This window comes from Oncorhynchus masou, chromosome 33 (genome assembly GCF_036934945.1).
Source record: "Oncorhynchus masou masou isolate Uvic2021 chromosome 33, UVic_Omas_1.1, whole genome shotgun sequence".
Lineage (NCBI taxonomy): Eukaryota > Metazoa > Chordata > Actinopteri > Salmoniformes > Salmonidae > Oncorhynchus > Oncorhynchus masou.
In genome coordinates, this window is record NC_088244.1 from 41,150,848 (window position 1) to 41,439,205 (window position 288,358).

Genomic DNA, 288,358 nt, shown 5'->3' on the forward strand with positions numbered 1-288,358 from the left:
CATTTTTTAGGGTGCCGCCATCAGATGTACATAGAATCAATTTGAATGAACTCTGATTGCTTAAAAAAGGGAAAATAATGTCATGCGAGGTACCGGATCCTGGCGAACAGGTTCTGGAATGAAACAGTCCAAAACTGAGAGGTGCCGGATCCTGTTCTGGTGGGATCCGGCTCAAATTAAACACTGTTAACCTGTTGATGCTCTGGGGGCGCTATTTCATTTTTGGATGAAAAACGTTCCCGTTTTAAACCAGATATTTTGTCACAAAAAGATGCTCGACTATGCATATAATTGATAGCATTCGAAAGAAAACACTCTGACGTGTCCAGAACTACCAATATATTTTCTGTGCGTGCCCTAGAACGTGAGCTTCAGGCAAAACCAAGATGAAACGGCATCCAGGAAATGAGCAGGATTTTTGAGGCTCTGTTTTCCATTGTCTCCTTATATGGCTGTGAATGCGAGAGGAATGAGCCTGCCCTTTCTGTCGTTTCCCCAAGGTGTCTGCAGCATTGTGACGTATTTGTAGGCAGATCATTGGAAGATTGACCATAAGAGACCACATTTACCAGGTGTCCGCCCGGTGTCCTGCGCCGAAATTGGTGCGCAAAAGTCACCTGCCAGTATTTTTCCATGGGATACAGAGAGGAAAGCAAGCTTCCACGAACTGCATATCAATGAAGAGATATGTGAAAAAACACCTTGAGGATTGATTCCAAACAACGTTTGCCATGTTTCGGTCGATATTATGTAGTTAATCCGGAAAAAGTTTTACGTTGTAGGTGACTGAATTTTCGGTTCGTTTCGGTAGCCAGACGCAATGTAGAAAACGGAACGATTTCTCCTACACACAGACGCTTTCAGGAAAAACTGCGCATTTGGTATGTAACTGAGAGTCTCCTCATTGAAAACATCTGAAGCTCTTCAAAGGTAAATGATTTTATTTATTTGGTTATCTGGTTTTTGTGAAAATGTTGCGTGCTAAATGCTACTCAAAATGCTATGCTAGCTTTGCATACTCTTACACAAATTAGTCAATTTCTATGGTTCAAAAGCATATTTTGAAAATCTGAGATGACAGTGTTGTTAAGAAAAGGCTAAGCTTGAGAGCAGACGCATTATTTTCATTTTATTTGCGATTTTCAGAAATCGTTAACGTTGCATTATGCTAATGAGCCTGAGGCTTTAGTCACAAACCCGGATCCGGGATGGGGAGTTTCAAGAAGTTAAGCAGTGTTTCTGTAGCGCACAGGAGAGTTTGCAAAACAAATGGCAACTGGATTAACGCAAATAATTATCCTAGTCATATTAGCAACCCATCACAGTTGTTGCAACTTTAGATCTCCCCCTTTCCCCAAATGTCTAATGAAAATTTAAATCTCTGTCCATGAAACCGCTTGCATAAGCCAGTGCACATTTTAGAACAGTGTTTTCACACAGATTGCATTTTGGAACATTTGCACTTTGGCCCCTGCCGTGTACGCATTGCTGCGCTTAAAATGTGAAGAAACAATAGTTTATCAATATTTTAAGCTAAAGATTCTGATCTGTTCCCCCGGGCTAATTTATTGATACAGGGTATACCTCCACTACACTACTTTAATAAACATTGTGGGAATTAAAAAGTGAGTGTACATGCATTTAACCTCCTCTACACCACTAGTTCTGCTGCAGGTGGCAATTCACCGGCTGTACTTCGATAAAAATATTGTATTTGATTTTTGATTATTTTTTTTATTTAATCTTTATTTAACTAGGCATTGGCGACAGCTAACAAAAAAACAAATTACAGACAAAAGACTTAGCCTGGCACTACAATTGACATACATTTTAAAACATTAACATGTAGTGTGTGTGCATCAATCAGTTATACATACATGTCACTACATACACACAACAAGTAGGTCATATGGGGGAGAGGCATTGTGCCGTGAGTTGTTGCTTTATTCATTTTTTTAAGGGAGTTCCTGTAAATACCCCTGGTGGCATGTCTGGTGGGGTAAGTGTGTGTCAGGGCTGTGTGTAAGTTGACTATACAAACAATTTGGAATTTCCAACACATTAATGTTTCTTATACAAACAAGAAGTGATGTATTCAGTCTTTCTTCATCTCTTAGCCAAGACAGACTAGCATGCATAGTATTGTTATTAGCCCTGTGATTACAATGAAGGGCAAGACGTGCCGCTCTGTTCTGGGCCAACTGCAGCTTAACTAGGTCCTTCTTTACAGCACTTGACCATATGACCGGACAATAATCAAGATAAGATAGAACTAGAGTCTGCAGGACTTGCTCTGCTTTTTTGACACCACACCCCACAAAGCATCTCTTTATAGTGGACAGACCACTCCCCATCTTTACAACCATTGAATCTATATGTTTTGACCATGACAGTTTACAGTCTAAGGTAACACCAAGTAATTTGTCCCTAAACTTGTCTCACATCCTACGTTATGCCTCAGCCGGCTCGTCAGGCTCACCTGGACTCCATTACATACATGGAGGGACCAATTTGACATTTCCCATATGATTGATGAAGATCTCCATATGGCAAATGTATGGTCCCTTACTAGACATCCGCAAGTGTTGTTAAAATAGGCCTATGGCCTCAGGCCGTTTGCCTGGGCCAGCTCTTCCGGGAAGTAATCAAATTAAGTCTCTCAGACATTTGGTTTCCGTTTTATATGTATATATATTTTTTGTCATTTTTCCGCTTGTACCGGAAAATTCCACTAGATGGCAACTGGCTGCTTATTGCAAATGGACAAAACATCACCAAGTGACATGGCCATTTCTACTAAATGGAAAGACTTTGAAGACGAAACTCGGTGAGCACGGGTTTGGCCAAATGGGCTTTTAGCCCAGAAACAAGATTGTGTCGAGGCCTCAATGCTTTTTGAGGTAAGGCCCATTTTCTTGGATTCAAGGTCAAAAACGGTAATAGAGCGCTATTTTGACCACTTCACATCAAAGTACATGAACTTACGGTGTAAGGAAAAAAAGAACTAGCCAGTAATTTATGAGAAATCGCACAATGTACAATTGGTGATGGTTAAATACATTTTTAGAGAAAAAAATTATAGATCCACTTGCGGCGTGTTCAGACAAATCTGTTAAGGTGGGTTTCGGAGCTCTACGTGATTTCTGTGATTTTCTGAACTCACACATACACAGTCAATGGTGAGTGACACAGTCTGAGGCTTACAAACACACAGAGCCTGCAATAGTTATCTGCGTTCGAACTATCAAAGAACCGTCAGACCTAGAGCTCTGAAACGTTATATACATATTCCGGAGCTTAAGTCTATAGTGCATGGTGAGTTATGTGGCTCTAGAAGGTTCTCAGGCTGAGAAACAGCCTCGTACATTTGCAATGACTTCAATTAATTTTGACCATCGTGAAAATGACGACATTTAGATAAGTCTAGGTGCATTGAAACCGCCGTGGCCCATAGAGATGGACCCTAAAGTTTTTGTCCGATAGCTCATTCAGGAACCCCGTAGCAACACACAGATTTTCAGCAACGGATTTTCAGCACTAATTAAGGTTGCTGCTCATGGTCCGAATGACCTATCGAGCTGAAACTTGGGATGCGGAGCCGCCGCAGCTAGGCCTACACATAATGTCAGACTTGGACCCGCAGCTAGAGCGTTGTGTTTTAAGTTTTTATTATGGTTTAAACAGAAGGCACTGTGAATTTTGGGCCTGCTCTGAAATATGTGATAGTTGGCTTCTAAATGAGTTGTACAAAGTGGGTTTGGTGTCAGTATGTATCAGTTTGGTGTCAGAATGATATCTTATTGACTGATGGACGCTGACTTGATGGCTGACTTTTGTCAGTTTGCAATAAGTTTAAACAGTGATGAACCATCACCAAAATGACAGACTGAAATCACCACTTAAAGTGTTGGCAAATGGCATTACCGTAGTCTCTAGGCCATGCCGAGTTCAAGGAGATGCCCCACTTGATCGTAGCTCACTCTGTCTGACGGCAGCAACCGTGCAAATAGCAGGCCCAGAATGAAGTCTGACTAGTAGTGATTTTTTATTTAATTTTTTATATTTTTAATTTCACCTTTATTTAACCAGGTTAGCTAGTTTTTTTACAACTGCAACCTGGCAAAGATAAAGCAAAGCAGTGCGACACAAACAACAACACAGAGTTGCACATGGAATAAACAAGTGTACAGTCAATAGCATAATAGAAAAAAATAAAGTCTATATACAGTGTGTGCAAATGGCATGAGGAGGTAAGGCAATAAATAGCCAATAGTAGCGAAGTAATTACAATTTAGCAGATTAACACTGGAATGATAGATGAGCAGATGATGATGTGCAAGTAGAGATACTGGTGTGCAAAAGAGCAGAAAAGTAAATAAAAACAATATGGGGATGAGGTAGGTAGATTGGGTGGGCTATTTACAGATGGACTATGTACAACTGCAGCGATCGGTTAGCTGCTCAGATAGCTGATGTTTAAAGTTTATGAGGGAAATATAAGTCTCCAGCTTCAGCGATTTTTGCAATTCGTTCCAGTCACTGGCAGCAGAGAACTGGAAGGAAAGGCAGCCAAAGGAGGTGTTGGCTTTGGGGATGACCAGTGCTGGAATGCGTGTTGTTATTGTGACCAGTGAGCTGAGATAAGGCGGAGCTTTACCTAGCATAGCCTTATAGATGACCTGGAACCAGTGGGTCTGGCGACATATATGTAGCGTGGGCCAGCCGACTAGAGCATACAGGTCGCAGTGGTGGGTGGTATACGGGTCTTTGGTAACAAAACGGATGGCATTGTGATAGACTGCATCCAGTTTGCTGAGTATGGTGTTCGAAGCTATTTTGTAGATGACATCGCCAAAGTCGAGGATCGGTAGTATAGTCAGTTTTACTAGGGTAAGTTTTGCGGCGTGAGTGAAGGAGGCTTTGTTGCGAGATAGAAAGCCGATTCTAGATTTGATTTTAGATAGGAGATGTTTAATATGAGTATGGAAGGAGAGTTTACAGTCTAATCAGACACCTAGGTATTTGTAGTTGTCCACATATTCTAGGTCAGAACCATCCAGAGTAGTGATGCTAGTCGGGCAGCCGGGTGCGGGCAGCGAATGATTGAAAAGCATGCATTTGGTTTTACTAGCGTTTAAGAGCACTTGGAGGCCACGGAAGGAGTGTTGTATGGCATTGAAGCTCGTTTGGAGCTTTGTTAACACACTGTCCAAAGAAGGGCCAGATGTATACAGAATGGTGTTGTCTGCGTAGAGGTGGCTCAGGGAATCACCCGCAGAGAGAGCAACATCGTTGATATATACAGAAAAAAGTCGGCCCGACATTTGAACCCTTTGGTACCCCCATAGAGACTGCCAGAGGTCCGGACAACAGGCCCTCCGATTTGACACACTGAACTCTGTCTGCAAAGTAGTTTGTTAACCAGGCGAGAAAGTCAATTGAGAAACCAAGGCTATTAAGTCTGCCGATAAGAATACGGTGATTGACAGGGTCGAAAGCCTTGGTCAGGTCGATGAAGATGGCTGCACAGTACTGTCTTTTATTGATGGCGGTTATAATATCGTTTAGTACCTTGATTTAATGATGCTTTGGACATAATGCGGCCTCTGGGTCACACAGAGATACGCCGTTTTTGAGTTATTCTAGCTGCGTGCACCAGTTCATGTAGTCTGACATACAAGTTTTTCCCTAAGGATAACATGGGTTTACAGGCCATTTTCTAAATTCCTTTTGACACATGTTTAGGGTCACCTGTACCTCTACAGATATCAACATGAAAAGATTGAATGGTCCCCTTCATATCCTAAAGGTGAAATGTGAACTTTACCATCAATTAGGGCTGAAATCCCCAAATTAAATCATCACAGAAAGGGAAACAAATGGCATCACCATAGTCTCTAGGCCGTGCCTAGTTCAACGAGATGCCTCACGAGATGCACAGTCTAACTGCAGCGACCACGCAAAAAAAGTAGGCCCAAAATGAAGCCTGCCCTAATTTTGAGCGTGACAGTGGCAGAACCGTTAAGGTTAGAAGCACAATTCAACCACAGGAACGTTCCTAAGGTCCTCCCGATCTGTGCAAGCCTAGCGTTGACTGTGTGGAATTAACACTTAACAGTGAAAACAGGGCGTTTTCTTCTAACAGTTTACAATGACATCTCTCCCCACAGGAATACATTGCATGCTCTCCTAACCTCAACCTGAAGCCTATGTGGGTTATGAATGCCATATCAAACGGTATTCGATGACAATTCATCAGGCCACTATAAGGACTACATGTGCTGATTCTAAGCTTCCTGAAGCAACCGGAAGTGGTTAAATTCACCCTAAAAGTGGTTTTGATATACTCAACCTGCAGTTTGTGAAAACACTGCATTCAACCTTCTGTAAATCAGTCAATATTTAATGTAAAGACTTGAAACTCAGGATTCTGTAAAAGCCTATCCCAAGGAAGATATGATTTTACTTTCAACCGGAAGCGCCTGACATTGGGGTCATAGGGGCTGTTTTGAAGGGTTAAAAAGGTCACATCTTTCCAAAATGTCATATGTGTGATTATGCAAACCTCATGAACTGTAATCAGTAATTTCTCCCATCAGATTTCCAAGAAAAACTCACACACACACACATAGCAAGGATGGAGTAACACAGTGTGGGGCTTACATACACTTAGGTTGAAGTCATTAAAAGTCATTTTTCAACCACTCCACACATTTCTTGTTAACAAACTATAGTTTTGGCAACTCGGTTAGGACACAAGTCATTTTTCCAAAAATTGTTTTCAGGCACATTATTTCACTTATGATTCACTGTATCACAATTCCAGTGGGTCAGAAGTTTACATACACTAAGTTGACTGTGCCTTTAAACAGCTTGGAAAATTCCAGAAACTGATGTCATGGCTTTAGAAGTTTCTGATATGCTAATTGACATAATTTGAGTCAATTGGTGGTGTACCTGTGGATGTATTTCAAGGCCTACCTTCAAACTCAGTGCCTCTTTGCTTGACATCACGGGAAAATCAAAGTCTGGTTCATCCTTGGGATCAATGTCAAAATGCCTGAAGGTACCATATCCATCTGTACACAAGTATGAACACCATGGGACCAGGCAGATGTTATACGGCTCAGGAAGGAGACGTGTTCTGTCTCCTAGAGATGAATGTACATTGGTGCGAAAAGTGCAAATCAATCCCAGAACAACAGCAAAGGACCTTGTGAAGATGCTGGAGGAAACAGGTACACACGTATCTATGTCCACAGTAAAACGAGTCCTATGTTGACATAACCTGAAAGGTCGCTCAGCAAGGAAGAAGCCACTGAAGAAGCCACTGCTCCAAAACCGCCATTAAAAAGCCAGACTACGGTTTGCAACTGCACATGGGGACAAAGATTGTACTTTTTTTTAAATGTCCTCTGGTCTGATGAAACAATAATAAAACTGTTTGGCCATAGTGACCATCGTTATGCTTCGAGGAAAAAGGGGGAGGCTTGCAAGCCGAAGAACACCATGAAGCACAGGGGTGGCAGCATCATGTTGTGGGGGTGCTTTGCTGCAGGAGGGACTGGTGCACTTCACAAAATAGACTGCATCATGAGGAAGAAAAAGTATGTGGATATATTGAAGCAACATCTCAAGACATCAGTCAGGAAGTTAAAGCTTGGTCACAAATGGGTCTTCCAGATGAACAATGACCACAAGCATACTTCCAAAGTTGTGGCAAAATCGCTTGAGGACAACAAATTCAAGGTAATGGAGTGGCCATCACAAAGCCCTGACCTCAATTTGTGGGCAGAACTGAAAAAGCGTCCGTGAGCAAGGAGGCCTATAAACCTGACTCAGTTATACCAGCTCTGTCAAGAGGAATGGGCCAAAATTCACCCAACTTATTGTGGGAGGCAAACTGAAACGTTTGATACTTCCGACTTCAACTGTATATATAGAGTTTCTCAAATTACGTGTGGTGATCTAAAAACTTGGACGTGATCTAAAAACTTGGACCTCTTAGAGCTACCCCCTACTTTTTTCAATTTCTGCCTGAAGACATACCCAAATCTAACTGCCTGTAGGTCAGGCATAGAACAAAGGATATGCATATTCTTGATACCATTTGAAAGAAAACACTCTGAAGTTTGTGTAAATGTGAATTGAATGTAGGAGAATATAACCAATAGATCTGGTTTAGATAATACAATGAAAAGAACATACCATTATTTTTATTGTGGCATCATCATCGTTAAAATGAACAAGACAAAACAAACATTCGGATAGGATGATGGGGACAATTTCAGTGAAAAACATGAGGGCAACAGTACTTCTGCAAAGTTTCAGAATGATAACTTCCAAAATGAGTATGCTCCATTCAATTTTTCATGAAGTCACCCAAGTGTCCCACACAAGTAGTCCAAATGTACCCAAGTGGCCAAATTGGTGAAGTTATACATTTTGAATGGAATAACTATATACAAAATACCAAAATGGTATTCTAACACACCCCCCAAAAAATGGAGAAGAAACATGAAAAAAAATACATTTACAAAATAACATTTTCAATATTTCGAAGACCCTCAGTCCTCTACACAATATTGTGCTGCTTGATGCCAGGTGCCACAACAGTCTCTTTCTGCTGTAAAGCAGAGGGTCACCAAGCATGTGGTGCAGGTGATGGGGGACTTCATTTAGCACAGAACACAGCGACGCCTCCATGCTGTAACCTTTTGGCCCTTTTGGCCCATGCCTGCAGAAAGAAATTTGGGCAGATGAACACCACTTGTGGCAGTAGCTGGATGAACCAGCTTCAGTGGGGGATGGACACCTTGGCACTGGGGGCTCCCATTCGGAGTCAGTGTCACTGTGAATGAAATTGTTCAGTTAGAATAGTTTCACATATGAGCCCTGTATCAACAGGTATAATAAACAGATATATATAGAGTACAGGGAACATAAGGTTGAATATATTATTATAGACCTGCGAGATCTACTGTCTCATTTATATTATGACATTTCAGCTAGATCTGTCTCTATTATATTATGACAGAGCAGCTAGATCTACTGTCTTTATTATATTACAACAGACCAGCTGTATCTACTGTCTCCGTTTCACTTTGGCCATTGTTGTGGGCCTGCCCTCCCCTCAACAGCCTCAAATAATATTTTATATTATCAATTTCAAACAACGGCATTAGCATGAGAAGAACTTACCAGTTCAAAACGATGTCCTCTCCATTCAAAAAATATTCCCTCCATTTGGGAATCTCTAAATGAATCATCCTCGATCAATTTCATCTATGTACATCTGTATATCGAGACTTAGATTTAGCTTTCCCTGACTTAGTCGCCATACTGATTTGATATATAAACAGCTGAATATGCGCTTTAACAAAACAATGCTGTGCTCAACATGTGTGGCCCCTTCCGGTATGAATCATCAATGGCGAATGAACCTCTTTACGCAGGAGTTTACTACATGGGTTGGTCTTCCAACACATAAACATTACATATTGCCGTTTACCTCAGCTCATTGGCTATCTACCCAGCTAGATTTCAAGACGATCAGTGGTCATTGGGTTAAAATACAGTCAATCAACGAAACAGAGGTCATATCATTGGTGCACAATGTCATTACTTGTTGTCTTCAAATCGGGTTTTATCAGTCAATACGTCCGGTGAAATGACCCATCAGGTTTGGTTGAGTTACAAACAAACCAGTTGATTGCAATGAAACCAAACATGACTGGAAAAGTCACGTTTTGTGTGTGTATTTACCTTGAATCTGTCGTCGAAAATGGAATGAGACGGAATTCACGACACAAGCAGTTCACAATATGATTCGTGTTAGGCTATAAAAATTGATTTTATCAAACAAAAGACCATTCATTGTGTAACAATGAGCATTGGGATTGCAAACAGAGGGAGATCGTCAAAGGTAAACTATTTTTTTTTTGCAGTTTGTGATTTTGTTATGCCTATGCTGGTTGAAATAGTTGTTTTCATGGGGCTCTATCCTCAGATAATCGCATCGTATTCTTTCGCAGACTTTCCCCTTACTTTTGTTGTTCAGTGAAATCATCCCATTTGAAGAGTGAACTCATTTAATTAAAGTTAAATTCGTAACTAAATTGTTTTTTAAATTATTTCTATTGGAAGGATTTAAACATTTGCAATTATGTCTACTTATGATAACGTAAAAGGCTTATGTTTCTGTCTCCATATGATATGGTAAATATATCCAATGCAAAAAAACAACTACATTTAAATGGTATTAATATTAATTTGCATATATTTCCATTAATTCCATTATTTTCCCGTTAATTCCCACAGAAAGTTTCCACATCTGAATTTTCCCCAAAATGTGCAATCCAAGTTATACCCAGACAGCACACGTCTCGCCGACATATACATGATACATCGGGCCAATGTGGTATTGACAGTGTTTGCACATTGGCAAGATGTCGCAGAGACATCGGCATTATATCACATTTGCTCTTCGAATGATGCATGTCAAAGCTGCTAAATTATACTGGCAATAATTTAAAAAACTATATTCTTTCCATTTTAGTAGATGCGTCTTACAGTAGTAAGTGCATATATTTTCATTCATACTTATCCCCATGGGTATTGAACCCACAAATCTTGTATTTCAATTGGCATGCTCTACCAACTGAGCTACATGGGACTATACTATGTAAATAGTGATTTTGTTTGTTGGTAAAATGAAAAGAGAAGATTCAAGTTAATGTCAAGTTTATTAGGTTATTGCTATCAGTGGTGGTCAGTGCCGTTTAAGATGAAGGAGGACCTTTTTTCATGAGAAATGCCTTATTTCTATTACAGCATATCGGATGAATGTCATTCATATTCCATTCACCCAGTTCAATGTAACATCAAATAAAATCAAAATCTAATTTTATTTGTCACATACACATGGTTAGCAGATGTTAATGCGAGTGTAGCGAAATGCTTGTGCTTCTAGTTCCGACAATGCAGTAATAACCAACAAGTAATCTAGCTAACAATTCCAAAACTACTATCTTATAGACACAAGTGTAAGGGGATAAAGAATATGTACATAAAGATATATGAATGAGTGACGGTACAGAGCGGCATAGGCAAGATACAGTAGATGGTATTGAGTACAGTATATACATATGAGATGAGTATGTAAACAAAGTGGCATAGTTAAAGTGGCTAGTGATACATGTATTACATAAAGATGCAGTAGATGATATAGAGTACAGTATATACGTATACATATGAGATGACTAATGTAGGGTATGTAAACATTATATTAGGTAGCATTGTTTAAAGTGGCTAGTGATATATTTTACATCTTTTCCCATCAATTCCCATTATTAAAGTGGCTGGATTTGAGTCAGTGTGTTGGCAGCAGCCACTCAATGTTAGTGGTGGCTGTTTAACCTCTTGAAACTCTGGGGGCGCAATTTCATTTTTGGATGAAAAACGTTCCCGTTTTAAACAAGATATTTTGTCACAAAAAGATGCTCGACTGTGCATATAATTGATAGCTTTGGAAAGAAAACACTCTCTGAATTTTCCAGAACTGCAAAGATATTGTCTGTGGGTGCCCTAGAACAGGAGCTACAGGCAAAACCAAGATGAAACGGCAACCAGGAAATGAGCAGGATTTTTGAAGCTCTGTTTTCCATTTCTCCTTATATGGCTGTGAATGCGAGAGGAATGAGCCTGCCCTATCTATCGCTTCCCCAAGGTGTCTGCAGCATTGTGACGTATTTGTAGGCATATCATTGGAAGATTGACCATAAGAGACTACATTTTCCAGGTGTCCGCCCGGTGTCCTCCGTCGAAATTGGTGCGTCATTTTCAGCTGCTGGTATTTTTCCATGGGATTCTGAGGGGAAAGCAGGCTTCCACGAACGGCATATCAATGAAGGGATATGTGAAAAAACACCTTGAGGATTGATTCTAAACAACGTTTGCCATGTTTCGGTCGATATTATGGAGTTAATTCGGAAAAAGTTTGACGTTTTGGTGACTGAATTTTCGATTCGTTACGGTAGCCAAATGTGATGTACAAAACGGAGCGATTTCTCCTACACAAAGAATCTTTCAGGAAAAACTGAACATTTGCTATGTAACTGAGAGTCTCCTCATTGAAAACATCCGAAGCTCTTCAAAGGTAAATGATTTTATTTATTTGGTTATCTGGTTTTTGTGAAAATGTTGTGTGCTAAATGCTACGCAAAATGCTAAGCTAGCTTGCAATACTCTTACACAAATGCTTGATTTGCTATGGTTCAAAAGCATATTTTGAAAATCTGAGATGACAGTGTTGTTAAGAAAAGGCTAAGCTTGAGAGCAGGCATATTATTTTCATTTCATTTGCGATTTTCATAAATCGTTAACGTTGCGTAGCTTTCTTGGGAACAGGAACAATGGTGGCCCTCTTGAAACATGTGGGAACAACAGACTGGGATAGGGATTGATTGAATATGTCCGTAAACACACCAGCCAGCTGGTCTGCGCATGCTCTGAGGGCGCGGCTGGGGATGCCCTCTGGGCCTGCAGCCTTGCGAGGGTTGACACGTTTAAATGTTTTCCTAACGTCGGCTGCAGTGAAGGAGAGTCCGCATGTTTTGGTTGCGGGCCGTGTCAGTGGCACTGTATTATCCTCAAAGCGGGCAAAAAAGTTATTTAGTCTGCCTGGGAGCAAGACATCCTGGTCCGTGACGGGGCTGGTTTTCTTTTTGTAATCCGTCATTGACTGTAGACCCTGCCACATACCTCTTGTGTCTGAGCCGTTGAATTGAGATTCTACTTTGTCTCTATACTGACGCTTAGCTTGTTTGATTGCCTTACGGAGGGAATAGCTACACTGTTTGTATTCGGTCAATAGGTTTATGCTACTAAATTAAAGTCACAGTTTCTCTATACCCATCATTAGGTTGCTACAACCTAGTTTATGAATGAAAGATTACAACGCAGGTGCACATAGGTTGAGAGAAAATGTTGAGGTGACAGACAGTGACACATGGACAGACAGCAACACATTCAATACCGCCTTGCGCACTCTTGCCTGCATCTCGCGGATCTAGGGTGATATCATTAGTCCAATGTTTGCAAACGAGAGTTTTTATTGTACAAATTCAGGTATGTTTATCCCCGTTTGTTTAAGAAATGTTTTTAAACAGAATCATTCGGAATGAATACACCCCTGGTCCCGTGTAAACACAGCTCACATTCAAAGCAGCCATGTTGTATTCCTTCTCGCATCTACACACTCTCCTCCTCTCACCTATTCCCTTCGTTTGTGGACTTCAATGCACAACACATCAGCTGTATGTGACCAGGCGTTTAAACCTTTCCAAGCCAAAACATATCATAACTGCTACACACAGCCTACATCGTTGTTACCAAATTAGCTAAAGTAACGTCATAGTCAACAAAGCTAATAGAACAACTAGTAACTCATTGTTAAACCTGCTACAATCATGCAGTAACTTTACAACATACACTAAGAAATTAGTAAAACCAAAAGCTTACCTTGACTTGGAAGAGTTCCAGTGTTGTGTTGGATAGTCATAACTAGTTAGCTAACATGGCATCCCTCTGTTTGAGTAGGGTGTTTTAGCAGGCTAATCTAGCTAGCTGCATTTGCTAGCAATGTAAGTGAAACTGAAAGTGAAAAAACCCGACAAAATCTCTCCCTTTCTCATTCTCCTTCATTTTGGAAGAAATTAATTAGTTTAAAACTGTTCAACTATTGTCTTTCTCTCTCTTTAAGTTAACTACTCACCACATGTTATGCACTACAGTGCTATCTAGCTGTAGCATATGCTTTTAGTACTAGATTCATTCTCTGATCCTTCGATTGGGTGGAAACCATGTCAGTTCATGCTGCAAGAGCTCTGGTAGGTTGGAGGAGGTCCTCCTGAAGTTGTCATAATTACTGTTTAAGTCTATTGAAGGGGGTGAGAACCATGAGCCTCCTAGAAGCTAGCTGTCCTCCGCCTACACTGTGGTGCTACCCTACAGAATGTTGTTGAGGCTACTGTAGGCATTCATTGCAAAACATTGTGTTTTAATACATTTTCTGACGTGAATGTATTTAGTATAGTTTTATCTAAACAGCATAACTTTTAATATATGTTTTACAATAAAAAAAAATCACTGAGGAGGATGGTCCTCCCCTTCCTCCTCTGATGAGCCTCCACTGATTACTGTACTATCAAGTTCTTAAAATAACTCCAGCACAGAGAAGAGAGAAACAAGAAACAGAGACATCACATTTGACAAAAATATAGTTTATGCAGAGGGCGTGCAGTTAGTTTGATATGTTACAGGCTACGAGTAGTGAATATGTGATGAATATATTTACAAACAAAATGTACAATTTGAGCCACGTGGGGAAAAGAATGCATGGGACAAGAAAATGGGTTCATCAGAAATTGGGTTTATACATATTTTGTGATAAAAGTATTGCCAACCATGACGTATCAAAATGCTTACGGAATATGTAGTTTGGAGAGCGTTTGCACATTGGCAAGAGGACGCCGAGACATCGGAAACTGATACCTGGCAGACATATAATCGATGTAGAACTGTAGAATTTAGAATGTATCTGCATGACCTACTGCCAATGTGCTTAACGCTCTCCATACTACATCTTCCCTACGTTGGGCATATGTGTGCTATCTGGGTCACAATTTCGATGTCTACACTATCTACAGCCGACTCTGTGATGCTGAACGTCAATGTGATGTGCAGTGCACATGCATGTTGATCTCCCACGCTCACAGCTGGAGACCTAAATGGAACGCAATCTACTAAAGATATACAGGCTAGATGTATGTGTGCTGTCTGGGTATATGTAACCCAAGTATGCCTCGTAAGCTAGGTCTATTATGCTTGTACATTTTTTAAAATTTTATATAGGAGGAACACATTTGAAATATGTTTTATCAATCTATAAAACGGGTTATATCCACGATGAGTCCTCTATCGGTGTATATGACAATCACAATTTCAATATAAAGTACATATTTTTCAAAGTTGCTGAAATGCAACGTGGGTCCACTTCATCAGTGCATTCGTAACGACCCAACCATTTCTAAATGCATATTGGATCAAATACGCCTAATGTAGGAAATTAGCAAGTACATTTTTTGCTGACCATATTCCACACTAATTGCCCTCATTCCTCACTTTGCGGGTTATTTTCGTGAACAGATTATGGGCTGAGTAAAACCTTTCGCTTCGCCTCTTCGTACTGTATTTTCATCAATAACGGTTCGCTCGTGACAGTGGAAAGGTGTCAAATCAAAATGCTTCAACCTCAGCCAACCGACCAGGAAGCGAAGCAGTAGCCTATATCATAAGCAGCATGGGGAGGAGAGCATATCAAAGACCACGGACATCATAACCAGGACAGCCATTCATTCAGAAATTCAGAAATTGCATCCAAATAGATTTTCAAGATGCTGTCATGCACAGAAATTTTCACCATGTGTCTCCAGTCTGCTAAGAATGACAACCACAGGAAACAGCAGCAGCACCTGCAGACGAACCAAAACCAAAGAATCTCTATTTTCCTAGATGTAAATTGCCCAGTCTGCACCCATCGTCAATAATATTTATGAATGGAAGCATTTCAATGAGCATGTCGCCTTGTAGTCATCATTTGCCATAATTTGTAATCATGTAGTAAATGGAATAAAGCACTTTGAAATGATATGCCAGGAAGCTGTCAAAGCGTTTAAAAAAGATGCGGCAGTTCGACATATAAAAGTAGTCTATTTGAATGTTCCTTTAAATCTGTTGAGACAACCAAAAAAAACATTAAGAAATTCTATCGAGTATACAGCCAACTATTTCTCCTATACATAACATTAGTCATAGCGGTCTTGACATTGGTTGTAGAATACGTTAATGAATGGACGGATGGACTAATTAATACATTAAATAAAAAAAGAATGAAAGATTAGCCAATACACAAATTTAAGATCATTGTTGATATAATGCTTTTTTCTTTGCTTTGTTTTTTATCATATCTGTTATATTCTTTAATGTACAGTGTATTTGGAATGTATTCAGGCCCCTTAACTATTTCCACATTTTGTTAAGTTACAGCCTTATTTTAAAATGGATAAAATTGTTTTCCCCCTCATCAATCTACACACAATACCCCCTAATGACAAAATATAAACAGGTTTTTAGAAATTTTGGCAAATTATTATGGATGGGAGTTTCTCCCATCCTTCTCTGTAGATCGTCTTAAGCTCTGTCAGGTTGGATGGGGAGCATTGCTGCACAGCTATTTTCTCCAGAGAAGTTAGATTGGGTTCAAGTCTGGGCTCTGGTTGGGCCACTCAAGGACATTTAGAGACTTGTCCCAAAACCACTCCTGCGTTGTCTTGGTTGTGTGCTTAGTGTTGTTGTCCTGTTGGAAGGTGAACATTCGCCCCACTCTAAGGTCCGAAGCTCTCTGGAACAGGATTTCATCAAGGATATCACTGTACTTTGCTCCATTCATCTTTCCTTCGATCCCGACTAGTCTCCCAGTCACTGCCACTGAAAAACATCCCCACAGCATGATGTTGCCACCACTATGCTTCATTGTAGGGATGGTGTCAGGTTTCATCCAGATGTGATGCTTGGCATTCAGGCCAAAGAGTTAAATCTTGGTTTCATCAGACCAGAGAATCTTGTTTCTCATGATCTGAGACTCCAAGCGGGCTGTCATGTACCTTTTACTGAGGAGTGGCTTCTGTCTGGCCACTCTACCATAAAGGCCTGATTGGAGGTGCCGCAGAGACTGTTGGCTTTCTGGAAGGTATTCCCATCTCCACAGAGGAACTCCAGAGCTACTTAAACAAACAGTTGGAAAACGAAACTGTCTTACGTTGCACCAACTATCCCATAGTGGTTTAGTGTAATTACACCCTGAACATTGTGTGCTGAAGGTTGTACTTGTTCTCATAAGTTTTCTAATCACAAACAATTTGTTATTCTTCAATTTGCTGGAGCAATGAGTAAGGCGTCTAAGAAAACGGCCGAGATGATGATGGCTAATGTCAAGGTTGTCCTCCTCTTCATCTGAAGAGGAGAGGCGAGAAGGATCGGAGGACCAAAATGCGGCGTGGTATGTGTTCATCATGAATTTTAATAAAGAAAACACTGAAACACTATACAAAAACAATAAACAAAATAACAACCGTGACGCTAATGAGCGCTGTGCTGAAACAAGCAATCAACATAGACAATCACCCACAAACAAACGGTGCAACCCAGGCTACCTAAGTATGATTCTCAATCAGAGACAACTAATGACACCTGCCTCTGATTGAGAACCATACTAGGCCGAAACATAGAATTCCCCAAATCATAGAAAATCAAACATAGACTGCCCACCCCAACTCACGCCCTGACCATACTAAATAATGAATACAAAACAAAGGAAATAAAGGTCAGAACGTGACAGCTAAGCTGGGTTCGGGGTCGAGATCATGCCACCAGTCATGCGATTATATCATTTCTCTGAAAGAGAATTGCGATCTATGTGTAATTTCTCTGAACTTGGAGCACACTCAGGCGGCCCTTCGCTCAAACTAGTCTGTGTGCTCATTGCCACGTACTGTGTACAAACTCCCTGAAAAGTCATGTAAACATTCTTGAGGAAGCTTGGAATTACAGATGGCGACTTTCCTTTCCCAGATGCCAGTACATTGGCTGGGACCGAGGTGCAGGAAGTGGAGATGGATTGGGTGGTCGGAGCAAATGTCTTGTCTGCCTGGGTGTGGGGTATGCAGTGGCTGCCTGCACACACCCCGGCTCCTGTGCCTTCTGTCGCCAGTTACAGGACGCTACTCAAAGACAGAGGGAGGCCAGGTTCGGTGGTTACCCCCCGCCACCTGTGTCTGCTTCGGTCAGGCTCCGATTGCTTCTTTTCCGAGACTTATTGATGAAGGGTCCAGTCCCACGTCAGTGATCCGGCCCAAGGTGGATCTTTGAAACCGGGCCAGCTAAATGAGTACTACAAAATGTGCTAGCCAGGTTGGTGCTATTACTAGGTATTCCTGCCTCCCCATGGTGGGTTAGCTCTCTTGTTTAGCTGCTACTCTGTTCTTTATGTTACTCTTATTATTATTATTATTATTATTATTATCTAACATGATGTCTAGTCACTTTTACCCTGCCTTCATGTACATATCTGCCTCAAATACCTTGTACCTCTGCACATTGATCTGATATTTCCTGTATGTGGCTCCATTCTCATGTATGTATGTATGTATGTATGTATGTATGTATGTATGTATGTATGTATGTATGTATGTATGTATGTATGTATGTATGTATGTATGTATGTGTGTATATATATATATATATATACAGTACCAGTCAAAGGTTTGGACACACCTACTCATTCCAGAGTTTTTCTTTATTTTTACAATGTAGAATATTAGTGAAGACATCAAAACTATGAAATAACACATATGGAATCATGGAATAACCCAAAAAGTTTTAAACAAATCTGTCACGTGTGCTCCTTTTCCGGCCTCTAGGTCACCAGGCTGCTCGCTACGGCACACACCTGTCACCAGCGGTACGCGCATAATGACACTCACCTGGACTCCACCACCACCTTGATTAACCGCCCTTTATATGTCACTCCCTTGGGTTTCTTCTCCAGTCGCCAATGTTCCTGTTTCATGTCGGTGTGCTGTTTGCGTTTCTTGTTTTTGTTAGTTTATTTATTGAATGTATTCACTCCCTGAACTTACTCCCCGACTCTCAGCGTACATCCTTACAAAACAAAAAAATATTTTATTTTTGAGATTCTTCAAAGTAGCCATACTTTGCCTTGATGACAGCTATGCACACTATTGGCATTCTCTCAACCAGCTTCATGAGGTAGTCACCTGGAATGCCTTTCAATTAACAGGTGTGCCTTGTTAAAAGTACATTTGTGGAATTTCTTTCGTTCTTAATGCATTTAAGCCAATCATTTGTGTTGTGACGAGGTAGGGGTGGTATACATTAGATAGCCCTGTTTGGTAAAGACCAAGTCCATATTATGGCAAGAACAGCTCAAATAAGCAAAGAGAAACGACAGTCCATCATTACTATAAGACATAGTCAGTGAAACCGGGAAATGTGAAGAACTTTGACATTTTCTTCAATTGCAGTGGAAAGAAACATCAAGCGCTATGATGAAACTGGCTCTCATGAGGACTGCCACATGACAGGAAGACCCAGAGTTACCTCTGCTGCAAAGGATCATTAGAGTTACATGCCTCAGAAATTGCAGCCCAGATAAATGATTCACAGAATTCAAGTAACAGACACATCTCAACATCAACTGTTCAGAGGAGACTGAGTGAATCACACCTTCATGCTCAAATTGCTGCAAAGACACCACTACTAAAGGACAACAATAATAAGAAGAGACTTGCTCGGGCCAAGAAACACGAGCAATGGACATAAGGTGTCCAAATTTGAGATTTTTGGTTTCAACTGCTGTGCCTTTCTGAGACGCAGAGTAGGTGAGCAGAGTTGAGTAGGTCTCCGCATGTGTGGTTCCCACTGTGAAGCATGGAGGAGGAGTTGTGATGGTGCTTTGCTGATGACACTGTCTGTGATTTATTTAGAATCCAAGGCACACTTAACCAGCATGACTTCCACAGCATTCTGCAGGACAATGACCCGACACACCTCCAAGCTGTGTAAGGGCTGTTTTGAAAGTGATGGAGTGCTGCATCAGGTGACCACAATCACCCGATCTCAAAACCAATTGAGATGGTTTTGGATGACTTGGACCGCAGAGTGAAGGAAAAGCAGCCAACAAGTGCTCAGCATATGTGGGGACTCCTTCAAGACTGTTGGAAAAGCATTCCAGGCAAAGCTGGTTGAGAGAATGCCAAGAGTGTGCAAAGCTGTCATCAATGCTAAGGGTGGCTACTTCGAAGAATCTAAAATCTATAATATATTTAGATTTGTTTTACACTTTTTGCGTTACTACATGATACAAAATGTGTTATTTAATAGTTTTAATGTCTTCACTATTATTCTACAATGTAGAAATTAGTAAAAATAAAGAAAAACCCTTGAATGAGTAGGTGTGTCCAAACTTTTGACTGGTGTATGTACTACTGATCAAAGTTTGCGGTCACTTAGAAATGTCCTTGTTTTTTAAATATTTATTTATTTTTGTCCATTAAAATAACATCATATTTATCAGAAATACAGTGTAGACATTGTTAATGTTGTAAATGACTATTGTAGCTGGAAACGGCAGTTTCTTTTGCAATATCTACATAGGCGTACAGAGGCCCATTATCAAATCAAATTTGATTTGTCACATACACATGGTTAGCAGATGTTAATGCGAGTGTAGCGAAATGCTTGTGCTTCTAGTTCCGACAATGCAGTAATATCCAATTGTCACGTTCTGACCTTTATTTCCTTTGTTTTGTATTTATTTAGTATGGTCAGGGCGTGAGTTGGGTGGGCAGTCTATGTTTGATTTTCTATGATTTGGGATTTCTATGTTTCGGCCTAGTATGGTTCTCAATCAGAGGCAGGTGTCATTAGTTGTCTCTGATTGAGAATCATACTTAGGTAGCCTGGGTTGCACTATTTGTTTGTGGGTGATTGTCTATGTTGATGGCTTGTTTCAGCGCAGCTCGCATTAGCTTCACGGTTGTTATTTTGTTTACTGTTTTTTTGTATAGTGTTTCGGTGTTCAGTTCTGCCTTTAATTAAAACATTCAACATGAACACATATCACGCCGCATATTGGTCTTCCGATCCTTCTCGCCTCTCCTCTTCAGATGAAGAGGAGGATGACCGTGACACCAATGAGTAATCTAACCTAACAATTTCACAACAATTACCTTATACACACAAGTGTAAAGGAATGAATAAGAATATGTACATAAAAAATATATGAATGAGTGATGGTATAGAACTGTATAGGCAAGATGCAGTGGATGATAGAGTACAGTATATGCATACTGTATATTTTCCAGTGGCTGGAGTTGAGTCAGTATGTTGGCAGCAGCCACTAGTGATGGCTGTTTAACAGTCTGATGGCCTTGAGATAGAAGCTGTTTTTAAAGTCTCTCAGTCCCTGCTTTGATGCACCTGTACTGACCTCACCTTCTGGTTGATAGCAGGGTGTACAGGCAGTGGCTTGGGTGGTTGTTGTCCTTGATGATCTTTATGGCCTTCCTGTGACATCGGTGGTGTAGGTGTAGGTGTAGTTTGCCCCCCGGTGATGCGTTGTGCAGACCTCACTACCCTCTGGAGAGCATTACGGTTATAGGTGGAGCAGTTACCGTACCAGGTGGTGATACAGCCCGACAGGATGCTCTCGATTGTGCTCTCGATCAGCAACCATCACTCCTGTGTTCCAATGGCACGTTGTGTTAGCTAATCCAAGTTTGTCATTTTAAAAGGCTAATTGATCATTAGAAAACATTTTTGCAATTCTGTTAGCACAGCTGAAAACTAGTGATGCACCGATATTACATTTTTGGCCGATACCGATATCCAATATTTTCCTTGCCAAAAAAAACCCGATACCGATATTGAAAATGTTTGCGGCCTTTTAAGCATTCTCGTACAGTTAAATAGTTAACACGCATACATGGACGCAGCGGTCTAAGGCAATGCATCTCAGTGAAAGAGGCGTCACTATGCTCCCTGATTCGAGTCCAGGCTGTATCACATCCGTCTGTGATTGGGAGTCCCATAGAGTGGCGCACAATTGGCCTAGCATTGTCCGGGTTTGGCCGGGGTAGGCCGTCATTATAAATAAGATTTTGTTCTTAATTAACTGACTTGCGTAGTCAAATTAAGGTTAAATAAATAACTAAATAGAGTAAAGTTTAAACCATGAGGTAAACACTAATGCTCAGGGATTATTTCAAATAAATGATTAAAATAAAACCTTCTTGCCTTTCAAAGAATTGGGTGTGTATGTGTATGTCTATATGTGTATGTCTATATGTGTATGTGACCAATACAATATGATTTGATTCGCTCCTCCCAAATATTAAATAACCCTTTCTTCCAAAAAACGGTTCTTAGGATGAAAAGGGTTCTAGGTATAACCCTTTGCCTTACAAAGAACCCTCGTCTTCCAATAATAGGTTTTCAAATTAAAAGGGTTCTTGTTAGAACCCTATCCCTCCGCAAAGAACCCTTTTGGAATCCATTTTTCTAAGAATGTAGGTCTTTGAAAGGATTTTGTACTGATTGGACGCAAGATCCTTCTTGCATCCAATGGATACAGTGATGAATTTATTGGACAAGGTGTCACTCACATACCACTTGAAGACTGTGAAAGTGCCTGATGGTACTTGTGTGTTAAGACATTCCCCCATCATTTGTGCAAATATTTGTGCCTAGGCAACCTTTCCGGAACAGCACGATTACAGTTTTGCCTGGCAAGTAACCAATGCTTCTCAAATAACCAAGAATAATTTGCCTGGCAAATGACCAACTTTCCTCCTGAGCTGCATCCCGGTAATCATATATGTCACCGTTTATAATTTCCAAAGGTGACATCTCTCTCAGATATAAAAAATGCTTGCAGATGTTATAGTTAATCTTTACTGTTATATTGTGCACCAATGCAGTATGCCCAAACATCGATTATGGTATTATACATGGTCTCTGATTCATAAATACATAGTCTTCCTAACATTCACCCTTTTATTTTGTTTCCAATTTTCCACACCATGCAGTTTTCCTGAATATCTGTGCCTCTTTTTGTTTCACAATGTTGTTATTTGAAGCTTTGAAGCTAGAATCCTTCATTGAAACAATAACAAAGGAGTCACCTCTGTTTCGGTAAAAGGATGAGGGATGGGCCTGGATAAATGTAACCACTCTCAACTTCAAAGACAGATCTATGGATGTAAGGACTGACCATCCATGATTTCAACATTACAGTTTTAACCATGTTTTGAAGCTGTACAGTTTCAAAATCACATTGTATTTGTCATTTGTTTATTTTGTTTATTTTGTCAATGATGAACTCCGATGATTTCTTTCAGAATCAAATCAAATCAAAATGTATTGCTAACATACACATGGTTAGCAGATGTTATTGTGAGTGTAGCAAAATGCTTGTGATTCTAGTTCCAACAGTGCAGCAATATCTATCAAGTAATCTAACAATTCCACGACAACTACCTAATACACACAAATCTAAGTAAAAGCATGGAATAAGACTATAGACATATAAATATATGGATGAGCAATGACCGAGCAGCACAGGCAAGATGCAATAGATGGTATAAAATGCAGTATATACATATGAGATGAGTAATGCAAGATATGTAAACATTATTGAAGTGCCATTAAAGTGACTATAGTTATCCATTTGGCCAATGATTTCAAGTACAGTGTATAGGGAGAGACTTGCTAGATTCAAATCTAAGGCCAAGCGTAATGTTCTTTGGGTGATGTTCATTCCTGTTCATCGGATACAAAAGCAGCTGAGCCTTATTATCTATGTGTTTTGCTGGGACTTTTCTCAGACTTGGGAGCAAAAACCTTGTAGCTATTGCAAAGGGGCGATCTGTCTTATTATCTGGAACATGACGATTGACAGGGCATGCATTGTAGATATGGAGGGATTGAGGAGATCCTCTTGACCTAGCATATTCACCATGCAATGCTCAAGTCAGTCATGCGTTCGTTCTGGTGTGCAAATTGCCAGTGGAAAACAACCACAACTCTGCTTGTGTGTTTTTTGGGCCTCATCTGAAAACGGGCTACTCCTCCAGACCCCAGACAGATAATTTGCTATTGCTTTGTCATATATTGTGAAAACATGGAAGAAAGCAACATGGTGGAAGAACACTAGACCTGAAGCAGACATTGAGTGAAATTAAATGCAGCACAAAACAATAGTAAACTAGATAGCATCCATGATCCATCCCCTCTAAGCAAAATTGTTTCTTTTTTTAGATTGGTTTATCATTAAATTTATTATTAATCATTAATTTATTTGTGTTTCAAACACAATGTCTTTAAGTGAGTGCCGTCATGAAACTCCTAGGCGAAAAAACATTGAAGCGTTTGGCTTGGGAAATTACAGTGACAAATATGACTTTGTTTCGTCCTCATGTTTTATTGATGAAATCAAATCAAATCAAATGTTACTTGTCACACACGCCAAATACAACAGGTGTAGACCATACCATGAAAGCCCATAACCAACAATGCAGTTCAAGAAATAGAGTTAAGAAAATATTTACTAAATAAAAAAATAATGAAAAAAATAGAATAAAAAAAGTATTACATCACAATACCGAGTCATTGTGCGGGGGTACAGATTAGTCAAGGTTATTTGTAAAGTGTCAATGCATAGATAATAAACAGCAAGTAGCAGAAGTGTAAAAACACAGGAGTGGGGGGGTCTATGTAAATAGTCCTGGTGGCCATTTGATTAATTGTTCAGCAGTCTTACGGCTTGGCGGTAGAAGCTGTTAAGGAGCCTTTTGGTCCTCTACTTGGCGCTCCTGTACTGCTTGTCGTGTGGTAGCAGAGAAAACAGTCTATGACTTGGGTGACTGGAGTCTTTGACAATTTTTTGGGCCTTCCTCTGCCTAGAACTGCCTAGAATATAGGTCCTGGCTGTCAGGAAGGTTGGCCCCAGTGATGTACTGGGCCGTACGCACTACCCTCTGTAGCGCCTTACGGTCAGATGCCGAGCAGTTGCCATACCAGGTGGTGATGCAACCGGTCTTGATGCTCTTGATGGTTCAGCTGTAGAACATTTTGAGGATTTGGATACCCATGCCAAATATTTTCAGTCTCCCGAGGGGGAAAGGGGTTGTCATGCCCTCTTCACAACCTTCTTGGTGTGTTTGGACCATGATAGTTCATTGGTGATTTGGAAACCAAGGAACTTGAAACTCTCGACCCTCTCCACTTCAGCCCCGTTGATGTTAATGGGGGCCTGTTCGGCCCTACTTTTCCTATATTCCACAATCAAGTCCTTTGTCTTGCTCACATAAAGGGAGAGGTTGTTTGTCCTGGTACCACACAGCCTGTAGGGTGAGATCAGAGACCTGGCAATCTCATCGTTGTCGGTGATCAGGCCTACTACTGTTGTGTCGTCAGCAAAATTAATGATGGTGTTGGAGTCGTGCTTGGCCACGCAGTCATAGGTGAACAGGGAGTACAGGAGGGGGCTAAGCACACACCCCTGAGGGGCCCCATGTTGAGGATCAGCATGGCAGATGTGTGTTGCCTACCCTTACCAACTGGGGGCGACCCGTCAGGAAGTAAAGGATCCAGTTGCAGAGGGAGGTTGTTTATTCCCAGGGTCCTTAGCATAGTGATGAGTTTTGGGGGCACTATAGTGTTGAACACTGAGCTGTAGTCAATGAATATCATTCTCACATAGGTGTTCCTTTTGTCCAGGTGGGAAATGGCAGTGTGGAGTGCGATTGAGATTGCGTCATCTGGGGATCTGTTGGGATGTTATGTGAATTGGAGTGGGTCTTGTGTTTCCGACATGATGGTGTTGATGGGAGCCATGACCAGCCTTTCAAAGCACTTAATTGCTACCAATGTGAGTGCTACGGGGCGGTAGTCGTTTAGGCAGGTTACCTTTGCTTTCTTGGGCACAGGGACTATGGTGGTCTGTTTGAAACATGTAGGTATTTTTAGACTCGGTCAGGGAGAGGTTGTACATGTCAGTGAAGACACTTGCCGGTTGGTCCGCACATACTTTGAGTTCAAGTCCTGGTAATCCGTCTGGCCCTGCGGATTTGCGAATGTTGACCTGTTTAAAACCTCTCTGGGATATGTGGGACGCTAGCATCCCACCTCGCCAACAGCCAGTGAAATAGCAGGGTGCCAAATTCAAAACAGAAATACCATAATTAAAATTCCTCAAACATACGTGTATTTTGCACCATTTTAAAGATCAACTTCTTGTAAATCCAGCCACAGTGTCCGATTTCAAATAGGCTATACGGTGAAAGCACACCAAACGATTATGTTAGGTCAGCACCAAGTCACAGAAAACCATACAGCCTTTTTCCAGCCAAGGAGAGGGCTCAAAAGTCAGAAATAGCTATTAAATGATAATCTTCATCAGATGGCACTCACAGGACTTCATGTTACACAATAAATGTGTGTTTTGTTCGATAACGTTAACCTGTTAAATCTATGGGGGCGCTATTTCATTTTTGGATAAAAAGACGTGCCCGTTTTAAGCGCAATATTTTGTCACAAAAAGATGCTCGACTATGCATATAATTGATAGCTTTGGAAAGAAAACACTGACGTTGTAACAGTGTTCTTCGTTTGTCGAAAGAGAGTCGGACCGAAATGCAGCGTGTTGGTTACTCATGTCTTTAATGAAACAAATGACGATACATGAAATAACTTATAAATACAAAAACAACAAACGGAACGTGAAAAACCTATACAGCCTGTCTGGTGAACACTAACACAGAGACAGGAACAATCACCGACGAAATACAAAGTGAAACCCAGGCTACCTAAATACGGTTCCCAATCAGAGACAACGAGAATCACCTGACTCTGATTGAGAACCGCCTCAGGCAGCCAAACCTATGCAACACACACCCCTAATCAGCCACAATCCCAATAACTAAAAAACCCCACTAAGAAATACAACAAACATAAACCCATGTCACACCCTGGCCTGAACCAAATATATAACGAAAACACAAAATACAATGACCAAGGCGTGACAGACGTTTCCAGAACTGCAAAGATATTGTCTGTGAGTGCCCCAGAACAGAAGCTACAGGCAAAACCAAGATGAAACTGCAACCAGGATTTTTGAGGCTCTGTTTTTCATTGTCTCCTTATATGGCTGTGAATGCGACAGGAATGAGCCTGCCCGATCTATCGTTTCCCCAAGGTGTCTGCAGCATTGTGACGTATTTGTAGGCATGTCATTGGAAGATTGACCATAAGAGACTACATTTGCCAGGTGTCCGCCCGGTGTCCTCCGTCGAAATTGGTGCGTCATCTTCAACTGCACGTCTTTTTCCAAGCGATTCACCGGAGAAAGGAGACTACCACGAACAATATATCAATGAAGAGATATGTGAAAAACACATTGAGGATTGATTCAAAACAGCGTTTGCCGTGTTTCAGTCGATATTATGGAGTTAATTTGGAAAACAGTTTGCCGTTTTGATGACTGAATTTTCGGGGTTTTTTGGTACCCAAACGTGATGTACAAAACGGAGCGATTTCTCCTACACAAAGAATCTTTCAGGAAAAACTGAACATTTGCTATGTAACTGAGAGTCTCCTAATTGAAAACATCCGAAGTTCTTCAAAGGTAAATGATTTTATTTGAATCCTTTTCTGGTTTTTGTTCAAATGTTGCCCCTAAATGCTACGCTAAATGCTACGCTAGCTATCACAAATGCTTGTTTTGCTATGGTTCAAAAGCATATTTTGAAAATCTGAGATGACAGTGTTGTTAAGAAAAGGCTAAGCTTGAGAGCTAGCACATTCATTTCATTTCATTTGCGATTTTCATAAATAGTTAATGTTACGTTATGCTAATGATCTTGAGGCTATAACTGGATACAGGTTTTAGCCTGTATCCAGCCAAACGTGAACAAAACGGAGAGATTTGTTCTACACAAATAATATTTTTTTTGAAAAACTGAACATTTGCTATCTAACTGAGTCTCCTCATTGAAAACATCTGAAGTTCTTCAAAGGTAAATTATTTTTATTTGAATGATTTTCTTGTTTTTGTGAAAATGTTGCTGGCTGAATTCTAGGCTTATAGCTATGCTAGCTATCAACACTCTTACACAAATGCTTGTTTAGCTATGGTTGAAAAGCATATTTTGAAAATCTGAGATGACAGTGTTGTTAACAAAAGTCTAAGCTTGAGAGCAAATATATTTATTTCATTTCATTTGCGATTTTCATGAATAGTTAACGTTGCGTTATGCTAATGAGCTTGAGGCTATAAATAGAATCCCGGATCCGGGATTGCTCGACGCAAGAAGTTAATCTTTATGTCCAAAAACCTCATTTGAAATTGGTGTGTTATGTTCAGAAATGCATTGTCTCAAACAAACGTCCGGTGAAAGTGCAGAGAGCCACATCAAATTACAGAAATACTCATAATAAACATTGATAAAATATACAAGTGGTATGCATGGAATTATACATGAACTTCTCCTTAATGCAACTGCTGTGTCAGATTTCAAAAAGGCTTTACGGCGAAAGCACACCTTGTGATTATTTTAGGTCAGCACCTAGACACAGAAAAACATACAGCCATTTTCCAAAGAAGTAGAGGTGTCACAAAAGTCAGAAATAGCATTATAAATATTCACTTACCTTTGATGACCTTCATCAGAATGCACTCCCAGGAATCCCAGTTCCACAATAAATGTTTGTTTTGTTCGATAAAGTCCATAATTTATGTCCAAATACCTCTTTTTTGTTTGTGCGTTTAGTTCACAAAATCCAAACTCATGAGGCGTGGCAAGTCCAGGCGAAAGTTCAGACGAAAAGTCCAAAAAGTAATATTACAGTTCGTAGAAGCATGTCAAACGATGTATAGAATCAATCTTTAGGATGTTTTTATCATAAATCTTCAATAATGTTTCAACCGGACTTTTGTCTTTAGAAATGAAAAGGAACTCCGCTACCTCAAACTGCCATGCGCATGATTTAGCTCATGGCATTCTGCCAGACACCCAACTCAAACAGCTCTCTTTCTCTCCCCCTTCACAGGTAAGCCTGAAACAAGGTTCTAAAGACTGTTGACATCTAGTGGAAGCCTTAGGAAGTGCAATATGACCCCATAGATACTGTATATTCGATAGGCAATAACTTGAAAAACTAAAAACCTCAGATTTCCCACTTCCTGGTTGGATTTGTTCTCAGGTTTTTGCCTGCCATATGAGTTCTGTTATACTCACAGACATCATTCAAACAGTTAGAAACTTTTCTTTCCAAATCTACTAATCATATGCATATTATAGCTTTTGGGCCTGAGTAGCAGGCAGTTTACTCTGGGCACCTTATTATCCAAGCTACTCAATACTGCCCCCTAGTCCCAAAGAAGTTAAAGGTCAAATCAAATCAAATTAATTTATATAGCCCTTTGTACATCAGCTGATATCTCAAAGTGCTGTACAGAAACCCAGCCTCAAACCCCAAACAGCAAGCAATGCAGGTGTAGAAGCACGGTGGCAAGGAAAAACTCCCTAGAAAGGCTGATCGAAGGCTAAGTGCCTTACACTGGGTGCACACCGAGCAGGAGGAAACATAAACCCTCACGTCCTTAGCCGAAGTGGGCCACCAGTACTTCCCACTCAGACAGCGCACCGTCCGACAGATACCTGGATGACCAGAGGAGGGTGATGTGTGGGCCCAATAGATCAGCCGATCACAGACAGCAGCCAATGCCTCCACGCCTTCAAAGCCTTGACAATAGCCAACAGCTCCCAGTACCCCACGTCATAGTTTCGCTCCTCCAGGCTGAGCTTCCTCGAGAAGAAGGCACAGGGGCGGAGCTTCGGTGGCTTACCCGAGCGCTGACAGAGCACAGCTCCTATCCCAGCCTCGGACGCGTCCACCTCCACTATGAATGCCAAAGACGGATCCGGATGGGCCAGCACGGGAGCTTAGGTAAACAGAGCCCTCAGGTGACCAAAAGCCCTGTCCGCTTCAGCCGACCACTGCAACCGTACCAGTCCCCCCCTTCAGCAATGAGGTAATCCGCTACCTGACCAATATCCCGGATAAACCTCTGGTAGTAATTGGCAAATCCTAGAAACTGCTGCACTTCCGTGGTATTGCCGTGGTGGGAGTCGGCCAATTACGCACGGCTGAAATGTGGTTACTCTCTACCCCTGAGCTGGAAATGCGGTACCCTAGGAAGGAGACAGACTGTTGAAAGAACAGGCATTTCTCAGCCTTGACGTACAGGTCATGCTCTAACAGTCGACCAAGCACCCTGCGTACCAGGGACACATGCTCGGCGCTTGAAGCGGAGTATATCAGAATGTCATCGATATACACCACTACACCCTGTCCGTGCAGGTCCCTGAAAATCTCGTCTGCAAAGGATTGGAAGACTGATGGAGCATTCATCAACCCGTACGGCATGACAAGGTACTCATAATGCCCAGAGGTGGTACAAAACGCCATCTTCCACGCGTCTCCCTCCCGGATACGCACCAGGTTGTACTCGCTCCTGAGATCCAGTTTAGTGAAGAAGCGCGCCCCGTGCATTGACTCAATCGCCGTTGCGATAAGAGGTCGCGGGTAACTGTACCTCACTGTGATTTGATTGAGACCCCTATAGTGAATGCACGGGCGCAGACCTCCATCCTTCTTCTTCACAAAAAAGAAACTCGAGGAGGCGGGTGAAGTGGATGACCGAATGTACCCCTGACGCAGGGATTCGGAGACATATGTCTCCATAGCTGCTGTCTCCGCAGGGGATACACGTGACTCCAGGGAAGTGCAGCGTCTACCAGGAGATTTATCGCACAATCCCCCCGTCGATGGGGTGGTAATTGAGTCTCCTTCTTTTTACAGAAGGCGAGGGTCAAGTCAGCATATTCTGGGGTGAAGCGCACGGTGGAGACCTGGTCTGGACTTTGGTCCAGTGGTAGCACCAACGGAAACCCTGACACACCTCCCTGAACACTCTCGCGACCACCCCTTGAGAGCCCTCTGCCATGAAATGGTGGGGTCATGACGAGCCAACCAGGGAATGTCTAGTACCACGGGAAACGCAGGAGTGTCAATGAGGAAGAGACTGATTCTTTCCTCGTGATCCCCCTGCGTCACAATGGCCAGGGAGATAGTGGACTCCCTGATTTGCCCGGACCCTAATGTTCGACTATCCAGAGCATGTCCCGGGAAAGGTCTAACCACAGGAATAATGAGGATTCCTAAACTAAGGGCTAACGCTCTGTCAATAAAATTCCCAGGTATGATATTCTGTCAGGCGTGTGTGTACTTGTGGTGAAGTCAGGTGCAGGAGAGTAGAGAATTATGAACAGTTGCACTCTTTATTTCGGCAGGAAAGAGATTACAGACGGATGCAGCTGCGTCAAAAACCTCCAGCCAACAAGGCAAAGTGTAAAGCGCACAAAAACAGTCACAAAAAAGAAATGTTTAACAATTCAAACAAGCTTTGTGAAATAACACGGAAAGAACGAACGCCAACCGGGTGCGTTACAAAACACGTAACACACAAACAATATCACACAAAGACATGAGGGGGAACAGAGGAATAAATACATGCAGTGTGATTGGGAAATGTTTACCAGGTGTGCAAAACAAGAAAATACAAATGGATAAATGAAAAATGGAGCGGCGATGGCTAGAAAGCGAGTGAGGTCGACCGCCAAACGCCGCCTTGAACAAGGAGAGGAGCCTTTCTCATTTCCAACAAAGGTTCAAGCTGAACTACACACCTGTCTGTGTTCTTAGAGAAGAATACATGCATCATTTTAAACGGTTGTGAGGATTTAATGCAACTGCTATACGCTGAGTCTATGAAAAGGGAGTGGCCAAAAGACTCCTCATGTAAATATGACCAATCTGTATCATGGATTCTTATTGAAGACATTAGTTACTAACCAATGAGATAGGTTGGTGTTTTTTTTCAAGAGTTTCACTGATCAATTGGTCCAGTTGACAGACTGAGTAAACTGGAACATGATGCTCTAAGTTTTCTGGCTACAATACTCACAGATGATGGGCCTTATGAATTATTGATTGTGCTGCTTCGGTCCAGACTCTGAGAGTCAGTTTTTGGCTGCCTTACTTCAAGAGACCCTCAAAGAAATGTGTTCCTGGTCAGATTGGATAGAGACAGTATTGTAGTGGGGGTTTCTTTGATTTAGACTATGTCTAAAGAAAAAACGTTGTATGTTTTATCCAGTCCAAAGTGACAGAATTGGAGCAAGTAAGTTATTTTGGGATGTAAAGGCCAATCATCTTATCTAAATCTTTTTTTTTCACTATTCCTTTATTCAACTAAATACCAACTATTATGAATAGCTTTTTATATGAACCTATTACTGTTACAATCATCGGTTTAATATAGACTTGTCAGCCACAAAATGATGGAAGTAAAATAAATGAATATATTCCTTAATAATCACAATTCACCTTCTTACAGATACAGTTGAGGTCGGAAGTTGACATACACTCAGATTGGAGTCATTACAACATGTTTTTCAACCACTCCACAAATTTCTTGTTAACAAACTATAGTTTTGGCAAGTCAGTTAGGTCATCTACTTGTGCATGACACAAATAAGTTTTCCAAAAATTGTTTACAGACAGATTATTTTACTTATAATTCACTGTATCACAATTCCAGTGGGTCAGAAGGTAACATACACTCAGTTAACTGTGCTTTTAAACAGGTTGGAAAATTCCAGAAAATTATGTCATGCCTTTAGAAGCTTCTGACCCACATAATTTTAGTCAATTGGTACCTGTGAATGTATTTCAAGGTCTACCTTCAAACTCAGTGCCTCTTTGCTTGACATCATGGGAAAATCAAAAGAAAATCAAAAGAAATCAGCCAAGACCTCAGAAAAAACATTGTAGACCTCCCCAAGTCTGGTTCAGCCTTGGGAGCAATTTCCAAACACCTGAAGGTACCACGTTCTTCTGTACAAACAATAGTACGCAAGTATAAACACCATGAGACCACACAGCAGTCATACCGCTCAGGAAGGATCCAAGAGATGAACGTACTTTGGTGCGAAAGGTGCAAATCAATCCCAGAACAACAGCAAAGGACCTTGTGGAGATGCTGGAGGAAACAGGTACGAAAGTATCGATATCCACAGTAAAACAAGTCCTATATCAACATAACTTGAAAAGCTGCTCAGCAAGGAGGAAGCCACTGTTCCAAAACCGCCATTAAAAAGCCAGACTACGGTCTGCAACGCACATGGGGACAAAGATTGTATTTTTTAGAGAAATGTCCTCTGGTCTGATGAAACAAAAATAGAACTGTTTGGCCATAATGACAATCGTTATGTTTGGAGGAAAAAGGTGAGGCTTGCAAGCCGAAGATCACCATCCCAACCGTGAAGCACGGGGGTGGCAGCATCATGTTGTGGGGGTGCTTTGCTGTTGGAGGGACTGGTGCACTTCACAAAATAGATGGCATCATGGGGTAGGAAAATTACGTGGATATATTGAAGCAACTTCTCAAGACATCAGTCAGGAAGTTAAAGCTTGGTCGCAAATGGGTCTTCCAAATGGCAATGACCCCAAGCATACTTTCAAAGTTGTGGCAAATGGCTTAAGGACAACAATTTCAAGCTATCGGAGTGGCCATCACAAAGCCCTGACCCCAATCCTATAGGAAATCTGTGGGCAGAACTGAAAAAGCGTGTGCGAGCAATGAGGCCTACAACCCTGGGTCTCGACCCCGCCCTGTGCAAGTGGGTCCTGGACTTCCTGACAGGCCGCCCCCAGGTGGTGAGTGTAGGTAACAACATCTCTAATCATCAAGTTTACAGAAGACACTACAGTGGTAGGCTTGATTACCAACAACGACGAGATGGCCTACAGGGAGGAGGTGAGGGCCTTCAGAGTGTGGTGTCAGGAAATAACCTCACACTCAATGTCAACAAAACAAAGGAGACTTCAGAAAGCAGCAGAAGGAGCAGCCCCCTATCCATATCGACGGAACAGTAGTAGAGAAGGTGGAAAGTTTTAAGTTCCTCTGCGTACACATCACGGGCAAACTGAAATGGTCCACCCACACAGACAGCATGGTGAAGAAGACACAACAGTGTCTCTTCAACCTCAGGAGGCTGAAGGAATTCGGCTTGTCACCAAAAACACTCACAAACCTTTACAGATGCACAATCGAGAGTATCCTGTTGGGCTGTATCACCACCTGGTACGGCAACCGCTCCGCTCACAACCGTACGGCTCTCCAGAGGGTAGTGAGGTCTGCACAATGCATCACCGGGGTCAAACTACCTCCCCTCCAGGACAATTACACCACCCGATGTCACAGGAAGGCCAAAAAGATCATCAAGGACAACAACCACCCGAGCCACTGCCCCTTCACCCCACTATCATCCAGAAGGCGAGGTCAGTACAGGTGCATCAAAGCAGGGACCGAGAAACTGAAATATACACTGACTCTAAAAATAAGTAATTAAATCAACTAATCTACATAATTGATGTTTAAAGCTAGAATCCTTAGTTTTAACATCTATTTTTGGACTTATAAATGTATGATAAATACCCATTTATTCTTGAAGAATATAACTTATAAATGGTTCATGAGCTTAGATATTACTGCATGGTCGGAACTAGAAGCACAAGCATTTCGCTACACTCGCATTAACATCTGCTAACCATGTGTATGTGACAAATGATTTGACTCAGTTACACCAGCTCTCTGAGGAGGAATAGGCCAACATTCACCCAACTTATTGTGGGAAGGTTGTGGAAGGCTACCCGAATCGTTTGACTGAAGTTAAACAATTTAAAGGCAATGCTACCAAATGCTATTTTAGTGTATGTAAAATTCTGACCCACTGGGAATGTGATGAAATAAATAAAATATTAAATAAATCATTCTCTCTATTATTATTCCGACATTTCACGTTCTTAAAATAATGTGGTGATCCTAACTGACCTAAGACAGAATTTTTACTAGGATTAAATGTCAGGAATTGTGAAAAACTGAGTTTAAAAGTATTTGGCTAAGGTGTATGTAAACTTCCGTCTTCAACTGTAACTGTGAGTTTTTTTTCAGACATCTTGTTTCATCTGTAGCAGAGATTTGAAATTTCAGGAGATGCCTGAATTAGGCCGGTGTACACCGGTACAGAGTACTGGCACTTCTAATGTTCTTCTGCTTTTTTAACAGTAGTAACGCCTCATTTAGAATATTTGCTCAAAATATGAACACTGGTAGTGTATATTTAAAATGAGTACTTGCACCTACAATTAGTACAGACACCTTTTACATCCACAGAGGTAGACAGAGGTAAAAGACATGCAGTGTAGTTTGGCCAACTTGCTCTGGTGGAGAAATAGCAGTAGTCATTGCTTAATCATAATAGCAATATAGCCCATCTCGATTGGGAACATGTTTTTACATGTGCTATCTGGACTATGTTGTCTTCTTACTTACATTCAGGTAAGTAAATGGGAGTGAAACTAGAACAAGGAGATTGAAGCATATGGTAGCGCAACCTGGAAACCTGTGCATGGGAATGAGCTGAAAGATCAACATTCAGAATTTGCCCTAAGCACTTACTGTACTTCTATGATTAAAGTAGAGCAGGCTTTGCATATGGAATAATTTGGAGAAAATGGTTCTGGTCCTTTATGTCAACACTTTCATTTGGGTTCAATTTGACCTGAACTACATTCTGATATGACTTAGGTCAAACTGTTTCCCTCATCCAGTGTAACGACATTCAGAGGAAGAAGGTGAGGACCAAGATGCAGCGTGGTGTGTGTTCATATTTATTAAATAGAACTGAACACTAAATACAAAGTAACAAAAGGAGTAACCAAAACAGTTCTGAAAGGTGATCCAAACACTAAACAGAAAACAACTACCCACAAAACCCATGTGGGCAAGAGCTACCTAAGTATGGTTCTCAGCTGTCCCTGATTGAGAACCATACCCGGCCAAAAAGAACGAAATACAAAAACATAGAAAAAAGAACTTAGAATGCCCACCCTAGTCACACCCTGGCCTAACCAAAATAAAGAATAAAAAGCCTCTCTATGGAACAGGGCGTGACAGTACGCCCCCAAAGGTGCGAACTCCGGCCACAAAACCTGACTATAAAGGGGAGGGTCCGGGTGGGCCTTCTTTACGGCGGCGGCTCGCAGCGGGCCCCGGACTGAAGACCCTCGTAGAGGGCTCCACTGGACTGAAGGGCACCTCTGGACTGAGGGGCGCCTCTGGACTGAAGGGCCGCGATTCTGGCGCAGCCTCTGGACTGACGGCGGCTCTGGCGCCTCTGGACTGACGGGCGGCTCTGGCAGCTCCGGACTGATGGGCGGCTCTGGCAGCTCCGGACTGGAGGGCGTCTCTGGCAGCTCCGGACTGGAGGGTGTCTCTGGTAGCTCCGGACTGACGGGCGACTCTGGTAGCTCCGGACTGACGGGCGACTCTGGTAGCTCCGGACAGACGGGCGACTCTGGTAGCTCCGGACAGACGGGCGACTCTGGTAGCTCCGGACAGACGGCGGCTCTGGTAGCTCCGGAAAGACGGGCAGCTCTGGTAGCTCCGGACAGACGGGCGGCTCTGGTAGCTCCGGACAGACGGGCGGCTCTGGTAGCTCCGGACAGACGGGCGGCTCTGGCAGCTCCGGAAAGGAGGGAGACTTGGTTCTGGGAGCAGGCACAGGACTCACCAGGCCTCTTCCTTGGCCGAGGCACCGGATACACAGGGCAGTGGAGGCGCACTGGCTGACTTGACCGCATAGCTGGCCCCCCCGTTCTGGCTGGATACCAGCTTCCACCCGGCAAATGCGGAACGCTAGCACCAAGCACACCGGCCTGTGAATACTCGGCCGAGACACAGTGAGCATCACCCCATAGCACGGGGCCTGACCTGTCACCAGCTCGCCCCGGTAAGCAAGGGGAGTGGGGTCAGGTCTCCAACCTGACTCCGCCACACTCCGCCACACTCCCCACACTCGTGTGTGGGGGCTGCCTCTCGGGCTTCCTTTGCCAGACATGTTCCCTCGTACCACTGGTTCCCTTCTTCTGCTGCCGCCGCTCTCCTGGCTGCCTCCACCTGTTCCCATGGGAGGCGATCCCTTCCAGCCAGGATCTCCTCCCATATGTAAGATCCCTTCCCATCCAGAATGTCCTCCCATGTCCATTCCTCCTTTTTACCATGCTGCTTGGTCCGTTGGTGGTGGGTAGTTCTGTAATGGCATTCAGAGGAAGCAGGTGAGGACCAAGATGCAGAGTGGTACTTGTTCATATTTATTAAATAGAACTGAACACTAAATACAAAGTAACAAAAGGAATAACCGAAACATTTCTGAAAGGTGATACAAACACTAAACAGAAAACAACTACCCACAAAACCCATGTGGGCAAGAGCTACCTAAGTATGGTTCTCAATCAGAGACAACGACAGACAGCTGTCCCTGATTGAGAACCATACCCGGCCAAAAAGAAAGAAATACAAAAACACAGAAAAAAGAACATAGAATGCCCACCCTAGTCACACCCTGGCCTAACCAAAATAGAGAATAAAAAGCCTCTCTATGGCCAGGGTGTGACATCCAGGGCAGCAACAGAATCTCTCTCCTCATAAGCTCTAAAAGCATAATTTCCAAATGTAGTTATTTATAATAAATTGAGATCAACAATATTAATTCATTAATGAAGCAGACTTTCCTGACATTAAAGATACTTACAGTGATCTGCCCACAAATTAAATTCATGACATGATGCCAGAATGATTGCACATGTCCTAACAGATGATTGGATGTACTGTATGCCTAGCTGTCTGACATCTGTTGACTGGCAGATCTCTATCTCTTGCAGAGCTGTCTCTAAGCTCTGCTCAGCCTTGTGGAGCGGAGCTGTGATAGATATCATTAATCCACAGAAAGCCTGTCAGTGAGCCCAGACTGCTAACCACCCCACAGTCCGCCTTCCCGCCCCCCAGGGTCTCCACAGGCTCTCTGCAGAGACTTACCATATGAATACATTGTACTTAACTTTGTCTTACAGACAACTGTTTGTGACAGGGTCACATAGCTGCATAGTCATTATCTTAAAGGGATAGTTTATTTGATTTGACAGGCAATAAAAGTGAACGACACCTTTAAGACAAAGAGAAGTTTGAAATATTAGAAGAGAGAGAGAATCAAATCGGATTGTCAAAGGTCAATCATAATTCAAATGTTCATCAAAGTTATTGTTTCCATATCATTGGAGAGGATGAGAGAAACTGTGATGTACTGTTAAGTAGGAAAGAATAAGAAAAAGGAACAATCTGCTTTTTGCATACTTCAGTTTCAAGAGGAAAAACTCTGAAGTAAATATTGCCTTGAGAAAGGGTTGCCATTGACAACAGTGGTTTTGTGTTCTTTATAAATAACTGAGTACATAGTTATGTGAAATAATAGGAATTTGAGATAAAGCCAGGCATGAAGAAAGATATTCCCAATCCATTATTAATTTATAGCGTGCACTCGACATGCTGAGTCTGAATGAGCTATTTTAGTTCTATTAATGTGAGTCTTAAACAAATGCAGTCGTGAATATTCTCTCTATTTCAGCAGGTAGTTAATATGTCCCTCTTTTCCCTCTCTCAGACGACGGCAAGCTGTCCCTGGAGAAGTTCCAGTCGTACTTTGCCGACAGTATCCTCACCATGGAGCAGATGCAGGAGCTGTTCTATTCCATCGACATGCAGCAGACTGAGTGAGTGCATCTCATCTGCCTCTGGGAATCCACCTTAGTCACCATCTGCAGGGTGGGACATCTACTCTTCAAATAGCATGTGTCAATATTTCATCAAGGGGGCATAGAATCTAGAGCATGAGCCCTAGTTTTAGTAGTCTAACGAGGGCTCCAGGAGAGGTGAAGCTTGAGGCTGATAGTGTCCTAAAATGTACACCATACAGCAGCACGTTTAGGGAAAGGGAGATAACTAGTCAGTTACTCAATTGAATGCATTCAACCGAAATGTATCTTCTGCATTTAACCCAACCCCTTTGAATCAGAGAGGTGCAGGGGGCTGACTTAATCAATGCCATCGGCACCCGGGGAGCAGTTGTTTTTGGGATTTAACTCCCTTCCCCAAGTGCAGAACTGCAGATTTTTCCACTTTGCCGGCTCGGGGATTTGAACCCAACACTTTTAACGCCCTTAACCACTTTACACACACTAGGGGTGAAGAATGGAATTTTGAAAGACTAAAGAAAGAAAGACGATGTGGTCAATCTACTTTATGTGCTCGTAATTACTACCTTAGGTCAGGAAAATTAGAGGTGTAAGCCAGGCTTTCTTTGACAACAACACATGCATTATACAATAAACATACGCCTACTAGATAATGGTCTTCTACACAATCCTTTGTTTTCTTTATTTTTGCTTCTCTACACACACATCCCCATATGGCCCAAGGCCCTTACAGTTTCTCCACAGTGTCCTGATACCAAATCAACACCTCCTTGTATCTCCAGGGAATGTATCACAGGATAAAATGGTGGCTTTGCTCATAGGAATGACTTGACCTTTAAAGGATTTTGATTTCCCTCCCTCTCAGTAACCTAGACATGGAAAAACTCTCAGGTAATTTTCCCTGACCTTTGGCCTTTATTATTGACTGTGTGCTGTCAAAATGCTCTCTCCAGAACTTGACTTTTGAATCCCCTGTCTTTTACAGTATTTTAAATGTTACAAAGCCCTACGTGTTTTATGCCACTTAGTATACAAGTGTTCAACATTGTACCTGACACCTCTGTATCTCTACTCCCTACAATACTTCTCTCCACACCTGGGGGAATATCTGAACGTCCTGACTGCTGTGGAAAACCTGAACGTTGCCATCTTAAATGCCAAGGACAAAACTAATGAGGTTTGTGGCCAATACAGTACAGCATGTTTAAAGGGATAGTTCAGTGATATTACATATTGCGATATTTGTTTCCTTACCTCGAAAGCAGTCTATGGACGAGGTGTGACTACTATCCATACTTTGCTTTTGTTAAAATGAACACGGCCAACAAATGCTAATATTGCTGAACTATCTCTGTAAGCTTTTACATTAGAATCAACTTCTAGTGGTATGGGATTCTTAACTGCAGCTCTCATAACTCATTTGGTAAGAGGAACTCACTTGGCCATCTCTTTCCATTACATTTTGCTGTTATAGCTTTTGCCGTCGCACACATTTCATGTGACAGCTTTTGTTGATATCTACTGAGAATTTGAAGTAAACACTATAGCCAGTTCTACCTTTATCCGCTTATGACATTCAAACCACTTTTCCCCAGTAGGATTTTGGGTAGCCTTTTGTCAGTGCCGTAAGCCTAAGAGATCTGACTGCTGTGATGGTGATATGACAGTATGGAAAGTGGATCTGCACCACTTAGTCCTCTTGCTCTTTCTGTTTGAACAAACTGATGCTGAATTTTAAAATGGCAGGCTGAAATACCCCTGCAGAGACCTCTCACTTACATTTCAACTATGACTCCAAGTCAGGTATTTTCATTGTAAACTTTGGAATGAAATGTGGTGTCTGTCTGAGGACCAACCTATCTCTAGTTGGACAGGTGCTGTAAGTACGGTAGTCCTTTAAGCAAAGTTACCTCCAAACCCAGTGAACAATTTCAGGATTTCTGCAGTTTCAACTGTACCGGGCAGATGGCAGACAGCGTATATGGCGTTGTCTGGGGGAGTGGTTTGCCAATGTCAACGTTGTGAACAGAGTGCCCCAATGGTGAAAGTGTGATTTTGGTAGGGGCTGGCATAAGCTACGGACAACGAACACAATAGCATTTTATCAATGGCAATTTGAGGCCTAGCGCATACCTTGAAAAACAGCCCCAGACCACACATTGACCAAGATGGCGTAGCAGTAAGACGTGTCGTGTCCCTTGTATATATCGTCTTTTTTCGTTTTTACATATTTTTCTTCGCATATCTTTTAAAACATTTTGCTAAACCTCAGCTTCCAAATACTCTCCTGCAACCCGCCTCACCCAATGTAGCTATTTTTCCTAAAGTATTTATATTTACTTCGGAACCGGAACCCCTCAACTGTAGCTAGCCAGCTAACTACCAGCTATGCTAGCGGTCTTCAGCTAACCTTTAGCTCGGAAAGCTCTTGCCAGTTCGAACAACGCGACACTAATCAGAGCATAACGGACCTATTTATTTTTTATCCCCGGATTCCCACCGCAAACGGAACATCTTTCAGCTGGATCTTCACAACTAGCTATACTGCAACCCCGGATGATTACTCCTGGCTAGCGTTTCCACCCACTTAGCTTGAAGCTAGCCCGGCCAGAGCCCCTGTGCTACCACCATAGCATACTCCTAGGCTACAATACCTACCACCGTAGCATACTCCTGGGCTACAATACCCGGACCCACGACCGGTCTATCGATGTCACCGCATGAAGAGGAATAAACAGACTCACCCCATCGCGACGTCCCCCAAATTATTTTCCTTGCTATCTCCTTGCTTGCTATTTCGGCCTGCTAACTGCCAGCTTGTTTAGCCCCGGTCCGCTAACTGCTAACTTGTTTAGCCCTGGCCTACTAACTGTTAGCTTGTTACCACAGGCCTGCTAACCGTCTGAATCGCCGCGTCCCAAACACTCACTGGACCCATATTTACTCTCTATCTCTTTTTGATTTTTAATTTGTTTATACCTTCCGGTAACCTGCCTCACCCAATGTGATACGGAATCGCTATTATTCTTAATTTTTAGAACACACTCAAGAACCTCCAGAAGCTAACCAGCTACAAGCTATTTAGTCATTGTTAGTTTTTTTACACTTACCAATCCAGCTTCCATGCCCCCTGGACACTGATCACTTGGCTACATAGCTGATGCACGCTGGACTGTCCATTAATCACGGTACTCCATTCTGCTTGTTTATGTTTTAACTGTTGGCCCCGTTGCCTAGTCAACGCCATTTTACCTGCTGTTGTTGTGCTAGCTGATTAGCTGTTGTTGTCTCACCTAATGTTTTAGCTAGCTTTTATTTATTTATTTATTTTACCTTTATTTAACCAGGCAAGTCAGTTAAGAACACATTCTTATTTTCAATGACGGCCTGGGAACAGTGGGTTAACTGCCTGTTCAGGGGCAGAACGACAGATTTGTACCTTGTCAGCTCGGGGGTTTGAACTCACAACCTTCCAGTTACTAGTCTAAAGCTCTAACCACTAGGCTACGCTGCCGCCCAATTCAATACCTGTGATTACTGTATGCCTCGCTGTATGTCTCTCTCAAATGTCAATATGCCTTGTATACTGTTGTTCAGGTTAGTTATCATTGTTTTAGTTCACAATGGAGCCCCTAGTTCCACTCTTCATACCCCTGATACCTCCTTTGTCCCACCTCCCACACATGCGGTGACCTCACCCATTACAACCAGCATGTCCAGAGATACAACCTCTCTCATCATCACCCAGTGCCTGGGCTTACCTCCGCTGTACCCGCACCCCACCATACCCCTGTCTGCGCATTATGCCCTGAATATATTCTACCATGCCCAGAAACTTGCTCCTCTTATTCTCTGTCCCCAATGCTCTAGGCGACCAGTTTTGATAGCCTTTAGTCGCATCCTCATACTACTCCTTCTCTGTTCCGCGGGTGATGTGGAGGTAAACCCAGGCCCTGCATGTCCCCAGGCACCCTCATTTGTTGACTTCTGTGATCGAAAAAGCCTTGGTTTCATGCATGTCAACATCAGAAGCCTCCTCCCTAAGTTTGTTTTACTCACTGCTTTAGCACACTCTGCTAACCCTGATGTCCTGTCTGAATCTGAGTCCTGGCTCAGGAAGGCCACCAAAAATTCTGAGATTTCCATACCCAACTATAACATCTTCCGTCAAGATAGAACTGCCAAAGGGGGAGGAGTTGCAGTCTACTGCAGAGATAGCCTGCAAAGTAATGTCATACTTTCCAGGTCCATACCCAAACAGTTTAAACTACTAATTTTGAAAATTACTCTCTCCAGAAATAAGTCTCTCACTGTTGCCGCCTGCTACCGACCCCCCTCAGCTCCCAGCTGTGCCCTGGACACCATTTGTGAATTGATCGCCCCCCATCTAGCTTCAGAGTTTGTTCTTTTAGGTGACCTAAACTGGGATATGCTTAACACCCCGGCAGTCCTACAATCTAAGCTAGATGCCCTCAATCTCACACAAATCATCAAGGAACCCACCAGGTACAACCCTAACTCTGTAAACAAGGGCACCCTCATAGACGTCATCCTGACCAACTGGCCCTCCAAATACACCTCCGCTGTCTTCAACCAGGATCTCAGCGATCACTGCCACATTGCCTGTATCCGCTACGGAGCCGCAGTCAAACGACCACCCCTCATCACTGTCAAACGCTCCCTAAAACACTTCTGTGAGCAGGCCTTTCTAATCGACCTGGCCCGGGTATCCTGGAAGGACATTGACCTCATCCCGTCAGTTCAGGATGCCTGGTCATTCTTTAAAAGTAACTTCCTCACCATTTTAGATAAGCATGCTCCGTTCAAAAAATGCAGAACTAAGAACAGATACAGCCCTTGGTTCACTCCAGACCTGACTGCCCTCGACCAGCACAAAAACATCCTGTGGTGGACTGCAATAGCATCGAATAGTCCTCGCGATATGCAACTGTTCAGGGAAGTCAGGAACCAATACACGCAGTCAGTCAGGAAAGCTAAGGCCAGCTTCTTCAGGCAGAAGTTTGCATCCTGTAGCTCCAACTCCAAAAAGTTCTGGGACACTGTGAAGTCCATGGAGAACAAGAGCACCTCCTCCCAGCTGCCCACTGCACTGAGGCTAGGTAACACGGTCACCACCGATAAATCCATGATTATCGAAAACTTCAACAAGCATTTCTCAATGGCTGGCCATGCCTTCCGCCTGGCAACTCCAACCTCGGCCAACAGCTCCGCCCCCCCCGCAGCTCCTCGCCCAAGCCCCTCCAGGTTCTCCTTTACCCAAATCCAGATAGCAGATGTTCTGAAAGAGCTGCAAAACCTGGACCCGTACAAATCAGCTGGGCTTGACAATCTGGACCCTCTATTTCTGAAACTATTCGCCGCCATTGTCGCAACCCCTATTACCAGCCTGTTCAACCTCTCTGTCATATCCTCTGAAATCCCCAAGGATTGGAAAGCTGCCGCAGTCATCCCCCTCTTCAAAGGGGGAGACACCCTGGACCCAAACTGTTACAGACCTATATCCATCCTGCCCTGCCTATCTAAGGTCTTCGAAAGCCAAGTCAACAAACAGGTCACTGACCATCTCGAATCCCACCGTACCTTCTCCGCTGTGCAATCTGGTTTCCGAGCCGGTCACGGGTGCACCTCAGCCACACTCAAGGTACTAAACGATATCATAACCGCCATCGATAAAAGACAGTACTGTGCAGCCGTCTTCATCGACCTTGCCAAGGCTTTCGACTCTGTCAATCACCATATTCTTATCGGCAGACTCAGCAGCCTTGGTTTTTCGGATGACTGCCTTGCCTGGTCTACCAATTACTTTGCAGACAGAGTTCAGTGTGTCAAATCGGAGGGCATGCTGTCCGGTCCTCTGGCAGTCTCTATGGGGGTGCCACAGGGTTCAATTCTCGGGCCGACTCTTTTCTCTGTATATATCAATGATGTTGCTCTTGCTGCGGGCGATTCCCTGATCCACCTCTACGCAGACGACACCATTCTATATACTTCCGGCCCGTCCTTGGACACTGTGCGATCTAACCTCCAAACGGGCTTCAATGCCATACAACACTCCTTCCGTGGCCTCCAACTGCTCTTAAACGCTAGTAAAACCAAATGCTTTTCAACCGATCGCTGCCAGCACCCGCATGCCCGACGAGCATCACCACCCTGGATGGTTCCGACCTTGAATATGTGGACATCTATAAGTACCTAGGTGTCTGGCTAGACTGTAAACTCTCCTTCCAGACTCATATCAAACATCTCCAATCGAAAATCAAATCAAGAGTCGGCTTTCTATTCCGCAACAAAGCCTCCTTCACTCACGCCGCCAAACTTACCCTAGTAAAACTGACTATCCTACCGATCCTCGACTTCGGCGATGTCATCTACAAAATTGCTTCCAACACTCTACTCAGCAAACTGGATGCAGTTTACCACAGTGCCATCCGTTTTGTCACTAAAGCACCTTATACCACCCACCACTGCGACTTGTATGCTCTAGTCGGCTGGCCCTGGCGACATATTCGTCGCCAGACCCACTGGCTCCAGGTCATCTACAAGTCCATGCTAGGTAAAGCTCCGCCTTATCTCAGTTCACTGGTCACGATGGCAACACCCATCCGTAGTACGCGCTCCAGCAGGTGTATCTCACTGATCATCCCTAAAGCGAACACCTCATTTGGCCACCTTTCTTTCCATTACTCTGCTGCCTTTGACTGGAACGAATTGCAAAAATCCCTGAAGTTGGAGACTTTTATCTCCCTCACCAACTTCAAACGTCTGCTATCTGAGCAGCTAACCGATCGCTGCAGCTGTACATAGTCTATTGGTAAATAGCCCACCCATTTTCACCTACCTCATCCCCATACTGTTTTTATTTATTTACTTTTCTACTCTTTTGCACACCAATATCTCTACCTGTACATGACCATCTGATCTGACCATCTGACCATCTGAGTGTTGCAACCGTGGACAGACGATTTTTAAGCGCTACATTCTGTGAGTTTGTGTGGCAGTTGACCGGTGCAGCTGTTGGAAAGGTGGCATCCTTTGACGGTGCCACATTGTAAGTCAGTGAGCTCTTCACAAGGCCTTTCTACTGCCAATGTTTGACTATGGAGATTTCATGGCTGTGTGTTCGATTGTATACACCTGTCAGCAACTGGTGTGGCTGAAAAATCTGAATTCACATGTTTCCATGCTTCATACTTTTGTATATATAGTGTATCTGGCGCTAATAGTGGAATGATAGTGATTCATAGTAATTCTCACATAAACTTAAATTGTGCGAACAGTGTAGAATTTTAGACATTTTTCTATTTGTAATTTGTATGCTCTATTAGATGGTTGAAAGAATAGTGAAAACACATTGTGAATTCAACAAACTTCTGGCTGTCTTTTAGAGTGGGTGAATAAAGGTTGACATCTCATTGATCAATGTCTCAACCAAATAGTACCTATATTTACACATTGAAATTACATGGTGTGCCCTGTGCAATCTCTTGCCTTCGATGTTCACAGCTCCTCCTCCATAGGTAGGCTGGATTGTCCACTACTGAAATGTAGTGGACAATCACTTCAGCTATTGTAAAAGCGGCAATAAGATCACCACACCTCAGCAGTAGTCCGGAAAAGCCTACAAGCTTCTGCATCCATTCACACTGCAGTCCACTTCCTTCTAGGAACCGGGGCAGGTGGCCAAACTGCTGATACTGTTGATCTGGTGTTGTTGCAGCATTCCAATCATATTCATCTGAACAAAAATATAAATGTAACATGTAAAGTGTTGGTCCCATGTTTCATGAGCTAAATTAAAAGATCCCAGAAATGTTCCACTTTAGCAGGGCATGGTGTCGCCGTTCACTAATGTCAATGTTGTGAACAGAGTGCCCCATGGTGGTAGTGGGATTATGTTATGGTCATGCATAACAATTGCATTTTATTGATGGCAATTTGAATGCACAGAGATACCGTGAAGAGATACTGAGGCCCATTGTAGGGCCATTCATCCTCCGCCACCAACTCATGTTTCAGCATGAATGCACAACCCCATGTCACAAGGATCTGTAGACAATTCCTGGAAGCTGAAAATTCTTCCATGGCCTGCATACTCACCAGGCATGTCACCCATTGAGCATGTTTGGGATGCTCTGGATTGATGCATACGACAGCGTTACATAATTTCAAGTATCGTGTAGTGAATCAGTGTACCATCTAAACCGTTGTGAAATATATTTTCCATAAACAAAAATATTGTATTTTCAGGTGTTTGAAGCTGGTATACAAAACTGAAAGTCAAAGATGCAAAAACAAAACTTTAGAACAGGAAACATAGAAATAGCAAACATAGAACATATTGTTGGGTCTGATTTTAATAGCTAGCATTTCGATGGTCGTAATAAATAGATATGCCAATAGTGGACAACCAGTTTAAAACTGTCTGAGAAGTAGACATTTACTATTTTACACTACTTTACATCTGGGGTTACTATACATAACTTTAACCCATCATATAAGAGATTCTCCAAACTAAAAAAATTCTAGACATTTATATATAAATTCTAGTTTTACTTTCTCAAAAGCCTTTTTAAAGTCAGCTATGAACACCAGGCCTGGTTTCCCAGATGTTTCATAGTGTTCTATTGTTTCCAGTACTTTTCTTATATTATTTCCAATCTATCATCCATGTAAAAAGCCTGTTTGATTAAGATGAATAATATCTGACAATTTCGCTATTATTTTTGCATCATATCACGGAAGTTTAAGGGGCCTGATAATGTACCACTTTTAAAGGAGTGGTTAAAACATACTGTGTAAAACTGTCTTCTGAGTACATCAAAAAAGGTTTGGTATACCTCAACTGGTATGCCATCCAGCCCTGGAATTTTCCCGGACTTAACTTCTTGACGCTACCCATCCCTTAAGAGGGATAATTGTCATCAGCAACCGCTGAATAGCATAGCGCCACAGTCAAACAATATGACAAAAAATATTCATATTCATGAAATCACAAGTGCAATATTGCGAAACACAGTTTAGCCTTTTTTTAATCCACCTGTCGTCTCAGATTTTGAAATTATGCACTTAAACAGCTGCAGACTGATTGTGGAGTCTTTAGTATGCAGAGATGTTCTTCTTCTCTGTTGAAGGTAGAGTTCTTAATCATTTTTAATGTATTCAGCTGGCACTGCACTTAACTGGTCTAATTTAAATTGCCAACCATTTCAACATGTAGCTACTGCTCCATGCTCTCTGTTCTAATTTACATTTTGTTGCAGGGTTAGTAGGAAAACCTTTTGTCATCATTTTGATGTCGCCAGATTGACTTTAGTTTCAGTATAGAGTAAGCTAGCTAAGATTGAGGGGAGACCACAGGATTTTAGCTAGCTAATGTTATCATTGCCAGCAGCATACCACCACTGCTGGCTTGCTTCTGAAGCTAAGCAGGGTTGGTCCTGGTCAGTCCTTGGATGGGAGACCAGATGCAGCTGGAAGTGGTGTTGGAGGGCCAGTCGGATGCACTCTTTCTTCTGGTCTAAAAAAATCTAAGTCTAAAAAATATCTCAATGCCCCGGGGCAGTGATTGGGGACACTGCCCTGTGTAGGGTGCCATCTCTTGGATGGGACGTTATCCTGACTCTCTGAGGTCATTAAAGATCCCATGGCATTTATCATAAGAGTAAGGGTGTTAACCCTGGTGTCCTGGCTAAATTCCCAATCTGGCCCTCAAACCATCACAGTCACCTAATAATCCCCAGTTTACAATTGGCTCATTCATCCCCAGCTTGTTGCTGCAAATGAAAGTGTGTTCTCAGTCAACTTACCTGGTAAAATAACAGATAAAAAAAAATTGCTAGCTTTTTGACAAACTTTGCTAACTAATGATGACATTGCCATCTATCTAAAGTAAATTTGATGACATGATGATGGATGAATGGCAAATGAATTGCCTCAGTTCATACGACTGGGGTTATCACAACTTTTGGGCACCATTATGGCAGAGAGCAGATTGAGAATGTTCATAACAATGGTATGACGCGATCGAGTGATGTACATTAGGTGCCATCTATGAATAACTTACAAGGGTATATTCTAGAGCTATGCATGTCTATGCCATCACAAATAAGGGTTCTTTCTCAAGCTCTGTTAATCTATGACATCACACATTCTAGCACTGTGTGAGTACATGACAGCACAAATAATGGTGAGTTATATTGTCTTGTAGGTACATTATCATTATCATTGATCACACTGTCTCTCAGGAGACCTCAATAAAGATATAAACCATATAATTACTACTGTATAGTATTAGTATGCTTATCCTAGTATTCTGATCATTTATTTTAACACTACCAGGTTCTGTAACCTACCCCCCATCATTTGAGGTAATTTAAAAGGACTCCTTTGAAATGTACAATTGTTACCAAAGCAATTTGGCACAATGTCACCATGAAAAAACAGCATTCCACATTGTATTGGGGTTGGCTGGCGTTTGTGGCACAGTCAATAGGTGTTGCTGCCGTAAATGTACCACATTAAAATTGATTCAGTTTGTTTTAAAATTTGATTTACTAATATTTCACAAATAATGTTGAAGAAAATTCAAATGAAAACATCTGTTGGCTTACATGGCTACTGCTAATCAACAAGTAAAATCAATCAACAATCACCCATGGAAATAAGAAATCTATCTACAAATCGATAGATACATAGCCAATGTGTCTATATGGGTCCACCCTTTTCATGTGTTAGATTAACACACAGTTTAGTGTAAAGCCTTTGAAGAAAAGGACTAGGGTGGACTAAGTTTGGTTCAGGACTGTTGCTACCGCTATGGTACATCGACAGTGTGATGTCGGAGCAACAACATCTACCTCATCGTCAACAAGACCAAGGAGCTGATCTTGGACTACAGGAAACGGGGGAGCAGGTAGAGAGCTTCAAATTTGGTGTCCAGATCAATAAAGTCTTAAAATGGTCCAAACACACACACACATAGTCGTTAAGAAGGCGTGACAGTGCCGCTTCCCCCTCAGGAGGTTGAAAAAGTTTTACATGGGCCCTCAAATCCTTTAAAGGTTCTACAGCTGTACCATTGAGAGTATATTGACTGGCTGCTTCACTGCTTGGTATGGCAACAGCACCGCCCTCAATCGCATGGCGCTAGAGACGGTTGTGCGGACAGCCCAATACATTACCGGGCCAAGCTCCCTGCCATCCAGGACCTCTATATCAGGCAAAGATCACAACCACCCAAGCCATAGACTATTTTCTCTGCTGCCGCATGGCAAGAGGATAAGAGGTACCGGTGCATCAAGTCTGACAACAACAGGCTCTTGAACAGCTTCTATCCCCAAGCAATACGACTGATAAATAGCTAATAAAATAGCTGCACGGACCGAGTTTACCTTTCATCTTTATTGACCTTTTATTTCAGTATTTGCGGTCTCTATGCACACTCACAGGGCCCTAAACACACACTCACTGTCACTCCAACACACACACAAGCACTCACACCATCATTTGCTCACTTACACATAATATGCACATACATTTAAACCGACTCTACACAACCGCACACCCCACTCACAATCAAGCTGCTGCTACTCTGTTAATCTTATATCACGTTGCCTAGACACCTTACCACTATACATATCTACCTACATCACTCCAGTATCCCTCCACATGTAAATATGTTATTGGAACTAACTTTTTAAAATATTTCCTGTATATAGTATACTTACTTTATTGTGTATCTCTTATTGTTTTTTCTCATGTTTTTATTTGTAGTAATACATTATTATTGCATTGTTGGGTTTCATTGTACTTGTGCATGTGACATTAAATGTTGAAACTTGAAGGACTAAAACCATTTGTCATTACATATAGCTAATAATTCAGTTCAGACAGGTTTAATAAGTCAGGATCACAATTTCCCCCAGTCTGGTCCCAATTGAGAATAGCAACTTTTATATCAAGTAAATGTACCCACGGGTGTACAAAACATTAGGAACACCTTCCTAATATTGAGTTGCACCCCTTTTTGCCCTCAGAACAGCCTCAAATCGTCAGCGCGTTACACAGGGATTCTGGCTCATGTTGACTCCAATGCTTTCAACAGTTGTATCAAGTTGGCTGAATGTCCTTTGGGTGGTGGACCAATCTTGATGTTGACTGTGAAAAACCCAGCAGGGTTGCAGTTCTTGATACACTCAAACCGGTGCGCCTGGCACTTACTACCATACCCCATTTCAAAGGCACTTAAATCTTTTGTATTGCTCATTCACCCTCTGAATGGCACACATACACAATTAATGTCTTAAAAATCCTTATTTTACCTGTCTCCTTGTCATGCCCTGATCTGTTTCACCTGTCCTTGTGATTGTCTCCACCTCCTCCAGGTGTCACTTATTTTCCCCGGTGTATTCATCCCTGTGTTTCCTGTCTCTCTGTGCCAGTTCGTCTTGCATGTTTTCAAGTCAACCAGCGTTTTTCATGTTCTCCTGCTTTTTGCATTTTCCGTTTTCTAGTCCTCCCAGTTTTGACTCTTGCCTGTTTTTGGACGTGGTCCCCGCCTGCCTGACCATTCTGCCTGCCTTGACCACGAGCCTGTCTGAAACTCTGTACCTCCTGGACTCTCATCTGGTTTTGACCTTTTTGACTGTCCACGACTATTCTCTTGCCTACCCCTTTGGATAGGGGCTCAGTTCCTTGACGGAACGTCACGACCATAGGTTCAAGGCTATTATGGAGCAAATCAGTCTGCCATTTCTGAAAAACCCCAATCACCCGGTAATTGTTTCCCTGTCTGTGGTGAGTTTGTACAGCTTATCCCAACTCCCCGTGAACCCCGCTTACCTCCTCCAGAGCGATATTTGGGAATCCTGGTACCTGCCGGGGTTTTCTTTCTCAATGCTCACTAGTTTTTGAGCTACAGCCATCTTCGTTTTCTTCAGCCCGATCGAAGATATCATATATAATTACGCTATTGTCGGGAAAGGCGCTCTCCTAGGTTACGGCATTTTGGGAACAACAATCTGCCATTTGTGGTCAATTGGAGGAATTCATGGCAAAGGTGAGAAAAGGTTTTGAGTCTCCGGTATCTGGGAGAAAGGCGGCCAGCAAACTCCTTGACTTATTCAAAACTCCCGTAGTGTGGCAGACTACACGGTGAACTTTCGCGCGTTGACCATCGAGAGTGCCTAGAATCCAGAGTCTATTTTCTATACTTTTCTGCATAGATTATCTGAGGTAAAGGATGAGCTAGCTTCTCTCCCACTGCCGGTGGACCTCGGCTCTCTTATTGCCTTAACCATTCAAATTGATGGCCTCGGGCACACTCGGGCATCCGATATGGAACATTCTTATGGAATCCGGATGTTTCTGAAGGCACCCGAGCTCTCTCGTGAATCTACGACTGGTGAGTTGGATACTCCTGAGCCTATGCAGTTGGGAAGAACTAGGCTATCAGTTTGGGAGCGTTCACAGAGGATGAATAATAACTGTTGTCTGTACTGTGGAGGGGCAGGACATTTTATAGCTACCTGCCCTATTAGAAAGCCCTTGTCTCTAGTGGTACCAGTACTATGGAGAGCCAGACTGGGAGTTCCCTTATTCCCATCACATGCACACCCCTTTTTGCTCTTGTGCTGTGGCGAGACCAATCTAAGTCTCTCCGAGTGCTCATTGAGTCTGGGGCTGATTAATGTCTTATGGATGCCACGATAGCTTCGGAGCTTTGTATTCCCACTCAGCCTCTCTCTGTGCCCATGGATGCTAGGGCACTGGATGGCCGCTCTATAGGGGAAGTCACTCATACTACTGTGCCCGTTCAATTACGGGTTTCTGGTAACAACAGTGAGACCATACAGTTCCTTCTCATTGCATCTCCCAATGTTCCAGTTGTTTTGGGATTTTCCTGGCTACAAAAACACAATCCTGTGATTGACTGGACTACAAGCTCCATCCTGGGTTGGAGTCCTTTTTGCCATTCCCACTCCCTTCAAGCATCACAGCCTTCCCCAAGTCGTCCTCCTTAGGATGTTAGCAAGACGGTGGATGTCTCTGCTATTCCTACTTAATACCATGACCTTCTGGAATTGTTCAGTAAGGCAAGTGCTACTTCCCTTCCCCTTCACCGTCCTTATGATTGTGCCATTGACCTTCTCCCAAGCACTACACCACATCGGGGTCAGTGGTATTCTCTGTCCGGACCAGAAACCAAAGCTATGGAGGAGTAAATAGAGCAGTCTCTGGCCACTGGGGCCATCCTTCATTCTGGATGCGCCTGTGCATTGACTACCGGGGACTACGGGACAAAATCACTATCAAAATCGTTACTCCCTACCTCTCCTCTGCATTTGAACCTCTCCAGGGGGCTACCATGTTTTCCAAGTTGGACCTTAGGAATGCCTACCACCTGGTTCTGATACGTGAGGGGAATGAGTGGAAGACAGCCTTTGACACAGCTAGGGGACATTATGAGTACCAGGTCATGCCATTTGGACTCACCAACGCCCCCACTGTCTTCCAGGCTTTGGTCAAAGATGTGCTTTGTGACATGCTAAACCGGTTTGTGTTTGTCTACCTGGACGACATCCTGTTTTTTTCCCGATCTGCCCAAGACTATGTACTCCATGTCTTAACAGGTCCTTCAGCTCCTCCTGGAGAACCAATTGTTTGTGAAAGCCAAGAAGTGTGAGTTCCACCGCTCTTCTATCACCTTTCTGGGATATTTCATTGCTGAGGGCAATGTTCAGATGGATCCTGGAAAGTTGAAAGCAGTGGTGGATTGGCCTCAACCAACGTCCACGGTGCAGTTGCAACTGTTTCTTGGGTTTGCAAACTTCTACCACCGTTTCATTCGGGATTACAGCACTCTGGCGGCCTCCATTTCGGCACTCACCTCTCCCAAGGTACCGCTCAAATGGTCTCCAGCTGTCGACAAAGCCTTTGTGTGCCTGAAGCATTGTTTCACAACAGCACCCATGCTCATCCACCCGGACTCGTTCGCATCAATTTGTGGTGGAAGTGGATGCTTCGGATGTTGGAGCGGGCCATCCTTTCCCAGCGATCTGCCCAGGACCAGAAGCTTCATCCCTGTGCCATCCTGCTGTAAGGAACTACAATGTGGGCAACCAAGAAATCCTGGCAGTGAAGATGGCATTGGAGGAGTGGAGGCACTGGCTGGAAGGAGCAGAACAGCCATTCCTGGTCTGGACCGACCATACTTACTTGGAATATCTCTGTTTAGCCAGGCGCCTCAACTCAAGGCAGGCCCGGTGGGCCCTTCTGTTTACCAGATTCAACTTTACCATTGTCTACCATCCTGGGTCTAAAAATGTGAAGCGTGATGCGCTCTCCCGCCTATACAGTTCCTCTGCCACACCATCGACTTCCGAAACCCTGCCTCATGCCTTGCTGCCACTGTGGATTGGGGTATTTAGAATCTGGTTTGCGAGGCGCAACACTCCCAGCCTGGATCTGAAGGGGCCCTGGCTAACTGGCTGTTTGTCCTTAACCCATTCCGGTCACTAGCCTTCCTTCGACAACATTTCAGGTGGCCCACAATGGTCTCTGATGTCTCTGCCTTTGTCACCGCATGCACTATGTGTGCTCAAAACAAGACTCCACAGCAAGCTCCTTCTGGCCTCCTGCAGCCACTACCGATTCCTCATCATTCCTGGTCTCATATCTCTGGACTTTGTCACTGGGCTCCATCCGTCTGATGGCAACACTGTCATTCTAACGGAAGTCAACCGGTTCTCCAAGACCGCCCATTTCATCCCTCTCCCCAAACTACCTTCTGCCAAGGAGACGGCCCAGCTTATGGTGCAGCATGTCTTCCGGATCCATGGACTCCTGGTAGACATGGTCTCCGATCGGCGTTCTCGTCTCAGTTCTGTAAGGAATTTTGCATCCTTATTGGGTCATCGGCCAGTCTGTCATCTGGATTCCATCCCCAAACTAACATCAGTCGGAGCGAGCAAACCAAGATCTGGAGACCACCCTAAACGGTCTCAACCAACCCCACTATCTGGAGCCGTCAACTGGTCTGGGTAGAGTACGCCCGGAACACTCTTCCCATTTCTGCCATGGGACTTTTCCCTTTCGAGCGCTCCATGGGGTATCAGCCTCAACTCTTTCCTGAACAAGAGCAGGAGGTCAGCATATCCTCGTCCCAGTTGTTTGTCCGCCGCTGTTGATGTACCTGGAGAAGAGCCAGGGTGGCTATTCTCAAGACCAACTTCAGGTATCGTCGACGAGCGGACCATTGCCGGACCCTTGCTCCCTGCTACCACATTGGGCAGACACAGGCTTAATCCTAGACACATGGAAGATACGGAGGGTGAATACGGAGGGTACGGGGTAACACAAGACAGACAACAGTGGAATTCAAGATTCTGGAGATGGGAAAAGGACCAATGAAACCGGGGAGACTCTACCCAAAATGGCAGATCCCGAGTTGAAAGGCATACGAGGAAAGGTGCTGGGTTCCTGCTAAAGACATCTTGGATCTGGCCCTCATCGCCGATAAGATGTCATGTACAGTAATTTCCTCATTTTCCTTATTTGAGATATATTGGTTTAATAGATTCATCCTAATCACCTTTACCTTTTATGTTATACAACCTGTCCATGCATTATCATCTGTAGATGAGATGTTCCATCATGAATTGGAGCTTGGTACTCACAGGTCACCTTTGGCAGTGTGATAGGTATTGCAAGTAAAACTAGTGCATTAAAAGAACATGGCTCATTCTCAGAATGCACTTTTATGAAAATGCAAACAGGAATGGGCAGCAAGAAATCACAAGCCATAACCACTTTATCTCTCCCTTATGCACATGTAAGAGTGACATCTAGTGGAAATACGTCAGATACATAAATTGATGACTTAGAATGACTGCCATGCAGGGTTTCAACTTCATATTCAATCACACATATCCAGATATGAGGGCTAAAAAGTTGTAGTTACTTCCATAGAATTGTTATTGGATAGTATGACTTGCAGTCATTAATTAGGCCTAGTTGTGGTCAAAGGGTATCCTCCTGGAAGGATTGTATCCCAAGGGAAATGCAGTACTCTCTGTATATATTTGGAGAATGACATCCAAGATGGATTTTTGGGGCTGAGGCTTTTTTTTTTTAGATCCGATACATTCTATATGACCCATTCTATTCCCTCAGGCACCTTTCAGCATGGGAGAGAGAACAAAGACAATGGACTTCTCTGTCATGGCCACTAGGTGGAGTGCCGGAGCTTTTTGCATTCTTTGTCCGTGTGGCACGCTCGCATCAAAGCACACAGCCACACACACATTGTTGCCTCACACACGGCACAAAAAGATTTGTCACGTGGCTGTAGTCCCTCCAAAAGCTGACAATGACCTAGTTCCCCCTCTCTGAGCTCTCTATCTCTCCCATCATTCATCAGAAGTGGGCGTAGGCTAGGTGGCAGCATCACCATCACCACATCAGGCACCACACTAGGTCTGCTGCTACCTCTGCTGCACTCACTATCACACTGGAGAGAGGGAGACAAGCGGGACGAGAGATAGTGTGCAGGAGAAAAAGAGGGAGGAGGAGAGAAACAGAGGGAGGGTGTGTGTGAGAAAGAGAGACTGTAGGGAAGACTAGCTTGGAGGAAGAGAGCAAAAAAGGAAGGGTAAAAGAGATAAGGGGGCTAAACGAACAACAGGATGGCAGAGCCGGAGCTGAAACCATGGAACAGCCAGGAGAGCTTGAAGACGGCAACCGAGGACCAGGAGAAGATGGAGGGTAGGTACACCACTCCCGCACAACACACACACATAAACACACACACACATACTTTAGCCTAGCCTAGATACCACATGGCGCAGAGTTGCATCAGATGCTCAGGCTACTGCATAATCTGGTGCAGCATTGCATGCATTTATATATGGATGTTCATGTACTGTATATGTATTTGGTCATGCACATCTTTCAGGCATCTCGAGGTGGTATGGGGTTAGCTAGGGTTTTCTAATGATGTGATTTGCTACAGGGCTAGTGAGAGGTTAAGAGTGGGGATATGTTTTGACTTGTGAAATTGATCTGTCTGAAAGGCCTATGACAGCGCTTACACACACACATATATATATATATATACATTTATACATATATATATATATATATACATATATACATATACATATATATACATATACATATACATATATATACATATACATATGCATATATACATACATATATATATATATATATAGTGTATATATATATATAGTGTATATATATATATAGTGGGGAGAACAAATATTTGATACACTGACAATTTTGAAGGTTTTCCTACTTACAAAGCATGTAGAGGTCTATATTTTTTTTATCATAGGTCCACTTCAACTGCGAGAGACAGAATCAAAAATCCAAAAAATCATAGTGTATGATTTTTAAGTATTAATTTGCATTTTATTGCACGACATAAGTATTTGATCACCTACCAACCAGAAAGAATTCCGGCTCTCACAGACCTGTTAGTTTTTCTTTAAGAAGCCCTCCTGTTCTCCACTTATTACCTGTATTAACTGCACCTGTTTGAACTCGTTACCTGTATAAACGAAACCTGTCCACACACTCAATAAAACAGACTCCAAACTCTCCACAATGGCTAAGACCAGAGAGCTGTGTAAGGACATCAGGGTTAAATTGTAGCCCTGCACAAGGCTGGGATGGGCTACAGGACAATAGGTAGGCAGCTTGGTAAGAAGGCAACAACTACTGGCACAATTATTAGAAAGTGGAATAAGTTCAAGATGACGGTCAATCACCCTCGGTCTGGGGCTCCATGCAAGATTTCACCTCGTGGGGCATCAATGATCATGAGGAAGGTGAGGGATCAGCCCAGAACTACACGGCGGGACCTGGTCAATGACCTGAAGAGAGCTGGGACCACAGTCTCAAAGAAAACCATTAATAACACACTAAGCCGTCATGGATTAAAATCCTGCAGCGCACGCAAGGTCCTCCTGCTCAAGCCAGCGCATGTCCAGGCCCGTCTGAAGTTTGCCAATGACCATCTGGATGACCCAGAGGAGGAATGGGAGAAGATCATGTGGTCTGATGAGACAAAAATATAGCTTTTTTTTCATTGAGGATGCTTTTCTGCAAAGGGGACAGGATGACTGCACCGTATTGAGGGGAGGATGGATGGGGCCATGTATCACGAGATCTTGGCCAACAACCTCCTTCCCTCAGTGTACCTATGATAAAAATTACAGACCTCTACATGCTTTGTAAGTAGGAAAACCTGCAAAATCAGCAGTGTATCAAATACTTGTTCTGCCCATATATATATATATATACTGCTCAAAAAATAAAGGGAACACTAAAATAACACATCCTAGATCTGAATGAATGAAATATTCTTATTAAAAACTATTTTCTTTTACGTAGTTGAAAGTGCCGACAACAAAATCACATAAAAATTATCAATGGAAATCAAATGTATCAACCCATGTGTAAGGGATTTCTTCCAATGACGGAGAGGCGGACCAAAGCGCAGCGTTGTTATTTTGATTCATGTTTAATTCAAAGATAAACACGAACAAAACAAAACAAGAAACGTGAAAACCCAAAACAGCCCTATCTGGTGCAAACACAGAGACAGGTACAAACACACAGTGAAACCCAGGCTACCTAAGTATGATTCTCAATCAGAGACAACTAATGACACCTGCCTCTGAGAACCATACTAGGCCGAAACATAGAAATACCCAAATCATAGAAAAACAAACATAGACTCCCCATCCCAACTCACGCCCTGACCATACTAAATAATGACAAAACAAAGGAAATAAAGGTTAGAACGTGACACCATGGAGGTCTGGATTTGGAGTCACACTCAAAATTAAAGTGGAAAACCACACCACAGGCTGATCCAACTTTGATGTAATGTCCTTAAAACAAAATGAGGCTCAGTAGTGTGTGTGGCCTCCATGTGTGTGTGGCCTCCACGTGCCTGTATGACCTACAATGCCTGGGCATGCTCCTGATGAGGTGGCGGATGGTCTCCTGAGGGATCTCCTTCCAGACCTGGACTAAGGCATCCTCTAACTCCTGGACATTCTGTGGTGCAACGTGGCGTTGGTGGATGGAGCGAGACATGATGTCCCAGATGTGCTCAATTGGATTCAGGTCTGGAGAACGGGTGGGACAGTCCATAGCATCAAATGCCTTCCTCTTGCAAGAACTGCTGACACACTCCAGCCACATGAAGTCTAGCATTGTCTTGCACTAGGAGGAACCCAAGTCCAACCGCACCAGCATATGGTCTCACAAGGGGTCTGAGGATCTCATCTCGGTGCCTCATGGCAGTCAGGCGACCTCTGGCGAGCACATGGAGGGCTGTGCGGCCCCCCAAGAAATGCCACCCCACACCATGACTGACCCACCGCCAAACCGGTCATGCTGGAGGATGTTGCAGGCGTTCTCCACGGCCTCTCCAGACTCTGTCACGTCTGTCATGTGCTCAGTGTGAACCTGCTTTCATCTGTGAAGAGCACAGGGCGCCAGTGGTGAATTTGCCAATCTTGGTGTTCTCTGGCAAATGCCAAACGTCCTGCACGGTGTTGGGCTGTAAGCACAACCCCCACCTGTGGACGTCGGGCCCTCATACCACTCTCATGGAGTCTGTTTCTGACCATTTGAGCAGACACTTGCACATTTGTGGCCTGCTGGAGGTCATTTTGCAGGGTTCTGGCAGTGCTCCTCCTGCTCCTCCTTGCACAAAGGCGGAGGTAGCAGTCCTTCTGCTGGGTTGTGGCCCTCCTACGGCCTCCTCCACGTCTCCTGATGTACTGGCCTGTCTCCTGGTAGCGCCTCCATGCTCTGGACACTACGCTGACAAACACAGCAAACCTTCTTGCCACAGCTCGCATTGATGTGCCATCCTGGATGAGCTGCACTACTTGAGCCACTTGTGTGGGTTGTAGACTCCGTCTCATGCTACCACTAGAGTGAAAGCACCGCCAGCATTCAAAAGTGACCAAAACATCAGCCAGGAAGCATAGGAACTGAGAAGTGGTCTTTGGTCACCACCTGCAGAACCACTCCTTTATTGGGGTTGTCTAGCTAATTGCCTATAATTTCCACCTGTTGTCTATTCCATTTGAACAACAGCATGTGAAATGTATTGTCAATCAGTTTTGCTTCCAAAGTGGACAGTTTGATTTCACAGAAGTGTGATTGACTTGGAGTTACATTGTGTTGTTTAAGTGTTCCCTTTATTTTTTTGAGCAGTGTATATATATATATATATATATATATATATATACATACATACATACATACATACATACATACATACATACAGTGGGGCAAAAAAGTATTTAGTCAGCCACCATTGTGCAAGTTCTCCAACTTAAAAAGATGAGAGAGGCCTGTAATTTTCATCATAGGTACACTTCAACTATGACAGACAAAATTAGAAAAAAAATCCAGAAAATCACATTGTAGGATTTTTTATGAATTTATTTGCAAATTATGGTGGAAAAAAGTATTTGGTCAATAACAAAAGTTTATCTCAATACCTTTTTATATACCCTTTGTTGGTAATGACAGAGGTCAAATATTTTCTGTAAGTCTTCACAAGGTTTTCACACACTGTTGCTGGTATTTTGGCCCATTCCTCCATGCAGATCTCCTCTAGAGCAGTGATGTTTTGGGGCTGTTGCTGGTCAACACAGACTTTCAACTTTCAACACAGACTTTCTATGGGGTTGAGATCTGGAGACTGGCTAGGCCACTCCAGGACCTTGAAATGCTTCTTACGAAGCCACTCCTTCATTGCCCGGGCTGTGTGTTTGGGATCATTGTCATGCTGAAAGACCCAGCCACGTTTCATCTTCAATGCCCTTGCTGATGGAAGGAGGTTTTCACTCAATCTCACAATACATTGCCCCATTCATTCTTTCCTTTACAAGGATTCAGTCGTCCTGGTCCCTTTGCAGAAAAACAGCCCCAAAGCATGATGTTTCCACCCCCATGCTTCACAGTAGGTATGGTGTTCTTTGGATGCAACTCAGCATTCTTTGTCCTCCAAACACAACGAGTTGAGTTTTTACCAAAAAGTTATATTTTGGTTTCATCTGACCATATGACATTCTCCCAATCTTCTTCTGGATCATCCAAATGCTCTCTAGCAAACTTTAGACGGGCCTGGACATGTACTGGCTTAAACAGGGGGACACGTCTGGCACTGCAGGATTTGAGTCCCTGGCGGCGTAAGGTGTTACTGATGGTAGGCTTTGTTACTTTGGTCCCAGCTCTCTGCAGGTCATTCACTAAGTCCCCCCGTGTGGTTCTGGGATTTTTGCTCACCGTTCTTGTGATCATTTGGACCCCACGGGGTGAGATCTTGCGTGGAGCCCCAGATCGAGGGAGATTATCAGTGGTCTTGTATGTCTTCCATTTCCTAATAATTGCTCCCACCGTTGATTTCCTCAAACCAAGCTGCTTACCTATTGCAGAATCAGTTTTCCCAGCCTGGTGCAGGTCTACAATTTTGTTTCTGGTGTCCTTTGACAGCTCTTTGGTCTAGGCCATGGTGTAGTTTGGAGTGTGACTGTTTGAGGTTGTGGACAGGTGTCTTTTATACTGATAACAAGTTCAAACAGGTGCCATTAATACAGGTAACGAGTGGAGGACAGAGGAGCATCTTAAAGAAGAAGTTACAGGTCTGTGAGAGCCAGGAATCTTGCTTGTTTGAAGGTGACCAAATTCTTATTTTCCACCATAATTTGCAAATAAGTTCACTAAAAATCCTAAAATGTGATTTTCTGAACTTTTTCCCCTCATTTTGTCTGTCATAGTTGAAATGTACCTATGATGAAAATTACAGGCCTCTCATCTTTTTAAGTGGGAGAACTTGCACAATTGGTGGCTGACTAAATACTTTTTTGCCCCACTGTACATACACACACAGACAAACACTCAACATTTCTGCATTAATGCGTTAATGAGATCTGGTCTGTCTTGGTTTCTTATGGCTGAGATCCTGTTACCGGGAGCGATATAACAACAACCAGTGATAGTACAGGGCGCCATATTCAAAATAACAGAAATCTCATAAGATAAATGTTTGAGGAATTTTAATTATGTCGTTTTCAAGGCAGTCAATTGTTGTTAATCCCACCACAGTGTCCGATTTCAAATAAGATTTACGGGGAATGCACCACAAACGATTATGTTAGGTCACCAACAACTCACTAAAATATACAGCCAATTTTACCAGCCAAAGAGAGAGAGAGAATAAGCACATATAGAGATAAAATGAATCACTAACCTTTGATAATCTTCATCAGATGACACTCATAGGACTTCATGTTACACAATACATGCATGTTTGGTTTGATAAAGTTCATATTGATATCAGAAAATCTGAGTTTACATTGGCGTATTAGATTCACTAGTTCCAAAAACATCCAGTGATTTTGCATAGCCACATCATTCAACAGAAATACTCATCATAAATGTAGATGATAATACAATTTATACACATGAAATTATAGATATCCCTCTCCTTAATGCAACCGCTGTGTCAGATTTCAAAAACAATTTACGGAAAAAGAAATGCATGCAATAATCTGAGACGGCACGCAAAAGTAAAAACACCACAGCCGCAAAGATGGCGTCAACATAAACAAGAAATGACATGATAGATATTCCCTTACCTTTGATGATCTACATCAGAAAGCACTCCAGGAATCCCAGGTCCACAATAAATGTTTGTTTTGTTCGAAAATGTCCGTTATTTATGTCCAAATACCTTCTTCCGTTCTGTATACATATCCAAACACTAATTCTGGTCAACATTATATCAGACAAAAACTTCAAAAAGTGATATTACCGGTCGAAGAAACATTTCAAACTTAGTAACATATAGCTTCAATAAAGTTCCAACCGGAGTACTCCTTCTTGTCTTCATGAGCAATGGAATGCAAGTGACTACCACGAGGAATAAACATGATCAGAAAATGGCTGACTGCCAGACACCTGACTGATTCTGCTATCATTCACTCCCACAGCATCATAGAAGTCTCATTATAATTTCTATTGATGGTTGACATCTAGTTGAACCCCTAGGCAGTGCAACATTACTCATATCTCAAGGGGATTTCATTGGGGACTCTGGTGAATACATACAAAGCTCAGATTTCTGACTTCCTGTTTTGATTTCAACTCAGGATTTTGCCTGCCAATATGAGTGCTGTTATACTCACAGACATCATTCAAACAGTTTTAGAAACTTTAGAGTGTTTTCTATCCAATACCAATAATAAAATGCATATATTAGAAACTGAGACTGAGGAGCAGGCCGTTTACTTTAGGCACCTTATTCATCCAAGATACTCAATACTGCCCCCCAGCCATAAAAAGTTAACAGGTTCGAAGATGCACTGGAGTGGTATTAGTCAACTTGGCATTCATCTGATGTCATCTGTGTTATAACCCACAGATTTTCATAAGCATCCAATAGAAGTCAATACAGGGCAATGTAAAGTCAATGTGCTGCTCAACTCCTGAACTATCATCGAGAGGAGAGTGCCAGCAATCCCTTTTAATGAACTCTACCTTGTCCCCCTCTTTTCCACCTTGTCACCCCCTCCTCCCTCAACCTTTTCCTCTCATCCTGCAGCTGAGGCATCTCCGGACAACACTGACCAGCCTCCGGCGCAGGACAAGCTTCCATTCAAACCTGCCTCCCCATCCACCCCTACCCCTACGGCTGCTGATGCCATGGAAGCCACCACCCCTACCGCAGAGGCCTCATCCCCAGCCAAGGCGGCAGGCGGCAAGATTGAACTGAAGCGCAGCATCACGCTCTTTAACGGTGTGGGCATGATCATTGGCACCATCATTGGCTCAGGCATCTTCATCACACCCACCGGGGTGGTTAAGGAGGCGGGCTCGGCCGGTCTTTCGCTAGTGGTGTGGGCCGTGTGTGGTGTGGTGTCCACCATGGGCGCCCTATGCTATGCCGAGCTGGGTACCACCATTACCAAGTCAGGCGGAGACTACACCTATATCCTGGAGGTGTGTGTGGGGGGGTGGGGTGGTTATGTTGGGGGTTGTGTTTGTGTATGTCTGTGTGCTATCTGCGGGGCTTGAGAAACAAGCAGAAGCCAAAACTCTGTTGTTTGCAGCTGGACAAATGAAGTTGTATTGTAGGTGTACGGTGAGCTGGCCGCCTTCCTCAAGCTGTGGGTGGAGATGCTGATCATCAGGCCGTCCTCCCAGTACGTGGTGTCGTTGGTGTTCGCCACCTACCTGCTCAAACCCCTCTACCCAAACTGCAGTGTGCCCGATAGTGCTGCAAAGCTCATCGCTTGTCTCTGCCTCAGTGAGTATAACCATCACTTACCTCCGGAATCGGGGTGTCTGTACATTGCAGAAATAATACTTTAAAAATATTATTAGTGAATTATACAAATATTGACAAGTACTGCAACACAACCAAACAGCTGTTTCTTAGCCAGCTGCATTATTTAATATTTGTTTACCACCACTACTTCTGTATTCACTCAATTACTATTTTGCTGGCCTCCCTTATATCTTTTTTTAAGGGACTGTTTTCCCCCACTGATGTTCTCTCACGTCTGCTGTATATTCATTTTTAAATAACAAAAATACATTAATAAAATAATAAAAACATAAACATATGCAATTTACATTCGAGGGTCAATCATGTTCTACCCTGTGTTTCGCTCGGTCAGCATCGTTGACCTTCGTGAACTGCATCAGCGTGCGGGCAGCCACCAAGGTCCAGGACTTGTTCACTGTGTCCAAGCTCCTGGCCCTGATCATCATCATCATCTTCGGCTTCATTCAGATCGGAACCGGTAAGTTCAGACACATGTACCGGTGTCTGTGGGTAAGTCAGACACACGTCTGACACATCCTCTCATCCTGTCTATAGGTTTGTGCTTTTTATACATATTTCACCACGTCTTAGCTAGCCATGTGTATTATCCAGTGTTTTTGCAACCATCTCTTTATAAAATACTCAAGTGAACTTGAAAATTATTTTGAAATTTCATAGCCTACTGTCTGCGATATAGCTAAACCATCTGCACCCTCTTGAATTCCTAGCAAAATAGCTTTGTATTTAAAGACAACCCACCCATCCAACATACATTGTGCAGCCACCTTTTCTCCCTACTACATCTGGTCCCGCTGCCACAAGACCACTCCGGCTACCTTGGTGCTGCACATTGGGTTGCCATGGAAACTAAAACAAATCAATCAAATCAAATCTTATCTGTCACATGCTTTGTAAACAGCAGGTGTAGACTAACAGTGAAATGCTGTTACAAAATCCATTCCCAACAATGCAGAGAGAAAAAAAAAATCTGTTTAAAAAAATAACTAGCCAATGAGCTTGTTCCTTGTGCTGTGCTCTTAAGATTCTTACGACTGGAGCGGAGGACGGGGAAACATGAACACTCTGCCATCTGAAAAGAAGGGGTGTCTGCTTCAGTTTTCTCTCTCTAGCATCTTCTACCTCTCATGTAGATTCTAGAGTAGGAGAGACAGGACAAGGTGAAGGAAAGACTCATAGCCTTATACAACACATTTTCCAAAAAGTAGTAGCATTAGTCACGTAAACACAGAAATAAACAAATGGCACATTGGATTCCTAATTTTAAAAATAAGTGGTGCTTTTCTTACCGAGGAGACAAAGTTAAATAAATTACTACCATAAACGTTACATACAAATCTGAGTAGTATATATTGTGCACAGATATATTGTGCACACAAGAGAGCAGTGATAGAGAGATCAGCAATCAGCACTGCATATGGATGGGGTCCAGCTCCCCTCTTCACTTCTAATATGTCAATGTGTCATTGTACCCAAATTTATCATTTTAGGAGTCAAGGACATGTGGTTTCTGTTACAAAGCAAGTATAGTATAGTATATTTTACCCTACTTTTCTCCCAATATATGCTTGAAAATAAGCAAAGTAAATATTTGCCAAAGATAAATGATCTTACCGCATGGGCGGATAATTTGGCATGTAGATTATCTTGTTGAGTTCAAAATCAACACAACTATTTAAAAAAAATCTTGATGAGATTGCCATTTTTCAGAGTTGTAAACCCTATTTTCATTTTATCACCACTGCACCTTTGATGTAGGCCTGGATGACAACAAATAGCCACAACTCACAGGAGTATCATTGTTTGTCTCTAGAGATTACGTTCATTTATTCCAACATGGTCAATAAGGCCTACACTCTTCCAAGGTATGCACCGTTCTGCTTGTTCAGGGACGAGAGCTAGAAAGACAGAGGGGCAGAGAGAAAGAGAGAGGTATATTATACTAAGCAGTGCTTCTATGGCATCCTAACAATTGAAGCGTTGTCATTTACAACTAGAATGGAAGCGCTGTCATTTACAACTAAAATGAACAGGTAGACAAGACAGTGGATTAGAAAACAAACATTTTCCATTTTCCAATCATTTAAGGGGGGGGGGGGGTGAGAAGGATTACTTTATCCTATCCTAGGTATTCCTTAAAGAGGTGGGGTTTCAGGTGTCTCCGGAAGGTGGTGATTGACTCCGCTGTCCTGGCGTCGTGAGGGAGTTTGTTCCACCATTGGGGGGCCAGAGCAGCGAACAGTTTTGACTGGGCTGAGCGGGAACTGTACTTCCTCAGTGGTAGGGAGGCGAGCAGGCCAGAGGTGGATGAATGCAGTGCCCGTGTTTGGGTGTAGGGCCTGATCAGAGCCTGGAGGTACTGCGGTGCCGTTCCCCTCACAGCTCCGTAGGCAAGCACCATGGTCTTGTAGCGGATGCGAGCTTCAACTGGAAGCCAGTGGAGAGAGCGGAGGAGCGGGGTGACGTGAGAGAACTTGGGAAGGTTGAACACCAGACGGGCTGCGGCGTTCTGGATGAGTTGTAGGGGTTTAATGGCACAGGCAGGGAGCCCAGCCAACAGCGAGTTGCAGTAATCCAGACGGGAGATGACAAGTGCCTGGATTAGGACCTGCGCCGCTTCCTGTGTGAGGCAGGGTCGTACTCTGCGGATGTTGTAGAGCATGAACCTACAGGAACGGGCCACCGCCTTGATGTTAGTTGAGAACGACAGGGTGTTGTCCAGGATCACGCCAAGGTTCTTAGCGCTCTGGGAGGAGGACACAATGGAGTTGTCAACCGTGATGGCGAGATCATGGAACGGGCAGTCCTTCAACGGGAGGAAGAGCAGCTCCGTCTTGCCGAGGTTCAGCTTGAGGTGGTGATCCGTCATCCACACTGATATGTCTGCCAGACATGCAGAGATGCGATTCGCCACCTGGTCATCAGAAGGGGGAAAGGAGAAGATTAATTGTGTGTCGTCTGCTTAGCAATGATAGGAGAGACCATGTGAGGTTATGACAGAGCCAAGTGACTTGGTGTATAGCGAGAATAGGAGAGGGCCTAGAACAGAGCCCTGGGGGACACCAGTGGTGAGAGCGCGTGGTGAGGAGACAGATTCTCGCCACGCCACCTGGTAGGAGCGACCTGTCAGGTAGGACGCAATCCAAGCGTGGGCCGCGCCGGAGATGCCCAACTCGGAGAGGGTGGAGAGGAGGATCTGATGGTTCACAGTATCGAAGGCAGCCGATAGGTCTAGAAGGATGAGAGCAGAGGAGAGAGAGTTAGCTTTAGCAGTGCGGAGCGCCTCCGTGATACAGAAAAGAGCAGTCTCAGTTGAATGACTAGTCTTGAAACCTGACTGATTTGGATCAAGAAGGTCATTCTGAGAGAGATAGCGGGAGAGCTGGCCAAGGACGGCACGTTCAAGAGTTTTGGAGAGAAAAGAAAGAAGGGATACTGGTCTGTAGTTGTTGACATCGGAGGGATCGAGTGTAGGTTTTTTCAGAAGGGGTGCAACTCTCGCTCTCTTGAAGACGGAAGGGACGTAGCCAGCGGTCAGGGATGAGTTGATGAGCGAGGTGAGGTAAGGGAGAAGGTTTCCGGAAATGGTCTGGAGAAGAGAGGAGGGGATAGGGTCAAGCGGGCAGGTTTTGTGGGGCGGCCGGCCATCACAAGAAGCGAGATTTCATCTGGAGAGAGAGGGGAGAAAGAGGTCAGAGCACAGGGTAGGGCAGTGTGAGCAGAACCAGCGGTGTCGTTTGACTTAGCAAACGAGGATCGGATGTCGTCGACCTTCTTTTCAAAATGGTTGACGAAGTCATCTGCAGAGAGGGAGGAGGGGGAGGGAGGGGGAGGAGGATTCAGGAGGGAGGAGAAGGTGGCAAAGAGCTTCCTAGGGTTAGAGGCAGATGCTTGGAATTTAGAGTGGTAGAAAGTGGCTTTAGCAGCAGAGACAGAGGAGGAAAATGTAGAGAGGAGGGAGTGAAAGGATGCCAGGTCCGCAGGGAGGCGAGTTTTCCGCTCGGCTGCCCGGAGCCCTGTTCTGTGAGCTCGCAATGAGTCGTCGAGCCACGGAGCGGGAGGGGAGGACCGAGCCGGCCTGGAGGATAGGGGACATAGAGAGTCAAGGGATGCAGAAAGGGAAGAGAGGAGGGTTGAGGAGGCAGAATCAGGAGATAGGTTGGAGAAGGTTTGAGCAGAGGGAAGAGATGATAGGATGGAAGAGGAGAGAGTAGCGGGGGAGAGAGAGCGAAGGTTGGGACGGCGCGATACCATCCGAGTAGGGGCAGTGTGGGAAGTGTTGGATGAGAGCGAGAGGGAAAAGGATACAAGGTAGTGGTCGGAGACTTGGAGGGGAGTTGCAATGAGGTTAGTGGAAGAACAGCATCTAGTAAAGATGAGGTCGATCGTATTGCCTGCCTTGTGAGTAGGGGGAAGGTGAGAGGGTGAGGTCAAAAGAGGAGAGGAGTGGAAAGAAGGAGGCAGAGAGGAATGAGTCAAAGGTAGACGTGGGGAGGTTAAAGTCGCCCAGGACTGTGAGAGGTGAGCCGTCCTCAGGAAAGGAGCTTATCAAGGCATCAAGCTCATTGATGAACTCTCCGAGGGAACCTGGAGGGCGATAAATGATAAGGATGTTAAGCTTGAAAGGGCTGGTAACTGTGACAGCATGGAATTCAAAGGAGGCGATAGACAGATGGGTAAGGGGAGAAAGAGAGAATGACCACCTGGGAGAGATGAGGATCCCGGTGCCACCACCCCGCTGACCAGAAGCTCTCGGGGTGTGCGAGAACACGTGGGCGGACGAAGAGAGAGCAGTAGGAGTAGCAGTGTTATCTGTGGTGATCCATGTTTCCGTCAGTGCCAAGAAGTCGAGGGACTGGAGGGAGGCATAGGCTGAGATGAACTCTGCCTTGTTGGCCGCAGATCGGCAGTTCCAGAGGCTACCGGAGACCTGGAACTCCACGTGGGTCGTGCGCGCAGGGACCACCAGATTAGGGTGGCCGCGGCCACGCGGTGTGGAGCGTTTGTATGGTCTGTGCAGAGAGGAGAGAACAGGGATAGATAGACACATAGTTGACAGGCTACAGAAGAGGCTACGCTAATGCAAAGGAGATTGGAATGACAAGTGGACTACACGTCTCGAATGTTCAGAAAGTTAAGCTTACGTAGCAAGAATCTTATTGACTAAAATGATTGAAATGATACAGTACTGCTGGAGTAGGCTAGCTGGCAGTGGCTGCGTTGTTGACTTTGTAGGCTAGCTGGCAGTGGCTGCGTTGTTGACACTACACTAATCAAGTCGTTCCGTTGAGTGTAATAGTTTCTACAGTGCTGCTATTCGGATGCTAGCTGGCTAGCTAGCAGTGTTGATTACGTTGCGTTACGTTAAAAGAACGACAATAGCTGGCTAGCTAACCTAGAAAATCGCTCTAGACTACACAATTGTCTTAGATACAAAGACGGCTATGTAGCTAGCTAGCTACGATCAAACAAATCAAACCGTTGTACTGTAATGAAGTGAAATGAAAATGTGATACTACCTGTGGAGCGAAGCGGAATGTTGACCGGGTTGTTGAAGTTCTATTCGGTAGACGTTGGCTAGCTGTTGGCTAGCTAGCTAGCAGTATCTCCTACATTAAGGACGACAAATAGCTGGCTAGCTAACCTCGGTAAATTAAGATAATCACTCTAAGTCTACACACTCTAAACTACACAATTATCTTGGATACGAAGACAGCAAAGACAACTATGTAGCTAGCTAACACTACACTAATCAAGTCGTTCAGTTGAGTGAATAGTTTCTACAGTGCTGGTAGACGGTGGACGTTAGCTAGCTGCTGGGCAGATAGCAGTGTAGACTACGTTAGGACGACGAAATACGATAATTATGCAATTATCTTTGATACAAAGACGGCTATGTAGCTAGCTAAGAAGAAATTGCTAAGATTAGACAAATCAAACCGTTGTACTATAATGAAATGTAATGAAAAGTTATACTACCTGCGGACCGAAGTGTAGATGCGACCGCTCGCTCCAACCCGGAAACGGAAGTTGTAGGCTTTTCACTGGCCTGGCTTTTATGTGAATAATTGAGTGGATAGACATTTGTTATCATCAAAAAGGTCTCCCTCCTCATTTTAAAATGTCAACTCCCAAACTTGATTATATTCTCAGCGCATCAATGGCAGATGGACTAACCCAGGGTTAGGTGTTTGGAGGGAGCAGCCTATGTCAAAAAAAGCAATTTTCTCTTTTTCAAAATGTCATTTCTATCAGTCTAATGTAGTCATACATAGCAAGTGTGCAAAGGCAAAACATATTGGGCCAAATTATCGCAACAATTGTGACTTTATATGGCTTCATATCAAAACGCTCACGTGTGCGTGTGTACACGTGTGTGTCTACCATATTCCATGCAGCAAACATCCATGCATTCAATATACTGTTTATATTCTCAGTTCATTGTTCGTTGGAGTCAGTTCCTTTTGCCAAGTAGTGACATCTAATGCTGCTTTCTTGTCTGTGTCTAAACAGGTGATGTGCCATACCTGACACCAGAATTAGCATTTGAAGGCAGCAAATGGGGAGTCGACAACATTGTGTTGGCTCTATACAGTGGACTCTTTGCTTTTGGCGGATGGTAAGGGCCTTGCAACACCACACAGGGCACGTTTACACCCAAGTCCTATTAGGTTCCAACATAACAAAATGTTTCAAAGCTATATGCAATGGAAAGTGTTAACAAGCACTTCTTATTGGACAATTTCAAATAGTTTGTTTCCGTTTGCTTCTATTTTGTGCGTAGTATATACGACCCTGATATTATCATATGACTTTTGTTAATCAAGATGATCTGATCACAATTGATCCAGGGTTCAATGCGTCTACACATGGTATTAAAAACATGTCTATTACATTGCGACAACAGTGACAGCATGTGTTTTTGACCGTCTACCTGCACAATCAGAATGTGGACACAAACTGTTCACAGGATGCTTGTTATGTACTATGGATATAATTCCAGTGTGTAGCCTATAGAAGGTTGATGCTACACAACTAATCTAAACGGATCTAATATTAGATGCTGTAATGTACAGTTGACGTCGGAAGTTTACATACACTTAGATTGGAGTCATTAAAACCAGTTTTTCAACCACACAAATTTCTTGTTAACGAACTATAGCTTTGGCAAGTCGGTTAGGACATCTACTTTGTGCATGACACAAGACATTTTTCCAACAATTGCTTACAGACTGATTATTTCACTTATATTTCACTGTATCACAAGTCAGGTTGGTCAGAAGTTTACATACAATAAGTTGACTGTGCCTTGTAACAGCTTGGAGAATTCCAGAAGCTTCTGATAGGCTTATTGACATAATTTGAGTCAATTGGAGGTGTACCTGTGGATGTATTTCAAAGCTTACCTTCAAACTTGACACCATGAGAAAATCTAAAGAAATCAGCCAAGACCTCAGAAAAACAATTGTAGACCACAAGTCTGTTTCATCCTTGGGAGCAATTTCCAAATGCCTAAAGGTACCATTTTCCTCTGTACAACAATAGTACGCAAGTATAAACACCATGGGACCACTAAGCCGTCATACCACTCAGGAAGGAGATGCGTCCTGCCCCATAGAGATGGACGTCCTTTGGTGCGAAAAGTGCAAATCAATCCCAGAACAACAGCAAAGGACGTTGTGAAGATGCTGGGGAAAACAGGTACAAAAGTATCTATATCCACAGTAAAACAAGTCCTATATCGACATAACCTGAAAGTGTCAAGGGTGTGTACGGGAGGCGAAGTCAGGTGCAGGAGAGCAGAGTGTAGTGAACAGGTGCACTTTAATTCCGTTCCACAAAATACAGCACATTAAAACAATAACGTGCTAAAATCACGGAACATGGCAAAAGTAAAGCGCATGACAATAATCCACATAACAAACAAACAATTACACACAAAGACATGGAGGGGAAACAGATGAATAAATACATGCAGTAATTATGGAATGAAAACCAGGTGTGTAAATGTCCATTGGTTTTTGTCTTGTTCCAACAAGACAAAACCAATGGAATATGAGAAATGGAGAGGCGATGGCTACAAAGCCGGTGACGTCGATCGCCGAACGCCGCCCGAACAAGGAGAGGAGCCGACTTCAGTGGAAGTTGTGACAGAAAAGCCGCTCAGCAAGGAAGAAGCCACTGCTCCAAAACCGCCATAAAATAGCCAGACTACGGTTTGCAACTGTACGTGGACAAAGATAGTACTTTTTGGAGAAATGTCCTCTGATCTGATGCAATAAAAATATAATTGTTTGACCATCATTATGTTTCGACGAAAAAGGGGGAGGCTTGCAAGCTGAAGAACACCATCCCAAACAGTGAAGCATGGGGGTGGCAGCATCATGTTGTGGGGCTGCTTTGCTGCAGGAGGGACTGGTGCACTTCACATAATAGATGGCATCATAAGGTAGGACAATTGTGGATGTATTGAAGCAACATCTCAAGACATCAGTCAGGAAGTTAAAGCTTTTTCGCAAATGGGTCTTCCAAATGGACAATGACCCCAACCATACTTCCAAAGTTGTGGCATAATGGCTTAAGGTCAACAAAGTCAAGGTATTGGAGTGGCCATCACAAAGCCCTGACCTCAATCCTATAGAGAATTTGTGGGCAGAACTAAAAAAGCGTGTGCGAGCAAGGAGGCCTCCAAACCTGACTCGGTTACACCAGCTCTTTCGGGAGGAATGGGACAAAATTCACCCAACTTATTGTGGAAAGCTTCTGGAAGGCTACACAAAACGTTTGACCCAAGTTAAACAATTTAAAGGCAATTCTACCAAATACTAACTGAGTGTTTGTAAACCTCCGACCCATTGGCAATATGATGAAAGAAATAAAAGCTGAAATAAATCATTCTTTCTACTATTATTCTGACATATCATATATTTAAAATATAGTGGTGATCCTAACTGACATCCTAAGGGCATTTTTACTAGGATTAAATGTCAGGAATTGTGAAAAACTGAGTTTAAATTTATTTGGCTGAGGTGTATGTAAACTTCCAACTTCAACTGTTTTTGTTGGAATATAATGCATCATGTTCTGTTTCCTCTCCTTTAGGAATTACCTGAATTACGTGACAGAGGAAATGATCAATCCAGAGAGGTGATTTATGTGTGATTAAGGTTTTGTTGAGGATTGTACAGTGTTAATCAAATGTCACACTCATATAATGTAATCACATTGAATGCAGTCATAAAATTGCATGAATTTAAACACAAATATTAGATCAAATCACACTGTTGACTCTGAACCTCAAATGTGATTGGCTGACACATTATGAGTGCCCCCAATGACATGATCTTTAATTGATGAAACCTGCCCCTGTCCCTGTTCCAGAAACCTGCCCCTGTCCATCATTATCTCCATGCCCATTGTGACCGTGGTGTACGTACTGACCAACCTGGCCTATTTCACCACTATCCCCCCGAGTGTGATGGTTGAGTCCGAGGCAGTAGCTGTGGTAAGGATGGCTTTATTAAAGATCACGTTTTGGAGCAGGATAACAGTGAGCTCATATTACCTAAGTTCCTGCCATTTATTTTGCTAACAAAAAAGTAACAGACAGCATAATAATGGCAAAGATAGTACATTGAGATGTTGAATTGGAATGAGAGTATTCAATGGTAGTGCTTTCCCATTGCAGATATTTGGGGAATACCATCTTGGTGTGATGTCCTGGCTCATCCCTGTCTTCGTGGGCCTGTCCTGCTTCGGCGCTGTCAACGGAAGCCTGTTCACCTCGGCACGGTCTGTATCTATATCCACAGATAACTTGACAAAGAGTGTGTGTATCTGTGTGTTTTTAATTCAATCCTTTGATACTTAAAGCCTAGAGATTTTATCAAAATGCTGCACAACTGCAGAACACTCAATCATCAGGGTTCGTCTGCCTCTTCTTATAGGCTGTTTTATGCTGGCGCTCGAGAGGGTCAGCTCCCTGCTGCACTGGGATTGGTCCACACTGACCTCTTCACCCCAGTGCCCTCCCTAATTTTCACAGTGAGTACTGCCATTGGTCCCTGAATTAATCTCAAATGTAATGCCATCCTTGGTTAGACAGAATTTTACATTTCAGAACCCAGAATTGGTCAATCTGGTACAGATGATTATTTGTAGATACGGTACATCTCAACATCGTACATAGTAACTGAATAGTAGTTATTCCCATTACAATAAAACATTGTATCAATAAAGTGGTACATTTACTGCATTTGAATGGTAACCTTTCGCTGAAAAAAAGTTGGGAGTGGAGTAAACGTGTGTGCAGCTGGACAACACAATTAGCTATCACAAAATGAAATGAGGAATTCGGGTTAATATGTGAGCCCAATGTCTATATATGATTCCTCTCCCTGCAGTGTTTCCTGTCCATGCTTTACGCCCTGTCCAGGGACATCTTCTCGGTTATCAACCTGTTCAGCTTCTTTACCTGGTTGTGTGTGGGCATGGCGATCGCCGGCTTGCTGTGGCTCCGCTGGACCAAGCCAGAGCTCAGGAGGCCCATCAAGGTACTGTTTCTGTACACAGCTCTATGACCACAAGAAGTTGAAAATACATTGGAAAAACATAATTCAAACAATTTTGCTCATTGGGAGGCTCAGGTTATGGTTACTCTTCAAATGCATCCTTCCTTCATCCCTACCTTGAAGTAATCACTGATCTGACATGGCTGGATTGGTATATACCAGATTTTCTATACATTTCTTTAGGCAGGCCCCGTCATTAGGCAGGATTAGGCGGATCAACAGTTAAACTGAAGAAGACACACCTCCAACAACAACACATAAAACCTCACATAATTCGGCCCAAAAACCAATGACAATTTCTCTCAACCAATGGCATATGGGCTTTTTGGGTAAACGGTCATTTTATTTATTTTATTTTATTTCACCTTTATTTTACCAGGTAGGCTAGTTGACAACAAGTTCTCATTTACAACTGCGACCTGGCCAAGATAAAGCATAGCAGTGTGAACAGACAACAACACAGAGTTACACATGGAGTAAACAATAAACAAGTCAATAACACAGTAGAAAAAAAGAGTCTATATACATTGTGTGCAAAAGGCATGAGGAGTTAGGCGAATAATTACAATTTAGCAGATTAACACTGGAGTGATGAATGATCAGATGGTCATGTGCAGGTAGAAATACTGGTGTGCAAAAGAGCAAAAAAGTAAATAAATAAAAACAGTATGGGGATGAGGTAGGTAAATTGGGTGGGCTATTTACCGATGGACTATGTACAGCTGCAGCGATCGGTTAGCTGCTCAGATAGCAGATGTTTAAAGTTGGTGAGGGAGATAAAAGTCTCCAACTTCAGCGATGCCACCTTTTGATAAGCAGTACCCACTTTGTCAAAGGAAGGGGCACAACATATTTTGCTTGTCCATTCCCAGCGTACCTCTCCAGCGTGCGGTTGGAGAGACACGTCTCTGCAGCGCTCCACCAACGTTCCATAAAAAAAATGATCTAACATAAATCATGTAGCAGATATAGGATATGGTACAAAGAGTATGTGGCCTTTTCTGCAGCTGGAGATAAAATGTATGACAATGTAATGGAGATGGACACTTTTTACATCGTAGAGGTTTCTCCCATCAAATAGCCTAACCTAAATTGCTCTCAATCAAATAAAAAATGTGCTGTCATGTTATCAAACAAAATATCATAAAAACAGGATAGGTCAAAGAGACATAGACAATATATAATGGACAATCACAGCTGTTGTCCAGGAGTTTCAACCCATTGTCAGTGGGTTCAAGTTTGAATCTGTCCATTTTTAACAAGCTGATCATAGTGAAAAAGAAAATACTTCTGCATTTCACGCTGTGTAACCACATTGAAAATAGGCTCGCGATAACGCCTGATAAAGTTGGGTAGCTGATATTTAGAGCTTAAATAGCCAAATTGATTAGTCACAGGCATCAGGAATGCCAATACCTTTTGGACTTCTTTTTTTGGTGCAGTTCTGGACTGGCCTTGATTTCCACATCCACAGACATTGGTTTTTGGTCTGGTCCGGACCAAGTCTGAACGTCTTGATGAGCCCAAACATAGACGTCTACAAATTCATGTTTTTCAACTTTCATTCAGAACCAAAAATTAGCTTGATGTCAACATCCGGGAAATACATATTTTCAAATGTCTGTAAAATAATTGTTTTTATCATCTGGAAAAAAAAGTATTTTCAACGTTCATTCAGAACTGAAAATGAACCTAATTTCTACATCCGGAAAATACATATTTTATCGCAGCGCTAGCTGTGCCACCAGAGACTCTGGGTTCGCCGCGACTGGGAGGTCCGTGGGGCGACGCATAATTGGCCTAGCGTCGTCCGGGTTAGGGAGGGTTTGGCCGGTATGGATATCCTTGTCTCATCGCGCACCAGCGACTCCTGTGGCAGGCTGGGCGCAGGGCTCGCTAACCAAGGTTGCCAGGTGTACGGTGTTTCCTCTGACACATTGTAGCGGCTGGCTTCCGGGTTGGATGCGGGCTGTGTTAAGAAGCAGTGCGGCTTGGTTGGGTTGTGTTTGGGAGGACCCATGACTTTCGACCTTCGTCTCTCCCGAGCCCGTACGGGAGTTGTAGCAATGAGACAACTACTAATAATTGGATACTATGAAATTGGGGAGAAAAAGGGGGTTAAAATTCCAAAAATAAATAAATAAACTTTTCACCTTTCATTCAGAAATGAAATTGAATGTCTGGAAAATACGTCTAATACATTTATTTTCAACTTAATTTTGCTTACTGGGACTATTCTAGTTTTTTGGGGGTGGCATTTTTTGGCCTCACCTATAGCAGCAGAATGGCAAGGACCGGCCCTGGCCCTACTCAATTAAAATATTATGTTCCTGCAGGAAGTTGAAAATATATTTGTCCATCCACAGCGCGATAGAATGTTTGAAGTGATATGAAGCTGAGCTCATTTTTGTTTCATCCAGTAACCATTGGGTTTCTGTACATTAGTCTTATCTTATTTTCCCTGGCAGATTTGGTTGGTGGTCCCTGTGGTGTTTGTGCTGGGCTGTGTCTTCATGATCGTGGTGTCCTTCTGGGCAGCTCCCTTCGAGTGCCTGATAGGCAGTGGGATCATCCTCACTGGTATCCCCGCCTATCTTCTGGGGTACAAGTGGAAGAAGCCCCACATTGTAAAGAAGATCTTAGGTGAGCTGGATATACATTTAACTCTTACATTCTGTCTGTATGTACAGTACTGCAAAGTCAAGGCCAATGATTTTGTTCCTGTTTTGTTTTTTTTTTTTTTTTTTGAAAATTGCCGTTTTTGTTTTTGCACGTATAGTAACAAGCTCTTTTGTGTCTAGATTTGTAAGAAGTTTTTACTCAAATGCAAAGTTTGCATGTTTATTCCCAAATTAAATTGAACATACAAAGTAAATAAGGGTTTGAAAGAAAAACAATCATACAGGTTAAGGTAATTTAAAATAGTCACATTTAGACATTTCTACATGCAATCTTTCCATTCCTGCAAATGAAATGTGGCCTTCAGTTTTAGACTACCATAAAATAACTCATGTGAAATGTGTGTTTTTCTTTTTTCAGAGATCTTTACTCTGTTCTGCCAGAAGATTTTTATGTCCGTTCCAGAAGAACGTGAAGAGAAGGAGTCAGCTGAAGTAGCTGAAGAAGTCGAAACAACAAAGGATGACTGAGTCAATGTTTTAGTTGGAACATTACATGTTTACAGTCATTGTTGCTTTTGTTACAGAGTTCCATGACTCTTGGTAATGTAGGGGTTTATGCGAATTGCTTCGGTGTACATATTTTGTATTTTACATGCATTTTCTTACTGTATTGTCTCTTTGTATTCTCTCCAGCAATTCAATTCCACTTTTCAGTGATATAGTTTACTTTCAAACTTTTTCACATTTTTCCTAAACTAACCTTTTTTACATTTCATATGTTGTAACCTATTTTGCACAGTATTCAATAGGCCTGAATTAAGCTAAAAAGGAAAATCTATTTATATTAACAAAAGTCATATATGTGTTGGTATGTTCTCTAGACAATCATCCAATCATCTTTGATAATGCGTACAATACCCTGCTTTGTCTTAAAACGGTCTTCATCGAACTGAAGATAATTTCATATTTGACTTATGAATTATATAACTATTAATCCCCACTTCAACTGACGGTATGTCTTTAACTCAGTGTAGTTGAAGGAACTAGCTACTGGTTACCTAAGTTGATTGAACAATGGCCATCAATCTGTGATAAACCCATTATTTTATTCAGGTAACTCATACCACACATTCTGTAAACTACCTTAATTTCCCTTTGACATGATTGCACTCATGATAACAATTAAGATTTTAACATCTAGTTGTGCACTGTATTGCTACAATCAATTTTAAATCCATTGTTTGGAACACAGTTATATCCCATTCTCAAATTCACTTTGAAACATTTTCAAATAATTAACTTATTTATTCGACAGATTACTATTTGAAGCACATTTGTGCAAAGTGGATTTCTGATATGATATCTGATGTGTTGCCTTAAGATTGATGTCACACAAAAACAAAACACCTAATGGCACTATTACAATCCATAATCCTGAAGCATTACAGATTTAGCATTAGAAATGTGAAGGTAATTTCTGATTGAGCCGACATATCCAGATTTTACCATGAATGCCATCCCTGCCAATACGGGAACATTGCATTTACATTTTTGTTGGGCTTTAGCACTACATTTACGTGATATGTGTGGAATATAGCCTTAATGAAATTCTGGAGGCACAAAATATTAGCACAAACATGTACATGTTACTGAATTATGGACACAATGCAGTACAGAATGTTAACTGCTTCAATTATTCTACTTTTTAAAAATCCTCATTGAATTCTTGAATCGCTGGGAAAGTAGGGACAATAGCACAATAGGTCACTGCACTTACAGAAAGCACAAACGGTGAAGTAACTTGACAGGCACAGAGTTTACAGATAGAGTAAACAAGGACGTTTAGGGAATAGGGACGTTTAAATGGATTACTGATTGCTTTGTCTTGTAAGAGTATATTCATGACTGCCAGCATGAAGGAGAAACTGTCGGGGTACCTTCATATTTTTGTGGCCCAAAATGCACCGCACAACATAGTTCAGGTGTGTACATAGTCTTGCGTATTATGTACGATAAAGCCTTTGAATGTACTGAATGTTATGGTATAATACATTTTATTATTTGAATAGGAAGAAACAATTGTACCTCTGTCAGTTATTGTGACTTAAATGTCAGTGACCATGGCGGGTATGTACAATAACCATTAAACTATTTTTGTTCAAAAGGTCTGTGTCTTTGTTGCGAAATTAATAAACTCATTTATCTTTCACATATTTCACATATTTTTTTGTATTATCATTCTAATTTTAAAACCCATCTAGGGAGTGATGCTGGAAATAATTGCAAGCTAAAGCATGATGGTGCAATGCTTTGAATGTGTCAACATCTTTATTGCATCTGTCTATTTAAAATAACTAAGGATTTGTATTATTATGTACTTTCATGGGAAACAACGTCAGCTATTGCAAAGCTCAGCGACACTGGCTGCATACAGACAACAACCCATTCCCACAACAAGATGACACATCTCCAAAGAACAAAATTGGCTATATGGAGGGTCTCGGAATACAACCACTGTACCCAGTACTCCATGATCATCATCTGATATGAAGTGTTTGGATAATATTAGTCTTGACTCTATGCAATATGCTCTCTTTTGCGATTGTTTCTGTGTTGATTTCCAAAGCTAGTATCTAAGGCATGGATTAATGAACTCTGTGTTCATTGATTCCCAAACGGTAATAGGATTGAGGCATGCTCTGGGAAAGGAGTTCATATCCGCGAGGAAAGGAAATGAGGATGCTGCCTCTGTGATTTGAAGCCAGTCGCGGATCCACTAAGGATCATATTAAAGATGGTAGATTGTCTTGGTTCATAGATTTAGATAGTGGGCCCACTTGTTATGAAGCCTGTTTTAGCATGGCCTGAGCCATTGAGGACTTTTACAATTTTGAATTAGTCAAATGGGTGGGACTTCCTATTGGCTAAGGAAGGATACCATAATTCCAACACTCCTGAGCAAACATGTGATAACTGCAGGTGGCAGTAAATCACCATAGCTTGGCTTCAAGCCTGTTCAGACAACACACTCCAGGTGGTGGTATGCACCCTTGATTACTGACTGTCGATAAACTTGTAGAAGCAGAAGAAGAAGAAATATACTACTTTAAAATGGAGATTGCCCTGAGTGGCACTGCTCATGATGTCACGGATGCCATTATGGCAAAGATGCAAAGGTGTGGCCTCTATCCAACTCTATGGCCTAGAAATACAGCTATGCATGGCGTGATGCCTTTTGACCAAAAGTCTTCGTCAGGCACCATTGAGATTGAAGGTTAATGTTTCACTAAAATCGAGGTGGAGCTCAGGTGGAATGTCAACATTAGATGATAGCAATAACAATATCTACACAATGTGTAATAAAGAGCAAAGAAAATAAAGACAAGGTTGTCGAAATTGAGAGTGAATTTGTTTACTGTCATTACAGAGGGACTGTTTATAACTTTCACTCTTAACATGATACACAACTGGAATTTGTCTCCTGACAAATATCAATAGACCAAACAATTGCCAAGACATACTGTACCATCCAAACAGTAGACTCCAAGTGCAGCTGTTACAAGTGAAAGTTCAACGTTTACTGCCTGTAGTCTAGTTTCTGAGTGGTCTACGATGGCGACACCTGCTCATGTCCCTGAGCTTGTTGCTGGCCACTCTGGAAGGCTTGGTCTCAGATTACCTGAAGAGATTTCAGTGGCACCTGACTATGAACGTATTAGATGGCTTGTCTCCCATTCCTAAGGGCTCTCTGGAGAATGCTGACAGGCAAGATACTGGAGAGAAGATGATGAAGGAGCTGTAAAGATCTCACTGAAAATTCTGAGGAAGATCGACCAGAATGATCTCGCTATAAAGTTAGAGAGAGACACTCTAGGAAAGGTTCTGGAAATAAAAAAGACTGCATTTGATTAAAAGGAAGGACTGAAATCCAACAGGGAGTCTTTGAAATAATCAAGAAAATGACTAAAACATGGAGGTCCACATTAAGAAGCAATGTGCAGACATAGCGAGGCGGATAGAGAGAGTAGTTTGAGAAGTTTCACCATTTCCTTAGAGAGGAAGAGGAGGCCAGACTGGCTGGGCTGAGGCAGGAAGAACTGCAGAGGAGAAGAATATTGTCAGCGAGATGGAGAGAATTCAGGAGCAGATCTCTCTGAAACAAGACCTGTAGAAAGACGACCTTACATTCCTCATGAGCTACAAACACACCCAGAACAACACACACCCCGGTCCACAGTTGGTTTCAGGAGCGCTTCTCAACGTGACCAAACCCCTGGGAAACCTGCAGTTCAGAGTCTGGGAGAAGAAGAAAGAGTTGGTCCAATACACTCCTGTGATTCTGAACCCTAACACTGAAAACCCCTGTCTCTCTGTGTCTGATGATCTGACCAGTGTGAGATCCAGTGGGGAGGTGTCATTTTACGACCCCAAAGATATGACACACATCTAAGCTCACAAAGACACCTTTACTGAGAGACTGTACCCATACTTCCTTGTTGGTTGGGCTGATGATGACAAAAACCTCGATATACACATCTGTCAAACAGAGGTGTCTCTGACTGTCATCTCACCATTGAAATTGTAGTTTAAAAAACGGGCTTCAATTTCTTTTCTATTTAAGACATTATTTCAAATCATCATCCCAAACGGTCATTTCTTTTGTATAAGATTTTAGACCTTGAATTAATTTTTTATAAATAGGAAATGTATAAACGTAAAATTATGTTTAGCTAATCCCTCTGTATGAGATGTGATGTTAACAGTTCTGATGTGAACATGGCCCTAAAGTTGGCACTTAAGTAAAAACAAAAATGGAAGGTGCAGTAAAATCAAATGGAAGGTCAAATCAGTGAACTTTGGGAAATAGTACAGTAAGCACCATTGTGCCTTTTGGTTGTCTTCTATCACATTTACATTAGCCAAAGAGTAAGAAATTCACAGATTAATTAGAATAATTTTTTGCCAATGTCTTACTTGATTATTTATTGGCATTATGGCATAATGTTATTGATTATAATGTGCTTGTGCACAACAAACAATGGTATTTTGATTTTCTGATCATTATTGTCTTCTTCTTCTTCTTGTTACTTCTTGTTCTTGTTCTTGTTCATCTTGTTCTTCAAATGTCAATCAAATGTATTCATAAAGCCCTTTTTACATCAGCAGTTGTCACAAAGTGCTTATACAGAAACCAAAAAGAGCAAGCAATGCAAATCTAGAAGCACGGTGGCTAGGAAAAACTCCCTAGAAAGGCAGGAACCTAGGAAGAAACCTAGAGATGAAGCAGGCTCTGAGGGGTGAACCAGGAATACCTAGGATAGGATAAAGTAATCCTTCTCACCCCCCCCCCCCCCTTAAATGATTTAGATGCACTATTGTAAAGTGGCTGTTCCACTGGATGTCAGAAGGTGAATTCACCAATTTGTAAGTCGCTCTGGATAAGAGCGTCTGCTAAATGACTTAAATGTAATGTAAATGTAACAGTCCTGTTCTGGCTGTGCCACATGGAGATTAGGTACATGTCTATTAAGGTCAGATCAAAGATGACCAGCAGGATCAAATAAAAATCACAGTGGTTATAGAGGGTGCAACAGGTCAGAACCTCAGGAGTAAATAGCCGAGCATTCAGAGGTCGAGATGGCAGGTGCGGTAGAGAGACAGAAGATAACACAGGACACCACATAAGACAGGATAATTATACCAGATATACTGTAACAGACTGACCCTAGCCCCTGGTACATAGACTATTGAAGCATATACACTGGGGACTGAGACAGTGGGAGTTAGGAGACACTTCTTCTTCTTCTTCTTTACCACCATGATCATCATCATTATGAACATCACGTGAAGAAACACATAAGTTCATCAGAGGTGGTTCCCTGTTGATCATAGCACGTGTAACGTTTTCAAATGTGTTTTTCTTCCTGTAATGTAATAAATTAACTAATCATCCGAACGAGTTCCTCGACTCACTGCTTCTGACAGACCCAACAACAATCTTGTAATGACTCGGTTTATCAGCCAGGTAAGTAAGTACAAAAAGAAGAAATGTGTGTGTGCTCGCTTGTGCTTGCGATGGGTGTGTGCACGTGCATGCGTTTGTTCATGCGTGTGTTACAGGAATATAGCTACCCAATAAACAAATCAGCATTAGTTAACTATTGTCAGAAGATTATTGTTGCTTCCTTGTGGCCAGGTGTATTAATAAAGCTATCCTCTTTCTCCAGCTTAACAGAACATATAGCTGATTACCTGAAGATAAATTAGAAACTACCTGTGATTCACTCTGAAATATATGCTATTCAACTACAGCTACTCGTCTGAACTACTCACTGAATTTGTCTTTGCCCCCTGTCTCTGTCCAACTTGCTTTCACTCTCTCTTCCTCTCTCACTCTCTCTCTCTCACTCTCTCTCTCTCTCTCTCTCTCTCTCTCTCTCTCTCTCTCTCCCTCTCCCCCCCCCCTCTCTCTCTCTCTCTCTCGCTCTCTCTCTCCCTCTCTCTCTCTCAGGTGACTATCATCATGGCGATGTTGTTGATCATCCTTCTGCTTCACTTTACATGATTGATTCATTGTGTGTGTGTCAACATTTGAATTTGGGAAATGCTATCATTATTCTGATAAGACTTTTTGCTATTTCAGATCCCTTACTGGAGGCCAATGATGGGGAACAACTCCTCCCTTTTGATAAGTGGTATATCACCCCCTGCTGTAACAGGTCTGAATTGACCTCTTCACTGAATTCGCTAACACTTCATAATCGTCATAATTGATCACATATGATATATCCCTGTTACAGAGCCCTTTACTGCAGACAAACCTTAAACAGATTCCTCCTATGGGTGTTTCATCTAACAGTAAGGCTGGGATTCAATCCCAGGCGTGTCATAGAGGTTCGCACTGGACAACCGTCAACACGCCTTTTCAAGGTAATTTACGCTTGAACTGACATTCGCAGCATTTACAATGAATGCGATCTCTGTAAACGTCGGCAGTCAGTGCGCTTCTCTGTAGTGGGTCTTGAATTGAATCCGAGCCTAAGAAGAAGTCTGTCTCAGCCAGGCTATGTAACCTATGATGAGGTGTGGTGTTTATATTGAGTGATGTCGCACTGCCTGTGTCTTTCCTCCCTACAGAGACTGAGGAGGTGAAGACACAGAGCAGGTTATGTCCTTCCAGCTGGACCAGATATGGGTCCCGCTGCTTTATGTTTGTCAGGACGCAGAGGACATGGCTTGAGGCAGAGGTACACCGATATTTTAAAACTCGTCTTCCACTCGGGAAGATTCCATTGTCTACTCTGTATTGAGTCTAAAAAAATATACAGTTTTGTAACAAACTCGCTTATCAGTACTGACTCTCTCTCTCAGCCTTCCTATAGCGACACTGCGTGCACTCTGGGGCAAACCTTGCGTCCGTACACAGTTCAGCAGAGCATCACTTTGTGCAAGAGTTGGACGACATACGAATGATTTAACCTATGCTTGTATCGTAGGATTTGACCATGTTCATGTACAGTGCCCATGAATTACGCCACACCTAGCTATACAGTAGGTTTGGGAATACTTAGCACAGAGCCACACACGCAGGTTGTTGTGTGTACAACCCAAATGATGTACAACCCATTTGACACATTGGTTGTGATACATCTGACATTTTTGTGATACAACATAGAGTTTGTATGTACAGAAATTATTACACAACCATTATCTGGTGTCTTCACAAAGCTTGTGTAGTTTCCAAAAAACTCTTAATTGTATCACAATTGTATGCCAAATGCATTGTACATCAGCTGTACAACTTGAGTGTGTACGGAGCCTAATTTTGTGGCTTTAAAGAGATTCCCATCCGCTCTGGGTGAATAAATTAAATGTTTCCTTCAGAACCGGGTGTGGCTTTGGAGTGAAGGGTGAAGTTTGGATTACACTAGCTGGCACCCAGGAGAACCCAACAATTACAATGGCAAGCGGGAGCCTTGCATGATGATGAACTCTGGAGGTACATTAAACCTACTGTCATTTGATCTTAATCACTCACCTCACCTTAAAAATCAATCAATTTCAATTGGAGATGTGATTTTTTATCCTTGTTTCCCCTATAGGTGAGAAACGCTGGAATGATGAAATATGTAGAAACAAATATTATTTTGTGTGTGTTAAAATAATCTGTCAATAAATCCTGAGAAACTTCAACGGGAACAAAAAATGAAACTTTATGTAGTCCATATACCTGATACTGTATAGTAAACATGTTTTCATTCAGTGTTATTCAGAATCTTTTAACAGCATCACTGCTGTCGTCTGAACTACGTGATGATTCATGACTGAAATGAAATGTAATTATATTTTTTCATCATTAGTATTTCCTTAATTCTGCCTTTAATGCTAAATGTTTTTTGATGTAACTACTAAGAAATGCATGATATTCGCTGCTTTCTTTTTTATACAGACATGTTGTCAGACACGATTAAAAGGATAGTTCAGAGATTTTCCATATTTAGATATTTGTTTACTTACCTTGAAAGCGGTCTATGGACAAGGAGTGACTGCAATCCACACTTTAGTCTCTGACAACAATTAACAACATTAGCATTTTGGGATCAATTTCTAGTGAAATCGAATTGTCCCTGTTAAGGATTCGAAAACATATGTTTTACAGCAGTTATTGTTTAAGAACATGTTTCACGCTAACACTAGAGGGCACTGTATTATCATGTTTTGTAGTTACAAGCCATGTGTGAGTGAGTGAGTGAGTGAGTGAGTGAGTGAGTGAGTGAGTGAGTGAGTGAGTGAGTGAGTGAGTGAGTGAGTGAGTGAGTGAGTGAGTGAGTGAGTGAGTGAGTGAGTGAGTGAGTGAGAGAGAGAGAGAGAGAGAGAGAGAGAGAGCGAGCGAGCGAGAGAAAGAGAGGGAGAGAAAGAGAGGGAGAGAGAAGAGAAGAGGGAGAAAATTCTACCTCTAATCCATCTGTGAAATTCAGAAGTGTTTTTTTGTTCATTTTCAGGTAGGCCTAGCAGTACAGCGCACACTGCATTAACTCTCATAGTCTTTTCATCTTCATAGTCTAACCTGATGAAAATGAAAACATGTTGTGTGAACAAATATATCTACATTGCTTCAGCCAACTAGTAGCTAAATATCCGATATACAGTATGCACATAAAACTGTACATGATTGGTATACTTTAAGAATTGGTTGTAAGAAGTTTCCACCATTGTGAAATTCTTGAGAGAAAGTGTGTAAATGCAGTTTTCAAGCAGGGTGAAGAATTTGGACTCAGCCTATTACGTGAGGCAGCCAAGCCTTGAGAGGAAGTAGCCGTCCACTCGCTAGCCTCACCATATAAAAGTGATAAACCCCCTAAGAACAAGTCAAAATAAACAGAGACAGAGAGTTTATTTTCCACTTACATTTTATTACTGACAAAAGAAAACAAAAAAAGAATCACCACACGAAATGAACCAAATGCTGGCAAAAAGCCAATGCACCAGCAAGAAGTGATGTACAAATAATAATTATTCAAATTACCATGGAATTTAATAATAATAATAATAATAATAATGCACCCTGATGAAAACAAGCCAAAACGTTACTTCATATCATTCATAAATATGTGAAACCAGTCAATCGAATTAAATAGAATGACCATATTGCGTCCATAAACATGTTATTCAACAAAACTAAATGGGTTCTTTCATTGCTGGCTTTACAATTAAAAGTACATTTTGCAGGTTTGTACACAAATGAAATATCTACCAGTGACCATTCCTTATAAACTTAAATTGCGCTATAGTGAAAAACAAAATTTTAAAGAATGACATTTTTTCACAAAAAAGTGTAAAGATGAATTCAACACAATTTCTAAAACACCTAATAAAACTAGTCAAAAACTTTAAAACCCACTGTTATGATTTTATCTTTAGTAACATTTCACATTTAGCAACATTTTTTTTATTTCACCTATACAAGTGGTGCTGGGGAGTGGGGGGGGTGTCGTCCGCTGGACCAGGAGAGGTTTAAACTAAGGAAGAGGTTTCACCATTGACCTCTTCGGTCCAGTCACATCCTGAGGACAGGCTAGAAAGTAGCAAGACCAGTGAACAGAGCTTTAACACAAGATTTAGTGTGTGTGTTCCCTCACTGAATCCAGCACGCACAAAAATCACATAACCAAACAAAATAATGTAAAAAAAAAAGCAAGGGATTGTGGTTAGATACACACGTCTAGGCTTTGGGGGGCAGGTTCCATCTTGGTAGATATTTACAATCACTTTGAAAAAAAGGGGGAAGCTCTTATTTGGAGCTGGGATGACGTAAGGATGTTGTCTTTTTCTAATTTCACTTTGTGTTTTTGCTTTATTTTATGGGGTGTGTCTTTGCTGAAATAGTTGTATCCTCTCTTAGTGAGGTGACTAGGTTCTAGGGTCCTGAATCTCAACCTAGACCCCTACAATGAATATGCTTACAGTATTGTTGGGCAGTACATGGCAAAACTGAGTAAGATGAAAGGAAAAGCAAAATAGGAGAAAAATTAAACACTTTGAAAATGTCAAAACAAAGGCAGAAGATGTTTTTAGTCTTCGTGTACAGTATGTTGACGTGAGCTTGAAGCTTAACCCCCCACAAAATGGAACATTCATGGAAAAAAGAAGCAAGGCTCCTGTCCAGTCTAAGTGCTTGGCAAATATGTGAAGTAGTAGCAGTCTTTGGGATTTTGAAAATCCTTCAGAAAAAAACAAGGAGGAGAAAGATACATTGACGTTGTTGTTAATGAACATTTGTAAACTCCCTGGAGTCTTGACTTTTGGAGGTCCGTCAGCTTCAAGTGAGGTAGAGAGGCTTGTCCCGAGCTCCCATGCCACTGCTGATGAAGAGAAGATGGCGTCAAAATCCAATGAATTGAATGCCACTCAAAAAACATATATTTATTCTATTCAGTACTATTTATTTGGCTGAGAAGGAGAGCTGTGCATAGCAGTGGAAGCATAGAGGTGGAAGTGAATGAACACAGTGATGTTGCATGATCTTGTCCAAAGGTGGGAGGTAAATTGTGAAGAGGAGTGGATTCAATATTGACTCCTGAAGGACACCTTGTGTGACATCCACACACCCTCACCAGTGGTTTTTCAGTAGGACAAACTGTTGCCGGTCAGTGCTGTAATTATTAAGTAAAATACGGAGCTACTTTTTTTTCAAAAGTACAGTGCCTTGCGAAAGTATTCGGCTCCCTTGAACTTTGCAACCTTTTGCCACATTTCAGGCTTCAAACATAAAGATATAAAACTGTATTTTTTTGTGAAGAATCAACAACAAGTGGGACACAATCATGAAGTGGAACGACATTTATTGGATATTTCAAACTTTTTTAACAAATGAAAAACTGAAAAATTGGGCGTGCAAAATTATTCAGCCCCTATACTTTCAGTGCAGCAACCTCTCTCCAGAAGTTCAGTGATGTCACGCCCTGGTCTATATTTATTATGTTATCTTCATTTATTGAGTCAGGCCAGGGTGTGACATGGGTTTATTTGTAGTGTGTTTCGTCTTGGGGTTGTGTGGGGTGTACACATTGGTCTATGGCTGCCTGAGGCGGTTCTCAATCAGAGTCAGGTGATTATCGTTGTCTCTGATTGGGAACGATATTTAGGTAGCCTGGGTTTCACTGTGTGTTTGTGGGTGATTGTTCCTGTCTCTGTGTTTGTTGCACCAGTCAGGGCTGTTTCGGTTTTCGACGTTTGTTGTTTTGTATTGTTCGTGTTCTTCATCATTAAAGATGTATCGAACTAACCACGTTGCATTTTGGTCCGATCCTTGTTCCACCTCTTCGTCAGAGGAGGAGTTGGAAGAAACCCGTTACAGAATCACCCACCACAAAAGGACCAAGCAACGTGTCAACAGGCAGGAGCCACAGGAGAAGCAACAAAGGCAGCAACAGCGATCACAGGACTTCTGGACTTGGGAGGAGAAATTGTTCGGAGAAGGACCCTGGGATCAGCCTGGAGAATATCGCCGCCCCAAAGAAGAACTGGAGGCGGCGAGAGCTGAGAGGCGCTGGTATGAGGAGGCAGCGCGGCGACGTGGATGGAAGCCCGAGAGTCAGCCCCAAAAATTTCTTGGGGGTGGCTCAGGGAGAGTGTGGCAGAGTCAGGAGTCAGACCTGAGCCCACTCTCCCTGTTTATTGTAAGGAGCCAAGGAGGAGACCAGAACCGGTGTTGGAGGTGAGCGAAGCAGAGACTGTGAAGGAGTTAATGGGGAAATTGGAGGAGAGAGAAATGAGGGAGTTGCTGTGTTGGTGCTTTTTGCATGGAATTCGCCCGACGGAACGTGTCAGGGATTTGATGGCACCTGGGTCAGCGCTCCATACTCGTGTGTGTTAGTCGGCTGGTGAAGTTGGTGCCAGCCTCACGCACCAGGCATCCTGTGCACATCCCTAGCCTTGCACGTCCTGTGCCAACACTGCTCTCAAGATCTCCAGTACGCCTTCACGGTCTAGCCCCTCCTGTGCCACCTCCACACACCAGTCCTCCGGTGGCAGCTCCCCGCACCAGGCTTCCTGTGCGTGTCCTCGGCCCAGTACCATCAGTGCCAGCACCACGCATCAGGCCTACAGTGAGCCTCGCCTATCCTGCGCTGCCGGAGCCTCCCGCCTGTTCAGCGCTGTCGAAGCCTTCCTCCTCTACAGCGCTGTTGGAGTCTCCCGCCTGTTTAGCGCTGCCGGAGCCTTCCTCCTCTCCTGCGCTGCCGGAGTCTCCCGCCTGTTTAGCGCTGCCAGAGCCTTCCGCCTCTACAGCGTTGCCAGAGTCTCCTGCCCGTTTAGAGCAGCCAGAGCTGTCAGTCTGCATGGAGCAGCCAGAGCTGCCAGTCTGCATGGAGCTGTCAGTCTGCATGGAGCAGCCAGAGCTGTCAGTCTGCTTGGAGCAGCCAGAGCTGCCAGTCTGCATGGAGCTGCCAGTCTGCATGGAGCTGCCAGTCTGCAAGGAGCTACTAGTCTGCAAGGAGCTGCCAGTCTGCAAGGAGCTGCCAGAGCTGCTAGTCTGCATGGAGCAGCCAGAGCTGTCAGTCTGCAAGAAGCCGCCAGAGCTGCCATTCAGCATGAATCAGCCAGACTCTTCCAGATCTGCCAGTCAGCCAGACTCTTCCAGATCTGCCAGTCAGCCAGACTCTTCCAGATCTGCCAGTCAGCCAGACTCTTCCAGATCTGCCAGTCAACCAGACTCTTCCAGATCTGCTAGTCAACCAGACTCTTCCAGATCTGCTAGTCAACCAGACTCTTCCAGATCCGCTAGTCAACCAGACTCTTCCAGATCCGCCAGTCAGCCAGGATCTGCCAGAACTGCCAGCCAGCCAGGATCTACAGTATTCAACTACCTGGCTGGGCTTCCTCTCAGTGCTGGGCTTCCTCTCAGTGCTGGGCTTCCTCTGTCCCGAGCTGCCCCTCTGACCCGAGCTGCCCCTCTGTCACGAGCTGCCCCTCTGTCCCGAGCTGCCCCTCTGTCCCGAGCTGCCCCTCTGTCCCGAGCTGCCCCTCTGTCCCGAGCTTCCCCTCTGTCCCGAGCTGCCCCTCAGTCCAGTGGGGTTCTGGGTGAGGACTACTAGGCCATGGTCGGCGGCGAGGGTGGACAATCCTAGGACACGAGGAGGGGGGACTAAGACATTCATAGTGTGGGTTCCACGTCCCGAGCCGGAGCCGCCACCATGGACAGACGCCGACCCGGACCCTCCCTATTGTTTTGATGTGCGTCCGGGAGTCCGCACCTTAGGGTGGGGGGGGGGGGGTTCTGTCACACCCTGGTCTATATTTATTATGTTATCTTCATTTATTGAGTCAGGCCAGGGTGTGACATGGGTTTATTTGTAGTGTGTTTCGTCTTGGGGTTGTGTGGGGTGTACAGATTGGTCTATGGCTGCCTGAGGCGGTTCTCAATCAGAGTCAGGTGATTATCGTTGTCTCTGATTGGGAACCATATTTAAGTAGCCTGGGTTTCACTGTGTGTTTGTGGGTGATTGTTCCTGTCTCTGTGTTTGTTGCAACTGTCAGGGCTGTTTCGGTTTTCGACGTTTGTTGTTTTGTATTGTTCGTGTTCTTCATCATTAAAGATGTATCAAACGAACCACGTTGCATTTTGGTCCGATCCTTGTTCCACCTCTTCGTCAGAGGAGGAGTTGGAAGAAACCCGTTACAAGTGAGGATCTCTGAATGATCCAATGTTGACCTAAATGACAAATACAATCCACCTGTGTGTAATCAAGTCTCCGTATAAATGCACCTGCACTGTGATAGTCTCAGAGGTCTGTTAAAAGCGCAGAGAGCATCATGAAGAACAAGGAACACACCAGGCAGGTCTGAGATACTGTTGTGAAGAAGTTTAAAGCCGGATTTGGATACAAAAAGATTTCCCAAACTTTAAACATCCCAAGGAGCACTGTGCAAGCGATAATATTGAAATGGAAGGAGTATCAGACCACTGCAAATCTACCAAGACCTGGCCGTCCCTCTAAACTTTCAGCTCATACAAGGAGAAGACTGATCAAAATGCAGCCAAGAGGCCCATCTGGATGAACTGCAGAGATCTACAGCTGAGGTGGGAGACCAAATCTGGCCTTTATGGACGAGTGGCAAGAAGAAAGCCATTTCTTAAAGATATCCATAAAAGGTTTTGTTTAAAGTTTGCCACAAGCCACCTGGGAGACACACCAAACATGTGGAAGAAGGTGCTCTGGTCAGACGAAACCAAAATTGAACTTTTTGCCATCAATGCAAAACGTTATGTTTGGCGTAAAAGCAACACAGCTCATCACCCTGAACACACCATCCCCACTGTCAAACATGGTGGTGGCAGCATCATGTTTTGGGCCTGCTTTTTTTCAGCAGGGACAGGGAAGATTGTTAAAATTGATGGGAAGATGGATGGAGCCAAATACAGGACCATTCTGGAAGAAAACCTGATGGAGTCTGCAAAAGACCTGAGACTGGGACGGAGATTTGTCTTCCAATAAGACAATGATCCAAAACATAAAGCAAAATCTACAATGGAATGGTTCAATAATAAACATATCCAGATGTTAGAATGGCCAAGTCAAAGTCCAGACCTGAATCCAATCGAGAATCTGTGGAAAGAACTGAAAACTGCTGTTCACAAATGCTCTCCATCCAACCTCACTGAGCTCGAGCTGTTTTGCAAGGAGGAATGGGAAAAAAATTCAGTCTCTCGATGTGCAAATCTGATAGAGACATACCCCAAGTGACTTACAGCTGTAATCGCAGCAAAAGGTGGCGCTACAAAGTATTAACTTAAGGGGGCTGAATAATTTTGCACTCCCAATTTTTCAGTTTTTGATTTGTTAAAAAAGTTTGAAATATCCAATAAATGTCCACTTCATGATTGTGTCCCACTTGTTGTTGATTCTTCACAAAAAAATACAGTTTTATATCTTCATGTTTGAAGCCTGAAATGTGGCAAAAGGTCGCAAAGTTCAAGGGGGCCGAATACTTTCGCAAGGCACTGTATGTTGTGAATTTTCAAAGTAGTACACAACTCCAAACTGGTAACACTTGTAAACGCAGTCAGTCTTACATTTAAAACCTTTCATTGGAAATTAATTTGTATGTAGACATCTTTCACGACACAACCATTGATCCAAAATATGTTTATTCTGAAATATAATGAATACATTGGTTTAATCACCAAAACACAACATAATGATACCTTCTCAATTGAGTTATTTTAACAACCAGTTAATCCAACAGCAAAAAATGTAATATTTTGTTCAAAAGTTTGGGTCACTTTGAAATATCCTTGTTTTTTAAAGAAAAGTACATTTTATTGTCCATTAAAATAACATCAAATTGATCAGAAATACAGTGTAGACATTGTTAATGTTGTAAATGACAATAGTAGCTGGAATATCTACAGAGGCCCATCATCAGAAACCATCACTCCTGTGTTCCAATGACACGTTGTGTTAGCTAATCCAAGTTTATCATTTTAAAAAGCTAGTTAGTTATTAGAAACCCCTTCTGCAATTATGTTAGCACAGCTGAAAACTGTTGTTCTGATTAAAGAAGCAATAAACCTGGCCTTCTTTAGACTAGTTGAGTATCTGGAGCATCAGCATTTGTGAGTTCGATTACAGGCTCAAAATGGCCAGAAACAAATACCCTTTTTTCTGAAACTCATCAGTTAATTCTTGTTCTGAGAAATGAAATTTCCATGCAAGAAATTGCCAAGAAACTGAAGATCTCGTACAACAGCGCAAACTGGCTCTAACAGAACAGCGCAAACTGGCACTAATCAGAATAGAAAGAGGAGTGGGAGGCCCCGGTTCACAACTGAGTAAGAGGACAAGTACATTAGTGTCTAGTTTGAAAAACAGACGCCTCACAAGTCCTCAAATGGCAGCTTCATTAAATAGTACTCGCAAAACACCAGTCTCAACATCGACAGTGAAGAGGCGATTCCGGGATGCTGGCCTTCTAAAGCAGTGTGAACCCCCTCAACCCATCAAGCACCTTCACTTTGGATACATGTTTACTGTTTTGGACTTTATGGATTATTTGTGTATTGTATTGATATTGTATTACTGCACTGTAGGAGCTAAAAACTTATTGCATGCCTCATCCATGGCCTGAAGGAGGGTGTTACGCTCATGGGGATGGCAATCATACATCTTCCATCATGTACTGTATTTTAAAGTATTGTAATGTACATAATTATTATAGTGATCCTGTACATGGCTCAGTTCATAGGCACATGGCACTAGCAACACCAGAGTTTTTAGTTCGATTTCCACTGGGGTCACATAACCCACTGCGTGAACTGTTGTCACATTGGACAACAGTATCTGCTACGCAAATGGTATACAGTACATTATGGTATTACAGTACTGTAATGGCCAATACAATTTTAGTAAAGCAGTGTGAACCCCCCATCCCATCAAGCAACTTAATTTTGGATTCATGTTAACTGTTTTGGATTTTATGGATTATTTGCGTATTGTATTGTATTGATATTGTATTAATGCACTGTAGGAGATAAAAACACAAGCATTTAGCTGCACCTGCTAACATCTGCTAATATGTATACACAACCAATAAACTTTGAATTGATTTGTTACATACAATACATCTCTGATTTTGTCAATATCAGATTTTAAAAAATGTACTGTGAAGTAAAATCATAATTATCATCATCATAGTAGTGCAATCGAGTATATACAACTTTCTACGTTTCTACTTTACAGACATAAATGTTCATTATGTAGTTCTCAAAAATCTGTAGTAGACAAACCAGTTTACATGTAAAATCTCTAGGTTACCAAATGTTTAAGTGATCATCAATTAAGTCGGATTTAGTATTGGTAAAATTACTTTTAACAAAAGATGAGAGAATCATAACAAAAGTATTGTGAGTATTGCATTGTGAAAGGCAATTACTTTATATAAAAAAATGTATTGCAACATGAAACATGTATGTGAAACACTGAGTACGTTTGGTGAAAAAGTGGGTTTATTATGTTTTGGTGCTTAGAGTTTTGAAACAAATGCCTTTTTGATGATCTGTTTTGAGTTTTGCACTAAGAGTTACCATAAACTTGTGAATATTGCACCAAAGCGGTAAAACATATTGTTGATTTCATCAGAATAGCAACTGTGAGTCACACTTTCTCACAGTGTAGGGAAAAGTGTTATTTCACTACTGTGGCTTTTGAATAAACAGCACAGTGTCCATTTTAAGACACCCTCAGCCTCACTCTGGCAAAGGAATGTTGATAAGACTGTTACTCGTCCCAGTAGGGTATCAGGGCATGCTCACCTGCAATGGTTGGGCCCACAGTCCCGGTTGCAGTACTCGCCATCCCAGTCTGGGTTCTGTCCATGCCCTGGGTTGGGCGCCCCCGGGGACTGGGACCCCCCCACACTGTTCTGGTAATCCTGAATGTGAGAGAAACCCTAGAGCAGAAGAGAAAACAGAGGAGTGCTCTGTTAAAAAATGCTACCACTTCAAATGCTCCAATTTGGTTGGTGGGCTTCCCAGTATCATGACGTTCGCGTCTACTGCAGGCAATAGGGTCAATGCTCAACTTGTTTCCCCACAACTCTGAATGGCCAAGCAGGGCTGAATGCTGGAGAACAGAGATTAGACTAACCTGTTGGCTGAGAGGAGGTGAGTGCAGAGACCCCTGGAGCCCCATTGAGTGCGACTGAACCTGCTGCATGCGCAGGGAACTCTGGTGCAGGGCGAGCTGGGAGGGGTGGAGGGGTGGGCTGATCTGGAAGGGGGAGGGGGGTGAGGCACTCATGCTGGGAGGCAGCATCTGGGATTGGCTGAGGGTCCGGGCCAGGGCGTGGTGGGGCGGACCGGCGAAGCTCTGCAGGTCCGACAAGGGGAAGGAGCCGGGGCCCAGACCGTAGGGGGAGGAGGCCTGCGGGGGCACACTGTACAGGGGCTGCTTGGGGGGCAGCATGTGTGAGGGCTGGCTGCTTTGGGAGCTTTTTGGTTCGACAGGGTCATTGTAGGGCTGGAGGGGAGAAATACAAAACAAAGAGGATGTAGGAAGTAGGAAGGTTAGGATATTTTGTAAAAGGTGTAAAAACTCTCAATTTTTTGTTGCGATTTCATATACTCGCTGCTGTATATAGCCTGTCTTTTTACTGTTGTTTTATTTCTTTACCTACCTATTGTTCACCCAATACCTTTTTTGCACTATTGGTTAGAGCCTGTAAGTAAGCATTTCACTGTCTACACCTGTTGTATTCGGCGCACGTGACAAATACACTTTGATTTGATTTGATTTATTCATAAGGACACACCGCAGCAAATGTTTCAAAAGGTTGAACGAAAACAAGTTTTTCTTTTTGGACAAGTTCAGATAGTCTCTCCCTATTACGAACCATTTCCGTGTTGTGCCAAATGAATGCGACCAACTAGTGCTGGGTCATGTGTGATGCACAGGGTTGCAAAGCTAAAGGTTTACCATAGTTACAGGTATCTTCAGTAATTTTGGTAATTAACAGAAAATCTATGGCAATCTATCGGAACTTTCGTAATTTATGCTTGAATAACTTCATAAAAAGTAATTATATATATATAGGATTCATTTGTTATATCTGTGTCCATATTGTCCATTAATTTCTAGTAGATAGAGAAACTAGCCTAATTAATGAAAAGGGCATCTAATCAACAATGGCATTATTTTCAATTAACTCTGCAACTCTTCCAACTATCAGTTTGAAGCCAAAAGTTTTACAACAAATACAAGTCTACTAAATGGAAAGACTTTGAAGACAAAACTCGGTGAGCACGGGTTTGGCCAAATGGGCTTTTAGCCCAGAAACAAGAGGCCTCAATGTCGAGGCCTCAATGCTTTTTGAGGTAAGGCCCATTTTCTTGGATTCAAGATCAAAAACGATAATAGAGAGCTATTTTGACCACTTCACGTCAAAGTACATGAACTTAAGGTGTAAGGAAAAAAAGAACTAGCCAGTAATTTATGGGAAAATCGCACAATGTACAATTGGTGATGGTTAAAGTGTAACGGCGTTCTTCGTTTGTCGAAAGAAAGTCGGACCGAAATGCAGCGTGTTGGTTACTCATGTTCTTTAATGGAACAAATGACGATACACAAAATAACTTATAAATACAAAAACAACAAAACGGAACGTGAAACCTATTACAGCCTATCTGGTGAACACTACACAGAGACAGGAACAATCACCCACAAAATACAAAGTGAAACCCAGGCTACCTAAATACGGTTCCCAATCAGAGACAACGATAATCACCTGACTCTGATTGAGAACCGCCTCAGGCAGCCAAACCTATGCAACACACACCCCTAATCAGCCACAATCCCAATAACTAAAAAACCCCACTAAGAAATACAACAAACATAAACCCATGTCACACCCTGGCCTGACCAACTAATTAACTAAAACACAAAATACTAAGACCAAGGCGTGACATAAAGACATTTTTAGAGAAAAAATTATAGATCCACTTGCGGCGTGTTCAGACGAATCTGTTAAGGTGGGTTTCGGAGCTCTACGTGATTTCTGTGATTTTCTGAACTCACACATACACAGTCAATGGTGAGTGACACAGTCTGAGGCTTACATACACACAGAGCCTGCAATAGTTATCTGCGTTTGAACTATCAAAGAACCGTCAGACCTAGAGCTCTGAAACGTTATATACATATTCCGGAGCTTAAGTCTATAGTGCATGGTGAGTTATGTGGCTCTAGAAGGTTCTCAGGCTGAGAAACAGCCTCGTACATTTGCAATGACTTCAATTAATTCTGACCATTGTGAAAATGACGACATTTAGATAAGTCTAGGTGCATTGAAACCGCCTTGGCCCATAGAGATGGACCCTAAAGCTTTCGTCCGATAGCTCATTCAGGAACCCCGTAGCAACACCCAGATTTTCAGCAACGGATTTTCAGCACTAATTAAGGTTGCTGCTCATGGTCCGAATGACCTATCGAGCTGAAACTTGGGATGCTAGGCCTACACATAATGTCAGACTTGGACCCGCAGCTAGAGCGTTGTGTTTTAAGTTTTTATTATGGTTTAAACAGAAGGCACTGTGAATTTTGGGCCTGCTCTGAAATATGTGATAGTTGGCTTCTAAATGAGTTGTACAAAGTGGGTTTGGTGTCAGTATGTATCAGTTTGGTGTCAGAATGATATCTTATTGACTGTTGGACGCTGACTTGATGGCTGACTTTTGTCCGTTTGCAATAAGTTTAAACAGTGATGAACCATCACCAAAATGACAGACTGAAATCACCACTTAAAGTGTTGGCAAATGGCATCACCGTAGTCTCTAGGCCATGCTGAGTTCAAGGAGATGCCCCACTTGATCTTTGCTCACTCTGTCTGACGGCAGCAACCGTGCAAATAGCAGGCCCGGAATGAAGCCTGACTAGTAGTGATTTTTTATTTCATTTTTTATATTTTTAATTTCACCTTTATTTAACCAGGTTAGCTAGTTTTTTTTACAACATAGTAAAATAAATGTGTAATTTTTATTTTATTTTTTAATTTCATGCTTACCTCCTCGGTAACACTCCTCGGTACATTACGGTCATATCCATGTCATAATATGTCATCACAGCTGGTATAACTTGTCATAACCTGTGATAATATGGTCATAACACTGTCATGACAGAAATGTTCAGACCTGTTGTGACATATATTGCATTATTTTATGGCTGGTTATGACACAGTACATACAGTAAGAGTGTCAAAACCCACAAAACCTACTGCACAAGGCAAAATATTAAATGAAACCATAGCCTACATGTCAATAGTATGTGTATGTTATATAACATTTTCCGAAACGGATCATATTGACCATATTAAATTATCATTGTAATTGCACAGAAATTGAAGTCAGACATGCACCTCCCCCAATGCTCTATTGCTGATGACCGGGATGAACGCAGGACAGGACAAGACAACCCATTGACTGATGACTGACATAAGGCTATGTAAGTAATTGGCCTATCTGGTTTATATGATTATGGTGGTCATAATGCTTCTTGACAGTGTCATAAAGTGTATTTTCTGCAAGTTATTTAAAATATTTAAAAAACATAACTATAAACATCATTTATTTGAGCTGTTCTTGCTATAATACAGAATATTTTTTATTTTTTTACCAAATAGGGCTATCTTCTGTATACCACCCCTACCTTGTCACAACACAACACAGCACAACACAGCTCAAACGCATTAAGAATGAATGAAATTCCACAAAATAACTTAACAAGGCACACCTCTTAATTGAAATGCATTCCAGTGACTATCTCATGAACCTGGACGAGAGAATGCTAAGAATGTGTAAAGCTGTCATCAAGGCAAAGGGCGACTACTTTGAAGAATCTCAAATCTAAAATATATTTTGATTTGTTTAACAATTTTTTTGGTACTACATGTTATTTCATAGTTTTGATGTCTTCACTATTATTCTACAATGTAGAAAATAGTCAAAATAAAGAAAAACCCTGGAATGAATAGGTGTGTCCAAACTTTTGACTGGTACTGTGTGTGTATATATATATATATATATATAATTACAGTTGAAGTCGGGAGTTGGAGTCATTAAAACTTGTTTTTCAACCACTCCACAAATTTATTTTTAACAAACTATAGTTTTGGCAAGTCGGTAAGGACATCTACTTTGTGCATGACACAAGTAATTTGACCAACAATTGTTTACAGATCTGATGTTATGTCTAGTGGAAAAAGGAGGAGGCTTGCAAGCCAAAGAACACCATCCCAACCGTGAAGCATAGGGGTGGCAGCATCATGTTGTGGGGGTGCTTTGCAGCAAGAGGGACTGGTGCACTTCACACAAAATAGATGGCATCATGAGGTAGGGAAATGATGTGGAGATATTGAAGTAACATCTCAAGACATCAGTCAGGAAGTTAAAGCTTGGGCACAAATGGGTCTTCCAAATGGACAATGACCCTAACCATACTTCCAAAGTTATGGCAAAATGGCTTAAGGACAACAAAGTGGAGTGGCCATCACAAAGCCCTAACTTCAATCCTATAGAACATTTTAGGGCAGAACTGTAAAAGTGTGTGCGAGCAAGGAGGCCTACAAACCTGACTCAGTTACACAAGCTCTGTCAGGAGGAATGGGACAAAATTCACCAAACTTATTGTGGGAAGCTTGTGGAAGGCTACCCAAAACGTTTGACACAAGTTAAACCATTTAAAAGGCAATTGCTACCAAATACTAATTGAGTGTATGTAAACTTCTGACCCACTGGGAATGTGATGAAAGAAATAAAAGCTGAAAGAAATAATTCTCGCTACTATTATTCTGACATTTCACATTCTTAAAATAAAGTAGTGATCCTAACTGACCTAAGACAGGGAATTATTACTAGGATTAAATGTCAGGAATTGTGAAAAACTGAGTTTAAATGTATTCGGTGTATGTAAACTTCCGACATAAGTATCAAAAGCAAATGTAACTGATGAAAAATATACGTAAGTATCAAAAGTAAAAGTATAAATCATTTCAAATTCGTTATATTAAGCAAACCAGACAGCACCATTTTCTTGTTTTTTATTTATTTGCGGATAGCCAGGGGCACACACCCTCATTTAAAAACGAAGCGTGTGTGTTTAGTGAGTCCGCCAGTTCAGAGGCAGTAGGGATGACCAGGGATGTCGTCTTGATAAGTGTGTGCATTTGACAATTTCCTTTCCTGCTTAGCATTCAAAATGTAATGAGTACTTTGGGTGTCAGGGAAATGTATGGAGTAAAAATTACATTGTTTTCATTTGGAATTTAGTGAAGTAAAAGTTGGCAAAAATATGAATGAATATGAATAGTTGAGTAAAGTACAGATACGCAAATAAAACTACTTAAGTTGTACTTTAAAGTACTTTTTCTTAAGTACTTTACACCACTGAATATATGTCACAAAGTGTAATATATTGGTCATGACAGTATTACGACCATATTGTGACAGGTTATGTATGACAAGTTATGTCAGCTGTTATGACATATTATGACATGGCCATGCCATAACATGTTATGACGCTGGGTGTCAAGTAAAAGAGTTACAAAACCCTCATATTAAACACCAAAAGGTATTCACTTAGTCGATGGTTTATTTTTAGGTTTTGTCAACAACAACAAAAATGTAATCATCTTATTTAATAATTTCATATATTTTGATAATGAGGCCACACAGAGGACCAGAGATAATTACAAACACTCAGAAGGGCCAAGTACTCAGAAGGGCCAATAGATGTCTTGTGACAGATTACATAAAATCTTTGAAAGACATCAAAAGACTTATTGACTCTTTATGTATATCATGGGTGCATCATTCAGAGCAGGTGCAGCCCTCGCCTTGCTCCCCCTCCCCCACCCAACCCCTATGATGAGCTGTCAGATTGCTTATCTGAACCTATCAGTGTTGATTACAGGGGCAACGGTGCCCATTTGTATGAATTGTTGCCGGGCCACCGGATAATGATCAATGGACACCTTGACAGATGGATGGGAATGGAGAGGGCACACACATACATATACACACATATACACACACACGCACACGCACACGCACACAGGAAAATGAGACTGTTTGCCAGAAGAACAAATGGAATGACAAAAGGAATCTCCCCGACGCTACATTGTGGGCTGTTAACGCGACCCGGCACTAAACAACACAATTCCACCATTCCTTCCTTCCTCTCCATGTTGCTGCGTAAGAAATAGTGTGCCATCACTCATAGGAAAAAAGGAGAATGTCATATATATAAATTAGCAGCAAGGTGTCACACTGAAAAAAATGCTACAAAAACCCCATTATGTGTAGCGTTGAATTGGATGTGCACTCCCAAGCAATGCAACAGAAGACACAATGGGTGCATCAATAACAACAACAAACCAAGAGTTCCATGCATGTGTCTTGTATAAATAGCCATAGACAAGATATATCCTATGAAGACAGATACAGATAATGGCCCAATGAAATATATATAAATAAAATAAAATAAAGTACTTTTGTGACATGCGCCGAATACAACAGGTGTTGACTTCACCGAGAAATGCTTAATATATTGTATACAAATAGAGGGCATACATACAGGCCCTACAACCAATAACATCAACATATGCCCTTTCTAACCAAGCTTCTTTACTGAATAGCTCTTTTGGCATACAAGAGGGAAAAGTATGACATTCCCTCTATCGGAACAACTGTCCCAACACCGACCCCAACCCCAACCCCAACCCCAACTCCAACTCCAACCCCCAACCTATGGAAATAAGGTATTGTCCCTCGTATGCTATAGTCTTGTTGCATCACTCTACCTCCACTCTCCGTTAGCCCCTCCCCCACCATTAGCTGCTATTTTTCGTCCAATCCATCTTCACTTTAAGCAAGCCTGGCGTGTCATAAGCGTTACCTTGGAAACGAGACTGGCTCTGTACGTGGCGAGGGCTTTCAGGTACTCTTTCTTGGCTGCTTCGGTTTTCCTCTTGTACGCCTGGAAATCAGAGGAAAAAGAGAGTGAGATGAGGTCTACCCACGTACAAACATAGAAATGTGCACATAAACACACTCTCACAAATGGTTCACTTTCCATTGGAGCCAATGGAACAGAACCCTTCCATTTCCACATCATACTACATCCGTATGTCCTTATTTCCTCCATTGTAGAAAGACATCATTTCTATACTAGAGAAATTAACTGGCACTCTCCATCATTTTAACACTGCAACACCCATTGCATCATACACTCATAAACTGACAAAGTAAAAATATGTTGTTCTGCCCCTGAACAAGGCAGTTAACCCACTGTTCCTAGGCCGTCATTGAAAATAAGAATTTGTTCTTAACTGACTTGCCTAGTTAAATAAAGGTAAAATAAAAAAAACTCAAAATGTTGGTGCAATTCTATAAAATAAATAAATGCTTTGTGAGTGTGCATGCTTGTGTTGTGTGTGTGCACCCACATGTGTGTACGTGTGCCTGTGTATGCATGTGTGTGTGAGAGTGTGTGTGTGTGTGTGTGTGTGTGTGTGTGTGTGTGTGTGTGTGTGTGTGTGTGTGTGTGTGTGTGTGTGTGTGTGTGTGTGTGTACGCGCATGTTGGCATGTGTGTATGACGAGGGGGGTTGTAAATAACAAGCACAAGCCCCAAGAGACCAGGCTTGTGGGGTAAATAACACTTAAGCCCTGATGCACCATTGGTTGCTTCCAGTGAATACATCATAATGGATTAAAATTCCATAAGGACAGCATTGCAGCATTTTAATTGACAGTTGATTATAAAATTGATATAAATACAAACAGTATTCAGACCCCTTGACTTTTTATACATTTTTTTACGCTACAGCTAGGAATGCATGATATATGATATATGCATGATATATCAGTGACTAATATTTCAGTTGTTGTTTTTTTAATACATTTGCTAACATTTATAAGAACCTGTTTTTTTTGTCATTATATGGGTTGTAGATTGATGAGGGGAAAAAACAGTTTCAATCCATTTTTAGAAAAAGGCTGTAACGTAACAAAATGTGGAAAAAGTCACAGGGTCTGAATACTTTCCAGATGCAAAATACATAGGATGGGGCATGTACACTGGTTGTATAAAACATTAAGAACACAGGTTAAAGAAGGATTTTTAAGCCTTCTTGAGACAATTGAGACATGGATTGTGTATGTGTGCCATTCAGAGGGTGAATGGGCAAGACAACAAACTTTAAGAAGGTGTTCCTAATGTTTTGTACACTCAGTGTGTATAGATACACATCACAGCCAAAAGTATATGGACATCCCTTCAAATTAGTACCTGTTGTATAACATGGACAAACATTGGTAGTAAAATGGCCCGTTCTGAAGAGCTCAGTGACATTCAAAGTGGCACCATCATAGGTTGCCACCTATCCAACAAGTCAGTTTGCATAAAAATTGTCTGTCCTCAGGTGGAACACTCACTAACGAGTTCAAAATTGACTCTGGAAGCAACGTCAGCAGAAGAACTGTTCATCAGAAGGTTCATAAAATGGGTTTCCATGGCCGAGCAGCTGCACACAAGCCTAAGATAACCATGCACAATGCCAAGCGTTAGTTGGAGCATTGTAAAGCTTGCTGCCATTGGATTCACGAGCAGTGTTGTGATGAATCACGCTTCACTATCTGGCAGTCCAACGGATGAATCTGGGTTTGGCGGATGCCAGGAGAACGATACCTGCCCCAATGCATAGTGCCAACTAGAAAGTTTGGTGAAGGAGAAATAATGGTCTGGGGCTGATTTCATGGTTTGGGCTAGGCCCCTTAGTTCCAATGAAGGGAAATCTTAACGCTACAGCATACAATGACATTCTAGACAATTCTGTGCTTCCAACTTTGTGGCAACAGTCTGTGGAAGGCCCTTTCCTGTTTCCGCATGACAATTCCCCGTGCACAAAGCGAGGTCCATACAGAAATGGTTTGTCGATGTGGAAGAACTTGACTGGCCTGCAAAGAGCCCTGACCTCAACCCCATAGAACACCTGGGGGATGAAATGGAACACCGACTGCGAGCCAGGCCTAATCGCCCAACATCAGTGCCCAACCACACTAATACTCTTGTGGCTGAATGGAAGCAAGTTCCCGCAGCAATGTTCAAACATCTAGTAGAAAGCCTTCCCAGAAGAGTGGAGTCTGTTACAGCAGCATAGGGGAGATCAACTCCATATTAATGCCTATAAAGCAAAGATTGCACCGGAAGAAATGGCAGCCGTTTTAAGGGCGCCGAACCAATTGTGCTGTTATGTGTTTTTTTTTTAGGTTATTTGTAACTTATGTTGTACATAATGTTGTACATAATGTACGTACATACCCCAACCAGAAGCCATGGATTACAGGCAACATTCGCACTGAGCTAAATGTTAGCGCTGCCGCCTTCAAGGTGCGGGACCCAGAAGCTTACAAGAATTCCTGCAATGCCCTCTGACGAACAGGCAGTGCCAATACAGGACCAAGAATGAATCGTACTACACCGACTTCAACGCTCGTCAGATGTGGCAGTGCCTGCAAAACTATTACAGACTACAAAGAGAAGCACAGCCGCAAGCTGCCCAGTGACACAAGCCTGCCAGATGGGATAAATCCCTTCTATGCTCGCTTCGAGGCAAGCAACACTGAGTCATGTACGAGATCATCAGCTGTTCGGACGACTGTGCGATCATGTTCTCCGTAGCCGAAGTGAAATAAGACCTTTAAACAGGTCAACATTCACAAGGCCGCTGGGCCAGACGGATTACCAGGACGTGTTCTCCGGGCATGTGGTGACCAACTGGCTGGTGTCTTCACTGACATTTTCAGCATGTCCCCGATTGAGTCCCTGTGCCCAAGAACACTAAGGTAACCTGTCTAAATGACTACAGACCCGTAGCACACACGTCCGTAGCCATAAAGTGCTTTGAAAGGCTGATCATGGCTCACATTAACACCATTATCCCAGAAACCCTAGACCCACTTCAATTTGCATACCACTCAAACAGATCCACAGATGATGCAATCTCTATTGCACTCCACACTGCCCTTTCCCACCTGGACAAAAGGAACACCTACGTGAGAATGCTATTCATTGACTACAGCTCAGTGTTCAACACCATAGTGCCCTCAAAGCTCATAAGTGAATAAGTGAAGGATCCTGGGACTAAACACCTCCCTCTGCAACTAGATCATGGACTTCCTGACGGGCTGCTCCCAGGTGTTGAGGGTAGGTTTGCTACACATCTGCCACGCTGATCCTCAGGGGTTCATGCTCAGTCCCCTCCTGTACTCCCTGGCCAGGCACGATTCCAACACCATCATTAAGTTTGCAGAGGACACAGTGGTAGAACCGATCACCGACAACAAGGAGACAGCCTATAGGGAGGAGGTCTGAGACCTTTTATTTATTTTTTTATTTTACCTTTATTTAACCTTTATTTAACTAGGCAAGTCAGTTAAGAACAAATTCTTATTTTCAATGACAGCCTAGGAACAGTGGGTTAACTGCCTGTTTAAGGGCAGAATGACAGATTTGTACCTTGTCAGCTCGGGGGTTTGAACTTGCAACCTTGCTCCAATGCTCTAACCACTAGGCTACCCTGCCGCCCCGACTTGGCCGGGTGGTGCCAGAATAACAACCTCTCCATCAACGTAATCAAGACAAATGAGATGATTGTGGACTACAGGAAAAGGAGGACTGAGCACACCCCCATTCTCATCGACGGGGCTGTAGTGGAGCAGGTTGAAAGCTTCAAGTTCCTTGGTGTTCACATCACCAACAAACTAGAATGGTCCAAACACAAACAGTACAGCGCCCTGGATGAAGAGCATGTTAAAGGCTTTGCTCAAGAGCTCAACGGTAAGGCAATGTCTTCAGGATGTGAACGTAGTAGCCCTCCAGTTGCCACATCAATTCACACCTTTTTTCCAGAGTCCGTCCTGGGCTTTCAAACCAGCCCCCTTTCGGTTACAGGTCCAACTCCTTAGCCGCTGGGCGACATACGGCCCGTAACCCTTCACTTGATGTGAGTGTACGTAAATCATTCATAACACCATTCATGACACCATTCATGACATGAGAGTTGCGGTATCATCCATAACAATATTCAAAACAACTTTAATTCATAACAACTGGTGTTCTGAAGATCTAGGATGGATACTTATGGACGGGATTACAATGGGCAATGGATAGCATAACTGGACATTTATGGAAATTATTTTTGAAGGAAATTGGTCAAAAATGTAGTCTTCAGTTCTATGTAGAATATTTGGCTATTGGTTAATTCGTCATACCTCCCTGATAGAATTATTATTATTATTATTTTTTTTTTACAAAATAACGATAATATTAAAGACAGACGAGACCAAATGCATGGTGAAAGGTAAAATCTTAATTTTGCAATTTGCTATTGAGACTGTTGGGTGGAGATGAAGATGAACAATACAGCTTATTGCCCTAAATAGACAGAGACAGAGAGATGCCCTTGAGGCAAATCCAAGGACATTTTTTTTTATCATTCTGTATTCTGGGCAGTTTCAAAATGCCAGGCAACAGAAATAAATAAAAATTGCCGGAAATGAGAATGTCACATTCTCGGCTGTCCAAAGTGTAATTCATCACAGAAGAAGAGCTGAGAACATAGCGGCTCCAGTACAGTACAACAGACTGCCTGTATTCATATACCTCATAGACAAGACCAACATAATGTCTTATTCCTTAAACTGTACTGTACACTGTAAACAAGAACACTGTGCTGTCCTATACTTTACACAGTACTGTACACTGACTGAACACAAACCACTGTACGGCTGTCCTATATCTTAAACCGCAGGATTGGTGACAGGAGGAAGGGAATGCTTCCTTTCTTCCTTGGAGTAATCATTGATCTAACGTGACTGGATTGGGGAAACAAAGGTTCCACTATTTACCTTCCATCATCCAGACAGATCCCTGATCCATGTCAGATCAGTGATTACTTTAAGAAAGGGAGGGAAGAAGGAAGGATGCATTAAAGCAGTGGCCAAGACTTCACTTTCCCCTGCCTTTATCCAACCCCTCCCCCCATCCCTCCTTCTCTGATCTTTGTATCCTTCTAAATCAAATTGAGCTTCAACTGCTTTTAATTGAAAATCCAGGTGACAACAACAGCTGTGGATGCCACTTCAGGTGACTTAATTAGCGCCCTGCCCTAAAATACAGTACAATATAGGGGAAACATAATATTCCATTATAGATTATAACAAGATTGGCTCTGCTCTGTATCAGCTGTTATCAGAACTGTTTGAAGGGGGTACTCCATTGCTAAATAAACAGTGGGTTTTTATTGACATTGGACAGGTTTTTCTGTCAAATGACTTTTCTACAGTTGCTGCTACACACGGAGGCTCTTCTCTTTGGCTCTAATTAAATGTAGAAGATAAAATAATTTTAATGAGAGCCAAGGGACCGGGGATAAATGGATAGATTACCTTTAGAAAGAGCAGAACTAGCTCATTAAGGTGAGTTCTATCTCTGTGCACTGTGCTCTGTTAATTACTATATATAATGGCTTGGAATGTCTGCTAGTGCACTTGCTCCATCTATTGGTAACTCAGCAATGTGTGTCTGAGAGTGTGTGTGTGTGTGTGTGTGTGTGTGTGTGTGTGTGTGTGTGTGTGTGTGTGTGTGTGTGTGTGTGTGTGTGTGTGTGTGTGTGTGTGTGTGTGTGTGTGTGTGTGTGTGTGTGTGTCTGAGTGTGCGTGTCTGAGTGTTTGTGTGTGTGTGTGTGTGTATGTGTGTGATCGTGCGCACCTGTGTATGTGTGTGTGTGTTTGTGCACCTGTTTTGCCTCCTCCCCCAGGCTGTCCCACATGGAGGCCACTAGCTTGGACACATCCCCGAACGTGGCGTTGGGGTTTGAGCCCTTGATGGCCGCCTGGGTGTCCCTGAAGAAGAGGGCATAGGCCGACACGGGCTTCGACGGCTCGTTGGGGTCCTTTTTCTTCTTCTTCTTCTGCGGTTTGGGCTTGGGCTTCATCATCTCCGAGGATGGCCGCTTCTCCCCTATCTGGAAGGGAGGAGTGATGGAGGAAAGAAGGAGAGGAGGAAGGAAAGAGGGAGAAAGGGAGAGGGAGGATTGTAAGCAACAATGGACATAACATTTTTCCAACAAATAAGGATCTCAATGAAATTGGTTGTTGGTTCCACCTATTGTAATTCTATGGTTAGTCTGTGGAAGCTCAATTTATGTTGTTGTTGTCTATGTAGAAAGGGGGGTGCTGTAAATGTGAAAGGTCAACACTACTGAAAGAAACTGAACTATAGAACCGATGTCCTCACAATGGTATCACCATCCAGACAGTGGAGAGACAGGTAAGATCACCTCTTGTAGGGAAAATCCTCGACAAGGAAAGAGAGCAACACTGTTTTATTATTGACAAATACGACATGGATGGAACAGGACTACTCGATTTCCTCCACAAACAAAAACACATAATGAGCGGACGAGAAAAGGAGGGTTCTGAGAAAAGCAACAGCCCCTTCTTCTGAGAAGAAAAAGAAAACAAATCAATTTGGCTGAGGATAAGGGAGAATGGAGGCAGAAAGCTGCCGCTGGTACGGAGCTCATTTTAGGACACATTCACCCTCAGCCCAGTATCTCCACCTCCCAAACGTATGGTGAACATTTTAGGACACCCTCTGAGGGAGAGAAACTTGGCAGAGTACCATGGTCTGGAGGAGGACACTAGGCAGTACCTTATCACAATGAAATGTTGTTTTATACTACTCATTCACTCATCATGCTGTTTTATACTCAACTTTGTGTGTGTGTTTGTTGTTTTTAATGTATTTCATTTTGGGAGAGGAGAGAGGAAGAGCAAGGCAATTATAAGTTCCGGATGATTAGGTGGCTATGATAGTATGTGGGCCAGATTGAGAATTTAATTAATAAAATTATATTCCTGGGATGAGATTATCTAAAGGATTTGAGTAGACAAATTTCAAACTGCAGCTCTAAATAGTAATTTGTTGGATAAATAAAAGCACATCACAAGTTATTTCAAGGACTATCTGCTGGGTTATTTAAGAATGATGATAAATGGCCATCATACTATATTTTCCACAGTAAAGTACAGCTTTTGTACATATATTTGACATTGACGTGAATCAAATGCATATGAACACATCTGTCATTTAGCACATAAAGCTTCGAAGAAGTCAAATCCAGGTCAACATAGCCTCAGTGTGATTGTTTATGGAAATTGCATTCCTCCTGAAGTGAGTAGAGCCCATCAACCATTTGAGGAGAGGGAAGCAATTCAAACATTTAGTGGAAAGAGGCTGTAGCTAATGGAGGATGGAAGGGAGAAGTGACTGCGACTTGATGTGCCATTAAGATCACCGCAACCTGAGTCCTGGGGAACATAAAGAAAAATAATCACATTTGATAGCCTACATAATGACTGAATATATAATGATCAACGACAGTAGATGATTGAAAGACGGAATGAGGCCTCCCGAGTGGTGCAGCGGTCTAAGCCACTGCATCGCAGTGCTAGAGGTGTCACTACAGACCTGGGTTGTGTCATAACCGGAAGTGATCGAGATATTCCCATGGGGCAGGGCACAATTGGCCCTGTGTTGTCCGGGTTTGGCCGGGGGAGGCTTTACTTGGCTCATCACATTCTAGCGACTCCTTGTGGTGGGCAGGGAGCTTGCAGGCTGACTTCCGGTCGTCAGGTGAACGGTGTTTCCTCCGACACATTGGTGTGGCTGCCTTCCAGGTTAAGCTGGCGGGTGTTAAGAAATGCGGTTTGGTGGGTCATATTTCGGAGGACGCATGACTCGACCTTTGCCTACTGAGGCCGTTGGGGAATTGCAGCGATGAGAAAAGATTGAAAAGGGGGATCAAAAACAAAGATGGGAATGAATGATGCATGCATTCAGAATGTCCCATGTCTCAAGTGGGAGCATTTTCAGGGCTTTTTTCAGGTGGCATGGTCACCGTCACATGATTAGTCTATACAATCCATTTATCTCCAAATGCCATGTTAATGTTAGATTTGACTAAATAAAAGTACTTTGAAAATGCTCTGTAAAAAAAAACATTAATCCATACTGCTCTCTTTTTAACAGGCAATCAGGGACACAAACCATGTGAAAGAATACTGAATGATCACTTGACTAGCAACTATCAAACGGCAACTCTAGGATGTTTAAAAGCATTCCCATTTCATACAATCATCATGCATACTTATCATGGGATTAAGAGCTGGGGTTGTCTTGCTTTTAACTTTGCTTTCTAAACAGAAATGATTGCCTTTGAAATGTCATTGTTTTAGAAACCATTTGAAGCCGAAACAACATCTTCCAAACAGTAAATTAGCTCATCAGAATTGGAGGCTCCCGAATGTTTGGGTATAAGAAAAGAGGTCACTTGAATATAACTTTGGATGTGATGTGGAATTGAAACGAAAGAAGATTCCCCTATTCAAATTGAAAATGCACCCATGCCTCTTTCCCCCCCCCCCCCCCTCTCTCTCTCTCTATTCCACTGGTTTGGATAGTTTTAATTTTTTTTATCCATGAGTGTGTGGTTTCATAAAAAAACAATAATCTCTCACGTTTATGCAATGAGGCAAAAAAAAGCGTTTGAAATGACATCTGTTCCCCTCTGCCTTTGATGTGAAGGGTGAATAAATTGGAGGAGAGCTAATGGAATGACAAACTGAAAAGCAAAATAATCTCCAGGAAAAATCATTTATATTTATAAATTGAAAGCGCGGCAAAACAAGCAAACTGCTAGAGAGAAAAAAGGAAATTCTCTCATTTTCCCTCTGTATTCAGAATGATAGTTGGCTACACTAGATAGACAAGAAATTACACTTCAATGGAACATTGACTGAGATGGAATAGAACACTGATGAATTGGAATGGATGAGTAGCATTTGTTAAACTGGGTAGTCTATACATTCAAGTGTCAGTACAGTAAAATATGCATACTGAAGGTATAAAGCGAGATGGTCTTTCAAATGAACTGAACCTGAAGATATATCCAGTCTTGTTTCCAGATCTAAATAGTAATGGCCACTCTCTAACCACTACACTACACGGTCACCAATTGCTTATTGCACTTCACTATAAACATATAACAAAATGGTACATAGGCGGTAAATACATTTTCAGTTTGCAAGTCAAGGACTGTATTTGAAAGTGTCAGGCCCAGGCACATACAATCAGCATGGCTGTTGTCAGACATTTGAAGAGGGAGAGAGGAGAAGAGGGAGAGGGGGGAGTGGTTGCTGTAATTCTGAATGGACAGCACTGCACAGAGAAGATGAGATTAGATTTGACAGCCTGATACCTGCATCACTATCAAAACACGAGAGAGAGTGGTAAGAGAGAGGGGGAGAGAGAGAGACAGATAGATAGAGCAATTGAGAGAGAGAGAGAGATGGGGAGGAAGGGAGGGGTTGTTTAATCAGAGGCTCCAGCACATACCTATATTTACACATAAAATGAAAAGCAAAATGAAACCCAAAAAGGGTAAGGTTATCCCTGAAACATTTCCCAAGTGCTGCGTATCGATTTCAAATGGGTGGGAATGTATACACGCCACGGGCAGCGTACAGAGCTGACGAATAAGATCTATTGCTTTTTGGAGTGAGTGGAGTCAGTGAGGTACTTGATGCAAGTGGGAGCTATACGCTGTAGCCAGCAAGACTGGTTGAGCGGTGCAAGCACAGCTCAGCTTATTAAATACAAATCCTCGAACATCAACTAAAGATTGGGGAGGGAAAAAAATCAAATCTGTGACCTGTTCTAGCAAGAAAAGTAAGAGCAGTAACCAAAGCCTTCAAGTCTGTGGAAAATAGACCCTTCCAACAGCACACTCTATAAGAGGAGTGCTTAATGCAGCTGTTGACCAAGCCTTTGTTGGTCCATAAATAGCCAAATGGGCATTGCTTTACTGTGATGACGGATCGCAATGTGTTTAAATTTACAGAGGATCCGGATGCTCCCAAGGTGCGTTCTGCAACTCTACATTATCTAATTATTGCTGGTTATAGATAAGGTCCAAAGTTTTTCTTAGTCAAGTCACATGGTCACAAGAAAACCTCCCAGCCCTACCTATACCAGCAAGAGACTGAGGTTTATGCTTAAACTATAAACCGCACACATCTGGAAACCGTTTCAACTCTTGTCATACTGTCCATCTGTAAGTAATAAGTCTGACTGAACGTCATAACCCTGAGTATATCCAGGCATATGTCCAGAGAACCACACAAATCAAATGGAAATACTGTTCAGCCCACACAATTATGAAGAGGAAGTGTAAATGCACATGTTATGGTATTGGCTCAGGAAATTGCAACCAAGGCAGACATTGAAAACCTCAGAACTCTTGATGATTTATTTTCCTCAAACATAAAAGCCAAATTCTTTAATCCCATTTTGTTCAGAGATGTGTCAAATTCAAAAACGTCAACTGATTCTCATTGTCAGACAACCTTCTCATCTCCCTGTCTGATCACATCACCAGAGACTGATTGCACAGAGTCTGATGCTCCTAATGTAAGCCTATATTCAGTAGTCAATAGTCATCAACGTTGTTCCCGGTTGGGTAACGGGTACAGACTTACAGACTTAACTTGCACACCGGACATAACATCGACCAATAACCTCCCATGAAGATGATAATTGAACAGGTAAAAATGAACCAAATCTCAAATTATGAGTGATTGGTCCTGTGTTGCTCAGTTGGTAAGAGCATAGCACTAGCAATGTGAACGTTGTGGGTTGAATTCCCAATGGGGCCACCAATATGAAAATATATGCTGTATAAGTCGTTACGGATAAAAGCATCTTCTAAATGGCATGCATAGTATTATATTATGAACAATGAACAACTGTCAATATTAAGGAGGTATGTAACTGGTTTCATGAAGCTAGGCGTATGTCTCACGTCAATACTTCGCAGGAGAGGCATTTAAACGTCTTTTAAAAATCTAAATGCATTTTTGGGCAGAAATGCCTTCTGGAACACGTGAACTTTCATGTTCCTTAATAACAAAAGTGTATTCCATCTGCAAATACGAATAAAATGTGTAAATTACGAGCCTAGTTGGATTAGCCACGGAAAAAGACAGGAACCTTCCTGCTAGCCATGATTGTCTGAGATAATGGATAGGCTGGACATAAATTTGGATTGGTGTTCCATGTAGCATGCTTCTGTCTATAACTTGAGCTGCTTAGTATTGTCACGTTCTGACCTTTATTTCCTTTGTTTTGTCTTTATTTAGTATGGTCAGGGCGTGAGTTGGGGTGGGCAGTCTATGTTTGTTTTTCTATGATTTGGGTATTTCTATGTTTCGGCCTAGTATGGTTCTCAATCAGAGGCAGGTGTCATTAGTTGTCTCTGATTGAGAATCATACTTAGGTAGCCTGGGTTTCACTGTGTGTTTGTTCCTGTTCCTGTCTTGTGTTAGTTTGCACCAGTTTAGGCTGTTTCGGTTTTCACGTTACGTTTATTGTTTTTGTATTGATTTGTGTTTCCTTTGTTTCATTAAACATGAATCTAAATAGCCACGCCGCATTTTGGTCCGACTCTCCTTCACATAAAGAAAGCCGTTACAAGTATGTGTTCATAGTCCTTTCTACCGATATGTTTTTGAAAGATATAATGTTAGACATCGAGAACTACAAAAGTTTGCTACTTTTCTGAACAACATTGATACCCTGAATTTAGCAGGTGCTATTGACACATTTGTTGGAATGAGTTGTGATGGGCTACTTTCTGCACACGCCACGGTCAGTGTGAACAGGAGTGACCTGACACAATGCTGGCCAAACATGTAGCTACAAACAAAACTGTGTTAAATTGTTCCAGTCTGCCGTGAAGCAGGAATCAATTTGCCAGGATAATTTCTAATTATAGACTAATGTTAGCTAGATAACATTGAACCTAGTTGGTTAGCTTTAGCAACCGGCAGATTCATGCTGCAGCTATGACAATGTTTGTATTGGTAGTAGTATGAGTTGGGATTATCCTGGTTCATTGTTTAGCTAGCTAGCTACACACTTCGCCAGATGATTACATGATCTATAAAAGTTACCCAGTTGTGTCTGGGGGTGGTTATAGCATTTATTTCACATGACCCATCAATTTAGACACGTGTGTCTTGGTAAGCGTCATCTAGGAATTATAAATATTTATACAAATATTTTTATCTGGAGACTTTCTGGTTTTGATATTGCTACTATGCAATTAACCATTTCACTGTACTGTTTACACATTCTGTATCCTGTGGATGTGACAAATAAACTTTTATTTTATTTTATATAGTGTGTGTTTACCAGTGACAGTAATGTGAATAACAACATTACCTGCACCAAAGATTAGGATATAGGCCAAGGACAAGATGAAGTGTCTTTTTACCTGGAGTTTTTCCATATTGTAGGCTACTACTTTTGACACTCTTAGTCTTAAAATCTTTGGTTGTTTACTACACTACTCATTCTGTTTAGCACATGGTCTCACATATGATTCCTTAAAGAGGTGGGTGGGGAAAAGACTTAAGAGGGTGTGAAAAATGTTGAATGGGTGCAGACAAAGAAGAGCTCTCCAGTAGGTGGGCCATTTTCTCAAAAGTGGGGTTACACGTTTATCAACTTTCAAACCACAATTACTTTCCCATTGTTCCTCAACTGCAGTGTATGACATACAGTTTTCTAGCTCTGAGTCTCCACTTGTATCCAATGTAAAAAACACAATTTCTAATTTTGCTACATAGGACTGAATCCAGCTTGTGGGTCTCATATTTCTGAGATGCCTCGCCCAGCGGTGGACCTAACTAATCAGCACAAATTGCTAAAGTTGAGGACTCGTATTTGGTAATGTGGCAAAAACAGTCCTAAGCGAAAACTAATTACATTAACACTTCGCTAACGAGATGTTGGAGAGGCCCCTGCAGGTCGACTTTTTATAAAGAGTGGCAAAGCATCTGCCACACCTGGCTTCGCTAGCGTTCTAATTGGCCCCAGTGGGTTGCTGTAGACGCAACCGTGCAATTTAAAGGGGGTGGGGGAAATAGTTATTGTTTTCAACTCAAAATGGTATTCAGTCCCCCCAAAAAAAGAAAAACCCTGAGTATTGGATTATATTTATATTTCTTTGTTTTATCTGACATGGTCCTCTGAACGGAGTTTTGCAGACTGAGTGGCAATACAAGAAGAGAAAAACAATTAGTCAAACATGAATGGTCTACCACGGCTGGGCTATTTCCATAGCAACAGCCTGAGGGAACAATTCAAACCCTTTATTGGCCTTTTGCTATGTTTCTCTGTAAACATCAGACCAGCAGGAGAGATGGCCGGCAACAGAAAGTCAGGCAACAGAGTCATCACAGAGCCACAACCTGTTCATATATCAATCAACCCTTACAAAAAAAGATTTCCATAAAAGTACAGTGACTGCAGTCGACTGTGGTATTTTGGATGCAGTAATTGCAGAATAACTGCAGTTATACTGCACTGTAACTGCAGTTAAACTGCACTCTAACTGCAGTTATACTCGTAGGGGAACGTTTATGTTCTATTGGAGAGAAGAAGGAAAGTACTCCGCAGAGCATTCTACTGCATTTTGAGATGACATATCCGGAGAGTGCCTTAACACTTTTTAAGGTACAATATGTCATTTCAACAGGCTAATCTTGCCACTTTGCTGAATAGGGATTGCTAACTACACTTACAGTACATACAGTGCATTCGGAAAGTATTCAGATCCGTTGACTTTTCCCACATTTTGTTACGTTACAGCCTTATTTTAAAACTGATTAAAAACAGAAATACTGTATTTACATAATTTTTCAGATCCTTTGCTATGAGACTTCGAAATTGAGCTGAGGTGCATACTGTTTCCATTGATCATCCTTGAGATGTTTCTACAACTTGGTTGGAGTCCACCTGTGGTAAATGAAATTGATTGGATATGATTTGGAAAGAAACACACTTGTCTATAAAAGTCCAACAGTTGACAGTGCATGTCAGAACAAAAACCAAGCCATGAGGTTGAAGAATTGTCTGTTAGAGCTCCGAGACAGGATTGGGTCGAGGCACAGAATCTTCCGAGAGCTGGCTGCCCGGCCAATCAGAGCAATCGGGGGAGAAGAGCCTTCGTCAGGGAGGTGACCAAGAACCCAATGGTAACTCTGACAGAGTTACAGAGTTCCTCTGTGGAGATGGGAGAACCTTCCAGAAGGACAACCATCTCTGCAGCATGCCAGCAATCAGACCTTTATTGTAGAGTGGCCAGATGGAAGCCACTCCTCAGTAAAACACACATGACAGCCTGCTTGGAGTTTGCCGAAAGGCACCTAAAGGACTCTCAGACCATGAGAAACAACATTTTTTGGTCTGATGAAACCAAGATTGAACTATTTGGCCTGAATGCCAAGTGTAATGTCTGGAGTAAACCTGGCACCATCCCTACGGTGAAGCATGGTGGTGGCAGCATCATGCTGTGGGGATGTTTTTCAGCGACAGGGACTGGGAGACTAGTCACGATCGAGGGGAAGATGAACGGAGCAAAGTACAGAAAGATCCTTGATGAAAACCTGCTCCAGAGCACTCAGGACCTCAGGCTGGGGCAAAGGTTCACCTTCCAACGACCCTTAACACACAGCCAAGACAAGGCAGGAGTGGCTTCGGGACAAGTCTCCGAATGCCCTTGAGTGGCCCAGCAAGACCCTGGTCAAACATCTCTGGAGGGACCTGAAAATAGCTATGCAGCGACACTCCCCATCCAACCTGACAGAGCTTGAGAGGATCTGCAGAGAACAATGGGGGAAACTCCCCAAATACAGATGTGCCAAGCTTGTAGCGTCATACCCAAGAAGAGTCAAGGCATAAATCGCTACCAAAGATGCTTCAACAAAGTATTGTGTAAATGGTCTGAATACGTAAGTAAATGTGATATTTCAGTTTTTTTATATTTAATACATTGGAAAAATGTCTAAAAAACTGTTTTTGCTTCATCATTATGGGGTATTGTGTGTAGATTGATGAGATGTTTTAAATCACTTTAAGACTGTAAAAATAATAGACTGAAAAAGTGAAGGGGTCTGAATACTTTCCGAATGCACTGTACTGTAACTAGCCTTCAGTTAAAATGTAACTACTTTTAAATTGATAGAAAATATAAGTAAAGGCTGAAGCTATGCATTGTGGTTTAGAAAGACTCAGGAGGTAATCAGGAGGTCCTTAGAAATCAGCAATGGCTTCCCTACTAAACAAGGCTTGACATATGCCCATGTACAGTAGGAGCTAACTGCTTATGCAGAAAGCCAAGCTGATTTGAGCTTCTGCCGTAAACCCATTAATTCAAGTCAAGGGTTATGTTCAACAAAAAAAGCAGTATTTTCCTGAGAAGAGCATTAGTGAGCTTAGTCACAACCATAATCTCCTCCATGTGCACACCTTATGCAACATGCTCTGCCAGTAAGTCTCATACCTAGCCTCTTTCTCTCTGCGTTTCCTGCTGATGGTACAGCGATGGTGCCCAAACATAACGAGACAGGCTATTATGATGGCAGCTGGTTGCCATAGGTACTATATGCTAATTGTGAGGAGGAGGTGGGGTATTGTCAGAGCAACAGGCTTTGTTTGGCCTCTGACGTGCATTGTCTCATACGAAAAGACTAGATGATAAAAGGGTGTCAAAGTCACTTCACTAGTGTAGCACCACACCAAACATTTGGATCTCTTTCAAGCACGATTTCACAAAAGAAAGAGAAACACACAACGAGTTATAAATCAAATTATAATAAAAAAATATATTGTAAGACAGTGTATCTAAGAATAACATTTCCGTCTGTCTCCAATGTTCTTTGGTTAAAACAGGAAAATTAGCAACTGGTTCTGTGGCTCAGAGTTCAAGCCTGTTATTCTCTCTCATTATTCTAGCTCTATAATCTTCACTTCTTTGCCCCAAAGGATGTGCAGGACAAGTGACGTTACTGAGACATAAGGTAAATATTAACTTACGGTTGTTGGGATAAAGAAATGCTCATGTACTGCTAATGAAAATGTTATGTATGGGTTATGAATGTGTTATGAAGTCCCTTCAAATAAAGTGTCACTGGTTGTATTGCAGGCCTATGTGTGCTACACCCTCTCTTGCTTGCAGGTCTAAAGCAGCTGTGTTAAGTGAAAGCGCTGGTGAAAGTAGGTAGTAGGGCCTAATCCTGAGAACTGACTCTTAACCCGAACCACAGTCGCTCTCTGGGTGAGAGTAATGGCTTCCTCATGGGGCCGCGGATGCTATTGTAGAATCACAAAGCATTTAATTGAAACAAATGACTCTGATAATGGGACATTATCCCCCACAGGTTCGCTGTGTGCTAGGCTTAATTAGCGTCGCCCTAGCGATCGAGGACGAGCTCGCCATGCTGATCCTTCAAAGTAAAATAGCGAGCCCCTTTTAAGTGGGCAAATGGCCCATTTGTCCCACTGTCAATGTGTACTGTAAGCAGGTTCCCCTCTTCAGACTAGTGTAGAAAAGCAACATGTTTTGTCTGTTTGGAGTGTGTCCCAATCTGTTAAGTTGATGCCTTCCCTCTGCCCTAGATTTCTGGATATTGGTATTAGAAATGTATGAGGTTTATGTTAGTTATACTAAATAGTAATTACTATTTTCCTTGTTTCGGGTCTTCTCTCCATGATAGAATATTAGTACTTTACTGTTCTGGAACTATTATGCACTGCAACATGAAACAGCAGAACTTTTTTCCATCATGATTAAAAGCGGTTCTCCAGATTCAATTGTTCACTCTTGTACATATTAGAAAACTCTACGACCATGCTGTTTTAAATATTCATTAGTCTTAACAGTTGCCTAAGGTTATTTGAATTAGCAGCATGGATATTCATGAGCTGCAATAATTGCTCATTTGTTTTTTATGTTCAATCCTTCAATACACTTCTTCATTACTTCATTCTCATCCATGAATAATAAGCCTCTCAAAGCAAATATGGACTTTTATTAAACACTTTCTTTAATAAGATATTTGTTTTTATTCAAAGCGAATCATAGTGTCCTGACATGTATTATTTTCAGAAAGACATATTGCTCACAACCTGTTGACTAGAGAATACCATTGATGGACATCCATCTTTTTGTCAAATGAAACAACCACAACAACACAACATTCCACCTGTAGCTAAGAAAGTGATTTATATAAAAAGCCAAACAAGATGTCACATCTATTCCAGTTGAAGGCAACAGTGGAGGCAGGTCATATGAGATGTGTCTCAGGCCTGCCCAGACTGTATGGTAGAGACTTCATTGCTTACTTAACTTCAAACAGCAGAATTCGTCAATTTTAGCTACAAATGTAATCAGTGTATTCTTGAGGTTAAGCTCTTTGAATATGACCATTAATGTTTTTATAATCACATACTGATTTGAATAATATGTTGATTGGCTAATTCTGACCATAGACATTTGATTCACCTTCCATATACTCACTATGAATCTGTAAATAATGGCAGCCAACAATAGGCTTTTTATGTTGCTGCTTTTAAAATGGTGGTGCTGTTTTATCCTGTCTGTCTAAAATGCCAAGTGACGCAAAATACATGTCTTTTAACATATTAAATGAAATAAAATTAAGTCAAGCTCACATAACATTATAACAGTCAGTGAGTCAGACAAAAATGTATCATGAAAACACAAACAATCACAGACACTTTCAAAACTAACACTTTGTGTAGATCTAAAACTGGCTTTAAAGAAAGCAATGAACTCTCTACCATACAGTCTGTGCAGGCCTGAGACACATCTCATATGACCTGCCTGCACTGTTGCTGTAACGGCTTTCTTCTGTTGAAGGAGGAGCGGACCAAAATGCAGCGTGGTACTTTTGAGACATATTTATTGAAGAACGAAAAAACACGAACAAATACAAAAACAACAAAACGGAAACGTGAAAACCTAAACAGTCCTATCTGGTGAAGACAGGAACAAACACCCACGCAAACACTCAAAGAATATGGCTACCTAAATATGGTTCCCAATCAGAGACAACGATAATCACCTGACTCTGATTGAGAACCGCCTCAGGCAGCCATAGACTATGCTATACACCCCACACAACCCCAAGATGAAACACACCACAAATAAACCCATGTCACACCCTGGCCTGACCCAATAAATGAAGATTAATATAATAAATATAGACCAGGGCGTGACAGAACCCCCCCCCTAAGGTGCGGACTCCCGGACGCACATCAAAACAATAGGGAGGGTCCGGGTGGGCGTCTGTCCATGGTGGCGGCTCCGGCTCCGGCACGGGACGTGGAACCCACTCTATAAATGTCTTAGTCCCCCCTCCTCGCGTCCTAAGATAGTCCACCTTCGACCATGGCCTAGTAGTCCTCACCCAGAACCCCACTGGACTGAGGGGCAGCTCGGAACTGAGGGGCAGCTCGGGACTGAGGGGCAGCTCGGGACTGAGGGGCAGCTCGGGACTGAGGGGCAGCTCGGGACTGAGGGGAAGCTCAGCACTGAGATGAAGCTCAGCCAGGTATTTGGATCCGGCAGATCCTGGCTGGTTGACGGTTCTGGCAGATCCTGGCTGACTGGCAGATCTGGAAGAGTCTGGTTGACTGGCAGATCTGGAAGAATCTGGTTGACTGGCAGATCTGGAAGAGTCTGGCTGACTGGCAGATCTGGAAGAGTCTGGCTGACTGGCAGATCTGGAAGAGTCTGGCTGACTGGCAGATCTGGAAGAGTCTGGCTGACTGGCAGATCCGGAAGAGTCTGGCTGACTGGCGGAACTGGAAGAGTCTGGCTGACTGGCGGATCTGGAAGAGTCTGGCTGACTGGCGGATCTGGAAGTGTCTGGCTGACTGGCAGATCTGGAAGAGTCTGGCTGACTGACGGATCTGGATGCTCCATGCTGACTGGCGGCTCTGGCTGCTCCATGTAGACTGACAGCTCTGGCAGCTTCTTGCAGACTGACAGCTCTGGCTGCTCCATGCAGACTGGCAGCTCCATGCAGACTGGCAGCTCCTTGCAGACTGACAGCTCCTTGCAGACTGACAGCTCCTTGCAGACTGGCAGCTCCATGCAGACTGGCAGCTCCATGCAGACTGGCAGCTCCATGCAGACTGGCAGCTCCATGCAGACTGACAGCTCCTTGCAGACTGACAGCTCCGGTTGCTCCATGTAGACTGACAGCTCTGGTTGCTCCATGCAGACTGACAGCTCTGGCTGCTCCATGCAGACTGACAGCTCGGGCTGCGCTAAACAGGCGGGAGACTCCAGCAGCGCGGGAGAGGAGGAAGGCTCCGGTAGCGCTGGAGAGGCGAGGCGCACTGTAGGACTGATGCGTGGTGCTGGCACTGATGGTACTGGGCCGAGGACACGCACAGGAAGCCTGGTGCGGGGAGCTGCCACCGGAGGACTGGTGTGTGGAGGTGGCACAGGATGGGCTAGACCGTGAAGGCGTACTGGAGATCTTGAAAGCAGTGTTGGCACAGGACGTGCAAGGCTAGGGATGTGCACAGGAGGCCTGGTGCGTGAGGCTGGCACCAAATTCACCAGCTGGCTAACACGCACCACAGGACGAGTATGGAGCGCTGACCCAGGTGCCATCAAATCCCTGACACGTTCCGTCGGGCGAATTCCATGCAAAAAGCACCAACACAGCAACTCCCTCATTTCTCTCTCCTCCAATTTCTCCATTAACTCCTTCACAGTCTCTGCTTCGCTCACCTCCAACACCGGTTCTGGTTCTGGTCTCCTCCTTGGCTCCTCACGATAAACAGGGAGAGTGGGCTCAGGTCTGACTCCTGACTCTGCCACACTCTCCCTGAGCCACCACCCAAGAAATTTTTGGGGCTGACTCTCGGGCTTCCATCCACGCCTCTCAGCTCTCGTCGCCTCCAGTTCTTCTTTGGGGCGGCGATATTCTCCAGGCTGATCCCAGGGTCCTTCTCCAAACAATTCGTCCTCCCATGTCCATTCCTCCTTTCGCTGCACCTGCTTGTTACCACGCAGCTTGGTCCTGTTGTGGTGGGTGATTCTGTAACGGCTTTCTTCTGTTGAAGGAGGAGCGGACCAAAATGCAGCGTGGTACTTTTGAGACATATTTATTGAAGAACGAAAAAGCACGAACAATACAAAAACAACAAAACGGAAACGTGAAAACCTAAACAGTCCTATCTGGTGAAGACACAGAGACAGGAACAATCACCCACGCAAACACTCAAAGAATATGGCTACCTAAATATGGTTCCCAATCAGAGACAACGATAATCACCTGACTCTGATTGAGAACCGCCTCAGGCAGCCATAGACTATGCTATACACCCCACACAACCCCAAGACGAAACACACCACAAATAAACCCATGTCACACCCTGGCCTGACCCAATAAATGAAGATAAACATAATAAATATAGACCAGTTGCCTTCAACTGGAATAGATGTGACATCTTGTTTCGCTTTCTACAGTGGGGAGAACAACTATTTGATACACTGCTGATTTTGCAGGTTTTCCTACTTACAAAGCAGTGCCTGTAGAGGTCTGTAATTTGTATATACAGTGCCTTGCGAAAGTATTCGGCCCCCTTGAACATTGCGACCTTTTGCCACATTTCAGGCTTCAAACATAAAGATATAAAACTGTATTTTTTTTATGAAGAATCAACAACAAGTGGGACACAATCATGAAGTGGAACGACATTTATTGGATATTTCAAACCTTTTTAACAAATCAAAAACTGAAAAATTGGGCGTGCAAAATTATTCAGCCCCTTTAAGTTAATACTTTGTAGCGTCACCTTTTGCTGCGATTACAGCTGTAAGTCGCTTGGGGTATGTCTCTATCAGTTTTGTACATCGTGAGACTGAAATTTTTCCCATTCCTCCTTGCAAAACAGCTCGAGCTCAGTGAGGTTGGATGGAGAGCATTTGTGAACAGCAGTTTTCAGTTCTTTCCACAGATTCTCGATTGGATTCAGGTCTGGACTTTGACTTGGCCATTCTAACACCTGGATATGTTTATTTTTGAACCATTCCATTGTAGATTTTGCTTTATGTTTTGGATCATTCTCTTGTTGGAAGAAAAATCTCCATCCCAGTCTCAGGTCTTTTGCAGACTCCATCAGGTTTTCTTCCAGAATGGTCCTGTATTTGGCTCCATCCATCTTCCCATCAATTTTAACCATCTTCCCTGTCCCTGCTGAAGAAAAGCAGGCCCAAACCATGATGCTGCCACCAACATGTTTGACAGTGGGGATGTTGTGTTCAGGGTGATGTGCTGTGTTGCTTTTACGCCAAACATAACGTTTTGCATTGTTGCAAAAAAGTTCAATTTTGGTTTCATCTGACCAGAGCACCTTTTCCACATGTTTGGTGTGTCTCCCAGGTGGCTTGTGGCAAACTTTAAATTACACTTTTTATGGATATCTTTAAGAAATGGCTTTCTTCTTGCCACTCTTCCATAAAGGCCAGATTTGTGCAATATACGACTGATTGTTGTCCTATGGACAGAGTCTCCCACCTCAGCTGTAGATCTCTGCAGTTCATCCAGAGTGGTCATGGGCCTCTTGGCTGCATCTCTGATCAGTCTTCTCCTTGTATGAGCTGAAAGTTTAGAGGGACGGCCAGGTCTTGGTAGATTTGCAGTGTTGTCTGATACTCCTTCCATTTCAATATTATCGCTTGCACAGTGCTCCTTGGGATGTTTAAAGCTTGGGAAATATTTTTGTATCCAAATCCGGCTTTAAACTTCTTCACAACAGTATCTCGGACCTGCCTGGTGTGTTCCTTGTTCTTCATGATGCTCTCTGTGCTTTTAACGGACCTCTGTCACTGAAAGTAAAGGGGCTGAATAATTTTGCATGCCCAATTTTTCAGTTTTTGATTTGTTAAAAAAGTTTGAAATATCCAATAAATGTCGTTCCACTTCATGATTGTGTCCCACTTGTTGTTGATTCTTCACAAAAAAAATACAGTTTTATATCTTTATGTTTGAAGCCTGAAATGTGGCAAAAGGTCGCAAAGTTTAAGGGGGCCGAATACTTTCGCAAGGCACTGTAAATCACTTTCTTAGCTACAGGTGGAATGTTTTTGTTGTGGTTGTTTCATTTGACAAAAAGATGGATGTCCATCAATGGTATTCTCTATTGTATAACATCCAGAGTAAAAAAGTGATATTTCATCCAAATGTAAGACTTGCTTACCTGTTTTCTTACCCTGAAAGCAGTCTATAGAGAAGGAGAGACAGTTATCCATGCTTGGGCATGTGATTTGAAACATTCTGAACATTGACTTCCATTGATATTTGCTGAGAAAAAGCTTATGTTAACTATTGGTTACAGTGGCTAGGTAAACACATTAAAAAGCGTGGATTGCTATTTCTCCTTGTCTCCTAGACTGCTTTCAGGGTTATGAGTAATTTTGTAATAAGAGTGAACTATCCCTTTAATATGTTATTATTGCATAGGAGCATAGTCAACAGTTTTTTATATTGATTAAGCAAGTATGGCCTTCAACAGTCTGAACATAAAATTAGCTTTGCATTACAACAGTAATGCCAACTGGACACTTCATATTCTTTATTCATTTTATTTATTTTGTATTTATTTATTTTCCCCATTTCACTCCTCAATTTCATGATATTCAATTGGTCGTTAAGATCTTGTCTAATCGCTGCAACTCCCCAACGGGCTCAGGAGAGGTGACGGTTGGGACAATACTGCCTGGCCCGCCACAAGGAGACGCTAGAGTGTGATGAGCCAAGGAAAGCCCCTGGCCTATGGGGCACCCAGTCACAGGCCGGCTGAAGTGACATCTCAGCAGTATGATGCAGTGCCTTAGACCGCTGCGGCACTCGGAAGCAACCTGGAAACTATTCATATTCTAACAATAACCCACATTGACAGTATCTAGACAACAGGGAGAGTCCTGAATATGGCCAGCCTGTGGTCTAGTAACAGATGCACCCTGCCAAAAATAACTATGTAACGCCACACGTTTAACAAGATTGAACAAATATTGCTACATGAACTTGCAGATTTGGCTGAGCTTTTTTGGCGGTGGGCTTTTCCCCAAACCAACCTAATTTACGCTTATAATGAGATATCGGCAGGCGTTCAGTTTCCAAATTTAAATGTGCCGCCGTTCTCCTCGGTGACGTGCTCGGGCCCCTCCTCAACCCTCATTAACACCTGCCAGGGAATTCCCTCCTCTTTTTCAAAGAGACATTTCTCACTCCCATCTCCCTTCTCGCAAAAATGAGCCAGACCAGCCAGGCTCGGGGATCTGGGGGCCTGTCAAACATGAAGCCCCCCCACAGTAGCAGACTCGGAGAGCAGGCAACATTGACAGTGAGGTCCAGCTGTGATAGGGTTTTTAAATGCAGGCATAATGAGCACTCCATCCAACTTGGAGAAATTATGCATTGTTCAATGTCCCATCCAAACTATGTGTCTGTCTGGCCTTAGACAACAGAGGGCAGGGTGGGTTGGGATATCACACTTGGCTAAACACCTAACCATCTTATAAAACATTATCCAGCCAGCAAGCACCTATTGGACCAATGATGGCTATGAGCACACCACTATAAGCTGATATTGGACCCATGTCGATAGCCTATACTCTATTGGCTACTGCCGTCTGAACCTCTACAAAACCCATCAGCCAAATGAGTGGTGGGCTGCTGACTTTAGCAATGGCAAGCCACTGTATGTTTCTAATCAAGGATAACATATTAAAACCATTCCCTCATGTTATGGGAACTTATCTTGCTAGCAGTTTAACCACATTTATGATATGTCATTATTGTAATTAGCAGTTTGGTGTTAGCTACTAAATGCAAATGCATTGTAGAAAGGCAGGCTTAGATTAAAAGTCTCTATATAAATTAAATATTCTGAATAAACATACAGAATCTTAATGTAACATGAATTCCTTTGAACCATCATAAAACATACCACTACTTGTATATCTAAGTCCAAGCTATATATCATGTAAACAATGACATCAACATAGCTTTTAAATACCTAAATATAACTATTTCTCATCATTGCTTCAAGCCCATTTTTCCATCTACTGCACATGTCATCCTGTGATTTAGCAGCTAATACTTCTGCCTTCAGAGCAGTCAGAATGAACTGAGAGGGAGGAGGCTGTCAAAAATGAGATGAATTCAGAGGAAGACAGAAGATGATTCTGATGGAGAGAGCAAGGGTATTACTATTATCATGTGCTCCACCAGTGATCAGAGATCTAAGATATTTGTGACATATTTTACTCTCAGTAAAAGCAAGATGTGCTATTTTAGACAACTATAACAAAAACTGAACAAGTGGGCTAATATCGCAAAGTGCATTTCTGAAAATGGTCATGGTCATGGTCAGATCTACTACTCACAATACTGTAATGCCTTAAAGGGATAGTTCAGCAAAATGACATATGTAGATATGTACAGTATATATACAGTATAGTCGCTGGTTAAACAAAAGAAAGGGGATTGCAGATCACCCCTTGTCCAAAATAATGCTTTCAAGGTAAGACAACAAACATTAAGAGAATGTAATTTTTCTGAACAATCCCTTTAACTGTTTGCTGTGTGATTGGACACCATGAGATGCATGATAGAAAAGAGGATCCCTAAGCAGAAAGAAGTTTACTGAGCTTTAGCCTTAGGCTAAATGTTGTACTAAAACAAGTAACATCATCCCCAGAGATGAGCAATATCTATTGCTCCAGCTGAGCTTGTATTTGTAAAAGGGAGTTTACATACAGCATAAGATAGTTAGCATTTCTGATATGAAATGTATCCTTGAGGCATTGTTGTTGAATAAAAAAAACTACAGCTACTATGGAAGAAAACAATTGACACAAAATTAGGTTCAGGATCATATTATGATCAGTGTATCCCTTACATCGAATACTAGGGGTACTTTTATTTTTTCACATTTCCCCACTTTGCAAAAACCTACCATTCTGCCTTATTTATACAGTACGTTCCTAAAAGACAAATACTGTGTAGTGCCTATGACAGAAATATGAATTCAATCTGTCTATTATGCTTTTATTGGCATGAAATTAAGGTTCATTGACATCATAGGAAAAACGTCAAATGCAACATCCTGTCTTAATGGAATGAAATTGAAAATAACCTCATCTTCAATTCCTTTAAGATATTTCAGCTTACTTTTCTATGCCTCAGCCTGAGAAATAAGCTCCTCTTGTCCCCAAAGATAATAAATGAATTGAATTTTTTTTCCTTATCGGTCATCTATTTTTCCAGCGTAAGCTATTACTTGCTCAGGTTGCTAGGCAACAGGAAATATTAATAGTCACTATTATTAGCCAGGCTCCAGTAGAGTAGTACTAAAATGAGGAAGTGGAAAACATGAATGTGTTACATAAATCTTTGGACCTTTCACGGTGTGTGCAAGTCTCTGTTTGCAGTGATTTATGGCAATGACGGTTCATTTATGAGAAAAGGGGGTGTGAAATAAGAAAATGGAACATTACCCTGAAGGACTATTTGAAAATAAATAATTGCAAAGGTGAATCGAAGACTGTTTAAAAACCAGGACTGTCTTTCTTACGGAAATGTTATTGGCCTATTACACCAAGAAGATAAGGGAGCTGCTTTCTCCCATACATGTTTGTGCGCGTAAGGCATGAACATGAACACGCCCAAATGCACGCACACACACACCTCCATCACCAGCCTCACAGCAATTGTATCAATTAAAGCTGTATTTTGCTATGAAAAATAGTAGCCAGATAATATTCTGAACACAGCCAAATGTATAACGAAATAAATAAACACATAAATACTCTTGCACATTATGTACTACATTACTGTACATCTCCATGGCACCAGCTATATTCATCTCACTAGGATGTTCAAAACAGTGACTTAATAACCTTTTCACACATTCCAAAAAATGGGAGTGATCATTCTACAGTGGTCCCTGCAGCGTACGCTCAAACTCCTGTGATTAGAACGCATATTTAGAACGTCCAGCTTCGATTGATGCAACAGTCAGCATTTGAGCAAGCCACACTGTTTTTTTCACAGAAACATTTTGCACAAACAGTCCTTACAAAGTTATGTCCTGAATGTGACCAGTTTATTTTTGGATGTGTGAGGAACAACGCTGGAGACGAGAAGCAAGTACAGGGAGTGAACATTTAATGAAACACAGACAGGAACAGAATACAGACAGAGTCTGGACAGGGGGAAACAAAACAACAATAATGCTGACACGGGGAACAAACTGAGGAGCAGACAGATATAGAGGGTCGATCATCAAAGTAAAGGAGTCCAGGTGAGTCCAATGAGCACTGATGTGCATAATGAATGGTGTCAAGTGTGCGTAATGAAGGGCAGCCTGGCGCCCTTGAGCTCCAGATAAGGGAGGCAGGAGCAGGCATGACAGGATGCAATGTTCAGACATTCACAGAAGTAGCGACAACATACACTATCATCCAAACCGGAAAATGTAGGCTACAATAGTCCTAGGGTCATATTTAGGTAACTCCCTGCTGTCAGAAACCACAACATGAATTGGCTAATAGCAATTACTATTTATAATTCATCACATCACGGGTGAGCTCAGCATTGATCGAAATAATTGAGTAAAACACTTCCTAGAAATCGAAAGTAATCCGAGAATGCTAGTTTGTGCGTGCTGCATATGTTTTTTCGCGTCAACCAAAGAGGAGACGAGGAGTTTTTTCTGTTTACAGTATGCATGTTGAAGGGGGCGTGTCGTCTACGATCATTCACTTCCCTTCATTCACCTCTGGACGTTTAACCTTCACCTCATTATAACATCTTTTGTCTGACAGACAATTACGTGACAACCAGAATGTATTGTGTAATGTCAACAAACATGGTACCACACATTGCTGGCAAATAGCTTAGCATAAGCTCATTATAATCAGTAGAACATTCAAAAAATATATTTTACACACATCATAAGTGTCCATTATAACCTATGCAATAATCAGATTGCATTTTTTGTCACCAGTACTTGAAAACGTGAATAAAACTGTCAATACACTATGCTCCATACATAGAGTATCAGTCAAAAGTTTGGACACACCTACTCATTCAAGGGTGAAAATAACACATATGGAATCATGTAGTAACCAAAAAAAGTGTTAAACAAATCAAAATATATTTTAGATTTTAGATTCTTTAAAGTAGCTACCCTTTGCCTTGATGACAGCTTTGATATTCTCTCAACCAGCTTCACTTGGAATGCTTTTTCAACAGTCTTGAAGGAGTTCCCACATATGCTGAGCACTTGTTGGCTGCTTTTCCTTCACTCTGCGATCCAACTCATCCCAAATCATCTCAATTGGGTTGAGGTTGGGTGATTGTGGAGGCCAGGTGATCTGATGAGGCGCTTCATCACTCTCCTTCTAGGTTAAATAGCCTTTACACATCCTGGAGGTGTGTTGGGTCACATTGTCCTGTTGAAAAACAAATGACAGTCCCACTAAGCACATTCCAGGTGACAACCTCATGAAGCAGGTTGAGAGAATGCCAAGAGTGTGCAAAGCTGTCATCAAGGCAAAGGGTGGCTACTTTGAAGAATCTCAAATATAAAATACATTTTGATTTGTTTCACACTTTTTTGGTTACTACATGATTCCATATGTGTTATTTTATAGTTTTGATGTCTTCACTATTATTCTACAATGTAGAAAATATTTTTTTTTTAATAAAGAAAAACCCTGGAATGAGTAGGTGTGTCCAAACATTTGACTGGTACTGTACATACATACATACATACTGTATGTTACAGTGGAAATGACAACACGATATACAGAAAATAAGGCACTTACTTTGATATGAATGCACACACGTCCAAAGTTATTATTTGTAAGGAAAACAACAAGGAAGGTAATGCGAGCGGCAGCCAGAAAATATGCCAATTTGTGCAAGACTGTGCTAATGTCTGCATACTTGATCTGAGTAAACATTGGTGGAAGTGCTTGAGCTCTCCTCGAAGAGAGAAGTTTGTCCGTCTCAGTAAAGCCTCAAACATAAATTGTCTGCAACACTGAAATTGGATACTTCTATGTGAATTAATGAGGAGGCGGAACACACCTCAATTCAAAATGTTAAATAAATAAAACTTGTTTGAAAATAATTTGAAACATAGCCTATAGATAATTAGCAGGCAGCGCGTGTTAAGTGTCCTATTGCATAACAATCACATTTTGGAACAGTGAGTTCCTTCTGACATCTCGTGCATAAAACAAGTCAAGCTGGGGTGACCGTCAGAGATATTTGGAACTCACATGTGAAAAGGTTAAGCCCAAGTCTGACTTTAAATGGCACACTCTCTGCCACACACATAAAATGTACTTTGATTCCCGAAATCATACAAGACCTGATTAACCAAGGATAAATGCCACGGATACTCACATTAAAGCATGAATATTTATGACCCAGAAGTTATATTTGTGTCAGATGAAAGTATATAACGCTGAATTATTCACACGCGGGCCATTTATAATTCATCTCGTTCGATTCTATGATTAAAGGACTTGAATGTGTACGCCAGGGGTGTTTGCTCAGTGTGAACCATGTTTAACACATGAAATAGTCGCTTACTGGGGTTGGAATGGACGTCCTCTGCATCATTTTGAAAGATAAAAGTAGCTGACAAGGGAGAACCCTTCTCTTTTCTCCTCCAAGACCCCTTTTTTGTTTTACCAATCAGAGAGCAGATGAGATGTATACTGTACAGCTCCTTGCTCTCTTTCTGTGCTCACTTTGAGGGAGTCAAATATTTTTGAGTGTGGTGATTGAATAGATATGACGGAGTCTGTCACAAAAAGAAGAATGTGTAAAAGCATAAATGGTGCATGTGTCTGCTGGGATCTCCTTAGCTTTTGTTCCACACTCCTGCTAATTAAAACACGTGTGTATCCCTGTTCTAAGAAAATAAAATGTCCCTTATAAAGCCACGCTGAAAATAACAAAAATATGGAATTGAATTCTAGGAGAAGTACTGTAACTGGTGAATCTTACCGAGTGCATATTATGCCCTGAGAGAAGATGGCTATCCTGGCCCAGCATATTGGACATCATGAGGGCAGCAGGCAGCTCTGGGTAGGAATAGGGGTTGAGCAGGCCATTGTGGGGCAGTGAGTGGAAGGTGTAGCCCGACTCGGGGTCCATGAGGTGAAGCAGAGAGGGGTCAGCGTGGTTGGGGGGTGTGATGGGGGGGATCTCGTAGTCTTCATCCCCTCCTCCTCCGCTGTTGTTTCCTCGGCCTTGACTGGAGTAGTTCTGAGAATGGGGACAAGATGACAGGACAGGTTTCAAGTTCAAGATTCACATTTTTTTGTTTATTTACCATTTGTGACAAACACATTGGAAATCTTGCTCACTGAAGATAAAAAGGAGTGAGATGGCAAGTGTGTAGACCATAGGAGTTGAGATATTGAAATCAAACACATCAGCAAATGCCATCAGACATGAAGCCACAAATTATGGTAATCGATTAGAAGGAGATTAAACTATAATTAATTAACCTGAAAAGCAAACTGCATATGCTTAACTATGTAGCAAAACAGTAATATAGTCATCCTGGTTTAATCACCAACACTGATGTGCTCAATCAGCTTTTAAAATCAATCCTATAGCGTGTTGTAATGCAGCGTGTTGTAATGCAGCGTGCTGTAATGCAGCGTGTTGTGATGCAGCGTGTTGTGTTGCAGCGTGTTGTGATGCAGCGTGTTGTAATGCAGCGTGTTGTAATGCAGCGTGTTGTAATGCAGCGTGTTGTAATGCAGCGTGTTGTAATGCAGCGTGTTGTAATGCAGCGTGTTGTAATGCAGCGCGTTGTAATGCAGCGTTGTAATGCAGCGTTGTAATGCAGCGCGTTGTAATGCAGCGCGTTGTAATGCAGCGTGTTGTAATGCAGCGTGTTGTAATGCAGCTCTCGCTGCCTTGGGTTCCTCCGTGTCAGTCCAGAAAGCAAGATAATGTGCAAAGAAAGAAATGTGTTTGTGATGAAGAAACTCATTTCTGTTAAAGGTTAATGGCTTATTAATGAAGAACCCAAACAAAGCTTTACTCATAGAACACTAGCAACACCGGTTGGGGTCTATTCCTTTTAACTTATTGAATTTTAAATAGAAAATCCTCACAACATTCCTCAATGTTATGATTCACATTGGGATTTCAATCAAATTCCTGAACTGAATTGGGTTGAGATGGAATTGACCAAATCCCCCTGTCTCTATGTTATGAGCTGTATGTCAATAAATTACCTCTTCTCTCCAGATATCACAAGGTGAAATACTTTCTTATGATTCTGCAAATGCAAATCAGGTGGTACAGGAAGAAGCCTCACTGTGGTATCTCCAAGGGCTATCTTGACATAATATTGTGCTGAGAAATATGGTTTTGCACTCTCAAAAGCACACCGAGGGTATTCACCAGGGAATGAAAAGCAATTTTGTCAGAGGCAATCTGATGCTGACTCCCTTTATAATGACTGGGGAAAATTAATCATCACAAGTAATATTCCAGTGTCAGCCATTCAAGAGCTTTTTAATAGAATTTGTATGATTCATGTCTCACGGTACACATCAAGCAGTCCGTTCTGCAACATTTCAGAAATCAATTCAATATCATCTTCGTGTAGGCTGTCATCTCGCCTGTCAGAGCAGCCATTTATCTTGCAAACAAATACTTTTAGCAAACAAATGGCAAGAAATACTGAGGAAAATCAGGCATGCTCCATCCGGCTATGTTGGTGCATGGAACCAAGATAAAACTCCTTTATAATAGAACATTGTAAGCAAGGAAAAAGAGACATGAACCTACATTAGGCTGAAATGTTTTCATTTTCCTTTCAATGGGAAATTGAGTTCAAAATACTGTTTTTCTTTATGTTTTCATAATAACATACACTTTACATGAAGTTTATCTTGGTGCGGATGTTCTTAGTGCGGATGTTCTTAGTGCGGAAGTTCGCTACTATTGCTATATCCAACGTCAGGGAGAGCTTGTTTTTGCACATAACAGGTTACTATTGACCTACATTTATTTTCTACTTAGTCCATTGGAATTGCACTTCTCATAAAACTTTCAAGGCCAGCTGTAGTTATGTCTTATTGTCACACCCTGACCATAGTTTGCTTTGTATGTTTCCATGTTTTGTTTGGTCAGCGTGTGATATGAGTGGGCATTCTATGTTGTGTGTCTAGTTTGTCTGTTTCTGTGTTTAGCCTGATATGGTTCTCAATTAGAGGCAGGTGTTAGTCATTGTCTCTAATTGGGAACCATATTTAGGTAGCCTGTTTGGTGTTGGGGTTTGTGGGTAATGGTTCCTGTGTTAGTTTGCACCAGTTTAGGCTCTTTCGGTTTTCACGTTACGTTTATTGGTTTTGTATTGATCGTGTTTCATCTTCATTAAAGATGTATCTCAATAACCACGCCGCATTTTGGTCCGACTCTCCTTCACACCAAGACAACCGTTACACTAATAAGTGAGATAAATATTGTACGTTCTTGTACTATATATCTTAGGATTTCTTGACAAGAGACAAATATGTAACTTGGCAAGCATTTTCAAGGATGTCATTTGGGCAGACCATACCCTCAAATAACTGTCTACAGAACTGTCTACAGAGCACCCTATATATTTTTGGGGTCTCTTTTCAGTTCTATTGGCCTCCGATTGTGTCTTCCAGTAGGCCTGGTTGGTATTGGAGGAATAATGTATGATTTGTCAAAGCTTACAGTATATTTATTAAGACATTTTATGACCATTTTCTACTTTCCTCATAGCCTACAGCCTCAATGAGATATTTGTGTCACGGATATTGGCTATTGTGTTGGTAAAACATTATGAAAAATTAAGAAACACTTATTCTTACATTCCTCAGATCCGAACAACTTCATGTATTTCAGACAATTCCTTCTCCAAGATAAAATGTAACTTATGTAGGATGCATGTTCGAAGATTTGAATGCTGCACGAGGCGATTTTACAATCAGGCCTTCCATTGTTTTAACAAGTCCTTTCATGTCCTTGGGGATAAAATCTGGAACAAGGACATAGCAAGTTTAATACTTTCAAACGCAGATAAATAATTCATACATCTGCTGTCTTTCAGGTCATGTGGATAAAAAAAAGGGTCAAAACTAAATGTCAAATGTTGATTCAGCCTTACTCCACCACCTTAGCCCTCCCATTAAAGGTGAAATTTAAGCAAATCTTTCCCATTCATGGAAAGAAAATGCTTGTAAAGCTCCGAGGGCACTACATTATCTCCCTCCTCTCTACAGTTCCATTGTACATGTCAGCTGTCCATATGAGATAATCTAACGCTAGTGGTTATATGGATTAATGTCTATGTTGAAAACTATCGGATAAACACACTAACAGCATACATTTACAGTAAACACTCTGATTTGATATATTTGAATACTGTATTCCATTTGCTTAATCAAACATCCTCTATCTTTACTAAAAATAGCATCTATTGAAAGCAGGTCCAGTAGCCATATGCCATGTTGAGAAAACAACAGATCGGCCTTGTTCTGGCGATGTGCAGCAGCTTGTGATGCACAAACAGAGATGTCAGCCATCTCTAGATAAGAGATAGATATAGGAAGAAGACACTTGGGTTAGGATAGGTTACTCAAACACAACACGACATTCTAGTAGTGCCAAATGCCAAGAAGAGCCTCTTGAGCATAGGGAGGACAAATAAGACACCCATCAACTAATGGCGAGGACAAATGGCTGAAGGGTATTTCAGAATGATCGTCAAATAGATGAAGGACAGTGTGTTGAAGCACTTGACCTAGCCACCATGCTCTGAAATGACAAGAAACTCCATTGGGGTGATGCATCAGCAGAACTAGCCAGTGTAATACAATAGATGGCGATGAATAGCCCTCAATTGAAAAAGAGCAGAAGATAGATTTCAGAGCTGGCTGACTGACAGCCAGGTAGAACTGGGATAAGTGGATTGAAAAAGGGCGGTTTTCTCCGTCCAATCCCGTCAGGACAGGTGGGCTTGGGGGGTATGGGGACTGAGCTATCCTCCATCCTGCTCCCCCCACTGGCAATTCCCTCAAATATCACATCAAAATAGATCTAATTTAGTTGGGTAAAAGACCCACACACACTCCATTACAGCTGTGTGTGGCCTATTTGAGTTGAGCTTGAAATCAGACCAAAAACACCCCAAAAATGAAATGTGAGGAAGCTGAAGAAGAAGCACACCATTAACTCTTTGTTAGTTCAGTTACAAATCTGGACATATTTGTGGGGTTAGTATTGTGGTGCACCACACTTCCCTATTTCATCCAATCATTATTGCTGAAATCACATAAATAAATAAAAGATGTCAGCCTGTAGTCACTCATCCCCCCAAGGGAATGTGGAAGCCCCGGTAATCACATATGGCACAATAGCCTAGCCATAATCCCCCTTTATTTTTATTTTTGTGATGTCATTCTCTTTAAGCCATGGCAAACGGAGGGAGGGGGAGGAGGGGGGAGGGAGGAGAGAAAAACAAATGGTGTGGATCCCTCATTGTTCTCTCTCTATGCCCTCATTCCAGTCAGGGTAATAAGAGAACATTGTGATTTACTGTCACTGAACCGCGAGGAGTGCATCAGAGAGAATCCACTGCGGCAGGGCCATTAAAATAGATTTAACTTCCCACAGTATTAGACCAGATGTCTACACTTCTATTATATTTCAATCAGGCATGACCTTGGTCTCCATATGATGAGAAAGATCACTGGGGAGGAGAGCGAGAGAGAGAGAGAGAGAGAGAGAGAGAGAGAGAGAGAGAGAGAGAGAGAGAGAGAGAGAGAGAGAGAGAAATAAATCCATGGAAAACCAATAGAAATATCAAACTACTTAGTCCTCTCTAAATCCCTCTGCAGCAGCAGCAGTAGTGCATATAAAGCGGAGCCCAAAATAGATCCATGGTTTCAAGTTCTCTTAAAAGAGCGTATGAATCATTCAGTGTACTCTCACTGCTGATAAGTTCTGTTTTGGGGTGGTTTTAAGGTTTCAGCATTATGTACATTAAGTTGAGGAGGACCAAGTGGCTCACAGCCAAAAGAGGACCTTCTCTGAATAATCTTCATGCACTGTTCTCCAGACCTGGGTTCAAAATGTACTAATTTAAATAGTTTGCTTTAGCCTGCCTGAATTGCCTGATATTTTGCAACTAAGCTATTGGTTCCTTTGTGCTCGGTAAGCTCAATCAAGCCCAGCAAAAATGTTTTAAAAAGTATTTCTTAACCAAGTTCTACTGTACTCATGGCTATTTTGTGGTAGGCTGTTATTGTAAATACGAATGTATTCTTAATTTACTTGTCTAAATAAATAAAGGTAAAAACAAACAATTGTGTATATATTGGGATAGTCTCGTATTGGTCATGTTGTTTAGTCTAGTAGAACCTGAAATATAAAGAGACATCGTGGATAAAACTGGAATTTACTCATAGACGTAATGGAGACCCTAGGCTTTTTTATTCTTGTATTTCTTCTCTTTCAGAAGCTGATGATAATTGGATTTATTGGCTGACAGACTCACCAAGATAGGATGTCCATAACAAATCCTCTCAGCATGGGTGTGGGCATCCTATTCCCTCAATGTTGTTTCAATGTTGTTTCAATGTCGAAGAATAATGTTTCACTGAGAAACACCGTTAGAATGTAAACAGTTAATTTTCAACCAATATAACTAGATGAAATGGTTTTAATCTCAAAACTGAAGAAGGCACTACGTGCCAAAACGTTGGTTAGATTTACCCATTCAAATGTTGGGAGCATGCAGTGCATTCGGAAAGGATTGAGACCCCTTGACTATTTACATATTTTGTTACGTTACAGCCTTATTCTAAAATGGATGAAATTGTTTCCCCCCCCAATCAATCTACACACAATACCCCATAATGACAAAGTACAATACATGTTTTTAGAAATGTTTTACATAAGTATTCAGACCTTTTACTCAGTAAAAGTACTGAGTAAAAGGTCTGAATACTGAATACCTTTCACAGCAATTAATAGCCTCGAGTCTTCTTGGGTATGACGCTACAAGCTTGGGACATATGTATTTGGGGAGTTTTTCCCATTCTTCTCTGCAAATCCTCTCAAGCTCTGTCAGGTTGGATGGGGAGTGTTGCTGCACAGCTATTTTCAGGTATCTCCAGAGATGTTCGATGGAGTTCAAGTCCAGGCTCTGGCTGGCCCACTCAAGCACATTCAGAGACTTGTCCTGAAGCCCCTCCTGCATTGTCTTGGTTGTGTGCTTAGGGTCGTTGTCCTGTTAGAATGTGAACCTTTGCCCCCGTCTGAGCTCCTGAAATTTTCATCAAGGATCTCTCTGTTCTTTGCTCCGTTCATCTTTCCCTTGATACTGACTAGTCTCCCAGTCCCTGCAACTGAAAAACATCCCAAAGCATGATGCTGCCACCACGCTTTACCGTAGGGATGGCGCCAGGTTTACATTAGATGTGATGCTTGGCATTCAGGCCAATAGTTCAATCTTGGTTTCATCAGCAGAGAATCTTGTTTCTCATGGTCTGTGAGTCCTTTAGGTGCCTTTTGGCAAACTCCAAGTGGGCTGTCATGTACCTTTTAGTGAGGAGTGGCTTCTGTCTGGCCACTCTACCATAAAGGCCTGATTGGTAGAGTGATGCAGAGATGGCTGTCCTTCTGGAAAGTTCTCTCATCTCCACAGAGGAACTCTGGAGCTCTGTCAGAGTGACCATTGGGTTCTTGGTCACCTCCCTGACCAAGGCCATTCTTCCCCAATTGATCAGTTTGGCCAGGCAGCCAGCTCTAGGAAGAGTCTTGGTGGTTCCAAACTTCATCAGTCTTAAATAGAAGGAGGCCACTATGTACTTAGGGACCTTCAATGCTGCAGAAATGTTTTGGTACCCTTCCCCAGATCTGTGCCCCGACACAATCCTGTCTCAGAGCTCTACGGACAATTCTTCGACCTCATGGCTTGGTTTTTGCTCTGACATGCACTGTCAACTGTGGGACCTTATTTAGACAGAGATGTGCCTTTCCAATCAATTTAATTTACCACAGGTGGACTCCAATCAAGTTGTAGAAACATCTCAAGGATGATCAATGGAAACAGGATGCACCACAGCTCAATTTTGAAACTGACTACTTATGTAAATAAGGTATTTCTGTTTTTTACTTGTAATAAATTAGCAAAAATTTCGAAAAACCTGTTTTCGCTTTGTCAATATGGGGTATTTGTGTGTAGATTAATAAGGAAAACATCCCTTTAATCAGTTTTAGAAAAAGGCTGTAATGTAACAAAATGTGGAAAAAGGGAAGGGGTCTGAATCAATGCACTGTACATAGAGTGTTCAATTTTCTTTCTCAACTATATCACATTTTTCTAGTTGGTCTTGAGAAAGAGATGTGCATCATGCTTTACATGTACATGATTAGTGCTCATGATCTACTCTGGCAACTTTTCGCATGACCAAAAAGGAAGAATGATGAGAAGAGAACTACCCACTGAAACTGGAAGGGGTGTGTGTGTGTGTGTGTCTGCACGCGTGCATGTCTGTGTGTACGTATCCCTGCGCACATGTGTTTCTATCTGTTGTACTCAGAGTATAATGGTACACCATTAAGTCATTTTGCCATCGCCCACATGTGTTGAGCGTGTTATGAGGTGTCTTTGCTCTCTGATATATATTTTTTTAAATATTATTTTAGTGAAATGGCAGAGAGCAGGCCTCGAACCCTCAACCTTCTAGCCCGAAGTCCAGTGCGCTATCAACTGTGCCCCAAAAGCATGCTCGAGCGGCAGAGTCGATATCCGCGCTTACAAACTCAGGGTCGTTACATAATATATGATTTTTTATTTTTTAAGTTATTCAAGTATAAATTACCAGTTACCATAGATTGCCATAGCTGACCTGTTAATTACCAAAATGACTGAAGATTCTAGTAACTTTGGTAAATTACTGGTAGCTTTGCAGAGAGAGAGAGAGAGAGAGAGAGACTTTAACCAACTATTCTAATCTAGACCATCAGCAACTGCTCCCCTGTGGTTGTGACTAAATCAATAGAGGCCCACGTTGTCTCCTCACATTCTCAACAACAGAAGTACCAAAGGCAGAAACACAAAGAAGCTAAAACTATCTAGTTCTTGAAGACCCTGAGTTTATTTCTACAGCAAGGCAGCGTCGGAACAAAAGTTTTGTTAAACAAGAGGTAACAGAGAGAAAAGTATTTCTCTCTTGTTCTTTCTCTCCTTCTGCCTCTGGCTCTGCACACCAGACCTGGGTACCAATACTATTTTAAATCATTTCAAATACTCATCTCTAAGTACTCTAAAGTGTAGGCTAAAGCAAATGCTCAAAGTATTTGAATGATTTCAAATATTATTTGAACCCAGGTCTGCTCTCTGTACAGTGACTGATAACAACATAGGGAGGAAGTTGTAAATCCCATCAGTTACAACTCTATTGTAAATTAAACCCCAGTGGGATAAGGACTGTAAAAACAGAGAGGAGGGCGATGGCCACATAAACATACACCGGCTCCAGTCTGTAATGAACCAAACATATCACCCTCACTGCTGATTGACAGACCAATCCCAATCAAAGCATTTCCTGTCCGTCAAATTGGCCTGATCCCCAATCAGCCTGGTTATTTGGGGCACTGCTAGACACTCAATGCGCTGAGCTTGAAAGAGGAGACTACACTACCCACAATTCCACAATATAATTTCCTTCAAGTCACACTTGCCTGATGCCCAAACAGCCTGATTATTCGGGGCACCACCGGACTCATAACGCGCTGAATGGACGCAGGCTAGATAAAGACTTGAATGGGACACTACACTACTACACTACTCATGATTCCACACATAATATGGTGGCCATGTTTGTTGATGTTAACAGACAATGTATACTAAATATACTTTACATGTATGTATAGCAATGAACATTCTTGCACTTGTGCTTGTGAACAATGTACATTCAATGACAGATTGAAAACATCAAATGATAGATTTTATGCTTTGTGGTAAGGAATATATAAATAAGCATAATTGAACGAGCTTATAAAACTCTTATAAAGCCTATATTTCAGATAAATCCCAGATTCAAATGAAACGCGGGACACAAATCAAAGTCCATAGGGTGAATTATTGATATTATGAGTTATATTGGTATGCAGTTGGTATGCAGTCAACGCAGATCAAGAATTTCAGCTGGTAAACAAACAAAAAATGTCCCTTCCGTGTACTGTTACAACAAACAAATGAATACCTTTTGGAAGAAGCCACTGAGTGACTAGACCTGTTTCCTAGCTTAGAATCAATGAAAGCTGTTTCTATTTAGTGTTTTTCTCTTGAAAGGGCCTGAGATTACATGTGTAATGTAATCTCCTGACTATGTGCTGAAGTGTGCTAGCTAGACACAAGAAGCTCTGGACACTCACAAAGGTAACTCTATAATATACTTTTTTTTTAATTCAACAGACATACAATATTGATGGGCCGGTGGGACATCAAAAGTATATTGGCATATGTGCAATTGAAGTTATACATTTTGCAACCCACAAATGTCATGTTACGACAAAAAAAAAAACGACAAAAAAAACATGACATCATCCCCAAGACATCACCTAGTGATTGCACCTAGAGATCTAATCAACAACAAAGGGCGTGGTGGGGGAGTCAACCTGGGTCTTCCTGCATGGGGGGGTGGAGGGTGTCTTCCTGGGGCATGCATACAGTGCCTTCAGAAAGTATTCACACTACCTTACTTTTTCCAAATTTTGTTGTACTACAAGGTGGGATTTAAATGGATTTAATTGTAATTGTTTTCCCCAACGATCTACACAAAATACAATGTAATGTCAAAGTGGAAGAACAATTATAGCATTTGTAAAAAAAAATATATGTTTTCTGGGTAAATCTCTAAGAGCTTTGCACACCTGGATTGTACAATATTTGCACATAATTTTGTTTAATTCTTCAAGCTCTATCAAGTTGATTGTTGATCATTGCTAGACAGCCATTTTCAAGTCTTGCGATTTAAGTCCAAACGTTAACGAGGCCACTCAGGAATATTCAATGTCGTCTTGGTAAGTGACTCAAGTGTATATTTGGCCTTGTGTTTCAGGTTATTGTTCTGCTGAAAGGTGAATTTGTCCCCCAGTGTCTGCTGGAAAGCAGACTGCACCAGATTTTCTTTTAGGATTTTGCCTGTGCTTTGCTCTATTCAGTTTCTTTTTATCCTAAAAAAAACTCCTGAGTCCTTACCGATGACTAGCATACCCAGAACATGATGCAGCCACCACCATGCTTGAAAATATGAAGAGTGCTGCTCAGTTATGTGTTGTGTTGGATTTGCCCCAAACAAAACACTTTGTATTCAGGACATGAAGTTAATTTCTTTGCCACATTTTTTGCAGTTTTACTTTAGTGCCCTATTGCAAACAGGATGCATGTTCTGGAATATTTGTATTCTGTACAGGCGTCGTTATTTAGGTAAGTATTACGGAGTAAAAAATGTTGTTGATCCTCAGTTTTCTCCTATCGCAGCCATTAAACTCTGTAAATGTGTTAAAGACACCATTGGCCTCATGGTGAAATCCCTGAGCGGTTTCCTTCCTTTCCGGCAACTGAGTTAAGAAGGACGCCTGTATCTTTGTAGTGACTAGGTGTATTTATACACCATCCAAAGTGTAATTAATAACTTCACAATGCTCAAATGGATATTCAATGTCTGCTTTTTTTTACCAATCTACCTATACTTCTTTGCGAGGCACTGGAAAAACTCTCTGGTCTCTGTGGATGAATCTGTTTTCGTAATTCACTGCTCTACTGAGGGACCTTACAGATAATTGTATGTTTGGGGTACAAAGATGAGGTAGTCATTAATAAATCATGTGAAACACAATTATTGCATACAGAGTAAGCCCATGCAACATATTATGTGACTTGTTAAGCACATTATAGCTCTTAACTTATTTAGACTTACCATAAACTAAGTGGTTGAATGCTTGTTGACTCAAGACTTTTCAGCTTTTAATTTTTTATTAATTTGTAAAAATGTCTAAAAACATTCCACATTATGGGACATTGTTTGTATGCCAGTGACACAAAATCTTATCCATTTTAAATGCAGGCGGTAACACAACAAAATATGAAAAATTCAAGAGGTGTGAATACATTCTGAAGGCACTGTACATCTATACATCTACATTATATTAAAACAAAACACAGAAAAACAATTGGGTGGTATACCGCTGCTAAATTCATATAAGAGAAACACTGAGATCAATGGCTATTCACCATCACAGAAATGAACGCAGCGAAGAAGCCCCAGTTTGTTTCATTCATCTTCAAAGGCCATGATTATATGCAGCAAGTAAATGCACATCTAATGTACATAATTAGATGTCAATTATGCAATAACTGCCTCATTTTCCAAACACATGCATTGAGTATCTGTAATGATTTCTATGTGGAACGAAGGGAAAACACAGATGTCATAAGCGTGTGAAATCTTTGAATTATTTTCAGATGATAGGTAGGCTAGGCCTCGAGGCAGTATGCTCTGAAGAGTATTGGGAATGGGCAACTTTCATAAACTCAGCTAGAGTTTAGATTCCATGTTTTGGAAAGCCACAAAGTCTTAACTTCTTATGGTTGGGGGCAGTATTGAGTAGCTTGGATGACTAAGGTGCCCAGAGGTGCCCAGAGCAAACTGCCTGCTACTCAGTCCAAGTTGCTAATATATGCAAATTATTAGTATATTTATATATACACTGCTCAAAAAAATAAGGGTAACACTTAAACAACACAATGTAACTCCAAGTCAATCACACTTCTGTGAACTCAAACTGTCCACTTAGGAAGCAACACTGATTGACAATAAATTTCACGTGCTGTTGTGCAAATGGAATAGACAACAGGTGGAAATTATAGGCAATGAGCAAGACACCCCCAATAAAGGAGTGGTTCTGCAGGTGGTGACCAAAGACCACTTCTCAGTTCCTATGCTTCCTGGCTGATGTTTTGGTCACTTTGGAATGCTGGCGGTGCTTTCACTCTCGTGGTAGCATGAGATGGAGTTACAACCCACACAAGTGGCTGAGGTAGTGCAGCTCATCCAGGATGGCACATCAATGCGAGCTGTGGCAAGAAGGTTTGCTGTGTCTGTCAGCGTAGTGTCCAGAGCATGGAGGCGCTACCAGGAGACAGGCCAGTACATCAGGAGACGTGGAGGAGGCCGTAGGAGGGCAACAACCCAGCAGCAGGACCGCTACCTACGCCTTTGTGCAAGGAGGAGCAGGAGGAGCACTGCCAAATCCCTGCAAAATGACCTCCAGCAGGCCACAAATGTGCATGTGTCTGCTCAAACGGTCAGAAACATACTCCATGAGGGTGGTATGAGGGCCCGACTTCCACAGGTGGGGGTTGTGCTTACAGCCCAACACCGTGCAGGATGTTTTTCATTTGCCAGAGAACACCAAGATTGGCAAATTCGCCACTGGCGCCCTGTGCTCTTCACAGATGAAAGCAGATTCACACTGAGCAAATGTGACAGACGTGACAGTCTGGAGACACCGTGGAGAACGTTCTGCTGCCTGCAACATCCTCCAACATGACCGGTTTGGTGGTGGGTCAATCATGGTGTGGGGTGGCATTTCTTTGGGGGGCCACACAGCACTCCATGTGGTCGCCAGAGGTAGCCTGACTGCCATTAGGTACCGAGATGAGATCCTCAGACCCCTTGTGAGACCATATGCTGGTGCTGTTGGCCCTGGGTTCCTCCTAATGCAAGACAATGCTAGACCTCATGTGGCTGGAGTGTGTCAGCAGTTCCTGCAAGAGGAAGGCATTGATGCTATGGACTGGCCCGCCCGTTCCCCAGACCTGAATCCAATTGAGCACATCTGGGACATCATGTCTCGCTCCATCCACCAACGCCACATTGCACCACAGACGGTCCAGGAGTTGGAGGATGCTTTAGTCCAGGTCTTTCGAGGAGATCCCTCAGGAGACCATCCGCCACCTCATCAGGAGCATGCCCAGGTATTGTAGGGAGGTCATACAGGCACGTGGAGGCCACACACACTACTGAGCCTCATTTTGACTTGTTTTAAGGACATTACATCAAAGTTGGATCAGCTTGTAGTGTGGTTTTCCACTTAAATTTTGAGTGTGACTCCAAATCCAGACCTTCATGGGTTGATAAATTTGATTTCCATTGATAATTTTTGTGTGATTTTGTTCTCAGCAAAGAAAAACGTATTTCATAAGAATATTTCATTCATTCAGATCTAGGATGTGTTATTTCAGTGTTCCCTTTATTTTTTTGAGCAGTGTATTATATATATATATATATATATATATATATATATATATATATATATATATACAGACCATACACACATATATATATATATATATATATAGAAAGAGAGAGAGAGAGAGAGAGGGAGTGGGACAAAAAAAGTATTTTGTCAGCCACCAATTGTGCAAGTTCTCCCACTTAAAAAGATGAGAGAGGCCTGTAATTTTCATCATAGGTACACTTCAACTATGACAGACAAAATGAGGAAAAAAAATCCAAATCCAAATCACATTGTAGGATTTTTAATGAATTTATTTTCAAAATATGGTGGAAAATAAGTGTTTGGTCAATAACGAAAGTGTATCTCAATACTTTGTTATATACCCTTTGTTGGCGATGACAGAGGTCAAAAGTTTTCTGTAAGTCTTCTCAAGGTTTTCACACACTGTTGCTGGTATTTGGCCCATTCCTCCATGCAGATCTCCTCGAGAGCAGTGATGTTTTGGGGCTGTTGCTGGGCAACACAGACTTTCAACTCCCTCCAAAAAATGTTCTATGGGGTTGAGATCTGGAGCTGGTTAGGCCACTCCAGGACCTTGAAATGCTTCTTACGAAGCCACTCCTTCGTTGCCCGGGCAGTGTGTTTGGGATCATTGTCATGCTGAAAGACCCAGCCACGTTTCATCTTCAATGCCCTTGCTGATGGAAGGAGGTTTTCACTCAAAATCTCACGATACATGGCCCCATTCATTCTTTCCTTTACACGGATCAGTCGTCCAGAAAAATAAAGGGACCAGGGAAATTTACATGATGTTTCCACCCCCATGCTTCACAGTAGGTATGGTGTTCTTTGGATTGAACTCAGCATTCTTTGTCCTCCAAACACGACGAGTTGAGTTTTTACCAAAAAGTTATATTTTGGTTTAATCTGACCATCTGACATACTCCCAATCATCAATATGCTCTCTAGCAAACTTCAGGCAGGCCTGGACATGTACTGGCTTAAGCAGGGGGACACGTCTGGCACTGCAGGATTTGAGTCCCTGGCGGCGTAGGGTGTTACTGATGGTATGCTTTGTTTCTTTGGTCCCAGCTCTCTGCAGGTCATTCACTAGGTCCCCCCGTGTGTTTCTGGGATTTTTGCTCACTGTTCTTGTGATCATTTTGACCCCACGGGGTGAGATCTTGCGTGGAGCCCCAGATCGAGGGAGATTATCAGTGGTCTTGTATGTCTTCCATTTCCTAATAATTGCTCCCACAGTTTAATTTCTTCAAACCAAGATGCTTACCTATTGCAGATTCAGTCTTCCCAGCCTGTTGCAGGTCTACAATTTTGTTTCTGGTGTCCTTTGACAGTTCTTTGGTCTTGGCCATAGTGGAGATTGGAGTGTGACTGTTTGAGTTTTTTTTTACCTTTATTTAACTAGGAAAATCAGTAAAGAACAAATTCTTATTTTCAATGATGGCCAAGGAACAGTGGGTTAACTCACCTGTTCAGGGGCAGAACGACAGATTTGTATCAGCTCGGGGGTTTGAACTTGCAACCTTCCAGGTTACTAGTCTAACGCTCTAACCACTAGGCTACCCTGCCGCCCCGGGTGTCTTTTATACTGATAACAAGTTCAAACAGGTGCCATTAATACAGGTAACGAGTGGAGGACAGAGGAGTTACAGGTCTGTGAGAGCCAGAAATATTGCTTGTTTGTAGGTAACCAAATACTTATTTTCCACCATAATTTGCAAATAAATTCCTAAAAAATCCTACAATGTGATTTTCTGGATTTTTTTTCTCATTTTGTCTGTCATAGTTGAAGTTTACCTATGATGGAAATTACAGGCCTCTCTAATCTTTTTAAGAGGGAGAACTTGCACAATTGGTGGCTGACTAAACACTTTTTTGCCCCACTGTATATATTAGTATATTTGGATAGAAAACACTCTGAACTGTCTAAAACTGTTTGAATGATGTCTGTGAGTATAACAGAACTCATATGGCAGGCAAAAACCTGTGAAATAATCCAACCAGGAAGTGGGAAATCTGAGGTTGGTCGTTTTCCAACGCATTCTCATTTATTTTACCTTTATTTAACTCAGCAAGTCAGTTAAGAACAAATTCTTATTTTCAACGATGGCCTAGGAACAGTGGGTTAACTGCCTGTTCAGGGGCAGAACGACAGATTTGTACCTTGTCAGCTCGGGGATTTGAACTTGCAACCTTCCGGTTACTAGTCCACCGCTCTAACCACTAGGCTACCCCCTATTGAAGATACAGGGGGATATTGGTCATGTTGCACTTCCTAAGGCTTCCACTAGATGTCAACAGTCTATAGACCTTGTTTGATGTTTCTACTGTAAAGGAGGGGCTCATAAGGGCTCTTTGAGTTAGTGGTCTGGCAGAGTACCACAAGCTCGTGACGCTCGTTCACGTGAGAGTTAGCTCGCGTTCAATTGCATTTCTACAGACAAAGGAATTCTCTGGTTGGAACATTATTGAAGATTTATGTTAAAAACATCCTAAAGATTGATTCTATACATCGTTTGATATGTTTCTACGGACTGTAATGAAACTTTGACATTTCGTCTGCCCCTAGTGAACACGCTTCGTGAGTTGGGACATAAATGATGGGCATTATCGAATAAAACAAACATTTATTGTGGAACTGGGATTCCTGGGAGTGCATTCTGATGAAGATCATCACAGGTAAGTGAATATTTATAATGTTATTTCTGACTTCTGTTGACTGCACAATATGGCGGATATCTTTTTGGCTTGTTTGGTTTCTGACTTCCGTACTCAGACTATTGCATGGTTTCCTTTTTCCGTAAATCTTTTATGAAATCTGACACAGCGGTTGCAATAAGGAGAAGTCTATCTAAAGTTCAATGCATAACACTTGTATTTTCATCAACATTTATTATGAGTATTTCTGTAAATTGATGTGGCTCTCTGCAAAACCACCGCATGGTTGTGGAACTACTGAACATAATGCGCCAATGTATACTGAGATTTTTTGATAGAAATAGGAATTTTATCGAACAAAACATACATGTATTGTGTAACATGAAGTCCTATGAGTGTCATCTGATGAAGATCATCAAAGGTTAGTGATTCATTTTATCTCTATTTCTGATTTTTGTGGAAAAATGGCTGTGTTTTTCTGTGACTTGGCTCTGACCTAACATAATCGTTTGTAGTGCTTTCGCCATAAAGTCTATTTGAAATCTGACACTGTGGTGGGTTTAACAAGAAGTGTATCTTTAAAATGGTCTGAAATACTTCTATGTTTGAGGAATTTTAATTATGGGATTTCTGTTGTTTTGAATTTTGCCCTGCACTTTCACTGGCTGTTGTCATATTGACCCCGTTAGCGGGATCTCAGCCCTAAGAAGTTTTTAAGTTCAAAGAGATGTCAGTTGAGACCTTTGATCACTTAAAGTAGGTGTTGATTGACATATCACCAGTCTGATGGACAACAGTGCTGGACAGTTTGCCCAATTAAAGCAACCAATGTGTGTCCAGTGATGTCGTCAGAGAAGCCAACACGGTAGACCTTGTGATTCTGCAATGAGCCATGAGCAGCCAATAAACTGCGAAATCTATCGCTCGACCCCTCATTATATGGAGTCAATCCAGACATCAAAGAAAATACAATCTTATTAGGAAAGGTTTAGGGGGTCTCTACTCAGCCTTTTGACTTCTGAACACTCATGCTCCCTCTTCCTCTCCTTGCCTCCCTCCCTCCCCCTTTTCTCTCTCCCTCCCCCTTCTCTCTCTCCCTCCCTCTCTGTTGGCAAGTGCTAATTGATGAGGAGTTGTAACCTTGTCATGTTTTGTTAAAGCATCAAGGTTTGCCGCTGTATCAACAAATCTTCCCATGTGTTCCAGCTCTAGCTGTGAGTACTCTGCTCCCCTCCCCCCAGTCTACTGGAGTGAGTGTCGGGTCAGCTCCTATCTTAGCTACACTCCTAAGCTCCCAACAGGCTAGTTAGACAGAAATCTAACAACACCTTATAACACCTTTTAATACTGTAAAACCTCAATACACCAAGTCTGGAGGAAGTTTGTGCATGGCCTATGCTCTCAATGGAACGAAAGGGTTTGAGACAAGTAAGTCAGTGAAAACTGTTTTGGTAAAAACAAATCCACACCTTACCTTGCCTGGACTAGGTAACACAGCTATTAGTTTTGGGAACTCCATAATAACTAGTCAATAATTAAGCATGGGAAGTTACTCTCCATGTTAGGAATAGAGAAAACTACAACATGTGGATGACAATGAGGGTGGTAGCTCTGAAGCAACATTGTTCAATTGTTTTTGCTTTTCATACTTTGCTATTCGACATTTAAACGCTTCAGTTTAGCTGATGCAGCCGCCACAGATAGAATGGTATTTGACCATAAGGTAGAACCTGTTTGTTCAAACTTCATTATTAGTTGGTGAACTGGCCTACTCACCTGGCTTGGTGACCGAAACTCCTGGTTATTGTCATTCATGTACATGTTGTCACCATCAAACTGTAAAAAGAAATAGAAAGAAAACAAATATTACGTGAATAAGAGTTCTAAACACAGAGAGAGAGAAAGAGAGAGAAAGAGAGAGAAAGAGCGAGAGAAGTAGTGATGGCTTTACGGGTGGCCTGAAGCGTGAGTCTAATTACTTTGTCACATTCTCTAAACCTCGTTGTGGCAGTGTCGGTAATTACAGTTCATCAGTGGGCGGTAATTAGGCTAGTTGAGCCAAGTGACGAGCGATGGGCTTTCCCTTGTGGGGTCGAGAATACCCTATGTGTATACTGTGTGTGTGCTCATGTGTGTGTGTGTGTGTGCGCGCATGTGTGTGTGCGCATGTGTGTGTATGAGTACTTGGCTGTTGAAGGGAAGGGATGCCATGTCTCTCACATGGGGTATAAGCAATGAGGAGTATGCTAAGAGAAGAGAACACTTGATGCTGACCCTAATTCTAAACACTAATAAATGAGGGGGAATGCCTTTACTGGGGTTTTAGCATGGCTGTGCTCCAATCAGATTGCGTGGCTGAACTGTTTTATGACATGGCCCTGACACTAGACAAACTACAGTGCTATGCTGTTTTAGCTACATTGCTATGGTACAGATGGGCCACAATTTAGGAAAGATTCCTATTCAGACATAGGCCCCTTTGAGGACTCAGGGGCCATATCAAGTGTCCTAGTACTGATTTAAGACCAGTTTGTCTTTTAGATCACAATTAAAGGTTACATGGACTGGTGGGACCTGATCCTGGATCAGCAATCCTATTCTGAAATGCTTTATGAATCAGGCCCAGATTTGAAGCAACACAGAAATTCATGAGGAGTACCACTTTTCAATTGGAATCTTCTTGCCAGATAGTCATCTAACATCTTAAAATGAATTTCTTAAGAATGAGGACAGTTCACAAAGCCTAAACTGAAGATACTACAAGAGAATTTCATGAAGCCATTGTGATGGAGAATTTTTTTTATGGCCCAACAGAAAGCAATATATTGCCGTACAACCTTGGACTCTCCATAGCACTCAGATCTGTCATGAAGCCGTTTATACGGCAAATGGGATTAACCTTGACAGTGCCCTCACCGTGCATCGGGTAATACAGGACATTCATAGACATATATCAATACCAGCTCTCAACCCGCTATGGAATTATTTAAAGGCATGAAGGAGAGACAAGGTTTTCTTGTTTGTTGACAAAAGTAATTATTTGCATAGCGTGGGCCACATCACCTAGCTCGGTGGGTTTAGGAAGGGGAACAGACAGACGGCAATGAAAACATGATCAAACAGCATTCTATTTCAAATTCCACAGATGGGGAGATACAGTGGGATTAAATGGGTGGTCTTTTCCGATCCAGAAGAAATGGATTGAAGGTTTGCTAGCTAGAAGAACACAGGTAGAATATCAGTGAACACAGACGGCCCACTGTGATTGGCTAAGAAATGATGACCTGAGAGGTCTGATGGATACGATCCCTGAGGGTGAAAGAAAATATCCACAGTGGAAGACATTAAAAAGAGGGAGATAGAGATAAAGAGAGATAAAGAGAGATACAGAGAGGCAGAGAAAGAGAGAGATTCACAAATTACACCAGATTATTAGTAATAGCGAGTAATGACTGGGGAATGAGCAGTGGCCCGAGGCAATGGTTGGTTAATGATGCATTCAAAGGAAACCTTGTGAGGAACTACTTGCTTATTCTAAAGAATACATTTCTATTCCTAACTATAGATTCACCACCCAGACACATAAATAAGCCGTCTCAATGACACCTCAGTTTCAGAGGGGTTGGGTTAAATGCAGAAGACACATTTCAGTTGGAGGCATTCAGTTGTACAACTGACTAGGTAACCCCTTTCCCTTTCCCTTTCTTGTCTCCAAGAATATATTCAACACGTTTTAGCACTGCACAAAACACACATAAATATCTTTTGGGGCGGCAACTATGCTACTTAAAGAGAACTACACTGAACAAAAATATAAATGCAACAGACAACAATTTCAAAGATTTTAATGAGTTACAGTTCATATAAGGGAATCAGTCAATTGACATAAATTCATTAGGACCTAATTTATGGATTTCACATGAATGGGAATACAGATATGCATCTTTTGGTCACAGATAAAAATGTGCTTCACGATCTTGTCAATGTACTTCTGTGCATTCAAATTGCCGTTGATAAAATGCAATTGCGTTCATTGTCCATAGCTTATGCCTGCCCATAACATAACCCCACTACCATCATGGGGCACTCGGTTCACAATGTTAACAGTAGCGAACCACTTTCCCACACAATGCCATACACATGGTCTACGGTTGTAAAGCCGGTTGGATGCATTGCTCAATTCTCTAAAATGACATTGGAGGCGGCTAATGGTAGAGAAATTTACATGAAATTCTCTGGCAAAAGCTCTGGTGGACATTCCTAGAGTTACCATGCCAATTGCATGCTCCCTCAAAACTTGAGACATCTGTGGCATTTTGTTGTGTGACAAAACTACATATTTTAGAGCGGCCTTTTATTGTCCCCAGCACAAGGTGCACCTGGGTAATTATCAAGCTGTTTAATCAGCTTCTTAATATGCTTCACCTGTCAGGTGGATGGCTTATCTTGGAAAATGAGACATGCTCACAAACAGGGATGTAAACAAATTTGTGCACAAAATCTGAGAGAAATAAGATTTTTGAAACATGGGACCAACACTTTACATGTTGCGTTTATGTTTTTGTTCAGTTTATACAAGCATAGTTTAAATACTGAGCAACATTCTGTTAGCTTTGAATAAGTAATATATTGTCAGACATTTAGCTTTGTGAGATCACAGGCTTATCTCCTTTCAAAACCACACCATATTTGTGAACAACAACTTGATCAATGAGTGGTACAGGGTGATATAATTGTTTCATATGAAAGCCTCTACAGCACGTCCACATTCTGTATTTAGACTACTGTATTTAATTTAATGTATCAAAAACCACTGTCATGTCGGCGATTAGATAAAGTGAGATAAAGAGGTAAGGTCGGAACAGACCCTCTTCTGGGTCTTATAGTACAGTCAACAAATACACACAAAAATATATATTTTATCCTCTTGTTTTTAAGCTATGCCATTAAACAAAACGGATAAAGAATTAAAGTGTTTATTTCATGTCACAGTCTTTTTTTTTTAAACACGGAGGTGGGATGAAAATCTGACGTTCAAATTGAAACCATCCAACTACCAATCAACCCCCAAGACAACAGATAAAGGTCAGACATTTTGTAATTCAACATGGCTGCTCATATATTCCAATGTAAGCCTTGCTCTGCTATAGCTCTCCTCGCACTGGCTCTCCCATTTAAAATGCCAATTTATCCTCAGCTGAATGCTATCAGTGCAGCCATTATTCCACATTCACTGCAGAAACCATCCTCTTTGCCCCCCCCCCCTCCCTCTCTCTCTCTCTCTCTCTCTCTCTCTCTCTCTCTCTCTCTCTCTCTCTCTCTCTCTCTCTCTCTCTCTCTCTCCAGTGGGCACTGGCAGTGCTTCCCCATTGCCGGTCTAATTGTGCATTCTGACTAGACAAGGGAGTCATTAAGCAGTAATTACACACATGTTGTTTTCGGCAAACATCTCTATTTGGATTGCTTTGCATGGTAATTGTTCAGCAGGGACCACCTCTCGCAATGTTTCACAGTGTGAAACGTGGTGGAGAGAAAGAGAGACAGGGAGATAGAGGGAGAGTGTGAGAGACAGAGAGAGTGTGAGGGGGGGGGGGTGATGGCCCAGAACTAGGTCAGGCCTTGCCATCATCGACGAGCATGGCTCTTCAAAAATAATGAACCCACAAGGTGGAAGTAATGCTAACTAGCGTATCTAGGGAATACATGTAATATTTACAGTGCTAATAGTAGAATACAATGTTGCTGTCTTTTCATCTTGGCTTGCGGGATTGTTCAATGCTGGATTTGAAAATTATAGGCTGCATTGAAGAAACCCTTTGATGGATGGGGTAATATGACTGCCATAATGCTACCATGCTACTTTGGAACATCTGGGGAGCTGTATGTCCTCATTTCCTCTTGCACATCAATACAACTATCCCATAGACATGGGTTCAAATACTATTTAAAATTATTACTTTATAAGGGTTTGATTGAGCTGGCCTGGCGCAATGGAACCAAAAGAGTAGCTGCAAAAGTGTTAACAAAGATTGTGGATAAATTAAGATATCCCACTATGTTTAAAAAGCTTTTAACCATTGAAAAGAATTGTCAGTTCCGGGCTGCTTATTGGGGTGGTTCTCCCATAGACAACAATGCATTAGCAGTTGGGTCTGGTCTGCTTAGTTCATTGACTGTAACGTAACCAGAAATAAATTAGGGAGTGGGATGTCTCGCTTCCTCTTCCATCTCTGGTTAACCCTGGTAGGTTACAGCAAACACTCAAAGTATTTGAAGATTTCAAATTTGTACCCATGTCTGCTATCCCACCATTCCACTAAAGAATCCATTCCCCTTGGTGGGCTAGCCAAAGTTAAAACACTTCAAACACCTTACATAGACCTGACTTCACATTTTAGCTTGCAGCATAGGCCTACAGCTGAACGGCAGTAAGAAAACAAACAGGCTGATCAATTAGACCACTCCATTGGGTTCTATTCACTAGGCACCAAATGGGACTGAAGAACTGAAGGAAAAAAATGTTAAGGTCCAATGCAGCTGCTTTTCTCTCAATATCAAATCATTTCTGGGTAATAATTAAGTTCCTTACTGTGATTGTTTTTCAATTCAAATGGTCAAAAAGAAACAAAAATAGCTTTTTAGCAGAGAGCATTTTCTCAAGCAAGAATTCTTCGAACAGTTTTTTAATGAAATGTTTTATGTTGACGCAGAAAGTAAGCAACCTTCTGGCTCAATAGTGTGACTGTGTGAGAGCGAAGTCTTTCATCTCGCTCATTTCAATATCCTAGCCTATTCATTGATGATACTGTAGGCCCTGCTTTACTGAAGTCGCAAGACATTGCTAGCCAAGAAATGGTGAAATACAGCATTCCATCGCGTGATACAGCTTTTGATTGCCGATGGATCGGCCTAGTGCACGGTTCTGACTGTCTGCCAGGTGGCCGACCTGCCTATACTGAAAGATGCAAGTGTTTGTGTTCTAGGAAGTACAGCAACTAATCAGTCTCCTCCGTTCCAAAAGCACTGAATCTTTGGAGTTTTGACACTCACAAATGGGAGTTGACACCGGGAGTCGACGTGCAAGGAGTCGAGGAATCGAGGGATAGGTAAGAAAAAATTGTGGACATGTAATGGCTGACTGAACGAAGTTATGTGGAGCACCTCAAGATAAAACGTAATATTCAACATTGACAAGTTAGACTAAAATATTAGCACTGCACAATCTGGTGGGTGATAACCTTCAATCTGGATAATAACATAAAACAAATCTTAAGACATTTAACGGCAAATATTACGAAAACAAGCAACACCCAAACATGACGGAGAGTAAGAAAGGGGAACCGATTCCAAAACGAAAACGTGACTCTTCTACAGACACAGACGATTTAATATTTTCACCACCGGGAATGGTAAAGGTCAAAACCATTCTGTTAAAATCAATAAATGACAAACTGGGTATACTTGAATTAGTTAGTAAGGATATAAAAGTGTTGAAGGCAAGCCCCGAGATGAGTGATGAAAAAGCTGCAACATTGGAGAAGGAAACAAACAAGTTAAAAGTAACAGTCAATAAGATTGAAACCGAAGTGAATGAAATTCAAAAGGAGAACACCGTTCTGAGAGAAGCCTTACTGGACATACAAACTAGATCCATGAGAGCGAAACTGGTACTTACAGGTATCCAGGAGAAAGAAGGGGAAGTTCCTGAATCTGTAGTTAGAGAGTTCCTACTTTCAGCGCTTAAGATTCCACGCGAAGCTATCGACAAAATCCAACCTGAACATGTACACCGCTTCGGACATAGAGGCCAAAGGTATGAACGCCCAATCGTTGCCAAATTTGCTTCCTTGCTTCCTATAAAGTAAAATAATGGTTAAAAGCCTGGGTAAAAGACTTGCTGGGACCAAAATTGGCATGAATGATCAGTTTCCGAAGGAAATTGCAGAACTCCGTAAAGTTCTGTATCCAATTTTCAAAGAAAATATATTAAAAGGGAAACAAGTAACTCACTTCGTTGATAAACTATATATTCATAACCAGTTGTTCAGAGACACAAAGACTACTCCATGGTTATTTTAAAAATTACAAAGTTCTCACAGATGAGGAAAATAATGAAACACAATTCTAGCCCGGTTATGGATTGTAACAATACAATTTAAAAAATAAATTACTTTTGTATATATCTTCACATATAACTAATTGGAACACACAAGCACTAATTCAACATGGTGAAGATAACAACTATGTAAACAGAAGGCACAGTATGTGTGGATGGTGTGGTGTATGTTTATTTTTGTATTTATTTGTTATGTTTGGGAAAGTTGAGTAAGTGAGAAATGATATGGTTGCATATCCCAGAACCAATGTGTTGCTGTGAGCCGGTGTATGAAAGGGCTTTCAATGTTGTTCAGATGATGGATATACTTTTAGAATGAATTATACGTCTTATTTATTTATTGTCCTATCATGGGGAACTACATTTTTAAAATAAATTATGTCTAATTATTTATTTATGATCCTAATTTAATGGTACAGTCCACAACCCTATACCCTAGACACCCACCTGAATAACCCACATACTAAGGAGAAGTCCCTAACTGTTTTATGGGCCTGCTGTAAGCGGTCTGTATGCAGTCAAAATGCGGTCAGAGACCAAGAGCAGCACTACCCCCTCAAGATTCTGAGCATGCTTGGCAGGGTTGGTCCTGCAAAGCCAAAGCCCCCTAAAGGGAGAGCATACTATACAAGGAAATTCTGAAAGCTGCTAATGAGAATCTTGACGACCTTGTACCTAGCCGGTGGGGATTCCGGCTATGTGCCCCCACCCAGGCAGTAGCACTGCTGGCAACACTAGCTGCACTAACCCATGGGGAGGTGTCACACTCGGACATTCAGAGAGGGGGTATATTATTGTGACCCTGGTGGCACAAAATCAAAAGTCTGACTGCATGGAGATGCTTGGGAATATGGTCAATACGGGTGACCGTATTGTGGGTGTTTCAGGGAAAAGGTGTACATTTGACCTCCATCATCTAGGATGTGACAATGGTTAATAATCTCTCAATTTCTGCCCATTTTTTGCATGGTCTTTCTCATGCAGCTGCAACAGTAAGTGCATTTGTAAATCAGGACCTTTCTTGAGTTGGGCTCCAGGATGGTGCAACTGTTGAAAATGTGAGTTTATGGTTGTGTGGGGGGAAAGGGTTGAGTGTGTGTGGGTGTATGTGTGTATCCCACAACTGTTGCGAAGGAGTAAGATATGTTGATGATCCACAGCTATATATAATACAAATCGAGGTGAGGGCGATGGAAATGCATTTGGCAGTTGATCTACTTCAATTCGGTAAATGGCACTGTGTGCTCTTTTCAAAGGATAGATCCCAGTCTGTTCAGGGCTGTGGGATGCGGGGGGTCGGAGGTGGTCTGCCGGGCATTGGGATGACGGCCCAGCTCGGGATGAGGAGGGCTTTTAGCGTGTGGAATGGTGGGGACCAATTGAAGGTTTACTTAGTAAATATCATGGTACAGCTACATAGACACTCATTCATCATGTTACTTTTTAATTGTATGTTTACAAATATATATTTTGATAAATAGAATTGAAAGTTGTGTCTCATTATGGTAAGAGGTGAAATAAGTATAGCCAGTTACAATTGTAATGGCCTAGCAATAAGAAAAGAAGATCAGTATTTACCTGGCTAAAAGAGAAGGACTATATAAATATATATATATATATATATTGTTTACAGGAAACCCGTTCAACAATTTTAGATGAAGTTTTGTGGAAAAAGAACTGGGGGTTGCGAAATATATTTCTCCGATGGGCAAAGAAATTCAAAAGGGGTGATGGTTTTAATTAACAGTAATTTTGATCAAAATTTGCAAATTGTCCAAACAGATTATTAAGGTGATGAGACGAAAAAGTTCAGTTGCCCCTTTAAGGGACATATCGTTACCGTGGTAACTTGGGAACTCGCTTGTCTGTGATGAAAAAAATCACCTAGCATGTGAAGAAAATTATATAACTGGCCAAGAAACACGAGAACAAAGTCACATTTTAGTAGCTTTCCTTGTCATTTCGACCAACTTCTCCATGTGGCCTTTGGATAAAAAAAACTGTTGTCAAATGCTCTGTGTAACCCCCCGCCAACGTGGCTGGTGAAATAGACATTCTTACCAATGACAAAATCTACCTGTATTTGGCAGGTGGTGGGTGTTAATTTCCAACCCTGCTCGTAGTGTAGAAACATATATAAAACACATGGAAATCATGTTTTTGACTGCACTGGGCCTTTAAGTAAAGTGATATCTCAATCCCAAGGGAAGTGGTCTCGGACCCATACACATTGGTGGCTGCATTTCACCGTGTACCATGGTAGAAAGAAAAACTTTTGACAACGATTTATTTTTTGTCAATTTATAAGAGAATCTATTAAGAGAAAGTGTATGATGCTTGTGACTTTAAAAGCTTTTGCCAGTACAGTACACTAACTCTCACTAAAAATTATTATCTCACCAAGCGGAATTAACAAGCACTGCTCAGCCATTCTGTGAAGAAAGGGGTGCAGTAGAGGGACTCATGCAATATGCATGTCTGTTTGAGCACCCTACTTCTCCATCTCCCCCTTCTCCCTTTTTATTTCTGTGCAATTAACTGAACAAGGTCCTCGCCAACCTCAACCTCAACATTTCCTGAAACAATGTGTGACTGAATTTTGTGAGGGCCCAACCTGTCACAAAGAAAGAAAGAAAGAAAGAAAGAATGAAGAGAATGAGAACAAGAAAAATGTTTCTCAGAGTTATAATGGCGACAAGGAGAGAAAAGTGTCTACCACAGTGACAATCCTGATGTTTTAACACACCCGGAGCAAACAATGGACATGGAACACACACACACACACACACACACACACACACACACACACACACACACACACACACACACACACACACACACGCACACACGCACACACACACAAAGAGAGCAGCCTGTGGCCATGGCAACATGTGCTCTGTTGTCGTTAGATAAGGGGAAACAGGGCCTCTTCCTGGTTCTGACTGCTTGATCCCAACTACACAGACAGAGCTGCTGCAGCAGTGCTAGTTAACTGCCACCACTAGTGCCTCACATCCACCTTTTGTATTCTCCCTCTCTACCACATAATTCATCTGCAGTTGCAAATATTTCTTTATCTATAAATAGTACCCAGATCTTTATTACTGATATGATCATCTCTACAGCTAGCAGTACACACGAGCTAGACGGGCGAGTGTAAAACTCTGTGGCATTACACCTGAATGAATCCAACTACAAATGATTATGGAATACCCCCTGTTTGCCAGTCCCATTAGCTTACCTTAGGGCCTAACTTCTACCATTAAGCAAGGTAGGCCTAATGCTACTAAACACGTAAAGACAACAAGATTCAACACTATAACAATAAATATAGCGAGTCAGGGAGAATATGTTCCATTGGAATTGTTATTTGGTCCAGGAATCAATGTAGTCCTAATTCATAGTAGAGTGCTATTATTATAATATATATATATTCTAATATGAAGAGCAAAAGAAGGATGGATTCAACTTTTGACAATCTATGGGGGCCTGTTTTCACTGCAAATATGTATGGGTGGTAAAAAAAGAAAATGGCAGCCAGCTGAGATTATTTCCATCCCTCCACTTTCTGTTGCAGTCAAACCACTAGAACACAGCAGAGTTTGAACAACAGAGAGATTGAAAGAGAGATTGAAGAGAAAGGCACTGTGGAATGGGATTAGGTGGGGTGGTGCTTAATAAGGTCTTGTTGTCACTGCGAGAGCGTACAATAGAATAAAAATCTTGACGTCGATGCACAATCTCCCAATCAAGCAATGCTCACAGGTCAATAGTTGAAAGAAAGATTGAATCAGTTTTTATCATGGTCGTCATGCACCCCAAAAATCAGATGCGGCACAAAGTACGTGACGATGACTGGGGGGTTGGTCCGAAGTGGGTCTAGGCCCTCCATCCAGAGAATTCAGCATTTTTCAAACATCAGAAACAGCTTTTTACTGCAATCTAGAGTCATAATCATTATTGTTAATTTGGTGTAAAAAAAATGTATATTTTTCTCCATATCTAAGCATACTTCTTGAGCTGTCCTCCTGACTTGTGGTTCTTTAAAAAAAATATAATATATATGCTTCTCTGCATCACTGCTAAAAATCTGGGTAAATTGAAAGGAATGTGATTCTTATTCGGACATTTAATTATTGCTTGCTTTTCTAAAGTCTACCAAACTTGCCAGCAGGCATGCCAGCTTAGATAGACAAGCTACCTACTATAATTTGATTGATAGCCTGAAATGGCTTCTTGGTACATGTAGCTAGTTATAAGGATGGAAGATTGGGAACCGACAGTGCAGAAAGTATTCAGACTTTTTACTCAGTACTTTCTTGAAGCAACTTTGGCAGCAATTACAGCCTCAAGTTTTCTTGGGTATGGCGCTAAAAGCTTGGCACACCTGTATTTGGGGAGTTTCTCCCATTCTTCTCTGCAGATCCTCTCAGATCCTCTGTCAGGTTTCAAGACTGGGCTCTGGCTGGGCCACTCAAAGATATTCAGAGACTTGTCCCAAAGCCACTCCTGTGTTGTCTTGGGTGTGTGCTTATGGTCGTTGTCCTGTTGTAAGGTGAACCTTCACCCCAGTCTGAGCTCCTGAGAGCTCTGGAGTAGGTTTTCATCAAGGATCTCTCTGTACTTTGCTCCGTTCATCTTACCCTCAATCCTGACTAGTCTCCCAGTAAAACATACCCACAGCATGATGCTGCCACCACCATGATTCACAGTAGGGATGGTGCCAGGTTTCCTCCAGATGTTTGGCTTGGCTTGGCTTTCAGGCCAAAGAGTTGAATCTTGGTTTCATCAGACCAGAGAATCTTGTTTCTCATGTTTGTTTCTTGTTTCTTAAACAATGTATACGAAATTCTTCAGTCTGGTTTCAGACCCCATCATAGCACCGAGACTGCACTTGTGAAGGTGGTAAATTACCTTTTAATGGCATCAGACCGAGGCTCTGCTTCTGTCCTCGTGCTCCTAGACCTTAAGTGCTGCTTTTGATACCATCGATCACCACACTCTTTTGGAGAGATTGGAAACCCAAATTGGTCTACACGGACAAGTTCTGGCCTGGTTTAGATTTTATCTGTCAGAAAGATATCAGTTTGTCTCTGTGAATGGTTTGTCCTCTGACAAATCAACTGTAAATTTCGGTGTTCCTCAAGGTTCCGTTTTAGGACCACTATTGTTTTCACTATATATTTTACCTCTTGGGGATGTCATTCGAAAACATAATGTTAACTTTCACTGCTATGCGGATGACACACAGCTGTACATTTCAATGAAACATGTTGAAGCCCCAAAATTGCCCTCGCTAGAAGCATGTGTTTCAGACATAAGGAAGTGGATGGCTGCAAACGTTCTACTTTTAAACTCGGACAAAACAGAGATGCTTGTTCTAGGTCCCAAGAAACAAAGAGATAATAAATCAAATAAATACACTGTGAAGGACCTCGGCGTTACTCTGGACCCTGATCTCTCTTTTGAAGAACATATCAAGACCATTTCAAGGACAGCTTTTTTCCATCTACGTAACATTGCAAAAATCAGAAACTTTCTGTCCAAAAATGATGCAGAAAAATGTATCCATGCTTTTGTCACTTCTAGGTTAGACTACTGCAATGCTCTACTTTCCGGCTACCCGGATAAAGCACTAAATAAACCTCAGTTAGTGTTAAATACGTCTGCTAGAATCCTGACTAGAACCACAAAATTTGATCATATTACTCCAGTGCTAGTTTCCCTACAATGGCTTCCTGTCAAGGCAAGGGCTGATTTCAGAAGAAGAACTCTGGAGCTCTGTCAGAGTGACCATCGGGTTCTTGGTCACCTCCCTGACCAAGGCCCTTCTCCCCCGATTGCTCAGTTTGGCCAGGCAGCCAGCTCTAGGAAGAGTCTTGGTGGTTCCAAACTTCTTCCATTTAAGAATGATGGAGGCTACTGTGTTCTTGGGAACCTACAATGCTGCAGAAATGTTTTGGTGCCCTTCCCCAGATCTGTGCCTTGACACAATCCTGTCCCGTAGCTCTATAGACAATTCCTTCGACCTCATGGCTTGGTTTTTGCTCTGACACGCACTGTCAACTGTGGGACCTTATATAGACAGGCGAACGCCTTTCAAAATCATGTCCAATCAATTGAATTTACCACAGGTGGACTCCAGTCAAGTTGTAGAAACATCTCAAGGATGCTCAATGGAAACAGGTTGCACCTGAGCTCAATTTCGAGTCTCGTAGCAAAGGGGCTGAATACTTATGTAAATAAGGTATTTCTGTTTTTTATAACATTTATAAATGCATGTTTTGCTTTGTCATTATGGGGAATCATGAGTAGATTGATGAGTAAATCCATTTTAGAATAAGGCTGTAATGTAATTGTTTTGTGAAAAAGTTAAGGGGTCTGAATACTTTCCGAATGCACTGTATCTGTGCAACCATGTATTTATTTTTAACAGGACTAATCGGAGAGGGCACGTGCCCCTGTTCCCCCTATAGGCATGACGCCTTTTTAGACATTCACCCATTGTACCACAATTTGATATGGCCACTATGACCAATCTCAACCTTAACTTTCAACTCACTTGCAATGTAAAAATAATAATTTCACAATACTTACAGATAGAGTTTGGAGTTAACTCAACATAGCCTTTATTTTAGAACCAATGCCAAGACGATAGTAGAGCAACATACAGTATGCTCAAACACAGTACTAGAAAATATTGAAGCATATATAGGAATCTAATTTAAAACTACTGCCATAGTATAACAAAAGTGTCATTGACCTGGTCTTTTGTATAACATGGTCTAGTCAACCCACAATAGGGGATAGGAAGTGTAAAACAGCTTCATAATAAATACTGTTTACACGCAGTGAGTCTTGGCCTACATGTTTATGTTTGCAAGTATCTTACGTGTGTGAGGGTGCAATAATCTGTGTGTGTGCCTCTTCATGAACTTGAGTATCTGTTGGTTTGACAGTGTGACGAGGATGTGTGTGTACATCAGAGAAAGTGTGTGAGCATGTGAGTAAAAGAGCCCACATGTGTGTGTGCATGGGTACATGTATATAAAACTTGCTCACCTCCCTTGAAAATGTGTACCACCCACATCGTCTTCCCCCATCCTCTCACTGTGGCCTCTGACAGCCCACCTATTAACCTGTGTCTGAGGAAACACTTCCTTAGAAATGAACAGCATCATATCAAATTAATGAGCCAACTACAATTAGCCAGTCACTTTAGAGGGGATATTAGGTGAAACTGTAAGCTCATATGATTTGGTTAAAAAGCTAAGATTTCAAGGGGGCTTCTTTTTTTAGAAACAGGTCTTGCCTCTCCCTAAATAGCAGGAAATAGCAGATTGTACAGTCAAATTTCCTGCCAGTTCTTGACATTTGTAACACCACTTATCGGATTACAACAGCCACTACCCTTAAACCTTTGGATGCCGTCTACCATAAAGCCCTTCGCTTTATCACAGGTGACAGTTTAAATACACATCACTGCATCCTGTATCAAAAGGTTAGTCCTGTTGGTAACTTCATTACTCCCTCTTTGTTTACAAAGTTCTTCTGCACAAGCTTCCAACATACCTCACTTCGTTGTTGAAGTATGAAGACATGAGTCACAAAACACTTTCGCAGGGTTGTTTAACTCTTTAGATTCCTCAGGACTTCCCTGAATTGGGTAGATGCGCTTTAAGTTTTCATGTGCCTCACTGCTGGAACAATCTGTACAACTCGCTGAAATTGGATGTTCTGGTGCCGTTTAGGCAGTTTAGGCTATTGACTGAAGACCTGCTAGCTGAGATATGTTGATGTTTTCCTTGATATCATTTTTTATTTTATTTTTATTTTTGTGTATTTTAACTGTTGCTTGTATTCTAAAAATGTTTAAAGTGTAAAATGCAGTGCTCCCTTGTAAAAGTGACTGTGGTCTCAATGGGACTTCAATATATTGTAATGTAGGCTAACCTGTGCACTGGCAGAAACCTGAACATGAGCATACATAGGATAACAAGTGGAGAGGTAGACAAGAACTGAACACAGGCACCGAGACAAGCACACATACTTGCGCACGCACAGACACACACACACACAAACAAACAAAAGTTACACTACATGACCAAAAGTATGTGGACACTTGCACATCGAAAAGCTCATTCCAAAATCATGGAAGTTAATATGGAGTTGGTTCCCTCTTTGCTGTTATAACAACCTCCACTCTTCTGAAAAGTCTTTCCACCAGATGTTGGAACATTTCTGCGGGGACATGCTTCCATTTCAGCCACAAGAGCATGAGTGAGGTCGGGCACTGATTTTGGACGATATAAGGCCTGGCTCGCAGTCGGCGTTCCAATTCATCCCAAAGGTGTTCTATGGAGTTGAGGTCAGGGCTCTGATCAGGCCAATCAAGTTATTCCACAATGATTTCTACAAACCATTTCTGTATGGACCTCGCTTTGTGCACAGGGGCATTGTCATGCTGAAACAGGAAAGGGCCTTCCCCAAACTTTTGCCACAAAGTTGGAAGCACAGAATCGTCTAGAATGTCATTGTATACTGTGGCATTAAGGTTTCTCTCCACTAGTACTAAGGGGCCTATCCTCAACCATGAAAAACAGCCCCAGGCCATTTTTCCTCCTCCACCAAGCTTTACAGTTGGAACTATGCATTGGAGAAGGTAGTGTTCTCCAGGCATCCTCCAAACTCAGATTCATCTGTAAGATAGTGAAGCGTGATTCATCACTCCAGAGAACGCATTTCCACTGCTTCAGAGCCCAAGGGCAGTGAGCTTTACACTCCAGCCGATGCTTGGCATTGTGCTTTGTGATCTTAGAGTGTTCGGCCATGGAAACCCATATCATACCCAGATGAACAATTCTTGTGCTGACGTTGCTTCCAGAGGCAGTTTGGAACTCGGTGGTGAGTGTTGAAACCGAGGACAGATGATTTTTACGCACTACGCTCTTCAGCACACAGCAGTCCCGTTCTGTGAGCTTGTGTGGCCTACCACTTCGCGGTTGAGCCGCTGTTGGTCCTAGACATTTCCACTTCACAATAACAGCACTTACAGTTGACCGGGGCAGCTCTAGCAGTGCAGAAATGTGACAAACTGACTTGTTGGAAAGGTGGCATCCTATGATGGTGCCACGTTGAAAGTCACAGAGCTCTTCAGTAAGGCCCTTCTACTGCCAATGTCTGTCTATGGAGAATGCATGGCTGTGTGCTCGATTTTATACACCTGTCAGCAATGGGTGTGGCTGAAATAGCCGAATCCACTAATTTGAAGGGGTGTCCACATACCTTTGTATATATAGTTTATGTCTACCTCACCCATCCACCCACAAACTACACCAAAGAGTATACTGTACTGTAGACACACACAAAGCCACACACACATTAAAATGTAATGGCAAAGTGTAGCCGTGGAGCGGGGAGGGGAAGGAGTTTGTGTATGTGTGTGCGTGAGTGTGTGTGCGCGTGCGTCTGCAAGTGTGTGTGTGGGTGTGTATGTGGGGTTTCTCTGGCGGGGGAGAGGATGCAGAGCAGAACCCACTTTTAACTGAATCTGGTAAACAGCGATGGGGAGATAAAGGGCAGAGTGAATGTCACATTACCCCAGCCCTTTGCCTCTGCTCACCGCAACATCAGATAACGGCAGTGGAAGAAAAAAAAAGTCAGGTTTCCTCTAGCATATAATTGGTTATCTTAATGCAATCTACTGCTCTCTTGCCTCCCTGCACCATATGAATGTTTGAAAGAGAAAAGGAAAATAAAAAAATGTTTTAAAAAAGTGCGGCTGAAGTTTTGACTGTTCTGGCAGTGACAAAAATAAATCATTACAAGCAAAGGAGACGTATCCGTCTATTTACATCTCTGGCTGTTTTTTCCCCCCTGCGTGGTTCCGTGTCAAAAGGTAGACTGTTGTGTTGCTGCCTTGTGTGACTTATTGAAGACTGCAGTGTTGTTGATGTGTATTATGTGGGATTGGACATTTGGAGCGACAGACTACCATGGAGGAAACACAAGGGATGGTTTCATTAACTACTAGACTATAGTCGCGCCTATTTAGAGACTCGTCGATGTGTGTGTGTGTGTGTACATTCCCTTCGTACAAGTGCCTCTGGGTTTTCTTGTTGGCATGTCGGAGGACCACTAATGCGCTAATTCTAGACTCTAGAGAGTGTTAATTCGTGGATCACAACCTTCAAGGGGCTCAGCACCGATCCATGGGGAACACCCTCTGGGGCTTTAGTATAGAGGAAGGTTAGGGGGGCCTTAGCCATATCTCACCCCAGCAGTGGGCAGTCTTTTCCCAGCTGGGTTGGAGCCTGGGGGTGGGGTACCGTGGAGGAGCCGAATTCCTCGTTCACCCACACCGTACCGGGCCTGTGGTGAGAGAGACAGGGGGGAGAGAGAAAGAAAGAGTGAGAGAGACAGGAGAGAGAGAAGAGCAGGAGGGGAGAGAAAAAAAGAGGGAGGCCCTTTAGGAGTTACAAGAAGTGCATTTTCAAAAGGAACATATCAATCCGCGTAATACCCTCCCCTCTCCACCCTTCCCTCCACATGCGTGCAGGGGGAGGGGTAATGACATGGGTCTCAAACAGTGGTTCCATACAGTGCAATGCTGCACGAGGAAGAATGGAGCTTAATGAGCTGACATTACCGGCCACTCCCCATGCCCCTCAACCCCCAAGAGAGAGTGGGGCTGAACACTGGCACAGAGCCAAGGCTCTGGAGACTAGTGGAGAACCATAGAGCTCTCAAGCCTCATAGTAGTGGCTGGCTGGCCTAAACTAGAGCAATCTATACGTTACTGTAGGCTGCTGAGGGGAGAACGGCTCATAATAATGGCCGGAATGGAGCAAATGGAATGTCATCAAACACCTGGAAACCATGTGTTTTATGTATTTGATACAATTCCACCTATTCCGCTCCAGTCATTACCACAAGCCCATTCTCCCCAATTAAGGTTTCATCAACCTCCTGTGCTATTTGGGCTAGGATGTATAATAACAGGAAAGAGAGGTCACTGTGAATTGTAACCATTGAGGATTCATAATCAAATGTATACACACACACAAACACATACATGAGAACACACACTACACACTCACAGATGCACACAAAGTATTCAGACCCCTTGACTTTTTCCACATTTGTTTCATTACAGCCTTATTCTAAAATGGATTAAATAACAAAAAATCCTCAGTAATCTACACACAATACCCCATAATGACAAAGCAAAAACATTTTTGCAAATGCATTAAAAAGGAAAAACAGAAATACCTTATTTACATAAGTATTCAGATCCTTTATTATGAGACTCGAAACTGACCTCAGGTGCATCCTGTTTCCATTGGTCATTCTTGATATGTTTCTACAACCTGATTAGAGTCCATCTGTGATAAATTCAATAGATTAGACATGCTTTGGAAAGGCACACACCTGTTTATATAAGGTCCCGCTATATATGAACCCAATGGTAACTCTGACTAAGCTTCAGAGTTCCTCTATGGAGATGGGAGAACCTTCCAGAAGGACAACCATCTCTGTAGCACTCCATTGATCAGGCATTTATGGTGGAGTGGCCAGACGGAGGACACTCCTCAGCAAAAGGCACGACAGCCGCTTGGAGTTTGCCAAAATGCACCTAAAGACTCTCAGACCATGAGAAACAAGATTCTCTGGTCTGATGAAACAAAGATTAAACTCTTCGGACTGAATGCCAAGCGTCATGTCTGGAGGAAACCTGGTACCATCCCTACAGTGAAGCATGGTGGTGGTAGCATCATGCTGTGGGGGTGTTTGTCAGTGGCAAGGACTGGGGGACTAGTCAGGTTTGAGGGAAAGATGAACAGAGCAAAGTATCCTTTGAGATCCTTGATGAAAACCTGCTCCAGAGCACTCAGGACCTCAGACTGTCGTGAAGGTTCACCTTCCAACATTACAACAACCTTAAGCACACAGCCAAGACAAAGCAGGAGTGGCATCGGGACATCATCATCATCATTATGGGGTATGTGTAGATGTGTGTGTAGATTGATGAGGGGGGAAAACGATTTAATCAATTTTAGAATAAGGCTGTAACCTAACAAAATGTCAAGGGATCTGAATACTTTCCGAAGGCTCTGTACAAGCACCACATTCACACATGCACACGTTTCAGAATGTATGCACACCTCTGAGCACCACACTTAAAAACATCTACCAAGCCACACGGCCTTGCTGTACAGCAGTTAAGAACACAGCACGTGCAGCCGAGGTACACACACCGAAACCAGGGCCTCAAAGCATTGTGGTGTGGCTGTGGCCTATCACCTTAAAGGACATGATGAAATAACCAATCAGGCCATTGACAGCTCCCCTATTTCTCGTTTGTCACATGGTTTGTGGGTGAATAAAAAGTTAAATAAAGCCTCAGCAGCCTTTTATGTTGCATCACCGGAAGCCAGTATGAAGATGCCTCCCACACATGGGTAGCGGAGAGTGGAGTAAGTTGAGCAAAAGGTGTAAGTTGATCAAGCCAAATATTGACCAAATATTTAGGAAGAGGTCATTTCATGGAGTCTGTGAAGGAATAAACCACATAGAAAAAGTGGTAAGCAAGTTAGCTCCAAAAAACGTAGTCGAATTTACCCAGGGCGCAATGCCGTCAGGAGTACATGAAATAAAAATGTAATTCACATTTTCAAACATGCCATTTAGATTTTCCAATGGGCTATACATTTGGGTGATGTTTTTTTCTCACCTGAGTAGCCTCGTTTCACTGCCAAAAATAAAATTAAACCATCTAGTGTTCAGCGAGACAACAACACAATGTCAAATACAGGTAGCCTAGTCAAATAATTAACATCCAATCACATTAACCGTTACTCTCTCGCGGAAATTCCACTAATGGTCCATATGTAGCCAGACGTAGCTGCTGCTCATTCTGTTTGCTTTAAAATTGATATATGTTTAAAAAATGTAAAGCCTGCATCCATAGAGACACATACCAGCTCCACTGGTAGTACCAGTGGTACTACACCTGCACCTGTCGACGACACAAGTTGCTCTGCTTCCACGAGCACATCCAATGCTAGCATCAGTAATTCTACATGTGTTGCTAGCCCAGCTAGCATGGACACTGATAGTTGTGAATCTGACGCAGCCGAAGAGCTACTCCCCAATTACCTGGGAAAGCACCGAACAACAGACAGGGACGTTGGACCATCGAAGAGGTGCAAATATGATGAGAACTACATTGATTTGGGGTTCAATTATATTGGGAGTAGTGCGCAAAAGCCATCAAACTCTCGTGTATTTTCTGCATTATGCAATGATATGGGCAGTGACCATGTAATGCTTTTACAACATACAGAAGTGTGCTGGTTATCAAGGGGCAAAGTATTGAGAAGTTTTTTTAAAATTGAGAGGCAAGCTTAAAGTTTTCTTTATACTAACCATCATTTTCACTTGTCTGACCACTTGCATGATGACGAGTTTCTCAAACGACTGGCCTATCTGGGTGATGTTTTTCTCGCCTGAAAGATCTGAATCTAGGATTACATGTACTCTCCGCAACTATATTCAATCTGCGGGACAAAATTGAGGCTATGATTAAGAAGTTGGAGCTCTTCTCTGTCTGCATTTCCATCATTGTATGATTTTTGTGCGCTAATGAACTCAAGCTTACGGACAATGTCAAATGTGATATAGCGAAGCACCGGAGTGAGCTGGGTGCGCAAGTACACACACAACTGGATTCGTTATCCCTTTCATGCCCTGCCTCCAGTTCACTTACCAATATCTGAACAAGAGAGCCTCATCGAAATTGAAACGAGCAGTTCTGTGAAATTTGAATTTAATCAGAAGCCACTGCCAGATTTCTGGATAGGGCTGCGAGTATCCTGCCTTGGCAAATCGCACTGTTAATAAGACACTCATGACCTTTGCAACCCCGTACCTATGTGAGAGTGGATTCTCAGCCCTCACTAGCATGACAACTAAATACAGGCACAGACTGTGTGGGAAATTATTTAATTAAGACTGAGACTCTCTCCAATACAACCCAACATTGCAGAGTTATGTGCATCCTTTCAAGCACACCCTTCTCATTAACCTGTGGTGAGTTGTTCACAATTTTTGATGAACGAGTAAGGTTTTATATGTACGATGGCTAAACAAAGAGCACAATTATTGATTATTATTTGTGCCCTGGTCCTATAAGAGCTTTTTGTCACTTCCCACGAGCCGGGTCGTGACGAAAACTCATTCCTTTGTTTAATACATTTTGCGTAGAGTGTGTGTGTGTGGCAGGCTTACAATGATGACAAAAAACAACACTTGAGAGTGCGCTGACCATGGTGCTAGAGGGGTTACGCAGCTGGAGGTTGAATGTTTGAAGGGGTACAGGACTATAAAAAGTTTGGAAACCACTGTTAGAGGTTTCATGATGCATGTATCTAAACCAAAGTAGATCATTTTAACATTGTTCTATACATCAGTTGGGGTTTCAATAAGCTTCAATATGAGGTCCTAAAACTAGCATGAAAGTGCATCCTTGTAGATGTGTGGGCTAATATAATACAAATGTTAGCCTTGGTATAAGTTGAGCAAATGGCTGAGCCAATGACAAGTTGGGGCGGCAGCATAGCCTAGTGGTTAGAGCATTGGACTTGAAACCAGAAGGTTGCAAGTTCAAACCCCTGAGCTGACAAGGTAAAAATCTGTCGTTCTGCCCTTTAACAGGCAGTTAACCCAATGTTCCTAGGCCTTCATTGAAAATAAGAATTTGTTCTTAACTGACTTGCCTAGTTAAATAAAGGTAAAATGACAAGTTGAGCAAATTGTTGAGTATTCTTCCCAGACACAAGGCATTATCGCTGGGATATTGGGTAACAACAGGGCCAGGCATATGTGGAAAATGTTTTTGCAAAGTGTTTGTTAGGTTTTAAGCCTGTGTTAAAACATGCTTCATTGAAGCTCATTGCTTCATGATTGTGTTCAGTTGTGTTTTGGAAATAAAGATATACAGGGATTGAAAAAGGTAGCAGTGATATTTAATTCAATACAGAAATATGTAGGTGGCTTAACATACCCTGTCCCAAGGCTCAACGTACCCCACACGGGGTAAGTTGTGCCAAGAGACCATTTTTATCATGTTTTCAAAACTGTAATGTTTACATGAATTCTGATGATTTCCAGGGTTGCACAACATCCTGAAATATATAGAAAGAATACTGTTGTTATAAAGAATACTATTGTTCCCTTGATGGAGTGATGCTGAATGTAAAAATGGCTCAACTTACCCCACTCTCCCCAAAGTACAGTGGTGAGAGAAAGAGAGAATGAGAACGAATGAGAGAGAAAGACAGAAAAAGAACAAGAGGTAAAGCCAGGTTAAACCGTCATAAAACTAAAATGGGTTCGCAAACAGATGAGAAATGAGCCTGGTGCTAGCTACTGTAAGCAAACTACATTTCAAGACCCTACCTACGTTAAAAAAATTACAGAAAAATACCCTGCTTCCCTCAGCGTTGGCACAGGGCTGATGTGTTGTTTGCCAGTGAGATTTCCCCTAGGAGAGCTGGCGCATGTAAGCCCTGGCTACTCATCTACCAGCCTGTCGCCAGTCTGGCTCAATGAGGAGCTCCATTACCCCCCTATTGGGAGAACAAGTGGATCCATCCAAACCCACTGATATGGAGATAAGTCTCAGGCTCGTTGGTCACAACCACAAGATGCTACTCACTTGGGGATGTGGGGGTGCGGTGGGCATGGTTCTGTACTTCCTCATTATTATTTCTCAATCTAATACTAATGTGTGTGTTTGTTGGTTGACAGGCAGCTTCTATTCTGACCTGTAGGTCATGTCAATTTCATGGCAAACATGCTGATGATTCAAAACTATAAAGAATGGAAAAGTTAAGAAATTGAGGACAAAGAATTAGGTAGGTAGTCCACAAAGCATTCTTGTGCACAAATAACAAGACTGTTGTGCTCAATGTGTTTTCCTTTAGACATTCTCCTTGCCATAGCCTATGGCCTCAAATGGAAATTACATTTTTAAGAACCTCTGCAAATACAATTCTTTGAACATTTTGAAGAAGGTTTCACTTGCAATGTTTGTGTCATACGGTTATTTGAAAATTATTCTGTGTAATTACAAATGTAAAAAGCAGAGAAGATAAAGGATATACCAAGCTATCTGCCGTACGGGAAAATACGTGACAGAGGGAAACATCTAATTTTATCAATTTGAAACAATGTGGAGCTGAATGGTTAGTGATTAAGGCAAATGGCAAATCTGTCAAGTGAATAATTTGTCAGAGGGTTGTACATTTTTAATACTCTTAACTGGAAAGCCCGAGGAACACTAACTTTATAAAATAATAAGAGGCTAATTTCACCTTGGTGCTACACTATCCAAGCAGTTCTATTATTTACAGTTAATGAATATTGCCTTGGGCCACATTTGTTTTTTTAATATCAAAGATCCCACTGAGACAGTGAATTATCTCTGTAAAATACCCGCTGTAGCAAATATGACTAACATGAGATGTTCGATTTCCTCTCATTTCTTTTCTATACCAGACCTGGCTAACATATACCATTGGAAATGGTTTAAAATATGTTATCTGTGTGTGATTGAGCTTGCCTGGCTTAATTGACCAACAGAACAATCCCAATGACCATAACAACTTCAACTAGAGAGGAATCCAGCTCATGGACCAATGAAGTGAATGATGTCTTACAGGATACTCGCCTTTGGGGACTCTGCTGCTCTCTTCACCAACATTTTTGTAATATGTCTGCAATGTGACATACTGTATATTTAACATGCATAATAGTGAGTGACAAAGTTTGTTGGGGCATGGACTCTACAAGGTGTCGAAAGCGTTTCACATGGATGCTGGCCCATGTTGACTCCAATGCTTCCCACAGTTGTGTCAAGTTGGCTGGATGTCCTTTGGGTGGTGGACCATTCCTGATACACACGGGAAACTGTTGAGTGTAAATGCTCAGGCAGGACAGAATAATCGTCCAATTCACACACCTATCAATATAACGCCTTGTCATACCTACTGTCTCTGATCTGGTGGACTCACTACACACAAATAATGTTTGTCAATTATGTGTTGGAGTGTGCTGTCCATAAATAAAAAAAGATCTAAAAAAATAGTGCCGTCTGGTTTGCTTAATTATAAGGAATTTGATGTGTAGCATTTACTTTAACTTTGTACTTTTACTCAAGTATGACAATTTAAAACTTTTTCAACCACTGTACTTAGGTACATTTAAAACCAGATACTTTTACAATTTTACTGGCTGACAATTTAGTATTTTACTGGCTGACTTTTACTTTTACTTGAGTAATTTTCTATTAAAGTATGAAAAGTATAACAATTCAGTACTTTTTCCACCACTGGTTTTCTTTGCTCTATGTCATTCTAAATCACATATAATTAATAATGAGACTGTCCTCTAACATATTATAACCTTATACTTGTCCTTGACAGTGTTGATGAAATAAAAACATAAATTTGATGTGACCGTTACTAGTTTAGACTGCACTGCTCTTGGTTGTATCTCTTCCATATTTGGTGTAGGGAGGTGGTACCATTTGAAGATGTTTCCATGTTTCCAATCAAAATCAACTTGATACCATCTTCATTTTCATCTCCAGATCCTTGGCTTTCATTGGCTATATTGGCAATCAATCTACGTTGTGAAGACCCGTTTCTGGTGATTTAAAGGGAAAGAATCAAAAACAAAATACGAAAACAGGAATATATTCTCTTCGTGGAGGGTGGGATATTGAAATTCAGTCTGTTAGCTTGTAAATAGTTCCAATTTTTTGTTATTTTTGTATTTAGCGGATTTAATTTCGAAAAAGTCCATGTTTTCACTCACGAACCTGCAGCCACTGGTTAGCTTGTCAGTTGACGTTCAAAGCTGCTTATTTATAAAACCCTCTTTGGCCTCACTCCCCCCTATCTAAGATATCTACTGCAGCCCTCATCCTCCACATACAACACCTGTTCTGCCAGTCACGTTCTGTTCAAGGTCCCCAAAGCACACACATCCCTGGGTCGGTCCTCTTTTCAGTTCGCTGCAGCTAGCGACTGGAACGAGCTGCAAACAAACACTCAAACTGGACAGTTTTATCTCAATCTCTTCATTCAAAGACTCAATCATGGACACTCTTGCTGACAGTTGTGGCTGCTTTGTGTGATGTATTGTTGACTCTACCTTCTTGACCTTTGTGCTGTTGACTGTGCCCAATAATGTTTGTACCATGTTTTGTGCTGCTACCATGTTGTGCTGCTACCATGTTGTTGTTATGTTGTGTTGCTACCATGCTGTGTTGTCATGTGTTGCTGACTTGCTATGTTGTTGTCTAGGTCTCTCTTTTTGTAGTGTTGTGTGTTCTCTCTTGTTGTGATGTGTGTTTTGTCCTATTGTGTTGTATATTGTATTAAAAAGAAAAAAATTATCCCAGGCCCCCGTCCCCACAGGAGGCCTTTTGCCTTTTGGTAGGCCGTCAGTGTAAATAAGAATTTGTTCTTAACTGACTTGCCTAGTTAAATGAAGGTTAAGTACAATAAAAAGTAAAAAAGAGCGCCATGCCATTCTGCCGCGGTGAGCACTTTTTTTTGATAATGTCTGTGATGAGACATGTTTTTTGGACTATTTTTCTGACGCAATTCTCTATTGAATGGACCTATAAACCTTGAATCAATTAATCATTTTATGGGTGAACATCCTTTATCGTATTGTGAGGTCCCTGGCTATTCCCACCCTACAATAATCCTTTACAACTGTATCAAATGTCTGTGGGGCTATATCCTGATAAGTAGCATACAATACTACTAACACAAACACATTGAATGCAATGGACCAGTAAGGCCTTGTTCATTGAAAAACAGGGATAGTGTTTAAGTGCAGGTCCATGTAGTGTCCACTTACTGTATGTACTATATAAGACTACATAATGATACTATATCCAGTATATAATTTGAGTAAGTGCAAAGAGCTTTTCCCATATGTTGCCGTAGAGTCTATAGGGGATAACTGACATAAATGACTGATGTGTGGGCATCCTTTTTTACATTTAGAATGAAAAGATACTAAATACAGATACATAGATCCAGAAAGCGTTCTACAAATGATCATCATCACTGTCAAATAACATTTAAAAAGGAGCCTTAATTTGTCTAGGATATGTGGGTATCCTTTTTATACCCCGTTTGAAATAAAAGTAGTAACATTTAATGTAGCTACGGAAGTTCAATCATTAAGGCTGGACTGAATGGATCATCACTTAATTTATCTAGTAAATTAAATTCTGTAATTCGCACCGCTTCCTATCTCACTCATCAGCATAGCAGGTATTTATAAGGTAGTGTCTATAATGTTACCTCATCAGCATAGCAGATATCCGTGGTAGAGGTTATAATGGGATCTCATAAGCATTGCAGGTATTGATACCCCATCAGCATAGCAGGTATTTACACTGAGTATACAAACATTAAGAACACCTGCTCTTTCCATGACAGACTGACCAGCTGAATCCAGTTGAAAGCTATGATTCCTTATTGATTCCTTATTAGTGTAGATGAAGGGGAGGAGACAGGTTAAAGAAGGATTTCTAAGCCTTGAGACATTGATTGTGTATGTGTGCCATTCAGAGGGTGAATGGTCAAGTGCCTTTGAACGGGGTATGGTAGTAAAGAATTGCAATGGTGCTGGGTTTTTCACACTCAACAGTTTCCTGTGTGTATCAAGAATGGTCAACCACCCAAAGGACATCCAGCCAACTTAACACAACCGTGGGAAGCATTAGAGTCAACATGAGCCAGCATCCCTGCTTTCGAAAACTTGTACAAACTTAGTCTCTTCTGATGGCAAAATGGTGGGGTGCAACTCAATATTAGGAAGGTGTTCCTTATGTTTGCTATACTCAGTGTACTGTATATGGTAGTGTTAATAATGTTACTTCATCAGGATAGTGTCACATCTCGCCTCTTCTTTACCGTTAACAAGTGTGCGGAATGTCATTCACCTATTAACTTCAGCCAATGAGCATGGCACACTAAGGCAATTCCGCCACGCTTGCTGATTAACCTATTGGCTCACTCGTGCAATAATCACTTCCCCTTTTGTTAACCAATGGGCATAAATCTATGGGAGTATTTATGTCAACAGTCTCTGACTCAATGTTTTTCAGCAACAGTCTTCCAACAACTTTCCACCTCCCCACCACCACCACCACCAGCATAATAACCGGAATGCCCATCATCAGAACTCCGTTCTCCAAGCGATACCAGCAGCTCAGAATAGGGCAACCTGTCATCAGCATCTGGCTCTGAGGAGCATTCCTCAGAAACGAGGCCTACCTCAAACTATTCAATAAAACTCTCTGTTGTCATTCAGTTAAGCCTGTACTTGATTGAACTATAGATTGATTCCACAGTGTCATCACAATCATTATCAAAATAACATTTGAAAAGGAGTATTCATTTATCCATCCATATATGGTTTTGACCCAACCACACTACATGACCAAACGTATGTGGACACCTGCTCGTCAAACATCTAATTCCAAAATCAATGGGCATTAATATGGACTTGGTCCCCCATTTACTGCTATACCAGCCTCCACTCTTTCTGGGAAGGCTTTCCATTAGATGTTGGAACATTGCTGCGGGGACTTGCTTCCATTCAGCCACAAGAACATTAATTAGGTTGGGTACTGATGTAGGTGATTAGACCTGGCTTGCAGTCTGCATTCCAATTCATCCCAAAGGTGTTCGATGGGGTTGGGGGGAGGGCTCTGTGCAGGCCAGTCAAGTTCTTCTACACCTATCTCGAAAAACATTTCTGCATGGACATCGCTTTGTGCATGTGGGGCATTGTCATGCTGAAACAGGAAAGGGTCTTCCCCAAACTGTTGGAAGCACAGAATCGTCTAGACTGTCATTGTAGTATTAAGATTTCCCTTCACTGGAACTAAGGGTCCTTGCCCTAACTATGAAAAAACACCCCCAGACCATTATTCCTCCTCCACCAAAATGTACAGTTGAGACTATGCATTTGGGCAGGTAGCGTTCTCCAGGCATCCGTCAAACCCAAATTCGTCCGTCGGACTGCCAGCTGGTGAAGCGGGATTCACCACTCCAGCCGACGCTTGGCATTGTACATGGTGAGCTTGTGTTCATTTAATGAAGCTCACGATGAACAGTTCTTGTGCTGACGTTGCTTCCAGAGGCAGTTTGGAACTTGGAAGTGAGTGTTGCAACTGAGGACAGATGATTTTTACGTGTACGCGCTTCATCACTCGGTTGTCTAATTCTGTGAGCTTCTGTGATCTACCACTTCGCAGCTGAGACGTTGTTGCTCCTAGACATTTCCACTTCACAATAACAGCACTTACAGTTGACCAGGGCAGCTGTATCAGGGCAGAAATGTGACAAACTGACTTGTTGGAAAGGTGGTATCCTAAGACGGTGCCACGTTGAAAGTCCCTGAGCTCTTCAGTAAGGCCAATCTACTGCCAATGTTTGTCTATGGAGAATGCATGGCTGTGTGCTCAATTTTATACACCTGTCAGCAACGGGTGTGGCTGAAATAGCCGAATCCACTAATTTGAAAGGGTGTCCACATACCTTTGTATATATAGTGTACGTCCATTCCATGTTACTTTGCAGTATAACTGCACCACAGTGGAATTAAAGTGCATAGGATCACATTCCTAGACAGCTGGTAGTTGTAAATTCCTATCAGGAAAAAAGGGTGAGGGGGTTACTTTTAAACCTTTCAAACTGCTTTAGGGATTAGAGATTCAGCACTAGAAAAAAATTCATTAAAATAATCCACAATTTGCATGTTTTATCTTCACACAAAGGGAGCCCAAAACGCTAAATCCCACACCCTCCCTCCCTCCTCTCACCCCCTCCCCCAACAACACAGACATGCATGTTCCATCCTCAAACACACACGCACACACGCTGTGTAAAATCCTAGCAGAATACATTATTCACCACAATACTGTACATCACTTCACAGAGATGAATCTCTGTATAGTGGGAGAGAAGATAAAAGCTAGTGTGATTTGGTTATGGGTGAAACCAGTTCGTAGGAGAGGGGTCCACCTGTTATAGCTAGTGGGCAAGATTGAAAAAAAACAAGAAATTAACAATGGATGACAATGGGTAATTACAATATCTAACAATGGCTCAAAAATGTTTACCTTGGAGCAGGAGTGTGTTTGTGTGTGTGTGTGTGTGTGTGTGTGTGTGTGTGTGTGTGCATGCATTTTGTTTGTGGTAGTGTAGCAAGGGGATGAAAAGCTGCCTCACCCATACTTTACATTATTGACCTGTTTTGTATCCACCTGTTAGTGACATGACCCAAATATTTTCCATTGGTTGCGTGTAGCGCTCCTGCCCTTCAATTAACCTCAGAGCAAGGCAAGCATTTGTAAATCTGGTGTGTCAGGTGCAACATTGAAACCCTCAGTCGTCCTCTGCACTGAAACACACTCTGCCCTTTCAGCAAAGAGTTCCTAAAGGCTTCTTTCAGTATTCTTCATTGGGTGAAAAGGTTCTATCTGGAACCAGAAGCAGCCCAAGAACCTGTACGTGAGGCAGTGAATTTCTATCCAAAATAATATGATCAACCAATTGTAAACATATTATTCTGCCACCCACATCGAAATCCACTGCACTGGAATGAGGTTGATTTATAAAAGCTTCAAATAAGACATACAGTACTTGTCAAAAGTTTGAACATGCCTACTCATTCAAGGGTTTTTCTTTATTTGTAATATTTTTTTGTAGAATAATAGTGAAGTCATCAAAACTATGAAATAGCACATTTGGAATCATGTAGTAACCAAAAAAAGTGTTAAACAAATCAAAATACATTTTATATTTGAGATGCTTCAAAGTAGCCACCCTTTGTCTTGATGACAGCTTTGCACACTCTTGGCATTCTCTCAACAGCTTCATGAAGTAGTCACCTGTAACGCATTTCAATTAACAAGTGTGCCTTCTTGGAATTTATTTCCCTCTTAATGCATTTGAGCCAATCAGTTGTGTTGTGACAAGGTAGGGGTGGTATACAGAAGATAGCCCTATTTGGTGACAGACCAAGTCCATATTATGGCAAGAACAGCTCAAATAAGCAAAGAGAAATGACAGTCCATCATTAATTTAAGACATGAAGGTCATTCAATGCGGAAAATTTCAAGAACTTTGAAAGTTTCTTCAAGTGCAGTTGCAAAAACCATCAAGCACTATGATGAAACTGGCTCTTATGAGGACTAAAACAGAAAAGGAGGGGGTGCTTTGCTGGTGACACTGTCCGTGATGTATTAAGAATTCAAGGCACACTTAACCAGCATGGCTACCACAGCATTATGTTTTTCAACAGGACAATGAACCAACACACCTCCAGGCTATTTGACCAAGAAAATCAGCCACAAGTGCTCAGCATATGTGGGAACTCCTTCAAGACTGTTGGAAAAGCATTTCAGGTGATGCTGGTTGAGAGAATGCCAAGAGTGTACAAAGCTGTCATCAAGGCAACGTGTGGCTATTAGAATAATCTAAAATCTAAAATATATTGTGATTTGTTTAACTCTTTTTTTGGTTACTACCAGATTCCATGTGTGACTTCATAGTTTTGATATATCCACTATTATTCTACAATTCTACAACAAAAAATAAAGAAATACCCTTGAATTAGTGGTTGTGTCCAAACTTTTGACTTGTACTGTATATGGCATTCTTCATATTGTAGGTAATGAGCCATAGGAGTCCATTGAAGTAGTCATTTGACAGTCTAAATAACTATTTGAATTGGAGAGTTGCTGCGTCAGGATGTTCGCTTACTTGGTCCTCCCCGCCCTCTTCTCCTTTCCTCTCTTCTTTCCTGCTTATCATTTTTATACACCCTGCCTCCTTTTTTTCCCAGAAGCTCTCCCAGCACTGGCTCGTGTTTGGGTTGCGACTGTGAGGGGTCACCGGCTAACTTGTTCTCACACGTGGAGCGTGTGTGTGTGTGTCTGTGCATGTGTGTGACTGTGTGTGTCGGGGAGTCTGCTAGCTCAGTGCCAGCTCTCTCTAATGAGTCTGTCAGGCACTGTTAGCGACGGCGTGCTCCCCTGGCTCACCGTGCTCCTACAGACAGACTATGATTAGCCAGGCCAATGGCACGCCACTGGGCCAGATTAAACAGTCACTGTGCACACACACACACGGCTATCATCTCCCATTAGCCTCCTTTGATATAATAACTCACACTTGCCCGCCAGAGTAAGGAAAGGTGATGATGTCACTAGAGTTCTGGTTGGATGTAATAAATGCAGGATAAGGCAGGCAGAGCACTGAAGCTACTGGGCCTTGCTTACATTTCATGGAAAATCTGCACTGAAGGACAGGTTAGGTGTCTACTTAGAACAGAATGCAGAATATGTCTATGGAGATCAATGTCCACATTGTCAGCAGGTCAAAATGCTGATTGAGTGCTGATTTAGGATCAGTTTCGCCTTTAGATCACAATTAATAAGATTACATGGACAGGGAAGACCTGATGCTAGATCAGCACTCCTACTTTGAGATACTTGATTCATAACGCCCCTGATGTGCATGCAAAACAAGTGGCCCACACAGGCTTCATTTAATTTGAGTCGTGCACCGTCTTGCACATCATTCCAAACCTGGACTGCTCCTTCTGGCAGCTCTTACCATCCTCATTAACATGACATGATTCACTAATTATAGATAATTACCCATTAATGAGGAGCGCAGATGAATGGGAAGATCTGTGGAGGAGGATGCATCGTTTCTCATCACTTATATCTGGGCCAAGTGATTACTTTCCCTGGGGGCTACCTATCTGACCATTATTACATGTTCAGTAATGACCAGTCCGTGACCTCCGTGAAACAGTACTCAGATAGGAGAGCGTTCAAATCCTGGTTCCAGATCTGTTTGTGCTGTATGGCCAACTGCTATGGTCGTTGGTGGTAGTAGCAAATATTAAAATGAGAACTTTGAAGGCCGAAGTGGAGAAGGTTTTCCATGTGAACAGCAGTTGAACATGGGTCAGTCAGTCCTAAGAGATGGTCCGAACGCCGTTCGAAGGGGAGGGCGATGGCCTCCGTCAGTCAGGTTCAGATCCACGAATTCGGAGAGGCAGAGACAGGCCCTGCGTGGCATCCAGTGCGATAACGCAATCAATCCCAGAGAAGCTGGCGGGAGCCCCAGGGAGAGTTCTCGTCAATGTTGACGTCGAGACTGGTGTTTTGCGGGTACTATTTAATGAAGCTGCCAGTTGAGGACTTGTGAGGCGTCTGTTTCTCAAACTAAACACTCTAATGTACTTGTCCTTTTGCTCAATTGTGCCCCCAGGGCCTCCCACTCCTCTTTCTATTCTGGTTTGAGCCAGTTTGTGCTGTTCTGTGAAGGGAGTAGTACACAACGTTGTACGAGATCTTCAGTTTCTTGTCAATTTCTTGCATGGAATAGCCTTCATTTCTCATAACAAGAATGGACTGACGAGTTTCAGAAAAAAGTATTTGTTTCTAGCCATTTTGAGACTGTAATCGAACCCACAAATGCTGATGCTCCAGATTCTCAACTTCTCTAAAGAAGGCCAGTTGTATTGCTTCTTTAATCAGAACACCAGTTTTTAGATGTGCTAACATAATTGCAAAAGTGTTTTCTAATGATCAATTATCCTTTTAAAATTATAAACTTGGATTAGCTAACACAACGGGCCATTGGAACACAGGAGTGTTGGTTGCTGATAATGGGCCTCAGTACAGTATATTCCATAAAAAAATCAGCCGTTTCCAGCTACAATACTCATTTACAACATTAACAATGTCTATTTCTGATCAATTTGAAGTTATTTTAATGGACAAAAAAAAGTGATTTTCTTTCAAATACAAGGACATTTCTAAGTGACCCCAAACTTTTGAACGGTAGTGTATATAACCGTAAAAAATGGTTGCAGGTCGGAGGTCCATCTAACAACTGCAATCGGAGGGCCATCAAGCAAAACAGACCAATGAAGCGCGGGTAAATGGCGGGAGTACCTATGACTCTCTGAGGACTTCCCTCAGGGCGCGGGGTTCTTGGCCGGGAGGGTGGCTTCGGCCCTTGCCCGTGCTCGGTTCCCCACATCTCCATGTCGCCTTGGATGTGCACCACCGGCTCCATCCCCCCTTTCCCTGTTAGGCACGGCGTCCGAAGGGGATCAGGGGTTGCCGGAGAACCGGGTCTTCCCACCTCGGTCTCCAACATCAAGCGCTTGAGTCTCGGCCAGGACCCTATCGCACGGCTCCGGGTACTAAGTCAACTGCTCCAGCGCAAGCGGGGGTTCAATGTCTCCCCTCGTGGCGGTGTTGGAGCACCCAGAAGCTTTCGTTTCAGCCTCAAACCTTTTTGGGAAAAATGGTCTCTCGCTCTGGTGAAGGGCAGACGGGGGAAAGGAGAGCAACCTCCCCAACCCCCTGCCTAGCAACTAGCCTCAACATATAAACATACTGTCTACGGACGTGTTCCATGTTCCCAGGGATTCTGGGGGTAATAATTACCCTCATGGTGACTAGAGCGGATAAGAATGCAGGCCAAAGGGTATAAGTCAAGAGGATCAAAGGTGGTCATCAGAGTATGAAGGCACTCTGACGACGATGCAGGCCAAGGGAATAAACAAAGGATGGCAAGGCAATGAAAGCAACTTCCGCACACATCCAAACACAAACATCCAAACACAGGGGCAGAATGGTAACAAGTATCACTCGCACCAGCAAAGCTTACACATAGTGATTAAAAAACAAAAATATTTTTTTTCACCTTTATTTAACCAGGTAGGCTAGTTGAGAACAAGTTCTCATTTGCAACTGCGACCTGGCCAAGATAAAGCATAGCAGTGTGAACAGACAACACAGAGTTACACATTGAGTAAACAATAAACAAGTCAATAACACAGTAGAAAAAAAGGGTCTATATACATTGTGTGCAAAAGGCATGAGGAGGTAGGCAAATAATTACAATTTTGCAGATTAACACTGGAGTGATAAATGATCAGATGGTAATGTACAGGTAGAGATATTGATGTGCAAAATAGCAGAAAAGTAAATAAATAAAAACAGTATGGAGATGAGGTAGGTATAATTGGGTGGGCTATTTACCGATAAGACTATGTACAGCTGCAGCGATCGGTTAGCTGCTCAGATAGCAGATGTTTGAAGTTGGTGAGGGAGATAAAAGTCTCCAACTTCAGCGATTTCTGCAATTCGTTCCAGTCACAGGCAGCAGAAAACTGGAACGAAAGGTGGCCAAATGAGGTGTTGGCTTTAGGGATGATCAGTGAGATACACCTGCTGGAGCGCGTGCTACGGGTGGGTGTTGCCACCGTGACCAGTGAACTGAGATAAGGCGGGGGCTTTACCTAGCATGGACTTGTAGATGACCTGGAACCAGTGGGTCTGGCGACGAATATGGAGCGAGGGCCAGCCGACTAGAGCATACAAGTCGCAGTGGTGGGTGGTATAAGGTGCTTTAGTGACAAAACGGATGGCACTGTGATAAACTGCATCCAGTTTGCTGAGTAGAGTGTTGGAAGCTATTTTGTAGATGACGTCGCCAAAGTCGAGGATCGGTAGGATAGTCAGTTTTACTAGGGTAAGTTTGGCGGCATGAGTGAAGGAGGCTTTGTTGCGGAATAGAAAGCCGATTCTGGATTTGATTTTCGATTGGAGATGCTTGATATGAGTCTGGAAGGAGAGTTTACAGTCAAGCCAGACACCTAGGTACTTATAGATGTCCACATATTCAAGGTCGGAAACATCAAGGGTGATTACAGTTCCATACAATGCAGAGGGCGCTACCTTCCGATTCACGGATGACTAATCCTTCTCTTTTGTTGCCCTCAGGTTTCTCGGAGTGCCAGATGAAATCAAGCAGTTGGAAACGGATGCCCACCCTAGCTGGAGGACCCTAGATAGCAGCGTCAGCCTTGGCTCTTCTCCAGGTAAGTAGTGCGTAGCACATCGATAACTAGTTGGTTGACTGACAGACAGTCTCTAAGCCGGAAAAGAGTCTACTCCGCCATGCGGCTCAATGGCTGACATTCAAAGGAGACGAGCCCCGTTTCGCCTGTGCTCCTCATGTCAAAGTGAAGAAATTCAACGAAGCGTGGGTAAACGGCCGGAGTAACTATGACTCTCGAATGGGTCCAGCAAAAACATCTGAGACCAGGCTCAGAGAGTTGCTTTTCCAAAAATGGCAACTCCCACACAATATTGTACAGTATGCCACCTTTATCAAAACAGGGGTTATGACTAACACTAGGCCTTGATTAACCGAACAACATTCTTGAGAAATGTAGAAGACAATAACACAGATGAAAGATTGAACTGAAAGCCCACACAGACACCAAAGGGTTAAGTTTCTTTGCTTCCCAGAAGAAAGTCCCCAAGTAGGAGCCACTGTCCACTAACTTCCTGCTCCTCTTGCCAAGTGCCCCATGCTACTGACAGGGTTTTCCTCGTCACCGACAAGTTTCCTGTCATTTCAGTGTTGGCTCACGGTACAGTAGACGCACTAACCCAATTCAGTCTCGACCACTGACCACGCATTTGGTAGCTATATCTCTCCATATACATTATGTTGTACCTACACCAAGTTAATTTGCTAATCATCTAATAATAACCCATTAAGGGAAATGTATTTTGAAAATATGCCCCTGATGGTGCAGTTACATGCACCTATAGTTACATCCACTTTGAAGGACGTTCTTACTTGCACTGCAATAAAGGCAAAGTTATGAATGACCCCAACTGTACTATCAGCAACATACAGTACATTGTGGACTAGATAGTTTGAGTTTCTGGATTGAGGCATAATAGCTCTCCTTACGCACTGCCAGAAAGTATGTTAGGATCCCTGTTTGGAATTGCTGTTGAAATACTGTATCTATCTACTGCATATCAGCACTCCCACATGGACTAAATAATGATCAAATCAATCCTCGGATGGCATTTTGTATATCGCAAATATTCTTCAGTATATTTTTTATACAGTTCACTCCCATTTAATATAGAAAGCTAACTGGAGTATCCCAGAAAATAACCCATTGTTTACAATATGTTAATCCAATCTCCACACTATAGTTCTTTCAATTTATGCCCTGACAGTGAACTACCACCCCCCTCTTCCTCTCAACCATATTTATCATGGTGCCATATGCCACAAACAACAGTGTCTCTGTTCCAGGACTGAAATGTGCAGAATGTGATATACTGCCCGGCACAATGAAGTAATTGTGTTTTTTTTCCTTTGAGGGAAATGTGTATGTGTGTGTTGAGGGAGGTGGGGGACGACGAGGACAACATAACCGTTAAGTATGTTTGTATTGCAGCCTCATGGCTACTTTATGTGAGTGTGTAAACTTGTTGTGGAAATACATTCTAAACTACATCATTTCTCCATTAAATTATATTGTGCTGTCAACAATAGATATTCTTGAGGTCCATGGGCTGCTTTTAATATCAAATGGGGCATCAAGCAATCTTAGATCCGTATGCCAGATTACTACTATGACTCTTAATAGACACTTTTCTGTAAGGCAAAATTTAAGTCTATATTGTCACTTCTGAATCTGCTTAAAAGTTTGTCAGTGAAATGTTGTCATTACCGTACACGGTTTGTAGTGAAGAGCCTATTTCTAACACATTTCTCCTCACCATATGCTACGGGTAAACTCATTCTTTATACATATTTATTGCACATGCTGCTGTAGATCACTAATGTCACACAGATCAATCTCACACTTTCCATTTCAACACAATGTGCTGACGGGCATCGCCACACATTTGATCCTTTGATATCAATCTTGCGTTGCCAACACAAAGTTCCATTTAGTGAAATGTTCACTTAGAGCTGAGGACAGGTTACATTGGTCACTCAGTCCTAAAGTCATCTTATAACAAAAAAATGACTACATCTGTTATATTGAGGATATTTGCGTACAATAAGAGCACACAAATTATCCCTCTCATTTGCCTCAAAACAAATATCTAAACCTAACATGGCCTTTGTCTTTTTGTAAAATAGGCACATGCACGTCTGGCATCAGGTTCATATCAGACAACTATCAATGCCAGCACAGATAAGGTATCTTTATTGTGGAAAACAATTACCAGGTCTAACTTGTTTTAAAAAATCAAACTGTTCCAAAGCAGCAATGAAGCGAGAAAGGCCATAAAACATGTTAATATGTCAATACAATGACACGGCAAAAAATACAGGAATAAGACAACAAACAATGAGAGCTGCCCACCAGTCTTGAACAAACAAAGCGGCAAAAATCTATTTCCTTCCCGACAGGATGTCCACCTCATGCTAGAATTCTTAATGACCACAGCAGCTGAAAGGTGTAAAAAGCTACCATGTTTCAACAGAGAAACTATTCATCTATTTAACAAATATACCTTATCTAAGTGTGGTCCTGTGTGGCTCTGCATGGCATTAGAAACTACAGGGTCATGGATACGATTCCAGCTGTGGTCACCAATTCGGAAATGTGCACTCAATGTTAGTCACTTTAAATAACAGCATCTGCTGAATGGCAAATATTAGAACAAGCCATCTGGTATGACTTGGTACATAATGAGTGTAGAGTCATGACAAAATTCTGTTGGCAATACGTCATCTGACCTACGTTTGGAAAATTAGCTCAGTTATTTGAAATGTCTGAGATGCAACTAATTGTTTAGAATATGTGTTGGATGCTAGGAAGAAAATCAGGGTAAGACTTTACTTGACACCCAGCGTCATAACGCGGTCATAACATGCCATAACAGCTGACATAACTGTCATGAAACAGATATTTAGACCTGTTGTGACATATACTGCATTATTTTATGGCTAGCTATGACACCTACATAAGAGTTTCAAAACCTAACACACAAGGCAAAACATTGCATTACACAATAGCCTACGTGTCTACAGTATGTTCATGTTCTATGTTTTATTTGTATTGACCATATACAATTGTCATTATAATCGCACACACATTGATGCCAGACATGCACCTACCCCAAATGCTCTGTTTCTGATGACTGGGATAAATGCAGGAGCAGATTTCAGGAGCAGGACAAAACACCCTCTGTTTGACCAATGACTGATATAAGGACATGTACGTGATAGACTTATCTGGCTCAGAGTATTATGATGGTCATAATGCTTCTTGACAGTGTCATTAAGTGTATTTTCTTAGTCCAAGTAAAGTGGCACAGGGTGGTCATAATGCTTCATGATAGTGTCATAAAGTGTATTTTCTACAAGTTATTTAAAATATGATGGAAAAAAACATGATTGTAAAGAATTCATTACAACAACAACAACAAAGGAATTAAGAAACAAACTTTCAAACGAAAGGAACCTTCTTGGAAAGAAAAAACTAATTTGAATGACTGTAGGTATCTTAACCTGCCATAAAATGACGCAATATATGTTACACAGACACACATGCACACACACCTGCAAGAAACGTCTCATGCATCGGATGGCCGCATCACGACGAGCTAAATCAAGTTTAAAAAATCCTGCAAGTGAAGCCCTCTTAAAAAATGTCACCCTTCTTAGTTCTTATAAAACCATGCCATCATTTCCTTGAGAGGAATAATCTCATTACCTTGTCTTCTTGGCAAGAGGGAAAACATATTAATTTGAGTGTGACAATCGACGGAGGGAAAAATTCAATCACACGTCCCTGTTTAATTTTCTGTGTAATTAAATCAGTTAAACGTTATAAAAACATGTAAACTCGTCAATGATTTAAATCCATTTGCATTTTTAATCAGGCCAGATTAATTTTAATAAGCGAGTCAGTATATGGCAGTGACAAAGCAGCCTATTGTCTGTCTGTCACAGGCATTTAATTCTGCCATTATAATCCCTATCCTATTAGGCTAATTGGCCTCTCTTTATTATGGTTTATTCCCCAATCAACAACCAGCCGAGGCTATTAAATAACCATCTTGGTGCATTGCACTTTTCACCTTCAGCACCTTTGACTTCACGTTGTTTCAAAAGGAAAACAGGGTGTGAGAGTGACTCAGTTTGTGTTAATTTAAGCCAAGAAAGCAACATAAAGTCCAGATAGTCCATCCTGTTTTAGTAATTTTTCTTACTTTTGCTGCCTAATGAATACCACCTAGATCTCCATAGCACTCCTGTTCCACCATCTTCCCTTAGTAAACTACACAAAATATACATTGTGAGATAAACAATGCAAAAGCACCAAAACATGAAAAACCTAGTTTTGAATAACAACCGATCACAAGTGATACATGAAATAAACATAACAGACATAATAGACACTAAGACTGCACTCAGTCAGCTGTATAAGGAAAAAAGCAAACGGGAAACCACTCACCCAGAGGCGGCACTACTAGTGGCCGGAGACTTTAATGCAGGGAAATTTTAATCAGTTAAACCAAATCTCTATCAACATGTTAAATGTGCAACCAGAGGGGAAAAAATTCTAGATCACCTTTACTCCACACACAAAGACGCGTACAAAGCTCTCCCTAGCCCTCCACACACAAAGACACGTACAAAGCTCTCCCTAGCCCTCCATTTGGTAAATCCGATCACAACTCTATCCTCCCGATTCCTGCTTACAAGCAACAATTAAAGCAGGAAGCACCATTGACTCGGTCTATAAAAAAATGGTCAGATGAAGCAGATGCTAAACTACAAGACTGCTTTGCTGTTACAGACTGGAACATGTTCCGGGATTCTTCCAATGATATTGACGAATACACCACATCAGTCACTGGCTTTATCAATAAGTGCATTGAGGACGTCCCCACCACAATGACTGTAGGTACATACCCCAACCAGAAGCCATGAATTACAGGCAACATTCGCACTGAGCTAAAGGATAGAGCTGCCGCTTTCAAGGTGTGGGACTCTAACCCGGAAGCTTAGGAGAAATCCCGCTATGCCCTGCGACAAACCATCAAACAGGCAAAGCGTCAATACAGGGCCAAGATTGAATCATACTACACCGGCTCTAACGCTTGTCTTACATTACATCATTACATTTAAGTCATTTAGCAGACGCTCTTATCCAGAGCGACTTACAAATTGGTGAATTCACCTGGTGAATTCACCTTCTGACATCCAGTGGAACAGCCACTTTACAATAGTGCATCTAAATCATTTAAGGGGGGGGGGGGGGTGAGAAGGATTACTTACTTATGTGGCAGGGCTTGTAAACTATTACAGACTACAAAGGGAAGCACAGCCGCGAGCATCCCAGTGACACGAGCCTACCAGATGAGCTAAATCACTTCTATGCTCGCTTCGAGGCAAGCAACACTGAGGCATGCATGAGAGCATCAGCTGTTCCAGACGACTGTGTTATCACGCTCTCCGTAGCCGACGTGAGCAAGACCTTTAAAACAGCTCAACATACACAAGGCTGCAGGGGCCAGACGGATTACCAGGACGTGTGCTCCGGGCATGTGCTGACACAACTGGCAGGTGTCTTCAATGACATTTTCAACATGTCCCTGATTGAGTCTATAATACTAACATGTTTCAAGTAGACCACCATAGTCCCTGTGCCCAAGAACACAAAGGCAACCTGCCTAAATGACTACAGACCCGTAGCACTCACGTCCAAAAAAATGAAGTGCTTTGAAAGGCTGGTAATGGCTCACATCAACACCATTATCCCAGAAACCCTAGACCCACACCAATTTGCATACCACCCAAACAGATCCACAGATGACGCAATCTCTATTGCACTCCACACTGCCCTTTCCCACCTGGACAAAAGGAACACCTACAGTATGTGAGAATGTTGTTCATTGACTACAGCTCAGCGTTCAACACCATAGTACCCTCAAAGCTCATCACCAAGCTAAGGATCCTGGGAGTAAACACCTCCCTCTGCAACTGGATCCTGGACTTCCTGACAGGCCGCCCCCAGGTGGTGAGGGTAGGTAGCAACACATCAGCCACGCTGATCCTCAACACTGGAGCTCCCCAGGTGTGCATGCTCAGTCCCCTCCTGTACTCCCTGTTCACCCACGACTGCATGGCCAGGCACGACTCCAACACCATCATTAAGTTTGCTGACGACACAACAGTGGTAGGCCTGATCATCGACAACGACGAGACAGCCTATAGGGAGGAGGTCAGAGACATGGCCGGGTGGTGCCAGAATAACAACCTATCCCTCAATGTAACCAAGACTAAGGAGATGATTGTGGACTACAGGAAAAGGAGCACCGAGCACGTACCCATTCTCATCGACGGGGCTGTAGTGGAGCAGGTTGAGACCTTCAAATTCCTTCCACCAGGCGGTGTCAGAGGAAGGCCCTAAAAATTGTCAAAGACCCGAGCCACCCCAGTCATAGACTGTTCTCTCTACTACAGCAAGGCAAGTGGTACTGGAGTGCCAAGTCTAGGACAAAAATGCTTCTCAACAGTTTTTACCCCCAAGCCATAAGACTCCTGAAGAGGTAACCAATGATTACCCGGACTATTTGCATTGTGTGCCCCCCAACCCCTCTTTTACGCTGCTGCTACTCTCTGTTTATCTTATATGCTTAGTCACTTTAATTATTCATGTACATACTACCTAAATTGGCCCGACCAACCAGTGCTCCGGCACATTGGCTAACCGGGCTATCTGTGTCCCACCACCCGCCAACCCCTCTTTTTACTCTTCTGCTACTCTCTGTTCATCATATATGCACAGTCATTTTAATGATACCTACATGTACATACTACCTCAATAAGCCTGACTAACAGGTGTCTGTATATAGCCTTGCTACTTTTTTTTCAAATGTCTTTCTACTGTTGTTTTATTTCTTTACTTACCTACAAACACACATACATTTTTTTGGAAACCATTGGTTAGAGCCTGTAAGTAAGCATTTCACAGTAAGGTTTACACCTGTTGTATTCGGGGCACGTGACAAATAAACTTTGATTTGATTTGACCAACACCTCTAGAATGCTGAGTGGCCATAGAAGTTCGAATATGTCTAATGTGTTCAGACTCCTCCTTGGAGCCATTCAACAGTTCCATCTCAGACGTTTTGATTCTTATCAGACATGAAAATGGGGGAATTGGAAGTGTCTACAGATTACAGTACACCAGACATACTGTGTAGACTTTCCAGTTCAATGAACACAGCGGAATACTGTTGTAAATTCAGCATCATGAGGAGAACATTTAGCAAAACTAATTTTGCATAAAGCCAACCTAACATGTCCAGGCTTGACTAATATAGGCTAATGTACACTCACACTACACTCACACTTACAAAGCCAATGGCATAAACAGAGATAGTGAAAAATATGTGCTATGGGTGTATTTCTTCAAATTTGAGTTAATATTCACCTAGAAAGCTTTTTTTTTTCTCGAAACCACATGTAAGTGTCTATATTGAAATGGGTTGATATTTCCCAACAAGAGGGTAATCAAAACTAACCATGAACATGGGAGGAAATCAAGCATGTTAAATTCTAATGTGCCTAAATTGTACCTTTTTTAACTAGGCAAATCAGTTAAGAAAAAATTCTTACTTTCAATGAAGGCTGAGGAGCAGTGGGTTAACTGCCTTGTTCAGGGGCAGAATGACAGATTACAGATATTACCTTGTCAGCTCGGGGATTTGATCTTGCAACCTTTCGGTTACTAGTCCAATGCTCTAACCACTAGGCTACCGGCCGGTTATAAAAGTGCAATGTGGAGCATGGCTAGCTTATACATGTGGTGTACGTACAAAATAAACCCTAAAACGTATGTACGCCAGTTTCCACATAAAAGTAGGCATTTATAAAACATTTACAAAAAGTGAGAATGTGCTTAACTTCCCTCAAACCTTAGACTAAGGGTGTGCACAATTTCTGGTGGTTGAAGTATTGGTTTGCAAGGAGGCAACTAGTATTTTGTGCAAATGGGGGATATGATGACACATTTATTCATTAAAAAAAGGGGGAAATATAACAACAAGATGCAGTCAATTTGCCATTAGTGAAAAAAGTAAAAATGTATTTATTTTATCATTGGAATCTAAATAAAAAATGTAATAGGAATCTAGTTCCTGATTATTTTATTTCAATGATCATTTCAGAATAAATTCCTAACATTTTCTGACTGTGATTGTTGCCAGTCACTTGAGGATTTTGAAAGGGAAATAACCAGAAATTTCAGACACATAAAAACCACCTCCCATTGATCGCAAGACAAATATGACAGCAAACTCTGCATGACCACTATAATCTCTACACATACATATCTATTGCATTGACAATCTCTCAACTCCGAAACATATGAGCATGTTTTCACTCTTCTTTCAACTCCTGTATATTACACTACAGTCACTTAGCTAGTACACAGTCACTCATGTAAACAATTTAAAGCCTGTACTTACAAAGACCTCTTTTTGTGGCCTGTCGATAGTCTAACCACTTACATATCACACTATCCATCTCTGTTAACCTCAGTTATAAGTTCACCTGGATGTAGAGAGAGGGTGAACATTACTATTTTAGTTGTTTAACCATTATTTAACTGCCTTGTCCAGAACAACAGAATTTTAACTTGTCAGCTCAGGGATTTGATCCAGCAACCTTTCGGTTCAGCAACCGAAAGGTTGCTGGATCAAATCCCTGAGCTGACAAGGTAAAATTGGACGGCAGGTAGGCTAGTGTTTAGAATGCTGGGTCAGCACCCAGCATTCTAAACACTAGGCTACCTGCCATCCCTATGGGGATGTTCCACTTCTCTTTGAAACAGTGAGGCTGTTCAGTTGTTGAGAGAGAGAGAGAGAGAGAGAAAGAGAGAGAGAGAGAGAGAAGCTTTCTTTACCTTTGGCAGGCAAACAGGCTCATTAAGGGCATCCATGTTTGTTTTTGTGCCCGATACCTAGCCCTGAGCAAACATTGCCCTATCTCCTCTCTGCAGCCCTCACAGTCTCAACATTTCCTTTCCTATTGTGTGAACCACTGGCAGTTCGGAACCAACCACATGTTTCCCTGCAAGTTTCTTGCCAAGCAGGCAATGCCTTTCAAAGAATGTATGGTTAATTGAGAAATGTGTTGAGGCAGACGATCACTGATGTATTGCTTTGCAGAGTGGACTGTTGTATAGGCTTTATATGGAATGTCAGAAAGTAGATTACGTTATGCGATATCAATGCAACCTTTGTGTGATGTATCGTTAGTAGAGGTATCTGAATGCCTTTCCTTTGTTTGCTTCTGTTTTCAGATGACATCAGACATCACACATCATATCTTAGGATTGATTCTCATGTTTCAGCTTCCCTGCACTGCCAATGCTTTCACAAACAATGTTGGTTATATTCACAATACTACAGTAGAAATGGTCACACCAAAGATATTGACTTGAAATTATTTGACAGAAATGCATGATCCACTTCTGACTTGTATAAACCCCCAGGAAAGCACACGCCCCCTTTTTCTATCATGTCCATGTCTTAGGAATATATTTCCAGCCATTTTCCAGAGTATTTCTCTAAAATGAGTCCACCCCACTTATTTGATTTGGTCTCTTCCCCTTGTTCGTCAAGCAGCCGAGTCACAATCCAATCTGAAATGAGTCCTTAATGTGGAATAATGAGGATATCATGGCGAAGCAATCTCTGCTTGTTTGAGTTTGAGTCATGTTGTAGATTCAATTAAATCAGCTGAAGTCAACCTGGCCTCAGGCCAAATCGGTAATGGATGACCTCATTCAAACAATGCCTCTGACATGTTGAAACAATAAGAGGAAGGGTCTTGAGTCAGTTGCAAAAACTTGACTCAAGAGCACACAGTAAATGACAGTACATTCACTAGTCCTTGTGGACGAATTCATTTGGTGGGGCAAAACTATCGGTGTGTTTGGCATCATGAAGAAATATAACACACAGGATAGGCCGAGTCAATCCTTTAAATTGCCTGTCCCTGGTCTATACAATTCAAAAGCTCTGGACTGCATGGAACTTTATTTGACGATTTAGAAAAAAAGAAGAAAAAAACATGGCTCTGTTCCCTGCCTCAAACACACACGGTTCATCAGTATCTTCATTCATAATTTGACAGAGAATATAGGCTATTGATAATATTGTCACACATCAGACTATTCTTAATTTAATATTTTAAGTTTATGACTATATACTGTATGTGTACAATGCAATTAGTTCCACTGATATCCTGGACAGGATCCAGTAAAACTGAGAGGCTGCTGACCCTATTATGAACTGTGCAATGTCATGCATGGCATTATGATCTAGTTCTAGCCTTATTGTATTGTGTATTGTATAGACTCACAGCCTACAGAGGAGCCATGAATTGACATTGTAAATAAATTATTGTTAGGTACATAGCGCAGTAGTAAGGTGGCCTATATGCGTTTAATGATCATGTAATAATGGCAGTAATAAAGCCTCTCTTGAAAAGCCAAACCTTGACCCAGAAAATATATGAAAATATAAAAACGAATCGGCTTATATTCGAATCTCCCATTCCTCTCAAATATTTTACAAAAAGCTGTTGCGCAGCAACTCACTGCCTTCCTGAAGACCAAAAAAATATACGAAATGCTTCAGTCTGGTTTTAGACCCCATCATAGAACTGAGACTGCACTTGTGAAGGTGGTAAATTACCTTTTAATGGCGTCAGGCCGAGGCTCTGCATCTGTCCTCGTGCTCCTAGACCTTAGTGCTGCTTTTGATACCATCGATCACCACTTTCTTTTGGAGAGATTGTAAATCCAAATTGGTCTACACGGACAAGTTCTGGCCTGGTTTAGATCTTATCTGTCGGAAGGATATCGATTTGTCTCTGTGGATGGTTTGACCTCTGACAAATCAACCTTACATTTTGGAGTTCCTCAAGGCTCCGCTTTAGGACCACTATTGTTTTCACTATATATTTTACCTCTTGGTGATGTCATTCAGAAACATAATGCTAACTTTTACTGCTATGCGGATGACACACAGCTGTACATTTCGATGAAACATGGTGAAGCCCCAAATTGCCCTCCCTGGAAGTCAGTGTTTCAGATATAAGGAAGTGGATGGCGGCAATGTTCAGCTTTTAAACTCGGACAAAACAGAGATGCTTGTTCTAGGTCCCAAGTAACAAAGAGATCTTCTGTTGAATCTGACAATTAATCTTGATGGTTGTACAGTCGTCTCAAATAAAACTGTGAAGGACCTCGGCATTACTCTGGACCATGAACTCTCTTTTGACGAACATATAAGACTGTTTCAAGGACAGCTTTTTTCCATCTACGTAACATTGCAAAAATCTGAAACTTTCTGTACAAAAATGATGCAGAAAAATGTATCCATGCTTTTGTCACTTCTAGGTTAGACTACTGCAATTCTCCACTTTCCAGCTACTCGGATAAAGCACGGCTGCTCGAATCTTGACTAGAACACAAAAATTGGATCATATTACTCCAGTGCTAGCCTCTCTACACTGGCTTCCTGTTAAGGCAAGGGCTGATTTCAAGGTTTTACTGCTAACCTACACATTACATGGGCTTTCTCCTACCTATCTTTCCGATTTGGTCCTGCCGTACATACCTACACGTACGCTATGGTCACAAGACGCAGGCCTCCTTACTGCCCCCAGAATTTCTAAGCAAAGGCAGGCCTTTCTCCTATAGAGCTCCATTTTTATGGAATGATCTGCTTATCCATGTGAGAGACGCAGACTCGGTCTCAACCTTTAAGTCTTTATTGAAGACTCATCTCTTCAGTAGGTCCTATGATCGAGTGTAGTCTGGCCCAAGAGTGTGAAGGTGAACAGAAAGGCACTGGCGCAACGAACCGCCCATGCTGTCTCTGCCTGGCCGGTTCCCCTCTCTCCACTGGGATTCTCTACCTTTAACCCTATTACAGGGGCTGAGTCACTGGCTTACTGGTGATCTTGGGGTGGCAGGGTAGCCAACTGTTCTGCCTGCGGCTATGGAACCCTGACCTGTTCATCGGACGTGCTACCTTGTCCCAGACCTGCTGTTTTCAACTCTCTAGAGACAGCAGGAGCGGTAGAGATACTCTGAATGACCGGCTATGAAAAACCAACTGACATTTAGGTGCTGACCTGTTGCACCCTCGACAACCACTGTGATTATTATTATTTGACCCTGCTGGTCATCTATGCACATTTGAACATCTTGACCATGTTCTGTTATAATCTCTACCCGGCACAGCCAGAAGAGGACTGGCCACCCCTCATAAACTGGTTCCTCTCTAGGTTTCTTCCTAAGTTCTGGCCTTTCTAGGGAGTTTTTCCTAGCCACCGTGCTTCTACACCTGCATTGCTTGCTGTTTGGGGTTTTAGGCAGGGTTTCTGTACAGCACTTTGTGACATCAGTTGATGTAAGAAGGGCTTTATAAATATATGTGATTGATTGGTTGAATAATGATTTGAGTGCTTCAATTTCGTTCCACCCAAGTTCCAGCAGGTCCAAACACCAACACATTTCTGGCTACATTACTGTGTGATTGAGAATCACCTACTAGACTCTGACTTTTATCATTGTTCCCATTTGTAAGCTGAAACTTTAGGACATTAAACACTTTTTTAAAAATGTGTGAAATACTCTTCATAACTTTAACTTCTCTTAATGCTATTGATAGGCTATTTTAATATTTGCATTATTTGGCATTTGGCAATTAAGTTTGCAACGGCAAGGAAGCGGGATGCATGGACCATTTATTTTATAAAAGACTAAACGTTTCTCAACTGTAAGGTTTGTTCAAACTACTCGTTAGATTTTATAGCTTGCTATTGTTTATTCTACCTCTTTCATTATTACCTTATGAAAACTGAAGTTATATTCATATCAAATGGAGAGAAAATACAACATTTGGCTTTTTAAATTATTACACACTGGAGTGTCTGCTTAAAGAAATAAAGTAGGCTTCGGTTATGGCCCAGATCATTCAACATTGCACTTTTGACTTTTAAAAGTGTTTCCCCTGCCATTCAATTACCAAGGTGGGGCAGGCCACCTTCCTTGCCCTGTACCCTCATTACTACTGTAGCAAATGAAATGATTCAACACAGATGAAAAGCACAACAACTAAGACAACAAAGACATTAGCTTTGGAACAACTAAAAAGCATTATATTGAAAGCAACACAGTTACTATCAGTCTATCACTGATACTGGAATACAAGTTCCTGAACACAACAAATTCACCTATTTAAAAGAATCCAGAAGTCTAATAAAATCATCTGTTTTTTTGTGTGGAATTAAGATGGATGATGAAGTAAACGCCTTAAAGTACTGATATGGAGTCAGTCGATCTTAAGCTCTGGAGCAGTTAAACAGATAAGAACACAGAAGAGTGAAATAAAGACCCACAAACGCAGACTGCACATCATTAAGCTCTGTTCCCTCTGGTCCTTATTCCATTATAAATTAAAACTCAAGACAATTAGCACCAGATTGGTCCCGGCTCAGTGCACGACTCATGTGCTCGAGGATCTGAGATGACTTAATTACAGTCTCATGTGGAAATCACACAGTCAGTGGCACTGCACTGGGTTACACTGAGAATACTTGGCGACGCTGCATCATCAATGGAACCACACCGGGTCACACTGAGAATACCTGGCAACGCTGCATCATCAATGGAACCACACCGGGTCAAACTGAGAATACTTGGAGACGCTGCATCGTCAAGTGTCCATTCACAGTTTGGGAATGGGGAAAACAAGGTTAGCTAGCAAGCCCAGAAAACATTGAAAGTTCCTACAATGTTAGATAACATTAGGTATTATTATTTTGCCTAGTTTATGTAATACTTGACTAATCTTATCTTCAAGCAAGCAATAGAGGCACATAGCCTAGTAGCCATGAGTGGTCACATGACTCCATCACATCCCATTATATATTCCTATGTTGTCAGAGCAGGGGAGAGGAAATGGAGTGCCTTGCAGCACTATTGTGTGTGTGTGTGTGTGTGTGTGTGTGTGTGTGTGTGTGTGTGTGTGTGTGTGTGTGTGTGTGTGTGTGTGTGTGTGTGTGTGTGTGTGTGTGTGTGTGTGTGTGTGTGTGTGTGTGTGTGTGTGTGTGTGTGTGTGTGTGTGTGTGTGTGTGTGTGTGTGTGTGTGTATTAGCACCATAAATTGTCTGAAATGTACAGTTCTAATTGGGCAACCTGGGAATCATATCAACTCTATTGTAACACCTGCTCTAATAGAATAGCCCCCTGTGGTCCTTAACATGACAGGTTTCTAATAACTTTCTACAGATTTGACAAGGAGAAAAAAGAGATAGCTAGGCCCATGTACTCGTGAATATATAATGCAATAGGAATACTGTGTGTTGGTAATTATTTTAGGTGAGCGTTTTGACAATTTCCCTAGTGTGCTTTGTACTATAAATGACAAGTCAGCATTTTGGTAAGAAAACAACAGTGGTCTGATGTCCTATGTGAAAACCAAGGGCACACTGTATCAAGTGCCATTGTTTGGGTAAGAGTGAACGCTGGGCATTTGCCAGAACGCAGTCATTCATCTAACAAGTTACACAAAACAAACCGCAAGTGTTCTACTGCAACTTCCTCTAGTTGAATTGTGTGCACGTAGGCAAATTTGCAAATATCTTCTTGCAATTGACTCATATCGTACACTGTACAGCCGCTACGTTTGAAGCGCCTACATGTAGGTTGTTTGTTTGTTTTTGGTCTCAGATGGTGCCAGTTTATGGGAAGCATGCCGTTCAATGAAAAGCGGAGGGAGGTGGATGAGAGAGAAGGGGGAACGAGATTAGGGAGGAGAGGGGTGTCATTTTTCAGCAAGCTAGGCGTACAACATGATCTCTAATTACCCACAAAGCACTGTGTAACCTGAGCCAGAGATTAGCCCGCGTTATCTCATTTAATAAAACATGACGCCGATCTCTCTGTTGGCTCTGTTGTCTTCATTCAGTTTCACTTGATATCACGTGACCTGTGGGACCACAAACATTTGCTCCTGTTTACGACAAGAGCTACATGTTCAAACAGTGTCTTGGTATAGGAGTGCTGATCTAGGATCAGTTTTCCCTTTTAGATCATAGTGATTTAATTTATATTAGTAGGGGAAACCTGGGCCAGTATCTACAAAGCATCTCAGAGAAAGATTGCTGATCTAGGATCAGTTTTGTCTTTTCGATCACAATGAATAATATTACATAGAGAGATCCAAGATCACCAGTCCTACTCTGAGACGGTCCCTGGTGCTTTATTTTCAGTGAGCGCCTAACTACAGCATTGGAGAGAAAAGGCCAATCAGTAAACAAAGTGTCTTCCTATTTTCTGACAATATTACCATTATTGACTTGTTATTTCAGATTAAATGCCAAAATCAAACATTCTGATTTCATGGGCCTTCCGATTATCGTGGCTCTTCATTAAATCATTGATACTCAACGAGCCAAAGTATGACAGTTATTATGTTTTTATAACCTCCCTATGTGGAGCTTTAAGAAAATGGTAATCTACAGTAAGAGTGAAGAGGTCCAATTCATCAGCAGCCTATTTTCTTCTATAGTGCGCTAGACTTTACAGAGCCAGTCTTCTGTGTATTTTCAGACCTGTGCAATCTAGCAAATCCCACCAAAGATCATATTGACTTCAGGCATCATGGTTACACTGTTTATGAAGGAAAGGAATCAAGAAAGTAAGACGCATGGCATGTTTTCCATATGATTACCATACAGTTCAGTAAATTCAATTGAGAGAGTTGGACCCTAAACCCCTTTAAAAGTGTTATCCTCAACATATTATGACCCCCCCCCCCCCCACACACACACACAAATGGGCCCTGTTCACGTGGGTTATGCCAGTAAGTGCAGCTCCAGACAGTGTTTATTCACTACTGTCTACTGTTCTATAAAAAAATATGCTTGATGTTCTTTTTCCTGTGTTTGCAGTGTTAACAACCTTACTAAGTTGTCCTGCTGTTGTTCAGATAAAACAGAGTCAACTAAGCACAGCACGGTTGCCTCTAATAGCATTTCCAAAATCATACTTTATTTCCTCTGTTTGTTTTTCTTACCACTCAACAGGATGGCTTGTGGCCAACCTGAAACTAAATAGCCGGACAAAACAAAGACAAAGAGGGCCTCTCTCTCTTTCTTCCATTCTCTTTCATTCTCTCTCTCTCTCTCTCTCTCTTTTTCTCCGTCTCCATCTTTCTCCCTGTCGCTCTCTGTGTGTCTCTCTCCTCTCCTCTCCTCTCTCTCTCTCTCTCTCTCTCTCTCTCTCTCTCTCTCTCTCTCTCTCTCTCTCTCTCTCTCTCTCTCTCTCCTGCCACACCACTTCATTATCGCAATGCAGTGAGAAAAAGATGGCTTCAGCTCAGCTCTGCCATACACTGTAGTAATGTTTCTCTCTGCCCATTGTGAATGAATCTCATCATTAAGTCTCAATGAGGAAGAATGAGACACAGATTTGATCTCGCTGTCGCGCTGCCGGCGCCCATCTCCAGTGACTCCATTGGACGCGGGCTATCATCACCTCGCACAGGCAATTATATCTGCTAGCTAAATATAGTACACACAATAATCAGGCATTCCTGACAGACCAGGAACAAGGCAAGAGGCGGAGACCCGTCCGTATAAGAGGAAGGCACAACAGTCTATCAGGTCCATCTCCTACCTACCAACCAACGGGATCGATAAACTCAATGGATTTCCGAAAGAGACTGATACTAAATATAACACACATCCCAGCTACCACATAATGTTCTGAGAACCATATGTTTCTTAGAGCTTGGTGAGAGTGTGGTTGCCCTATGGTTATTTTGCAACCTTCCCACAACTCTCTGGGAATGGTGCAGGATAGTTTCTTGGCTTTGCAACATTCTCAGCACAATTATGGAACTTTATTTCATTACTTTACCGGATGTTCCTAAAAGTTCAAACATGGTTACATTTAATTTACATTTTGGTAATGCTCTAGGAAAGTTCTCCACATGGTTTGACATTGATAATGTTCTCAAATAGTTCAGAGAATGTTAAGAAACAAAGTTCTTCTGTGGGAATTTCAGTATTTCAGCATAACGTTTCCTACAGTTTTCATGTTCATAAATTGTTCCAAGAACGTTAACAAACAACGTTTAACTGTGGGAATTTCAGTACTTCAACATAACGTTTCCTACAATTTTCATCATGGTTCCATTTAAAGTTATGTTCTCAAATTGTTCCGAGAAACTTATGAACTTTCCATTTAAACCACAAGAAAACGTTTGTAAAGTTTGGAGAACGTTCTAATAATGTTATTTAAAAACATATACATTCCGTTTTCAGCAGCAACAAAACTCTCTCTATCCTCTATTTTGTTAAGTGTGTTCAGGTGTGTTGCCTCGCCCACTAATTGGCCACATATGATCTTAATGAGTGCTGAAATGGGTTCTGTTGGAATAGACTACAATTAACAGCTTTGTATGCTTAAAAAAACATTGTCTGCTAGCTCCATCCTGGTGTTGCAGTGGACTAATTCCATGGATAGAGAAAAGATGATTTTACGTTCAAATCTCACTGATGCTGTGTTATCATGAGTAATGCCTAAGGAAATGAATTTCCATGTTCCCTATCTGTTCTTGGGGTTCAAAAAAGTGAACCCAAAATAAGCTAGCAGTGTTATTAAAAGACTTAAGTTTTAAGGAAGTTATTCAAAAACCATTTCCTTTCTCAGAGAGTTAATAATACCCCCTAGGAAAACTTACAAGCAACCTGGGTAAAACCTCAGTGTAACTTCAAAATAAACATTCACAGAACAGGCTAAAAGTTCCGGTCAGGACACGTATGGCTTTGTTCCCAGATCAATGGGAAACCAAAAACGTACATTCCAACAACTTCCAAGGAACCAAATGTGCTAGCTGGGATTATAAGGCATTGGGATTCATTGCATGTACAGTATCGTGCACACCATTTATTAGTAGGCATGGTTTGAATACCCAAGCTGACAAGGTAAGAAATCTGTCGATGTGCCCTTGGCCAAGGCACTTAGACCTAATTTGCTCCAGGGATGCCGGACTACTAAAACATTCCACTCTTACTGGAACAAGCTGACTGGTCCTAATTATGCCAACAACATATATATATTTTTTTACACTTAGATAAATTACTAAACTGGCTCCTCTTCCAATCTCGAGCTGTTTGTTGGTTTGCATTTGGACCTAGATCATTAATTAATCAAACCTTTTTTTGTTGATACCATCCCTACAGGTCATAGTGCATACAAGGCATTGATACCCACCTGATAATGTTCGGAAAGGATATTATGAAAAAACAAGTGGGGGGAGCTTTTAAGCCAAATGAAGAGCTTGCCATCACTGATACTATTTGCACATGCCATACTGTACCTCAGGAGGCTGATACAAAAGTGTGGATGTTTGTCCAGCTCACAGACTCTTCCATACATACATACAGCCAAAGCCCAGCTTTGCAGTCCTCCCCATTCATTCATTTCCACCCTCGTATTATCTGCCCCGTTGGTTGATCACCTCAAATATGAGAAAAGGAGCAAGGGGCAAACCTCGCTCACAGTTCATACACTGGTACATATGCTTCTTTGACTTTGAAATTGACTGCATTGCAATCGGACTGTGCAGAATCATTGATCTACACAACACCTAGCCTTGGAAGCCCAGGCATCCCTCATGAAATAGCTCACTATTCCAAATGTCAATTTGGAAGGTTGGCTTCATAAGACTACAAAACACCTTGGCTGCATTTACACAGGCAGTGTTGGTATTTTGACCAACCAGATTAGCTCTGAAAGAGATCTGATATGAAAAGATTTGATGGGATTGGTCAAAACACCCAAAAAGATCCGAATGAGGCTACATGAGTAAATGAAGCCCTTGCATCCCTAATACCTACTTATTATGTGATCAGGAAAATCACATAGAACAACAGGATCACATTGGTTCATCACATTGACCATGCATCTGTCCTCCTGCAGCAAGAAGTTGAACCAATGTGATGGATGTACATCGTTATTAGCGCATCCATTTTAACAACCCCCGCTTTTGACTTCTTGGCACTCGCAACCATTAACAAACATAATCAACACTTAATAGAACACCCAGGGGCCTACTCCACAGCAGGTGTTGGCACAGCGTTCCTTCTTTTCTGCAGGTAAAATTAGAGTGCAGTGGAGTTGCCCCATGGGAGGCTTGTTCTGACTAACTCAGTCTTACTGGAACAAGCCGACTGGTCCTAATTATGCCAACAGCCTCTCAGAGGAACAGACTACTACTACTACTCTCTCTCTCTCTCTCTCTCTCTCTCTCTCTCTCTCTCTCTCTCTCTCTCTCTAATTAGTGCACAGGCATCCCTTTTTCTCTCCCTCTATCCAAGTCTCCCCTCTCTCTCTCTGAATCTCTCACTCCCTTTCCCACTATCCAGCACACAGAAAGAGAGACACTCAACAACAAATACTACATGCACAGAACTGATTGAGGAGGCCTCCATAAGGAATATTCCATTAGTTGACTGTTATTTCTAGACTTCATTCACTCTTAAATAGGAACAATCCCTATTCTCAGATAAGTTGGATGGATACCTATGCAATGATTACACAACCCTACATTTTTTTTTTAATCTGTCAATCTTACATTTAAATGGATGTCACACCAAGCATTTCTCCTTTGCCAAGAAAATCCATCCACCTGCCAGGTGTGGCATATCAAGAAGCTGATTCAACAGCATGATCATTACACAGGCGCAGCTTGTGCAGAGGACAATAAAAGGCCACTCTAAAATGTGCAGTTTTGTCACATAACAGAATGCCACAGGTGTCTCAAGTTTTATAGGGAGTGTGCATGTTGGCATGTTGACTGCAGGAATGTCCTCCGGAGCTATTGCCAGAGAACTGAATGTTAATTTCTCTACCATAAACTGCCTCCAACGTCATTTGGCAGTATGACCAACTGGCCTCACAACCGCAGACCACGTGTAACCTCCACATCCAGCTTCTCACCTACGGGAGAAGTATTTCTGTCTTTAAGATAGCCCTTTGTGGGGGAAAAACTCATTCTGATTGGTTGGGCCTGGCTCCCTATGCCCTCCCAGGCCCACCCATGGCTGTGCCCCTGCTCAGTCATGTGAAATCCATAAATTAGGGCCAAATAAATGTATTTCAATTAACTGATTTCCTTATATGAACTGTAACTCAGTAAAAAAAAAAAATTGCATGTTGCGTTTATAATTTTGTTCAGTGTATCCAAAAGTCGTAAAACGATCTACATTGGTTTGGATGCAAATATCATGAAACCGATAAGACACATTCATTTGACTGGGTGAAAATCTGTCTGTTCCATGTGGTTTCTTCCTTCACAGATGACCTCTGAAATGATGACCTCTTCCTAAATATTTGGCCACATGATACATTTTGTGTATGGTTCACTAGAGCATACCCACTTCTCCAGGCACCACTACAAAGGGTAGCTCAACCAGTGTGTAGTGGTGCCTAGAGAAGTGGGTATACTCTAATTTGAAAACATTTCCCAAACAAAGGCGCTGCATGAAAAATAACATGACAAACAGTAACATACACTCTGAATTACCTAAAATTATGAATCCCATATTTGTCTTTCACAGTCAGGCCAACCTAAGCTGTACTGTGCAAGTAGGCTAATAGTAGGCCTATTCTTGAAAGATGAATTAAGCTGCCAACTGAGTCTTCTTCAGGTTGCTTGAATGTCAAACTTTTTAAATAGAAAAACAACAAAATTGGATGTTCTAAATTCAAAATAATGCGTAAACCATATCAGAAAACCACTTTTAAGGTCTGGGAAAAATCAAAGAAGTTTTGTGTAGTTACCCTTTAATTCAAGTTTGCAGGCATCTACAGTTGAAGTCGGAAGTTTGCATACATTTAGGTTGGAGCCATTAAAACTCATATTTCAAACACTCCACAAATTTCTTGTTAACAAACTATAGTTCTGGTAAGTCGGTTAGGACATCTACTTTGTGCATGACACAAGTAATTTTTTCAACAATTGTTTACAGACAGATTATTTCATTTATAATTCACTGCATCACAACTCCAGTGGGTCAGAAGTTTACATACACTACTAAGTTGACTGTGCCTTTAAACAGCTTGGAAAATTCCCGAAAATGATGTCATGCCTTTAGAAGCTTCTGATAGGCTCATTTGAGTCAATTAGAGGTGTACCTGTGGATGTATTTCAAGTCCTACCTTCAAACGCAGTGCCTCTTTGCTTGACCTTGTGCGAAAATCAAAATAAATCAGCCAAGACCTCGTAAAAAAATGTGTAGACCTCCACAATCTGGTTCATCCTTGGGAGCAATTTCCAAACGCCTGAAGGTACCACGTTCATCTGTACAAACAATAGTACGCAAGTATAAACACCATGGGACCACACAGACGTCATTCCGCTCAGGAAGGAGACGCATTCTGTCTCCTAGAGATGAACGTACTTTGGTGCAAAAAGTGCAAATCAATCCCAGAACAACATCAAAGGACCTTGTGAAGACAGGTACAAATGTATTTATATCCACAGTAAAACGAGTCCTTTACCGACATAACCTGAAAGGCCGCTCAGCAAGGAAGAAGCCACTGCTCCAAAACCGCCATTAAAAAGGCAGACTACGGTTTGCAACTGTATATGGGGACAAAGACAATACTTTTTGGAGAAATGTCCTCTGGTCTGATGAAACAAAAATAGAAATGTTTTGCCATAATGACCATTATTATGTTTGGAGGAGAAAGAGGGATGCTTGCAAGCCGAAGAAAACCATCGCAACTGTGAAGCACGGGGGTGGCAGCTTCATGTTGTGGGGGTGGCAGCATCATGTTGTGGGGGTGCTTTGCTGCAGGAGGGACTGGTTTACTTCACGAAACAGATGGCATCATAAGGAAGGAAAATGTATGTGGATATATTGAATCAACATCTAAAGACATCAGTCAGGAAGTTAAAGCTTGGTCGCAAATGGGTCTTCCAAATCGACAATGACCCCAAGCATACTTCCAAAGTTGTGGCAAAATGGCTTAAGGACAACAAAGTCAAGCTATTGGAGTCGCCATCACGAAGCCCTGACCTCAAGCCTATAGAACATTTGTGGGTGGAACTAAAAAAGCATGTGCGAGCAAGGAGGCCTACAAACCTGACTCAGTTACACCAGCTCTGTTAAGAGGAATGGGACAAAATTCACCCAACGTTTGTGGGAAGCTTGTGGAAGGCTACCCGAAATGTTTGACCCAAGTTAAACAATTTAAAGGCAATGCTACCAAATACGAATTGAGTGTATGTAAACTTCTGACCCACTGGGAAGGTGATGAACGAAATAAAAACTGAAGTACATCATAAAGTGGTGATCCTAACTGACCTAAGACAGGGAATTTTTACTGTTATTAAATGTCAGGAACTGTGAAAAACTGAGTTTAAATGTATTTATTCGGATTAGAGCGCATCTGCATTAAGGTACAGGTAAACTTCCGACTTCAACTGTAGCACTGTTTTTTTGTGTGTGTAACAGGGATTTAGCAAATAAAATGGCCACTGGATTTATGCAAATAATTATGATATCATTCTCCCAGAAAGACATAGGCTACATTTAACAGAAGACTGTTAGGCCTAACATTAGCATCACAATATTTTTCCTATTCCTTATTTGTTTGAAAGCTGGATGTTTTACTTCATATTATGAGGCATGTCTTACCTTGCTTCAAAGTACCCTATAGACAAAATCTCACCTTAGAAACATGGAGGCAATTATTTTATAAAGACTTCCTCATTATGCGTTATCCTGGTCTATTGTTTTTCTTCTAACTTTCTTTCATTGTCCAGCAGTCAAAGGTCATATTAGCAACTCGTGATAGTTTTTGCATCTTAAGATCTCCCCTCTTTCTAAATTTCTAACTTTAATTTTTAAATCTCTGTCTATGAATCAGCTCACAAGTGAGGAGTGCTTTTAAGAGGATGTTTTCTTGCTAATTGCATTTTGGAACATTCACGCATAGGCCTACCACCGTGTGCACATTGCTGCACTTAAAATGTGAAGAAAATAGTTTATCAACATTTTAAGCTAAACATTTTGATCTGTTCCATCAGCTTTCTTAATTGATACGTTGTATACCTCCACTACACTACTTCAATACGCATTGTGGGGATTAAGTAGTGAGTATACACAATGCCTACTGAAAAATAAGTGAGTATACAGCGTATTTCTCCGTATACCCTCACCACTTGGCTCAACTAACCCTTGGCATGACTTACCCCACTCTCCTCCACTGTATTGTATTGGTCTGACCTATATTCCCAAGCTCCTGGGCTCCCGAGTGGCGCAGCGGTCTAAGGCACTGCATCTCAGTGCTGGAGGTATCATCACATACACCCTGGTTTGAATCCAGGCTGTTCCACAACCGGCTGTGATTGGGAGTCCCATAGGGCGGTGCACAATTGGCCCAGCGTTGGCCAGGGTAGGCCATCCTTGTAAATATTTTTTTTTTCTTAACTTACTTGCCTAGTTAAATAAAGGTTGTTTTTTATGTGAACACGTTTTCCAATTAAGATTCAAAGGTGCTGAAAGAATGGGGTGTCAGCTATGACATGACACCTTGAGTTTGAACATTTTTATTTGGTTATTGAACTGCAGTAGGTGAAGTGGATTTGCTTCCGGTAACGGAATTACAGTGGAGGAATTACATCATGGGTCCCTGATCTGTACTATACAGAAATTGAAAATTATGGACATGAATATCATTAAGGTGATGTATCCTGAATGGGTACATAAAGGTAGAAATATGCTATTTCCTTTTTCATATTTGGATACTGTTCTACACGCTGGCTGGTGTTGTAATGAGCTGCGCCCCAAACAAGATTACATTTGGTTGGTCTGGACCTGACCACATCTGAAACAATCATAGATGTCTACGTTACAAGTTGGGCATCACAGTACAGCACAGTAGAGCACAGTACAGTTCAGTACAGTAGAGTACAGTAAAGTAAATATGTTCAGTAGAGTATAGTACAATAAAGTACATTTGAGTAATTTATACTGTACTCTACTTTAGTGTGCTCTACTGTACTGTACTGAACTCTACTGTGCAGTACTCTACTTTTCTTTACTGTCCTGTTCTGTACTGTAATGTAATGCCGGTGATGTGGATGCCGATTATGGCAGCCCCCCACACCTCTCTGATTCAGAGGGTTTGGCTTAAATGTAGAAGACGCATTTCGTTTGAATGCATTCAGTTGTACAACTGACTAGGTATCCCCCTTTCCCTTTTTCCTTTACTGTTCTCTACTGTGCTCTACTTTACTGTCCAAACTTCCAGTGTCGGTCAGTTCTCAGTGGTTGAGGATGCTTATTACTGTCAATAGGTGATAGGTGTCATAGAAGCTGTCATTAATACCCGGGAGAGGTGACATTAACTGGAGAAAGAGAGGAGAGAGAGTGAGAGAGACCGGCAGAGAGAGAGAAAGGGAGAGTGAGGGGCTTTCCAGACTGTTTTCACAGTCTTGCTTTTAACACCTGATGATACAGTTATGAGCTGAACATGGAAGGGAGTACAGTAGCAGGTGACCCAACTGTGGTTTGTGACTACTATGATTTCCCATTGTAGCCAATTCAATTGCCGTTACAGATTTTTCAGTAATTCTGTTAGCGATTTGGTAACATAATTATGAGTTCTAATCACTTAATAAAACAAACTTGATATCAGTAAAAACACCAATTGGTAGGTCTACCTTTACTTGTTACTACTTCTTTGAACTTTCATTATCCTCCCTCCTCATGAGGGAGTGAAATTAGAAAAATAAGAGAGCTTGGGTCTATAAGGTAAGTTTCTAGCTATCTGCAGACAGATGATTGTGAGATAGTTGGTTTGAATGGTGTTTTTTGCTGTGTGTGCTGTCATTCTGTGAACAAACTTTGCATCTGCACTGTTCTTCAAGTAAATGTGTTTTTGTTACATGTTCTGTGGATATTCTTAAAAGTAGTCATTGTGCTATGGTTTGTTTAACTTTGCAATCATTGTTTTTTTTGTTTGACATACATTTTACATTTAAAAACCAGTTCACTCTGTGTTGAATTGCCCTCTATTAACAGTAACAGGTTCATAATGGCATGGGGGACTATAGACAGTGTGCAAAATATCTGGCCCATTGATGATTTCAAATGGTAGGAATTCCCATTAAAATCTCTTCAGAGGAAAGTGTGTGATTTACTGCATGTTGTTCCTACTGTGCTCTCTGTGTCCACACTGTGGTATGTATGTATGGCCTTCCCCTTCACAGGCTAGAAAATCAATTGTGATTGTGATGCCGTAGTCAGCAAAACCAGTAAATGGCTGAAGTCGGAGTGAGCACACACTGGCCGCATCCAAAATGGCACCCTATTCCCTACAAAGTGCAATCCTTTTGACCAGAGCCATATGGGCCTTGGTCAAAAGTAGGACACTCTTTAGGGCATAGGGTGCCATTTGGGATGCATACACTGTCCATGTGCTGTGTGGCACTGATTACTTCAACCCATTCTGCTCACTCTCCCTCCACCACATAACACAGAGCTTGTCATTAGCTAATAGCTATAATACTCTGTTGCCCTAGGATATAAAACTGTACCATAGCTTGTATTATTTCAAGGATCTCCTTCAAGGTCTAACATTTAATGGAATTGACAATATTGCAAATGCTTCTGATCAACAAGTTTAGGTTTCATGTATACAGCATATTATGGAATATGTCATCTTTGCTAAAGAAAAATATATATCATATAAGCCATCCAGTTTTAAAATAAACAGCTCACTATGGGACTTTGGAAGCCAGAAACAGCTCCACTTGAAGCATTCGACATACTGTAGAACTGAAAGACAAATGCACAGGTTTGATTTAGGTATACAAGCATACCTTATTTCCCAGAGCAAACTGAACGTGCTGGATGACAGAATAGACAGCCATACATAATGACATCTGTAGAAAAACGTCTAGAAGGACAATTGAAGAGGACAATTGAAAAATACGGCTCAATTCCATATTAAAACGTGATACTGTTTCGTATTTCCAAAGCAGCACAAAGATTGCAGTAATTACAAAGTTTGATGTTATTTCTAGGCTGTGGGAGCACCACAGAGTAAGGGAGCGTATTATCACAGACATGTCCGAGATATTCATGGGCACGTGTGAGTCGATTGAGGAGCTTGAGCTTCTCTGCACTTGTACAGTATCTCAACTCTTTTGAAATTCCCCTTTTCATCCTCCAACAGCCTCTTTTGTGATTATTTCACAGAGTTCCATTTGCCCTCAAATGTGGAAAGTTTAGCTCCACCAAGTCAAATGGCTACCTATAGGATGTAAGAGACATTATGGAGGAAGTGACATACAATACTACGGAGCTATATTCAAACAAAATCTGAAAAAAATACTTCACATTTTCTCTTATCAAGACATTTTAACCAATAATGGAGAGTGCCATGGTCAATTGAACTGAATAGTAAGGTTATTGATTTACCCTTTAGGGTAATTAATTACCTTTAAATACCTTTCAAAAGAGCATTCACACTAAAACTAACAAATGTATGCTGAAATAGAACCATGCCATTCTTGTTCCTATGGATGTCTTGTAAGCATACTATTTAGTTACCATAACAAGGTTTGTAACCCTTTGTGGGTTTACCTTTTTGACTATACCCCCACATCTTTCAGAGATATGATTCGGCTTGAGGATGAACATTACAGGCGCACTCTACAGACAGCAAACTATCTTGCCGGGACCTCTTTTTTATTCAAATCACCTCACCATTCTAAGGTTTGACCAGGGATCACAATGTCTAATTCTAAAAATGTCACACACTCACAGGAAGTGAGTGTGTAACAAAAAAGTAAGACGGCACCTGTGAACCTGTGTGGCTTAGTAAAGCATGGCGCTTGCAACGTTTAACCCATGACAGTGGGTTAAATTCCCGCTGGGGACACCCATATAAAAACGCATACATGCACTACTGGAAGTAGCATTGGATAAAACGTCTACTAATGGCATATATTACCGTTTAATGGAAATATGAGCATGCATGAGACTCATTTGCCCCCTTTCCATCTCTGAAAGGGTCTGTAGCAAAATTTCTGAGGAACTCAGCAGCAGAGTCCGCATAACACTATCGCCACTGAGGGATTAGATATACATTCGAGGCCTACTTTAGACAGGCTGATGCAACTCTTAAAATCTGCAATATGTAACTTTTTGGGTCACCCAACCAAATTCATAATTCTCATTGAAAGCAAGTCTAAGGAGTAGGTAGATATTTTCCATAGTGCTCTATTTCAGTGCTTCCCGTACTTAAGTTTAGTTTTTCCGTCTTTTACTTTCGGTTTTGAACACCAGCTTCAAACTGTTGAAAATACAAGATTTTTGTTTATTGAAAAGATAGTACAATGATTCTCTAGTCTACACATTGCTTGTTTGGTTACATAAACTGAAACTAGGTGAACTATTAGAATTTTTACAACCAGGCAATGACGGAGCTGCGTATTGCACCTTTAAATGGGACAACCATTTTCACAACGCTTTGAGGATAATAAACTGACCCATGTTAACATGAGATCAGATGGTCCCAAAGGCCTCCGTCTCATTTGCAACACCAGTGAAGATAGTTAGTGTTACCTGGGGAAGGATTGTAATCTCATTTTGTTATTTGAAAAAGTTTTAATATTTAAAATAATTATAATCGAGATTCAAGGGACTAAAGACACATTTGGTAGCATTCCAATATAGCCTAGCCATGTGTGCTTTCTTTCTGAGATACTCTGCTTCACACCACTGAAGCAGTCTTGTTAGTCTAGCTGTCTTGTTAGTCTACATTCAGGCATAACTTTATCAGTACATTCTTATAAACTCAGCAAAAAAAAGAAACGTCCCTTTTTCATGACCCTGTCTTTCTAAGATAATTAGTAAAAATCCAAATAACTTCACAGATCTTCATTGTAAAGGGTTTAAACACTGTTTCCCGTGCTTGTTCAATGAACCTTAAACAATGAATGAACATGCACCTGTGGAATGGTCGTTAAGACACTAACAGTTTACAGACGGAAGGCAAATAAGGTCACAGTTATGAAAACTTAGGACACTAAAAGAGGCCTTTCTACTGACTCTGAAAATCACCAAAAGAAAGATGCCCAGGGTCCCTGCTCATCTGCGCGAACGTGCCTTAGGCATGTTGCAAGGAGGCATGAGGACTGCAGATGTGTCCAGGGCAATAAATTGCAATGTCTGTACTGTGAGACACCTAAGACAGCGCTACAGGGAGACAGGATGGACAGCTGATCGTTCTCGCAGTGGCAGAGCATGTGTAACAACACCTGCACAGGATTGGTACATCCGGACATCACACCTGCAGGACAGGTACAGGATGGCAACAACAACTGCCCGAGTTACACCAGGAACGCACAGTCCCTCCATCAGTGCTCAGACTTAGGCTGAGAGAGGCTGGGCTGAGGGCTTGTAGGTCTGTTCTATGGCAGGTCCTCACCAGGTCTGTTATAAGGCAGGTCCTCACCAGACATCACCGGCAGCAACGTCGCCTATGGGCACAAACCCACCGTTGCTGGACCAGACAGGAGGGGCAAAAAGTGCTCATCACTGACGAGTTGTGGTTTTGTCTCACCAAGGTTGATGGTCAGATTCACGTTTATCGTCGAAGGAATGAGCGTTACGCTGAGGCCTGTACTCTGGAGCGGGATCGATTTGGATGCGGAGGGTCAGTCATGGTCTGGGGCGGTGTGTAACAGCATCATCGGACTGAGCTTCTCATTGCAGGCAATCTCAGCGCTGTGCGTTACAGGGAAGACCATTTTAATTGAACAACACATGTAGAGACTAAGTAATTCCACAGGTTTTCATCTGTGAACTGCCTCTCAATGTGACTGGATTGAATTCTTAGAAGTGTGAAATTCCACAGTAACGGAATTATGCTGAGACTTTTCACTTTAAAATCCTTTGATTTCCAAGTTTAACAAACCATACAACTATACAAAAACACATTTACTTGAAGAACAGTGCAAATGCAAAGTTTGGTAACATAATGACGGCACCAACAGCACAAACCGCCAATCTGTTACCAAGATTTTAATCTGCACTCTTCTTCAAGTAAACGTTTTTGTCAAATGTTCTGTGTACATTTTTAAAAGTAGTCCTTGTGCATAGAGTTGTAAGGTTTGTTAAACTTTGAAATCACCCTCAGCTTAATTCCTTTACCGTGGAATTGCCCTAGTGCAATTCCCAAATGCTAATGCAAAGTTTCAACCACCTAATCTGGATTTAATGGATATGATGACTCAATCCAGATATCGGACTGACTGCGTTCACTTCCTCTTTCTCTTGTTTGCAGGAGTATTGCGGGCTACAATGGCCCATCTCAGGGTAACATATTAGGCAAACTGATGAAGACAGTATTTATTTTAGATGCACAAATATTTGTTGTTTCCATCAGCCATAGTAGGCTTTAGGCTACCACTACGTTGTCACTGTGGATGTGATGAAAAGCTGACAGATCAGACCTTTTCCCAGCATTATCACCCACAGGACCAGACCTCAACCGATCATGATTTTCTGAAAATGGAAGCTATAATAGGCCTGTAGTAATGTGAGCAGTATAGTCAAAACCAAAAGTATTACAACTGTCTAATTGTACATTTGACACATGCTTTTTATTATTTTTGATCATGAATGACCAGAAGTTGCCATAATATGCATATTCATGGAACATAGGCTGCCACTGGCACACTTGTCTGTGATTGTGAAGCAGCACCGTTCGAGAACTGAAGCAGTGGGATGTAAAAATATTCTTCTAAAGATGTGGCTCTAAAACCATTTTAGTATTCATTTCACAGTGGGACATCATGTTTGTGACTCAGAATCATCAAAGATATGGGCAATATTGACTAATAGCCTATTTTAATCCAACATGCTCATTCAACTAACGGGATAGCCTCTCAGAACGAGAGCAATAGCCTACTCTACCAGCCTACTCTACCAGACTACTCTACCAGCAGATTAAAAAAGATGGCTAAGAAGGTTAGAACAAGAAAAGTTAAAAATGTAGGGTAAATGCAAAGTGCATGGATATGCACAAGAGCAATGTATTAAGATTCCAGCAACATGGTTTATCAAACGCCGTGTAGACTGGTCAATGTAGACTAACAGCAATCAAGTAGGCTAACGTTACATTGTAGCAGTATATTGTCGCAGGTATCCAAATTGTAGCAGGTATGCAAAGTGTGTTACATTATAGCCTAAACATAAGCAAAATAGTTATGTTATAGCCTAGAATACTTATATTATATGCCCAATATGTTGACTGAAAAAGAGATAGAGAAGAAAGTAGAAGTAGAAGAACAATAAAAACCCGGTTCAGGCTACGTGGATGTGTGGGTTGTCAGAGAATCCCATCTCAAAACGTGTAATTGTTGTAATAAGGATTGGAATCACTTGGAATGGAAACACGCGCTGGTGGAAACACGTCCAGTTTCAGTTAAACACCCCATGCCATGCATGTATATTGCACAAATGCAGGCTGCTGAACAAGAAGCAGAGGCAGGTGAGAAAATGTGTAGACTTCAATCTCTAGGCAGTAACGGACTAGGAGGACTGCACTTTGTTATTACCTTGTTCGCGTGGTAAAAGTCCAACGAGCTTAGACAACTTGGATCAGAACCCACACTTGACGGGTGCGCAGGATAAAATCTCACGTCCATATCAGGTTCTGCGAGACTGACGGCATGAAATCCGTTTCAGTGTCTTTGACTCACTCTATTGTTTAGCCAAACAAAATAAGAAAGAAGTAAAGAAATAAAAAGGGGTTGAGTTTTCTGTGCACTCTGTGCACTCTTCCCTCACATCCGTTTGCGGTCGAACTTCTGCACCAACTCGCGTCCTAGTGATGAACAGTCCTTTTCTTTCGCTTATTGGAGCGCGTCCGCTTTGGAGAACCAAAACAGATATTACTTAACGGTAGAACAAAAATAACAGCACATATGCAGATTAGTTATACTATTAAGTTAGGCATACTCCAGAACAAATTAAATAAAATGTTCCCCCTTGGTTTATTTAAAAAGGCATAAAATGAGCCCTCTGAATATGTTTGTTTTTTCCCGTTGTTCTCATACTCCATAGGCTTTGTGACGGAGGTGCATATTCATGCATTGATTCCAGGCAATGGTTCGAGGACAGAGAAGTGATTGGACTGTTCTTCACCATATGCCATGCGACCTCTACTGATAATAAATGGGAAAGAGGAATGGAGGGAAAGGGGGGAGGGGAGGTTGGTGGCTGCCTTGGCAACCGCTCTCCTTTCTGCAACTGCGCGTTTCAGATTAGCAATGTAGTAGTGTGCAGGGCTCTGCATTATAAAGCACACACAGATTAGCCTATACAGTATATTGCGTTCCAAAGGTTCCATTTGCTTTATTTAGTGTGCCAAGCCGAAAGGCATGAGGATCCACAGTCTGCATTCAATGCAATGTTTCGTCAACATACATGTTAATTTAAACACAAACCTCTGTATAGAAATATAGAAATATAGAACTATGAACCTATAGAATTCCAAACAGTATACAAATATAAAGGTTTGGGTATCCACAGCAACTATTACACATCAACCAAGAACACAAACAGCTGTAATGAAATGAAATGTTACTGCAAAAAGCTGATTGAGCTCTTGGCATCGTTTTATTTTATGTAAAAGATAAAACAATGTTGCCTTAAAACATCCAATGTTATTTCAGACGAAGCAGAGGAGGGTTTGCATTCTTTCCCATTATAGCAATGATTATGAAGTTAACAATTGTTCTATGGTATATAGAGGCTATGTCTAAATCCATCACAACAAAAAGGCATCATGGGAAATTACTTTGGAATGTTAAAAGTAGGCTAATAGGAATGGCTATTGGCTATTATCATGCATGGTCTAAGATCAACATTATTTTTATATGTTTTGCCAATTGTGTTTGCATTTATACAGATAATATAATGGTATAGCACCACTTTTATCAAAACAATAACAGATAGGAGTATGTTTAATGACTAGCATATATGAATATAAATACATTGATTATTAGGTCTCGTTACTGATTAGTGACATGAGTTGTGATAAACATTTTACATTCTCAAAGGTGTGCAAAATATGCACAGGAGCTACATATTATATTGGCAATTGAGTGCAAATGTATAGGGAAAGGTTGAAAGAGCTAGCTCCCTTTGACAGCTCACTGAATTTGATGGATAGCACTCCCTTGCCCTGTGATGTGCATGCACATTTGATGTTGAAATTGCCTATCCATGGGACCATTGTCTTTCAATCATGTCAAGGCAAAGTACAGATTACACTTTGCAGTGTTGTGTTATTATCATACCACTGTAGATCCATGCACCATGCACCAAATGGTTTATATGTTCATATAAAGTAGGTAAATATTTCAGGTGCCCATTGTCAATGTATTGTTGGTTGCAGCATTAAAAAATAATCCTTCCAGACGAGTCCTTAGAATTATTATGATTTGCATTTACTGATAGTAAAAACATGAAAAGAGTATGGATCTGAATAAACATTTTATTTGTAGTAGGCTATATGTCATAATGTTATATTGACAGCATGATTATGATTGGTTGTGGACCTGTTCCGTTCTCGACCCAATAGTGCATGCCCGTTGTTTAGTATGGACCTGACTGTGTAGTTGTGCTTTACCACTGTCAGCACACACAGAGTTAACCCCGTGGCCCAGTGCCATAACTTCATGGGAATGGAATGTGGAGTGCTGTATGTATAGAGCTCCCTTCCCAGAAGCCTTCACTGCCCACCGAATGCTAATGATCAGTATTATTGAAGCACAATTGATGTGCTAGCAACCAAACAAGAGAAACAAATTTCTACAAAAGATTTATTGTTCTTTAATTACTGAATGCTCAATGGCAATTAATGGAACAAACTACACTAGCCACTTTAATGCTGAACAAAATAAGATGTGAATGAAAGAAAACAATAGTAAAGATGAAAGCTGGATAACGTATTTTCGCTCGCTGTACTGCTTCTGCCGAATAATGCAAAAAATATTCATTAAGTTGACATCTTCACTGAGACAGGTTATTATAATACTACAATTTCTTCATTAAGCAGACAGTCTTATCCAGAGGGGTTAAGGGGTCAAGGTCACATCGACAGATTTTTCACATGTTGGCTTGGGATTCAAACCAGCAACCTTTCGGTTACTGGCCCAACGATCTTACCTGCTACTCTACTCCCCATACTATGCCGCCCCTTACTATGCCGCCCCATACTATGCCGCCCCATACTATGCCGCCCCATACTATGCCGCCCCATACCATGCCGCCCCATACCATGCCGCCCCATACCATGCCGCCCCATACCATGCCGCCCCTGTTATGTACTTGAGTGAAGACCCAAAAGCGGTTTTAACAGAAAACAGAGTTCTTTAATGAAAAACAGGAATGGCATAAATCCTCTTCCAACGTTGACAATGGAACAAAAAGAACGTAGTATAGTGCAGGATGCACCTGCCAGGCAGACTCCGACAGGATAGGACAAGGTGGAAGCAAACGAGACGACAGCTTGCTTCTGGCATCAAAAACACAAACAAGAATCAGACCCTGAAAGTAGCAGGAACAGAGAGAGAAATAGAGACCTAATCAGAGGGGGAAGAGAGAACAGGTGTGAAAGAGTGAATGAGCTAGTTAGGGGAGATGTAGAACAGCTGAAGAATGAGAGACAGAGAAGGTAACCTAAAAAGACCAGCAGAGAGAGACAGAGTGAAGAGAAAGGACAGGAACAGACATAACAAGACATGACAGTACCCCCCCCCACTCACCGAGCGCCTCCTGGCGCACTCGAGGAGGAAACCTGGCGGCAACGGAGGAAATCATCGATCAGCGAACGGTCCAGCACGTCCCGAGAGGGAACCCAACTCCTCTCCTCAGGACCGTACCCCTCCCAATCCACTAGGTACTAGGGGAGGGACGAGCGGGGGCGCGAAGAACGGGCTTAACACAGGAGACATGGAAGACCGGGTGAACGCGACGAAGATAGCGCGGGAGAAGAAGTCGCACTGCGACAGGATTAATGACCTGGGAAATACGGAACGGACCAATGAACCGCGGGGCCAACTTGCGAGAAGCTGTCTTAAGGGGAAGGTTCTGAGTGGAGAGCCATACTCTCTGACCGCAACAATATCTAGGACTCTTGGTCCTACGCTTATTAGCGGCCCTCACAGTCTGCGCCCTATTACGGCAAAGTGCCGACCTGACCCCCTTCCAGGTGCGCTCGCAACGCTGGACAAAAGCCTGAGCGGAGGGGACGCAGGACTCGGCGAGCTGAGATGAGAACAGCGGAGGCTGGTACCCGAGGCTACTCTGAAAAGGAGATAGACCGGTAGCAGACGAGGGAAGCGAGTTGTGGGCGTACTCTGCCCAGGGAGCTGTTCTGACCAAGACGCAGGGTTACGAAAAGAAAGACTGCGTAAAATGCGACCAACAGTCTGATTGGCCCGTTCGGCTTGACCGTTAGACTGGGGATGAAAGCCGGACGAGAGACTGACGGAAGCCCCAATCAAACGGCAAAACTCCCTCCAAAATTGAGACGTGAACTGCGGGCCTCTGTCGGAAACGACGTCAGACGGAAGGCCATGAATTCGGAAAACATTCTCGATAATGATCTGAGCCGTCTCCTTAGCAGAAGGGAGCTTAGCGAGAGGAATGAAATGAGCCGCCTTAGAGAATCTATCGACAACCGTAAGAATAACTGTCTTCTCCGCTGATGAAGGCAGTCCGGTGATGAAATCTAAAGCGATGTGAGACCACGGTCGAGAGGGAATGGGAAGCGGTCTGAGACGGCCGGCAGGAGGAGAGTTCCCAGATTTAGTCTGCGCGCAGACCGAACAAGCGGCGACAAATCGACGCGCGTCACGTTCCCGAGTGGGCCACCAGAAACGCTGGCGAATGGAAGCGAGCGTACCCCGAACGCCGGGGTGGCCGGCTAACTTGGCAGAGTGGGCCCACTGAAGAACGGCCGGACGAGTAGGAACGGGAACGAACAGAAGGTTCCTAGGACAAGCTCGCGGCGACGGAGTGTGAGCGAGTGCTTGCTTTACCTGCCTCTCAATTCCCCAGACAGTCAACCCGACAACACGCCCTTCAGGGAGAATCCCCTCGGGGTCGGTGGAGACCTCAGAAGAACTGAAGAGACGAGATAAAGCATCAGGCTTGGTGTTTTTTGAGCCCGGACGATAAGAAATAACAAACTCGAAACGAGCGAAAAACAGAGCCCAACGAGCCTGACGCGCATTAAGTCGTTTGGCTGAACGGATGTACTCAAGGTTCCTATGGTCAGTCCAAACGACAAAAGGAACGGTCGCCCCCTCCAACCACTGTCGCCATTCGCCTAGGGCTAAGCGGATGGCGAGCAGTTCGCGATTACCAACATCATAGTTACGTTCTGACGGCGATAAGCGATGAGAGAAAAACGCGCAAGGATGGACCTTGCCGTCAGAGAGAGAGCGCTGAGAAAGAATGGCTCCCACGCCCACCTCTGACGCGTCAACCTCAACAACAAACTGACTAGAGATGTCAGGTGTAACAAGAATAGGTGCGGATGTAAAACGATTCTTAAGAAGATCAAAAGCTCCCTGGGCGGAAACGGACCACTTAAAGCACGTCTTAACAGAAGTAAGGGCTGTGAGGGGAGCTGCCACCTGACCGAAATTACGGATGAAACGACGATAGAAATTAGCGAAGCCCAGAAAGCGCTGCAGCTCGACGCGTGACTTAGGAACGGGCCAATCAATGACAGCCTGGACCTTAGCGGGATCCATCTTAATGCCCTCAGCGGAAATAACGGAACCGAGAAAAGGGACAGAGGCGGCATGAAAAGTGCACTTCTCAGCCTTCACATAAAGACAGTTCTCCAAAAGGCGCTGGAGGACGCGTCGCACGTGCTGAACATGAATCGAGAGAGACGGTGAAAAAATCAGGATATCGTCCATGTAAACGAAAACAAAAATGTTCAGCATGTCTCTCAGGACGTCGTTAACTAGTGCCTGAAAGACAGCTGGAGCGTTAACGAGGCCGAAAGGAAGAACCCGGTATTCAAAGTGCCCTAACGGAGTGTTAAACGCCGTCTTCCACTCGTCCCCTCCCTGATGCGCACGAGATGGTAGGCGTTACGAAGGTCCAATTTGGTGAAAAACCTGGCTCCCTGCAGGATCTCGAAGGCTGAAGACATAAGAGGAAGCGGATAACGATTCTTAACTGTTATGTCATTCAGCCCTCGATAATCCACGCATGGGCGCAGGGACCCGTCCTTCTTCTGAACAAAAAAAAACCCCGCTCCGGCGGGAGAGGAGGAGGAGACTATGGTACCGGCGTCGAGCGAAACCGACAAATAATCCTCGAGAGCCTTACGTTCGGGAGCCGACAGAGAGTATAATCTACCCCGGGGGAGTAGTTCCCGGAAGGAGATCAATACTACAGTCATACGACCGGTGTGGAGGGAGAGAAGTGGCCTTGGAACGACTGAACACCGTGCGCAGATCGTGATACTCCTCCGGCACCCCTGTCAAATCGCCAGGCTCCTCCTGTGAAGAAGAGACAGAGGAAACAGGAGGGATAGCAGACATTAAACAGGTCACATGACAAGAAACATTCCAGGATAGGATAGTATTACTAGACCAATTAATAGAAGGGTTATGGCGCACTAGCCAGGGATGACCCAAAACAACAGGTGTAAAAGGTGAACGAAAAATTAAAAAAGAAATGGTTTCGCTATGATTACCAGAGACAGTGAGGGTTAAAGGCAGCGTCTCACGCTGAATCTTGGGGAGAGAACTACCATCTAAAGCGAACAAGGCCGTGGGCTCCCCTAACTGTCTGAGAGGAATGTCATGTTCCCGAGCCCAGGTCTCGTCCATAAAACAGCCCTCCGCCCCAGAGTCTATCAAGGCACTGCAGGAAGCAGATGAACCGGGCCAGCGGAGATGGACCGGAAAGGTAGTGCGTGATCCAGAAGGAGAGGCCTGAGTAGTTGCGCTCACCAGTAGCCCTCCCCTTACTGATGAGCTCTGGCTTTTACTGGACATGAGGTGACAAAATGACCAGCGGAGCCGCAGTAGAGACAGAGGCGATTGGTGATTCTCCGTTCCTTCTCCTTGGCCGAGATGCGGATACCCCCAGCTGCATAGGCTCAGCATCCGAGCCGGCGGAGGAGGGTGGCAGTGATGCGGCAGGTGGCAGTGATGTGGAGAGGGGAGCAACGGAGAACGCGAGCTCCTTTCCACGAGCTCGGCGACGAAGATCAAACCGTCGCTCTATGCGAATAGCGAGGGCTATTAAGGAGTCCAGACTGGAAGGAACCTCCCGGGAGAGGATCTCATCCTTAACCTCGACGAGGAGACCCTCCAGAAAACGAGCGAGCAAAGCCGGCTCGTTCCAGTCACTAGAGGCAGCGAGAGTGCGAAACTCAATAGAATAATCCGTTATGGATCGATTCCCCTGACATAGGGAAGACAGGGCCCTGGAAGCCTCCTCCCCAAAAACAGAACTGTCAAAAACCCGTATCATCTCCTCCTTAAAGTCCTGAAACTGGTTAATACACTCAGCCCTCGCCTCCCAGATTGCCGTGCCCCACTCACGCGCCCGTCCGGTGAGGAGAGAAATGACGTAGGCGATGCGGGCTGCGCTCCTGGAGTAAGTGTTGGGCTGGAGAGAGAACACCACATCACACTGAGTGAGGAATGAGCGGCACTCAGTGGGCTCCCCTGAGTAACAGGGCGGGTTGTTGATCCTGGGCTCCGGAGACTCGGAAACCCTGGAAGTGGGCGGTGGATCGAGGTGGAGTTGGTGAACCTGTCTTGTGAGGTCGGAGACTTGGACGGCCAGGGTCTCAACGGCATGTCGAGCAGCAGACAATTCCTCCTCGTGTCTGCCTAGCATCGCTCCCTGGATCTCGACGGCGGAGTGAAAAGGGTCCGGAGCCGCTGGGTCCATTCTTGGTCTGATTCTTCTGTTATGTACTTGAGTGAAGACCCAAAAGCGGTTTTAACAGAAAACAGAGTTCTTTAATGAAAAACAGGAATGGCATAAATCCTCTTCCAACGTTGACAATGGAACAAAAGAACGTAGTATAGTGCAGGATGCACCTGCCAGGCAGACTCCGACAGGATAGGACAAGGTGGAAGCAAACGAGACGACAGCTTGCTTCTGGCATCAAAAACACAAACAAGAATCAGACCCTGAAAGTAGCAGGAACAGAGAGAGAAATAGAGACCTAATCAGAGGGGGAAGAGAGAACAGGTGTGAAAGAGTGAATGAGCTAGTTAGGGGAGATGTAGAACAGCTGAAGAATGAGAGACAGAGAAGGTAACCTAAAAAGACCAGCAGAGAGAGACAGAGTGAAGAGAAAGGACAGGAACAGACATAACAAGACATGACAGCCCCATACCATGCCGCCCCATACCATGCCGCCCCATACCATGCCGCCCCATACTATGTCCCATTATCTCACACCACTGTCTGTATAATGATTTGGTAACTAGTACATTCAAAAATATATATATTTAACCTTTATTTAACTAGGCAAGTCAGTTAAGAACAAATTCTGATTTACAATGACGGCCTACCCTGGCCAAACCCTAACGACGCTGGGCCAATTGTCCTATGGGACTCTGAATCACGGCCGATTGTGATACAGCCTGAAATAGAACCAGGGTCTGTAGTGATGCCTCTAGCACTGAGATGCAGTGCCTTAGACCGCTGCGCCACTTGGGAGCCCTGAATGCAAGTATCTTGCAAACTGCTGCTTCATTGCAAACTCTTGCTTCACCGTTTTGTTTTTCAGTTACACTTTACACAAACTTGAACTTTTAATAGATTTATAGGATATTTCTAAACTATTAATTAGCTAGATCTGCATAAAGGATGTATAGTCTAAGTAGTGTCTACTTTAGATCTGCATAAAGGATGTATAGCCTATGTAGGGTCTACTTTAGATCTGCATAAAGGATACATAGCCTATGTAGTGTCTACTTTAGATCTGCAAAAATGATTAATGGACAGTGTGAAAAGAGAGGCACATATTGTGAGTGATATAACACTGTATGCACATTTCAGCACATTTCAGCACATTTCAGTGATGCCCTGAAATTGTTATTACACTTAATGTTCTGGATAAGCACAGCGCACGTTGGACAATTACATTTAATTGTTTGTTTTCTGTCTGTGTCTATAGCTTGCACAAGAACATCAGGACTCGTGATTTCACTTCTCACAGAGCAATTAGTTGATGGCAACATCAAGCTGCCCTTGACGTCTTTTCAAGGTACTGAACAGAACAGCACATTCCTAGAACATGTCTTCTATTTAATTTCCCACTGAGTTCTATACTGAGTATGGTTTGTCACCTAAATGGCTTTGGAGTAACACGTATTTCATAAAATCAATCAAAAACCTCTGGAACTAGGAAGCTGTTCCAGAAAGCAGGATCAATTAGTTAGCGAGCTAATTTTATTAAGATCCCAAATAAACTCAAAATGTCCTGCTCCTGTTCAAAATATATAAACTACTTACAGTATATACCCTTTACAAACCCTTTATAAGGGGTGCCTTAAAAAGCTAGACTTAGCTATACGAAATTAGCATTAGCAGTGGAACAAAAGTGTACCAAACGCGTTTCAGCCCAGCTTAAACAACAAGGGAACAAGGTGCTAGACTGAGGAGTATTAGCAGTATTGTGCTGACTTTAACCACAACAAAGAGCACAAAGCGAGAGGCTAATCTTCTCTGATTGCACATGCACAGATACTTTTAAACAGTATGTGTGGGTGCTTATGAGTGAAGCCTTTTGACTCAAACTCGACAATATCATTATCCAAAACCTCTGGCCGCACTGATGCCCGTTTAATGCAAAGTGTTATGAGGATGTCATTATTGGGAGTGCATGGTGCCAGGAAATATTACAACACATCTATCTCTACAAACTGTCAAATCTCTCCATTAAAAGTTACTTTTTTTTGCACTTTAGCTAACCCTAACCTAACCCTTTTTTATAACCTTAACCTAATTATCCTAACCTGCTATGTTAATTCTCCTAACATGCTGCGTAAGTTAATTTGATAAAAACTTTAAATCGGAGGACTGGCTCGTTGTATTGGCTCATTGTAATGTGCCGTCTTCCCTTCACTAGCCTCCACTGACCGGAGTCTAGCCATGACCGGAGTCCTGGGAAGAGCAGAGTAACTGACCTTTGACCCCAGTGTAGAAGGTCACGGGTTACCCTGTGTGATCTACAGGGGCATGGGAACCAATCTGAAGTCTTCAGTGAGTCAACATTCTGGTCACATAGTATAAACAAAGGCTGAAATAACTCATAACTCTGCAGTTAGACGTCCATGGAAGGAGAAGAGGAGCATTAGTGTCTCTCCAGTCAACTTTGGATATTGTGTTTCCTACACACGTTGATATTTGTATCAATCTGTCCCCTCCTCTGTCTGCTTTCTATCGGACCCCGTCATACACCAGTGGAGGCTAGTGAAGGGAAGACGGCACATTACAATGAGCCAATACAACGAGCCATTCCTCCGATTTAAAGTGACACTAGCCACCACTGCCTTACCACTGCCATAGACCCAGACAGCTCTAGTTTGGGCTCCATTCACAAGGTCACGCACTACATCCTCCAGAGGTCAACAACCGCTCCCATCCTCCTTTGCAGGAGATGTAGGTTTAGGACTTAATGCCACTAACATCTGAACCACCAAGATATTCAATCCAGTAGGGGTTTTACCGCTGATACATTGCGTAATTCTACATGAAAAGGAGAAGTAGGTTAAACATCCATGAACATTACAGAGATTATGTAATTTCTCTGATCTCATGTCTTCATTATGTCATCCTCATCTACTTTGAAAACGACCTTCAATAGAGGCACATTTTGACAAATCTTTATTTGATAAAGTAGGGATGCAATATGTGCCTCTGCATGCAGGATAGACTGAAGAAAGACAGAGGAGCTCCTTTTAAAAATGACCCAGTTTGTCAGTCCAACCACGTTTCATTTACCACTTCGTTTGAAGGAAATTGAAGCGACTACTTTAATTGCTTAGCTTTTCAGCTCTCGTTGTGGAGTGTGTATAACCAGTCTGAATATTTTCACATATTAAAATGCCAACTTGTAAAAATAGTATGGTTGTTTTTTTAATCTACTAAACCAGATCTCCAGAAAAGAACCTAAGTCACAATGCAAATGTATGAAATTAGCTTGTAAAAATTATGACAACAATCACACTTAACCGTGGATTTGTTACAGTAATGCCAGAACCCTGAATTGGTTAAGTTGAGGATAAATTATAAGATAACATCTGAACATGTTTTCTATATGACCCAGCCTTTTACTGTCAGTACCTTGTAAAGCACTAGGGATTTTTCACATGAGAACACAGCATCATTTCAGCAGTGGAATGATGATTCATTTTTATATAAAGAAAGCCGAACATCTATATAATCATGTCCCTTTCAAGCGAGCAATTAAGAGCACTTTTGAGGGTCCAGAATCAAATATGTTTCCATCCAGAGAAAAAAACACTAAGGTAATTTGGATGAACATGTTAATACCTAAAAGCATTGTGTTATAGATGTTGATATAGGAATACACTTTCTGCTATTACTCTAACAAAATGCTAATAGTTTAGAGTGTAGGTACTTCAATTTTGTCAGTGATTTATGTTGACAAATGATTATGAACAGATACATACAGCCCAAACACCAAAGCTATCAATTGTTAAACCACCTTATGTCATTCCTGGCTTCCATCCAGTTTCATTGGGCAAAAACAGGAGAAATGAATAGGGACATGCAAATGGGGAGCGATGCTTTGGGCAGTGTTTTAAAGATGTACTGTATTTAATCTAAAAATCCTGGATTATTAACCTGAGGGGCAGCATGTGGCACATCTGGTCTTTGGTCATGTCCTGGGCTTAATTCAATTCCCTCTGCCCTGGTTAACTCCCACTTGCAGACTTGCTAGGGCTGAATAGTTAAAAGAAATACAGATCAAAACACAAATGATTTACCAATTAATCTAATGAGCATGTTGTCAGTGTGACTTTTACAAAGATCCAAAAAAATAGAAATGTTATACAGTGTTTAACCTATCATGTTTTACCTAAAATGTTCACAAGTACAAAGGTTGTAGTCAGATTGAAGAAATAGGGCAGGGAGGGAGTGTCTTACATGCAGTATATCAGGGGCAAGTGGTTTTTTCTTCTGCATCCGTCGGTACCAACCAGTAGTCTGTGTGATTAACGGGGGCTGCCCTAGAGTGGTGTTTGTGAGACAAGGGTGGATTCCAAAGGGGGCCGGGCCGGGTCTTGTAAACAAACATGTCTGTAGAGTCCGAATGGTTTGAGGTACAAACTATTACAAGGTATCACGAACATGCACATGTAACCTGTTTTGCTCTATGATGCTCACAAGCTACACAGGAGTCGTTAGAAGGTAAGGGGTTCTTAAACATAGAAAATCATAGGAAATCCCAGAAAACATTATGTTGTCATAACATAGTTGCTGTCACAAACTCAAGTCAGATAAAATGAAAAGCCAATGTTTTTTTGCTGGGATCTTGGGGCTGATAGGGCTAAAAGCCTGTAAAGTGAAATAATTAAATTAATCTATTTGAAGGACAATCCATTGGATTCAGAGTTTCAGGATAAAACCTGTGGACGTACATGGTAGTAGAATGGAATGTTAACCTGGTATACAATAACTCATGTTAATAATATGATTGAAACTAAATATTTTCCTGTGATATCATAATGTACAATCACATTCTAATCCAAGTCCATCAGTGTATTAAAATGGCCAGCGCTTACAGTGAGAGAATAGCGGCTATTGAAACCAATGAAGCACATTAATGGCCATGGTCAAGCATTGAATGCTAAAATTCAAGCCCATTCCTGTGGAATCCTATCACAGTCCACTAGTGCAAATTCTTGTGATTCCTTTCCAGTGTTGTTCATCCATGGAAGGCAATTACATCAAAAACATTGACTAGTCCAAGTTCCGCACCTAGTCCAGGATCCACACGTGGAATAGCCTGCAGCCATTCTCTTAATTTGTCATGTTTAAAGGTTTGTAATGTGCAAAATTGTTAAATAAATGTTTCATCAGTTGTATGATGATTTTGTAACGTTTATTGACTGAGTGGATAAACGTGTTTACATTACAGGTGCAGGGAAATGCTAGCTAGCTAGCTTTACCAACCTGTTAGTATGTTTTACTAACTAAAACAGTTATTGCTTTGAGTCTGGAATAGGAAATTGAATCTGAATAGTTTTAATATAAATCTTTGTCAAATCCATTAAAGAAAATTCAAACTGAAACATTCTCCCGTCTCCTTATTTCTCCTGACCAGCCTATTGTCTGCAAAAAAGGTAAATTCACTATACATTACGTTGCATTGTAAATACATGTATATCCCTTGTAACAACATTGTAATTACAATGTAACTAAAATCTAAAAAGGTTATACTTATTAATGTTCTCCTGTCTCCTAATTTCTGCTGACCAGCCTATTGTCTGCTGTAACTGTAACTATATAGTAATTATAAAAGTTATACCCTACTGGGTTTCACTTTACAATAAATTGCTTGCTCTTGAATAGTTACATGATAATTACAAATATATCCTATGCAACTGCATTGTACTTGATTCGGAATTTGTTGTTCAAATTTAACAGGTGACTTTGAAATGTGTAATTACAAGACATTAGTTACATAGTAAAAAAAGAAATTGTGTAATAACATAATTAATTACACATATGGAATAACCATCAGCAAGTGGATGTGTAATTATACGTTCCTTGTTACAATTCTGTAATAACTACAACCCGTGTAATTACATAGTAACACCTATGTAACAATAATAATTGAGTAGTTCTCATATGTGTCCTATTTGACACATGTACACATGTTTGAATTGGAAATGCGTTTTTTGCATATTTCACTCTCCCTGAGACACCCTCGGAGAATGGAGTCACAGCCAGGGTCTGCCATTATGGCAACCCTGGAGTAATTAGGGTTAAGTGACGTGCTTACTTTGTCACCTTGTCGGCTAGGGGTTTCGACTAGCGACCTTTCGGTTGCTGGCCCAACGGTCTAACCGCTAGGCTTTCCCACTACTATTTATTTATTTACACTACTATTTAACTACTATGCTGTTACTACATGTATTACTGTCTTAATTACATAGTAATAGGGGCAACTTAATGTAAAGTATTGCCTTTTTTTGGAAAACTAATAAAGCTACTATAGATAAGGTATCTGCGTTTGAAATATCACATTGACATGAATGGCCATTAGATGCTAGGTGTTGAATCATGTTTATCATAGCATTTTGCTTGGAATATGATGCATAGATACAGTGCCTTGCAAAAGTATTCACCCCCCTTGGGTGTTTTTCCTATTTTTTTGCATTACAACCTGTAATTTAAATAGATTTTTATTTGGATTTTATGTAATGGACATACACAAAATATGTAATGCAAAATGTAATGGACATACACAAAATAGTCCAAATTGGTGGAGATAATTTTTTTTCAATAACTTTTAAATTTTAAAAATTTAAAAATTTAAAAAACTGAAAAGTGGTGCGTGCATGTGTATTCACCTCATTTGCTATGAAGCCCCTATATAAGATCTGGTGCAACCAATTACCTTCAGAAGTCACATACAATTGTAGTCGGAAGTTTACATACACTTAGTGGAGTCATTTTTCAACCACTCCACAAATTCTTGTTAACAAACTATAGTTTTGGAAAGTCGGTTAGGACATCTACTATGTGCATGATACAAGTAATTTTTCCAGCAATTGTTTGCAGACAGATTATTTCACTTATAATTCACTGTATCACAATTCCAGTGGGTCAGAAGTTGACATACACTTAGTTGACTGTGCCTTTTAACAGCTTGGAAAATTCCAGAAAATGATGTCATGGCTTTAGAAGCTTCTGATAGGGTAAGTGACATCATTTGAGTCAAGGTGTACCTGTGGATGTATTTCAAGGCCTACCTTCAAACTCAGTGCCTCTTTGCTTGACATCATGGGAGAAAAAAAAATTGAAATCAGCCAAGACCTCAGAAAAAAATGTGTAGACCTCCACAAGTTTTGTTCATCCTTGGGAGCAATTTCCAAATGCCTGAAGGTACCACGTTCATCTGTACAAACAATAGAACGCAAGCATAAACACCATGGGACCATGCAGAAGTCATTCCACTCAGGAAGGAGACGTGTTCTGTCTCCTAGAGATGAACGTACTTTGGTGCGAAAAGTGCAAATCAACCTTGCGAAGATGCTGGAGGAAACAGGTACAGAATTATCTATGTGCACAGTAAAAGGAGTCCTATATCGACATAACCTGAAAGGCCACTCAGCAGGGAAGAAGCAACTGCTCCAAAACCGCCATAAAAAAAGCCAGACTACGGTTTGCAACTGCACATGGGGAGAAAGATCATACTTTTTGGAGAAATGTCCTCTGGTCTGATGAAACAAAATAGATGGCTTCATGAGGGAGGGAAATGATGTGGATATATTGAAGCAAGATCTCAAGATATCAGTCAGGAAGTTAAAGCTTGGTCGCAAATGGGTCTTTCAAATGGACAATGACCCCAAGCATACTTCCAAAGTTGTGGCAAAATGGCTTTATCCTGAAAGTCTTTGTGGGTGCTATTCAGATGAACTTTGAGGTTGGTAGAGTTTTCCCTTTTATCTCTGTTCCACACACACTGCCATCTTCTGGCACTACAATACAATTTATTTTGTCCTTTCCAGCAATGTACTCAAAATAATCCCATACGGGGCTTTGCCTTTTGCAACCGACCTTTGCTGATGTTGGGTTTGCTATCGCCATTGTTCACAGCTTTTGTTCACGTTCATGCTTCGCGCTCGCCCTCATATTTCTTTCCTGTTAGCTACTGATAGCTTGTGATAGTGAAGCACAAGTTAGGCCTATTTGAAACATTGCCATCTACTGGTAGCATTTATCTGCCCGATTCGGAAGCTCGAAAACCCTATTAGAAAAAATAGCTTGAAAACGGCATTCGATTTTTTTTACCTTCCCTCTTTCACTCAGCGTCTTCCTGTCATGAAATGGCTGTTATGAAATTTACCCATTAAAGAGAAGGTAACATGAGGCTTGAGTGCATTATATAAGCTCACTTAATGTTAAAAACATACAGTATTGCTATTCATAGAATGGATATTGGACGGGAAAGGGTTTCATTGCACAATGTAAAAACCGGATGGAGAAAATAGTCTTCCGTTGGATCAAGTTGCCTTGAGTGTAAAAATGTAAGCTTTATATCAACGCTTCTTGAACTGTAAGGCTGTGCCATGAATTGTCTCATTGTAGAAAACAGGGCGGACAGAGTACGTGTATGCTGAACATCACTGCGAGAACAATGAATACAGAGTGCGAATTATACCGTGACATTTGGGGTGGTCTCAATTTTTATCATGGGACCTCCCTTCTTTTTTTTCTTCTTTTTTTTTACGGTAAAAATGTATTACCTTTTAATGTGGCATGAACAAAACCAGTCATGATGTTTCTATCTGATTGTCAAACAAATCACTTCAAAAAGTAAGCTACCTGCTCACATTTGTCCACTCTTAGATAATTACAGCACCCAAACAGTGCACAGTGCTCCCGCCAATAATTGGTTCAAACCATGACAGAGAGGTGGGTTGTTTAATTTGGAACACGTTTTTATTTTCATACCACGTTAGCAGCACAAACTTGCATGTTAAACAAAAAGGAGAATGGTTAAATTAGCAATATTTAGATCTCACCCCCGAAAAAAAGTATAATAATAACAACGATATCCTTTTAAAAGTAATTTCACCCACCAACCCACTCTCTCTCTCTCTCTCTCTCTCTCTCTCTCTCTCTCTCTCTCTCTCTCTCACACACACACACATACACACACACAAACATTTTCAAGGGTGAGTGTGTTACAATGCCATTACCACTGAACACAGATTCTGGGGGGGGGGGTAAATCCATCAGATTTGATGGCATGGTGATGTAATGTTCTCTCCCACCACAGCTTAGAGAAAAGAGACCACATCAACACTATTCACCATTCTCTACACACAACGACCACGGTATTCACTTGCCTAACATTTCTCTTTACGTACACCCAATCAAATTAGTTTAATCATGAAACCCCTCTCTTTGACATTCATATTGGGTTGATTGCTAAACAAATACACATTACTAATACACAGCCCCATTCACATAATTTGACTATTTTAGATCTGTTTGCTGAAATATCACACAAAACCATTGAATGCCACGGTAATGCACTGCACAGAAAGGTATGAAAACAAATTATTCCCATACAGGAAATAGGCATGGATTTAATGTCTGAAAGCCACAGCTGCTTGGCAAGCGCAAGCCAGCTCCTTTTGTCTTTTATCTTCTTCTGTAATGTGCACAGGTGCTGCTTAATTCAATTGGAGAATGTTGCCATGGTTTTACATTAATATATTTCCATGTTACCATTACGACTGTTGTCATGGAGATCATATGACCTATTTGAACCAAAAAAAGACATGGTTTGTATGGGGGTATTGCATTCATTCCTATCTTCATGTCAAGTTACATGTTTATATTTGAATCATATTAAAATATAAAATCATATTGTTCCTCCATCAAATCATGCAGAAATATGTTCATGCATCATTAAAAACACAATTATATGACAATGTTTACCATCTCAATGTTCACTCTCCCTCCATTGTTATTGGAATCACTAATGACAGTGAAAACTATTTTCCAAAATTTCCCATATTGTTAAATATTACCCTACTAATAAATACTTTACTGGATTTTTAGTATGACCATGGCTGAATGCATTTGAATCAGCACTGAATAAGCAACCTCAGCAAGAAATGAACAAGCTAATCATATAAAAAGGTTTTTCTAAAATGAAATCGAGGCTTCATGAAATGAAGAATCATTATGTTGATCTTCATCTTTTTTTTAAACATACCTACTGTATCACCACTCACAATAAAGACAGATACATTGTTTAGACAAATAATAGTATATTTTCACTAAATTATTACCTCTCCACATACCATTACTGGTTCTTTCAATCAATTTAACAACTTTATGTAGGAGGATATTTTAAAAAATCCAGCCATTATGGAGGTTGATGAAATTCATTTTTTGGTTATTAAAACATTGGATGTTTTTTCTCTTTGTGTACGCTCATGGAATATCACCTTTGCTAAATTCAAAGTCACCTTGTTATCTCTTTCTGCTTTGTTCAATATGCACTGTAACTCATTATATTTCTATAGAAGATAAAACAGTATATTTACTTTTTATATATTTCAAATGTTGTAATTCAGAATGACTTGCAGTCAGAGTACACACATACATTACTGCTTGCTCAGTTGAACGATTGCATAGAAATCTCAGTAACTGTATATTTGAACATATTGGTAGTGAGTGGAAACGTGGCAAGCGTTATACAGTAAGTATAACAGCAAGCGGCAGCATGTTGGTATCTAGGTTGGGGGTAAAATAGGACCAGGGTTCAAACAGTGTAGCATAAACTTGTAGCACAGGAAGTCAGTAATACTGTTGTGCAGGTCCCAAGGCTGGGAACTCCCATCTACAACAGCGCAACTGAGGCATCCAGCAATTCCACTGTAGGGTTACAGGGCTGACTGTGTCCTCTAGAGTCTAAGCCTCTAGATAGTGATATCTACTGTACTAAGTTAACATACTGTATGAAATTGTTTTAAGATGGTCATACCATAAACAATTTAGCTATTTGATTTAGAATTTTAGGACCCCTGTAGGTCTAAAAATAATAATAATAATAATAATTTGAATTTGGCCTTACTACTATTAGCCCAACATAATTAATAACACAGTCATAGCAAAACTGATAGTAAAAAAAAATAATCAAAAGGAAGTATGTGTTTGAAGTGTGTTTCCTATATCTGAGAGATACAGTGCCTTGCGAAAGTATTCGGCCCCCTTGAACTTTGCGACCTTTTGCCACATTTCAGGCTTCAAACATAAAGATATAAAACTGAATTTTTTTGTGAAGAATCAACAACAAGTGGGACACAATCATGAAGTTGAACGACATTTATTGGATATTTCAAACTTTTTTAACAAATCAAAAACTGAAAAATTGGGCGTGCAAAATTATTCAGCCCCCTTAGTGATAGCCATCCAGCTAATTACGTGCAACTGGCTAAACAAAAAGACCTTACCTCTTCTGAGATGTCAGAGTCCGTTTCCCGGTGCTGAACATAGGAGCTCAGCCAAGATGAAGCAAAAAGGTTGCACCATTTTCCCACCTGCATCTCCATCCCGAATTTCCCCATTGCCCCCCAGCAAAATGTGCATGCATTTCGGCTATTGTTAATGTGTATTTCACACTATGTTGAGGTAAAAATTGTAGTATAATGATTGTATAGATGTCAACCCCAATACATGACTATCAACACCGATTTCTGTATGCTAGCTATGCTACCAGCGTATACAAACAGGAGTTAACATTTATCAGTAACTTCTTCTAAACCTGAAAAGCTACAACTTCTAAAGCAGCGAAAACAAATATCCACTTTCTTAGATCAGATATGTTGTATGTGCGCCAATCCCGCATCCTTCTATCCCCAATGGTCTGCATTCCATTGAACTCTTTCCCCATTGCCTCCCCAATCTTTCCTACACGAGGTATCATAAAGATGTATTTTATTTGTGAACTTGTTCTGATAGACTTTCATCAAAGTTTTCTATGTTTAATGTCAAGGAAGCAGAGCCCTCCGCATTGTTCCAAAATGTGCAAGTTTGCATGGCATCACCGTACAGAGCTAGTTTTGGCCTCTAGATTTGGCCGGCACCTCCAGACTGCATTTCTAGGATCAAACATAAATCGGCTTTAAGACTCGTCATAGCTAAGTCCAGGCTAAGTCCCGCCATGGGCGGGAGCCGTTACAGCACACCTGTTTAGGCGAGGGGCTGGCTAGCGGAGTAGAACATTTGAAAAAGAAAAGGAGAACTGCATACTCTAGGAGGTCAGATTGTAACGGCGTTCTTCGTTTGTCGAAAGCAAGTCGGACCGAAATGCAGCGTGTTGGTTACTCATGTTCTTTAATGGAACAAATGACGATACACGAAATAACTTATAAATACAAAAAACAACAAAACGGAACGTAAAACCTATACAGCCTGTCTGGTGAACACTAACACAGAGACAGGAACAATTACCCACGAAATACAAAGTGAAACCCAGGCTACCTAAATACAGTTCCCAATCAGAGACAACGAGAATCACCTGACTCTGATTGAGAACCGCCTCAGGCAGCCAAACCTATGCAACACACACCCCTAATCAGCCACAATCCCAATAACTAAAAAACCCCACTAAGAAATACAACAAACAATAAACCCATGTCACACCCTGGCCTGACCAACTAATTAACTAAAACACAAAATACAAAGACCAAGGCGTGACAGAATCCCCCCCCTAAGGTGCGGACTCCTGAACGCACCTCAAAACCATAGGGAGGGTCCAGGTGGGCGTCAGTCCATGGTGGCGGTTCCGGCTCGGGACGTGGACCCCACTCCATAATGTCATAGTTCCTCCCTTTCGCGTCCTGGGATGATCCACCCTCGCCGCCGACCATGGCCGAATAGTCCTCACCCAGAACAACACTGAACTGAGGAGCAGCTCGTGGCTGAGGGGCAACTCGGGACTGAGGCAGCTCGGGACTGAGGGGCAGCTCGGGACTGAGGGGCAGCTCGGGACTGAGGGGCAGCTCGGGACTGAGGGGCAGCTCGGGACCGAGGGGCAGCTCGGGACTGAGGGGCAGCCCGGGACTGAGAGGAAGCCCAGTACTGAGAGAAAGCCCAGTGCTGAGAAGAAGCCCAGTACTGAGATGAAGCCCAGCCAGGCAGTTGAATCCGGCAGATCCTGGCTGACTGGCGGATCTGGAAGAGTCTGGTTGACTAGCAGATCTGGAAGAGTCTGGCTGACTGGCAGATCTGGAAGAGTCTGGCTGTCTGGCAGATCTGGAAGAGTCTGGCTGACTGGCAGATCTGGAAGAGTCTGGCTGACTGGCAGATCTGGAAGAGTCTGGCTGACTGGCAGATCTGGAAGAGTCTGGCTGGCAGATCTGGAAGAGTCTGGCTGACTGGCAGATCTGGGAGAGTCTGGCTGACTGGCAGATCTGGAAGAGTCTGGCTGACTGGCAGATCTGGAAGAGTCTGGCTGACTGGCAGATCTGGAAGAGTCTGGCTGACTGGCAGATCTGGAAGGGTCTGGCTGACTGGCAGATCTGGAAGGGTCTGGCTGACTGGCAGATCTGGAAGGGTCTGGCTGACTGGCAGATCTGGAAGAGTCTGGCTGACTGGCAGATCTGGAAGAGTCTGGCTGAATGGCAGATCTGGAAGAGTCTGGCTGACTGGCGGATCTGGAAGAGTCTGGTTGACTAGCAGATCTGGAAGAGTCTGGCTGACTGGCAGATCTGGAAGAGTCTGGCTGACTGGTAGATCTGGAAGAGTCTGGCTGACTGGCAGATCTGGAAGAGTCTGGCTGTCTGGCAGATCTGGAAGAGTCTGGCTGACTGGCAGATCTGGAAGAGTCTGGCTGACTGGCAGATCTGGAAGAGTCTGGCTGACTGGCAGATCTGGAAGAGTCTGGCGGACTGGCAGATCTGGAAGAGTCTGGCTGACTGGCAGATCTGGAAGAGTCTGGCTGTCTGGCAGATCTGGAAGAGTCTGGCTGACTGGCAGATCTGGAAGAGTCTGGCTGACTGGCAGATCTGGAAGAGTCTGGCTGACTGGCAGATCTGGAAGAGTCTGGCTGACTGGCAGATCTGGAAGAGTCTGGCTGTCTGGCAGATCTGGAAGAGTCTGGCTGACTGGCAGATCTGGAAGAGTCTGGCTGACTGGCAGATCTGGAAGAGTCTGGCTGACTGGCAGATCTGGAAGAGTCTGGCTGACTGGCAGATCTGGAAGATTCTGGCTGACTGGCAGATCTGGAAGAGTCTGGCAGACTGACGGCTCTGGCTGCTTCATGCTGACTGGCGGCTCTGGCTGCTCCATGCTGACTGGCGGCTCTGGCTGCTCCATGCTGACTGGCGGCTCTGGCTGCTCCATGCAGATTGACAGCTCTGGCGGCTTCTTGCAGACTGACAGCTCTGACTGTTCCATACAGACTAACAGCTTTGGCAGCTCCCTGCAGACTGGCAGCTCCTTGCAGACTGGCAGCTCCTTGCAGACTGGCAGCTCCTTGCAGACTGGCAGCTCCTTGCAGACTGGCAACTCCATGCAGACTGGCAACTCCATGCAGACTGGCACCTCCATGCAGACTGGCAACTCTGGCTGCTCCAAGCAGACTGAAAGCTCTGGCTGCCCCATGCAGACTGGCAGCTCTAGCTGCTCCATGCAGACTGGCAGCTCTGGCTGCTCCATGCAGACTGGCAGCTCTAGCTGCTCCATGCAGACTGGCAACTCTGGCTGCTCCAAGCAGACTGACAGCTCTGGCTGCCCCATGCAGACTGGCAGCTCTGGCTGCTCCATGCATACTGGCAGCTCTAGCTGCTCCATGCAGACTGGCGCCTCCATGCAGACTGGCAACTCCATGCAGACTGGCAACTCTGGCTGCTCCAAGCAGACTGACAGCTCCGGCTGCCCCATGCAGACTGGCAGCTCTAGCTGCTCCATGCAGACTGGCAGCTCTAGCTGCTCCATGCAGACTGGCAGCTCAGGCTGCTCCGAACAGGCAGGAGGCTCCGGCAGCGCTGTAGAGGAGGAAGGCTCTAGAAACGCTGAACAGGCGGGAGACTCCGACAGCGCAGGAGAGGGAGAAAGCGCTGAACAGGCGAGGCGCACTGAAGGCCTGGTGCGTGGTACTGGAACTGGTGGTACTGGATCGAGGACACGCACAGGAAGCCTGGTGCGGGGAGCTACCATCGGAGGACTGGTGTGTGAAGGTGGCACAGGATGGACTGGACCGTGAAGGTGTACTGGAGAGCCTGAGAGCAGGACTGGCACAGGACGTGCAAGTCTAGGTAGGTACACAGGAGGCCTAGTGCGTGAGGCTGGCACATTTTTCACCAGCCGACTAACACGCACCTCAGGACTAGTATGGAGCGCTGACCCAGGTGCCATTAAATCCCCGACACGCTCCGTCGGACGAATCTTATACCTAAAGCACCAAACTAGCAACAAGTAAGGCATTACTCTCTCCTCCAATTTCCCCATTAACTCCTTCACAGTCTCTGCTTCGCTCACCTCCAACACCGGTTCTGGTCTCCTCCTTGGCTCCTCACGATAAACAGGGAGAGTTGGCTCAGGTCTGTCTCCTGACTCAGCCACTCTCCCTCTGAGCCCCCCCCAATAATTTTTTGGGGCTGATTTTCTGGTTTCGCTCTGCGCCGCCGTGTCAATCTTTTCGACTCCATTCTCCTATAGCCCTCTTCGCACTGCTCCAGCGAATCCCAGGCGGGGTCCGGCACTCTCTCTGGGTCGGCCGCCCACCTGTCTATTTCTTCCCACGTCGTATACTCCAATCCTCTGCTGTCCATAACGTCCTCCCTTCGCTGCTCCAGCTGCCTGTTAACACGCTGCTCGGTCCGTGTGTGGTGGGTGATTCTGAAACGGCGTTCTTCGTTTGTCGAAAGAAAGTCGGACTGAAATGCAGTGTGTTGGTTACTCATGTTCTTTAACCTGTTGATGCTCTGGGGGCGCTATTTCATTTTTGGATGAAAAACGTTCCCGTTTTAAACAAGATATTTTGTCACAAAAAGATGCTCGACTATGCATATAATTGATAGCTTTCGAAAGAAAACACTCTGACGTGTCCAGAACTACCAAGATATTTTCTGTGCGTGCCCTAGAACGTGAGCTTCAGGCAAAACCAAGATGAGACGGCATCCAGGAAATGAGCAGGATTTTTGAGGCTCTGTTTTCCATTGTCTCCTTATATGGCTGTGAATGCGAGAGGAATGAGCCTGCCCTTTCTGTCATTTCCCCAAGGTGTCTGCAGCATTGTGACGTATTTGTAGGCAGATCATTGGAAGATTGACCATAAGAGACCACATTTACCAGGTGTCCGCCCGGTGTCCTGCGCCGAAATTGGTGCGCAAAAGTCAGCTGTCAGTATTTTTCCATGGGATACAGAGAGGAAAGCAAGCTTCCACGAACTGCATATCAATGAAGAGATATGTGAAAAAACACCTTGAGGATTGATTCCAAACAACGTTTGCCATGTTTCGGTCGATATTATGTAGTTAATTCGGAAAAAGTTTTACGTTGTAGGTGACTGAATTTTCGTTTCGTTTCGGTAGCCAGACGCAATGTAGAAAACGGAACGATTTCTCCTACACACAGACGCTTTCAGGAAAAACTGCGCATTTGGTATGTAACTGAGAGTCTCCTCATTGAAAACATCAGAAGCTCTTCAAAGGTAAATGATTTTATTTATTTGGTTATCTGGTTTTTGTGAAAATGTTGCGTGCTAAATACTACTCAACTACTATGCTAGCTTTGCATACTCTTACACAAATTAGTCAATTTCTATGGTTCAAAAGCATATTTTGAAAATCTGAGATGACAGTGTTGTTAAGAAAAGGCTAAGCTTGAGAGCAGATGCATTATTTCCATTTTATTTGCGATTTTCAGAAATCGTTAACGTTGCGTTATGCTAATGAGCCTGAGGCTTTAGTCACGATCCCGGATCCGGGATGGGGAGTTCCAAGAGGTTGGAACAAATGACGATACACAAAATAACTTATAAATACAAAAAACAACAAAACGGAACGTGAAACCTATACAGCCTGTCTGGTGAACACTAACACAGAGACAGGAACAATCACCCACGAAATACAAAGTGAAACCCAGGCTACCTAAATACAGTTCCCAATCAGAGACAACGAGAATCACCTGACTCTGATTGAGAACCGCCTCAGACAGCCAAACCTATGCAACACACACCCCTAATCAGCCACAATCCCAATAACTAAAAAACCCCACTAAGAAATACAACAAACAATAAACCCATGTCACACCCTGGCCTGACCAACTAATTAACTAAAACACAAAATACTAAGACCAAGGCGTGACACAGATGCAATAATTCAATAACCTATTAACCAACGTTTCGACAGAAAAGCTGTCTTCATCAGGGTATTAAAATTAGGCTGGGAAATTGAGTGTTCATGATAATTTTTATCTTATTTGCTCATCTAACAGTGTTGTCAGAACAAAAAAAAGGATCAAATAAAATCACCAAACGGTACAATGTACAAAAGTTCCTTGTTGTATAAAGTGTTGTTTGAAGTCCCAGTTATACATTAGCCTAGTATAACAGGTGGGTTATTTTGCTCTTCATTTATCTGATAATCAATCAGTGTGATTTTGTTTCACTGAATCTCTAAATTTGGCTATTTGATCTCTGGCTGGGAAAATAATTGGAGGTGGCAGTTCATCTGTTTGTTTGCTAATATCTGATCAGACACATTTAGCATGCTATGTAGCATAAATCAAGTTTATTATCGACTCACACATAGGCAACTCAAAAGCCAGAGGAGGTTATGAAATTGCTCATAGAAGGGCTATGCCCAGGTGGTGCAATTGGTAAAAATGTTGGTCCGGCATTGAGCGTATTTTACGTCGGACGAAGAGTTACAACCCACTTACGACCAACTGGTGCACCCGGCCCCTGGTCTCACAAACACTGTTGTAGCTCTGCTGTCTTCCACCGCAGAGATGAAAATGATTATGCTAATTTGATTTCAGCGCGGTTTGTGTGTGGAGGTGGGGTTCTAAAGCCCATAGGGTCCTGTGCGTCTGTGGTGAATCCTTTTACCTCCTGTAACGGCTCTCGTTGGTGGTAGAAAGAGTAGACCAAGGCGCAGCGTGGAAAGTGTTCATCATTTTAATTAAAAAAACTCTCAAACAAAATAACAAAAACGCACAGTTCTGTCAGGCAACAGTAACTAAACAGAAAACAAGATCCCACAAACTCAGGTGGAAAACAGACTGCCTAAGTATGATTCCCAATCAGAGACAAAGATAGGCAGCTGCCTTCTGTATAAACACAAACTCACTTCCTTGACATTAATCATAGAAAACTTTGACTAAAGTCTATCAGAACAAGTTCACATACCTCGTGTCGGGATTTCAAAAGACCCGAAAATGAGTGATCTAAGAAAGTGGATATTTGTCAAATCCGTCACTGGGAACTACATTCGGCCAAAAACAAAGAAACAGAAAACATAGAATTTCCCACCCGAGTCACACCCTGACCTAACCAAACATAGAGAATAATAAGGATCTCTAAGGTCAGGGCGTGACACTTCCCAAGTAGGAGGAGAATTCTGGAGGCACAAACTAGGGCCTATTGTCTGTATTGATGTTGTTAGGATAACCCCAGTGGGCCAAGGGAGTCCATTAAAGCCCTGGTTGTGAGTCCACTTGGACTGACTATAGGCTTTAGAATCGGATAGCTAGACTTCCTACAACCTGCTTCCAGTTAGGTGATGAAACAAATTTGATTTCCTTTTCCAGACACTCCTGACCAAGACATGCAGTATCAATGTTTCACACTTTGCAGTTGCAGTTTGCATTGCAGTTTGAAGAGGGTAGTAGAATCTTTCCATCCTAAACTGCCAAACATTTTGAATAAGTTCGAAAACTCTTGGTCTCTTTCCCTCTGTTACACTTTTGTACACACACTCACACACATGCACACTCCAAACGGCAGACATACCCGAGTGTTTCAGACTGATATTTTTCTCTCTTTCCACCATTTTGCTGATAATGAAAAATCTCTGAAATGAAACTTGAGACTCTCTGAAACAGAACACACAGCATTCTGCTATTCTTATACAAACACAATGTGACAAGATGGTTACTCCCCCTCTGCAGTGACAGTTCATTCCGGACTAGGGAAAATGTCAAAAATGTTTAGTCGCGCTTGAATGGAGTTAATTACAGTCCTCTAGGCTGCCTCCAACTCTGCCACTAATGGTACTGAGCTACAGATACATTTCCATTTACAAGAATGTTTTAGATACATATCTAATTTGCGCAATATTAAATATTTATGCTGATGTAATTACAGTGACAATTTATCTTCCAAAAGAACAGCAATTCTGCTGTAGTTTCGATCACCATTCTCTTCAAATGTATAGTATTGATGTTACTGGTGTTGTTGTTGCAACGGTGGTAGTTGTATCTAAAAGTATAGTTCTTAGCAGTGGTTTAACTGGCCAGCCAGTGGTCAGGGATGAGTTGATGAGGGAAGTGAGGAATGGGAGAAGGTCTCCAGAGATGGTCTGGAGAAGGGAGGAGGGGATGGGGTCAAGTGGCAGTTTTCCCTACTGACGACAACCTTTATCTTGAGCATTTCTGTTTCATGCTCTTCAAGCATTTGTCATTTGAACATTAGTGGAATGCTACATGCATCACTGGTAACACAATGATGGAGGAGAAGCAAGTAAGGCATTAATGAAAATGTTTGCCATTAAAAACTTGTCTGAACATGGAGTGAGTGGAAGCAACATTATTTATTTATAATGTTTTTAAGTGACAAACTGTTGATGGTGGAGCTATTTTTAAACTGTTTCTCTTCAGTTCTCCGTTCAAGGCAATTTTGCTACCACTTCACAGTTGTTATGCTTTTTATATTATTTGAGAACAAATCAACTGCATCCTTGAGGGCGATATGTTGTAGAAATAGGGATGTTACACACGCTGGTGTATAATAATGAGTATAAAAGTATATCTCTTCACAATGTCATGATTATGAAGCCTTTACAAATTGCACTTTTATAGTGATTCCAGTGTTTACTTTATACTCAACATTTGAGAAATGTTAGAACAGATTTTAGTCAAAATAAAACACTTTTTAGGAGTGGGGGACTGACCTAGAAGAGACAATAGTGTCACGCCTGCCCCCGCTCCCCATCTCTGGCGCTCAAGGGTGCCAGGCGGCCCATCATTACGCACACCTGTCTCCATCGTTACACGCATCAGCGCTTCATGGGATTCACCTGGACTTTATTACCTTATTGATTGCCTCCCCTATATTTGTCACTTCCTCAGTTTCTTCCCCGTGTCTGCATTAATGTCGTTGTGTTTCCCCTGTCTAGACGCTGTCCTTGTTTTGTTTCATATATGTTATTTTTTAAATATTCACTCCCTGTTCTTGCTTCCCTGTACCAGCATCTGTCCTCACAAATAGATACAGTACATTGGTCTGGCAACATGTGAACTAAAAGCAAACAGGTTTAACAAGTCTATAACGTAGATAAACATAGTCCCATACGTTGCCAATGAGTGATATTAATGTGTTTAGGGAAACACTCTGTGTTTTGGACAAGGCATGGGAGCATGGGACAAAAAAAAGAGTATTACTTCTCCTTCCATATAATGCATTTCAAATTGTAATTATATTTAATTCAAAGTTATAATTTGTACTTGTTTCTGGCATGAATCTGCTTATGTCGCGCCCTGACCATAGATAGCCCGTGGGGCTACGTCCCGTACCGGAGCTGCCACCAACGCTAGTTGCCTACCGTAAACCCTCCCCATCCAGGTCCGCACCTTTGGTCCTTTTGCCACCTGTGGTCCTTTTGCCACCTGTGTTTGTGGGATATTGTTTCGTTTTGGTTTAGTGCTATCTGCGCTACGAACTTCACGTCTTGGTCTGCTCATTATGTATATGACGAACGTGACAGCTTCCATAATTCTCAGTCCTACCTTTACCAACCCTAGCTGGTACTATACCAGTACATGGCTGTATAGAGGCCTCAATGGGAATACCACACGAACACCCTATTGTGCATTCTCCAGAACTTCTCCTCTCTCTGTCTCATAACCTACATTCACTAGCGCAGTGGTCTAATCGATCACGGGGAGTAATTTTTTTCATTACGGCAATTTTCTTCTGAGCACAGAGGGGATAATGTGAGCTAACAATGTGGAAAATTAATGCTTCACTGGCATAGAATAATTTAGTAGTCTCCCTGGCTGAACCACAGGCTTACATGAGGCAAGTTGGGGAGACAAAGCCACCCAGCATCTCATTTGGTCTGATAGAGGCTCCCAGCCAGACTTGTCTCTCAATAGCATCTTAACGGCTTTTTATTTCACATATCCTCACTTCATGAGGTGTACTATACACTGATGCACATGGGAACAGTGTGCTGTTTGTGTGTTTGTTCATATATATATATATAAATATATATGCACACTGCTGACACCCCCAAACTCTCACAAATTACAGCATCATTAGTGTAATGTATGTCATTATTGTTGTCTTCATTTATGAGTCTAGCAGGACTGTCAGCAGAGTCATCTATACACTGTGCAACCTCAACACTGCACAAGGCATTGACTGTTTGAAACCATGTTATGATAAATTATTATTGTGGTTGACACTTACCGGAAAATGGTGAAGTGTGTGTGTGTGTGTGTGTGTGTGTGTGTGTGTGTGTGTGTGTGTGTGTGTGTGTGTGTGTGTGTGTGTGTGTGTGTGTGTGTGTGTGTGTGTGTGTGTGTGTGTGTGTGTGTGTGTGTGTGTGTGTGTGTGTGTGTGTGTGTGTGCATGTGTCTGTGTGTTTTATTGCCGGTTCTTGTCACCCTGTCTTTCACCACCCACGTTGACCCAAAGCTAGCCCCAAACTTGCTGGTATTACTCACAGTGAGTAATATCAAGAAACACATTGACAGAAATACATTGGGTTCGTCTCTGTGTGAGTGAGAGTGTTGAAAAAAGCAGCCTCCTCAACAGTTTCAGTACTTTCAGTTTCCTCTGTCCTAACAGTCTATTTAGTTACAGATAAATAAGCTGTGCTTTTGTTAAAGGTTGTTTGCTAAAACTAAACAGAAACCTAAAAAAAGTGTCAACTTATTGGCCAATGCTAGAAACATCATTGATCATTATTGACTTAAAAGGGAAATTTCACCCTGGCTTTGCCATGGCTAGGGCTGTGGTGGTCATGCAAGTTTGGTGGTCACGCAAGGTAATTGACCGTTAATTAACATAAACACTTTTAGCATCTCCTGGCCTCCACACGCAAACCACTGATGCAGACCTTTGGAACATATACATTTTACAAAGTCTAGTAAGTCCAGGTAATATAGCTGAGTTGTCCTTCTGTTAGATCCTGATCTGGCTATGCCAAATGGCTGTGGGCTACACTAGTTCATTTAGCAGACAAGATTTGCTTAGAATTCTGTGGCATTATTTGATATTATTTTATCGTATGAAGAATACAATTGAACAGTGCTGAATAAAAGAAAGAGGGAGGGAGTGCGCACATGCGGCTATTCTGTGTTGAGCGGTTAACAAAGAAATAGTTTATCCTATATACTTAATTTAAAGTTATTAATGTAACTTTAGTTGTTCTACAAACATTGGGTTATATGCTTTGATTTTTAATACATTGTAAGGCTGCATGATGCGACTCTAACGATGATTTGAAAAAGGTCGCCTGAAAGGCATGAGCTCTGCTTTGTTTTTTTGCGCACGCTTTAGGCAATTCATTAGTCTCTCATTCACAATTTGAGAAGCACTTGATAATGCCTTGAATTTTCCAGCGGCATGCTGTTTGTGTGGCCATAATGCACCCTAAATCCATGCCTTTTGCAGCCCTTCTTCCTGAGTGCTGCCTGCTCCAAAGCTTCTCTCATCTCACTCACATGGATCTCCATCACATGATAGGGTCTTTCTCACAGGCTACAAGTGAAGACAGACAACTGCACGTGTCTGTATCCAATTCCGAGGTGCATTTTGAAGATATTGGAAGAACTGTCCACATTTACTTTTCTTCATCCAATAAGACAAGTAGGCTTAACAAACAAAAAAAGCTCTACAAAAGTTGACCTATTCTATTCTGTGCGGGAAATATATGTTCCAAACATAGTCTGAGACAGTTGTGAGATATGATAAATGACAAATTAATACAACCACTAGCATCAAAAAAACTTTTTTACACAATGAGGCTGATGCAACAGATCAGAACATTTAGCTTAAAATGTTTATAAAATATTAGGCTATTTCTTCACATTATAAGCGCAGCAATGCGCACACGGCAGTAGGCTATAAGCACAAATGTTCCATTAGCAGAAAACACCGCAAATGCGACTATGCATTTAATGCTTTAATTATAAAGGTGCTTTTTTATGGTGAAAATTATCTTCACCAAACTTGACACTCACGTGCTGCTTATGTATGCCAGTTAGGCTATACACCCCTTGTAAAGCAGATTAATGTGCTTAATTTGAAGTTATTTGGCCACTTTAGTTGTGATACAGGCCTATGGGCTAGGCTACATGAGGTGTGCTATAACTATGATACAAATAAGTCACACAAAAAAGGCATTGTTACTTGCTTTAAACTGGGTATCATTCACAAATTATAATATATAATTGTCACCCATCAGAATATTCTTGATTTAATCCTGTCTTTACATATACTAAATAATATGTGTGAAATTCATTTTGATTTAGAATGGACCATTATCATGCACCTGTTTCGAAACAGGTGGAAAAAATACATCTCTGCACTTAAATAGCGAAAGGAGGACGTTTGTCCTGTGGTTCATTTTCATGCCAGCAAGGTGGGCTATTTCCTATTGTAAAGATAAGCAATGTGCTTAATATTTGCTTAATATTAGGAAAGTTGAGAAATAAATATAGTAGGCCTAGCTTATAGAAAGCTGATGGGATCCTCCTCTTTTTAAAAGAGGCCATCACTCTGTTTTATCACACAATTGCATATCCTATAGAAATATTGTGCAACATTAGCTCTCATGAAATGCTTGATTCGATTTTTCGATTACATTTGCTTTGATGTCAGAGTGATTCAAGGAACAATAGAGTGCTGAGTACCAGGCAGTTAGCAAATGGTCACATATTAAATTTGACTGCCTTCATGACTTTGCTGTGGTGGTAATACGGTCACCGCAACAGCCCTAGCCATGGCATACAGTCAGTATTAAATTAACAACATTATATTTTTGCCATAAACATACAAATTATCCAAACCACAAGCTAGATCGAGCTCATTTTCATTTCACTGGTAACAGGTTTCGACTTCCTATGCGTTTGTCTGCTCATAGTGAACCACAAAGACTGGCATTCATAGCGAATGCAGATACCGCCCCACTCGGTAGATGGGGTGTGCCCACAAACTTGGATGATGCCGTTGTTTAGTTCGGATGAACAACACACAGTAATCCCAGAACTTATCTAGGAAAGATTATATTTTTTTTACATTTCTATTCACAAGTGTTTGCCATCATGCCGTGTAATATTCTGTGTCCTGCTGTACTAATTTACAATCAAGCTCGAAAATGATCTTTCACCGTCCTACCTACCAGAGATTTACCCCAATGCTGTCAGTGGCTTGCGGGTAACAAGAATGATGCTTACGGTGACCAAAGATTATCAGAGGGATTTTCGGGCTGAACTCGTGGGGAATCTATTTCAATGACAGCCAGTTTAATGCTATTTTTTCCTTCACAACAAAACAGAAGATTCTTGATTCGAGGTAACCTAGCTAACGTTACAGTCCTATATTGAACTCTAAAAGCCATCGGCTAAATCATACAGCTATCTTTTGGATAAAAACTGTCAATCAATTTCACCTATGCCATGGTAGTCACTGCTACACTGGTAGCTACCTTCAAGAGAGTAAACATGTTTGTTTGTTCATTCTATCTTTGATTAACATTAGCTAACGTAAGCTAGCTAATGTTGGCAAATAAGAGTAGCTCAATCTGGTAGCCATCTATTACACACTTATCGGAAAAACACTCCGTTTCTAAAAATAGAATTGTCACTATAGCGAACTCACTCTCTGTTTGTGCATTGGTAGCAATGATGAATTTGAATGAATTGTCTATGGTTGGTTAGTTGGTTCTCAGCTGGCTAGCCATCTTTCTGACAGTTAAGTCATGACAGTTAAGTCAGCAAGCTGATAATATTGAAATGTCCATGTTAGATGTGCCAAGCCAGCCAGTGTAATAGAAATCAATACAATTAGTTGGGTGGTAAAATTGGGTAATGTTGTGTATTTTGTTGGTAGATGATACAGAACCTGATTCCACCAACTTGCGCTTCCAACCCATAGCTCTGCACAAGGTGAAGGTAAATTGGCAACATCTAAAATAGCTCAATTTACAGTAAGCATGGCATAAACATGAATTCGGTAGTGTTTGCGTTTCAGGTGGTTAGAGGTAGCCTGAGGACCACAGAGTACCTTCAAGACCATGTAATCAATTTAGACTGACCCAGTTCTCTTTTAAATTTACTCTTTGTAAAAATGCAGGTTCATTGGTGTCCTTCCACACAGTGCCCTGCTATAAAATACTCCAAGCAGCTGCAGGTTGGGTACACAAACATGAGGGAGCGGACACACCTTGCGGTTATGGAGCACAACAAGATTGTGGGACAGAAGCCAGCAAAGGACACTGAAAGGTATAAAATCAAGACTACGACAATAATGACAACCACCTCATTCTTCTCTATGGAGATTCTCAAAACACAACACAAAGATGTCTACAAAATCCTCTGATTTGTCAAAATCAACAGGCTGGGGGAGGTTTATAGACAGGTCTTTGTAATGAGAAAGGAGGGTTTGGTTGTGTAGCTTTGTGCTTAGAGACAGCAAATGTAAAGTTGTGTAGGAGAGCGATTGAGAGGTGCTATTTCTCCTCAATCTCCCATACGGAACAATACAGACTATGTAAGACCTGCCCTCCCTTTTCACACCATCTGCAGCCCCCAGCCCATTCATTTTGTTGACTGATCTTTCCTCTCAAAATTTCCATCAATGTGTACACAGCCATCTTGTCTATTTCAAGTCTTCTCTCATTGATCGAGATGCGGGTGGCAACCCCAAAGTGCTGAATGTCATGAAGACAGACACCAGTTTTGATCAATGAGAGAAGACTTGAAATAGACAAGATGGCGTGTAATAAATTGTTGAATTACTTTATGGAGCAAAAAAAGTATTTATTTTATTAATAACAGAGCATTTTCTCAATTCAAACTGGCCCCACCCCTGCAATTGGAAACGACTAATTTGTGAGACTCCTGTTTCCCACGAATCGGGGATGAAGACAGCATCGTCAAGCTAAGGTTGGTCAAAAATTATTTGTACACCAAACAGTACGTACAATAACGGTCAAAAGTTTTAGAATACCTACTTATTGCAGGGTTTTTCTTGATTTTTACTATTTTCTACATTGTAGATGTCTACATTGTAGATGTTCTACAGTTGAGATTCTTTAAATAGCCACCCTTTGCCTTGATGACAGCTTTGCCCACTCGTGGCATTCTCTCAACCTTCATGAGGTAGTCACCTGGAATGCATTTCAATTAACAGGTGTGTCTTCTTAAAAATTAATTTGTGGTATTTCTTTCATTCTTAATGCATTTGAGCCAATCAGTTGTGTTGTGACAAGGTAGGGGTGGTATACAGAAGATAGCCCTATTTGTTAAAAGACCAAGTCCATATTATGGCAAGAACAGCTCAAATAAGCATAGAGAAACAACAGTCCATCATTACTCGAAGACATGAAGGTCAGTCAATGTTTCTTCAAGTGCAGTCGCAAAAACCAACAAGCTATGATGGTTCATCTATGATGAAACTGGCTATCATGAGGACCACCCCAGGAATGGAAGACCCAGAGTTACCTCTGCTGCAGAGGATAAGTTCATTAGAGTTACCAGCAGCACAAATAAATGTTTCACAGAGGTCAAGTAACAGACACATCTGAACATCACCTGTTCAGAGGAGACTGTGAATCAGGTCTTCATGGTCTACTAAAGTACACCAAAAAGAAGAAGAGACTTGCTTGGGCCAAGAAACATGAGCAATGGACATTAGACCGGTGTAAATGTGTCCTTTGGTCTGGAGTCCAAATTGGAGTTTTTTTGGTTCCAACCGATGTGTCTTTGTGAGACACGGTGTGGGTAAACGGATGATCTCCGCATGTGTATTTCCCACCATAAAGCATGGAGAAGAAGGTGTTATGGTCTGGGGGTGCTTTGCCGGTGACACTGTCTGTGATTTATTTAGAATTCAAGGCACACTTAATCAGCATGGCTACCACAGCATTCTGCAGTGATACGCTATTCCATCTGGTTTGGGCTTAGTGGAAATATCATTTGTTTTTGAACAGGACTATGAACCCACCTCTAGGCTGTGTAAGGGCTATTTTACCAAAAAGGAGAGCGATGGAGTGCTGCATCAGATGACTTGGCCTCCACAATCCCCCTGATTTCAACCAAATTGAGATGGTTTGGATGAGTCACACCGCAGAGTGAAGGAAAAGCAGCCAAAAAGTGCTCAGCATATGTAGGTACTCCTTCAAGACGGTTGGAAAAGCATTCCAGGTGAAGCTGGTTGAGAGAATGCCAAGAGTGTGCAAAGCTGTCATCAAGGCAAAAGGTGGCTATTTGAATCATCTCAAATATTAAATATATTTTGATTTGTTTAACACTTACTACATGATTCCATATGTGTTATTTCACAGTTTTGATGTATTCACTATTATTCTTCAATGTTGAAAATAGTAAAAACGTAGAAAAAACCTTGAATGAGTAGGTGTTCTAGAACTTTTTACCGGTAGTGTATCCTGTAACTCCCAGTAATAGATAACACAAGTCTATGGTTAAATAACATTATTTGGTGTAACATTCTGTAGCTAAAAGAACTGGTGATCGACAGATGATGGGAGAGGTGGTCATGATGAAACTGTCATTCACAAAGAAAAATACCGTACAATCAGGGTAGTAAAGTTCCAGGAATACTTGTGTGACATAGCAGATTCTGGGTTGTGTGTGAGTGTGTCTGAGGTATAAACTGCAGACATCTGTTGATCAGCAAATTATGTTGTCATGATCAAACTGCCATACGGCTCCTCTTGAGTGATCTACTGCTTGGAATCCAGCATAATGTCCAATCCATCAAGAGGAATACACTTCTGCTACAATGACACATGCAGGCAAAGGAATCATTTTTCTCTACATATAGAATCCACTCCAGGAAGAGGCCCGGGCACCACACAATATTGTCTGTAAGACCAAAGAATATAATAAATTATACTCTATTGTACAGTTTAAACTACAGTTGAACTGTGCCAGCGTAACATCAGCATTAGGGTAGGCTAGTTGAACATGCATACATGTGCACAGGCACAGAGTTAACAATTAGAATAATATCTAGCTTAAAAGTGTCGTGACATTGTATTAGTTAAGGTGACGACTGTTGTTCATCGAATGATTAAAGTTTCTAATTGCGTGATTAACTGAATCCAGCAATTATTAACTCATTAACCTGGGGCTCCATGGGAAAACTAGATTTATTGAGTTTCCATTTCCCAAATTAAATCAAAGAATATCAGAATATCGATTTTATAACAGCCGCTAATTAAACAGTTGCCTCTACCAATCTCGTTCTGAACTTCGTATAGCCCGTGAATCTGCACAGACCTGGGTCTCACCAATGAATTCGTACCACACCAATCTTAGTTTAACATTTATTTACTAAAATGCTAAAATGATGATAAAAGATACACATAGACAAAACACATGATAGGCTATTGATTATAACTTAGTATAACGGGCCGACAGACAATGGCGCGTGTTCCCTCACCCTTTGCTCTGGAAGGGATCTTCTGAGGACAGACAGCTCTGTAGCTCAGAGCTCACAGCATATGAATGAAAACCTTTAGATACCACGATTCGATGGGAGATGGAGGCTAGGTGGTTTGACATGAATTCACCCGCTTAAACACTGTACTCATCCGTAGCTTGGGTAAAAAAGGATTTCTTTGTCCTCAAACTTGCGTTGCGTTCTGGGTTCGTTGACTTTTTAGACCTTGCTGCAGCTGGGGCCACGTAGTCCTCCAGTAAATTCTATACTCACAGGTTTTATACCCTTGGGTCAGAAGTGGGTGTAAACGCCTTGAGGGCAATTCTCTGGGCGTACCAAGTTAATGAGGCAAGGTCTAGATTTTATTCAAATCCAATTTTAGACAACTAACTTAACATTTCATCTTCCCCAAAACATTCTCTTTGATTTGGATATTTTCCATACAACGTACAATGTATAAACATCAAATACTAGGAAAACTCTTCACATTACAGTGTTTTCGTAATAACGTCATCTATTAACCTTTAATAACAAAACAAAAATGATATACATTTTCATATTCCATCTACCGTCATGACCACCATTGTGGCTGACAGAAGCCATTGTTCAAAATTCCCTTTATTTAATGTTTAATTGCTACGGTAAATGAGTGAGGAGGTGTGGAGTCAGGCGCAGAGAGCAAAAGATGTGGGAAAAAAACACGCTTTAATGTCCCGGAAAAATACCATGAACAAAAGTAGGAAAACAAATTATCAGAAATATTAACGGACAGCGAGAACCCCAAAATACAAACAAAATACACTCAAACATAGAACAGACGAACAAGCCTGCACGAAACAGAAGCGGGCTGAACAAACTATATATAACCCTACCCTAACAACCAAACAAGAAACAGGTGATACCAATCAGACAAAACCAAAGGAACACAGAACAACGGATCGGTGATAGTTAGTAGACCGGCGACGACGACCGCTGAGCGCCACCCGAACAAGAAGGGGAGTCACCTTCGGTAATATTCGTGACAGTACCCCACCCTGACGCGCAGCTCCCGCAGCGCGCCGACGCTGGCCTCGGGGACGACCCGGGGGCCAAGGTGCTGGGCGATCCGGATGGAGGCGAATGAACTCTCTCAACATAGATGGATCTAGAATATCCCTCACCGGAACCCAGCACCTCTCCTCCAGACCGTACCCCTCCCAGTCAACGAGGTACTGCAAGCCCCTCACCCGGCGTCTCGAGTCCAGAATAGCTCGTATCTTGTACGCCGGGGACCCCTCCATGTCCAGAGGGGGCGGAGGAACTTCCGGAACCTCACCTTCCTGCATGGGACCAGCTACCACCGGCCTGAGAAGAGACACATGAAACGAGGGGTTAATACGATAATACGAAGGAAGTAATAATCGATAAAAACCTTGCTTATTCTCCTCAGGACTTTAAATGGCCCTATACACTGCGGACCCAGCTTCCGGCAGGGCAAGCGGAGGGGCAGGGTTTGGGTCGAGAGCCAGACCCTGTCCCCAGGTGCAAACACGGGGGCCTCACTGCAGTGACAGTCAGCGCTCTTCTTCTGCCTTACACTCGCTTGGCGTAATGACTCTTGGACAGCCCTCCAGGTCTCCTTAGAGCGCTGCACCCACTCCTCCACCGCAGGAGCCTCAGTCTGGCTCTGATGCCACGATGCCAGGACTGGCTGGTACCCCAACACGCACTCAAATGGTGACATGTTGGTAGAGGAGTAGCTTAGTGAGTTCTGGGCTATTTCTGCCCAGGGAATATATCTCGCCCACTCCCCTGGCCGGTCCTGGCAATACGACCGCAGAAACCTACACACCTCCTGATTCACTCTCTCCACCTGCCCATTACTCTCCGGGTGATACCCTGAGGTCAGGCTGACCGAGACCCCCAGATGTTCCATAAATGCCCTCCAAACACGGGGGATAAACTGGGGGCCCCGATCAGAAACTATATCCTCGGGCACCCCGTAGTGCCGGAAGACATGGGTGAAAAGAGCTTCCGCAGTCTGTAGGGCCGTAGGGAGACCGGGCAATGGGATAAGACGGCAGGACTCAGAGAACCGATCCACAACGACCAGGATCGTTGTGTTACCCTGAGAGGGGGGAAGGTCAGTAAGAAAATCCACCGATAGATAGGTCCACGGTCGTTGTGGAACGGGAAGAGGTTGTAATTTACCTCGTGGCAGGTGTCTAGGAGCCTTACTCTGGGCGCACACCGAACAGAAGGAGACATAGAATCGCACATCCCTCCTCAAAGTGGGCCCCCAGTTCTTCCTCTGAAGACCTCGCACTGTCCTTAAAATACCTGGGTGACCCGACGAGGGTAGACAATGAGCCCATCGAATCAATTGATCACGAACAGCCAGTGTCATAGAGTCTTGACAGCGCGTCGGCCTAAGTGTTGAGGGAACCTGGTCTATACGAGATAGTGAAACGAAATCTGGTGAAAAACATGGCCCACCTTGCCTGACGAGGATTCAGTCTCCTAGCTGATCGGATATACTCCAGGTTACGGTGGTCAGTCCAGATAAGGAAAGGGTGCTTAGCCCCCTCAAGGCGGTGTCTCCACAACTTCCGGGCCTTAACCAAAGCCAACAACTCCCTATCCCCCACATCATAATTCCATTCCGCTGGCCCGAGTTTCTTCAAAAAAAGGCACAGGGGCAGAGCTTCGGTGGCGCACCCGAACGCTGTGAGAGCACCGCTCCTACCCCAGCCTCGGATGCGTCCACCTCTACTATAAACGCCAAAGAAGGATCCGGATGCGCCAACACCGGCGCCTCAGTGAACATCGCCTTCAACTTATGAAAAGCTCCGTCCGCCTCTGCTGACCACTGTAAACGCACCGGCCCCCCCCTTCAGCAGTGAGGTAATAGGGGCAGCTACCTGACCAAAACCCCGGATAAACCTCCGGTAGTAATTGGCAAACCCCAAGAACCGTTGCACCTCCTTTATCGTGGTCGGAGTCGGCCAATTACGCACGGCCTTTACGCGGTCACCCTCCATTACCAACCCAGAGCTGGAAATGCGATAACCCAGGAAGGAAACTGATGGTTTGGAAAACTCACATTTCTCCGCCTTCACATACAGGTCATGCTCCAGCAGTCGTCTAAGAACCTTGTGAACCAGAGATACATGCGCAGTGCGTGTAGCGGAGTAGATCAAAATATCGTCAATATACACCACTACACCCTGTCCGTGCAGGTCTCTGAGAATCTCATCCACGAAGGATTGAAATATAGCTGGAGCATTCCTTAAACCGTATGGCATGATGAGGTACTCATAATGGCCAGAAGTAGTGCTAAATGCAGTTTTCCACTCATCTCCATCCCGAATACGCACCAGATTATAAGCACTCCTGAGATCCAGTTTAGTGAAGAACTGCGCTCCGTGAAATAATTCCACTGCCGTAGCAATGAGAGGTAGTGGGTAACTAAAACCCACCGTGATGGAATTTAGACCTCTATAATCAATACACGGAGGCAAACAACCATCTTTTTTCTTCACAAAAAAGAAACTCGAAGAGACAGGTGACATGGAGGGCCGAATGTACCCCTGTCCCAGAGCCTCGGTGATATAAGTTTCCATAGCCACCGTCTCCTCCTGGGACAAAGGATACACATGACTCCTGGGGAGTGCAGCGTTACCCTGGAGGTTTATCGCGCAATCCCCCTGCCTATGGGGTGGTAATTGGGTCGCCTTCTTTTTACTGAAAACGATAGCCAAATCGTCATATTCAGCTGGAATGCGCACGGTGGAAACCTGGTCTGGACTCTCCACCGTTGTCGCACCGATGGAAACCCCTACACACCTGCCTGAACACTCATCAGACCACCCCTGGAGAGTTCCCTGTTTCCACGAAATCGTAGGATTATGAATAGCTAGCCAGGGAATCCCCAGCACCACTGGAAACGCAGGTGAATCGATAAGGAACAAACTAATTCGCTCCTTGTGATTCCCCTGAGTAATCATCTCCAACGAAATTGTGGCTTTCCTCACCAGCCCTGACCCTAATGGTCGACTATCTAAAGAGTGCACGGGAAAAGGGGGGTCTACTTTTACTAACGGAATCCTCAACCTCTGAGCGAGTCCGCGGTCTATAAAGTTTCCAGCTGCTCCTGAATCTACCAGTGCCTTATGCTGGAGAGAAGGAGAATAATTCAGGAAACAAATTAATAAGAACATGTGACCAACAAGAAACTCTGGGAGAGTGTGGTGCTTACTCACCTGGGGTGACCGAGGAGTGTTCTGCCTGCCTTCTCGATTCCCAGATGAATTCCTCCAGCACCGACCAGACGTGTGCCCTCTCTGGCCACAACTGGTACAGGAGGAGCTTCCTCCTCCGATCTCCCTAGACGCGGTCCCTCCTAGCTCTATCGGGATAGGAGCAGGAGGGTCAGGAGGTAGAACTGACAGGACCCTTTCAGAACGTCCGCGAGCAGCTAGCAGATGGTCCAACCGGATCGACAGGTCTATCAGTCCATCCAGGCTAAGTGTAGTGTCCCGACAGGCCAGCTCCCTGCGGACGTCCTCTCTCAGGCTACATCTGTAATGGTCTATCAGGGCCCTGTCGTTCCACCCTGCTCCAGCGGCCAAGGTCCGGAACTCCAGCGCGAAGTCCTGCGCGCTCCTCGTCCCCTGTCTGAGATGGAACAATCTCTCACCCGCCGCTCGACCTTCTGGAGGGTGATCGAACACGGCCCTGAAACGGCGGGTGAACTCCGGGTAATTGTCCTTCACTGAGTCGGGCCCGTTCCAGACCGCATTAGCCCACTCCAGGGCTCTACCAGTAAGGCATGTGATGAAGACCCACACTCTTTCCTCGTCCGAGGGAGCCGGCCGAACGGTGGCCAGGTAGAGGTCTAGTTGAAGCAGGAATCCTTTGGTACCCTGTCTCTGCTCCATCGTACTCCCTCGGTGGCGTAATGCGCAGAGCGCTGGTACCGGATCCAGATGGGGGAGATGGTAGAGTTGCTGGTGGGAGGGTCGGTGGGGTAGTTGGGAGACCATTCCTCTCCCAACGATCCATCCTCTCCATCATTTGATCCATTGCTGATCCTAGGCGATGGAGGATGGACGTGTGATGAAGGACCCTCTCCTCCATAGTGGGGAGGAGTGGTCGCTGCTCCTGCTGACTCCATATCGTGGTGTGGGCTTCTGTTACGGTAAATGAGTGAGGAGATGTGGAGTCAGGCGCAGAGAGCAAAAGATGTGGGGAAAAACATGCTTTAATATCCCGGAAAAATAACATGAACAAAAGTAGGAAAACAAATTATCAGAAATATTAACGGACAGCGCAAAACCCAAAATACAAGCAAAATACACTCAAACATAGAACAGACGAACAAGCCCGCACGAAACAGAAGCGGGCTGAACAAACTATATATAACCCTACCCTAACAACCAAACAAGAAACAGGTGATACCAATCAGACAAAACCAAAGAAACACAGAACAACGGATCGGTGATAGCTAGTAGACCGGCGACGACAACCGCCCAGCACCACCCGAACAAGAAGGGGAGTCACCTTCGGTAATATTCGTGACATTAATGTTCTGAGGCTGGTTCTCCAGAGTAACAGGAAAAATTTGTCTGTGGCCTGAGATTTACCAGGGGAGTGAGGGGTCATAAAACCCTCACATCATCAGACCACTAGATCTCTCCTCCTCTATTGGGGTTGAGAGATAATCTGTAGGGTTGTGGTCTCCTGTAACCTGACCTGATCAGGACAATCATGACAGTCCCCCTCTGGTAGGTTCAACTTGGAATGATTCGGCATGTTGCAACCCACCATAAGATTGACCATCGGATGTCCTGGTTTGTGGATCATCATTGCAGTCCCCCCCCCCCTTTGGTGGTTCACCCTGGTAGGACTTCCGCAAGCTGCGGACCACCACCAGAATGGACCTGGGAGGTCCGGCAGTGGCTCTTTGTTCTGGCCTGTCGTCCGGTTATCCCGGCTAGTGGACCTAGGCAGTGACTTGGCAGACTTTAATGATGCACAAAACTCAGGCAATACATCATTACATTTCCTCCCCAAATGAGCGGCATTGGGCTCTACTGCTTCCTAAGTGTCAAAGGAAATTAAATGAAAAATTATGGAATAAAAACATAAAAGTATACAAAATGTGTCTACCACACCTTAATCATCTAATTTGGACTATGTTCTATATATGTCCAAGGTCTTGGCTAAATGACTCTATCATGGCATTGTGTCTAATGTCATGTCGAGGGTGATCCTACTTGCAGGTGGGTAGTTAAGGCACTTGGAAAAACTTGGCCCCTGAAGGCCAAAAGCTTACAATGGGCACATTACTGGGCTGACCTAACGAGTTTGGGAGAGAAGGCTGGGACTGGCCCCCCTTAAGGGGGTTTCAGGATCTCTTGCCAACTTTCCAAAATTGGAATCGCTCCCGTCCCAGGGGTGATCCAAGTATAAGACCTCATTAGGTCTTCCATTGCACGTGTGCGCCTGTGTACGTAGTAGGTGCACACGCCAAGGGAAATAAGACCAAGGATCATGGTAACAGTCAGAATACTGTCCGGCACCGTCCAAGAACGGGCAACAGACCAAACCTTCGGTCTGTATTCAGTCGGGTCAACTAAAAGTGCTTCATCCCGTATGCTAAGATCAACAGTCATGGGTCCCTCGTACTGGATTTGGTTTTGAATGGCTTGTGGTAACTCAAGGGAACGTTTAGCAAAAGCGTCCGGCATTTCAATCTCTGTGTCTATCCTGTCGTCGAGAAGTTGGTATAGAGCGAGGTCGTCTTATGTGAATAATCGCCCCCTCTGGTACCTTACCAAAAACAGTCTGGTTGGGGAGGTTCAATTGGGTGATGGAGTCATGGATTTCATAAGTCATAGTGGCGGACGCGAACGGTGTGTTGACCAACCATCGGTTTCCTACCACCTCCACTTGTGTGGTGGTGGCCCCATCCCTGGCTGTTAGTTTGGCTCTACAGCGTTCTTCGCTGGTGATAGCTTTAATACCACAAAGACGCTCAGTGTTATCCCTGACAAACGGTTTGCTAGGACAGAGGTAGTGGACATCTTTGGTTAGAGTACACATTAACAGGTTAGGGGTGAGATAGGAATATGGGTTGTTTTCCTGGTAAGCTACAACTGGGGGTGTGGCAATCTTTACGTGGGTACTGTCGCGCCAAAATCCTACATTGAGAACTGTTTTCAATCTGTAGATATTCTCCAGTTCAAAAACCGGCAGCGTCAGTAGAAATCCCACTTCATTACGACCAACATCAACGTGTATTGGGATGGCCGACCCCAGACTATAGGCCAAATGTGACTGTAATGGCCTTATCGTGGTTGAAGTAGCTGAGGTCAATATGTTGTGCACAATTGAGAGGGGCACTTGATATAAGGGGATTCTATTCATGGCCAAGTGGTCCATAGAAGAGCTAACTTCACGGAGAAAATCCTCCAGTAACAATCGAACCAATTGGACATATGCATAGTCATGGTTCATGACCTCTGCTAGCTTTCCTACAGACAGGATCATTTTGTTCAGGAGAGTTGCAAGGAGGGTTTTCAGGAGAGTTTGTTCAGGAGAGTTGCATCTCCTGTACCAACCGGCCGTGGTGTCCACTGTGTCATTGGTCGCCAGCAGGCACTCCACCCACTTTGTGAATGCGCAATTCACTGTGAGGAGATACGTCTTGCCTCTAGCTGACCTGGCAACTGGTCCGTTAGATATCGTACAGCATAACCTGATTCATTAAAAATAATTACTCGTGATTCTTCACCACCGGAGGTTACTGTTAACACAAGCTAAAATCGACCAGGTACCAGTGAAGGTAGACTTTCACAATGCTGGTAAAACAGATTTAATTTATTAATCCATTTGAATGATTAGTCAACCCCGTATAGGCTACAGGGATTAGCTTCAATTAACCTGAAATAGTTGCTATCTCTAAGTTAATGTGGAACAGTTTAACCATGTCTCATTGGTTAGAACACATTAGTTTGTGTATTATTCCAATAACCAACCTGGAAAGGTAGTGTATCAATGTAATGTATGTATAAAATTGAAAGACAATATTATCCAATCAGTTGAGACTGGTTTGATATCCTACAGCGTAACCTGAATTATTTCACGAAAAATGACTGGCGATTCGTTGCCAGAGGTACTAATAGCGCAAGCTGAGATCTCACAGGATTCCCGGCTGGCGCGAGAATTCACTATGAACAAAGGGAAAAACTAAAATGGCTGCTCCCCTTTATAAGCTTAGCATCTGGCGCAATGCTTAGCTTTCCTTGTGCGGGTTTTCCAACCCGCCGCACAAGGGAAGTTCCCTCCAATAAGGGAACGGATTTACTAGGTGACGTCTCACGTTCAACCCTTATCCTCTTCACGTTACCTAAAGCGAGAGGTGGAGAGATGATGACTTCGCTTCTGTCAAACGAATATATCTACTCCAATTTCCGTAATGGCTGGCTCGTATGTCCTCTGTTCTAGGAATTGCTTATGACTGAGTCAGGTCGCTCCTGAAAGCGATCGACAGAAATAACACTAAATTGGGCCCGACTAGTATTATTCTTAGAATGCCTGCATCGGCCGGTACATATGCCCTGGCTCGTAAACATTCAGTAGACTCTCCCTAAGCACTTGCTTTCATCAGAAATGCCACAGGGGTGGTTCTCTCCAGACAAGTATCTGGGTGCAATTGAACGTCACACACACACGCTTCTCTCCTGCACCAATCCTGCCTATAGCTATTAATGGTATATATGGATCTTGTTACACAATTGGTATGGAATTAACCCAACAGTGTGGCCTATTCCTATAATAGATTCCTCACCACGGGGGCGTCAATATGTCGTGACGTTGTATTAGTTAATGTGACGACTGTTGTTCATCGAATGATTAAAGTTTCTAATTGCGTGATTAACTGAATCAAGCAATTATTAACTCATTAACCTGGGGCACCATGGGAAAACAAGTTTTTATTGAGTTTCTATTTCCCAAATTAACTCAAAGAAAATGTAAAGTTGAGGCTGGTTCTCCATTGTAACAGGACAAAGGAATTTGTCGGCGGCCTGAGATTTACCAGGGGCGTGAGGGGTCATAAAACCCCCCACATCTTCAGACCACTAGATCTCTCCTCCTCTGTTGGGGTTGAGAGATAATCTGTAGGGTGTGGTCTCCTGTAACCTGACCTGATCAGGACAGTCATGACAAAAGAAAGAAATATGTCATAACCCTTAACTTTTGTATAGTGACCAGATGTACAAATGTACCTAGGTAGGTAGGCAGACAGTATCTAGCTACAGCCATGTCGATCAGGCATGCTTAGGCAAATATTTTTATCGTAAAACCAGCTTATCAGTTTTAGAGATTTACAACAGTAAATGTATGTATTATTGTTTCTCCTCACTGTAAGTAAATGTAGCTAGCTAGCTTGCTGGATAGCCAATAATTGTTATTCAACCTCTAGCGTCGAGCAATCCCGTATCCGGGAGCGTAATCATAGCCTTAAGCTCATTACCATAACGCAACGTTTCCTATTCATGAAAATCGCAAATGAAATGAAATAAATATATTCAAACACAAGCTTAGCCTTTTGTTAACAACACTGTCATCTCAGATTTTCAAAATATGCTTTTCAACACTTAGCTACACAAGCATTTGTGTAAGAGTATTGATAGCCTAGCATAGCATTAAGCCTAGCATTCAGCAGGCAACATTTTCACAAAAACAAGAAAAGCATTCAAATAAAATCATTTACCTTTGAAGAACTTCGGATGTTTTCAATGACGAGACTCTTAGTTAGATAGCAAATGTAAATTTTTTCCAAAAATATTATTTGTGTAGACCAAATAGCTCCGTTTTGTTCATCACGTTTGGCTAAGAAAAAGACCAGAAAATGCAGTCACTTACAACGCCAAACTTTTTTCCAAATTAGCTCCATAATATCGACAGAAACATGGCAAAAGTTGTTTAGAATCAATCCTCAAGGTGATTTTCACATATCTATTCGATAATCTATCAGTGGTGGCAGTTGGCTTCTCATCAGAAGCAAACGGAAAAATACTGCAGCTGGAGATTACGCAATAATTGCAACGGAGGACACCAAGCGACCACCTGGAAGATGTAGTCTCTTATGGTCAATCTTCCAATGATATGCCTACAAATACGTCACAATGCTGTAGACACCTTGGGGAAAACATGGAAAACGTAAGCTGACTCCTAGCTCCTTCACAGCCATATAAGGAGTAATTGGCATGAGGCAGTTTCAAAAAATGCGGCACTTCCTGATTTGATTTTTATCTGGGTTTCGCCAGATCAGTTCTGTGGCTCTCACAGACAATATCTTTGCAGTTTTGGAAACGTCAGAGTGTTTTCTTTCCAAAGCTGTCAATTATATGCATAGTCGAGCATCTTTTCGTGACAAAATATCTTGTTTAAAACGGGAACGTTTTTCATCCAAAAATTAAAATAGCACCCCCTATATCCAAGAAGTTAACTCTTTGGAATCATATCTTGCGTCATACCTTTACTTTTCTGAAATTGAAATCCATCAACTGTCATCATCATAACCAATGTCTAGCAATTATGTTACATCACTAATGCTAATGTTGGCTGGGAAACCTAGCTTTAGATGGCTGGTTGTAACATTGTAGCTTGCTGTTTAGTAGCCATATCTACCTATCTGTGTCTATCTATCTAAAAGAGAAGAGATTTTACAACCGAGGTACAACAGATCTCTGAATGTAAAACCTATTATTTTTTTGTTAAACAGTAGTTGTTTGCCTAACTTAGCTAGCTAGCTAGTGTACAAGTGAGCAAACACAAATATTATTAGATTTCCCCCCTCTGTAACACAGTAGTATATTAGCCAGCAATACACAATATGGGTTTCAGTAGATAATCTAAATTTAGCTAGCTAACTAGGTGGCTTGCATAAAAAATAACTTACTTAGCTAGCCACTGTATTTGTCATCTGCCTTCTTGTTGCTGACATAGCTGAGTTTCTAGCTAACTCCAACTCTTCGTTTCAAATCCTCTTCGCTATATTTCCGGTTGAAACATGTATAGTTGAATATTACCAAAAGGCTAATAGTACATAAAACAATTATCCTTCATTGAATTTGCGTTGATGAGTGGAATCACTTGAAGCCGTTGAGGTCTGGTCAGTTCTTTCAGTTTTGCCCAAAATATTTTATTTTGTTAGAGTCCCCCTCCCTTTCAAAAAAGCCAGCCTTGAGGGAGGGACAGGGCCAAAACACAGAGCACCAACCACACAAGTTGTAGTCTTTCAGAGACTGGAAAAAAATGTGTCACTTTGTATATTTAGCAATGAATCCGCAGATAGGAATATCGCTGAAAGACGTCCAACAAGGACATCATATCTACAGAACACACAAAAAATTGAATCAAATCAAATTGTATTGGTCACATACACATGGTTAGCGGATGTTAATGCGAGTGTCAAATCAAATCAAATTTTATTTGTCACATACACATGGTTAGCAGATGTTAATGCGAGTGTAGCGAAATGCTTGTGCTTCCAGTTCCGACAATGCAGTAATAACCAACAAGTAATCTAACTAACAATTCCAAAACTAATATCTTATACACAGTGTAAGGGGATAAAGAATATGTACATAAAGATATGAATGAGTGATGGTGCAGAGCAGCATAGGCAAGATACAGTAGATGGTATCGAGTACAGTATATACATATGAGATGAGTATGTAAACAAAGTGGCATAGTTAAAGTGGCTAGTGATACATGTATTACATAAGGATGCAGTAGATGATAGAGTACAGTATATACGTATACATATGAGATGAATAATGTAGGGTATGTAAACATTATATTAGGTAGCATTGTTTAAAGTGGCTAGTGATATATTTTACATCCTTTCCCATCAATTCCCATTATTGAAGTGGCTGGAATTGAGTCAGTGTGTTGGCAGCAGCCACTCAATGTTAGTGGTTGCTGTTTAACAGTCTGATGGCCTTGAGATAGAAGCTGTTTTTCAGTCTCTCGGTCCCAGCTTTGATGCACCTGTACTGACCTCGCCTTCTGGATGATAGCGGGGTGAACAGGCAGTGGCTCGGGTGGTTGTTGTCCTTAATGATCTTTATGGACTTCCTGTAACATCGGATGGTGTAGGTGTCCTGGAAGGCAGGTAGTTTGCCCCCGGTGATACGTTGTGCAGACCTCACTACCCACTGGAGAGCCTTACGGTTGTGGGTGGAGCAGTTGCCGTACCAGGCGGTGATACAGCCCGCCAGGATGCTCTCGATTGTGCATCTGTAGAAGTTTGTGAGTGTTTTTGGTGACAAGCCGAATTTCTTCAGCCTCCTGAGGTTGAAGAGGCGCTGCTGCGCCTTCTTCACGATGCTGTCTGTGTGAGTGACCAAATTTAGTTTGTCTGTGATGTGTATGCCGAGGAACTTAAAACTTACTACCCTCTCCACTACTGTTCCATCAATGTGGATAGGGGGGTGTTCCCTCTGCTGTTTCCTGAAGTCCACAGTCATCTCCTTAGTTTTGTTGACGTTGAGTGTGAGGTTATTGTCCTGACACCACACTCCGAGGGCCCTCACCTCCTCCCTGTAGCCCGTCTCGTCGTTGTTGGTAATCAAGCCTACCACTGTTGTGTCGTCCGCAAACTTGATGATTGAGTTGGAGGCGTGCGTTGCCGCGCAGTCGTGGGTGAACAGGGAGTACAGGAGAGGGCTCAGAACGCACCCTTGTGGGGCCCCAGTGTTGAGGATCAGCGGGGTGGAGATGTTGTTGCCTACCCTCACCACCTGGGGGCGGCCCGTCAGGAAGTCCAGTACCCAGTTGCACAGGGCGGGGTCGAGACCCAGGGTCTCGAGCATGATGACGAGCTTGGAGGGTACTATGGTGTTAAATGCCGAGCTGTAGTCGATGAACAGCATTCTCACATAGGTATTCCTCTTGTCCAGATGGGTTAGGGCAGTGTGCAGTGTGGTTGAGATTGCATCGTCTGTGGACCTATTTGGGCGGTTAGCAAATTGGAGTGGGTCTAGGGTGTCAGGTAGGGTGGAGGTGATATGGTCCTTGACTAGTCTCTCAAAGCACTTCATGATGACGGAAGTGAGTGCTACGGGGCGGTAGTCGTTTAGCTCAGTTACCTTAGCTTTCTTGGGAACAGGAACAATGGTGGCCCTCTTGAAGCATGTGGGAACAGCAGACTGGTATAGGGATTGATTGAATATGTCCGTAAACACACCAGCCAGCTGGTCTGTGCATGCTCTGAGGGCGCGGCTGGGGATGCCGTCTGGGCCTGCAGCCTTGCGAGGGTTAACACGTTTAAATGTTTTACTCACCTCGGCTGCAGTGAAGGAGAGACCGCATGTTTCCGTTGCAGGCCGTGTCAGTGGCACTGTATTGTCCTCAAAGCGGGCAAAAAAGTTATTTAGTCTGCCTGGGAGCAAGACATCCTGGTCCATGACTGGGTGGATTTCTTCTTGTAGTCCGTGATTGACTGTAGACCCTGCCACATACCTCTTGTGTCTGAGCCGTTGAATTGAGATTCTACTTTGTCTCTATACTGACGCTTAGCTTGTTTGATAGCCTTACGGAGGGAATAGCTGCACTGTTTGTATTCGGTCATGTTACCAGTCACCTTGCTCTGATTAAAAGCAGTGGTTCGCGCTTTCAGTTTCACACGAATGCTGCCATCAATCCACGGTTTCTGGTTAGGGAATGTTTTAATCGTTGCTATGGGAACGACATCTTCAACGCACGTTCTAATGAACTCGCACACCGAATCAGCGTATTCGTCAATGTTGTTGCCTGACGCAATACGAAACATGTCCCAGTCCACGTGATGGAAGCAGTCTTGGAGTGTGGAATCAGCTTGGTCGGACCAGCGTTGGACAGACCTCAGCGTGGGAGCTTCTTGTTTTAGTTTCTGTCTGTCGGCAGGGATCAGCAAAATGGAGTCGTGGTCAGCTTTTCCGAAAGGGGGGCGGGGCAGGGCCTTATATGCGTCGCGGAAGTTAGAATAACAGTGATCCAAGGTTTTGCCTGCCCTGGTGGCGCAATCGATATGCTGATACATTTTAGGGAGTTTTGTTTTCAGATTAGCCTTGTTAAAATCCCCAGCAACAATGAATGCAGCCTCAGGATGTGTGGATTCCAGTTTGCAAAGAGTCAAATAAAGTTCGTTCAGAGCCATCGATGTGTCTGCTTGGGGGGGGGAATATATACGGCTGTGATTATAATCGAAGAGAATTCTCTTGGTAGATAATGCGGTCTACATTTGATTGTGAGGAATTCTAAATCAGGTGAACAGAAGGATTTGGGTTCCTGTATGTTTCTGTGATCACACCACGTCTCTTTAGCCATAAGGCATACACCCCCACCACTCTTCTTATCAGAAAGGTATTTGTTTCTGTCGGCGCGATGAATAGAGAAACCCGCTGGCTGCACAGCATCCGAGAGCGTCTCTCCAGTGAGCCATGTTTTCGTGAAGCAAAGAACGTTACAGTCTCTGATGTCCCTCTGGAATGCTACCCTTGCTCGGATTTCATCAACCTTGTTGTCAAGAGACTGGACATTGGCGAGAAGAATGCTAGGAAGTGGGGCACTATGTGCCCTTCTCCATAGTCTGACCAGAAGACCGCCTCATTTCCCTCTTTTACGAAGTCGTTTTTTTGGGTCGCCGGCTGGGATCCATTCCATTGTCCTGGTTGAAAGGCAGAACACAGGATCCGCTTCGCGAAAGTCATATTCTTGGTCGTACTGATGGTGAGTTGACGCTGATCTTTTATTCAGTAGTTCTTCTCGACTGTATGTAATGAAACCTAAGATGACCTGGGGTAATAGTTTCCTAGGAACGCGAAGCGAGGCGGCCATCTCTGTCGGCGCCGGAAGTATCTCTAGTTCCGACCGTGCAGTAATATCTAACGGCGATGGCCGTGCGGCATAGGCAAGATGCAGTAGATGGTATAGAGTACACTATATACATATAAGATGAGTAATGTAGGGTATGTAAACATTATATAAAGTGGCATTGTTTAGCCTGTTATGGCTGTGATCCCCGTACAGGGACCAACATCAGGGGAAATTTCAGAGTGACAACTAAAAATACAACTTCGTAACATTAAACATTCTTGAAAATGCAAGTGTCTTACACCCTTCAAAAGATTAGAATCTTGGTAATCAAACTACGTTTTCCAATTTAAAATAGCTATTACAGAGAACAAATCCCATGCTTTTGTTTGAGAAGAGCAATCAAGAACAGAAACATTTTCCGCCATGACAGTTTTTACACATTCACATCTGAAGGTAAAATTATGACTTACATTCTGATATCTTACCCTTATTTCTCTTCCCGAGTGTCCAATGATCAGAGTTCAGTGTATCAAATCAGAGGGCATGTTGTCCGGACCTCTGGCAGTCTCTATGGGGGTACCACGGGGTTCAATCTCCCGTGCCGACTCTTTTCTCTGTATATATCAATGATGTTGCTCTTGCTGCGGGCGATTCCCTGATCCACCTCTACGCCGACGACACCATTCTGTAAACTTCTGGCCCTTTCTTGGACACTGTGCTAACTAACCTCCAAACGAGCTTCAATGCCATACAACACTCCTTCCATGGCCTCCAACTGCTCTTAAATGCATGCTTTTCAACCGTTCGCTGCCCGCACCTGCCCGCCCGACGAGCATCACCACCCTGGACGGTTCCGACCTAGAATATGTGGACAACTATAAATACCTAGGTGTCTGGTTAGACTGTAAACTCTCCTTCCAGACTCATATTAAACATCCCCAATCCAACATCAAATCTAGAATCGGCTTTCTATTTCTCAACAAAGCCTCCTTCACTCATGCCGCCAAACTTACCCTAGTAAAACGGACTATCCTACCGATCCTCGATTTCAGCGATGTCATCTAGGAAATAGCTTCCAATATTCTACTCAGCACTCTGGATGCAGTCTATCACAGTTTGATCTGTCTATCACAGTGCCTACCTGTATGCTCTGGCCCTCGCTACATATTCGTCGCCAGACCCACTGGCTCCAGGTCATCTATAAGTCTATGCTAGGTAAAGCTTCGTCATATCTCAGTTCACTGGTCACGATAACAACACCCACCCGTAGCACACGTTCCAGCAGGTATATCTCACTGATCATCCCCAAAGCCAACACCTAATTTGGCCGCCTTTCCTTCCAGTTCTCTGCTGCCAGTGACTGGAACAAATTGCAAAAATCACTGAAGCTGGAGTCTTACATTTCCTTCACTAACTTTAAACATCAGCTATCTGAGCAGCTAACCGATCGCTGCAGCTGTACATAGTCCATCTGTAAATACCTCATCCCCATACTGTTTTTATTTTATTTACTTTTCTGCTCTTTTGCACACCAGTATCTCTCCTTGCACATCATCGTCTGCTCTTTTATCACTCCAGTGTTAATCTGTTAAATTGTAATTATTCGCTCCTATGGCCTATTTATTGCCATACCTCCTCATGCCTTTTGGACACACTGTATATAGACGTTCTTTTTTTCTACTGTGTCATTGACTTGTTTATTGTGTTATTGGCTTGTTTATTGTTTACTCCATGTGTAACTCTGTATTGTTGTCTGTGTCACACTGCTTTGCTTTATCTTGGTAAGGTCGCAGTTGTAAATGAGAACTTGTTCTCAACTAGCCTACCTGGTTAAAAAAAGGTGAAATAAAACATTTCAAAATAAAAAAAAATCAGGTGGTGTAGGTGTCCTGGAAGGCAGGTAGTGGGCAGGTAGTTTACCCAGGGTGATGTGTTGTGCAGACCTCACTACCCTATGGAGAGCCTTACGGTTGTGGGTGGCGGTGATACAGCCTGACAGGATGCTCTCAATTGTACAACTGTAAAGGTTTGTGAGTGTTTTCGGTGACAAGCCAAATTTCTCTAGCCTTCAGCCGCCTTCTTGCCCATGCTGTCTGAGTGGGTGGACCATTTCAGTTTGTCCATGATATGTACGCCGAGGAACTTAAAATTTTCCACCTTCTCCACTACTGTCCCGTCGATGTGGATAGGGGGGTGCTCCCTCTGCTGTTTCCTGAAGTCCACAATCATCTCCTTTGTTTTGTTGACGTTGAGTGTGAGGTTATTTTCCTGACACCACACTCCGAGGGCCCTCACCTCTTCCCTGTAGGCCGTCTCGTCGTAGTTGGTAATCAAGCCTACCACTGTTGTGTCGTCTGTTGGAGGCGTGCATGGCCACACAGTCATGGGTGAACAGGGAGTACAGGAGAGGGCTGAGAACGCACCCTTGTGGGGCACCAGTGTTGAGGATCAGCAGGGTGGAGATGTTGTTTCCTACCCTCACCACCTGGGGGCAGCCTGTCAGAAAGTCCAGAACCCAGATGCACAGGGTGGGGTCAAGACCCAGGGTCTCGAGCTTAATGATGAGTTTGGAGGGTACTATGGTATTAAATGCTGAGCTGTAATCGATGAACAGCATTCTTACATAGTTATTCCTCTTGTCCAGATGGGTTAGGGCAGTGTGATTGCGATTGGGTCGTCTGTGGACCTATTGGGGCGGTAAGCAAATTGGAGTGGGTCTAGGGTGTCAGGTAGGGTGGAGGTGATATGGTCCTTGACTAGTCTCTCAAAGCACTTCATGATGACGGAATAGTCATTTCGCTCAGTTACCTTAGCTTTCTTGGGAACAGGAACAATGGTCGTTTCGCTCAGTTACCTTAGCTTTCTTGGGAACAGGAACAATGATGGCCCTCTTGAAGCATGTGGGAACTGCAGACTGGGATAGGAATTGATTGAATATGTCCGTAAACACACCAGCCAGTTGGTCTGCGCATGCCCTGAGGATGTGGCTAGGGATACTGTCTGGGCTGGCAGCATTGCGAGGGTTAACACGTTTAAATGTTTTACTCACTTTGAAGGAGAGCCCGCAGGATTTGGTAGCGGGCTGTGTCAGTGGCACTCTATTTTCCTCAAAGCGAGCAAAGAAGTTGTTTAGTTTGTCTGGGAAAAGACGTCGGTGTCCGCTGTCACATCTGCTCCTGCTACGCCCTTTGTATTCATCCGGTGTCTTCTTGACCTGCAGCCACTTCCCCAGTACACACTCGCTCTCTCCCCCTCACTCTCTGTGTGATTGAGTGGTTGGAGACAGGTGTGCTGGAGTCAGAACAGATCCCCACTAGCTGCAAACCATTCCATAATCAAGAACTCTACAAATACTCAGTCCTGCCACTTCCACTCTTCCAGATTGTAATCTCTGCTCATTCTGACACTCTGACTCTGGTACCTGTCTCCTGTTCCACATCTCACCACCCTGCTACCCTGTTCTGGATTCAGCTAACCATCACTCCCTTGGATTTCCCTCCGGACCGGTTTTCCCTGTCTTAACCCATCTCACCTCAGCCTCCACATCTGGTTTCCTACAACCCACCCAAGCTTCCTCTGGCCTGCACTCCATCTCTCCCTGTTTGGCAATAAATATTTTGTTTTATTCATCTATTTTAGTCGTCTGAGTCTGCTCTTGGGTTCCCCTGTGCCCCTCCACCTAACAGTCTGCGACGGAGCTGGTTTACTTATTGTAATCCGTGATTGACTGTAGACCCTGCCACATACGTCTTATGTCTGAGCCGTTGAATTGCGACTCAACTTTTACTCTACACTGATGCTTAGCTTATTTGATTGCCTTGTGGAGGGAATAGCTACACTGTTTGTATTCGGTCATGTTTCCAGTCGCCTTGCCATGATTAAAAGCAGTGGTTCGTGTTTTCAGTTTTGCGCGAATGCTGCCATCAATCCACAGTTTCTGGCTGCAGAAGGTTTTAATAGTCATCGTGGGTACAACATCACCGATGCACTTGCTAATAAACTCGCTCACCGACTCAGCATATACATCAATGTTGTTGACGCTATCTGGAACATATACCAGTCCACGTGATCGAAGCAATTTTGAAGCGTGGAATCAGATTGGTCGGACCAGCGTTGAATAGACCTGAGCATGGGCATTTCCTGTTTTAGTTTCTGTCTATAGGCTGGGAGCAACAAAATGGAGTTGTGGTAAGATGTGCTGAAAGGAGGGCGAGGGAGGGCTTTGTATGTGTCGGTAGATAATTTGGTCGGCATTTGATTGTAAGGAATTCTAGGTCAGTTGAATAAAAGGACTTGAGTTCCTGTATGTTGTTATGATCACACCATGAATCGTTAATCATAAGGCATATACCCCCTCCCTTCTTCTTACCAGAGAGATGTTTGTTTCTGTCGGCGCGATGCGTGAAGAAACCAGGTGGCTGTACCGACTCTGATAACGCATCCCAAGTGAGCCATGTTTCCGTGAAACAGAGAATGTTACAATCTCTGATGTCTCTCTGGAAGGCAACCCTTGCTCAAATTTCGTCTACCTTGTTGTCAAGAGACTGGACATTGGCGAGTAGTATACTCGGGAGCGGTGAGCAATGTGCCCGTCTACGGAGCCTAACCAGAAGACCGCTCCATCTGCCCCTTCTGTGGCGCTGTTGTTTTTGGTTGCCCACTGGGATTCGATCCATTGTCCTGGGTGGTGGTCCAAACAGAGGGTCCGCTTCGGAAAAGTCGTATTCCTGGTCGTAATGTTGATAAGTTGACGTTGCTCTTATTTTGTTCTTCCCGGCTGTATGTTATAAGACTTCAGATGTCCTGGGGTAACAGTGTAAGAAATAATACATAAAAAAACTAAATACTGCATAGTTTCCTAAGAACGGGAAGCGAGGTGACCATCTCTGTCGGCACCATCCAGTGCGATCAGTATAAGGCCAGTCCGGCCCTCTTCGTGTACAATTATGTGTGAAACACATCTCATTAACCTAGGAATCACTCAGGACATGATAAAAGCAAACCCAGGGGTTCCCCCGGGTGAAATTCCCCTTTAAATCAATTACATTATTCTGTAAAACCCGTTGTAATATGCTGACAACAGCTGTCATGATGGCAGGATTAACCAGGCCTTGACAGAAGTTGCAATTTAAGTATTAACCCACTGGGCACATACGTCAGTTCAATGACTAGTTTTGATTTCCATTTGGTTGAGTTGTCAACTAACATGAATCCGACGTGAAATCCCACAAAAATCACCATGTCATTGGATTTAGTTTAAAAATTGGGTAAAAAAAATAAACTTCTTTAAAATCTATTCAGTTTTCCACATTGATTCAACGTCATCACGTAGTTTTCTTTTTTAGGTTTAAATGACATGGAAACAACATTGATTCAACCATTTTGTGCCCAGTGGGAAGCCTTCATGGATGATGTTGTTTCATTACAAGTCAATCTGAAGCAGTGTTAGATAAAAGTATTGAACACAATGTCATCAAACCAGCAGCATCAGTGACTGACTCCTCTCTTCATTTAAAATTCCATGTGGAAACAAAACCAAGTTTAGACCGTAAAGGGAAACACCAGTATTTCTCTTTCATATCCCTGCTTGCCAATTACAGATTGCATGATTCTTCCCCTAAATTAGGAATTAGCTGAGATTAAAAAATGTTTTTGGCAAATGGTGTCATGATGGTGTCATAAGCAATGCATATCAATGCTGGGTTCATAACAGCATTCACAGAACAATCATAACATATTCATGAAGGTGTAAGTAACATTCATAAAGAACTGCATAGTGCATAATGCTGCTCATAAGTGAAATGAGTGTTGAATAGTATGTCACATGAGGAAAACATAACTAGTTTATTCCGTTATGTTACAGCATTCGTCCACTGAAATGCATTTTCTTTGTACACTTTCCAAAAGCCCTAGTCTTTCACTAAAATATATAATCATGAATATTGTGTGACTGTCATAGTTTTATTACATATTACTATATAGTTTATAGTAAATACTAGGAAGCTGAAACAGAGCTGTAAAATAAAGCAGTACTGTTTAAACTAGCAATTGCAGACATGTAACCTTAAACCAAACAACTAACATCAACTATCTTTAAATGCATCACTTGATATGCATGAATGCACAACACAATCAGATACAAAATATACATTTTAAAGATAACTTAGATATGTATACATCTTCAAATTTGAGTTTTTTGAATACCAGTGAAATAACATTACCATAAGCTTGGTGCAATGCATGCATAATAAATTGTTGTTTTCACTGTGCATATGGTAGGAGCTGGATTCGCTTCAAAGTGCACCAAATTTGCATGATTCGATGTGAGGGATTCTGGGATTACAGAAAACACCATTTCCACCCCCCGTTCACTGTGCTACAGAAAGGTATCACATCCCCACAGATGGTGGAGAGCACTGTGGAAATATTGCCATTATGATACAAAAGAGTAAACACTTGAAATAATAACATACATTTTAACCACATTTGTCATTTGTTCTGAGATCTCAAAAGGGTAAAGCACATTTTTGAACCAAATATTAAAATCCCCTTTGGTTGTAGGTATCTGTAAGGTATTGCCAATTTTATCAACATTTTGATTTTGAGTTAATATGTATTAGAGAAAACTTTTGCTTTTGGACACTTAGACTTAAAAGAAATTGAGGGCAGAATCCTTGCTTGAGATATGCATACTTAACTTGACCATCAATGATAGACTTCAGTGAAAACTCAGGTTACTCCCACTGTTCTTAGGTCCTTAGAGGACCCCTCCAATGCAAGGGCAGTTATTTTGCTTCTCAGTGTGATGACACCAGAAATGTCATTTAAAGCAAGCTGCTGCACCTTTATTTCGATGGGTTCCAAATGACTGAATGACTGTAGCATTGCCCCCAATAGATCTTGTTCATTGTCCCTCTCAATCACATTCTATGTTGATGAGGTATATAACAATTCTGATGACCGTTCAAACACAGTGTGACTTACTGTTCTAAGTCACAAAAATATGGATAAAATACAAAGTGATCCACAAAAAAATGGCACAAATGAATCTCAATCACATTTTCATGAATGCAGGTTTGTTGCTTTCCACATGACTATTGTCACCCTCCTCTTGGTACCATTGTGGTGATTTGGACATAGATTCATGCAAATTTCATGCCTGTCAATTTAGAGCTGTCCCTCTTCTCATTGGATAACCAGATTATAATTTAGATCAGGTCTTCCATCTGTTTGCACACTCCCACACAAGTGTTGTGTATGGAGGAATAGTGCCACCTCATCATTTGCCCAAAATCCACTCCAAACAATGTGAGAGAATGGCAGTCAAAAGGTTTATTATGCCTGCCTCTCAGGGTTCTGCTTTTCATTTATGTTCATTTGTGTTTTTTCTTTCCAATATGAATGGATTTTTCACTGAAATGACACCTTTGAAAATGACACAGGCCCACAAAACAATATTTAAAAAAAACATAAAACCTCAAATACATTTTAATCCATGTTTTATTTAATGTTGAAAGAGATCTTTCGACATGGATGGTGTGCATCTGTATGCAGTGTTTTACGGAAAATGTTCAAAATGTGTCAAAATCAACAAAGGAACATAGAAAGGACAATAGAAATATAAGGGATTACATAATGTATGCTGTCATACGTTAAGGCCAAGACATACAGTGCTTACAGTGCTAGTGTGAAGTTGAACCTGTTAAATACAGAGCCCATTTAGCCTGGTGAGTGTTCAACCTCTTGGCTTCTTGAATGGAGACCAAGTGCTTATGGTCCGTCCAGATCACGAAAGGATGAGGTACCCTCTCCAACCAGTGTCTCCAACCCTCAAGGGCCCACTTAACTGCCAAGAGCCCCCGGTTTGCTTACATCGTAGTTGCGTCCCTTGTCAAGAACTGCTTGGAGAGAAAGGCGAGTAGGTGCAGTTTCTTGTCCTCCATGTTCCGCTGTGAAAGGACCACCCCTGCTCAGGTGTACAAGGAGTCCACCTCCACCACAAAGGGACAAGTTTGATCAGGATGAACGAGGATAGGTTCAGAGGTGAAACATCCCTTGAGCTCCATGAATGCCCTGTCAACCTCCGGGGTCCAGCAAAAACGGGTCTGGGACTTACGGGTTAGGACCGTGAGAGGTGCTGCCACCACACCAAAGCTGCGTATAAAACGCCTGTAAAAATTGGCAGACCCGAGGAACCGCTGGACCTCTTTGAGTGAGGTGGGAGAGGTCCAGTCCGCGACTGCCTCAATCTTAACGGGGTCCATTTGGATGCCTGTGGTAGAGATAATGTGACCCAGGAAGGAAACTTGGATACGTGGAACTCACACTTCTCTGTCTTGACATATAGTTGACTCTGCAGGAGGCATCTCAGGACTTGGCGGACATGCAGAATGTTTTCCGGAAGGGTCTTGGTGAAGATCAGGATGTCATCGGGGTTAACTAAGATGAACCGATTATACATATCCCTCAGGGTGTCAATGACCAATGCTTGAAAGACTGACGGGGAGTTCGATAATCTGAAGGACATGACTAAATACTCAGTGTGGACACTAGGGGTGTTAAAGTCTGTCTTCCACTTATCGCCCTCCCTGATTCTCAACAGATTGTAAGCGTTGCAGAGGTCCAGTTTGGTAAAGAATTGGGCCCATTGGACCAGCACCAGCAGGGGATATAGAGGGGCTAATGAAACTTCCATCGAATCCCAGATATACTGTAATTGTCCATGACGGCTGCTTCAGATGACCCTGGGGAAGTGTGGCGCCGGGTAGGAGTTCTAAGGCACAGTCGTCATGGACGATGAGGGGGAAGGGTGGCGGCTTGCCTCTTACTAAATGCCTCGCGAAGGTCAAAGTATTCGGGAGGAGGAGAAGTCAGCAAGGCTCTTGGTGGGGGTCTTAGACATTTTGTCTGGCAGTCCTTGCCCCAGTCTAGTAGGCGTTCTTGGACCAGGAAACTGGTGAGTTATGTAGCTCTAGCCAGGGGTACCCTAAGATAAGGGGGTTCTCGGGAGCAGTGATCATCTGGAAAGCCTCAGAGTGGTTCAACCCAACCTGCAGTAGAATGGGCTTGGAATGATATTCCACCTGACCGGAGCCAATGGGGCATCCATTAATGGCTTTTTTATTTTATTTTTTATTTCACCTTTATTTAACCAGGTAGGCTAGTTGAGAACAAGTTCTCATTTACAACTGCGACCTGGCCAAGATAAAGCATAGCAGTGTGAACAGACAACACAGAGTTACACATGGAGTAAACAATTAACAAGTCAATAACACAGTAGAAAAAAAGGGGAGTGTATATACAATGTGTGCACAAGGCATGAGGAGGTAGGAGAATAATTACAATATTGCAGATTAACACTGGATTGATAAATGATCATGTACAGGTAGAGATATTGGTGTGCAAAAGAGCAGAAAAGTAAATAAATAAAAACTGTGGGGATGAGGTAGGTGAAAATGGGTGGGCTATTTACCAATAGATTATGTACAGCTGCAGCGATCGGTTAGCTGCTCAGATAGCTGATGTTTGAAGTTGGTGAGGGAGATAAAGGTCTCCAACTTCAGCGATTTTTGCAATTCGTTCCAGTCACAGGCAGCAGAGTACTGGAACGAAAGGCGGCCAAATGAGGTGTTGGCTTTAGGGATGATCAGTGAGATACACCTGCTGGAGCGTGTGCTACGGATGGGTGTTGCCATCGTGACCAGTGAACTGAGATAAGGCGGAGCTTTACCTAGCATGGCCTTGTAGACGACCTGGAGCCAGTGGGTCTTGCGACGAATATGTAGCGAGGGCCAGCCGACTAGAGCATACAAGTCGCAGTGGTGGGTAGTATAAGGTGCTTTAGTGACAAAACGGATGGCACTGTGATAAACTGCTTCCAGTTTGCTGAGAAGAGTGTTGGAAGCAATTTTGTAGATGACATCGCCGAAGTCGAGGATCAGTAGGATAGTCAGTTTTACTAGGGTAAGCTTGGCAGCGTGATTGAAGGAGGCTTTGTTACGGAATAGAAAGCCGACTCTTGATTTGACTTTCGATTGGAGATGTTTGATATGGGTCTGGAAGGAGAGTTTGCAGTCTAGCCAGACACCTAGGTACTTATAGGTGTCCACATATTCAAGGTCGGAACCATCCAGTGTGGTGATGCTAGTCGGATATGGGGTGCAGGCAGTGATCGGTTGAAAAGCATGCATTTGGTTTTACTAGCGTTTAAGAGCAGTTGGAGGCCACGGAAGGAGTGTTGTATGGCATTGAAGCTCGTTTGGAGGTTAGATAGCACAGTGTCCAATGACGGGCCGAAAGTATATAGAATGGTGTCGTCTGCGTAGAGGTGGATCAGGGAATCGCCCGCAGCAAGAGCAACATCATTGATATATACAGAGAAAAGAGTCGGCCCGAGAATTGAACCCTGTGGCACCCCCATAGAGACTGCCAGAGGACCGGACAGCATGCCCTCCGATTTGACACACTGAACTCTGTCTGCAAAGTAATTGGTGAACTAGGCAAGGCAGTCATCCGAAAAACCGAGGCTACTGAGTCTGCCGATAAGAATATGGTGATTGACAGAGTCGAAAGCTTTGGCAAAGTCGATGAAGACGGCTGCACAGTACTGTCTTTTATCGATGGCGGTTATGATGTCATTTAGTACCTTGAGTGTGGCTGAGGTGCACCCGTGACCGGCTCGGAAACCAGATTGCATAGCGGAGAAGGTACGGTGGGATTCGAGATGGTCAGTGACCTGTTTGTTGACTTGGCTTTCGAAGACCTTAGATAGGCAAGGCAGAATGGATATAGGTCTGTAGCAGTTTGGGTCCAGGGTGTCTCCCCCTTTGAACAGGGGGATGACTGCGGCAGCTTTCCAATCCTTGGGGATCTCAGACGATATGAAAGAGGTTGAACAGGCTGGTAATAGGGGTTGCGACAATGGCGGCGGATAGTTTCAGAAATAGAGGGTCCAGATTGTCAAGCTCAGCTGATTTATACGGGTCCAGGTTTTGCAGCTCTTTCAGAACATCTGCTATCTGGATTTGGGTAAAGGAGAACCTGGAGAGGCTTGGGCGAGGAGCTGCGGGGGGGCCGGAGCTGTTGGTCGAGGTTGGAGTAGCCAGGCGGAAGGCATGGCCAGCCGTTGAGAAATGCTTGTTGAAGTTTTCAATAATCATGGATTTGTCGGTGGTGACCGTGTTCTCTAGCCTCAGTGCAGTGGGCAGCTGGGAGGAGGTGCTCTTGTTCTCCATGGACTTCACAGTGTCCCAGAACTTTTTGGAGTTGGAGCTACAGGATGCAAACTTCTGCCTGAAGAAGCTGGCCTTAGCTTTCCTGACTGACTGCGTGTATTGGTTCCTGACTTCCCTGAACAGTTGCATATCGCGGGGACTGTTCGATGCTATTGCAGTCCGCCACAGGATGTTTTTGTGCTGGTCGAGGGCAGTCAGGTCTGGAGTGAACCAAGGGCTGTATCTGTTCTTAGTTATGCATTTTTTGAACGGAGCATGCTTATCTAAAATGGTGAGGAAGTTACTCTTAAAGAATGAACAGGCATCCTCAACTGACGGGATGAGGTCAATGTCCTTCCAGGGTACCCGGGCCAGGTCGATTAGAAAGGCCTGCTCACAGAAGTGTTTTAGGGAGCGTTTGACAGTGATGAGGGGTGGTCGTTTGACTGCGGCACCGTAGCGGATACAGGCAATTAGGCAGTGGTCACTGAGATCCTGATTGAAGACAGCGGAGGTGTATTTGGAGGGCCAGTTGGTCAGGATGACGTCTATGAGGGTGCCCTTGCTTACAGAGTTAGGGTTGTACCTGGTGGGTTCCTTGATGATTTGTGTGAGATTGAGGGCATCTAGCTTAGATTATAGGACTGCCGGGGTGTTAAGCATATCCCAGTTTAGGTCACCTAACAGAACAAACTCTGAAGCTAGATGGGGGGCAATCAATTCACAAATGGTGTCCAGGGCACAGCTGGGAGCTGAGGGGGGTCGGTAGCAGGCGGCAACAGTGAGCGACTTATTTCTGGAGAGAGTAATTTTCAGAATTAGTAGTTCGAACTGTTTGGGTATGGACCTGGAAAGTATGACATTACTTTGCAGGCTATCTCTGCAGTAGACTGCAACTCCTCCCCCTTTGGCAGTTCTATCTTGACGGAAGATGTTATAGTTGGGTATGGAAATCTCTGAATTTTTGGTGGCCTTCCTGAGCCAGGATTCAGACACGGCAAGGACATCAGGGTTAGCAGAGTGTGCTAAAGCAGTGAGTAAAACAAACTTAGGGAGAAGGCTTCTGATGTTGACATGCATGAAACCAAGGCTTTTTCAATCACAGAAGTCAACAAATGAGGGTGCCTGGGGACATGCAGGGCCTGGGTTTACCTCCACATCACCCGCGGAACAGAGAAGGAGTAGTATGAGGGTGCGGCTAAAGGCTATCAAAACTGGTCGCCTAGAGCGTTGGGGACAGAGAATAAGAGGAGCAGGTATCTGGGCATGGTAGAATATATTCAGGGCATAATGCGCAGACAGGGGTATGGTGGGGTGCGGGTACGGCGGAGGTAAGCCCAGGCACTGGGTGATGATGAGAGAGGTTTTATCTCTAGACATGCTGGTTGTAATGGGTGAGGTCACCGCATATGTGGGAGGTGGGACAAAGGAGGTATCAGGGGTATGAGGAGTGGGACAAGGGCCTCCATTGTGAACTAAAACAATGATAACTAACCTGAGCAACAGTATACAAGGCATATTGACAATTGAAAGAGACATACAGCGAGGCATACAGTAATCACAGCTGTTGAACTGGGAAAGCTAGCTAAAACAGTGGGTGAAACAACAGCTAATCAGCTAGCATAACAACAGCAGGTAAAATGGCATTGACTAAGCAACGAGGCCGACAGATAAAACAAACAAGCAGAATGGAGTACCGTGATTAATGGACAGTCCAGCGTGCATCAGCTATGTAGCCAAGTGATCAGAGTCCATGGGGCAGGGGGGCTGGACTGGCGAGTGTTATCCAGGTTAAAAAACTAACAATGACTAAATAGCTTGTAGCTAGTTAGCTGGTTAGCTTCTGGAGGTTCTTGAGTGTGTTCTAAAAATTAAAAATAATAGCGATTCCGTATCACATTGGTTGAGGCAGGTTTCCGGAAGGTATAAAAAATAAAAATAAATCGGGAAGAGATAGAAAGTACATATGGGCCACTGCGTGTTTGGGACGCGGCAATGCAGACGGTTAGCAGGCCTATGCTAACAAGCTAACAGATTAGCAGGCCTGTGCTAGCAGATTAGCAGGCCGGGGTAAACAAGGTAGTAGTTAGCGGACCTGGGCTAAACAAGCTAGCAGTTAGCAAGCCGAATTAGCAAGCAAGGAGATAGCGAGGGCTAGAGAGTTCACCTTTGGAGGGCGTCGCGATGGGGTGAGTCTGTTTATTCCTCTTCATGCAGTGACATCGATAGACCGGTCGTGGGTCCGGGTATTGTAGCCCAGGAGTATGCTATGAGCACAGGAGCTCTGGCCGGGCTAGCTTCAAGCTACGTGGGTGGAAACGCTGGCCAGGAGTAATCAACCAGGGTTGCGGTTTAGCTTGATAGCTAGTTGTGAAGATCCAGCTGAAAGATGTTCCGTTTGCGGTGGGAATCCGGGGTTAAAAAAAATAAATAGGTCCATTATGCTCTGGTTAGCGTCGCGTTGTTCGAACTGGCGAGAGCTTTCCGAGCTAAGGGTTAGCTGATGACCGGTTAGCTGAAGACCGCTAGCATAGCAGGTGGTTAGCTGGCTAGCTTCAGTTGAGGGGTTCCGGTTCCGAAGTAAATATAAATACTTTAGGAAAAGTAGCTACATTGGGTGAGGCGGGTTGCAGGAGAGTATTTGGAAGCGAGCAAAAAAGTTTTTACAGATATGCGAAGAAAAATATCTAAAACGAAAAAGAGACGATATTTACAGAGAGACGATACGACAGGACGACTTACTGCTACGCCATCTTGGAACGACACACTTGAATCTGCAGAGGGATTGAACATTTTACGCAGGGGATTTGTAGCTCTCTGGTGAAGTCTTGATCAATGAAATTATCTGCGGCCCTGGAGTCCACAAAGGCTTTAATCTGGTGCTGACGGCTGTCCCAGTGGAGGATTGCGGGTAACGACAGACAGTGACTGGGTAGCCGGGGGGTAACTGCACAGCTCGTCAGGGTCTCCTCATGTCCTGGCAAACCCTGGCTTCCCGTCAGCTCTGGGCATGTAGCACGAAGATGGCCGAGACCTCTGCAATAGAGGCAGCAGCCTTTGCGCATGCGCCTGTCCTGCTCCTGTAAGCTTAGACGTGTGCAACCCAGCTGCATGGGACACTCGATGCTGGGCTCGGTGGGCTTAGGGTGCTCAGGAAACCGGAATGCTGGAGGGGTGTCAAAAGGATGGTGTCATCCTTATTGCCAGCTTTATCAGGAACTCAAGGTCCTCTCCCAGTTCATGAGCGGCCAGTTCCTCCTTGATGGATTTAGACAGACCCTGGCAGAAAGTGGTAACCAGTGCCTCCATATTCCACCCACTCTCAACAGCGAGGGTGCGAAACTCAATGGCCAAGTCAGCCACTGGTCTGGCACCTTGGTGGAGGTTGAACAGTCGGCTGGCCGCTTCTTGTCCGCCGACTGGGTGGTTGAAGACTCGTCGCAGCTCTGCAGTGAAGGCCACTATGGATCTGCAAGATGGTGGCTGTTGTTCCCACACCGCCATTGCCCACTCCTGGGCCTTGTCCGAAAGTAGAGAGATGATGTAGGCAATCATGGGCTGATAGGTGTGGAATAAGGAGGACTGTAGAACACCAGAGAACCCCTTGCATCCTCCCGGGTTGCCGTCATACCGCTCAGGTGCTGGGATCTTGGGTTCCCGGTGCAGGTTCCCTGGCAACGTCTGTAGTACTGAGCAATGAGACCTGGGCATTGGGTCCTCCTGGGTTGGAGGCGTGCCATGGTTGGAGGGAAACGGTAAGTGCCCAGAGGGTCTCGGATCCTGCTGCCGTCTCAACAATGCTCCTTGTTGGGCTACAACATTCTGATCTTGGGTATCTCTGCTGGGTCCATATTGTGGTTAGCTCATGCTGTGACGTGGCAATGTTGAACCCAAGATCAGAGAATGAACCAGACCAGGAAACAGTGACTTGAGAAAACTTAAAGACTCTAATTGAGAACAGAACAATAAACACTAGTACTTGAAAACTACATGGGGGAAACATACAAGAAACTAAATTCATGAGCTAACAAAAGAGAACAGAAAACACACATATCTTAAAAACTTCTTATGGACCATTGGGACTCTGGCGTCTCACCTCGACAACATCCGGTGAAATTGCAGAGCGTGAATTTCAAATTACAGAAATCGTAATATTAAACATTCATGAAAATAAAAGTGTCATACATAATTTAAAAGCTTAACTTCTTGTTAATCCAGCCACATTGTCAGGTTTCAAAAAGGCTTTACCGCGAAAGCACACCATGCGATTATCTCCTTCTTTATATCCCAAAAAAGTTTGTTTCATTGGCGCGCTAGACTCTGTAATCCACCAGTTTCCCTCGTTCAAAATGCATACAAATGAATCCCGTAAGTTACCAATAAACTTCTTCCAAACATATCAAATAACATTCCTAATCAATCCGCAGGTACCCTAATATGTAAATAAATTATCAAATTTAAGACGGAGAATACCGGAGACCATTACCAGAGATAAATAACGAAGTATGCGCACTCTCCGGAATGCGCAACAAACACTACAGCCAAAAAGGGAGCCACTTACTAACACTACTAATTTTTCAAAAAACAAGCCTGAAACTCTTTCTAAAGACTGTTGACATCTAGTGGAAGCCCTAGGAACTGCAATCTGGGAGGTATTCTTTTTATATTCCCATTGACAGCCATAGTAATCAAGGTTGAGCTGAAAAGAAAAATATTCTGGATGGATTGTCCTCGGGTTGTCGCCTGCCATATCAGTTCTGTTATAGACATTATTTTAACAGTTTTGGAAGCTTTAGAGTGTTTTATATTATATGCATACCCTAGCTTCTGGGCCTGAGTATCAGGCAGTACTTTGGGCACCTCATTCATCCAAACTTCAGAATACTGCCCCCTAGCCTGAGGAAAAAAGGGGAAGGGGAAACAATAATGAAATGATAAGAAACCCCTGGGTACCAAAGTCTCTAGGGCGGTCTCTGCAACCCTCTGGTGCCCGGTGGAACCATGACAATACAGTGCATTAAAACTAAAAACAGATTTACGTAGCTTGGTGTAGTTCCTTGGAAACTCAAGAGTTAACCAATCCTGTGAACGGTTTAGGCAACTCAGGTGTCTGTACTTCAACAGCAAAGTTAGATAAGACAGTAATGGCCAATGTAGAGATCAACGGGTCTTTGCATCCAGCAAACATTTTGATACAGGATGCAGTGAGGAGTATCAAAACTGTCACTTGTAACAAAACAAAGCGTAGTATGGTAGATGGCATCCAAAGGTTTAAAAGTAGTAGCAGCTAGACTTAGATAATATCACCATAATTAAGAAAAGATAAAAAAGGCTAATGAATAATATTCTTCCTACTGCTTAGTGAAACGCACAATCTGTTTCTGTAGAAAAAGGTAACTTTCAATCTCTTCAGAACCAGCTCATCTACAGTATATGTTTTTAAATGTCAAATCCATATCAATCAAAATGCCTAAGTATTTATATGCGGGAACACGTTTGATTGGAGAACCATCTATTTGAGTGAACATGTAGTTAATCTGAAACATTTTGAGTTTTGTCCATATTAAGCACGTTTTAAATCAGCAAGGGATTCATGCATAGCAATCAAATCTGACTGTAGTTTTGACACAGCCAGATCAACAGTCCGGGCAATAGCATACATAATAGTATCATCTGCATATAGATGAAGTTAACAATTCTCAACAGATAGACCAATGGTGTTTATATAAATAGTGAAGAGAAGAGGTCCCAAAATTGACCCCTGTGGTACACCTTTATGTACTTCAAGAAATTCAGACTTAAGTCCATCAATCACGATGGCCTGAGTTCTGTCACTAAGACAATCATGAAACCATGAACAGGTGTCAGAGCTCAGGTCTACCGAGGACAACTTATTCAATAAAAAAGCATGATCAACAGTATCAAAAGCTTTTGAAAGGTCCACAAACCAAGCAGCACATTTTATTTTAGTGTCTAAAGCACTAACAAGGTCATGAACAACTAAAGTGGTTGCTGTAATAGTGCTATGCCCAGGCCTGATTGATTTACATTTAAAATATATTTCTCAGATAGAAAAGAGCAAAGTTGTACATTTACCAAGGATTCAAGAATACAAGCAAGACAAGAAAGCCTTCAAATGGTGCGAGCTTTTTTAAGATCACTACCATCCCCTCCCTTATGGAGTGGCAGCACTCTGCTGATTTCCATACTGTGTGAATAATATGTTAAATAAAACACGTGGGTTATTGAGCCAACAATGATGGGCACTGCACACGGAAGCAGCCCAGGATACAATTGGTCTGCCCCTGTCGATTTCTTGTTGTCTATTCCTAGCAAAGCATCCAGGACTTCTTTTTCTGTATATAGTCCATAAGAAAGGCTCAGACTATCATTTCTCTGATCATTCAGCAAGTTTTCCCTATCAGAATCCAGCTCAATATAATTGTGAATAGGCTAAGAATTTATTTCAAAGAGATTGCCCCCTGAAATAAAATAGTGATTCAATGCATCAATGATGGCATTTGTCTGAATGAATTTGTTATGGCAGAGAAGAGGAAGTAGAAACCTTCAGGGATTTGACAGTTTTCCAGAATGTAGCCTGGTTCCCATTACAATCCGAAAGAGCAGTTACATAATAGTCACATTTAGCCTTTCTGATTTGTCTGACACAATGATTCCTTTTCTTCTTTTAAAAAAAATTAACCCATCCATACTCTTTGGAGGACAAAAATAGCTTTTATTGTTTTACAGCTTTTTTGTTACATATACATACATTTTACATACTACAAACATGGTACATTTATATACAGAATTCCCATACATACGTACATACATATACATTATATATGCAAAAGTAGGTGGACACAACTTCAAATTAGTAGATTCGGCTATTTCAGCCACACCCGTTGCTGACAGGTGTATAAAATTGAGCACACAGCCATTCAATCTCAATCTAAAATTTGATTTATACGTTATATTATATATAGTGTTTTCAATAATACCATTACCGATCACGAGGTCTTTAATCCCACCCCTCAGCTACCATCAGTCCATCCCACCTATCACCGTAGACCACCCTCGTTTGGTTTCCATGTGCCATGTATTGTTCAACTGTGCTGTGATATTTTACATTGATTTTGAACCTTTCTTATCGCATAGTATCCACAGATTGTCAGCTAAAGATGAAAGCCTTTCCGATGAGTATAATTATGTTGTTGATTGATTGGCTATGGCTTTCCAAATCAACCAACACTGCTAATTTTATATGGTTAATTTTAAATTAATGTTGAATCTTTTGTTGTTGCCATTCCTGAAACTGTGACCAGAAACAAACTACATAGGGGTAGTACCAGAATTAATGATCTAATGATTCTGTCTCTTCGCACCAACATCTGAAGAGCTGAGATTGTTGAATAGCCAATATGTAAATATATACATTTACAGTTGAAGTCAGAATTTTACAAACACCTTAGCCAAATACATTTAACCTCAGTTTTTCACAATTCCTCACATTTAATTATTGTAAAAATTCCCTGTCTTAGGTCAGTTAGGATCACCGCTTTATTTTAAGAATGTGAAATATCAGAATAATAGTAGAGAGAATGATTTAATTCAGCTTTTATTTATTTCATCTCATTCTTAGTTTGTCAGAAGTTTACATACACTCAATTAGTATTTGGTAGCATTGCCTTTAAATTGTTTAACTTGGGTCAAACGTTTCGGGTAGCCTTCCACAAGCTTCTCACAATAAGTTGGGTGAATTTTGGATCATTCCTCCTGACAGAGCTGGTGTAACTGAGTCAGGTTTGTAAGTCTCCTTGCTCGCACACATTTTTTTCAGTGCTGCTCACAAATTTTCTATAGGATTGAGGTCAGAGCTTTGTGATGACCACTCCAATCCCTTGACTTTGTTGTCCTTTAAGCCATTTTGCCACAACTTTGGAAGTATGCTTTGGGTCATTGTCCATTTGGAAGACCCATTTGCGACCAAGCTTTAACTTCCTGACTGATGTCTTGAGATGTTGCTTCAATATATCCACATAATTTTCATACCTCATGATGCCATCGATTTTTGAAGAGCACCAGTCCATCCTGTAGCAAAGCACCCCCACAACATGATGCTGCCACCCCTGTGCTTCACGGTTGGGATGGTGTTCTTCGGCTTGCAAGCCTCCCCTTTTTCCTCCAAACATAATGGTCATCATGGCCAAACAATTCTATATTTGCACTTTTCGCACAAAAGTATGTTCATCTCTAGGACACAGAATGCGTCTCCTTCCTGAGCGGTATGACGGCTGTGTGGTCCTGTGGTGTTTATACTTGCATACTATTGTTTGTATAGATGAACGCGGTACCTTCAGGTGTTTGTAAATTGCTCCCAGACTTGTGGAGGTCTACAAATTGTTTTCTGATTTCTTTTGATTTTCCCATGATGTCAAGCAAAGAAGAACTGAGTATGAAGGTCGGCCTTGAAATACGTACACAGGTACACCTCTAATTGACTCAAATGATGTCAATTAGCCTATCAGAAGCTTCTAAAGACATGACATAATTTTCAGGAATTTTCCAAGCTGCTTAAAGGCACACACATTTTAGTGTGTGTAAAACTCTGACCCACTGGAATTGTGATACAGTGAATTATAAGTGAAATAATCTGTCCTTAAACAATTGTTGGGAAAATTACTTGTGTCATGCACAGAGTAGATGTCCTAACTGACTTGCCAAAACTGTAGTTTGTTATCATGAAATTTGTGGAGAGGTTGAAAAATGTGTTTAAATGACTGCAAACTTCCAACTTCAACTGTACAGTATACAGTATATACAGTATATATAGCATTCTGTTGGTGGCAGGAATTTTAAACAATACTTTAAACTGAAAAACTCGAAGTGTTGATTCAAGTGTTGTTTTTTTTGTATCAGTTCATTTACTGTGTGCTATGGAATTGGGACACCGAAAATCTCTTCCCAGCTATTTTGCAACCTGGATGGCGAAGGTGTTAACATTTTGGTCCTCAAATGAAACTGGTATATTTTTATATTTATACCAATCCTTTTCAGCCAATTTCTATCTTTAATATATGGCAGACAGAGAATGTAGGGAACTTGTCTCTCTTCCACTTGCCTTCACTATTTTTGTGGTAATGCTGCAATCAGTTGGCTGTAAATTTGGATTGACCAAACATTCCCATATATTTCCAATAGCTGCAAATGTGACAGAACTTCATCATTCCTATTCAGAATTGAATTCCCTTTTCTCCCCAATTTCATGGTATCCAATTGCTAGTAGCTACTATCTTGTCTCATCACGACAACTCCTATACGGGCTCAGGAGAGATGAAGGTCGAAAGCCATGCGTCCTCCGAAACACAACCCAACCAAGCCGCATTACTTCTTGACACAGCGCGTCTCCAACCCGGAAGCCACCCGCACCAAATGTGTCGGAGGAAACACCGTGCACCTCGCTACCTTGGTTAGCGCGCACTGCGCCCGGCCCACCACAGGAGTCGCTGATGTACGATGAGACAAGGATATCCCTACCGGCCAAACCCTCCCTAACCCGGACAACGCTAGGCCAATTGTGTGTCGCCCCACAGACCTCCCGGTCACGTCCGGCTGCGACAGAGCCTGGGCACGAACCCAGAGTCTCTGGTGGCACCACCGCACCACCCAGGAGGCCCCGAAAGGGTGATACTTTGAACAAAGTTTCATTTTCAATTATTCGGAAATGAGAAGTTGTAATGAGAAGTTGTAATCTGTATAAAGGAAAAGAGGCCATTTTTGAAAATTTTTGAACAAAGGATTAGCTTTTCTTCTCTTGAGAACCAGTTTGAGTTTAAGTATAACTTATGTATTAGTGAAGCTTTGAGTTAGGTTTAATACTTTAATATTTCATCATTTCAGCCCCCAAACTCATATTCATTATATAAATAGGCACATTTAATTTTGTCCGGTTTAGCGTTCCAAATAAAGTGTAATATTTTTTTGGTCACATGATTTTAAAAACTAGTCATCTAGAGTAGTCAGCGTCATAAGTAAGTAAGTCAACTTGGATAGGAACAAAGAGTTAATCAATGTGCTTTGTCCATAAATACACAGGGATTTAGCTCTCCATGGTTGCAGAATCTTGTCTATTTTTGCTAACTTTCTATTAAAATTGGTTGTGTTAAGTTAATTTATATCTTTAAAGATATGAATACCAAGTATGTCTACTTCACCATCAGCCTATTGTATTGGTAAACTACACAGTAGTGTAAACATTGTGTCTTTTAAGGATGCAATATGTAATACTTATCATAATTGGGTTTTAGTCCAGAGAGGCTAGAAAAGTGATCAAGATCTTCAATGACAAAGAAGAAGAAACTTGAGTCATCGGCGACACTTTTGCTTTTAAACCTTGGATTTCTAACCCCTTGATGTTCTTGGTTGGATCATTTTTAATAGCTAGCATTTCGAATGACCATAACAAATCAAATTTATTTGTCATATACACATGGTTAGCAGATGTTAATGCGAGTGTAGCGAAATGCTTGCGCTTCTAGTTCCGACAATGCAGTAATAACCAGCAAGTAATCTAACTAACAATTCCTAAACTACTGTCTTATACACCGTGTAAGGGGATAAAGAATATGTACATAAGGATATATGAATGAGTGATGGTACAGAGCAGCATAGGCAAGATACAGTAGATGGTATCGAGTACAGTATATACATATGAGATGAGTATGTAAACAAAGTGGCATAGTTAAAGTGGCTAGTGATACATGTATTACATAAGGATGCAGTTGATGATATAGAGTACAGTATATACGTATGCATATGAGAAGAATAATGTAGGGTAAGTAACATTATATAAGGTAGCATTGTTTAAAGTGGCTAGTGATATATTTACATCATTTCTCATCAATACCCATTATTAAAGTGGCTGGAGTTGAGTCAGTGTCAGTGTGTTGGCAGCAGCCACTCAATGTTAGTGGTGGCTGTTTAACAGTCTGATGGCCTTGAGATAGAAGCTGTTTTTCAGTCTCTCGGTCCCAGCTTTGATGCACCTGTACTGACCTCGCCTTCTGGATGATAGCAGGGTGAACAGGCAGTGGCTCGGGTGGTTGATGTCCTTGATGATCTTTATGGCCTTCCTGTAACATCAGGTGGTGTAGGTGTCCTGGAGGGCAGGTAGTTTGCCCCCGGTGATGCGTTGTGCAGACCTCACTATCCTCTGGAGAGCCTTACGGTTGAGGGCGGAGCAGTTGCCGTACCAGGCGGTGATACAGCCCGCCAGGATGCTCTCGATTGTGCATCTGTAGAAGTTTGTGAGTGCTTTTGGTGACAAGCCGAATTTCTTCAGCCTCCTGAGGTTGAAGAGGCGTTGCTGCGCCTTCTTCACGATGCTGTCTGTGTGAGTGGACCAATTCAGTTTGTCTGTGATGTGTATGCCGAGGAACTTAAAACTTGCTACTCTCTCCACTACTGTTCCATCGATGTGGATAGGAGGGTGTTCCCTCTGCTGTTTCCTGAAGTCCACAATCATCTCCTTAGTTTTGTTGACGTTGAGTGTGAGGTTATTTTCCTGACACCACACTCCGAGGGCCCTCACCTCCTCCCTGTAGGCCGTCTCGTCGTTGTTGGTAATCAAGCCTACCACTGTTGTGTCGTCCGCAAACTTGATGATTGAGTTGGAGGCGTGCGTGGCCACGCAGTCGTGGGTGAACAGGGAGTACAGGAGAGGGCTCAGAACGCACCCTTGTGGGGCCCCAGTGTTGAGGATCAGCAGGGAGGAGATGTTGTTACCTACCCTCAACACCTGGGGCGGCCCGTCAGGAAGTCCAGTACCCAGTTGCACAGGGCGGGGTCGAGACCCAGGGTCTCGAGCTTGATGACGAGCTTGGGGGTACTATGGTGTTGAATGCCGAGCTGTAGTCGATGAACAGCATTCTCACATAGGTATTCCTCTTGTCCAGATGGGTTAGGGCAGTGTGCAGTGTGGTTGAGATTGCATCGTCTGTGGACCTATTTGGGTGGTAAGCAAATTGGAGTGGGTCTAGGGTGTCAGGTAGGGTGGAGGTGATATGGTCCTTGACTAGTCTCTCAAAGCACTTCATGATGACGGAAGTGAGTGCTATGGGGCGGTAGTCGTTTAGCTCAGTTACCTTAGCTTTCTTGGGAACAGGAACAATGGTGGCCCTCTTGAAGCATGTGGGAACAGCAGACTGGTATAGGGATTGATTGAATATGTCCATAAACACACCAGCCAGCTGGTCTGCGCATGCTCTGAGGGCGCAGCTGGGGATGCCGTCTGGGCCTGCAGCCTTGCGAGGGTT

General features: G+C 42.5%; 2 protein-coding genes and 1 long non-coding RNA gene across 4 annotated transcripts; 2 read left to right on the plus strand and 1 right to left on the minus strand.

Moving 5' to 3' along the window:
• Positions 1-55,967: 55,967 nt before the first annotated feature.
• LOC135528564 (large neutral amino acids transporter small subunit 1-like) lies at positions 55,968-79,219 on the plus strand. The gene is made up of 12 exons (XM_064957735.1): positions 55,968-56,202; positions 63,098-63,495; positions 63,631-63,802; positions 64,176-64,301; positions 70,355-70,460; positions 72,944-72,988; positions 73,223-73,346; positions 73,530-73,633; positions 73,789-73,885; positions 74,245-74,394; positions 76,881-77,055; positions 77,452-79,219. Exons 1-12 carry the CDS (start codon positions 56,124-56,126, stop codon positions 77,559-77,561), a joined length of 1,686 nt encoding a protein of 561 aa, XP_064813807.1. The 5' UTR covers positions 55,968-56,123; the 3' UTR covers positions 77,562-79,219.
• A 4,655-nt stretch (positions 79,220-83,874) lies between these two features.
• LOC135527600 (uncharacterized) lies at positions 83,875-85,226 on the plus strand. Its single transcript, XR_010453462.1, has 4 exons — positions 83,875-83,963; positions 84,171-84,280; positions 84,918-85,032; positions 85,136-85,226. It is a non-coding gene; the product is annotated as an uncharacterized LOC135527600 (long non-coding RNA).
• Positions 85,227-86,425: 1,199 nt separating this feature from the next.
• On the minus strand, positions 86,426-214,491 carry LOC135528565 (TOX high mobility group box family member 2-like). Of its 2 annotated transcripts, XM_064957736.1 has the most exons (9): positions 213,887-214,491; positions 165,505-165,600; positions 148,890-148,949; positions 131,127-131,387; positions 107,882-108,109; positions 101,978-102,058; positions 95,180-95,551; positions 94,846-94,982; positions 86,426-87,895 (listed from the first exon to the last, which is right to left on the minus strand). In XM_064957736.1, exons 1-9 carry the CDS (start codon positions 213,974-213,976, stop codon positions 87,853-87,855), a joined length of 1,368 nt encoding a protein of 455 aa, XP_064813808.1. In that variant the 5' UTR covers positions 213,977-214,491; the 3' UTR covers positions 86,426-87,852. The 2 variants fall into 2 exon arrangements, with proteins under 2 accessions (XP_064813808.1, XP_064813810.1); XM_064957738.1 differs by lacking the exon at positions 165,505-165,600.
• Positions 214,492-288,358: the final 73,867 nt, after the last annotated feature.

Excerpts from the sequence above, each read along its gene's own strand:
- LOC135528564 (XM_064957735.1), top strand. The coding sequence starts at position 56,124 with ATGGCAGAGCCGGAGCTGAAACCATGGAACAGCCAGGAGAGCTTGAAG. Across the intron at positions 73,347-73,529 it reads AGTCCGAGGCAGTAGCTGTG|ATATTTGGGGAATACCATCT; the intron begins GTAAGGATGGCT and ends TTCCCATTGCAG. Across the intron at positions 73,634-73,788 it reads AGCCTGTTCACCTCGGCACG|GCTGTTTTATGCTGGCGCTC; the intron begins GTCTGTATCTAT and ends CTCTTCTTATAG.
- LOC135528565 (XM_064957736.1), bottom strand. The coding sequence starts at position 213,976 with ATGGACGTGAGATTTTATCCTGCGCACCCGTCAAGTGTGGGTTCTGAT. Across the intron at positions 108,110-131,126 it reads CAGGGCATAATATGCACTCG|ATAGGGGAGAAGCGGCCATC; the intron begins GTAAGATTCACC and ends CCTCCCTTCCAG. Across the intron at positions 94,983-95,179 it reads CACCTCCTCTCAGCCAACAG|GGTTTCTCTCACATTCAGGA; the intron begins GTTAGTCTAATC and ends CTTCTGCTCTAG.